Raw genomic sequence first — 251920 nt, 5'->3', positions numbered from 1 at the left:
TTTTTTTTTCAATAAATGGATGTTTTCAAAGTAAATGGATAATCGTTTTTAATAATCGTGATATCAATTATTGACCCAAATAATCGAGATTATGATTTTTGCCATAATCAGGCAGCCCTAATGTGAACACATAGGATATTGAGCCATGTTGTATTGCATCTGATGTATTGTTGCACAAACACTGCTTCTGCCATACTCTCTGTTGCATGGTACTGTAATGAGTGAATAAGAGGACATCCATTTATGAGATACATGTTCCTGCTAGAGAAATCAATCCTGATGAGCGCCTCTGAAAAAAACCTTGGATGCTCACTGGAGGCTGCTCTCCAGCTCTTACGTAATCCCTGATTACACAACGCTCCTGCAGGCCTTTGACCTGAACAACCAGCGGCAGTCCCCGTCTCATCGCTCCGCCACCTCGTGCATCCATTCATGCCTCAGAGGGCATTTAAATAGCCTGGGCCAATATAAACTAGACACACCCAAAGTGTTTAGACAGGAGTTTCAGCTGATAATGCTGACTCAGCAGGAAAACCTGACCTCTTTATAAATGGGTGCTTTCCCCCAAGTATACTTTGATCCCTTCATGTGGTGATAAAACAGTGATGACATCAGACTAAGTATAACTCTCAGTGACGTGCTCAACTGGTCAAATTAACAAGGCAAGGAGAAGACATAAATAAAGTAAAGATGGGGATAAAGTGGGTCAAGCTAAAAGCTTTTCACCAAATGACTTATTAACCTAATCTTATTTCATCACGGTAGGCTTAAGCTTACTCTCCTCTAGTACTGGAGTTGTGTTCTGTACGCAGTCTTTGCTTGATAGCAAACTGATTGAATTAGAGGGACAGACCATTGTAAGCTACAGTATGTGAATGTGATTAAGGACATCAATCAATCAATGCTCATCAATATGTGCTCCTCCCTGGAAACCGTCTATTTCATTAGCCTGATGGATACTTGACATGAGTGTTTTTCGCAACTGAATAAAAACATTGTTTGCATCATTTGAACTAAATTCATAATTTGCCCTGGTCTAAAGTCAACTAAACGTTTTTCCTTAAAGAAACACTGCAGGCAAGATCGATATTATCTCATTGACTAAGCAGCATAACTGGCTGTATTTTAATATTCACTTGACAAATAGACGATGTTAGCTGTGACAAAAAAGCATGAAAATAAATTAGATCCAAAAATCCAAAAGCCGGTGGAACATTTTTAGACTGCATGTATACAGATAAGTTTTACCATTTCATTGACCCATTCCTTTAAAGCTTCAATAATGCTGAAGATATGATTTTGTAGGATGCTAGGGTAGTTACTTAATCAAAGGATCTACACAAAGATCCAAAAGCACCACTTCAAATCTTGTTTTTACCAGAGATGTGCTCATGCAGTTAAGAATGTAAAAATAAAAATGACCACTCGGCTAAAGAAGTTTAGTCCAGTGGGACCAAAAAGACCGATTTGTCCCCAAACAGGGGGCAGCCCTATAAATAAGCGTCTTCTCTTACAAAAACAAATAGTGTCTTTGGTAATCAGCCAGAGCCAACCCCTAACTTTGGACTGTAAACGGTGAGCATTTATAAAAACATTCTCCACCCTTCCTCTTTCTCAACAACTTGTAATACAAAGAAACAGAAAAACCCTGTTCTTATCTGAAGCTGTGTCGAAGCAAAAGTAACACATTAGGACAAAAATAAAATATACAAAAAATAAAGGGCGGGAAACACAATTATTTTCTGAAAGCTACACCCGATATGATGTCGATATCATGAGCCAACATTGTCCCAGTCGAGCTCAACGCTAATGGTGTCCCTGAAGAGAGGACGATCAATACGGTGTGTTCAGTGTCCGTCTGTGGGACAGCTCACATTTCCCTGGTCCCTTCCTAATGAGACAGATACAGTGAGCTAAAAATGGCATTGTTGATAAGACTAACAAGCCATGCTTTGATAGGTTTCTCCTAAAGAGAGCAGAAATGCAAAAGACATACAATCTTAAATAGGGAATGATCTCACCACGCGTATTAGCATCAACCTGCACAGCTGATATCGTTTGTCTTTCAGATTGACTTTAAATCTTGATCATTGCTCCACCACTGCAAGCAAACAGCACCATCGAGTCCCAGCTGACCTACTTGGCTCGCTGAGTCTGTTACCACTTCTGTTATGGAAAGTATACTCTGGTCTGTGAACACCTAGCCTCACTCTCAAATGGACACTGCAATAACCCGCACTTCATGAGAGGAAATGCACTTGTGGACGTTTCCTTCACACCTTTAGGCAAAGTAACACAAAAAGACAGATGGGATAGTCGCACACAGAGTGGAAAAAGGAAGTGTTTTAAGAAATATATGAAAGAATAAAAGGGAAAGGGGAGACACATAACTCAGAACATGTCTGCTGGTGTATATTTAAGCTCCCATTGCTACAGTATTGTCTTCACACAATGATATACCAGTGTTATTCTTACTAATTACAGATATTTCACTGCAGTATTATAAAAGTTGTCAAGTGCTGGAGGATTAAACAAAACCTTTGAGGTGAGTAGACTTCAGAGCGTAAATGTCAAATACCTTAGCAAAGGTTCAACTTATTTGCATGTAACGCTCCCTGGGAACATGCAGGCAATGTGAGTAACAGGCAGCCCTTCAGCTGTCATGAAGGAGAGAACTTTTGAAATTCTTAATGAAACGCAGGCGCATTACCTGTTGCAATATATCACTGTCACTATGTGGCATAAATGTTTTAGCATCTTACAGATACTGGTATAATATCGCAAGTAAAAGGCCGAACAGTGTGAGTGGTTACACAAAGACTCTGCTTGCTTTTCACACATGTTGTGTCGCAAAATCAAATCACTACAAGACTGCTGTGGGCAAAACAAATAATCACAATGACAATATTTTTGTCATATCTATTAAAACATGTAAATAAATCAAAAGGATTTAAACCCACTTGTGTGTGTTGCATTAGTGGAGGGAGATTAATCAAGAGCATACAGATACGGAAACAATTTTAAGAGGAACAGGAACATCATAGTACTATAAGATTAATGCCAGTATTTAGTTATTTAAAGGTATGTTGTCATCGATACCGGTATATCCCTCCACTTCCTCTATATATAAATACATTATGATTTCCTTCTTCTCTTCCCTGATGATTAAGGGGAAAATGAATGTGTGCATCACAAAGACAACAAGCTCAACTGGTCTCATAATAAATACAGAAGCTAAACAGCCTCAGTGCACTAAAAACAAGATGAGAGTCTGGGTCTCAATGTGTTACAGGCAGCTCCTCCTTTCATCTGCTGCGTGCCCTGGCTCTCCTGTCAGCTGTGTTGCAGTGAGGTTTCACTGCACTCTGCCATCTTTTCTCAACACTGCCCACAGCAACTTCTTCCATGAGTGATATCAAATAAGAGTTTCTTATCTGTGGTATTAGGCCAGGCTTATCACATCAGACTACCTGAATAGCTGTGTGGCCTTATTTGGGCTGTGTGGGGACAACGTGGCAAACCTGATTTAAGCTGACTGGGAAGTTTGTGTCCCAGTGCAGACTAAACACAGTCTGTCCTGTTTCCCCAGTGATGTCTATTGTGGACTGAATGGGCCCAGTGTTTGCAGGGGGACCCATGATAGACCAGGATGTCAAAAGGCAAGCATCCATGTATACCTGGTCAACGAAATAGTGGAGGGGGGGGGGGTTCTGAATAGTGCATAAAAAGACCATCTTCGCACCATGATCAGATATTAACATAAGTGATGGAGCGAGATGGATTAGTTCACATCATAGTACTAGTATTTGTTTGGATTTGAAATGCAATACAGTTTGAAAAGAGACCTCCTATATAAATATTCAGAAAACAGGCAGCCACATATAACCCACGTGGAGGAGAAGCAGTTTGGATTGAGTTGCATCTTTGCTTCAGGTTATCATTCACGCCGGAAGCAGTGTCACATACAAACATATGGTGAACAGCAGCGGTGCTTCCCTAAACACGAATGCTGCGCCTCTTGCATAACAGTGTTGCCTCTCATGAGAGTGACATTTTGCCACACAATGAGAACAATCATTGGGCTGGGGTCGTGTAGGAGGAGGGATTAGATTAGTGTAACATTGACACTCTGCACAAAAACAACAGAATATATGGACAATCATTTATAAGGGATTATGCTGCAATTCCTTTTGGGTCAGTGTTGTGATCAGCAGGCCAGGTAGGACGTTCTCCGCCTCCAGAGCACTCGCATGAAACACTATGCATGTAACACAAGGTGGGACAAACAAAGCATGTCAACGGATTCCCAAATGCAAACATCGCCTATTTGTTTTGCAAAGTGACATAACCTGTAGGGAAGTATAACCTGACCGCTGTTGACAAGTCCAACAAAGTGCCTGAAACTAAATGTGTGTTTATCTTATAAGGGCCAGCAATACCTTTGTATTTACTTTATGACACCAGCAGTACCATGTGGTTTCCTGTCTACATTTATACAAGGGGAATCTGGAATTGACTAAATCTGAGTTGGAAAACATTTCATCGGATAAATAAGAAATGTCTCCTGTTGTTGTTTTAGGATTGGAATGATGTGTACCTTTGACATATTCCTCTGTAGTTTAGTTTACATTTAACAATTATTCTCAATATTCACTAATGTGATGATTATAAATGTATAGTTTGTTCTATAACATTTCTGTGTCAATCCTAGATTCTTAAAGTCCAGTGTAATGTGTTTGAATGATTTGTGTTGCAAACAAAACCCAAAGATACTCCGTTTAATATGATATCAAACTGAGAAAAGCCTTATTTGAGGGGCTGAAAACTGCATTTTCTGATTATTTACATTTTTGGAGATTATTTTTCAATCGACTACGACGAATCCATTAGTCCATTAGATGTTCAATGCGGCTAGGCTTTAATAGTGTTGAAGAAGCAACAATACATTGAAATGTAATGATATAAATCAAAAGAAGTAAAAAAGACGTAAAAAAAAAGAACATCTTTGGATTTTAGAGACTCCTGTGAAAGCAACCAATGCAAAATGATACATCTGTGTGAGAAAGGAATGAAATGTGTATGACAGCGTGATTTTACCTTTCTGGACATGGATGATGTCTGGGTAGTTTGCCAGGTGTCCTTGGTAAAGAGCTAACAAATCCATGATGGGGTCGAGATCTTTGCCGGGCTGCTCTGCAAAATACTCTCCGATGGATTCGTACGCATCTCCAGTGAAGGAGATGGCCTGGTTGAGTCCCGAAGAGTAACCCTGCTGGTCCATTTCAAAGGCTTGGCTGAGGACCTTGAACGACATCCCCACTTTCTGATACTCCTTCTTAAAGCCAGTGATCTGCTTGCGGGCAAACTCGTTGGCCGTGGCGTTGAGCTGAAAGGCGCTGTCGTCCATTCTTTTAGTGAAAGTCTTGAATCCGTCTATCTTGCTCTCGACCTCCTGGAAGTCAAGCGGAGCAGCAGGGGGGCTGATGGTGAGGAAAAAGTTGGCTCCAACCATCTCGTCCTTCTCAGCCTTCCTCTTTCCCAGCTTCCAGGCCTTCTCGTCTGTGCTGTTGCAGGTCAGGAAGTGCTGGAACACATCACACCTGGCCAGGACAGGGTGGCTGATCATGTGGTTCATCCACCATATGAGGCCTTTCCTCCTCTTGGAGATGAAGTCCTCCTCAAAGCGCCCCGTGGCCTGCTTCTCTGGGATGTGTGGCACTGAGATGACGGGAAACTTCTCCACCAGCCGAGCGTACAGCCAGTCAAAGTGCTTATACCTCCTGTTCACCTGGTTCTGTGTGTGGGTGGGGGTCAGCTTGTAGGACATGTAGCTCTTCATGCCCTTGAACTTAGTCTGTTTAGTTGGGTCGTCAATTGAACAAGCGAATGGGTACGGGTTCTCCTGCCACTCAGGGCCATACTGACCCATTATAACGCAGATTTTGTCCCCATCTTTCACAAAGCCTGCGGCCTCCCCAAGCACAAACGCCTCTCCTCCTGACTTCACAAAGGTGGAAAACCTGTTGAGGTTTCTACTGACCGTGGCAGAGCTCTTAGCTTGCTGTGCATTACCTCTTGACATTGAGGATGTTGACACTCTATAAGTGGATGCTCGACTACCTGCAAAGTCATGACCAACAGTCCCAGGCTCATCTGCAACAGTGGAGCTGTCATCCCAGTCATCATCCCAGTCATCATCGCTGCCTTGGCTGGGCTGCTGGTAAGTGGGCTGCTGCTGCTGCGGTGGTGGTTGTGTGGGGGCTGAGAAAGAGGCGATACTAGGAGCAGACGGTTTTGTAAAGTTGTCAACTTTATTCTGAGGCTTGTAAGAGCCGTCGAAACCTCCGGGGGGGATGTTTGCATATCGCGAGTCAGGCTTAGCGTCCCCAGATGTGCTGCAGCTGTTGTTGTTGAGCGTGGATGCAGTGTCGGTCCTTAGGATTTCCACGTAGGACGCGGGGAACAGACCCCTCTCCCCTTTGCTGTTCACCCCCTCAAACCAGCCATCAATATCCTGCTCGCTGTACAAAGTGAGGATTTCGCTCTCCTTCACAGACACCTCCCCGGGGTTTTCAGAGCTGAAGTCGTATAGCACCCTGGCTTTTAGTGCCATGTTCACTAACAGCTGGAGGTTGAGACGGGCAGCGGGCTAACTGGCTGGCTGGCCGGGCAGGAGGGAGGCGCAGCAGGCAGCCAGACTAGCTCAGTCAGCCTACCCAAAACTACTCTCCAAACTCCACGTACAAACTTCTCCTTCGTGAGAAAAAAAAACCTGTTTTAATTCCTCTCTGCGTGGTCCTTCCTCTCGGTCAGCCCCGAGAGGAAATTGTGGTTATTTTTAAAATCAGAGGTTGCAGCGTGTGAAAGTGCAGCAAAGGTATTTTCCGCTACAACAACATTCATGTGTGGGCTCCTCCAGTCTCCCTCCGCTCCGGCTCGGTCGCTTCTGCCTTCACGCTGCTCAGCAACCGCACGTCGACCAGACTGAATAATCGAGGGCGGAGCTACAGGATGCGGCAATCCTACAGACAACACCAATCAACCGCCTGATGTGCATGTGCTACAATAAAGTACATCATCCAGACGAGAACGTCATGTCCCTCAAAAAATAATGCATATAACCTCACAAGCGTGTGGAATGGGTTGTCAAATTCGTGAAGAGTTTATTTGAGGGCTGGGAGATAACAGTGGGAAAAGGTAATGTCTCAATTTGACGCTAATGCAAACAATTGCATACCATGATAAAAAAAATGCTGATTTCATGGGTGTTAGACAACGTAAAAACAGTGCAGAAATTATAAACCCTGTAGTAAAACGTAAGCAAGTAAAAAGTATTAATATGCAATAGCGTCAACATATGCATTAACTAGCAAAGTAATATGTAAGCTCCCTCAAAATTGTGCTATATAGCCCTTAGCTAATTGAACAAATGTTCATATATTCAACCCCTGGATGACACTTTTTTTTGGTGTAACCTAATACCTATCAAAAAATACTTATAATTTCCATTTAAATACTATTACCTCAATCATTTCGGAATTGAAATTTGTTAATAAATAGTATTACTCTTACACATTTATCTGACACCACCCTGTACCTGTATATATTGTGAATACTTTTATAACGTTAGATATTCAAAAACTTGTTTTGTTTAGTTAAAACTCTTACTGACTAGTATGTTTAAAATTTCATATATATATTTTGTATCATTATTAGCCACAATCTAACATTTTATTTATAAAGTTTCCATAAAATGCATACATAAAAGCAAAGAAAGCAGCATCAAATCAAAACAAAAAACAACACATATTTTCCAGCAAATACGTAGGTTGCAGATATCCACACAAACTTTGGAATATAAGTGCACATTTGGCTGCTAAAACCCCACATGTTTGCTATGAAAAAAAGAGCTACAGAAGAAATCACCTCAAGAGTCCTCAGTGTTAGATACTGCCCAGTGATCCATGCCCACTTTTATGGCTGAAATGTGTACTGAAGTATGGCAAAGCAGTCAGCTCTGATATTTTGGGTTGTCTTGTTTTCATATTGTATTCATCACCAACAGAGCGGCCGGATATAACTTATTTTAGAAAACATTCACTTTTATAAAAATTTAAAAACAACATGGGCTTTAAATAGAGCACCCTGCAATTGGAGTAATATGCTTTTTCCAGCCATAGAGCAAGAAGCCCTATCTGGTTTAGCCATTCAAGTTCTGAATGGAATACATTAGACTGTAGGTTGGGTGTCAGGCTAACCCGGGATCTTCCCAACCTTTGTCATCTCTCATCAGCTGAAAGGAAAGTCACCTAAGAAAAACACCGACATCAGTCTGACTTGTTAGCTCATGACTCAGCAGCACTCACTTACTGCATGTCTGCATTTAGGTAGGTAATCAAAAATACTATCACCAAAAATCACTGTAAAATAAATGAAGACATCTCTATGTCTAAAGCAAGCAACTATTCTGACTTAGACATGTCTTCACCAGTGTCTCTAAATGATTCAACAAAGCCCTCCAAAATAAAATGTGTAGCAACAAAAGACACACAATCAATAAACATATTTGTGTGTTGGATTTGATTTGGTTTAATTCAGCAAAAAATCTTATTATTTAATAAGCATGCAGTCAGCTTAGATCTTTATTAATCCCATTAGAGAATATTTATTTGCAGAAAATCTTTTTTATAAACATAGCATTGGAACACAATGAAAACACAACAAGATGGAAACGTGGCCGTCTCCTGGCCTTCTAAATATTTAAACATTTATTATGAGAGAGTTTGCTTTGGGTGGAATGGTTTATTAATGAGATGCAATGAAGTTGCAATTGTAACATTTCTTGATCAAATCTTTAACTGTTGCATGTAAACCAGCAGAAAACCACACTTTTGCCTAAATTCTGCAGCTTAGGTAGTAAGATTTTGAAAGCCAATATCTAAAAAAATAAATAAAATGGGATATGCTTCATGAATTGACATGCCAACAAACGTTCAAAACAATAAAATGCGATTCCAGAGTGAAGGAACCTCTGACATTGGTCAGGATACAGGTGATACAAGCACATTTTTATGCTGATAATGTTTAATTATATCCTTTAGATTGGATAGATTAGACATTCATTTAATTGATCTAACGGTGCATTTAGGACACAGCTTTCTCCAATAGCTTCAGAGTTGGATTTCAATAAAAACTGCAGGGAATCCAACTTAAAACTATTGCTTTAAATGGAGCGTTTAATGTCCCATAAACTATACGCACTGCATTGGCTTTCGCACCCCACTGAAACTAAGCCTAAACTGAACATTGTTTTCTTCCAATAAAGGCTATAATCCAATCCAACGGAAACATAAAGCGTTTGCATTTATTATTTAGGAGTCATATTTGCACACCTCGAAACACCTACATTGAATGACCATTTCCTTGTAAGAAAGATGTATGCTCGACAACAAAAGGCCTGTAATGGCGTGCTATTTGCTCTGGTAGACACTGCCCCCTTGTGTCTGTTTTGAGATTTGTTTTCAGATGGGGGATAGTCAATTCTTCCAAATATGAAAAAATAACAATATTGATAACATTAAGATATAGAATAAATAAAGACTTCGGTTCAAATCTATAATGTAAATGTAAATGTAATGTTTCTAAAAATGCTAAACGCTATACAGTTTGTATCTGACCTAGTTGCAGTATTATCTTAACCATAAAGTAAACACTGCATTAATAAGATTGTAAACTATGATATGCTGGTATATGCCCTTTTAATCATAAACAATCTTGGGGGCACCTGTAGGGCAGGAGGAAGAGCAGATGGGTCACTAATATTGGCGGCGTCCTTCCTTCTGTCCATGTTTCAAATTGTCCTTGAGCAAGAAATAGCTTGTGATGTGTGTGTGTGTGCGAGAAAATGAGTCACTTTGGACAACTGTCTCCTACAAATAAATATAACGTCAACCACCTTTTTAAATCAACTGCCTGAGTCTTTAATAAAGGCCACCAGATGTCTCTCCTCTTGCATTTGACCCTGAAGAATAAATAATACTATATTTGATTTATACGTTTGAATATTCTATTAAAGTAAATGTCTTCTTTTGTCTCTAAACAGCCTTTATACCTCTGCAGAAGACATCCAGTTCCCTATGTTCAGGGAGATTTTCTTTTATCACAGCTCATTAAATATTAAATAGGTATCTAAACCAATAGGAATTACTTCAGTATGCAGCTCGCATCACATTTTATCCTGTTCATTTTGTCATATTTGGTGTTCCAAATCCAGCGAGGGTTTTCTGTATTGACTTTTAATTGTAGTGGTGTCAGTTCGTCATACATTTATATTCTCAAGCACTTACTGGAAGTAAACAGTGTACAGTTCTTGATACACAGTAACACATACATGGTATTGTATTCACCTGGCAAACGCCTATCCTTTCCTTTATCCCCTGTCTTCTGTATAACATCTGTTCAGGCCAAATGCATGCCTCAAAACAACCTGCCTTCGACTTTGAACCGTGATATTACTGTGTAACCCCCTTTCATTCATTATGTATTGTGTAATGTATTATGTCACAGACGGTTGCAATGTGTGCCGCTAAAAACTTGAAAATGTGGAAAACATCAACTGCATGAATTTGTAGGCACAAGGTCAGAGTCCTGAGTTAAGTGTTGGATTACTTGTTCAGAATGGAAAAAATAAGCACTCAATACAGAGCCACCTAGTGGTGCAATACCTTTTGGTATACTATCTCAAATGTTGGACATGTAATTCTATCAGAATCAGAGTACCTTTATTCGTCCCACAGAGGGGAAATTAAAATGTGGTACAGCAAGTAAAGAGCCAAAGATAGCTTAATATCACTTAAGAAGCATGCATACAAATATTAAAAGATATAACTATAAATTACACAATTTACAAAATACACATCCAGTACCAGTAACAGTTTAGCAATACAGCAGCAAGGTAAAAGTATTAAACGTGGAAGTATATATATGTATGTGATTTGTGATTGTATCTTTTTTTAATAACCTTTTATATTCTTCTAAACTTTTTTAGAATGTAATAATACTTTGGAGTAGCCTTGCTTTCATCTAATGTTACTGTTTTATTACATTTAAAAGTATGTGCCTACTGCCTTGATTTTTAATACAGTTTGATATGCACTTTGAATAACATTGTATATGTGTGAAAGGTACTATACAGTCTAAGTTACTTGTTATTATAAGTTACTTATGTTATTATAACTTACTTATATTATACATAAGCTACTGTATTATGTGCTCAAGTTATTTATCTGAATGAACGTAGCCTATAGGCCTGTATTCGGAAATAACATGCACACAGTACCTATATAAGAGATGCTCCCAATCAATCACAAAATCTGCCTTCTTTTAAAATCACACGACAGCAGCTGTTCTATCTCTGCAATGTTTACTGATGGAACCCTGTAGATCTGTGCATACGTGTTACATCACTGATAGTGATAAGGGGACGAGAGAAAGTCCTTACCTCATCTTGGCAGTGTGAGAGACTTTATCTTACTATTATTATTACAACTGTTTATTACTATAAATAATACAAATAACCGTGAACAAATTGGATCGATAATGTACTTCTAAAATCCAAATAAAACTGTATATGTCCGCTATTTAGACATTTAAAAAGCAAAAAAGTGGATTTAAACAAAGAGCATTATAGCAGCGGTCGCTCCCCATAATGAAAATAGCCACCATGTGTTTGGTCACGTGACCACGCTGCGCGAGCAGAGTGACGTGCCTGACGTCGCGTTGTAGGCTTCGCTAGTTTCCTCAACCAAACACTCAACTGATATTGTGTGATAAAAACTGGAAGTTAGCCGGTGGACGAGGGGCTATTAGTTCAGAAAAAGCACACGATCCAAGCGGCCTTCGTCGTTATAAACAAACCGAGTCGTTTCCGTTTTGGAACGTTTGTTATTATCGAAGAAGACGGCGAAAACCTCTGCTTTAAACACACCAAAGGTTGGTTTTTATTTTTGCAGTGGCTGTGAGGCGGGGAATACAAAGCGACGTGTGGTCAAATCAATTACATTTTGGACTAATTGAAGCAAAAACGGGATTAATACAAAGCCAGTTCGTGCTGCTGTGACTGGTCAGCCATAGTACATGGATTATCTGGTAAGTAAATGCATCTAAATGTTGTGGTATTGTGTTTTCCAACCAAAGACACCCTCTAACGTTATGTTTCTTGCCAGTTTGACTCCCTAATCACACACTGATGCCACTCAGGTGTGTGAATCTTAAATATTAGGTGTCGTAGCTGTTTCTGTTTTAAGCTAATGTGTCAGTTCTAGCCTGTAGCTTTTGCATATCAGTGTTGTGTGAACAAGGTCTAACTGGTTGACCCAGACTCCGGTCTGTTTACATGTGAAACACGATAACTAGCTACACCCCTGAGGTCCTCTTAGCTTAGTTATAATATGACTGTAACGTTATGAAGCTTTTATTTTCCACATATATAACACTTGCTACTGTGGACAAAGCTGCTCTGTGTGTTGGAATACTTGTTTCAAGAGGTGATTGGGTCACTAGTTGGAGGCATTATTCCCCTGGGACCAACATTATTATTACAGTCCAGTTCAATGTGCCAGCTTTAGCCTGGGAGATTATAGTTTAGGGTCCATAGTGTGCCCACCTAGTAGGGGTGGGATGGGTGCTGCTGCAAAAGTGCAATAATGGAGAGGAAGCTGTAACTGGAGGCTTTCCCTGCATATATAGAGCAACAGGAAAAAAAAGAGTACACAAGACATTGTGCTGTAATCTCAGGGGACAGAGGGACAGTGTGAACTGCAGAGAAACTTGCCCACCCAGTGTTATCAATTTATTTATAATAGACCTTCCAAGATGTGGGACCTAGAGGGAACTTTTAACTTCTGCTTCATTGAGACATGTCTTGAGTTGAGATGACACAGTCCTATCCTGCAACTGGCAGTAGAACCTGTATGCAATAGTCAATGCAAACCGATTTTATAGCTTGCTTTTTTGCAGCATCTGACTTTGGAGTTAATAATCTTGCAAGGAATTTAGCTTGTGGATCACAACACTGTTTCTTAAAGTGCCAGTGTTAGCCAAAAGGTATTTTATTCAACTTTTGTCCCTCAGCTTGATGTGACAACTAAATCAACAAATAAAATCACATTACAGAATATATAGCAACATCACCACAAACATTTTAAAACATGACAACATAAAATCACATACCATTTCAGAGGACATTTAAAATCAGAAGGGATGCAAACGGTCAAAAGCCAAGCAAATAATTTAGTTATTTTGTAATTTCATTTGCATGTCAATGGAAAGTTCTGGTAAGGTGAACCCAGCAGGCATTGTTATAAAAGTAAGCACACTCTAAGTGAAATGATAGAAGTTGATTTCAGCTCGGATCTTTTTGTCTTGGCAAAGCGCCATATGCTATAACTGCTCAGATTACCTAGGGGAAAATGATTTTTTTCCAGTTTACTGGCTCAAGGAATAAGGATTTTCTGTGTCAAACAGTTTTCTGTGGAAAGCACAGCTGTAACTCTGTGGACTGTTGGAGCCGAGCGCTTGGCTGTCCTCTGAGGTCAGGCACTCAATAGGCGCAGGGCCTCCTTTCCTGCTGTGCAACACTGGAGACCTGGCATAAAACCCAGGCCCAAACTATGTCTCTCTCTTTCCTATAAATCAATGGAACTTGTCACTAAACCCTTGAAAAATGAAGCTAGTCTCAAGCAATACGCATGCCGTTTACGTAAGGTTCTTATCAGGTTAGACCTTAAAGAGTATTTTGGACATTAAGAAATAGAAGCACATCATTATTGCACAGTGCTTGGTCATAACTGTGGTTTGGATTATGACTGTTGCAGACATCTGTTTAAAAGTGGATTCATTTTCCCACTGAGACCTGGAGCATTTTGAAAAACTGTACTCCTGCATGGTGAGTATAGTGTTGAAAAAGACTTCACAAAACACAGACAGAGGAATTTGGTGCTAGCTTGTTGCCATGACAGAGCCTTACCAAATTACAAGTGCACTGTGTTGCCAATTTTGGACCCTGACTTTTGGCCAACTTTACTAGAGGACACGTTTAACAGCGTTAACACTTTCTATGTGTGAGAACCAAACTATTTGCTGTATTTTTTATTTCTGAAAAACATACAAGAACGTACAGCATTAATCTCCTTTGGCTTTAATGGCCTATTATTGCTTAACACATTGTTACCTTTGCATGGTCATATTCATGCTACAGCTATTCCATTGCATTATTTCTGTTGATCAGTCGCTGGAGGCGCATTCTCAGCCTCTAGGCTATTTCGTGATCTTGCAGCAACATATGCCTAGTTTGAAAAGATTACAGGCTTTTAATTTCCGCTGCACATTAGTGACTAAACCCTCGGGTTGACTGACATTCTGGTCATTTTTTTAACTCTGCCCTAAGGAAGCCAAACATGCTAAACAAATTCTTTCAACATTAACCTTTATTTAGTTTGGTGTGGAAAAACTGATTATTATAATAATACATGTTATTTATATGGCGCTTTTCCTGGTGCTCATAGCTCTTTACAAGCAAGTAAAGAAAAATAACAACAAAGGTAAAAAGTGCTAAGCTAGGTAGAATAGGGGCATGCGTTTAGTGGATTAGGAGTTGAAGACAAAAGTGAAAAGGCAAGTTTTATTATGCCAATAGTCAGTGAGCTCAACCACCTGCATTGACCTTAAACCATATACTGATGATTTGACAGATAGCTGAGAGCCTCATCCACTAACAGGCTGACCCTCACATCTACTCCAGCTCATTTTCAGAGGGAACATACAGGAGGGAAATATAGGGAGATCATGGAGCTAGGGTATTCCCTTAGAGAAAAAGGGGTTGTAAGAAAGACAGTTTATTTATTAAATTAAATCATTGTCTCTTGATTTAAATTCAACAGTTGCATTTACCATATTTCTGATTGACTTGCATGCTTTGTTGCTAAACATTTGACATATTTCAGTATGAAATAGATATGTGCATTTCAATTCAAAATGTAAATGTTGTCAAAACCACCCACCCACTTGCCATTCTATCCCCTGTTGTAAACATAAAGCATTGCATTAACTACATGAAACTATTACCAAGACATGCAAAAGGCAGGGTAATAGCAACATTTATTTAACTTTTTGGATGTAATATGACTTAGCCACAGTTTGCTAACACTATTATATAGATAATACATTTCAAAACAGACATGCATATTACTAACTGGCTAATTTGCAATTCATGTAGAGATGGAGAAACCTGTGTACACTTTGACCCTCTTTCTAAAATGTGAAACATTTTAGCTATCTGGTATACCACAGCTTTTAACCAAGATGCTAGGTATTCAGCTGTTATTGCTATTAATACTTGTGTCTGACTAAAAGGCCAAACACCTGTTTTCAGCTAGTTTTGCCGATGCTAGCTGCCACATGTTAGCTTTCTGCTTTGTTATTGTGAATAGAATCTAAGAATTGGACATGGTTGACGACACTTTCATCTACCCAGAGCTGTTATCAGTATTTATACCACAATATTAATTGGTCTTTTTGCCAGCTCTTATTTTGGCAGGATAACTATATTTTGTATTAACTATTTATCTCTTAAACAGAATACCAACATTGGAACATCATTTAGATAATTACATCAAGTTACAGAGTTTGCATTCTTCATGTGTTTTTTAATTCAGTATAAATTGGCATGTAGCAGAAGATGGCCCGTTCATAAATAACTAACTAACCTAAAATAATTACTTTCATTGGAGAACCATCATCTGAAATGTGAGATTCCTCTTATGATTATTTATTTAGTGTGTTAAACACTTGCTGCCACTAGCTCAAGGAAACATCATGGAATCTGCAGTATTTAAAAATAAAACACGATAATTCTTTATTTCCTGTCTTTAATGGGCAGTTAAGGAGTCAACCATTCCTGAGAAAAAGAGAGAGAGTTAGAGGGGCATGACATCAACAAGGTCTCTGAACTGAATGAACCCCGGGCAGCTTTGTGGTATTCGGTTTGCACTTAGCACTAAGATCACACCTTCATGAAAATAAATTGTGTTAGCATGTGTTCTTGGCGGGCCAACTGTATTTCAGAGCAGTTATACTGTATTTCAGAGCAAGGCACACAGCAGGGCATAGCAGCCTGGCATCTCGCTGGGATAACACAGAGGAATGAGAGCCGAAAGAGATTTTGGCAGCGTATGAATACTGTTTGTTAGCTTATGGGATAACTTTTCCGCCTAGTTTGTCCCCCATCTGACCACGTTCTACACCTGACTGGTGGAGAAGACAAGTTGTCAAAAAGGACCTATTGCATGCAGATTAGAGCAACAACAGTTGCACACATATACATACACACAAAATGTCTTGCTTTTATACAGTATGTAGATGGATGTTAATAATTGACTCACTCCATCAGTGAGAGCTGGTTTACTCAGGTTTCAGTTTGAATGGATGTGAATGGTTTACCTTTTAGTTTGGTGTTGGCTGCAGTTCCTTTTTATTTTATTTAAAGTGCACAGCCTCCAGCTATAATGTGAAATACCTTTGTGAGCCCAACAACATTCCGGAACTCCCGTCCCGGATTTCAACCTGCTGGCAGCGTGTCAGCCATGTTTCTGTGTCTGCTGGTTTCTGAATGCAGTGATTCCCATCGTCTGTGAAGAGTGCTCATGAGTCAGCAGATAGGGCCTGGGCAACATCAGTCTTGCTGATAAGGGGATACTTATGGTTGTTTCACAATCTTTTGATCATGATAAAGCTCAGGCACTTTAGGTTAATTTCATATTGGCATTCACATAAGATGATTGGTCATTGCTCTAAGGAGGCATTCGTGAACTGTTATCATATTTCCTTTTCTTTATCTCGGGCGATAACCACTCACATTGCTTTCGCTCACTAGAAAATCAAGGACATGGATAGGTGAAGGGCTTTGTTGTTATTGGTTTATTATTCCGCATTCATATTATTAGAGGTGTGGGATGGTCCATAAAACCATAATGTTGTTTGGTAATCATATCTTTATCATTGAGCGTTTCATAGGATCCATAAACTGTGGTTGACCTACAGTCACACTGAATAAACGACTGAAATACTAGGCTATTATATGCTGTCTAGTTATGGTGTTGCATTACGAAACAAGATATCTATTACAACCTGTACCTTCTATGACATGCCCTTCTTTGGATGAGATTGGACCAGCAGAGAGAAAGAGATTTATGACAAAAGCTGGATTTTAACCCAGGAAGTGTACATGATACTGTCACTAAGCTAATTAGCCTTAAAGTTGCTCAGAATGTTTTTGGGAATACAGAAACATCAATTTAAATGTCACCTTACCGTGTTGCATTACAGTTGAGTATATCATAACTGCGCTATGCTAGCAGGTGGTTGCAGAAACCATTAATAGACAGCCGAGCTGACCAGAACAAGCTTTTTGAACATGACTCACAGTTCTCTCTGAACACACTGACTTCTGACAAAGCGTCCCACAATCCCCGCGACCGCTGTAAGCGCCAGTGGTCTATCCCTTCATCCTCCTCCATGCAAGGAAAGCAGTGTGTTTTATTCTTCATGAAGCTCTGCGTACAGTATGGGCAAAGTGTGTGGGTGGGTAATGGTGACTAATCCAATTTGTAGTCATTCTGGATCCGTAGTTGTCACTGAGCCCTTAATCTCTGCGGCGAGAAAGATCCCCACAAACTAATCTCAAGCCTGTGTCTGTCGGCTGAGCCTGGTGGCAACAGTGTTTTATCTTTCTGTGAATGAATCTGGGGAGTAAAGACAACACAACCTTCAATTATGCTCATCCAAGCGCTTACAAAACCCCTCTGTAAAGCTCAGATTAAAAAGTGAGACATTGAAGGACTGGACTCATGTTGTTGACCTGAAAATGGTATGCTCAGCTACTCCTGATCCTCCTCCGTCCATTCATTTACTCCAGAGGCTCGGCTTGTTTGTTGCCGGGGGTTACGCTTGTTGCTGGGCACAATGTCGGAGCACATGCAGCTCTCTCTTGCCTTGTGCAGGATTGGGCTTTACACGGTAAGAAAATGCATCCATGTTTGCTACAGAATGGCTCGGGTGTGTGTGTGTGTCTTTGTGTGCTGGATTGAATACAGCTAGTTTCAGATGGGTTTAATATTCCCTTGTTGTGTTTTAAAACAGCTATTGACCAAGCAGTCACTTTTGCTTGGTCACTGAATGAGGAGTGCGCTCCATTTCATTCGAATGGGTGTTCACGTAACATTAAGGTGGAACAGGTGGATGTCGGTACTGTCCAACGTAAAATAAAACCTAAGGAGAACAAGCGTTCTATTCTTAGAGAACTGTCTTTTATTCAAAGATAAATTACGGTCCCTTTTGTGTCCTGCGGTTACGAGCGACTGGCTTTGTCCATGGTTGTAGTTCAGGCTGCCTTAAGTACGGTGCAGGCATGAATGGGTCCTGGTGCCACAGAGGCAGTGGTGGACATATTGTTGAAGTTATGTTTTTTTGTTATTGCCATGAAAAACCATTGATTTGATTAGATTGATGATTGAATATGTAAAACAATAATACAAAAATGTAACATGAGAATTATTATACAATAGAAAATTAAGCAGTGTCAAATATATACAAAAATATGACTGATTCTAAATGACGTGTAAACAAATCAACTACTTAATTGCACATCCGAAAAAGGGTGACAATAACACTGTAGTTTTGTGATAATGAACTTTAATGTAAACTCAACATTGAAGTGTGTATTTTACTGAATTGTCATTATTTTAGTAAGAAGAAAAAACTTGAAGCCAAGTTGTTGACTTTATTATTATTTATTTGAACCGTGTTTATTTTAAATAGTTGTATATTAACTGCAGCGGGTGACTCATGTTGCGTATTGTCAGGTCCTCTGTTATTCCCTGACCAGCTGGTGAAGCTTTCTCAATGAACATCAACAGAGAAACCTGTTTATATAATCTATATTATTATATCCGTCTTTTGTGGCTTTCTTGTTCTACATGTAGGCAGATGTATTCGACACTTTTTACGTGTGTGTGCAAAGACATTTCTCAAGCTTTTGAAGACTTTGAAAGCTGGTAGTAATGCTGACTATTGCTGATAATAGCTGTTTTCAGTGGCAGTTTGGCAAACTACTATAGTGGACCTGTTTACTTCTAGGATTGTTACCCTTCATATCCACTGGAAATGCTTGCATTGAATTCTAGCTGACGGCTGTCTGAATGAAAGTCAAGTGAGGGTTTTGTCTTTCATTTCCTGCTGGCTCAGGAGTCAGAAGGCTTCATCCTCTGGGGAAGATGAATGTTCATACAATACTGACAGACGTTGCTAGAGCCATGCTGCTGTGTGACAATGTACTTTACAATAGTATATCAAATAGGCAGGTAGCATTCATCATTTATAATCATTTCAACTTGTATTCTTTTGTAGCGTAAGTTACAAATGTCTACATTAGCTCAACAAGCAGGAACAAGACATCGGGGTACAGCATCGAGAATGTAAAATTGTGAAAAATGCGAAATAACATATTTTAACACAATCTTTGAAGTGAGTGCGTTCCATGCCTGTGAACGGAAAGTCAAATCCCACTTAGGACATTTTTTGTTAGTTTTCAGCCCCTCACTAAGTTATATCGTGGGATAATAGAGTGCCTAAAATGGGGATCGATATAATAAAAAGGCTACCATGGAGAGGTTCAAAGGACTGATTATTTGGATTGGCTCGCAGGCGTTAAGATCCAAATCCCTGCTGAGTCCCCACAATATCCTGGAGAGTGATGTGCAAAATAAAACCCCAACATGTCTGAGTCTGTGGGAGAGGAATGGTTTGATCCATTCCCAGCACTGTTTGCCTGTCTGCCTTACACATTTATAACAGTGTTACAATAAAGAAACAAGCCCCAGAGTCCAACAAATGTAGTAATTAAATATGAAATCATGACTTTGCCGTTAATGCAAAGTTTTTAAGAAAAGCTCTTCTTGTTCTGTATACTCCCTTATAACTTACTCCATCATCATTTCACAGCCCATTAACAGTTTGCTCTGCAGGTCAAACTATTGTCTCTGAACTGTCTCTGAATAACACTCTACACTTGTTATGACTCGAGTTAATCGCTCTGTTTTGATCACTGTTCCCGCTTTCACAGAAGAGAATGCATGTTCAACTTTTGCCAATACTATAGAGCCTGATACTTTGAATCAGTCTGTAACCATAGTGTCAGTAATGCCTATCAAACAGAGGACACATAAGCATCGTCAGTGCAAACTGCAGGCCTTGCTGTAAAGTGTAGTCGGTGCTTATCCCATCCACCACCGTAACCCTACCTTTAAGGCTAAACGTTTCTATACCTGCCAGACATTTACAACCTCAGTCACAAGTCACAACATGCAACAAGCAACAGTTGGGGGAAAGTCCTGGCTTTGTTGGTTTCATGTCGTATTTAAGTCTATCTTCTATAATCTCTGATCTTTTCAAAAATGTCTATCACAAAATACAGTATAAATCAATCAGGTCTGGTGATTTTCTTTTTTTTTCTTTTTTCCCCCCTGACATTGCAAGACTGCAGTTAGTAATTGATGAAGTTCCGAGCAGGTGCCATGAGGCATTAGTATAAGATATGAGCATGTGCTGTGGTGCCATAGCTCCTGCTCTTTGGAGCCTGTCTTTGCACGCTGCCTCCACCATTAAGGGTCTAAGTGGTCGTATTAGGCGCTTCTTGGCCACCTCATTTTGTTTTTAATGGTGTGGAAAACGGCTGCTCCAGGCCACATTAAACCAAGCGGTTTCATGCTTAATTTGGAAAGAAACGGAGTTGCACACGACTTAACCTCAAACAAGATGAATGCTGCTGCAGGACTTGATGAACTGATTTTGTGGCTCTGACCCCCAGGCCACATTGTGTGGAAACAAGTGTTTTTGGTTGAATTATTAAATTAATGTTTCATGTAATAGTTATTTTTTGCACATTTGTTTTAAAATCACACTTGATCACCTGGATCCTGTCTTGTGGTTTTCTTCTTTGTTCAGAGTTCAAACCTTTCAATCCAGATAGCAACTTAGTAACAGAAAGCTCCTTAACTCCTGCTGCTAGGCCGGCTTGGAATTGAATAGATAACTGCTAGATTTGCCAAATGGCTTCAAAGTTCAAAAAACACACATTATCAACCATCATGCTCTTCGAGCTGTCACATTACATCTCTGGTGTGAACTGTTCAACTCTTCTTTACTTTCTATTTCAATTGTAACACACTTTTTATAAAACAGATATCGGTTTTGTGCACTAACTTCCTCATTTCAAATAGATGTTTTTTAATGGTTATTTTAAAAAGAAACCTTCTTAGCTCCCCTTTAGGAAGACAACCCAGGTTTGAGGAAGTCCTTGCACCTAACTTTGAAACTAGGTTGTTATTGTTGTTGGATAAAAAAAGTCATCCTGTTTCCACAAAGACATATTTTTAGCTCCCTTATCTCGAGATGCCGCGGTCGTGGGTGTAATCCATTCATCTTGTTAAGACTTTATCTACCGGATCATAACATAACCTGAACCCAGAACTCTATGGATTATGTCTTGTTAGAACTGATCAACCATATTTGTTGTTTACTCAGTACAACACAGAATTGTATGTAATAATGGAAATGGGTAAAAAAATGTCAATCCCATGGTACTTATTAATCAAAAAGAGTTATTGTTTTTGTGATACCTATTACAGTATGAAAAGTACCTGCAGTAAATAAACCCCTCTTTTCACAGCGTGTGAGAAGCACACATGTCCAACCTGCTTCCGTCCTTTTTGAAAGGCAGGATGGGAGCAGCCAGTGCTCCATCCCCGGCCACAAATATCCCACCACTCAAAATAACCACAGTGCCTGGTGGGATGATGATTCAGAGACCAGCAAGGCTCACCCACCCACTACCGAGTACTGTTTCCTAAACCCCCGCTGCCAGTCCTCACCGGGCTGTTTTATTGCCTCAAGGACATTTTGGGAGGGAATTTGGCTCCAGTTGTTTAGGAACCAACAAAGAATAACTTCCTGTTGGAGATGTATTGGCTGTCAGAGCAGGGCGGCGCCACATTTGACCTTTGTGTACTGTTTGTATACCAGGAAACTGGAACACATTTATTCATGACCACATCCTTTCTATTTCACGTATTATGCAGTGGAGGTACATTTTGTGGACTCAATGAATGGCTTGATGTGCGAACACTGTTGAAAAGATACATACAAAAATAAACCTCTTCTTTTTTGATGTTACACATTTTGTCAGGAAGATGTATGGAAAGTAATGTATGTGTGACACAAAGAGGAAATGTACTTTGCTTGGCTGGTTTATCTTGTTTTTCACATCTAAGTTACGGTCCCCACGGCTGGCTAGTCAAGAAGTTGATTTCAGAGATTGGAGGCGTAGTTTTATTCAGTGAAGCAGCAGCTCTGTCTTGAGGAGCAGCCCACTTTATAAGGCCGGCTAGGCATGGAAGCAGGGCAGAAACATGGAGACAATTAGGGTGTGTTCAAATAGGCATCCTAAAATCTATTTCAAAACAATTAAATAAAGGAGCATCTTCAGTGCAGCTTGTAAAGTTCAAGAGTTACAAATAAATCTTGTTAATCACAACACAACATATATTAGCTTGTATCTTAAGAATGTGGTTTAAAAGTCTGACTTATTTTCCCCCAGACTCAGTGGCTGCTAAAAATCTAATTTAGCAAAACTTGATCCTAAATATGAACTAGCTATACTGTAACTCCAAATTCTTTTTGAATTTGTATTTATTTTGAATTTGACAGTACAAATTAACTTTTTTCCTACATTTGTGTAAAATCGCAGCGATAGGAGCAGGTGGCAGATGATTTGAAAAGACACGACCCTTCGGCATCGACAGCACATGTGGAATTTCTAGAAATAATTTCTGCTTTCATGCAAGTGAGACAATGAACGTTTACCAGACTGAAAGAAATACAGGAAGAATACCAGCTTATGTTACTTTCAGAGGCAGATCCACTTCCTTTAGCTTAACAATCCCCTTTAGAAAGTTACCCTCAAATAACAATACTTAGAGTAATTATGTGTGTCTGGTATGGTTTTTCCACAACATTGCATTTCTTGAATATAAAAATATGTTTTCTTCCTCCATCATTGGAAAATCCAGAATCGAAATGCACTGTTTCAGTTGACATGCTAAAACTATATGTACTGGAATTTTTATCACAGTTGTTTGAGTGTAATATTGTACCACCGAGGGCTTACTGTCAAACACTGCACAATAATGATGGGTATGTGGTAGGGCTGAAGGATTAATCGATTTGAAATAGATTTAAAGTTATGCAATTATCATATCGCAAAGCCTGGGAATTATTTTTATTTTTTTTGTGTGTCAGTCATCCACACCAATCAGAAGTGCTGTGCTCCGCATTTATCAGCCATTGTTAACCAATCAGAAGTGGCCCATGATAGAAGGTGATAGACAGATTGATCCAATAACCTGCCAAGTATTTTTGAAATACTTTTCCAAATGGCTTCCAATGGAGCTTTCCTAGATGGTTTGGTGAAACAAACCATCTGAGTCAGGTTAGTAATGCTCCATCACATGTTTCTATTACAGGGTGAATCTTAAACTGAAGCTTGACTTTAAAGCAACCCAACGGAAGTTTCATGTAAGTTTAGTTCTTCCACTTGTAGCTCGGGCTGCGGGGGTGCTAGAGATGAGAGCACGTTGATGAGACCTTCCTAGCCGGAGATATGGACGTATTTTACAATGAACTTCTGTTGGGTCGCTTAAAAGCAAATATCGCAATGAAATCACAATATGTCAGAAAAATCACAATTAGATTATATCCCCAAATCGTGCGGTGGGATCTGGTATGTGGGAGACGTTTTTTGTTTTAACAAAGAAATTCCAGTTTTAATGCAACACTTCTATTTGTTTGACACTTTATGGCACACATTAGTTTATCCGTTTATAAATCACATACATCTCTGTTGCCTTTTATTTTTCGAGGCCTCTCTTGCAATGTCCTTGGATCTGAAACCTCTGGCTGGAGGCTTGTGTTGTGGGACGCCTTAAAGCGTCTTTTGTGTAACAATAGTCTTTGTCCCCATGACATAACAAGGACCCTCTTCACACTGAGCTCTGCTCGGGGCCTAAAGCACACATTGTAATATATGCTTATCCACAAGACATTGGAATACATGAGTGGGCAGAAAACTCCACAAGAGGGACTCTCTTTTTACCATCAGTACTTTAGCCTGCCTGTCATTGTCAGTCACTTAACAAAGTCAATTCAATTATTTCTAAATACACACTGCACCTACATCAGCAGCAGCTGTTTTACAGATCTTTTTCATAAACTATTCTATTGAATTCAACTTTTTTTTCAAATGTTGTAAAACAATGAATACTCTTATGTTATGATTGATTTACTTCCTGTGTTCATATCAATAATATGACGTTGCACTTCAGTCACCTTGATTTGTTGATTTCACCATTAACAAGATGATATTGATGGTGATAATGTGAAATTAAGAAAATGGATAGTTGCAGCCTTAATTATAAAATGGTTGTGTCTAAAATGAATCCCTGTATTACTGAGCTGAGACTTTGGTAGCTCAGGCATTCTACAAGATACTTGTTTTTCACTGTTTATATTTTTGTTTAATGAGTTCACAAAACATAAATAAAGGAAATCAGGGCAGCTAAATCCAACTTCTTTGTTAATATCATTCATGAATCTAAGGGAAATCATAAACAAATCTGGGAATGTCTGCTGGGGAACAGGGAAAGATCATACCATAACCAAGCAGCTGGAGATCAATAACAATGGAACCTTATGTAAGGGACCAGCGGAAATAGCGGCTATTTTTAATAACTATTTTGTTAATTCTGTGAGGCTGACTGTAAACAGTCCCGACATTGGTCATATATACTCATCACCTATTGATAGTACACAGCCAGTCTTCTCCCTGACAGAGACTTCTGAATCCAAAGTTCATTCTATCATTTCTTCTTAAAAAAATTCCAAATCAAAAGACACTTTTGGACTGGATTCTCTGTTTCTAAAGAAACATGCTACACTCTCACAGGGACAATTACTCAAATAATGAACACCTCTTTTAGGGAGGGAACATTCCTGGACTGGAATTCAGCCATTGTTGTGCCAGTCCACAAATCACAACTGATGCAAACTACTATAGAGGTCCATTAGTGTTTTCCCTATCATGTCTAAGATCTCTGAGAAATGTGTAGCTGAGCAATTGACTGGACATCTTCAGTAGTCCTTTCACACTGCACCATGCAATTCGGCTTCCGAGCCAATCATTCCGCCGAGACCGCAAATTATTTCCTTGTGGAAAATATCAAATCAAAAATGGACAAAGGGTTATTGGACATTGTTGGAGCAATCTTCTTAGATCTTAAGAAAGCTTTTGATACTGTCAATCATCAAGTACTCATTCACAAAATGTCTTGATTTAATTTCTCACCCAGTGCAATAGACTGGATGAGCTCCTATCTGTCAGGTAGAGTTCAGTGTGTAAGGGTAAGTGGCGAGACATCACCACCCCTGAGGAATGAACTGGGTGTTCCCCAATTCTATTCAGCCTCTATAGAAATGACTTGCCATCAGTAGGGTTGCAAAATTCAGGGAATTTTCAAAGAATAAAACTTTCCATGGGAATAAACGGGAATAAAGTGGGAATTTTCCAAATTTGAAGGTTGGCTCTTCATAGGGAACTTAAATATAGTTGTGGAAAGTATATTTTAGCATAATCTTGACTAAAACAAACAGATGTCATTCAAGTACACTTGAATATCCATGCCATTCCTCAATCATATGCACATAGCACACTGCTTGCTGCATGGCTATTGAGACCCCACCCCCTACAGGCACTGTGCATTCCTCCATCACATGCACAGATGATTTCTAGAAGTAATATTTAACTCAACATTCATGTTTTTGTTCTTCAATGGAAAAAAATGATTGTTCAATAAAATAATTAAAACAAATTCTGTTTTACATACAAATAAATCTGTTGAAATTTCGTGTTTTTTAATGAATAATTTTGCATGGATGTTTTCTTATGACAAAACAAAATGTTTATATTTATGCTTGGATATGATACAATTCGATGACATTATCCTCAATTCCAAGTTAGTTCCCATAAATTCCCATTATTCCCATGTAAGGTTTCCAATATGGAATATTGAAAAAACCAAGGCCCAAGCTGCTGCCAAACTAAGTGATGCAATACATGCACATCAATGGCTTACTGACTCACAGCTATATCTAACCGTTAAGAAACAGTCTGTAGGTATGTAAGACTAACACTGTATCACATTGTGAACCCAAGGTCTATGTGTCAAACTTTAGATGTATAAGGAAGTGTTTGACAACTCCTGTAGCAAAAGTCTATATGACTGCCATGATCATTCCCCACCTACTGTAACATACTGTATCACCAGCTGGACCCAGGTGAATAGCACAACATTAAGGCCTATCACTTCACAAACAAGCGCTCAACGTTTGGACAGAAAACCTAAGCTATACCACCATTGCAAAATCCTTGCCAAACATAACCTGCTCAGCTGGGGAAATCTTTTAAAACGCACTGATGCATGTCTCATTTAAGATTATAAACGGCAAGGCACCCCCACCACTCTGCACTTTTATACAGCAGAAACATTCAAACAGCAGAACCACAAGGTCTGCCCTAAGAGGGGACTGTGTAGTCCCTCTACATTATTATTGTTATTATAACATCTTGCCAAAAGGACAACAGTTGCTGGCATGTTTACAGCAATGTTGATCAATGTGCACTGTCCCAGTTTAAATAAACAAACACACAAACAAACAAAATAGATTATCTGAGTGACGGCTCAAACATTCATCAAACAGCCACTGATATTTCTGTACTCTTTCTTTCCTTCATTTTCTAAACTCCTGTATTACTTAAGAGTTCAACAGTAAGTTTACGCTTCATTTGATGTTTATGGATTTTGTGTGATTATCATACAGAATGTCCTACTTCTGTTTATCTTCATCTGTGGCTGTTTTCCAGTAGGTTTCCTGAAAACAGCATGACCTGCTTTTCAAGTATCTATTTATTTTGAAACAACCAAAACACAGTTATTGCTCTTCAAGGGGTGAGGAGAAAAAACCCTTTTGAGCGCTCACCTAATAATAATTGTTGGCATCTTTGTTTGTGTTTCAGTCGTGGCAGAAGGAACATTTTTTCATTTGGATATGAAAACTTTTTTCCATACAAGCCTTTCATCTGTGGTCATTGTATCTATGTACTTGCAGCTGGCACATATGAGACACATTCACTGTTGTCAGAACTTTTGAGATCTTTGGAACTTTTTTCCATAGCTTGGGGTCAGTTTCTCTGTCTTCAGGAGGAGGTTTTTACAAAAACATCAAGAGCAGTTTAGAACAAATACATGTATTTGAGTATTAATATGATTCAGTCGCCATGTTTCCATTAACTTTTTGTGAAATGGATTTCAAAAGGGTCTGTAGTTGCTTATTTTGTGGGGCATTATTTTCTTGAGTAACTCTTTTGGGTTAACTTTAAAAAACGTGTTTTTTCCAGCTGGTGTGCTCCAAATATAATGCATTTGATATTATATATTCATAGTGTCTATTCATCTGCCATCTATTCATTCAGACAAACATTTACAGGTTAGGGTAAAAGCTCACAATTGTTTTGGGTCAAGCTTATCTTTATTTACAGATTCCAGATTCAATGCGTTTTTAGTTTAGCCCGTCACTGTAGATGCATCAGACCAAAGTGTCACTCATGTTAAGTGACATTAAACACTGAGTGACATTAAACCTTCAAAATAAACACATTTATACACATAATTCAATTGTTACATTCAGATAGAAACTTTAGTTTTTTCCTCAGCATGAAATATGGCCATGTACCCCTAAATGTTCCTTCGGATTACTTCTAATATCTCTAAAACTCCACTTACTGTAAGAAGCATTGTGTATTTGATCACTTACTGTAGTACTTTAGGGACCAACTTTGAAAAGGGTTGTGGCCTAGGCTAGATCTGACAAAGCTCCAAACAATCACATTCATTTGTAATGAATTAAAACAACTTCAATATTTATGAATCTGCGTAACCCCTACACAGAAGAAATCGATTAAACTTTATATCTAGAAACATAAACTTAGTTTGCTCGATGAGAATCAATTGAATAGAGACTTCAGCTACAGTCACTCTCTCTCCCTCCTAACGTTAGACAGTGACTGTCAGCGCCGCAGTGGATGCAGTCTCTGGGGGATCACTAATTATGACAACGCTATGGGTGCATATCATGCTCCAATTACTATTTCTGATGGCTCTATTTTTCAGCAGAATCTAATAGGCATCTGTACTTAGCACAAGCAATGAAATCAGGTCTCAAAGTGTTTGAACAAAGTTTTTGTAGTTTTTAGTTTGAAACTGTGAATCCCTCAATTGTTGAGCAAGAGCTTTTTCATTTGTTAGGTCTGATATTATACAACTTTTTGAGACCACACAAATGTTGTGTCTGCAGAAGCCTGCTCCCGCCCCCACATCATCCTCTTTGATCGGAGAGAACAGAGAGAGACCCACAACAATCCCCCAAAACTGGGTTTCTCAATGACTGAAGATATCATCGGCCTCGTGAGGAGGAAGTTCGACACGACGGGATGTGGGATGTTGTTGCTTGTAAAATGTGCCCAGATGCACACTCCCACATTGAATCATTTGCTTCTCTTCATATTTAATTTAGTGTTCAAAATGAACCCTGCTCGATACCCAGCAGGCTCACACTCATACAAGGATGAGTTCTGTTCACTAGTCTTATGACAAATGTGTCTTTAGAATTGCTTTTCAAAAACTGAAAGTTTGTGGTGAAAGTGACCTTCAAGCAAAGTTTGTGCAGGGATTATTTGTAAAAAACATTTTAAATGTAAAAATGTGGGCTTCTCTTATTGGATGATATAAAAAAAGTACACTACAAAGCAAGGCATTACAAATGTAAGTAATATCCATACAAATAAATCAAATATCCAGCTATACCGGTTACATGTAGAAAACATAACCATTGTAGCATTTTCCTTCACAACAAATACGTAGGCTACAAGACAGTACAATTTATAACATAACCATTTTAAAACTACACCTTCTTAAACCAATGTTATTTCAGAGTGTCCGCGGGGTCTTAAAAAGTATTAAACGGCCTTTTCCAAGGTATTACATTTTGTAGCTTGTTTTCAATAAGTATATAAATGGTCCAAAGAGGTTGTATTCTACAGTCTGCCTGAATGTAATCATTGCCTAGGTGTGTAGTGTGATTCTGTGTAGTTTATTCATGGCATCCCGTTGGGTTTGACGTCATCTGAACAGGACATCACACACTCACTGCTTGATAGCGAGCGAAGGTCCGTTTACACCGGTTGTTAAACAACATCGTTATGGGGAAATGCAAGTTTGCGTCCCAATGGTTGGAAGATAAGGAGGAAGGACAATCAATACTGTGTATAGTAAATGTGAGGTAAAGTGTGTCACCAATGTAACCGGTTAAAACTCTTAGGTGGCGATGAGGTCTTCAAATGTATGGAAAGGGTCTTAAAAAAGGTCTTACATTTGAATTCAGGATTCCTGCATATACCCTGTATTTATGCTTTCTTGTGGTAATCTGTGCATCTTTTAGAACAAGAGATTTTCAAGGAAATACAATGAAAAACTGCAACATTAAGCACAGTTTAAGCTACATATGAAGTGAGACAAATGGCAGTCCTTCTCCTTTTAGCTTTAACAACACAGTGGAACCCTTAGCGCCTCCTTGTCTGCCTCTTTTGACTGCTGGGAGTCAAATGAGGCAGAAACAAGGAGGCGTTCTGTTGGGTCTCCAACTCCAACGTACTGTTCTGTTTCCTGCTGAATCCTTACGAGGGTCAAACTGATCATCACCCTTTCATCTTTGATGTGTTTATGCTTGAACGATAAAAGTCTTTCGTACCGTCGGTGTAGGATAAGATCAAGGATGGAATCCAAACTGGTTTCATCCAGGATCTGAACTGATTCCCACGCGTGCTGTAGACATGCTTCGGACCGGTGTGATGGAGTGAGGAATGGATTGTGTCTAGACTGCTAGGTTTGTTTGTGTGAGCTGATCATTTAGAGAAAGGGTAATGGCGCCCTCTGTTGTTCTAGAACAGACACTGTTGGGGTTCATAAAGATACAAATGGAAAGTGCTGAACTCATTGAGGTCATCTCATGTATCTTTTACTCCATAGACTCCTCCAGTTACAACATAAATGTACTTTATATTTGATTATCTTTCTGTGATTTGTTGTGTTATCCGACAGACATTGGCTCAGTCAGTATGGGCTTGGACTGGTTCAAGTCCCATAGCAGACTTAACATGGAGTGTAGACCGCTACTTGAAGAGGTCGCAGTTCACCTCCTGGGCCCTGCCGTGGTCACCTTGAGCACCCCCCCACTCTCCATTGCTGTATAGCTGCACACTGCTCCTAGTACTAGGATGGGTTCAAATCAGAGACCAAATGTCACTGTGTGTGCTGTGCGTATGTGTGACAAATCAAGAGGGTTTCATCCTCCGATTCTATCATCCCATTTCTCTTCTGAAGATTATCTCTTGGCCTTTTACAGTTGATTAGAAAGACAGGAAAGGGGATGGTATGAAGTAGGGATGGGAATTGAATGCAAATATATATTCGATTATTCGACCCCCTAAAAAATGATTAACCGATTAACCGAAATGTATATATCCTATTAAAAAAAAAAAAAAAAAAAAGGTGGGAATTTTCTTACCAAAAAAAAAAATGGAATTTTGAAAAATAAATAAATACATGTTCAAATAAGTTTAGAACCAAGTCGAATTTGTCAAATGTATTGAACTGGTTTTCACAGTTTGAACAGTTGACAGCTATAGGCCTACAGCTTTCATGCTTAAAACATAACTTGTTTTTTAAATGAAAGAGGGATCATACACAAACAACATAACGGCTTAGGGTAACGTAACCCTATTACAACAGAGATCAACAACCTATAGCAGGCCTATGCACAGAATGCAGCTATTCAATACTCATTCTTCTTTAAGAATATGATGTTGTCCACTCAGGGGAGAGGCGGGTGCGGAGACGACTCACAATCAGGCCAGCTGTAGAGAAGACCCTCTCAGCTGGAATTTGGGCATAAGATGAGGTTTGAGTCTGAGTGATCTGCGTGTAGGGAGGGGCAGCAGCCATATCATTAGCTAGAACTATAGATCTGATGGATTTGGACATAAACGCGAGTGAAGTATAACCGGACGCGAGAGAGAGCGAGAGATCAGCACCTGCAGCTCTGCCCGCTGTGAGGGACCGATGAGCGGAGCAAAACACACCTTTAGACCTAACACATTTAGCTATGGCACTGTCGTATACATTGAATTATTCATTTTGATCATATGTAATCAACTTAGGCACCCCTCCCAAAAAAAATAAAAATAAAATTACAATACAAATATTCATATTCTCATATTCCAATACCTGAATAATTTCCATGAATCGTTCCCATCCCTAGTATGAAGTGAAGGGCCGCTGTTCAGATTGAACCTCCGGTTGCTTCTGTAAGGGCTCAGCCTTAATACAAAAACCTGCCCTAAAAGGTCAGCTACCGTGGCTCCACATTCATCACATTTATGTTTCAATTCTCAAAAGATTACATGGGTAATGCAAAGTTACAAGAAGAAGGAACATCGTCTTTCCCCATGAATCACTGCAGTTTTTGAGACTAATGCTTTCATGCTGGATGGTGATTAACGCAGCGATTTACAGAGAGACATTGACATAAGGTAAAACCAGACTAACAGAATGAAAACAACAACATTAAAACATTAGAAACATTTATTTTAAAACAAGCCAATACAAGTATTGAGGAGATTAAATGGGATGCTGTGCTGCTGTTCACAGAGGAAACATATTTCCAACTCACGTCTTTCAGTCTCTGCTGAATTGTACTCTCAGAAAGTCCCACAGGACAAAAGGTGCACCTCAAACGGTTCGAAAACTGCCGTTGAGTCACCGCTACCATTTTTCTTGCACATCATGTTTGGAGTGCTAAAGATGTCTTTTATACCGTAATCTGTAATTGTATTGGCAGCCATATATTACATTAGTGCCTTCTGACAACTTGGAGGACTTTTATCTGTGCAAATACTTGATGTCTCAACATAGTCGTGTTTTCCAGAATGATGACTTCCTTTTTTAAATGTGACCAGACACATTCAGACAGTTCTACTGCTCACAGAACTGTGATGGGATGTCGTCCAGCACAGAGTGTGCTTTGGGTTTACAAATCCCCCGCACATGCACATGCCACATTTTGGATCTTGAAGAATAGTCTAAAATCCTGACAGACGCAGGGTAGCACACCGACACAGATCCGAGCATGCTGCTCTTTTGATGTTTTTTTACCACTATAGAGCTGCAACTACTGATTGTTTTCATCGATGATCAAATATTCCAGAAACAGTCACACATTAGCCATCACACGTTTTAAGAGTACATATGATGAACTCCATCTGTGGTTGTTCTTTCAATCAATGGTATAGAAAAACACTTCAATATTCAATTTCTTTAATGACAAAAAACTGAAAACAATTATGTTTGAGGGTCTAGGAAGAGCACATAACTAAATGGCGGTCATTTATTATCAAATGTGTCATCAAAGTACTTTCTGTTCAATTAATCACATAATGTGTACCTATGGTTACCACAGGCACTTGCTTTAGAGATGAAGACATCGGCATCAAAATGCAACAGCCCTGAGAATACATTTCCTTTATGATAAGCTTGTTGTTGTTTCTAATGCTGTTAGCTTTAAAGGTTTTGTAAACAAAGAAGGGATCACTTTTTTTTTCTGGCATAAAATGCACTCATGCGTCCTCTGGGTGGAGCCATGTAGTCACTGATCAGCTCAGCTGCAGCTAAACTACAGATGTTTTGATATAAAGACATCTGCTGTAACAACTACTTCTTTGATTAGTGTGATATTAATAAACTGCATTCTATCTTTTAGTATTGACAGTAGACACAGCCTTGAATTAAGCTTTTTAAAGTAAGAAGGACCACCGATGTCTTGTTGGTGTTTTATGCACATATAGGCAGTTGGATGCAAGGCGTCAATGCTACTGTCAGCTGAGGTTACTTAACGCCATAAAGGGACATTCCTTTTGTCTTTTGATGCAGACTATACATCAAAAGCTCAACTGTGGTTTGTTTTTGGAGGCATTAACAAGAAAGCTCCTAAAATCATGTTTATAAAACCTCTATGCAGCAAAGGGCACACAGAGAGTGGTGAGTTTCTTGTGGTATTTGAGGCTATATTTAATATCTGGAAAAAGCCACATCAAAGAAGGGCACCATTTTGTCTGATGAAAGATCAATGACTTAAAGCGTAGTGTCTGCGATCATTTGTACTCTTGGAAGAGTAAAATGAAAGGGGCCAAATACTTCCAACATCTTCTGAAACCATGGAAACTTGAAGTATTTAACTTTATTTATACCATAATCTTCTGGGTAATTTATTGTGCCCTTCCAGTTCAATCATCACTTTCTCTCAAAGTAGAGAGAGGGATCAGAATATATATACTTGTGTATCTTCATGCCACAAAAGCACCTACAAATGATTTAAGATCTACAGCCTGAAATCAATCCAGCCTCCCGTAATCGTCCCTACCTTATGCAGGTTAACCAGGTTTCAAGCTTCTCAAGAGCTCTACTGTCATGTTGTCCTTTACATTCATCTATACTTGGTCGACTGGGTGCTCTCTCTTTCTCTCTAAAAGAAAGGCAGGCCTCAAGAAGGGCTTAGGCTACCTCTGAACCTCTGAATCAGGTTGCACTGTGCAATGTCACAGGTACGCCTGTGATTGATCATGGCACAGTTGGCCTCCGTCTGCTCTTTCCTGTCTTTGACTAAATAAACGTTTCCCTCTGTGCGCAGTCGTTTATGAAAGCTCCTTTCCGCAATACTGCCATACGCACAGCTATCCATCAGCCTTACTGTGTGTGTGTGTGTGTGTGTGTGTGTGTGTGTGTGTGTGTGTGTGTGTGTGTGTGTGTGTGTGTGTGTGTGTGTGTGTGTGTGTGTGTGTGTGTGTGTGTGTGTGTGTGTGTGTGTGTGTGTGTGTGTGTGTGTGTGTGTGTGTGTGTGTGTGTGTGTGTGTGTGTGTGTGTGTGTGTGTGTGTGTGTGTGTGTGTGTGTGTGTGTGTGTGTGTGTGTGTGTGTGTGTGTGTGTGTGTGTGTGTGTGTGTGTGTGTGTGGTGCATCTGCATTCCTTCTGTTTGTCTGGGGCTCATCTCTTCTTCCGGTAAAGTAGGATTTTGTCAACGTCTGAAGTTCTTTTTGGAATCAGGCAGGCTGTTGCTCACATGGTGTTATCTTGTAATAATGTATTTTGTCTTTTGCCACAATGATTGTTTGAATAATCATGTTATAATGTGCAACCTATATATTTATACAAATGCTTCAACTACTGTACGTTAAATCTTCCGTGTAATCTATTTGCCGCTACTGTATAAAAGAACATGTAGATTATTGTTGTCATAGGACCAGCAATGCCTTTTGTTGGAGTGTGGTTTCATCATGCTGCTCTCATAATACTCACTGAGACATTGAGGATTGTTTGGACATCCAGTAGGTGTCAGGATAATGCAGAGCAAACATTGAAGATGGACCCGGGGACAATGTGATTACATCCAGAAGTTCTAAATGATATTGTTTATCTACTTCTGGGCAATAGTTTACACACCTGGTATGCTTTAGTATTTTTATTTGTAGGAAATTAAGGCTCATCTGTTGTGCGAGGCACATGAAAATGGCAGCTTTTAAATTGTTATTATATTGAATTTATGCCCCGAGAAGACGGAGGATGGGCTTGTATGATGTGACACGTTTGTGTCCTCTTTGAAGTAGGAGAGACATGTGGAGTCCATTGGCTTGAGTAAAACGCTCCCTGTGGGATTTAGTTATACAGTTAGTATAGTGGAAGCCTACATACACATGTGTCTCTGTTTCAGCCAATAGCCCCTTCTATCTCCACCATCTTTCACACACATGTACACTACACTCAGAGTATTAGAACAATGACACATGTTTCTTGGTGTTGGCTCTGTACTCCAGCACAATTGATTTGAAATGAAACCATCACATTAGCTGTCTTCCAGCTTTGATTTAAGGGTGTTTACAGGCACTGGATGCATATTCTTTTTTTTAAATGTACTCCGAGTCTAGGGTACATAATATAATTGTGACGAGTTAACAGAAACATAACGTCCTCCCATTTCATATTTTGTAACCGATCCTTTGTTTACGCCTCCATGGTTACTCTCCTGATGCGTTGTCATACATTTGTAGGATACAAGGGCCACACGTTGTATTTCATACACTTAAGTTAAAGGTCTCCTATTATAATATTGTTAATATTTTTAGGCATATATAATAGGTCTCAGATACAAATATATAAAAAACATGTCTATGAAGTGTTTTGCTAAAAATACCAAACAGATCACGCATTCTAGCCATGCCTCATACCCCTCTATTTCAGCCCTGTTAGAGAAGTGCTGATTCTGGGTTCATAGCTTTGAAAACAAAAAAAAGATTTGAGGAAAAGAGAGGGTTTTGTTTTCTGACACTTTGTGAGTTCCCTTAAACACCGGGGACACATATTTATGTGTAAAGAACATAAATAAGTACATTTAGCCTGATGGGAGACCTTGAAAGAAAACACCTCATATTTGCTTTTATTATGAATACACTATGCTGGACTAATGAGCTAACACAATGACACGATCATGGCTCTATACTTTCTGACTGCGTTGCATGTACTGTATTTAGGTGAGATAGCTGAACCAAATGGACCCTTTCTGTCTCGAGACCAGTGCTTAGTCCTCATACAGTTGCAAATGAGTATTTAAAATATAACATGAGTATATCGGATTGCCTTGTTTACCTTTCTTTTTTTTTAAATAACTCTAAGCATGTAACTGGATGATCAAGATGAAATGCTGGCTTCATCACTCGTTAGAACATTTGCAGATTTATGAATAAACGGCTGCTGCTGGGTTATGGGTTTTGCGGCAAGATGTGTTCGCTTGTATCAAAAGAACATATGACACCCATATCCCATGGCGAGTATGGAACCCTGTTTCCAGCTTCTCTTTGGTGGGTTTGGAGTTTGGACCAGTGGAGGCCACAATCTGGTTTAGATTTACTATTACATAAGCTTTTGGAGACTGTTGTTTTTGAGAAGTTTGCTCTGTAGGAAGAAAAGCTCAGTAAAATAAAAATAATAAACAAGAGAGGTTCCAAAAGCAACTGTGGTGTGTAAACAGATCTTTGGGTTGTGTACGATTGGTTTGTACTCACATCGGATGCAGTTGTATCTAGCCAGCACCCAAACCCCCAACAACGCTATCTCTCCACAATTAGTGGGAGGTGAACGGGTTTAGATGGAGGGCTAGGGGGGAGCTGGTTAAAATTGCCGCCCATAACATTCCCCCTACAATGGAGAGGACCCCCTCAAATGGTAGATCAACAATGTACCTGAAGCAAACAGCAGGCATTGATTGAGGCATTTGCCAGGGAGATGAACACCAACTAGTGACGAGGGGGTGAGAGGAGCTAGGTGAAAGTGGATTTGAGGTCTTTGAGGATAGACCTACAAAGAATCCGCCAGTCACAACTGAGGGGCCCAAAGCGTGTGATTATTAATTACTGATGGCTTCCCAGCCTTTGAAAATCAGGGGGCCGCAGACATCAGATGTGTGGAATAGGCAGAGGAGCGAAAGGCCTGTCATTACCATCACAGAAACAATGCTCGAATTTGGCTGTCATGCATTTCTGCCTAATTGACTGTTTTGATGCAGGTTTTTTTCCCAATTTTGTTTTTGAGGGGGCACTGATGCCCCCCACTCCCCAGTCTTGATGAGGAGAACTTGGTGGGCTTTCAGCTTCTCCCAGCAAGAACCTTCCGGAGGTTCTTTGATGGCAAGAAAAAGCCACTGGAGACCTCAGGGGCCTCATCGGCTCCATTTATATATCGGCACCATAACGCCATTTCTGATTCCTGACAAGAAATGAGTGAGTAGGACAAGTAATGTATGAAGGGCATACAAAGTGTGTGTGTGTGTGTGTGTGTGTGTGTGTGTGTGTGTGTGTGTGTGTGTGTGTGTGTGTGTGTGTGTGTGTGTGTGTGTGTGTGTGTGTGTGTGTGTGTGTGTGTGTGTGTGTGTGTGTGTGTGTGTGTGTGTGTGTGTGTGTGTGTGTGTGTGTGTGTGTGTGTGTGTGTGTGTGTGTGTGTGTGTGTGTGTGTGTGTGTGTGTGTGTGTGTGTGTGTGTGTGTGTGTGGGGGGGGTACTTTTTTGTGTTTGAGGCTACAATGAAAGGCGGAGGCCAGGGACCCACAAACCACATTAGGGGTCTCCTAATTTGCATAATTAACTGTTGACACTAACTGTGCTTAATGAAGGCCTATTGAAGTCATTGACCCTTTTACACAGCCAGCCCCTGGGAATGAGACAGAGGCTCCTCCAGCAAAGGTTAAAACAATGTGTCTGGTTAACTTCCGACAAACGCGCCGAAACGCCCCCAAAGCCTCCGAGACCCATGCGCCATGGAAGAGGTTATGGCACATAACCACCTGCGATTTCCCAGACCCCAAACACCACCAGAAGTTTGGCTTTCATGTCTCATCCTTCTCATCCTTCAATTGTTATTATTTCTTTTTTGTGGTAATGAATTTGCTCAATCCAAGTTTTGCAATAGTATCAGATGAAATGATTTTAGATCTGTAGTCTACTACTCCAAAGAACATTGCAAATCATTTGTGTACATGGCGTCCCAAGATATATCAGCAATAGTGCCTATTGCCAAACATTTTGTTTTTAATTGTTTTGTGTACAGTCAGAGGGAATGTCCTACTGAGTTACAGCTTATTATTTGTGTGCTTGATTTGGTTTTAATACCAAGCTTAGCAGGTAGAGCTTCCCTGTGATAAGTCACTCCAGTTCAATGAATAACAAAAAGCACATACAACCTAGGGTAGAAGCACCGTTTTTAGGGTTTCAAAGCCAACTAAAAACAATACCTGTCATAGTCCAAGGAGAATATTTGCCAAAAGAGCATTATTGTTCATCTGCCATCGTAAACATTTAAAAATAATATATAGTATAAGGGATTTAAGAATGAAAAGGACTTCTGCAAGGACCCTTGAATTGTATGTTTGTGGGAAGCTTGTTGTATTAGGTTTGCATGTATAAGTCTATTATAGAGATGTGTGTGTGTGTGTGTGTGTGTGTGTGTGTGTGTGTGTGTGTGTGTGTGTGTGTGTGTGTGTGTGTGTGTGTGTGTGTGTGTGTGTGTGTGTGTGTGTGTGTCCTGTGCCTCTGTTTTGAAAAACACACTTCAACAATGACAGAGCACTTAGCATATATCTGTGATCCCTTTATATAGCCTTGTAAATAGGCTCATTCAGTGCTAAGTATTTCTGTTAAAAAGTAGTCAAATCCCCAACTTCATTTAAATGATAGGTAATTCCCTGAAAGAATAATTAGGTGATATATTTATATTAGTTTTTTTAGCTAATCTGGATTTTACAGGTAATTTAAAGTAGTACATTTCTCAATTCAGAAGAATGTTTTGGTATAGTTCAACAATAACTTGCGCTGGCTTAAGTCTAAAGCTGTGTCCTGGTACCAAACTTCCCTCCAAGAAAACCTGACCTGAGAGAACTTAGTGTAGCAGTTACACACATGTAGAGTTTACTCTCTTTATATCAAGGTCTTATAGCAACTGTGATATATTATGGAACCGCTGTAAGAAAAGAGAAGCACACACTTTGTTACAAATACTTAGGGGAAGATTTTAAGGCCCCAGCATATTTGGGGTTGTAAGGAGACAAAAGCCATCTGTTCCAAGAAGTTGTCAAACATCACAGCACTTATTCAGAATCCAGCTGTCTTTGATGTGTATGAATCATTTCCTTTTGTGCTGCTGAAGCCACTTGGTGCTCCCTTAATGTTTAACTGCACTCTAGGGTCATGACGCTTCTCTTCCTGAAAATGACCCTCTGGTCTCTTCACAGCGTCACTGTTTGTGGTATCTTTAAATTGATTTTCCATTTTGTTGGTCTTTAAAGACTCCAGGGGCCGATCAACCATCTCTGTTCAGGTTCTGTAGAAAATTCTCTATCCATGCCAACACTTAGTCATAGACTGTGTGAAAAAGCTTTACTCTTCTCCCTCTTAATCCCAGTTTTTTGGGGATGTTATGAATGATCATTGTGGCCTGGCGTTGTACGATGTGATTTGAAGAATAGCTCACACTATTAAATAATCAAAGATGTTCCATATCCTGTGAGACTCGATTTGAATTGAAAAGGCTTTTCCAGTTTGCCTCCCACTCATCAACCTAATTCCCTTCTACTGCTAAATGTATAAAAACAGATTGATTGTTCGGGTTGGTCCCCATCAGGTTTTTTGTGTGTCAAAGGGGCCTAGAAATAGTTGATGGGGAGGGGTCTTTCACATTTAATGAAAATGTCCTTAAGCCTGAAACTTTCCCACACTTGTTTGAGGGAGAATGGGGGCCCTAAGATTTGTTTTGATCAAAATTTGAGTTAATGGTCGATAGATAGATGCTGTATGAATATGTGCCATAACTGATGTAAGTGGGACAAGTGCCCTCCCTATACACCCACCCTTTTTATGTCTATGAGATGGGGCGCCCCTCCACCCCCCTTGGTTCTTGCACACTGGTTTCAGGGCCTTCAAAAGGGGGCCCCTCAAGCTTTGATCCTCTACATGGGTGCAGAAAAACATCTTTTTGCCCTACACTGTGCCCAGGAAACCAAAGTTTTGCCGCCGCCGTATGCTAATGCAGCCGAGCTAATCACCCTTCCCAGTTACAAGATTTATATACCATAATGGCCCCCAGTGGTACCCCCGCAACCTCTGAATTCTGTGGCCCCCTGATCTACCCCTGGAAGTCCCATGGAGAAAAGGTGTCTCCTGTCTGTGAATGCAGCTGCCTTGCCACCACCTCAGCCTCTTGCTTTCTCTTACAAAAGAGGGTAACATGAAAACAGTCCTGAGGGTGGGCCCCTTAATGCCGTCCCCCTCATTCTCTACGTAATGTACTTTTCCAGTAAATGTCATGAAACACACAAGGGCTTGAAGGTAGGCTCCAGACAGATAAATGTGTAGGATAAAAAACAAACTGTGGCCCCTCAGTCCTCTCAGCGTGTCTGGGACTTCTGCTTTGATAATACTCCTTTTATCAATATCTAAACCCATTTCATCTTTTAGCATTATATCAGAGAGCTCCCTTTTGACTGATTTCATACTTTGTCAACATACACATCAATTACCCTTTCTTTATCCTTCCTCTTCTTCCTCATCAGGCTTTAACACTTTAAATATGATGGTGAGTTTGTGAAAACAGGATATTCTAACATTTGTAAGAAACCCAGTGTAAGTAGTAAGCTAAAGCAAACTTTGTTCAACACTAGTCTGCACTGTGCAGACCACTCCCGGACCCTTTGAATGGCACACATGGAGCTGTGCAGTGCTGGCTGGATCCTCAGAGCTCCTCGATCGGTCCCTGGGTCTCCTCAGGTGAACTCTGGTCCGGCTGGTTCAGATTGAGAAGGGAAACATCTTCCTTTAAATAAAAAGGCAATGACTCAAGAAAATCTCTTTTTGTTCAACTAAATATTAGGTGTACTGTATGTATTGTATTTGAAAATAAATTGGGTAAGATGAACTCAACATGTGTTCAACAATATATTTGGACTCAGGCAAGATTTACTACGAGTTCTATAAACAACAGATGTTTGTATTGCACTTCTCTTCTAAATTGTTTATCTGTGGTCTCTTAAGCAGGTTAGTGAGGTAGTCGGTATAATTCTGTAAATCCTCCTAGATACAGTTTGGAGAGTGTACGGGGTGAACGTTTGCAATTTTGTACAAAATTCCTTGCTAGGAAATATTTGGAGTGTGTACTGTCGGCCCAAACCAGGCACTTTCATCAGGCAGATGCATTTTGTTGTGCAACTTTTTTGTACACTTTTTTTTTTAGTGAGAATGTTGTTTGCATACCTATTCATTTAATACAGACTAACTCACATATGAAAAGATATCAACCAAAATTGTATTTGCATTACACTGCATATTGTAGAACCAAAGCTTTGAATGAATACTTTTGACAATCTAGCGTCCTCAATATTTTGTCTTAATGATTTTAGAAACTGTTGTTTTGTGCTACTACATGCCACTGTACACTCCACTGTATTTATATTCTAATATTCTTTAATTAATGTTGTATTTAATAATTAAGAAACCCGCTAATAGTGGTGTTAATGTACAGGAAGGTTGACCATAGCATCTAAAGACATTATGGATAACCTGTTCTTTGATTTGCCTGCAGTGACACAGGACTAAATTGCTATTGCATTACACAAATAAATACATGTTACTGTTCAGGCGTATTAAGGTCAAAGCCTCTGCAATGGATTCAGGAATGGTGCAGTATGTGTTTGTGTGGCTGTATGTGTGCGTGCATGTGAACCATAGCAGCGGGCACTTACTGCCACATCCAGATGGTGCTGGAAACAAACAGGGCCACACTGTAGGACCCCTCCATAGGAGCGTCTAGACTGGTCCCTGACCAGACAGATACAGCCTCCCATCAAATTAGCGTTTGTCAGATTTATGGTAATGGTCCGCAACAGTCTTCCTGTCAGTGACGTCAAGATTTACAGCACTGGGCCCAATCCCCACCCCCCAGCCCCACAAATACACCCATACACATATACACCATCCTCACGCTGACCACTCCCTTTACTACAACTGCAACCTCCCCTGTCCCATCCTCTTTTTGTTGCCATCCTTAATTTCTTGAACCTGGTTATTGCTTTTGAACAACTCACCCGCCACCAGTCCTCCTCCACGTTGCTGGGTGGAGAAATTGTGAGCGTGGTTGTGTGAGCACGCCATATGCTTTTATGAAGGCTAAGGCCATACCCCAGTCTCCTTTGCCTTACATTTCAGAACCCCAGTGGGGGAAAGAATATCCACTTGGGGTGGCAAAACCACCCAAGCCCCCTCTGCTTCCCTAACAATGGGTTTTGTCAGGGTTTCCTGTTAATCCTCTCTGATGAAGCTTGAGTGTTTTCGGGGTGAAGGGTTGGGGATGAGGTTGAGGTCGTGGTGCATAGAAGCCGGTGGGGGGGGGAGTAAAGGAGTTTTATGTTGGTATAGTTTGGGGCGACACAGATATTGAGTGGTCGATTTTAAAAGGGAAAGGAGCAGAGGAAGAACAGATACATTATTGGTGTTGGAGTGCGAGTGCAGGACAGACGGAGAGCCCCATGTATACAGATTAGCGTCGCCCCCTCTTTCATGTTGGTGTTGTTTGGGCGGTAACCCGATCCCTGGGCCCTAGCACTAGTGAGCCCAGTGGGAAAGGCTTCCTGACAGATATCCCGTCCATTCTCAGCTCAAATGTTTTTCCAAGGCTGCTCCTCTGCCTTTGATCTGGGCTCCTTCTCAACCACACAGGGTCACAAGCTTCCATGTCAGGCCCGATAGGAGAAGGCCGATACTGGAGCAGCTTACTGAAAGGGGGAAAAGGGGGAAGCTCCAGTCTGTTGTTCACACATCTTGCCCCATGATCTAGACCTGTCTTGGTTGTCTCTTAAAAAGTGGACTTTACGCTCCAGACGGTCAGTTGGTCACATCACCTCCGTCCGTCAGATGAAACTCCACCTTGCACCTCCGTTCCAAAATAACAGCTGGTACTCAGCTGTTATGCAGTTTGTTTTTGGAACACTGTGTTCACTGTGACCTAGCTGATGTCTTGTGGAAATGTTCTGCTTTTCAGGCAAGATGTCCATCCTCTGCTATGTCAACGATCACTCAAGAAATAAATAGCATTCGTATACCAGAAATAGAATATGTTATCTGTTATTTAGCACATTTTAATTAATTCATACAATATGTTTTCTTTTTTTGTTTCTATAAGATCAGGAGAATACAGTAACTAAGTAACGGCAATGCATTGCTTCTTCCCTCACAGTGCAATGGATGCAGTGTGTTCCCGCAGAAAGCTGGGGGGCGCTCTAACTTCACTCATTGGTGTGTGTGTGTGTGTGTGTGTGTGTGTGTGTGTGTGTGTGTGTGTGTGTGTGTGTGTGTGTGTGTGTGTGTGTGTGTGTGTGTGTGTGTGTGTGTGTGTGTGTGTGTGTGTGTGTGTGTGTGTGTGTGTGTGTGTGTGTGTGTGTGTGTGTGTGTGTGTGTGTGTGTGTGTGTGTGTGTGTGTGTGTGTGTGTGTGTGTGTGTGTGTGTGTGTGTGTGTGTGTGTGTGTGTGTGTGTGTTCCAGCTCGTCTCCTTGTCCAGACACCTTAGCGTCAGGGCAATAGTGTTAGAGCTCTGAAACGAGGGCCAGACAGACAGAAGTGGGATGAATGAATTGGGTAGTGGGGCTGATAGGGGAGGGAGAGAGTGAGAGAGACCGGGTGAGGATGTTTCTTCAGAATACGGGGATGAGTTGCCTGCTAAACAGTGACAAGCAAATCAGCTTTAAAACAGGGCCTCCCCGTACACACACAGACACGCAGGCATAATGGGTTGTTTTGTCGTTTTAAGTAAGACACGGTCTACTTCACCGGGCGTGATGTCGAGCTGGTGCAGACAGGGTCAATCTTATTATTGCTGTAGGGCTGTCATTTCAGTCTGGTAGGTCTCTGTGATATTGTGTTGTAAGATGTAAAAACCAACAGAGGACATATTCAACATTCACGGCATCAAACCTGTTCCACACAACTGGATGTGCATTGTTGAGGCACGGAATGGGAGTGACGCGTATCCCCCAAATGTTCCAGTGCACTCTTTCAGTGTCTGTCTAGTGTGTGTGTGTGTAGGTGTCTGTGTTTGTACGGGGATCTATTTCTGATGCGGGGGGTAATTAATGGCACCTGTTCAGTGTCCTTAGTTGGCCATCAATTTTGAAGAGCAGTAAATCTTGTGTTTTATCACCCGCAGCCATAGTTGAAAGCGAGTTACGGTGCTCACTGCCAAATCTGCATGTTGTTGACTTCGTGCCTGCATCCTCTGGCGAGAGGTGGTTAGAAGGCAGGTGGAGGAGGTGTTATAAAAACATCCGAAGCAAGCACACGTCTTGGTCTGAACGTTGTGCTGTGTTATTCTGCAGAATAAAGCCTGCTGGATGTTTTGGTGATGTGTGGTGGGGACCAAGGCTAACCCCATCTGTGGTTGGCGGGATAACAACCTAGCATGGGAAGGGTCCAGTGAGCAGCCGTGTGTGCCTAGCATGTCTCTCCCAGCCCTTAACGAGAATGGTATGCAGTGCGCCTCACACACCCCCTTCCCTCACTGTACTGAACCATACTGTGTCCCACCGTGCACCCCCCATCCAGCTTCAAAGCGGCAAATAACAACAACAACTGAAGGGGGGAGAAGATGAATGAGGATGAATGAATGTGCCCCTTCCATCCCCCCTTTGCCCACACAACCCCTCCCCTGTTCCCTGCTCTCCTCTCCCCTGCCTCCCATCCTTGACAGACTGCCTTCCTCCGTGCCCTTCTCAGCTCCCACCCTCTGCTCTACCCCTGGTTTGCAGGCCTGTGTTATGACTGTGGCCGGTGTGTATTACACACATATCTGTTAGCGCCGCTCCTCCGTCGGGACGCCCATATAAAGGACTGTCATTTTCAAAGGTCAGGAGTGAGCCCTGCACACAAGTGTTGTCCCGACACTTGGTCTGGAAAAATAAAAACGTCCTGCTTGCCTGTCCATGTCCCGTGTCTGTCTGTCTTCGGTGGCTCTGACTCCGAGAGGCAAGTATCTCGGATGTCCTTTCCCCTTCCTCCTCTTCCTCTCTTCTTTCCTATGCTAACCCTACTGTTGGGAAATCAAGATGACCAGCTTGTGTATATTGGCAGCCAAGGAGGAAGTCAGGGTTTGCTTATTTGGTGTGCCCCGCCATAGGAAATGCCAGGAGGTGAATGTGATACTTCCTTTTTAACATTATTATACTCATTAACACCATTGCTGAGACAAGTGCAAACAGATCAAGCATATCAGTTGATGTGTAATCTACCTTTCACCAGGAAGTGTGCCGCGCCATGGGCGTTTTGTGCAAGGACATGACCCCTCTGTGCTGTCGTTGTGCACATGGTTTGTGTGTCTGAGGCTTCTGCTATCCAAAGTTCACCTTTTTGTAGTAAGCATATCTAGAGCTTGGCAACAGATTTCCTTTAGCCTTAGTTATTAGATGAACAATCTTTTTTTGGGAAAGTTCAATATGTGGCCAAGATGAGGCCAAAGCCCTGTCCAGGTGGCACTTAGTTCCTATAAACAAGATAACTACCATGTATTACTTTAGTAAAAAGTCTTAAGTCTTGCGAAATTAATGTTTTTTAACAAGATGATGATCTGATTTCCACACACTGAAGACCCACAGAGATGTGTCTGGCTTATGTGCCGCCTTACTGTTTGAGCTTTCAACAGCAATAATGATGATCGTCAAGCTCACTAAAAAAACATGTTCGCAATAGAAAAATAATTGTTTCCTTCAAAGTGCCTTAACAGGCCTAAACATGTGTGACAACCATGTGAAAGAGTCTATGGAGATAACCATTGGCACTTTCTTACTGTATTTCTCTGAAATGTCATCAATGTATATTAAACCAATTCCCCCAAGCAATTGTGTATACAAAAGGGTGGAATATGTTACATTTGGAGATTTTTTGGCAAACATTTGGATAAGCACAATACTATGAAATGATCCTAATGATCTAAAAAAACGAACCTTTTCTGAGCGAAGGATTGGAATAAGTGTTATTGAAGCATTATCATTAGTTAATGCTGAACACCTACTGTATATGTTAAAACACTGTTCAGAAACAGTACTGGTGCATCTCATTGGTTTTAAATGTGTCCCTAGGCAAACACATCTAAATTAACCTGCATGCAGCATATCCTTTTGCCGAAAAGGAATTTCAAATAAAAAATGCTCCGCAGGAATATTTGTATACTTCATCATGTATCTATGACGCCCCAATGTTTAGTATCTATATTTCATCTGAAACAGAAAGCGGTAAACCACACCATCGAGACTGGAAGCTTGTTGGGGTACTTTTATTTAGAACATGCTGTAATGCCACTGCCTGTTTTCCTATCCTGTGGTGCCTCAACAGTAGCCAGAGAGTACGTGAGTGAAACACAAGTAGTTTGCTGTGGTGGTAGTGGCTTCCCTCTAACACACATTTATTCCGTCTAAAAATACTAAGTGGTTCTCTAAAAAGACTGCAGCTCCTGTTCTTTCCAACTACGTCAATTTAAAACATAATGCTTTCAGACTCATTGACAAAACATGTATCTAAAAATGTTTTAAACTCCAACTGAATCCCTGTTTGAAGCTCTGCACATTGACCTTTTTCCATTTATGTGTGTTCACATATCCATATCATGTCCTAAACGTATGCAAATCAACATTTGGTCACTTGAGGTCATGTTGCATGGTGGTGTTGCTAGCAGCATGTCGTATGACTTTGAGCTTCCTTTAAATGAAGCCACAGGAGAAAAAGCTACTGCAGTATTCATATACCTTTCCTACCAGTTGTTTTTCTTTCACCCCAGCATCATTTATGCAAGCGTCTAAAGACTTCTGTTAGGCCAGCGGCTTCTGCTCTTCTGCTTGAACTCTGGTCCGCTGCCAGGAGGCCAAGTTATGTCACCCAATAAATGTCTTGATGTCTTTTTCAAACTGGAGACATGGGGGGGCTTTTTTTCCTTCTTTCTGTCATGCATCTTTTAAGGGGACATTCATCTGAAGAAATGCAGCCTGGCTATGTCTTCAGTGATATTTATATTCGGCAGTGTTTAGCATTTACATAAAGCCTAGCTAATCAGCTTTTGAAACAACAGTGAGGTAATGTCTCGACAGGGAAGCACAATTAAAACATCTCCAATCCTATAAGAGGCAGCCGATCAATAAAGTCTTTTTTATGGAGAGTGTTTGGCAAGGAGCTGTAAGGTTTTATTTGTTTTTCTTAAAGATTGCCCTCTCTTTAAAAGCAAAGGAGGCCTCATAGTCATTTAAAAGTTGCCTTAATAAACGTGGCTGCAGCTGATAAGCCTCCATGTTGCTCTATGCAACAGTATGTGTGAGAGTAATATATCTCACTCGCTTCCAGCTTGTCTGAACATACTGTAAATCTGTCAAACAACATTTAGGGAACTGTTGACTGTATGTTGAATTCAATTTCCAGTTTTAATCCCAGCTGTTTGTCTGGATGCCTTAGAGATTCATGGAGGTAGTCATCAGGATGGATTCCTCTGAGCTCTCAGTGACACAGCACACTGACTCTCAGATGCTCCAGTGTGTGGTTGTAAGGGGAGGGGCACGTCTCGAGGTAGGCAAAGGCCTTTGGACGTATTTATTTCTCCTGTGAGCCTTTTGACCAAGCTCTCCTCGTCAATCTTGTGCTGTCAAGGAGGGCCAGAGGTGGGAGCTCCCTTCTCTCCTCTCTCACAGGGACACTGTGTACGCAAGGACCCCCGAGTCAGACCCTGGATTCTCTTTAGGTAGCTGTTTTAAAATCCACACTGTACGTGAAGGGTGCTGGGAGATGTCCAGTTTGTATGCTCTCACCCAGCTAATGAGGCCTTAACCTTCTTCGTTGACTTTTACTTCGTTAACACTCGGTCTAAATATAATTAAATGTTAAGGGACAGACAATAATCTATCTCAAGTCTATTACAGATCTTCCATGTCTTCATCTCATCCCCTTGCTTCCTCTTAAGGATCAACTGTCTGTGCGATTGACAGCTGCTGAAGGACAGACTTCCCCCTCTGCAGAAATCTTTACATGTAGCTTTAGGGATGGTTGGTGGGGGGTAGAGGCGACAAGGAGAAAAGAGCAAAAATGAGGATAGAATGACCTCATCAAACCACCTTTTTACACGTGTTCCTCCATCTGACGCGCGTATGTTTCTGATCTTACTGGTTTTCTGGAGGAGGAGAATTTTTCCTGTTTGAGCAGACTGGCGGGGTTCACCTAGAAGTCGGGGGGGTCGGGTTGCTCAGCCAACGTCTGGTTCTGTTGAAGCAGATTCCCCACATCTCCATCAAACAGCAGCTCTGTTTTGGCACGGCTCTGAAAACTGACCCTGGTGGTCACTGATGTCTGAGAGTGTGCGGAAATATCCAGGCGGCAACCCTTTGCTGCTCATTGGTTTCCCTCCATTAAAGAGAAGCAATGGCCTCTCATAGCAACCACTGCTAGGCAGAGGAGAAAAGTATTTTTAATTTCAATGTATTAATCTAAACGCTACAAGTGGGCTGCAGTTAAAACCAAAACCACATTTCCAGGAGTTATTGTAGTAAACACAAATCTTGAACATTTTCCAAAGATACGTGAACATTGACACTGAAAATTTGTTTATCCTCTCATCTGTTTATATCTGCTTCTCCCCAAGTTTTAATGGCATGCACAAGCACACCTGGAGAATGTGTGCACAGATGCAGCAGTTGGTGTACACTTGTGAATGTGTTCTCCTTCCTGCCAGACTCTTTCATTGAACAGAGTAACAGTGGGTTGAACAGGGTCGTGTGTGTGTGTGTGTGTGTGTGTGTGTGTGTGTGTGTGTGTGTGTGTGTGTGTGTGTGTGTGTGTGTGTGTGTGTGTGTGTGTGTGTGTGTGTGTGTGTGTGTGTGTGTGTGTGTGTGTGTGTGTGTGTGTGTGTGTGTGTGTGTGTGTGTGTGTGTGTGTGTGTGTGTGTGTGTGTGTGTGTGTGCCCAGCCTTGTCCAGACTAGTTCCTGTCCTGCTAATAAAAGAGATCTCTTTTTAGTTTCGGATACTGATCTCTCCACACGAGTTTAAAGATCTCATTCACGGTTCACACTGCATTTGCCCCCTAATGTCTCACAGCAGGCCTCAGTCCCAGGCTGTGATTCATGGAGTAACAGGTCTGCCTCGAGCTGCCACAAGGGTCCGTCCGGTCAGGCGGGGTCCACCATGCACACAAAAACATGCTGCACCACTGCTTAAATGCATGCATCGAAACTCTCCCATTACCTTTCACACATTTTCTCATGTAGACTTTGATCACTTATGACATGATTACATTACATCATAAAAGTACCACCATATGGGGTTGTATTATTAGTTAGTACTCAGTCCCTTTTAAATAAATAAAAAATACAAAGTTTTTTTGTCTTTCTGAAATATTGTTACATTTTGCTTCATAAAGATCTTAACATGTTCCATAGACCAGAGCTGTATTGTGACAGTATTTGTTGTTTTGTGCTTCAGCGTGTGAAGCTGTACCTGAGCGTTCTTGCAAAGACCCAAGAGTTTTTTCGACAAACATTTACTTTTTGGGTTTAACTTGTTGTGATTCCATGTGCAGAACCTAATCACTCCATTGGCACCACATGCATTCGTTTTTGTTTTCTAAATAATTAATTGTTTTGTTTGTCTTGTTTTAGTGTTTCCGGGCACTGTGCTGTAAAGGACCCCCGCCGCCAAGACCAGAGTACGATGTGGTGTGCATCGGCCTGACAGGTGCTGGAAAGACCAGCCTGCTCTCACGCCTCTGTAGTGAGGGCAGCGACGGCATCGTCCCCACAACAGGTCTGTACACAACACGGATCAGGAAGAACGAGGGCCTTTTTTCATAGTATAATGTGTGTACTTAAATAGAAGCATGCACTCCCCTCAGATGTGTTCTTGAAAGCTTTTCATGCTTCTGAACTGCTTTCGTGTTTGAAGAACAGGCTGTCCTCTGGATTATAATCATAGCTAGATCATTCTATCGAGGTATTACAGCTCTCCAATAGGGGGAAGCAAGTCTTCAGCAAGTCTTCCAAAGTCCCAGTGCTCATGCCAGAAATGCTCTGCTGTATCTCACCGGCCAATACTCTGCTTCTCTCTTGCAGTCAAGAGGCTGCTGTTGCGTATGTCCAGATGAGCAGGCTTCAGGGTTAGCACATCATTTTCTTGGTAGTCAATACTCTGCTTTCCATAAACGCAAGGCAATCCCTCAAGGACTCTGACATTCCTTTCTCCTCCCCTGGCTTTGACAGCAGTCAGGTTAGAGCCTGAGCAGAAGTCCCGTTTTAGATTTAGTTTTTTTGCACTTTGACTAGGAAACAGCTAAATATAAAGTGATTCCCTAGTGTGTTACCTGTAACCCTTAGTGTGTGTGGGTCTCTGTGGCCGGGGGGGTTGTTCCAGGGAGTGAACACCTGTCAGCTGCTCAATACGCCTTCATAAATGAAATATGTCCATTACTTACTTAAGAGTAGAATTATTTTAGCTCTCTTCTCTGAAACGAGATTTAGCTGTCAGCAATGTCTGTGTCTGCCAACATCTACAGAGGGACCATCACGATGAACAATGAGGGGGAAGTCTCCTGCTGTTCCCCCCACTATTTACTTCATGGTTTTGCACTGTCGTAATGTGCTTAAAAAACACATTTAGCAGTTAATTCAGATGTTTGAAAAATCCTAATGACATGTCTTTCCCATCTCTCCTCCTGTGTGTGAACGTTTCCAGGAAAGGAATTCCCACCAAGACAGTTTAGCATATATTGAGCAACATTAAATATCTTCCTTCATTGGGTGTCTTTACTATTTCCCACCCTATGCAACCACAAAACCATAGTAGCGCTTTACACATAAGCTCTATCTTCCTCTAACACCAACGTTGAACAAAGCACTGTTTGGCTTTTTTTGTTTTTCCGTTTTCTAACCCGGACCACACAAAGTGTTATTTTCTTTCATTTTTTTGCAACACAAATATGTTTTCATACTCTGTGTGTTCACCAGCTGGCGGTTTGGAAAGGTACACCAAATATCCTGGGGAAACTGAACGATACATATGTTTTCTGTTTTAAACGAGTTCAATTTTATTTTTCTCACTATTTAAATGCAATCCAACCAGCATTCCTAAAAGTTAATTGACACACACACTTACACACTTACATATCACATAAATTCTTTATGCATGGTGTCCGCGGGCTCTTAAAAAGTATTACAAGTTAATAAATCAATTTAGCGAAAATTAAGGCTATTAAAAAGTATTAAACGGCATTTTCCAAGGTATTACATTTTGTAGCTTGTTTCCAATAAGTATATAAATGGTCCAAAGAGGTTGTATTCTACAGTCTGCCTGAATGTAATCATTGCATAGGTGTGTAGTGTGATTCTGTGCAGTTTATTTATGGCATCCCGTTGGATTTGACGTCATCTGAACATGACATCGCACGCTCACTGCTTGATAGCGCGCGAAGGTCCGTTTACGCCGGTAGTTAAACAACATCGTTATGGGGAAATGCAAGTTTGCGTCCAAATGGTTGGAAGATAAGGAGGAAGGACAATCAATACTGTAAATAGTAAATGTGAGGTAAAGTGTGTCGCCAATGTAACCGGTTAAAACTCCAAGTGGCGATGAGGTCTTAAAATGTATGGAAAGGGTCTTAAAAAAGGTCTTAAAAGGTTTTACATTTGACTTCAGGATTCCTGCATATACCCTGTTATGTCGTTACAATGATGGATTTTATTTTCCTCCCTCAGGTTTCAGCATAAAGGCAGTGCCATTTCCAAATGCCATCTTGAATGTAAAAGAACTCGGAGGTAAGACATGCTTTAGCCTTTCAAAATGTAATTGTAAATGTTTTCACTTCTGTCACAGCAAGAGTCTGTGAGTAAATCTGTGTTAGGTGGAATATAGTTACCTAGCATGACATTTCCTTTGCCCCCACCCACGACATTGGTTGCACACCCAACAAAGACAATTACTAAAAACTGCATTAAAAAACAAAACATAAACCAATACACCTTTTTAGATCTGATTGAACTTTTGATTTAAAAGCAGTTGCAAGTAGAGAATAGTTGCCGTTTCTTGGCAGCCTCAAATATTAGGATATTTAAAAAATCTTCATTATTTTTAAATAATGAAATGGAATCCATATTAAGAGTAATCATTCACCTGGTTTCCGTCGTTTTTCATTTTCACTCATTACACTTTTAAATGCCAACCCCATAAGTTCACTCATTATTTTATGTGTTCGATACGATTAATTTAATTAGTTATTTCTCTCATTGTGTGGGTGAGTGTTTTGATCTTCTACCAGTTAGGAAACTGTTTTGCTCAAATAAGAACACTTTTTCTGACATCCAATGCTATCTCTCGATTTTAACTGTTTACACTGAAAACTGTGTACACCAAGGAGGCAGAAGCATGATTGTTTTAAACCCGGTAGCATCACACCTTTTTGTACAGACGTCAGACCAGTAAGTGTTTTTGGAAGTGGCTATACAATCTGCTGCCTCTTATTCCTGGAAATGCAGAGCACTCGAGGAAACGGTTTAATACGCACAGATGAGGGAACTTGAGGTGGAGACACATAAACAGAATAAATGCAATTGGAGGCTTCCAGTCCTTAAAGGGAGTCCTTGAGCAGGGATAAATCAGGGCTGTCCGTTCTCCTACAAACAACAAGAAAATGTTTTGTTTTGTTGAGAGTTGAAATAATTTACGTTGTTTTTTTGTGCACTATACTGTAGGCACATGACAGGTGCAGTGAGTGTTTTGAAGGCTCACCCATCTTAAACTCCTGAAAAGATGAAAAACACACACACACACACACACACACACACACACACACACACACACACACACACACACACTTGAGAGGCACCGGGGGACCACCAACGAGGGTGCTACCAAATTTGGACAGAGCGCACTAGAGGGTTTTCAAAAGGAGTTTTTCTGGATTGGTTCAAAGCCAGTCTGCTGGGAGGTTATTGTGGTTGGAAAAACACTGGTTCCACGGGTGACACATTTGATTTAGATAAGTTAGTATAGGCTGCCACCACAGAAAAGGATGAAATCTGTTCTCTTTTTCTCTTTGCCCCCTCCTTGGAATCTTGCTCCCCTGCTCCTTTTCTTGTAAATACACACAGTGGGAGAATTTTTGTTTGATTGATGGGGCCATTCGTTGTGGATGCGTTGGTAAAAACAAGAACTTGATGTTTTGACTGACTACTTATATTTTGAGTCTAGTATCAGATTTAGGTTTTCTATGAAATGTTGACATGCAACCTTGTTGTGACCTGAATAAAGGAGGGCTCTCCCTGTTCCAAATGCAACTGACGTAAATGAGGTGTCAGGAGAGTTTGTGCTCTTGCAAAATGTTCCACCAGTCAGTTCGCATAATGAGCCTTTTAGATCGTGTTATGATTAAACCAGCCCCTTTCCGGGGTCACTTTGTAACTTTCTAAGCTCTTCCCATTTCTCTCAGTATACAATATTTCTCTTCTTTCCTTTCGGCTTTAAAACTAGCAACCATGCCCAGTATAGTTACATGTTGTTTTTCACCGCATCAATGATGACACAAGATGTGACGCACAGAAATCAGTAATCCTGACCCCAAAAAACCTATATGCATACCTGTGAGCCTCTCCGCTCACACAGGGTTCAAAGAGGGACGGAAGGAGCAGGGTTTGGGTGTAACACGGGGGTTTATTGTTTAACAAACACAAAACACGTCGCCCGTGCGGGCTCCTTCACGGGCTCCTTCATGAGCTCCTTCACGTGCTCCTTCACGGGCTCCTTCACGGGCTCCTTCACGGGCTCCTTCACGGGCTCCTTCACGGGTCCTTTTGCATCCTTCCAGGATCCTGCCTACTGCAAGACAGACCAAAACCAGGTTACCACGTGCTTTTATTCAGTGACTGATTACCTGATTCTGATCAGCTGTCTGGCCTCCGGCCGAGCCACTCCCCTCACTCCAGCAGCCGGCGCCCTAACCACACCCCGCTGCCACAATACCTTTGTTGCTTGTTCTCTTCACTCTGCCCTAACAAGTGAAAAAGCGCTTGTTGAGAAGCAAAGCACTTCCCATGTACTTCCTTCCTCTCCCGCTGGAAAGCCCATTCAATGTCAATGAGGTATTCTTCCTTTACAGTTAGAAATGTAAAGCAAGTCTTACTTATGCAGATGACTTTAAGTGCCGGAGGTTGGAAGGGCTATTTAAGGCAACGATGCTTATAAATGAACTATTTGCCATCATTAGCTCCTTCTGGTAGAGCAAGTACAGCAGTTAATAGACATTCAATTGTTGCACACAAAAAACAAAGTATTCACACATTCTAGATGCACTTATTTTGTCCTTGCTGTTTGCTTAGCAGGGGGAGCCTGATTATTGCTCAACCTATATTAAACAAAAGTGGTTTGAGTCTTCAGGAAGAGGGCTCATGGGAAAAGGATGTGTTAAGGCATGCAGAGAGATCTTAGAGAGCAGATAGTGACCCCAGCAAGGCATTTTCAGCCAGCTCTCCTCCCTGTTATTAAAATGTGCAGGTTTTGAACCCATGTAAGAGTAGTTGACTGTGACTTTTATAGATGCTAAGCCTGGTAATGCTTTTTGAACTCTCCCTGTCTCAAGTGCACTGGGCCAGATTGTCATAAGCGCAATCTGTCCTTTAAACCACAGGCACAAAGCAGCTTATGTGATGTATGGCTCCGCTCATGATTTAGACCATCCTATACATCTGTGTCACTCTTGCATTTGTAAATGAGGTCCCTGCTCGCTTGTTTTCATGTATTCTCTTTCTGATCTTCACCTCTGGTTTCTGCTTTAGTTTTCCTCCTCCACCATTCCCTCTTCTTAGGGGGGAAACAGTTCACATACATTGAGTAAAGGATTAGGAAAAACCTTTTATAAATGTCTACATTTGTTCTTTAGGAACTTAGTTTTCTAACTGGGTTTTCACATATGTGCATTTCTTTTTAAACGTGCAGGTGTCACTAACTGGAATGTCGCAGGGTGAAAGGGAAAGTCAATTAAACCCAAGGTTCAGCCTAAGCTTATGCTGAACATATTTAGTCTAAATAAACCGGTTTCCACAGCTGAACGTCAGACTATTTTTATAAATCATACACCTGTGCGCGCTTAAAGACAAACTGTGTGGTCCCTCATTACAGAGTCTGCCCTCTGTCACAGCCGTCGGCTCAGAGCTCCAAAAAAACAACAATTGCGTATTATTGGTGTCCTCAGAGTATGTCAACCTTGGTTTAGAAATATGGTAGACATTAGCGGAGAAATGTTGGTATGTGTGTTGTTAAAGAAGATGAAAAATGATCATGTGCTCAGTCATAGCCACTTACTTTAATATGATTCTGTCCAAGCAGCAAGACACCTGCATTTCAACTTTACTTAATTAGTTAAATGTAATCAGACATTAAATACATACCCCTTAATAATTCTGCATTTATATTCTAAGCTTGTCAGCGTGCAGCAATGGACATTCTTTTTTTAATTCAGCAAGCAGTAATATCGTTATACGAGAGCTTTTTATACTTATCGGAATAAAGTATCATACAATATTTCCAGTTGGTTGAAATTGATAATTTTGCATCTTGCGATCTTTCATTCTTGAAGTCATTTGCTACCCAGCTGAGGCCAGGTATGGGGATTAGGTGGGAAGGGCACCTCCGGGGACACAGGGAGGAATCTATTAAGTGTGTGTAGGAGTGTGCAAATGTGTGTGTGTGTGTGTGTGTATACGTCTGAACAGTTACATGACGTCAAGTCTAGACTGGCCATTTCACAGTGTGCATGCAATGACAGCTGATGGGAAAGTAGTCCTTATAATCATCACCCGTTGCTGCTGAGGCTTTCGATTTGAAGTAGACAGATTTTTTAGATTCCAGTATTTTTCCAGTGTACAATTGTGTACAGGTGGGCTTATGAAACTTTTGATTAAAATGTTATGCATGCAGTGTGTATAAATGTCCTCTTTACACAGAGTTCAAACGGTTTTTGGTACATATGTAGAGCCCAATTTATCATACATTATGCATTTATGATGTATGCATACAAAGAACATCACAGAAAACAAGCAAAATGCAAAAACATCCCAATAAAACATTTACCAAGTGCCTATGACCACCAACAGGCAAAGAGAGTATTTGAACACGTCTCAGAGCGAAACATCATATTGTCCTCGCAGACACAATGTGCTTCTTGTTATTATCAAATAAGACCACACTGTGGGTCTGACACGAAAGCTTCTACGTTGCATTGAAAAATATTTGACCAAAAGTGAGATCATTTGTTTATTGTCAATTGAGTATAAAGCAGATGCCGTCGATGCAAACTGGACTGATTTGAAGTTCTGAGGTCAGATGTGTAACTGATCTCCATTTGAGGTCTCTTTCAAGAATGTTACCCTACTTGATGTTGGCTCTTTTGTTGATAGTAGGTAAATGGTGCGTTTATAGATACTGTACGGAAGAGCAGCATCAGTTGGATTAACAAACTTTTGAAGTTAATATAATCAAATTCGTTCAGGAGCATTAGGTTTTCTATCTTAAAAATACTGTTACAAAGTGGTTCAGTAGGGGAAGTGTCCAATGACAAGGAGGACATATACATGTGCATATGATGTCATTATACAGGCACAGCAGCATGTATGTGGATTAGGTTAAGATTAAAATAAATAGAAAGGTTGGAATGATTAATTATGACTTTCAACCCGGTGCATTACGTTTCTATGACCAAAAACAGCTGTATCCGTCCTAGTTGCACATGAGGAAAATGGCTGAATGGCAAAGAGCAGAAGCAAAATTGTTCACATAAAGTACATCAACATACCATTTTTTTCTCTGAACCAAATGTGTCAATCATTTGTACAGATTGATTTGATGTGTGTTTCAATCTGAGCCGCACACAGAACGTGTTTCCTGAAAACCGACACTGCTCACACTGCAGGTTGATGATGTATCAACAGCTGAAGTGTTTTCCACCTCACTGCAGCCCAAGCCCATTCCTCAATGAAGTAAGCAAATTGTATTACTAGAGGCCTCCCTCGCTAGTCCATGTGCTGCTTCCCATCACCGTATTCTAGCTGTTTTGTTCAGAGGAAAAACACTGTCTGTTTTTCGTTAGGGAGACTTCAAAGAGGGTTGCTCTCGCTTTTTCAACTTTCAAGACCTGATTGGCAACATGTTTGCATTTTGTTCAAGGTAATAGCTCGCAAAAGAATGAACGATGGGAGGGGTTTATGAGAAAGTGTTCAAATTTAGAAAGCCGACTGTGAATCTGAAATCATACCTGCATCGATACGCTACAACGAACCGAAAAAGACTAGGCGAAAGCCTTTTTTGGCCCGATGGAAAAACAGGGAGGTGGTTTTGTACTATGATCTACCAAAAGCTGAATTCGTGTTATCGGAAACGCCAGTGATCCAACACAAAATGAAATATATCACATAAAGAAAATCTGAATTCATAAGGCTGCAGAAAACCATCTGTTTTGAATCTCTGCAATGTAATCATTGTTGTTTAACTGGCAGATGTCTTAAAGTTTTGTTTATTAATTCGTAGTCACACTTTAAGTGTAGAGGTAAAAGTAACATGGTCACTGAAGCATCGTTGTCGCTTTTGCTTGTGTAACCAGTAGACTTATGCTTTTCCCATTTTTTGTTTTTCGAGCAACCGTCCAAGACCTATGCATGATCAACTAGTTCATAAAAAAGCAGCAAAAACTACAGCTAGAGGTTTTACTTAACATGACTTAAAAAAAACAAAGCTAAATGTTTGCTGTCTGACAACACAAGAGAAAAAGAATATCAAGAAATGTTTTATGGCCAGGGAAAGTTGTCTGCATCAGTCATGAGGGGCAGCCCTGGTAAGTGTTTCACATTACGGTTGCCTGTAGCAGTTGGCTATGCATACACAATGAATCATCCAATGCCTACGAAGCACAGCATAACCACAATCATTAAGATTCCTGTCTCAGGGACCTCAAACCATGCATACATGTTAAACATCCATATTGTATGCAGAACATTAAATAAGTCATTACACTCGTTGTTTCAGCTTGCCTTCATTTGCTACAGAGGGTTGAAAAAGTCTTGCTTGGTGTTGAGGGAGGGAGGGAAGGAGGGAGGGATGGATGGATGGCTGCGCCTCGGTGAGGTGTTTACCTCCGATCCGGTTTCCATCCATCTGATCACAGACTGACATCATCTGAGTGATTTTTTCACAAATTAATATTATCAGAAATGTCGGAATCATAACATTGATATATATATTCTTATGTCATGGATGTTTATAGGTTTAAAAATATATTGTCTGCTGTGTTCACACGTGCACATTTACAAGGAAATGTTTTCTTCTACATATCTATCTTAGATATTTTTGGAGTTTATAAGATAACCAATTACCACAGTGTTATTAAATATTCCGTTTTTGACTTATTCCCTCAAAACTGAAGAGCAAATACCCCATTGCTGACTCATCATTTTGCATCAAAACTTAACAACTCAAATGAGCATTAAATCCATAATGGAAAAGAAAAAAAAAAAGAGATTTATTGGGCCAAGGAGCCTCAGGAGACAACTATGTAATGTAGCCACAATATACTGTATGTTTTATGATATTTTGTTCTGACTGGAAATTGTTGCTCTTTTGCCATTACTCACATGATAGCTTGCTTTGTTGCTCTCTGCAGATTGAACAGTCCAGGCAATGGAAAGGATGTTGATGTCTATTCTGGGAAATGGAAGTCGTAACTTGTACGAAGACACGAGAAGTTTAGGGAACGCAAGAAAAATATTTAATAATTGTAAATCTTGAAAGTATTGTGGATTCTTCCATCAGGTGCACCCAACCAAACATGCCAGACGATTGGACGACCGTACTGTGTACAAGAAGTTCATTCCAATTATTTGTTCAAGTCCTTTTTAAAACATAGGCAATTATTTTTGCTTGCTCCCACAGTCTAAACCCATATATTGAATGAATGAGTCGATAAATCATCCAGACGATGAGTCAGTACTTTACAGGGTCAGTTAGAGACAAGACTTTCACTGACATGCTATGTTTACCTCTTGTGCAGTTAACCTTTGGCTAATTATGTCTTGGGAAATTCCAAAAGTTTAAAACGTAAGCTTTTAAACAATTACAAACTATATATAGATGAGATACATTGTGGTTTAAGGGTTGTATAAGTAGTGAGGAAGTGATAAAACAAAGCAAAGGAAGTCTTACTCATGGTGCACTTATTTGTTTAATGCTACGTAGGGCGGCCAGCAGCATCCCCCAAGAATCATTACGTCATGTTTGGAAATCCTCCTGTCAGGCCAATAGGTGGCAGAAGATGCCAATGAGATCCAATGAGACTTGATGGATATCCCATCATTTCTAGGCAAAGATGAGGGAAACTTCCTAGTCAATTGCCCAAGTGCCACTTTGTCTGATAGCTTTCCTCTCCAGTGTGAGGTGAGAGTAGGAAGAAAGAAAGAAAGAAAGATGTAGGGAGAGCATGAGGGAAGGGAGGTAAAATGTCACCGAGAGATGATGATGTTTAAACATTTGCCAGCCTCACAGTTCGTCACATCTTGGCCGCGATCTTACTATGAGCAACAATAACAAAACAACATTTCACAAGATTGCAAAGGAAGTAACCTCACCGGACAGAAACGGATTGTTTTAACGACAGAAAGTAAAAACCTTGTAAAAGCAATTGCATTGACTTGTGTTTGCAATGAGATTCTGTAGTTGTTTGTATGTGGTGCAGAGAAGTTTGGTGCGTGTGTAGAACAAACACTTTTAACGGTTTAATTGAAAACATCTTGTAAAAAGTACAACATTCCACTCTGTAATGAAGTGTAATCGAAGTGTTCGAGCAGATGACAAGATAATTGTTTGTTGTTTTTATTTTAGAAGATTACAATCTGAGAGTACAATGGCGTATTTACTATAATACGAGGTGTATTTGAGATGAAAAAGAAACATGTTGGTTCACACGTCTGGTTCTTGGGTTAACTCTAAATGTTCTCTATTCTTACTGCTTTACTCAATGAAATTTAAAGAGCACATTTAACCCACTTAAAATGATTCTCTTTTTTATTTCCCTTGTTTAAGGATAATCTGCGATACTACCTCTAGTGACACCTCCTGTTTATGGTTTAAAATGAAAGAAGATCAGCAGCTGTGGTAAACGTGTGTTCATTTACAATAGATTCCAAAATTCACAAGTGGAGCAGGATGCCCCAATGGTAAAGTAGCATGAGTAACACGGAGGAAGTGAGTAGCACGTTGTGGTTTGTGGTGGTGAGTGATTTTGTCGGCATTAATGAAGAGAGGGTAACAGAAGAAGCTGTCATCTGGCATTCATTCCCAATCTTACAAAGAACAATTTATCAATATTAACATAATAAAAATGTTCCATAGAAGCACAAACTAACCTTTCTCACTGCTGGTTAAGTGAAAAAGATTGGAGATGTGATTGTGAAAGGATGAATACTTTTAGGATGACATTAAGCCATATTTAGTTTTGCAACTCAGGTAGAACACTGCTACAGTTTAAGGAAAGGCCCTAAGTAGGGAACTGACCCCAACAAGGTCTGCTTATCCCATGGAAATGTTTGGCTTTAGTTGAAGAATTGTTGTGGGGTTAGTGTTAGTGTCTACATATCCTATGAAGCACATGGGACTTGGTCAGATCCTGACCAGGTATCATTACATTGAGGAACATGTGCATTATTTTGTCTTCAAGATCAAAAATAATGTCTAAGAAAATGTATTTCCTTTACAAAAGCATTGGCTACACTGTCAGTAAGGAGAGAGGAGGGGCCGGTAGTGGAAGCAGAGGAGGGTGTTAAGGACTCTACTCACACATTTTGTTAGGATATAGATGCCTCCTCTAATATCTTACATTACATAACAAATAAAGTTGCTGTGAATAAACCATTTTGATTAACACACGTGCTACAAGTTAGCACACAAAAAAGGAACCACATGTGTTCATTTTCAAGTTAATGTCATTGTGACCTTTGAATAATCCAGTGAGTTTATGAATTGACTTTAGCTCGACTATCCACTCCTGTGTCTTAACAAGGAATTTAGGAGCTGCTGAGCTTCCTGATTTGTCAGGAAAATATGTAGTTTGAACTTAATATTTCAAAGTTAAGTGTTTTTTATTCATAAATTGTAACAAGTTCTGTGGATGTTTAACTTAACAAATTGTATGTACCATGATCATTGTATGGCGTCATATCCGTCTACAGGAGCTGACAACATCAAGAAATATTGGAGTCGTTACTACCAAGGATCACAGGGCGTAGTCTTCGTATTGGACAGTGCTTCATCGGATGAGGAGCTCGAGGCAGCACGGAACGAGCTCCACTCGGCCCTGCAGCACCCGCAGCTCTGCACACTGCCCTTCCTCATCCTCGCCAACCACCAGGACAAGCCTGCAGCGAGGACGACCAACCAGGTAACCTTATTCCATTTCATTTCGCAAATGTGTCCCTGGCGAAGGGCCAGGTGCTTATCTTGTCAGTACCTGCTACCACTGTTGAAGTAGGTCGTCCTGCTATAGAGTGAAGCTTTGAGGCTTGGTTTGCCCTACAGATTTATGAAGCAGCAGACTCAAATTTAGAGTCTAGAAGCTTCTTTTGTCGCAAGAGCAAACTTGGAATCAGTTTGGGAATTTCATAAAGATGGCCTGTTGGTTTTCCTTGACTGGAGATATTATTGGACAGTGTGGAAGGAACACTTGAGCAACTTCTGAACACGACACACATGCCTCTTTCTGGAAAGGGCAAAATTGTAGGACTAATAACCTTTATGTTTTTCGCAGAGGTTACACATAACCAGAAAGCTCCCAAGGGAAAGGAACCAGGAGTAGAAAAGAGCTTTTCTGAGATTTACACTGGTCATCTTCCTCGTAAAAAAAAAAAAAGGTACTACAAAGGAGACATTGAATGGCTGAAATGTAGTTCTGTATGTAGTGACTGAAAGGATAAGGTCATAGATACAAGTGGCAGAAATGCATTTACTTTGTAGGGTGTCTTTGACCACAGCCAAGAACAATCAAATAAACTTAAACATTCAAAATTATCTGTAGGGATCCAGCATAGCTCTAATTTCAGTAAGTTCATCTTGTTTAAATCTCCACTCCAGTTTTAGCCGTCTTTTTTGACTGTGACATTCTAATCCTCTCTCTAATCCAAAATAAAGTTGTTTTCAATGCAGTACCCAGGAATCAGATGTAGTCTTTCTTTTTGTTCAAGTGACCATCTGCAAAGGTGAGTTCCTGTAGAGAGGATCATCTTCGTTTCTTGGTCTAGACCTCCAGTGTTGCTGTTCTAGACGTTCTGTACCAGATTCTGTTGTGACCCAAACTAAATGCAATTGAGGAAAACCTCCCCTTTAGTCTGTTTTATCAGTATGGATTGGTTGCACTCAAGCAGTAGCGGCTATACAGTAGTCACGCTTAAAGTGCGACGTAGCCAATGAATCCAGTCTATGAGCGGCCCAAACTCGCCCAGCGGCCTTAGCGTGATGTGTCCTCTGCCAAGTTTGACCCATCATTGCGTCAGTCTCTGGAAGTATTGCATTTCTGAACTGTTTGCAAACAATGGTGACACATGAGATTGGCTCATGTCGCCTAAGGGCCTTTTGTAAGCCGATTGGGAGGGTCATTTCTGTTCGTAATGAATGACTTACATAATGTGAGTTGATGAAGTTGGCAGAGTCTGGTGATGTCAGTACGGAGGCAATTGTTTAATACCGTCTACTTCTATTATTATTATTCATACATCCTGTTTAGAGACAAGCTAACAGGTCATGTTCTTGCAGATGAATGTCATCTGTTGCCATCAGGGCGTAGATATGCTCTACCTGCTCTTTAGACAAATCACTTTTCAAAATCATTCTTCCCCTCTGCACTCAAACTTTTAATTTCTTGAAAGGTTTTTTAACTTGATTATTTATTATTGTGATGCTATGAACTATTTATCGTGTAAATTGGAATGATCCACATCTCTGCTCCCGGGTGTATCTGTGTGCTTTCTTCCTGTATGTTCCTGCCATATGACAGCTGATCATAACCAATTGCCCCTTGCGGGATTAATAAAGTTGTTGATTGAAAAGCTGTTGCTTATAATCAACTGTCATTAGTGTCAGAAAGATTTAATGATTTAGTTTATTTTGATAATTTGATTGACAGTCAATAGTATACTTTTACAGGAGTCTGGACCACAGAACTGGTTGCACTGAACTCAGTTGTTGGTACAAAAGAGATACTCTTATGTGGAGTGGTTTACTAAGTTGGTGTAAGTTCTCTATAATTTGTGTGTTTTAATTGAAATGGTCATAATGAGTGCCTTTTGAGTCATGGCTGTGTCACTGAAGGACCTTAGTGTTCAGTGACTCATAAGTAATCTCTGCTGAGATTAAACAGCATTGTTTCCTCTATACCAGTGGTTCTCAACCTTTTTACACCAAGTACCGCCTGAGAAAATAGTTGGCTCTCCGAGTACCACCCTATGACCAATGTTAAAATACTGAGGCTATGAATGTTATTCATAATAACATTATTTATTGTCAGCCACAGCTACATGTACAAAGGGTTCTCTCTCTCTCTCTCTCTCTCTCTCTCTCTCTCTCTCTCTCTCTCTGTCTCTCTGTCTCTGTCTCTGTCTCTGTCTCTCTCATCTCAATATAAAGAACATAATAATAACTTATTCTCACCCAACAAATGTCAACTGTACACGTCATATCCTGGACCTATGCCAAAGTTTAAATGTAGGCCACCTGCAACAACCTACATTGTAACAGAAAATGTCCTATTGGGAATTCAGTTCCACAATAATAATGAAGCCTCCAGGAGCAGATGAGCCTAAGGCCTAATAGCTCATCTTCAGTCTGCTGATGTTTGCTATTGCCATTTCTGTGGTGGCAAAGTAACAAAGAAAAGAAAAAGATTACAATTAAGGACAAGTGTGTGCTTTTTCAGCTTTTGACCTCGGTCACATTCTTTGTGCAAATGCCTTCTTCCTGAGTCACTTCTCTCCTCCATCACAGCGGCTGTGCATATCACTTTTGTGTTGCTGGCGGAGCCTGCGCTTGTGCTCGGTTGATGACTGTCCTCCTCCTCATTCACTTGTTCACTTTCGCTGGTAAAATTCTCCTCTGTACCTCTCTTCCGAATACCTCCCGTTTTGAGCCATGTTTTTAACATCATTCAACTTTCTTCTTTTTTAGCTTGCTTGCAACGTTCGCGGGTAGTAAGGTCGTCATTAGCAACGCCAGAAATAAAAAGAAAAAAGGTTTTCGTCTCTAAATCTAAAAACAACAATAGCCAATTAGAACTTATTTAAACCACAGTTTCAATTATCTCAAGCTTATTTTCATTCGTTGTAGTATTTTGATAGTATGATTTATTTTGTAATTAATGTTATTCAATCAAGCCTCAAACTGATGGCACTTGTCCCTATAGTCTGTTTTTAAATGGAAGTTGTCTGAGGTCCTTACCACCAGCTGCTCTTGCAGTAATAAGTAGTGACTGCTTTTCGTCTTTTGTTTACTTAGTTGTGTTTTCTGTATTTTTTACGTCTGTGTTATGTGTAAGAACCATTGCTGCCTTCTTGGCCAGGTCAGCGTTGTAAATGAGATGTTGTCTCAATGTTTTCACCTGGTTAAATAAAATGTAGTAAAAAAAGATTAGAATTTTTTTTTTTTTTATATTTCAGATTCCTCCGCGTACCACTAGCGGGAGCTGGCGTACCACCAGTGGTACGCGTACCACAGGTTGAGAACCACTGCTCTATACAATACTGTATGTCAAGCTCATGAACGTAGTAATAACCTCTGCTTGTTTTTATTAAAAAGAATCTGGCTTCAGGTAATATCGTGTGTCACAATTTTAAGAAATAAAACATAAAAATGTACGAAATAGTAAGACCACTCAACCACTGGAGAGTGCAAGAGGGCACACCCTCTATATGTTAACCGAACATTTGCTCAGCATCCACAGGGGTCTCTTCCTGGAGTTTATTTTCAGTTCTCCCAAGGTTTCCAAGCGTTCACTTCGACTTCACTTTAGAGCTGCTTTCATCTCTCTTATGGGACTTTACATCTTGGAAAGATATAGTATTAAAAAAATAAAATAAGCTTAAAGGTGGGGTAGGTCAGTTTGAGAAACCGGCTCGAGATACTCTTTTTTTTATATTCCATGGAATGCTCTTAACATCCCGATAGCAATGAATATCTTAAGTGCTTTGACAAAAAATCCATCCAAATCTGTGGAAGCCGTAGTACTGTAAAAAGCACGACCAATCGTCTAAAATAACTGGATGGCCTACCTGCCTGTCAGCCTTCCATCTGTGCACAAACTTATCTCGTGCCCTCATTGGTCATGTGCGCGTTTGTGTGTGTTGGAGGAGGGACTCTGTAAGGAAGAGGCAGATTTTTTCCGGTTGTTTATTTTCAAATTCTAGCGCACTCGAGCTGGTTTCTCCAAAATTACCTACCCCACCTTTAACATTAAATATCCTTCAGTCCCCTCTAGGTACTTATTAATGCAAAGTGCTGCTGAAACATAGAATGACTCTGTTTAGCCTAAAGTGGTTTTGTATGTTTCCATGGAGTGGCGATTGTACATTTACATTTCTGTGCCAGTTTCCCAATATAGCCCCCTGTGAATTCTTTAAGTTTTTTTTTGTTTAATAGCAGATAGTAAAAAAGCAGGTCAAAGCTTTTGTTTTCCACAATTTCTCCAGCATGATCTCCCAAATGGCAATACTACCATCAATCTATTTCATTATTATGCTATATAAGAAGTTTAATTAGTTTGTTGTTCATTTATGACTATGTTGCCACAAACTGCTGCTAGTAGCCTTAACATACATCATAACTGAACCAGCATCTTAATTGTAAATATAAGGATGTGCTGTTAATGATAGTTATCAAGCCAGATCTCCCAACTTGTAAGGTACATTGTTCTTAAGGCCCCTAACTTTTGTAAGGTTTGTTTTAGGAAGTTAGGGAATATTTATGTCTTCATATAACTTATTGATGAAGCTTGTCAAAATGTTCCACTGTAGAGCAGAGTTGCTTAATATTAAATGAAAGTTACACTAAAAGTACCAATAGCAAGTGCAGTGTGTCTTCTCAGCTGAGGATAAAAGCACAATTAAAGAAATGCCACTTCCCATTTCCAAGATTGTATCATCCTCTGGGTTGTTAGAAGCATGGCATCAGACCTCAGAGTGAACTCGAAAAAGTGTCAGATTATGAACATGGTGTCCAGCTGCACTTCCGAAGACAGTAATCTCGCACAGTAACACTCATTTATTTAGGCTATGTGTGCTTGAACTGTGAATTACCTCTGTTTTTTTAGCTGATTTTGCTTAGGGGTCAGGAATAGTGTATTTCGAATGAGCATAAATGACATGATGCATATTCAATTAAAAAAACGTAAAAACGAGAATGAAGCATCACCATGAACCCTTCAGTTTCAGCTTGTCCTAGCTTGCATGAAAATAGCAGAAAAGTGGCTCAGGCGTGTATTTCTTTTGCAGGACCGACAAACCTCAAATGCACATGTTTCCTTTAAAGGTCTCATGTACGACACCATATATTCCCAGTATGTTATCTTTTCATTATTTATTAGAATTTCCATTAGCTTTTTCCTAAGTAAAAAAGTTCCAGCAAGGGTCAGTGCACATTGCTCTGGGCCAGTGGAGCTACTAAACAGAAACTTTTGCCTCAGAGAAGCTTTACACTCATTAGGTCATCACAAGGTTAGGACAGGAACAGCACACAGTTTGTACATTTGGGAAGTATTTTTAAAACAAAGTTTGAACAGAGAAGAATGGTAAATTGAAGTAATATAAAAATAATTTTAACAATGTTACATTTAGAAGTTGAAACAATCCTCTCTTTATAATCTTGGTCTTTCATATTTTGCATGTATAAGCAAATCATCTGAAGGTAAATTGTTACAAAATATATCAACATAAGGGAAAAGCAGGTAATTTAAAAAAGCACATTTTCTTTCCTGAATTAAGGTTGTAGTCCTGTTCAAGATTCGGAAATAAATCATTTCTTAGCTAATCGTAACCTTTAATCCACTGTAACAATTTGCTAGTAATCCCTTTGAAATGTTAAACGATTTTAGAATGTCAAGCTATGATTATTAGACAGGTCACTTAAAATTAAAATAAGAAGTCGTATGTAAGATTTTGTATATAGGATATGGGATGCATGAAACTGGTTTCACTGAGTCCCTCTCACATCCAGAACTGTTTTTGTTGTGTTGCAGTATATGTGAACACAGTTCAATTTAAACAGGTGTCCTGAGATTGAATTTGACCTGCCCTTAAATGTGACCACATGCTGAAATATATATTTATAATAATGATACCAGCCAAAAACGACAAAGAAACCACCAAAAATATAAAATCAAACATAGCTCTCAGGCGCTGTAATATTTAATATATGTATGGCATTGAAAGCAAAGTGTATTTAAATGTTGTTAAGGGCTTAATCTAATTAACAAAGTGGATAATTGAGTTATAAAGATAATTCTTAAAAATATATAAATTAAACAGGATTGTTCTGTGGCAAAATATATAAATATTTACTCTTTTTTTACAAAGATTGTTTTAATATTTTAGTCTTCTCTGAATCCTCAAGTGCAGCTGCCAGTGACATGCTTTGAAGCTTTCTTCAGCAAATGTTGTTAAACGTCTATGCTATTTAAAATGATGCTGTTATAACAGTGGAGATTCCCTTGGACAGTTATTATAGTGTATGATGTTGCATGGATAGAAGTCAGTGCCAGTGTGTCTGTATGTGATCTAGATAGCAAAACTAGATTAGGCCCACATATGAATACAATTATAAACTCTTGCTGTTTTATTGGAACATGTATTGCATTTTCCAAAGTCTTACTGCGGACCCCCAGCCTTTCTGATCTTGGCAAACCTCAAAGGACGGCAGCTGCTTTGCAGGTTCTTGTCTCTTGAGAAAGTTTGACAAGCGGCAACCATTAAAAAGCCCAAATTGAGTTGGTCTGAACTCTATTGGCAGCTCTGCTGGCGATGACACTGTACACAGATGACGTCTCCGTGTTGACCTCCTTCTCACAGCAACCAGTCTGTTGACAGAACAAGGTGGCCCATTTCCTAAACACACACACATACTTGCATTTGCTTGTGCAGTTTTCTGGGGCACTCCTTGTTTACGGTGTCATGTTAGTGACTTAGGGTGTTTCTGGCACTGCTAGAGCGAGGGCTGAGAGGAGGTGGCGGCGGGGTCTTACAGCTCAGCGGGCCTGTTAAGGCCTCACTGGGGCCCTCTGTGCTGGGCCAAGTGTTTTTCAGGAGCAGGGTGGGTCTGGAGGAGGTAGGAGGAAATGTGGGACAAAATTCCTTGTTGACATCAATCTCCTGCCGTTGGGGGGCCCAAGGAAGCTGGGGAGGAGTGGAGGGGAGGTCACCCTGTTGATATAACACCTCAACAAAGCAGGTCTGTTTGGATGGATGGGCCTAATGGACTGCGTCCACGAGGGGCTCTTGTTTTAGAAAATGCTGTCAATGTTAGAAGGTGGACGCATGGGGTCTTTTTGACTCTATTGGCATTTGTGTTATCTGAGGAAGAGATAGAAGACAGAATGAAACTGATGAAGGGTGCGAAAAACAATGGAGCCCTGGAGTCACTGACGGAAAGGGGGAGAAATAAAAGGGGGAGAGCAGGGGTTGAACTCACTTTAGTGAAAACAGGGCAACAGTACAGAAAATATGGAGACAATGAAAAAAAGCAGAGCAAAAATAAGTTGGGGGGTGGGGGCTGTTATATCTAACCTTGAGAAGCGTGATGACGACTCCCCTCTGAGATTGAAGACACATTGTGGTCAAATTCCCTGTAAGACTGAACATGAAAAGCATCCCCGGATACTTTCTCTTTCTTCTTTCTCTTTCACACACACACACACACACACACACACACACACACACACACACACACACACACACACACACACACACACACACACACACACACACACACACACACACACACACACACACACACACACACACACACACACACACACACACACACACACACACACACACACACACACACACACACACACACACACACACACACACACACACACACACACACACACACACACAAATACCCAAGTCAATCCAATCCCGAACAGTCGTGTTATGCTTGAGTCCATTGTGAAGACAACAGAGCCTGGAAAGAATTGAAGCACATCTGTTTCCACTGTACCGAAGCTAAATCTGATGTTGCTTATGCATTGTGACAAAGTTACACCGCACAGAACAAGCATCCACTCAATGGGTCTCACACTACTGGGAAGTTTTCTGCCCCACACCAGCAAAAATTATAAAGTGAATGACTTGTTCATTGTTAAGTTGTATTTTTAAACATTGTCCCACCTCTCATTAAATCAAGACACAGAATGGAAGCCAGGATAGATTTTCACCTCCTCAACAACCAGAATGCAAAATATCATTAATCATCAATTTGCCATGTTTTGATAGAGGCAGACAGGCAAACACACACATACACTCAGACATACGCGGGCACATTGACGCATTGTTTGTCTCATATGTGTCATGTTTTTTGCCTTCAGCTTATCCTAGAAAGAATATTTCTTCTTATAAATTGAATATTTTCTCTCTGCTGCTGTTGACCGCTGCTGTCACATTCCCAGGTCAAGCCGACAACATCTAAATACCAACATAAACAAACGTAAGTCGTGGGAAAGTCTCTCAGAGGTTGACTTTTACTGTAACTAGTCAGGTTTCATTACATGTGTGTTAAACAGTAATAAGTATAATGCAATACATTTATTTATAAAATGACCTGCACATGAACACTTTGATAACGGTTAATAGAGTTGAAATCTACGGTCCCCAGGTGTTGTGGCCATTACATTCACAAAAAGTGTCTGCATCTATATTCTACGTTGTAACATTTACATAGTGTGTATGTTTGAATGTGTCAGAGGGACATGCTGGCACACACTGAGGAGGGGGTGATAGACAGTGAAAGAAAGCATTACACATATCCTGAAATGCCATCTGATGAGTGGTGAAGTGAGACTTTGCATCTGCAGTGCATAGAAGAAGTCACTGTCACCTTGGATTTAACCCTTCATTTACATGTTTGTTTCTTAATGTCATGTGTACTCATTCTGGATCGTTGTACACATCCCTTCCTCGGTTTGTCTCTACTCTGCACTGACATTCTTATTAACATTTTAATATTTTTTTCAATCAATCCTTTAAAGTCTGTACAGGGATTCTAGCTATTACAGGAGAAAACGATCAATATGTTCCAATGATTAAGTACTAGAAACTGGAGTCCATGGCCTCTCTTATTCTCACTCTCTGTTCCTTTCTATTCATTAATTTCCCTAACCATGCTTTAATTGACACGCATATCCTTTCAGAACATTGTGGGGAAATGCTGACTATATTATAACAGTAACTTGACTCTGAGAACTATCATACATATCTATGTCTTTGTTGGTACAGCTCCTCTACTTCACAACTTGATGTAATGGATGCAGTCAATGCGTTCAAACCTTGTGTCATACATTGATCTCTTTTCAAGTCCTCCTTTCTCTCTTTCCACATGTTTGAACTCCCTATAAGTATTCTAGCTTTTACATCTAAAAATCCTGAAACTCCTCCACAATGTGGACTCGTATAATTCATTGGAAGGCGTGTTTTTTCTGGAGGGAACAACCTCACCAACCCCACAGCTGAGTGGGTTTCTCCACAGCCAGTTTCTGTTCTCCTGTGGTCCGCAGGAATGTGGCTCACACAATGATGGAAAACCCACAACCAACAAAGTGTTTTTCCCACGCAAGAGGTTTAACTCAACCTATGCATGTTGCCTCTTCTGGATGCAGAGAGCAACACAGAGTACAACATGAGAAATAAAACAGATCACTGTGACTTGTGTGATTGCACGTTTTTTGACAAGTCCTATAATGAATAGATCTATTGTGTGATGGGTTGTGCTTTTGGATGTGAGCTATAGTGAATTTAAAATATAATAAGTTGTGATAAATAGGCTCAGTTATTTTATTGTTGTTTCCTATCCTTAGACTGAAGTCATTGGTAATTTAGTTCACACATATATTTACTTACAGATGTACAGATTCACACCCATTCAATGCAGATGTTTTAATCAATGATTGATGGAACTGTCAGTGACAGGTGAGGCCACCGCCAGAGATTAAGTGGCTGGTTGGGTCATGGTGAAGGGAAGTAGTTAGCCAGTCTTTTTGTCTCTATTATCAGGCTTCCTGAAATAAAGTGGGAGGAGAGGGGGCATGGGGGTTGGGCCTGGCTCTCTGTTTGATCATTGATCTCCATGACCCCATTTGAAGGGTCTTAATCTCTCGGTTGACCTCTTCACAGATTTTTTTGAGGAAGGGTGAAAGGGGTGGATGATGACTGGGAACTGCTGTGTGGAAAGTGACGGGGGTGTTTTTCCACTTGAGTGGAGATACAGGGGTGTAATGAGGCTGGAAGGTGTGTCGATATACTACGTGACTGTGTGAACATGCACAAGTCTTTGCAAACTCTGTACAAGCGGTTTTCATTTTTTTGAGTGCTTAACCACAGATACTTGCATCAAAGTTTAAATAGGCCTAGCTCACCTACGCTCAAAGTTTAGCTGTCTCGCACAAGCATGCCTTTTCTTTACAGAGTTTTTGTTGAGCAACTCCAGTTATAAAGGGATCTGCATCACATTGTTAGGACGAATATCCCTCCATTCCTTTTTTCCCCCTTTCCCTTCATTACAACCACTTAGAACTGTAGTAGTAGAAGTAGGCCTCTTGTTCAAACCTAAAGGCACAACCATATATTTCATGTGAAGTGATGATCAAGCTGTTATAAAGGTGATTTTCTATCCTAACTCCATTGACTGAGTGCAAATCCTTCCTCTGAGGATGTCCTTCCATCATGCAAATTTCTAACTATCCCCAAAGCAGATTTAAGGCTACCGTTCCTCTAGCCTTTGGGCCTCAAGTCTCCAAAGCACTACTCTCCATGACAATAAGGGGATAACTTTCTCTGTCTTCAGGGCTCAAACTGAATGTTGTGACAAGAAAACCAGTCTGCGCCCTTTAACATAGATCTGCACCACGATTGAGCCGCTTCATTCACCAAACCATTAACATTGTCCATACCCTCATAATAATGGACAATGGTCTGTATGGGAAATTACCATAATCATTTTTGTCCTTAAAAGTTAAGATGTTCCATTGCCTCTCTTATTTTCAATGATCTAAACATTCTTAAATCACTGATAGATTAATAGATCCATAAGCTTTTGTTATTGTTGAAAGTTGTACTTAATTGGTCAAGCATTTTACTTTTTGGCAATATTGCTTTTGCAGCAATCGTCTCATATACCCTTACTTGTCTTTAACATGTTCTCTTATCTGGATAAAACACAGTTAAAGAAACTTTCATTTATACTTTAACTTCCTTATGTATACGCCTCTGATGTCCAGATCTTATCTCTGATTGCACCGCTTGTTTGTTTTCCTGTGCCACATGCAAATCGGGGTTAGTCCTCCACTAGTTTAGAGCAGTGTGCATGTATTCGGTGGTTGAACTTGTCATGGATCAGATGAATGCTACAGTGGCGCGGTACTTCTTGTATTTGGTTGTATGCATGAAGTGTAAATGAAGTCCATAATGCCTTCTCCGTCCACCATGCAAAGAACAACAGTGCTATGTTAATATATATTTTCTTTAAGAGAAAAAGCTTTCAGAACTAAGGATGTGGTTCGGGAATTAAAAGCTATTAGAACAGTTTATTTAAAACGCGCCCTTTTCTCTACCAGACATCGGATGACTTCATTGTTGTGACTTATTTCCAAAGCAGTCTACTTTGTTTAAGATCCCTTATTATCCAAAACACCCAAGGTTGGAGCACAAAGACTGATACATGTGGTCCATTTGATTTGGTTACAGGGAATAACATACAGAGTTGTTTCGAAACCAGTTCTTTGCATAATACTTTATGTGTGAATGCTCAGCCTTTGTCATTGGAGTGTTGTTTTGCTGACGTAAATAACAGTTTGAGTTCACTTTGTTTTTCTTTCTTAGCTCCTTCCCGGAACGATTATCAACTGATGATAAGGTGTCTTAGTGCAGATTGCATTTTGATTCTTTCATGTGGATTGCAAACAGCTACATGTTTTGTTAGGCAAAGAAACACCATGACAGGAAGAGCGAAGACCAAACGAGATGAAATGTTTTCATTTGAGAGTCTTTGGTACTCAGGCCAGATAATTAGCTCGCTCTTTTAACTTGTCTCCTCTTCAAGACCTCCAGATGCGCCCAAGGAGTGTGGCTTTAACACGCCCATCCATGAACAGCTGTGCGGATGTGCTCATTTATGCATGCAAGAAATCAAACAATCGTGTTTTACCTCAACAAACCTTTCTGCCATAACCTCACTTCCTCCTTTTGTCACACCCGACACACGCCATAATGTTATGTGGTCAATTCATTGCTCACCCTCAGGAATTCAGCTGCACTCCGAGTGTACCACACGTAGATACACATACACGGATTCTGTGGTCTCCCTCTCCTTTACTGTCCTCAGCTGGAAGGGTTTAAAAAAACTAACTTACACAAGATCCCTGAGAAGGAAACTATAAAGAATGGATTTGATCTGAAGAGGAAAACCACAGCACTGGGTGAATTGTGATAATGACAGACGGAACACTTCCTGGCTTCTTGTTTTGAGGGGAGATACTGATCTCAAGCAGTGTTACCTAAGATACTTAGTGTAGCCAGGCTCAGAGATTTCAATGACAAGGCTGATGAAATGCGAGAGGGCCGAGGAAACACAAAACCGCAAAGGAGAACAGTATTGTAGCAGAACGTCAGCGCCCCAGACCTCCCCTTCTGCTTATCTCCCTGCTCATCGTCTGGGCCTCTCTTATCAGCACAACAATTGTATCCAGGCCACGGGCTCTTGCTTGTGTTTTTTTATAATCTGGTTGGTAGGTGTGCTTGTGAACACAATCTTATCAAGCTGTCACATCAGTGATGAGGAATTGATGGACAGTTCCAGCATTTTTCATATATTCTACACATGTTAGGTGTGGCACCATTGTGGATGATGGCTCTTTAGTTGACCCTAGTAATTTCCTGTCAGTTGTTCACACATATAATAATATTTATTATAATAATATATTTTGTTAGGTCACCAAGTTTGTCTTTAAAAAAAGTAAAGAAATCTCATTAATATTAAATGGTCTGTCAGTTTCATGACCCAAAGAACGAGATCGCGGATACAAGCGGCCGAGATGGGTTTTCTCCGCAGGGTGGCTGGTGTCTCCCTTAGGGATAAGGTGAGAAGTTCAGTCATCCGGGAGGGACTCAGAGTTGAACCGCTCCTCCTTCGCGTCGAAAGGAGCCAGTTGAGGTGGTTCGGGCACCTAGTTAGGATGCCACCTGGGCGCCTCCCTAGGGAGGTGTTCCAGGCACGTCCAGCTGGGAGGAGAGCGAGGGGTAGAGCTAGGACCAGGTTGAGGGATTATATCTCTTCGCTGGCCTGGGAGCGCCTTGGGATCCCCCAGTCAGAGCTGGTTGATGTGGCCAGGGAAAGGGAAGTTTGGGGCTCTCTGCTGGAAATGCTACCCCCGCGACCCGACCACGGATAAGCGGGAGAAGATGGATGGATGGATGGTCTGTCAGTTTATACAGCATGTGTTGGCCCACTGCATTGGTGTATTGTTTCCTATGCATAGTGTACACACATACAGTAGACAAATTCACATTACTATAATGATGCTCTGCACTCTGTCCAAGCCTCTGTGTTTTAGCGTCTGCATTCCTTCATAGCACAACCACCTCCAGATGTTATCCTCCTATACTGTACCCATGTACACACTTTGTTGTAGAAAAGGCAGGGGACCCTTGCCTGAGCTGGATATCCCCCCTATAAAGCCACTTTATTTGCCAATGTTTTTTATCTCCTAGAAAGACTTTGACATGGGAGCCCCTTAACAGAGCATTCTGGATAAAACATTAAGGGAATCGGGCCCCACAAACAAACCCTTTCCATGTCCTAAAAAGACAAATGACAGCTTGGGATATATGACTGTAGCTTTATAAAAACCAAGACAAGAACTTAACAAGTCCATCACAAGACCGACAAGTCTTCAAGGTTTTCTTTTCATCGTACTTTGCCAAAGGAATGTTCTCTACAAAGATTACAGAGTCCCCATTAAATGACTGCGATCACTGGAATATTTTCCGATCATATTAGACCACACACTTGAATCTTAGTTTTGGATCAACCTTTGTCAATAAATAAAACTCAAATTAGGACAAGCCTATTGCTGGTTTTATTTTGTATTATTCCTGAGTGATACATACTTTGATATGCTTTCCATGCTTGATATGCTTTCCAGCATTTGTCAACAGCCTGTTTTTATGTACTTGTATGTAGGAGTTTTGTTTTTTTCAAGAGATGCATCCTTGGTTTGCTGTCCATCCTGCAACCAGCATACACCCTGTGATGGCAGACATGACTGATCTGCCAGCTTGTCAGGTACCATCAGTGCAAAGCCTGTGCCATGTGACGCTGCCGGCGGCTTGGCAAAAGCTAATTGTGCTAATTGGTGAGCGCCAATCCTGTAACAAGGCTTTGAGGGGCGACCCACCGGCACAGATGAAAGCGCTCAGATTTGTCTTGTGTCAAGGACTTTCGGGTAATCGGTCCGTCCGTTGACCTGCAGGCCAGGAGGGCAGGACCACAGCGGTGTGGCTAGCCTGTACACAGAGAAAGGGAAGGGGACAAGGAACATAAACTGACAGATTCACCAACTGGGTCTTATCAGTCTCTGGGGATTAAAGATGAAATTCTTACAGTTTATATCTTAAACTCATAGTGATGTTTAAAACCCTTTACATGCTCTTACTTCTCCATTTCTTTGTTGTTCTTCTTATTCGTTAACATTTACTCAGGAATATATATATGTGCACAAACATCTGTAAACATGGCCGGGCCATTGACCACTTCCTCTAAATCAAAACATGTCCATCCCGGAGTTGTCTGCATTTGAAGCCAGTCCTATGCTTTTGTCTGTGGAACACAGAGGAGTATACAGTATCTACCGTAATCCAGTCTCAGGGTTGATAGATGAGCCCAGAAACCAGACAGAAACTCTCTCAAGGGCTTTAACAGTTACCAGGTCATTTTACTTTTGCAGCTTTAGTTGTCTGATAGCCTTAGCTTGGGGTGAAGTGTGTGTGTGGGGGGGGGGGGGGGGTCTGGTGTTGGCTGTCTACGATAGTGAATCGGTTTAAAACACAGATGAACATATGCCTCTGTTTGTTTACTTGAGCTGTTTGTTAGTTTGTCTGAAGCTCATTCTAACGGATGTACTATCCTTCTTCCTGAAGTCCTTTTCATACTGTTAATGATTGTCTGTTTTTAAGAATAAGACAAGCCCAAATATTAAACAAAGATTCTCATTTGACTCTTATAAATGTAGACAGGTTGGGAAATGCTGTCCGACAGACACTCAGAGAGAAAAGCCAATACGGATATCTCCCATGTACATTTTCAAAACACTACGTTTAAGTTGAAGGCTGTTAAATACAAATAAATGGTGGAGTTTTAAGCACATTTTAGGACATACACCTTTTATATTGTTAGAAACTGCATAAAAACAAAGTGTAAATCATGTAAAGTCACTGTGATTGACTATGGACATATGCAATCACATTGGTGCGGTAGATTTACCAAATCAACGGCAAGCATTCACAAACTACTCCCTGTGAAACATCTTAACAAAGTACGCCTCAAATAAACGCTTAATGTCGAACACTGTTCAGTTGCTAACTATATGGTCCCACTTGACATCAGGTGAGCTGGGATGTTTTTGACTCTGACTGATTGCATGCTGGCTCAACTGGATATAGTGCTTAAAGGTCACATATTATGCAAAATCCACTTTTCCATGTCTTTATACATACATATGTGTCCCCTCTGTGTTAAGAGAAAAGGAAAAAAGAGTCTCTCTCTTTTTGTCCTGATCCATTTATATACAAACCTGTCTGAAAATGAGCTGATCAGATTTTGGCCCCTTTGTGATGTCATAACAATAACCTTATCACCTGAATCTCCTCCTAGAGCACCATTGTGTTCTTTGTAACCAAATATCTCTCAGAGGGGCGTGGGGAGCGGCTCCTTATTTCCATCTAAAGTAACAGACAGAGAATCAGCACTTTTGAAACAGGGCTGAAACAGAGGGGATTATGGGATGCTGCAATGATCTGTTTGGTATTTCAAGCCAAACACTTCAGAGACATGTTTTGTATATATCTGAGACCTATAATATATTGATGAAAAACAGTATAATAGGGGACCTTTAACACAAGCATGAACACACACAACTTACCTTTCTGTTTCCTATGAGTTTTCTCCAGCCACACAGATATCTTGGGACAGATTAGTTGTGTCTTTCCCGACAGAGGGCTGCCCAGAACCCGAACATTAACTTCATGAAGTCTGGGTGTTGCTTACAGTATGCTGTGAACCTATACATTAGCTCTTTAATGTCTGAGCTCTTCTCAATGAACAATTTAGTAGTCTACCCTTGAAAGTGTATTTACTTAATTGTGTCTGTTCATGTAACAACTCCTGCAATGCAATGTAGGTGGTATAGGTGTATACAGTAATACACTGGCCCTTAGCCAGAGGGTTTTGGTGTGGCTCATTGTACTTTTTTGAAAACATACTACATTTCATCACAGATTAAATAAAACCTCAACTGTCAGTTATCTGAAGTTTTTGGCTTTAGTTTCAGAAGATTTAATTAAATGTTGCATCTAAGACATTGAAATATATTTTACTACTTTCCTTTGTACTGTAATCAAGTGTGAAATACAATACGATTTTCTCCATATAAGTTGAATACTGTCTGGAACTTGATACATCGCTGTACCCCATATCCATTTATCCATTTATCCACATGCAGCAGTCATTATTGCTGCTCTGCACTAAGATGTAGTTTCAGCTCAACTGGAATGGCAAAGAGCATACACTATATTATTACAATCTAAAATAGCAGAAGACCTAGCAATCAGTCAATTCTGATTCTGATTCTGATATTGTTGTTTTTTTAGTTTCCATACTCTAAATTGAAAGAAAGATCACACACTCGTCCCCCTATGACTTTTTCATCTCTACCTGACGTAAACCTAGGGACTGAGCAAAAGAGAAAGGACCAGTCTAGATTCCATACACACATTCAGCCTAAGATGCACAATTTTGATATATATATATATATATATATATACATCTTCTCTTTCGCCCTCGTTAGACATCAACCTTGCATTTACCTGAAGACACTTGAAGCATAGATAAAGTCTTCATGTCTAGCTCGTGAGATGTGCGGAAAGCTGCACAGATTCAAATGAAAGTGTGTTGATTTAGACATGAGTGATAAATGCATCTGACAGGCTTGGGGTCTAGACAGGGGGGCATTTTGGTTTGTATTCATTCAACATTAGAGCAGTGGGTGTTGCAGACACACCTGGTGGGGATCTGCACCCTACGGAGTGCACTTTTCTAGGTGCACCTGTGACAGCTCATATTATTGGGGTTAAAATGTGTGTGCCAGAAATCAAATGAATGCACAGAATACCTTTCCCCAGTGCAATGTAGCTACATGAACATGTAAACTGTCTGAGTTTTACAGACATGGCTGCAGGGCAGAGGGAATTACACTGTCACACAGAGGATATGGAGCTGCTGTGATATCCTCTTGGCACATAGTTGAAGACCATCCAGTTGGAAATTGGTACTGGATGCTCTGCCAAGACGGAGGTGGGGATCGAGGTTGTTTTGCGTGGGAGGTGCTCATCTGCATCGGAAAGCATTGTCCATGCAAACAGTGTATGACTACCTGCTATGAAGACTAGTGGGATTTTATGTCAGGTTTTGCACCTTTTAGCATTTGTGGGATTCATAAAGTAGTGTGCACATCTGTCAGCTTGTTATCGTGTCACACAACAAGTATGTCAGTGAGATTTGATTTGTATCTTTGTACTTGTCAGTCAAAGAAGAAGCTGTCTGCAAAAGCATAATTATTGTTATTGTAGGAATTAGTATATTCTGAAGACATTCAAAAGGCCCCTGAACTGTATTCAAAGCAAAATTATTTCATACATTTTTTGAATCAGTTTCTTGAAACTATTATAACATTCAACCCGATTTCAAAACAATCCCAATACATTTGATTCAAAACATACTGAAGTGATACAAAAAGAACAAGAAATGTTCTTCAGTACACTGCATCGCGTGTCAGGAGATACATAGGAGAAGATTGTGAAATGCAGAGCGTTACATTGACTCCAGCCTACTTTTAAAAGCCTGCATTTAAAATAGGCTGCTAAACAATTGTTGGATTGAGGGTTGCTAATAATAAACACTAAATCTGTTCTTCGTGTTCTCCACTTTAAAGTAGTCTGGGAATATTTTCTAACCCTGACTAGTAAAATGCAGGCCTATCTTGTATCACTTGGAGTTCTGATGAATTACATTTTCTCAATAAAAGAAGCTTTCTTTCATTGTCATGCCAGCCGCAGCTGGTAAACAGCCATGGCCACCCTGTAGCAGGCACACTACAAGCCACATGTACTGGCTCTGAAAGATGTCTACCTAGGTGGCTCGAGCATCACAATCATATGGTTCAAGCCGCAGCATTATCTCAAACATTCTTCAAGCAAATACCGTATCATGCTAAAGGGTTTACTGAACACTGTCTGATCGCTACCTACCGAGTGTGTAGGCCATTAACCAGTTCTCACCTCATTTCCAAGAGGGATACGCTGGGTAGGTCTGTGTCATTTGTTTTTGTATTGCAAAGATTAGTAATGTTTCTATATATAGAAAGACTTTCAGTGTGGTCTACCTGCATGTGTTTTTTGTTTTCATCTGGTCAGTACACATGGACGCCACACATCCTTGGGACTGGATATGCTATTGTATGATCATTAATCCAACCCCACCATGTGTGTTTACACACATTATTTATGTGTTGTGTTGTCTGCGGGCTTTCCACATTCTGATCGTTTCTTAGTGACCATTCATATCAAAGAAAAGACATGAGCAGGGATGGGTTTTACATTTCAGGTTTAGTGCAGAGAATGGCTATTGAACAAAGTAGGGTAAAAAGGGTAGAAAATAGTCACTTTAGAGGTACTGGTAGTGGTATTGGGCATGGTATCGCAGTTTCTAAAACGATACCCTGCCCTGCTTAGAGTAGTTAGAACAGGAAGGAAGGTGTCAAAGTGTAGGAGACAGCATTAGCCAAGACATTTTGCAGCAGAGAAAAAACATTTAAAAAAGAAGGAAAGAACAAAACGACAGAACAACGTTACTTTGGAAGCTTTCGTGATTTTACCATTTTCAATCTTTTTAATAATTAATGTGAAAAACCTATAGGAACTTTTAGTTCATACTTTATTACTGAGTTTATTTCACTTACTAATTTGGAGCAAACGATCAAAACAGAGAGGAGAGCTGCTGACAAGGGAAGGTGAGTCTAACCTAAACAGTCTTTCTCCCTCCTCAACTATCTTATTATATGCAGTAAAGTCAGTCGGCATTATTATATTTTTCCTAGCTCCCTCCGACACACATCTAGCAGCCTAACCCTCCCTGCACATTGCGTGCTGCATTGGGCAGTTTCACTGTTTCTAGCTCAATTTGTGTCTTGATCGTACCAGATGACAGACGTGTCCCGTGGGCTGTCTGAGCCACATGAGACGCTCCTCTTCAGCTTCCTGTGATCTGCATTACTCTCACACGGTGCTTGAAAGCTAAGTCAAAAGAGGAAAAATTATGATTTCATTAATACCCCAACAGATAATTTAAGGTTGAATAATGTCTTAACTTCACCACATCGTTAATTAACCGATACACAAAACAAAGTTACACAGTCACTTTCATTCAGAAAATATCAACAGAAAAAACCTTTGATGACTGAAAGCTGATTAAATGCATAGAGAAAGCAACCTGCCATGGCGTGCCTCATCAACATATTTGTACTTCTTTCATTCTCCTACGATACTTAAGTTGTATGCCTCATTTACAGTACAATATATTTTGTATTCAAAATGTGACTTTCCGCTGCATTTGACCTTCTTTTTTTTTCTCCGCAAACGTTCCCCTCTGGGAACAGTTCGATGCTGTTTGTTGGAGCTAATGTGGGTGGTGTGAGCCATGCAACCCTGCCACCCTGCTCCAGTGTCCTCGTCTGTCCCTGTCTGGCCTGCCCCCCCCCCCTCCACCCCCCTCCCATGGTGTCCTTTCTGAGGGACCGTTCCTCTGAACCCAAACAACAGTTCCATTTGTTTTGCCAAGGCTGGGAATGCACTCAGCCATCTTTAGCTGTGTTTCTGCCAGCCCCACTGGATGCCAAACCTGTGGACCTCACTCAATCGCCAGCTCTTCCCTTTCTTCTGCTTTCTTTCACTCTGTCTACAGGAGTTTACAACAGTGCCAATGTTTAAGACAGCAGTTAAGGGTCCTGAGAAGGGGCCGTCTGTGTGATAGTGGACCTATGTGTACGCCACTATCAAAAATGTGATGAGTCCACTGATTCCATTAACTAAAAAGTGCTTCAGTGATATTATTTGCTTTAGAAATACAATGTTGATGCATGATTAGATGTACCAAGGATTGAAATGTTCATGAAAGTGCAAAACCACACATTTTTAACCTCGGACAAGAGAATGTTACCATTTGCTTCACCGTCAGTTTGACTTTGTTGCTGTCTGGTTGTAAGTTTCTCACACTTCTTTATTTCTAAAAAAATGTGTTTTTCTTGCTCATTTTGCTTGTATAGTCTCAATATAATATTTTGCATTCTTCGTCAAGATTATGTTATCAAGTATTGAAGTACAGAACAATGGTTTAACCCTGGAAGCACACATTTTCAACTCTGTAATTGCACCATTTTGCTTTAAAAGTAGTTGTCGGTTTTAGTTTGTTTGCAATGCAGAAGTTGGCATTTTTATATGACTTGTTAGTACTTCTTTTCACAGCAAGTTACAGAAAGGGAGAATTATTCTGGCTAAATGTAGTCTTAGTTTTAAATATATTTTCTGATATGTGATCCATATATATACTGTATGTCCCAATATTAATACCAAATACAAAAAAACCTATATCTTAAATCTACAAAACGGCAATGCCCATCTATTTAGCTTAATTTAAATGTTTTTGATTTCATATATTTATTTTCTAAAATAACAATTTACATTTAGTTTTGGTAATAACTAGTAAAGGAGCATTTCATAACTTTACTTATGTTACTTTTTATAAAATGTTTTTTAAGTTTAGCATTTGTCGTCCTTATGTGGAATAATGACATGACACTTTTTATTATTAGATTCCTTCATCGTACTTTGACTGTATATTTTCAATCAGATTGAATCACTAGAATATACATTGTATTCAACAAGTTATTGTAACCCTAACCCACATCAATGTAATTGTTCCTATTCTTATGGTGTTAGCTTTTCTTCTTGAGACAAGCCAAGAAGAGGGTAGTCAATGTATTTGCGTTTGGACACTGCTCATTAGAGACAAACAGGCCGTGGACTAGACTTGAATGCCTCATTGCCCAACACTCCTCCATCACCGATACTTGTGAGATGGTTGAGTGAGTGTATGTAAACACTGCATAGGGTCTAAGCACTGGTCACAGCGGAGAACCAATGTGGAAATCCTTAGCTGCCCACTGCTCCTAGTACTAGACTCCTGGTACTAGGATGGGTTAAATGCAGAGGCCAAATTTCCCTGTGTGTGCCGTGTGCTCTGCATGTGTGACCATTTAAAGAGGGTTTTCATCCCTCCCAATCTATTCTATAGACTGCTCTTGAAGGACTTGAAGAAAACACAAGTCGCTGATGGTAATCACTCAGTCTCAGACACCCGGTTCTAACTGCCACTTCAAACAATCCTTGGCGTCGGATTGTTCACGTAGAGCAGAAGTTAAGGGAAAACTCACCAAAAATGATTTCTATGCTGTTATTTTTAAGCATTATGATATGATTCAAAGGGTTGATTGATGGACCAATCTTTGTTTAGTAGGTGACATAGACCTGGACCGCACAGGTCAAAACGAAATAGTCCCCCTGAAAGTGTAGGGTCTGATAATGGTACAGACATTTCAGGAATGAGAAGTTGCTCAAGTCATTTTTGCTAGATTTTAGATTTTCACTGTCACATTTCAACTTTTTAGGCAAGGTAGTGGCATCTGCCAACTTGACAATCAGGGGAACAGAGAAAGTTGGCGAAGAGGTATGAGCAGGGAGGGCTTCCTCGGCTGAGCGGACAGAATGAAGAAAGGGGAGTAATCTGCTCTGTCTGGTACATTACCCATGAATGAGTCCTGAGCACGTCAGGGGACTCATAGAGGATGCACTCTGGCCTTAGCACACAAAGAAGGGCCATGGCCAGTCACTTTGTAGCACTTAAATCCACCGCTCATGCTTCCACACATCATTCACTTCAGTCATTTCTGGGCTTTTTTTCATTTTGTGTTTTGGACCCGCGTCACATCCTCAACCAATGCGTGACCCTTGGCAATTTCAATGCTAGTACTTTTGTGCTTAAACAATCAAAGACGGGTCTCTGAGTTATTTCTTTAAAAGCTTCCTGGGAATTCAGCAACCACTTAATTTGTTTAACATTACGTCTCAGACAACTTAGAAAATCTAAAACACCATCAACACTTAAGTTAATTACTATATGTCATCTCTGTTTTTCCCGAGACCAAGCATCGTCTGCTTTCATGTCCCATTTATCTGTGTTAGTGGGCAAACACCTTGTAAACAACTGGCCATTTGATCCCTGTGTCCCATCTCTCTCCACTTTTAGAACCAAGTGGCCCCTTAATGGGGATGTCCCGGCTGGCATGGGTGTGTCCAGACTTGCCTTACCCCCTCTCAACAACAGGGGCCTTCCCTGTGATTCATGGAGATGGCTTAGAATGGATATGCTCATCTTTCAAGTAAATGTATCCTCTCGGTCTTATTCTTAACAACAGTTTCCATGTAGGAAATCTGATTATAGCCCCATACTTGGTGGTCATGGATTTTCCTGTGGCTATGATGTCACAAACACAAGACATGTCCATGACCTCAGTGCAACATGTTTATGTGCTTGGCTTAATGTAGGGCACCAGCAGGGACTGTAGGGTCTGCATTCCTCTCTATGTGCATTATGATCTCAGACATGTGGGACGATATGATGCTTCAAGTTTCCTTGATGTCTCTGTGATGTATATCATTACAGGTGATATAAATGGCGTAAAACGACGACGACTGAGATAAAATAGACAGTAGTAATGATTCAAATGAAGTAGCAGACAAGGAAGAAATTATTGCTATAATGAAAAAAAGTCATGAACTACTTTGATGTTTCCTTCAGACATGACTGATAAGTGCATGTGATGCTACAATTCAACTAATGATTGATAGTAGTATTTCATTGGCTAAAGAGATAGACCTTTACACATTAGTGGGTAACACAAGTGTAATTACTGTTATAGGTTAGTATTAAGGCTGCAAAGCAATGCTTCACACTTTATATGGACTTCTATTTGTAATTATTATCATGCATTACATTCAATTTGTTTTTCTAATGGACAGTCCAACGATTGTTGCGTGAGTATTAGATTAATATATTCTGTATTTTAACTATTTCTAATAAAACAGTGAGTCAGAGTGAGGGTTTGGGAAGATGAGATATATTAAAGGTTACATTGTCAGGTTAATATAGATTCACGGGTCATCCTGGTTGTAAGGGTCCTAATAGTGTTACAATCTCTGGGCAAAATGTATATTTTTGTAGGGAACATATTGGGTTACACATCAGGTGGGGATGCATTTTTGGCATTCAGACGAGCAGCTTTGGACTGCTCCAGGAGATCGGATCTGATTATGCACTCAGACGTTTAAAGATATTTTTTTCTGCAATGCAGTACAACTGCAACACAGACATTGCTGCAGACAGTATTGTGTGGGACTTGGCAGACAACCCCCTGAAGCGTCTTTTGAAAAAGGTTACCTTGTTTGCCCCTTGAGCTATTTTCGCTCTGCCTCTCTGTCTGGACTCGCCAGTCTGTGAAAGTACTCGTCAGTAGCCTTACCTCCTCCTGCCTCCCTCCCATCTCATGTCTGTCATGACATCACCAACATCAGGAATCCAAAGCAGACGGCAGTAAACCAGCTTTTGTTTAATACGCATGATTAACACACCTGCTTTGCACATTCCTGATTACACGGTCTAATAGGACGGGCACTTCAAGTAGGATTAGTCGAGCCTGGGGGTCTACACCTGAACCACTTTCCAACTCTTCTGTGCAATTATCTTCGTGTAACTCAAACAAATAAGCTTCAGATAACCCAGACGTTTCTTTTTAAATTGTAAGAGCAGATTTATGACTTAAAAACCAAATTATTCCAAAAGTCAAAATGTTGTCGGTTACATACATTTGAACATGACTAATAACTGAGTAACACATTGTAAGTATAATAGGTTTGTCAATGTAATGTAAGAGATTTTAAGCCAAATGGATCCATAGTCCCAAAGACCCATGAGGGCTCATTTTGAATGTGAGAATTTCTTTTGAACCCGTTAAAAGTAACCTTTTGGTGATTTTTAGATACTGCTTATATCTCACATGGAACTACAGTCAACTTGCTGAGGATGTGCACATTCCCACAATGTTGTAGTTGCATTGGTGTTTGAATGGATCATTTTGAGGTGAACTCTTTTTCTTTCACCCCCTCATCCAAAATATGATCAAGGTATTGCTGAGCCACTGTAATCCACATTAGAGCCAAAATCCTCATGATGTGTTTGTGTTTGGTGTGCAATTTGTCCTGTTGCTAAGTGCAAATATAAAAGACAATCCGTCTCGTTTCCCACACAGAACATTTCTTTCCAGTCCCTAAGTGGGTGGTGGTAATCGTTGTCAATTTTGCCTCTTAAACTGTGGCCATAGCACATCATTGTTTGTACCACCGACATGTACCAGATTTGCAAAAACACCTATTCATCGTTTGTTATCGGTGTGGATACGTGAGCACCGATTTGAAGCATTTCCCCCAGTGTGCCATGTTGCATTATACCATGAAGGGACTGTGGGCTGCTAGTCTGGCTTCTTTTTGGTGTTGGTTGGCAGAGTGGAGTCATTTTAAAAGGCACATAAAAGTGGTAACTTTTTTACATTAGAATCAAAATAGGTTCATTTTCACAAAAGCAGATGACTTGAGTCAGTGAATCTGTATCCCTGCATGCCTTCTCCTTGCATGATGCGTGTTATGTCAGTTTTGAGGTCTAGTCACTGCCTCTCAGGTTTAACCAGTGACTGTGAGGGAATGAACAAAATGTCTAGGGATGTGACTAAGCCCACTAAGACCTAATGGAGGCTAATGGTAACATGTTAAAGGTCTCTGATGTGATATGACCAGAATGACCCTACGTGGGGTCAGCTGGCAGGGAGTCTGCCTGATGTCTGCGCCCTGCAGCAGGACCTGTCCTCCGCACTGACATCCTCTCAGAACACTGTGTCTCTGCTGATTAGATTGGGCACTTACCGTCTGGAAGTGAATCAACTGATTTGGTGTGTTTGAGACGCAGCTGTGTCGTAGCCTCCAGAGGAAAGCTGCGGTAGCTCTGCTCTCTAATGATGTAATACATGGCCAGAAATCTTTTATTTTCAAATACAAGGCGTTAAAAGCTGGTGTTGATTTAAGTTACTCCTTTAGTGTCTGTTGTCTAGAAGGGGCTTTCCACTATCCAGCATTTATGATATTGTTTTCTCTTTCCTTTGGTAATCCTAGCCTGTGGAAAGATAGAATCTGTTTTTCACCCGTGGAGATAAACCGCCAGTCATCGACAATGGAGAGGATGGCTTTCCAACCCTCACAATTACAGCTGAAATCTGTATACATCCGCACAATGGCATGTTTAACGGAAACGTTTATGTGTAATAACCTCTTGTAATCGAGGCCTTTTGAAGTAATGCATGTGTGTTGAGGGCCGTTATTGTTTCCTTGACATGCACACCAAACAGTGTGCTCACACATACAGTGGAGTCACGTAATACTTCTATTGATGCTTTGTGGTTATGACTTCAGTAAAGGTAGCAATACCTATTTAAAAATACGCATCTACATTTAAAAGTCCTGCTTACCAAAATAGTTCTATATAATCAAGAAAGGCATGTAAAGTGAACTAAAAGTATTCACTATTCAGCCAATATGGGTTTTGTCATTTTTAAATTATTATATATTGTGCTAATAATGTTTATTTACGCAATAAAATGTGAGTAGCATTTTGACAATAGGAGCTAATTTAGCACATTTAACAAAATCCAGTTGAGTGGTTCCATTAACTGTATACAAATGCATTGCATTTATGTTTTATATGTTGATTATAATGATAAATTAGTATAACATTTAACTACTCAAGTATAGTACAAGTACCTCAATAAAGTTTTAATTAAAGCTCTTGAATACATGTAATTAATATCTTTTCACTGCTGCAGCTCATCCCATTGAGCCCTTTTATGTTCCTCAGTGTTTGTGTCAACCACAAGATGCAGGTGATTCCCCTGTTGTACAGCCACAGTCCCACCGGTATGAACAGACAGACCCACAGGGTCTTATTGAAAAAAAGAATTGGAAAGGCAGCCAAACAATGAAAATGAAAAGGTCTTTGTGCAACTAAACAAGCCACTGCCAATTTCTGGAACAGACCCAACTACAACAATGCTCGCTCAGCAAACTATGCTTTATCCGCTTTGATTTAGTAATTAATGTTCTCTTGACTTTCATCCAAAATGTACCAATTTACCCCCTGCGGTGACAGCTTTACTTTATCACTCAGGTAATTTGATAACCTCTTTCTCAAGGCTCTCACCTCTGCTACGGAGTAGGTTTTACATACTGTAAATGTTGCAAAACACTATATACAGTTACATTAAACTGATAACCCATGGTCCCAGAGGCTTTTTATTTCCTTCATGAATGTATGATAAATCTGATAGGAGACATTTAATAGAGGCGTTGTGTATTTAATCAATTGACTCATAGATGTGAACAGCAATAACAAAGAAATACCCTAAGATTTGTATCCACAGCAATGGCCGAATTCTCACAACAAAGTAATGATGTAGTCTTTTTTTCTACATATCACAGTCAGCTTCCCTGTTTTCCTGTGTTTAATACACATTCAGGACGTTTGTTGAAACTCGTTTCCAAGAGCCTAGGAATTGGTGATAATGATTTTTAGCTTCCCAACAAAGCTCAGACAGTCAGTGACAGTTTGTGATTCTAACAGAAATCTCAATGAAGTGATAGTATAATAATCTCTTTTACTTTAGACACTTGTTTGACCCGCTCGTTCATTAACAGAGAAGAATTCAAACACCATTAACCGGAGACATTTCTGTCATCGTGTAGAGGCTCGCTTGACTTTCAAACATTAATAAGGTTTTCCTCAGAGACGCTCAATGATGCTGTGCCATTGTTTGCTTTTGGAGCACTTTATAACACTCACACATGTAATGTAATCATCCAATTTCCAGTGCTGGACTGTATTTAAGTTCATTTAGTCAAGGGCTGCACTTAAGTACAAATCTGAGGTACTTTTCTTTTACTTGAGTATTTCTTTTCTGCACCATTACTCCACTACATCTCAAAGTTAAATGTTGTACATTTGATTGCACTACAACTATCAAACATACTAGTAGCTTTACTAATTCAGATTTGTACACACAATGAAATATGACATATTATTTATGTAACCATTCAACCTTTTATTTAATTACACGTACAAGTAGCAATATTGCTAAATACTTTTATTGTCTAAAAACATTTCATAGCTCCAGCTACTCAAATGTGAAGGTTTGTTGCTTTTCCTGTTAATTATTTTATTTTTATTTTTAATACTATTAAAAAAAATACATTCTGCAATAGGTTTCTATGCATTTTTGTTGCAGGAATCTTCCTTGTAGTACAGTATATGCAGTTTAGTATGAGTACTTTTCCCTTAGTAAAGGATTAGAATATGTTCTCCACCACTTACGAAAAAAGATGGTTATTAATTTGTTCTAATTATGATCACCATAATGCCGGATTTTCCCTATTTATATTATATTGTTAAATATTAAGGTAGAGCCACCCATGCTCTTCACTTACTGTATGCAATGACATGAAAGTTCAGTGCTTTAGTAACCTCAGATAGCTGCACAAAAATCCCTCTTTATTTCCAGTACATTTGTTTCCGTGTCTGTAAGAAATCAAACTAAGCCAAGCATTTTAATAAGTTTTACGATCAGTCGTCGTCATTGCACTGCTGGACAAAATTTAAATCTGTGTCTTGATGATATTATACTTTATTTATTTAGTTTAGTTTATGTTGATGATGACTTGCTGTAGGTCAGGGAACCCCCACAGTACTAGGGAACTTAAGACTGAGATAAACAGAGCTGTTTATACTGAAAGTTAATAAGTGGTGTGATGATTCATGAATCTGAAGAAACAAACTGGGTGCATCGGGTCCAACAGCTTGTAGTGAGATGCTGTGCTATTACCAAGAAACATCTAATAATAATCTCTGTTGTTCCTGTTTCCATCGTCATTTTCGTGTTTTGTTCAAAATGAACTCCCTCAGTGGACGCAGTCTGCTTCTCTCTGCCAGTGGGACAGCTCAGATCTGTCACATGTCCCCCCTCTGCCCCTCGCTCAAAGAAAACACAGACTTGGCTCTGCGAACACGCTGCTTGTGTGAGGGCTAAAAGAGTTTGGGCTCTGAAAGAAATACTCTTTACACTGTGCTTTGTTGAACACAATGATCAGCTATTTTACCTAAAGATACAGAAAAGACAGTAGATATAATAATGCGGAGTGGTAGGCAACTTTTGGTTATTAATTTACATTTTCTATTAAAGTCCTACAAATGCAATGAGGTCCCAAATTGTCCCCTTAGTCCTTAAAATCGTTCTCAGCATAGCCATTTCAACTTGTGTCCATAATTGTCATAAACGGCAGGATGTCACAAATATGAACATTAACATTGTCTGCCTATAAAAACGATCTAGATGGTGTTGTTTTCTCATAACTGTTATTACTATTGTAGTAACAAACAAAGTTAATTAAATCAGCTGTGACTTTTTGAAATATGACGCATGTCTTCCCTAGCCACATAATGTTGTTGTTACTCACTCTTGACAGGTGGTAGACATCCAGATGGCTACTTGAATGTGAAGACCACTTGCTCTAAGCCATTAATTAGTTCATAAGTTCTGTAGCGCGTAGGTAGTTACACTGCCAAGTAAGAAATGCGTCGCTGCGTGTCCTACCCTGCTCAACTTATGGAGATCTGCACATGCTGAATCTTGCCTGCCGTCTTTGGTCTTTTAATATATAGTGCATTAATGTCATTAAAATGTGTGAACGGTTCATAACAATCATTGGCACAAAAGCAATTATGATGTAAAAAGGTAATTTGTTCAAATTAAAGCCTTCAAGATGATTTAGGCTTCCATGGAATTGTTGGATTTTATAGTCTTTGTTCGGACTCATATTAATATCATTAGAAGTGAATTCAAAACCACCAGGATAGTACTTATATCAGCCAAGAGTCTTGATTGTTATCCTCAATAGATATAAACATTAGAAAAGGCACAGTTAAAAAATGTCACAGCCTGAAGGCCCAGACAAGTTAATCTACACAAAATGACCAACTCTTTAAAAAAGTAAAAAGGTGAGTGTTGTTAAATCCAGAAAGTATTCACGATGTGCTGATGTTGCCGTGTTAGCTGTTCCTCCCAAAGACATCCTAAAGCTTTTGCATCTATGTTGTTAGCTGGCACAGTTTTTCTATGTTCAGTGTCCACTGCAGTCACTTGACATTGCAGGAAGATAACTTTTCATCAAAGTTTGTTGGGAATAGGCCAAGACGGAAGTGGCTAGTCAACCACTGTCCTCTGTCACAGTTTGCACATGGTGAACTTGCAGGTCTTGGCACACATTGGGTGGTGGCTGTGCTCAATGACTCATGTGGCGCCCAGTGTCTGAAACTTTCGTCAAACGTCTGGCACATGGTGTGTGTGTGTCATTGTAGCCGGTGACGCGGGTGCCTCCAAACTCCCCAGTGGCTTCTGATTGGTTGTGTTGAAGATGAGGCACAGGTAAGGGCCAATCAGTAACCCTTCAGAAGGAAACAACACAGTGTGAGCAACTCTGTTACCAAATGTCTCAAACTAACTTGTTAAGATCCCCCTTACAATACCTTGCATTTGCGTCATTACTGAGTGGAAATGTCGGATGATTGCCAGCGCGTTTCGAATAAGCTACAGGATGGAAACGTTGTACATCAATAGTCCATTGGGAAAAAAGATACTGATTTAGTTTTTGAAATGTTTTGCAAATACTCCCATAAACAAGTATACAAGTCAGTTTGACCTTTTAGTTTCTTTTCATATAGTACAGGGGTGGCCAACCAGTCAGAGGTTAAGAGCCACATTTTTTCTATGTTACTGCAAAGAGCCACATCAAACACACAGTCACTGATACCCCTTGTTTCAGTTTTTTGTTTTCTGGAGACAAGATTTCAACCACGTCACTGATGCATTTTTGTGGCATTGGGATATTTCTTTTTTAAATCCTCTGGAGCAGAAAGAGGAGCTGTGGATTATTGTTATTGATTAATGCATCAGTGTTTCTTAGGGTCAAAAACACTAAACTCACAACTTAAAATGAAAGCGTTTAGTTTATTTAATAAAAGAGCACATGTTCAATGTGAAAAGTGACAGTAGTTATAGATTATTTGCAATTTGGTGCTATATATATATTAAAAAAAATTATATATAGGCTATATGTTTTTTTAAACACCTTGAATTTCAGGGGGGCGCGGGGCTCCGTTGGCGGAGCGCAGCGCCCCTCCAAGACAATGGTAAGGGAAACACTGGATAGTGTTTAATCAGCGATAGGTTTCCCCCCCCCCCCCCCCCCCCCTCAAAGGTGATTGGTTCTCTGCATCGCAGGTATTATTGTGATTGGCTCTTGGGCCACATCAAAATTAGACGCGCTGTCATCCTCTCATACTGACACCTGACACCACACATACACACGTAGGGAGAGCCGGGACAGAAGTAACACGGGACGAAAGTAACGGAGTGATTTTATCCGAGCCCAAACAACTTTGACCGGCCAAATTACGTCAGAAGGATCAGCATTCAATACTTAACAGACCTACTAAATATCAGGTTTAACTGTCAAGAGTAGTGTTGTCACAATACCAACATTTTGGTTTCGATACCGATACCAAGTCAAGAATTGCGATTCCGATTCTTTTTCGATACTTTTCTTTAAAAAAGGGAAACAGTCTTAAATGTAATTATTGTGCTTTATTTCACACCAGAACCATAACCATAACACAAACTTTTAAACAATGAGAACAATAAATAAAAATAAATGACAAGAATTCCTATTAAATAAAATTAATACATTTCTTACAGACAGGCCTTGTGGTGTCCGTAGGCTTGCCCTCACTTTCAGAGATATAGCTAAAATACATCAAATTTCGCTTCTGGCGTCTTTTTTGTCAACAAGCCGAGGCGCAGCGGCAGTTGCTTGCACTCCCACTTGCAGCCATGCTTCTCGTTTTCTCACATGCTCTGGCAGCTAGCGCGTGCACGAGAGAGGGGAGGGACTTAGAGCGTGCTGGAGAGGGGAGGGACTCCAGGCACGGCTGCAGTGCAGGGATTGGAAGCAGAGCGCTGAACACACACGGCTCTTATTAAAACGGCGCTTTCTCACCGGAGTACTTTCCCCCATCATTCTTAAAGTACCGATACTAATGAAACGGAGGAATCGTAACTTTTTTAACGGCAGGGTATCGCGGTATACCTTTCAAGTATCGGTACACCGTGCAACACTAGTCAGGAGTCAGTGTCTCTCCCCCAAACTCACACATATAAAATTCGATATGAACTGAAGAGCCGCATGAAACCAGGCAAAGAGCCGCATGCGGCTCGAGAGCCGCGGGTTGGCCACCCCTTATAGTATATCATTTCAACATAGCTTTCATTGAATCCGGTTTTTGAATTGAGATCATGATTTATTTTTGCAAGGGTATAGAAGAACAAATAATAATAAATAAGGCAAAACAACAAAACACCTCCAAAGCAATAACAGGCATTTCTAAAATTGCCGAAAATGTACGTTTGTTACTGCATTAGACCGGTCATGCAGTCGGAGGATGTCTAGATAACTTAGTAGATTGCAGTCACGATCACTTTAAACGTTTTTTCTATTTAAAGTGGAGGTTCCTCATTAGTCATTTCTTACAGGTCAAACAAATGAAATAATAAAACAGAATGACTTAGTGTGAACAATGAGCAAAACAGCATCTCGTAAAAAAAAAAATAGAAATCATCAGATTTGTTGTTTTCACACGACTGTGACAGCTACCTATGCTATGACATCAGCAGGACCCTTTAAAAAAAAGTACATCTAGTCACGAGTGTGTGGTGCTAGTGTGTATGATGTAATGTCAGATGGCTGTTGTTGACCCCCTGTATCACCAAACGTCGTGATGGCTGTGTTCTGCCCTCCCTTCGCTTTGCAGCCTGCTCTTCTTTTTTTTAAGCAAAAGGAAGGGCTGGTGATATTAAAAAGTCTGGAGGGGGGCACGATGGCTACTCTATAAACAATGGTACTCACGTCAAAAGTGATGCTATGCTTAACGCTGCACAGCAAGGCACTGTTGTGTTGGCTTGCCCTTTGTTTTTTCACAAGCTCCGGCCAGTGCTTAATCATCTCGAGGGCAGTGTGTGAGCTATAACCTCTACAGATTGAATCATCAGTAGTATTCAGACCCACCAGACAATTGGTAACGGTTTGCTGCAGCCTCGTCAAATGATTCAGCAGATGTGTGATTCCTTCACTGGGTTGCTTTTGCCTTAAGAGAGTTAAGTAATGTTGCAAAGAGTAGAAGTGAGCCAATCTAATCTTTCTTCTTCTCTCTGCAGAATAATAATTAAGAAAACCTCCACCAGGGCTCATTGCCAGTCTTGCAAAGATGAGATCATTGTGCAATGTCAAATATTTTTTTAATCAGCTAAACTGCCAAAGATTGGGACTAATGAAAACAGCAAAATGAATGCCGTCAGCTTTTCAAACCGACATTCTTTTTTGAATTCTGCTAATATCCCATCCAACCTTTATTCAGGGTGCCAAATGAAGATGAATGTGCTCTAAACCTTAAAGGTCTTGCCGCCGCATAAATATTACTGGTGCATAGTTTTAGACACAGCATCTGCAGAGAGATTTTTTTATGAGAGAATTCGAAGCATTCGACAACATAATGTGCAGCTGGGTGGATCGTTTAACTACGTTTGCTTTTGCTGTCATCTCATTATCAGAAAAGCCCTCGTATGATGATGGTGTAGCTATAGTTCATATTCTCTGTGTATGCTGATGGTGCATACGAGACTGATGTGGTACTGCGGGGGAGGACAGCGGATGAACAGCAGGAAAGCAGACAGGCGGAGAGGGAGGGGGGGTCAGGTGGCGTGACTTTTTACTCCGCGGCTCACTGACCTTGACAATGGAGCCACAGCCAGCGACTCTGATAGCGTCTCTCTCTCTGTCTGTTCCTTTCTCTCACTGTCTCTCTTCCTCTCTTCCTCTCATCCTCTGTCTCTCTGATTGCTCACAGAGAGTCTGGCTGTTGCACCCAAAATGCACCGCCTCTCTGCTGCAGCTCACCCCCCCTCTTACCTCACGTCTGCTCTTTTTCCAGACAAGCGGGTTTAAAAAGTCAACTGCGTATTGAGCCGTCTAGACTGAAGCTGGTCAGCAACCAACCCTCCCCACCCCCACCCCACCTCCCCTCCCCAGCCCCCGACTTGTGAGTGGCTGGCTACAGTGGAAACATGGATGAGGGCGCAGGTGACCTTGCTGAGCTCTGTCCCTCGTTTTTAGACAAGTGCAAAATGACTCTATGGCCACATTGCATAAAGAACATTGACAACAATGTAGCAATGCACTGAAAGGCGAGCTCTGAATGACCCTGGGCATGTGATCGGCGTGAAAGAGATGAAACGTTCACTCATATAACGACGGTTCATTGCTGATATGCAAAACCATTTATATTTGTGTTTGTATCCTCTTCTGTATGTAAATTATTTTCAGCACAGTCTTTTATTGTTTACATATAACTAAGATAAATCAGTCCAGTGCCTCTTTTTCTTTACAAGGTTTGAGCCGTTTTAAACGAGGGCACACTCCACAGACAAAATACTAGTACGAGTGCCGGAGTGAACTTACCTCTCTGCTGCTACTCTTTTGATGTCTAGGTTTATGAGTCATTTTTACTTCCTGTTTTGGACGCCGGTAGCTACTTGCTGATTCTGATTTACACATGCCTGTCATAATTGTGGTTTGTGTTATTCCACAGTGCACAAACAAAACGATGTATTTGTGCAAAGATACAGTTTGTAGGATTGCTACAGAGGAAGCTCTCATGGTATATTCGCACTGAGTAAAACATCACTTTGTTTTTCCAGTCATGTTATTTTTTCTCAACCGTTATTAGTAAAGATGATACTGTCTTCTTACCACATCGAACTATGACATTTAAAAAAAAAAGGCATTTACACAAAATGCAGAAGAGGCATTGTGGTGTTTTTCTGTTCCCTCCTGTCAGTTGATGAGGTGTACTGTGTTGCACCCCAAAGTGTGACATTCCATGTAAAGCAGCGCGTGACTCTTTTTAAAGAGGTGTCTCCAGCCAGCCAGTGGCCCTGCCATGTGCAGTAAGATGACTCCATCCGCCCTCGTGAAACACATCATTGACAGCTTCATTTTCCAACACAACATTAAACGGTTGGAATTAAGCTGTCTTTAAATGCCAGTGTGCCTTTCGATCTTGTCTTACACTTAACCTTGTTATTGCTTCTCATTGTGGGAGTCAAGGATTTAATAATGTAACTTAATGCAGAGATCTTTGAAAGCTGTCTCATCCCGACAAATCCTGTCAGGTTTGCAGTTTCTCATCATTTCTATAACCTGGGGGTAATACGCGTGACGCCACTGGTATCCTCAGTACAGAATTTCCTGCCAATGTGAAGCGGATAAGTTCACATAAATGATCTCCCATCACAGTGTTTCCCATACATTGATTTATTTGTGGCGGGTGGCCACAATTAAATATCGTCTCATAAAAAATTAAATTATTATTTATTATTTATTATTTATTTATTTTGGTGGTCTAATGCAGGGGTTCCCAAAGTGGGGGTCAGGGGTCGCGAAATGATTACAAAAGAAAAAAAGAAAAAAAATTATTTAAAAAGATTAATTAATTTTTTTTATAATTTTTTTTTAAACAATTATTATTACTAATAACGTTTGCATAGACATATTCAGGGGCGGACTAGCCATCTGTATACTTTCCCCGCAACGAGGCTCTGTTTCTCAAACTTTACAAACAAATGAATTCACTAGCACAGAAGTGAATTGGCGACCCCCCCCCCGTCCGTCGACAGGGGGTCGCCAGTCTCTGGCACTGGTATTTTGGGGGTCGCGGGCTGAAAAGTTTGGAAACCCCTGTGAGGTGGGCTGATGATCAGAAGGTTGCGAGTTCAAATCCCGTCTGGAACACCACTACTAGTGTGCCCTTGAGTAAGGCACTGAGCCCTCAGTTACTCCAGGGAGAATGTCCCTGGTCATTGTAAGTCCCTTTGGAATAAGGCGTCTGCTAAATGCTTAATTTGTAAATTATATTTTTGGGAGAATAAACCGCACAGATCCTCAACTCCGGTGTGTCTCAATCATTAACAACGCAACACAGCGCAATGGGGGGTTGGGGTGCGGTGCCCCCACAAATAGAATCAAATTCTGTGGGAAACACTGCATCAACACATTTTATAGATCTCTGTAAAAACGTTCTATTTCTTAACAAGCAGCACAACAGAACATGTTCTCCACGGTGTTGGAAAGTGAGGCACTCCTAACATGTGGAACAAAGTGCTCAACGTGTGTCTGGTTATCTTCTTACATTTTGTGGAAGAAATGAAGTTGTGAGAGTTGTGAGTCCAGATGTTTAAGCTAGTAAATATATCTGTCTGTTTGTAAATGGTGGTCCACTCTTAGAGGTACTGTAGCATACGTTTCCATAGCGCCTATTAACCTCTCTTTGCATGTGTGCTGTGTGAGTGATTACACAACGAAGGACTGCAGCCCCTCAGTGTCAGGAGAGATCTCACAGACGGGTACCCAACGCTTCATCCGTCGCACCTTGGGAGGCAAGGGTTGGAAAACCAGTCAAGCAGCACATATTGATTACCCTCTAGAGAATGTGTGCTAGACCTTCGGAGCGCAATATGTGAAGCTACTTAGAAACGTCTCGTTTCTTTGATGGTTTATCTCTCTTACATCTTTGTCTATCCCACTAGTGTAGCCCTCCCGCCCAACTTCATCTCAGCTTTCTTTCCATTTCCCACCCATAAAGCCTTTCTCATCCTGTCATCCCTGGGCTGGTGGTCCGTCCCTCTGGGAGGTTAAGGGGCACCATGGGTGAGAGGGCAGTCGGCAGGTTGTGCGGGCACCGTGCTAGCCTTTTCCCACAGCCCGCGTCAAATGCTGCTGAACCCTGACCCCAGTGGGTCCTCACTCTCAAAATCGGTGTGGAACGCAATTCAGCCAGCCAGACCCTATTCAGGACCGGACTTTCCATTGGTGGAGAAAATAATCCCCCCCCCATCCCAATTGTAGTCAGTGCCCTCCCTTTGTCTGGTGGTCAAGCAGGGTCGGACGGCCGGCCGCCACTAGCCAGGACAAGACTTCCGAAAAGCCTATTCAGCATGTGACGTGACCCCCAGGTTCCATTGCTGACTCACAGGGATCAAACGCTGGGAATCTCTGGGGGTTCTCCTCCATGGAGGTTTTCAGCCATTGAAACTAACCCTTTTGACAAAATTCCAATTGACTAATGATTTTTACCTAAAGGTTTCTTTGATTGCATAGATATGCTAAACAAATGTGGGATTCCTGGAATAGTTTCATGCAGGCCTTACTTTTGTAATACTTTACTCCTGATAGTCGTTACTGAGTTTAAGGATAATTAACTGGAACAGAAGGAGCACATGGGACAGCTTTCATCCTCAACTGTTGGGCTGGGTCAAATCTTTGGCTGTATGATCCTGATTTCCTGGCAGGAGCAGTTCTGTGACAGAAGGAAATAATATTGCATACAAATAAACACATTGAACACACTAAAGAACATCAACTCTCACTTTCGACCCAGCGAACCTTGAATAGCTTGGTCCCATGGCATATGTGACTGTGTTTCTGTGTTTGTCTATATTCGAGAGGTCGACTTGGTGTGATTGTCCAGACTCCAACTTGACGCACGGTTTCAATCTTTTGCAGCACTTTTATAGTAATGCTGCGTGCTGTGTGCTAAAGCGGGGGCCTGCTGTAGCTTTAAAGCTGGTCAACTGTCAGGACTGGAGCGTGAAAGGGGGGCCCCAGAGTGAAAAGGGTGGAGGGACCCACTAGGGGGGTCCTGCCGGAGGAGGGGTGGCTTGTAACGGACCTCCTGGGCTTTGAGGGCCCTCTGTGTGGGCTGCTACAGCAAGGCGGCCCTCTTCACAAGAAGCAGAGAGGCTCTAGGGAAGGTGCTGGTGCAGTGGCCCCTGCAGCAGAGAGCATGGGCAGGACGCCAGCTCGCCCGTTGAAGAAGTCCCACATACCAGATGTTACTTGTCAGCAAGCTCTTGGCCTTTAATAAATTGAGTTACTGTAAATCTGTAATAACGCAAGGCAAACATGGTTACCCCACCTCCCCCTGTATATCCCAAGCTCAAATTGTTTCCTTAGTGTCCTGCAGGTCAACCCCTAGTGTCCCAGCTACTGAACCTGCCGATTACTTTTCCAATATACACAAGAGGACGGATGTTTTCCTTCCTTTTTCCCCCGAACCTGCACTCCTACAAACGAACATGTCATTCATACTTAGACTGTAAAATCAACAGGATTCTGAACTCCAGTCCTTGATCTCTTTCAGGGACCCTAACCCAAGAGAAATGTATTTTGAGATTTAGTTTTTTAAGTCAAATTATCCTGTTTTTGCAAATGTGCATCAGGGTAGCCTGTTTTATGTAATACATTCTGAGGATCCAGATCACAATTCTAATAACGATGCTTGCCAATATCAATATATTTATCAAGTGAAATAATCAGAGTAATTGGTAATAGCAATAAAAACTCAACATGTGTAAAACATTTACAATATTTTTGATAATGTCCTGCACAGCATTCTTTATACAAAAACAGAATTTAGTAATGAATAAGATAATCATGAACATGGTCCTGCTGGAAGGGGATACACTTTATTGAAAAACCACCCAGCTCTAATCCCCAGTGTTTAAGTGTGTTTGAATGTTCGTTCTGCAAACACACACAGCATCTGTTGTTGCCACTAGCAGACTTGAGGCATGGGTCATTTACCCAGGTAACAGCGGCCAGTGTTTGTGGAAGTCATCTGATCTGCTGCAAGAAAAAGCAAAAGAAATGCCTCTGTGCTACTGAAAGATTCAGGAAGAATGTCCTCTGTGCAGTCCTGCTTAGATTTACAGCGCCTCTGAGGATGGCTCTGATCTGGCAGTGGTCAGTTGGCTTTGAAGGGAAGAGCACAGCAAGTGAATCACTTTGAACCTACACTGAGCTGAGCCTCAGGGAGACCCCCGCTCCCACCTGAGTGGAGCAGGACAGTAAATCTAAACGCAGCTCAGTTTTTACACTGTGACATGGGGACTTAGGTCTTAATTTGTTGGCTGCAGAATCCCCTGGTCCAACAGTTCTCCAACTGTGGCCCGGATCCAAGGTCGCCTCAACGCTTTTACGTGCTGGCTAGGCCTGGATGGTTTCAACAGCAAATGAAAGGACTAAAGTGAAAGTCCATATCTTTCTGTCTCTCCCACTCTGTTGTTTTACTTGTTTATGCAATGTTCTAGCATTTTCTTTCTAAGCCCTGCTGCATGGTTCTGCATGGACACCCAGATATCCACCGCAATTATGTTAATATGGCTAGGGCCGCAATTACACAATTATAAACATGGAGGTCTCGGTCTGTGCCAACTGTGCACCACTTCTTATTGATGATTGGCTTGTTGGTCTAAGCAGATTGTTTCACTTTCTGCCTCCTCCAAAAATATGGGAACCACGAGATAGTAAAAAAGAAGAAAGCAAGTAGAAAACATCAACACAAACAGGCATACATAACATGCAAGACATCTTGCATTGACTTTGAGGGCAACCTTTTCTGTGGACTTGCTGTAGATTTGTTCTATACATGGTATGTCCATGAGTTGTTGCAGAGATGGGATGGTTCGTTATAGGGACAATGGTGATTGTTGTATCTGTGTGACAGCAGCAGTCTGCAGAGGAGGAACACTTGGAGTACGAGGCTTTATATTTCTCCGTCTGTGTTGGGTCACCTGTTAGCTGTCCCAACCAAATTCAGAGGGAGGTCCTCACTACAGGTAACGTGGACAGAAAGGTTCTATTGTCAAATACCTTACCTGTGTGACTTTCTCTTAATACATGATCAGGTCATTATCCACCTTGGTTGCGGGACAGAAATCCCCTCCGATTCAAATCCATTGCCCAAAGTGCAGCCTTTGCTTACATCTGCTTTAAGTTTCTGTTTCTGGCCAGTGGGCTGCTTCATTTGACACCTCCAACAGTTTGCTGTGCAATGTTTGTTTTTTCACAGGCTTCCCAAGTGTTTCTCTCTTGGGGACCTCCGGGCATTCGCTTGTCTTTAAGGCTCTTTAGGTAAGCCGGAAAAGCAAACAAAAGCATATCTATTATATGGTTTGTGGATCTCACATTACTCCCCCATTGCAATGCAGTCGCCAGTGTGGGCCACTTTCCAAGTGACTGATATTTTCACAGGGGCCAACATGTCAAGGGATTGTGTAATTGATTGTCTTGGATATTTGAGTATGCCACTTTCCCTCGTTCAGAGACCCCCTAATGCTTCCTTCTCCAGTTATATGGCTTACTCATGTGGTGAGGTTTTGACACATGACAGTGAGGCAGGATAGACATGTGGTCATGGTACATTTCAGAACAAGGGCATTGGAGGCCATATCTTCTATTTGATGAGGTACAGTTATTTTAAAGCTTATACAACATAAATATGCCCGTCTTAAATACTTAATTTGTAAGTACATATAAAGATGTGTTTGGCTCCTCTTCGCTGCCTTCCCCGTACAGTAGGTCACTTTATGCACACATGCTCAAAAGAAGCCTTTGAACAAAGGATGTTATTTTTGTTGAAAAAGGGCCCCTGCTGAAGTTTATCCAAATGAAAACCTTGAGGCTAAAATCACTGGTTCTCCAATGAGTTTATTGAGTAAAGCTTTCCTTGCTCCACAGAGGACTTGTGATAGTTGCCTGCAGGAAAGCAGTCTTTGAAGGATAACCTATCGGTTTGAGTAAGTCCCTTTATCAGCTTCTATTTCTGTTTTGGCTTTTTCAAACATGGCTGAAAGGCAAAATCGTCTCAAGTAAACATTTCCTGTTCTTCCTTTTATGATCTTGTTTCTTAAACAGGAAGAGATTATTAGTATTATTTGATATTATTGAATTTAGTTTAGATATTTTTTCAGACTTTAGGATCCTGAGGCAGCTGCAAGAGCCAGACTTTACAACAAAAAACCTCAGCTCTAGATGAGAAATTGAGAGTTGACAGCGCAGGTCATTTAACTTTCTTTTACGATACTGATCTGCTGTCGGAGTGTATCCAACAAACCTGCATCTGTTACATCTGGCATTGCTGTTAACCTCTGCAAGAATGGTAGAACTGACTTAGATTTCCCGAATCACGTACATACTTCAGGACCATTGAGCCACAGCAGGACTTTTTATCACAAAGATCCTGAATATGGCATGTTAACTGCGTGCACACTGTTGCCTTGGACCTCTGCTATCGCACCCTTGAGAAGGGCACTTAACCTGAATTTCTCGGCACTAACACAATTGCAAAAATGACTATAGGAAACATAAAGGGTAGGGATTCAATGATGAGAATGCTCCATGGAAGATAAATCCCTGCCAGTTACTGGTACATGTCAGCATGCTGCATACTCTAATTGTACGTGACATTGTGGGTTATAGTTAAGGGTCACTATAAAATACAGTCCTGCACTGTGTACATCTAAAAGCTGGGCTGCTCGGCACATTGATAGCAGAGTCAATCTGGATTGAAATGTCTATACTAGAGATGTGAAATTGAGTTCCATTAGTCTTTTTACTTTCCCTGTTTGGATACCAAACCTGTTGCGCAGTGCATGCTGGGATGGCAGCAGCTTTAACTTTAAGCTTGAATATAAGTAATATAAGCAGGTTAAGAAATACAAAGTAATTCCTCTGTAACTTCAGTTAAATTATTGTACTTATTTTAAAACAGCTTTTTATCAAATGTGTTGTTTAACAAGACAGGTATTTGTATATACTGTACTTTTATATAGACTCTTCTTGCACTATTTCTATTATATCATTATTTACATTTTGGCACATCTCAAAACATTCTTTTGCACAATTTTGTATTTGTTTTATGTCCTATATATTCATGTTTAGCTGTTGGAGGAGCCTGTGACTTAAGTTGTTCATTGCCAGATCTACACTGTAGTTACTGTGCACATGACAATGAAGCTTGAATCCTTATGCCCCGCCTCCCTGGTGTGTTTAGTTGATCCGGGGCCCAGAGCAGAGCAGAGCAGGGCTCGGCTGGCAGCAGACGGCGGCCAAAGCTCTTTTTATTCTGCCAGGCTATCCTCTTGACCTGACATGATGCCAACAGTGACCATCACTTGTAGTAATCGTTGATGGGTCAGGGGGCGACTGGATGCACGTGCCATGCATGCCCATCCTCTGTCTTAAGCTGCATGAAGCAGGCTGGCCAGGGCTGGAGCTTAAGATTAGCTGTGCAGCCACTCCCTGTAGACTCAAAATGATTTACCTTTAATGAAGTGACATTTCCTCCAAACTCATTTTCCAAAAAGTAATGGAGGAATTGTCTCTTCTCATCAATATGTCAAAAGATGGAAAAACTGTATCCACTCAAGAGGAAGTTTTAGTCTGGGTTTTATTTTGGGTCCTGTTCCACAAATAGCCTGGATACTGATTTCCAAAAGCAGTTAAAGCCATTTATTAAATCAGTTGAAAATCCAATCATAATACATATTTCTGGAAAAATAACTGTAATATATTTGACTTAAATCTACTAAAACATTTGTATCAGATAAATGGCGATCCGGACGGCCAGTTAAAAGTATATAAATATATATATTACCGTAATATGACTTTTTTTAAGAAGAGTTGTGGCTTATTGGAAAGGAAGATGTGATCTCGTGTCACTATGGGTATATCATGCATATTACCAGTTTGGTATGGTACAGTGTGCTAGGAAGAACATAAGAGAACATTTACAAACTTACATTTTTTTGTATTAATGTCATGTTAATTAGCATTTCTCAAAATAGAATTATACAGTTCATAAAAAAACTATAATTGGCAGTGATAATAATGTCATAAGTATTAGATATAAAATCCAGTCCATTCAGGTTTTCAGTCATTGCTCTGTCCTCTGTGCGCTGTAACTACCAAAGTGTTATGGCTCTTCAGCACAGAGCCCACTGGTGGCTATCATGCCTGGATTCCAGCAGCAGGAATGCATTTGATACAGACACAGGTGATTAAAGATTTCTCGACACTCTTATGCATGTATAAGCAGCTTTCTCCCATGCACAAGGCGAGGCTAGACTGGGTGACCCAGTGGTCATCCTCGGAGCCATCTGGCAACCCATGTCTTGTGTGGCTTACCCTTCCCACTGCCTCACGCAATTCCTTAAGCAAGCATAATTGTGCTTAGAGGACTTAATCTCAGAGAAACTGGTTTGGCCCTCACCGTGGACTGCCAGGGTAGGTTCACCGGCTCTCAGGTCATGGGGTTTCTTCAGTCATGTAACACTTAGGCAGCGTATTTGGCGACTTACCCCGCCCGCCTGTTGTGTGAGTAAAATCTCTGGATTGTATTTGCCCTTTCAATGAAATGCAGCCTGTATGAAGGTATTTATACCAATTAAGTATTATTACAGGGGTGATTCTTGGGTGTCTCGGACTCCTCGTGCACAATTATTATACTGCACTGAAACGTAATAAGCCATCTGGTTTGTGGCAGTTGTCTAATCTTACGACAGGTGGAAGACATTTGCCCAACTGGAGATGCCCCTGGGCGTGTTCTGTTGGGCCCACCAGGCGAGGAAGTGAGAGAAGCTTGAGCCTGTCTGCACTTGCTCAGAGGTCACTGCTGGCCGTTTGACTGTCTGCCAGTGCAGGGGCCAGAGTCTTCCAGAAGAGGGCCTTGACTACAGGCGGACAAGTGAGCCAGCCAGCCAGACAGGCAGCCAGCCGCATCGTCTGCAGTCTAGGTCTGGGGCTAGAGCATGGACCAGGGCAGCTCGAGTTACCCAGACAGATTTGTTAACACTGTTTGGGTCCACTCGGCTTTCTAGCCAGGCCTCTGAGCCAAACGCGACTGAGGTGACTTAATCTGTCATTAAACTCACATTACACCCGGACAGAGACTCGGCTCAGGGGCAGAGACAGTGCTCGCTCTCCCTATCACTGGCATGGCTGGCTGGATTTGAGCAGACACAAAGAATACCCCCCCCCCCCCCTCCTCCTCCTCCTCCTCCTCTCTATCCTCTTCATGCCACACACCATGGCACAGCTAGACAGCACAGCACGGTCTAGACAAAAGCAATTTCACTTGAAGTTGAAAAGTAATTTCCCTGTGTGACGGGCACCTGTGTGTGATTGCTGCAGTTTCCACGTGTATTTGAATTGGAAAAATATCAATTCAGAATACTGATTACTACAACACTGTTGATTTAAACAATTGTTAGTTAATCAATCTTTGTTTGAAATGTGCAGAAATGTGTAGAAATGCTATTTGAAACCTAAACAGATTGTGAGAAAAGTCATACTGGATTTGGGTGGATTTATGATAGTGGTATTACTGATGGATGTTCCCTTTCTAGTCAGCTTTAATGATTGAAAACCAGATTATTAAAAATATGAAAACAAAGAAAAAAATCATACTTTATATCATGTACTGATTATTTTCAAGGCTTTCATATTTTGACAAGCAAAGAAAATGCCCTTCCACTTCTGTCACATTTTTAAAGAGTTTTGAATACAAAGTATAAACTGTGATGGCCGAACATAAATTATTTCTGTATCATTACGAGAGACACATTTATTTTGACCAAATCTGCCAATCTGAACATGAATCTGACTGCATGGTGGGAAAATGTGGTTTTACTGCATCAGTGACATTAGTAGCTTTTCATTTCTTTCCTAGCGCTGCCGACAGTACACATGTGTCCGTTTTTCACTGGCTATCAGACAAACAGGAGGAGATGGCTGAACTTCGTCCTCATCGGGCAAACTAAATTGCTTCCATTACTCTCCGCTTGGAAATGTCAGAAACCCTAACAACCTGCTGTACCTCGAGTGGCGGTCTAAGACATTGTTTCCAACTGTTGATATTTGTTTTTACGTAGCAGCTGGTTCTGGTTCTCCCTCCCAAACTCACCACACCCCCACTGTTATGAGCAGCCAAAGCCAACATATGAACTTTATAATCAACTGTTACCAAAAGCACAGCCAAGCCACATTTTTCCCGGAGAATACGATTTTTTGTTATTGATGTTACTGTATTTGTTTGTTAACCTTGGTTGCACTCTGGATGCAAAGCTGTGTTTGGGCAGTTTCGTGGCTGTGTCCTAATGTGTTTAATATGCAGAAACCACTGTGCAGGGAAAGCCTATTGATGTGAGGATACACAGGGCGCTTTCATTTTGCTTTTCTTATGTTCTGGGCCTCAGAGGACAAGGAGTGTGGCCTCTGAAAACTGTAATGCAACATTTGAACCAGAGCTTTCCTTACACTGTGGTCCAAATACAAATGACTAAATGATCATTCTGGTCTTCTCTCTTGCTTAGCTTGATTGTAACCTGAGCATAGTCTAAAATCATCACAATGCTTTACCATGGAGTGAAACAAATCAGCAGCACGTTCTCCTACATGTGTGGAGGGGTTCTAATTATTGAAATGACCCGGTGCTGTTTGCATTACAAGACCTGCAAACTGTAGGTCTTTAATGATCCATGGTTTGAGACTAGTGTTTTATCTGTTAATGTAAAAATCTAAATAAAATGTATTCAAACTTGAATTAAGAATGTTTTATATTGAAAAGATGTTGCCCTTGTGATCCAACAGGATCTCTAGTTCCTACTGAATGTTGTGACTGACCACACTGTGTTTCGGCCGACAGGTGAAGAAGTACTTTGAGCTGGAGCCGCTGGCCAGAGGGAAGCGCTGGGTCCTGGAGGGAAGCTCCACCGACAACCTGGAAGCAGTGAAGGAAAGCTTCGGTCAGTTCATTAGCCTGTTGGAGGACAAAGACACAGAACCGGCAAGGATATGATGCTAAAGTTGCTAATGCTATGGACATTAGCGGCTAACAACAAAGTAACAAAACATCCTGCTGGTGCCCATGTACACACACTCATGCACAGACAACATGCACACACAGTAAAATACAGCAGATGTTGGCCCTCTCTCTTTGAAATGTGTTACGTATGTTATCCTCCCTTCACTGTGCTCTCACTTTTCAAATCGGATGAGTGTGTACGCACAAGTCAGCCACCACAGCCTGACAGAGGAGAGCTGCCATTAAACCCACGCAATGTAAAGCGGTTTGTCAAGAAAATCATTGGACTTTGCCAGCAATGGAAATCTTGTTTACTACTGTCTGTGCCATTGTGATTTAACCAATGGCATGTGGGACACATGGCATTCCTTCAGTCATCATAGGACACACTTACACACTTACACACACACACACACACACACGCACACACACGCACACACACGCACACACACTGTCACTCACAGAGTGGAGCCCAGGTTGTCTGTAGATATGTTTAACATCCGTAATTACTTTACAGGATGTTTAGGTGGGCTTGTTGATGTTCTTTCCACTGAGAAGTGCTGTATGGCTGTCAAGTGTGCTTCTCTGTTAGACTCGGTGACAACGACTGTCGTCGTGTGATTGTGAGTCCGGAGCCTTGTGTTATGTACGGTAGTTACATATTGGTGTGTCGCACCGTCTCTGAATATCTAATCTGAATAGTGTAGTCTGTGTATCTCATGGAGTAATATGTACATGCAAACGAGCATATTGCTGTGCAGCCATACACAAGCACTACTAATCATGTGACTCAGTAAGTGCTATAGGTTACTTTATGGAGACCATTATAAGAAAGCGGAAACAAGTCTGAATGCTTTTTATAATTGTGCAATTTAGGATATATTTTATTTCTCTGTATGTTAACCTTGTAGAGCTACGTTCAGATTTGTATACATCATACCACGCTTATAAATTATGCCGAATCAAAGACCAAACAATAAAAAACAACCACGATGATTAACCTGGCTGGACGTAGCCACACGGTAGAGAATGTGATGGATTTAGTGTCATTTCAGTGTTCAGAAAATATCATATTTGTTGTAATTTTTCTACACTTCAACTGTATTCTTTTCTTCTTTTTGATTTGACATAATGCCTCTCAACACTGTGTAGCGACTCCAGTCCCCATCAGGGTGGAATACAAACTCTATCAATCAGCCACAGCAACAGCTGCCTCTGACAAGTCCCTGTCCGACACCCTAATGCCTTCCAACTGTCTGTGAAGACCCCTCCCTGTCTGCTGTTTATCGCGGACCCCCGCCCCGCCTCATCCCAAACCGTATCAACCAACACCACCCCCCACCCCTGCTCCGCACCCTGTCCCCATTACTGCTTGCCTCGGTGGGGTTTCTATCCCCACATGCCATGTTCAGCCCCCTGCCCTGGTGTGGACTCCACACCTTAATATGAGTCGTATTCATTGTGCCATAGGTGTGTGTCTGTACCCAACATGTGCTGCGGTAACGTCCACACCTACTCTACATGTGCTCTGTGCTTCCGTTGTTGTTTTGTTCACTATTTTGCCAGGTTTTTAGAGGTTTAATCACTTTTTGTACCTGACGTGAGATCTGGATGGTTCGGTGCATTTGATCACTTGAATGCAAAATGAATCTGTCGTCAGACCTTGCTTATCATCTCTTCACACTTAGGTTTTTAAAATTTTCACTGCAGTCTGTTTTATTTTTTTTCAATCATGCTTTTTGTCTCAAATGGCAATTAAAGTTTTAAAAATTCCAATATTGTCTTAGTTTTTTATTGACCATGTTTGATTGTTTAAATGTTGTAGTATATATGTGTTAGATATTTCTCATCTGTGTCATATTTAAGGCCCTAGTGTATTGATTTGTAATGTGTAACCCCACAACAGGGGTATGGTTGGCAGGTTCAGGGTTTGTTAAACAGTATTAAAATGTTATTTAGTGTGTTGTGTTATTACTCCGCTGCGTAGCCCATGTTTCTAGCATTGTATCTGTTGGTGAAAGTTGTTTTTTAATCTTATGTCTGTATCAAGTAAATATTGGTACAATATAACATTTGTAATTGATGCATCAGTATGTATGATGAGCTGAATATTTGCCTGTGTTTCTGGAAACATTTTCTTTACAATGTCTCTGATTCATGATTTAAGGCGACCTGTGGAAATGTGAGACACTGGGAGATAATCGGGAAAATGCAGAAGAGCCAGTTAAGGTCGAGCCAAAGTTGAGGGAAAAAAAAGCACTCAAAGTGGAGCAGCTGAAGAAAGTTTTGAGTGGAAAGTTAACGGAGTGAGACAGGAGTTCCTAATAAATATACTCTACTCTGTGCTACCTCTGCCTCCCCTTTTATTCTCCTTTTGCCGTCCTTCCCTCTCTTTCAAATTAACCGTGTGGCTTTAATACAATGTGTGTCATGCAGGTTGCCCTGGCGACTCTTTGATCCTGTTTTCCAGTCTCTGCCTCTGGGGCAGACGTGCTTCTCTTCAGTCTGCTGCACACCGGCTCTGGAGGCTGCTGCAGCCCTGAGACCCACCATGGGCTGCTGCGCTCGCTCCCCCCTCTCTCTTCCTGTCGCTCTCACTTTCTCTCTGTTTTTTGAGTCCTCTTTATCTCTCTCAGGTTCTCTCCATCTCTCTCTCACTCGCTCTGCTTCCCTTTGGTCACGCCACAGCCGCCCTCCCTCAGCATGGGCATGCAGGATGCCCAGGGGAAGGATAGAGGCCAGGACCTCAGCGAAGCAGCCCTCCTGGGAGAGAGAAAGAGAGACAGGGTATTTCTCTCTTGTCCACTCCTCCTCAATCTCTGTACGCTCGGTTTTATTCCCCTGAAAAAGATGCAGCTGGTCCTCTCCTCCTACACTGAACCTTTACCTGTGCTTCCTGTTTAATTTCTTGTGTCTGGCTGTTTGTTTTCTAACCTTTGTTGGCAGCAGACCCTCATTGTGGCTTACAGAAAATAAGCTGCAAAGTTATATTATCATTAATCAATCTGTACTTTACCAAGCAACAATAACGCAGGCAAATGTTTACTGTGATGGATACAGTTACTCAAGAAACCTTCAAGTCTCTGCAAGTACATTTACATAATTCAGTAACATGAATGGTAATTAACGGGTGCCTGGAGGGGAGGAAAAACACTTTGAGAAATCTGACAAACTATGGCAAGCCTAATTGTTGGCAGTCCTATAAAGTGAAGGTGTGATTTGTAAAAAAAAAGGTAAAACATGCAGAAATGCCAGAGGGCTCCTTTTAAGATTCTGGATGTAAAGAATAAGAATGAACTGAATGCCTCCCAACATCAAATGTAACTTACCACAATGAGCTTTTTTGTTTTGATTATCTGACATAAAAAGCAATACATTCACATCATGTCTTTGCATGAAGCACCTGGTTACACTGAGAGCAGACAGTGAGATCGCAGGAAATATTCTATCGGGAGGGGTTTACATCTGAAAATGGGCTGCATATCAACATTCATGATCTTACAGTGTGGGGAACCGACTGAATGAAACCATGTGGGCTTTAAAAAATATTACCCTCATATTTTATATTTTTCAGCATGACTCCTGAAACAGTAAAGAATATTGTCATGCTTAAAACAAAACATGTCTTTAACAGAAATAAAACAACAGTATCAAATTGAATATAGATGTACAGATGTGTTAGTATTAAATAATCATCGCTGCGGGTTTGAATGTGCAGAATACAAATCAGTCGATGTCATAGTATTTTTTAAACTGAAAAGAAGATTATTCCGAAAACAAGAGTCAGGAACGACTTTAATGTTGTGTTGGCTCCTTTGGTTGGGAGTCATTCATGGAAAGGCGTTGATTATTATAGAGATAGATAGAGAGATAGATAAATAGGGGCAATAGTGAGCCGCATACAATACAAAAACCTACCAGAAGTATAAACAATAGCGGTCACACACAACAAAATGAACCCTGTGAGCTTTGTGAAATGCAAATGCGCGACCCGACGGGGAACCTCACTTTCGTTTACAGGATAAACAGAAAGCATGTTTTCTTAAACCCAGCGAAGAATGCCCCTTTCTCTCTGTCTTCTCCCCTCTCCTGTCCCGTGTGTGTGGCACCGTCTCTGCTGATAAGGGCTGCCAGGAGGTGGAACAGATGTTGCCCTGACATCCATCTGGGCCTCGTACCCCTGCTCTGCCTCCCACAGCCGATGCTCCACTCAGGACACCCCCGCATTCCCGGACCCTCACAGCGAGGGGGCTTCTCCCACACACACAAAAAAGGCTCCCCTCCTCCAACAGTGACACAGCACTAAGATCTGTTTTCATTTAGGGTACATGTGTGTACGTCAGTTATCAGCCGAGACCCCTGGGTTCATTAGAGGTGTTTCCTCTTCGTTTCAACACTCCTGTCCTCATGACTCTCTCTCACACACACACACCCCTTTGAAAAACAAACACAAATGACGGAAATGCATCGACATGATGTAAGCTGGTGAGGAAATGTTCCCTGGACCAAATAATCATTTCCAGATATCTGAGATGATGATTTTATAAGAGTCTCAAGATGTGCAGCATTTTTGACAATTTGACTGGCCTCACTCAACATACTTTTAATTTTCTCCAATTGATCTGCAAATTGATTTTTCTGTTTTGTGCGGAAGGTCTGAGCCCAAGATGTGAGGCTTGTGTTCACCTCATGTGGTCATTTTATTTTAAATGTATGGATTAATACACATGGAAGAACAGCTGTTATTTCATTGGCCAAACTATGTTGATGTATGGACTTTCTTGAACAACATTCAGATGTTTCAAATTTGAATATTTTTTAAAACACATACATTATTGCATACATACATTTCATCCAATAATATAAAACGTTTTTATTTTAACTTGAGTAACATTTAAAGGCAAGACTTTTACTTTACACATTTTACGTTGAGCTATTCCTACTTTTTCTTTCACCACTGTTAAGGGGTAGAAATATTCGTTTTTAAAACACTCATAAAACTCAATCAACTCTAATGAAATACATGTAAATTATATTCAAACTTTTGCCTGATGTTCACTTGTTTTCCTCACTTAAAGCAAGCAAAACTGTCTCACTCTTTGCTTTACATTCATTTTAAATATTGCGTTGTTAACAGTGTTGTTAGTAAAGATATTCTGCATGTGATTTGCCAACCACTCACAGGTGTTTTTTGTTTTCCCCGGCTCTGTGTTTTCAGATGTGCAGCAGGAGATTCTTCAGCGCTGACGTCCCTGCAGAGGATCCCTCCTGTCGGGCATGTGATCCGGTAGGTTTTGGTTGAGTTGTAAAACTAATGAGCGGCTCAACCTGATAGAATCTTAACGAGTTACACCCTGCCAAGCAGTGAGTGAGTGCACTTTGAGGCAACATGCCACATTCATTATACTATAGGATCCACTGAGTTCTCCTGCATGGTGCACACTTGCCCTGCATACTTTTTCAGGTCATTATATCTCATGTAAAGATCACTAGTACATTAAATTAGTCTGAACATCTTCATGTAATTGAATCAGAAGTGGGAATTGAGGATATTGGACATCTGCCACAGTCATTTCTTTCCAATCAATCCTATTTGGACAAGGAAAGCTTTATTCACTCATGTCTGGGATGGTAGACACTCTCATCATCACTTAACGTTAGATTTGTCTTGACATAAGAATGTTAAAACCCTCCCAAATGTTTCTATTTCTGGATCAGATTTGGCCTGCAGAAACTTGTGATCTCTGCTTTCCCAAACTGTATTCACTGCCTCAGATTTATTAACCAGGTCTCAGTGGATTTAAGAAAAACTAAACCCCAGCAGGTAAATCTTAATCAATGTGAAGTTTCAAGTTTCACTGAGGCCAATTTCTTTTTCTGGTACTACATCTGAGCAATGAAAACTTTTTAAACTATTTATTCAACTTTAACGCAGGTGATCACCGGTGTAAAAAATAAAAATGCTGCAATGCGAGTGAATGTTTCCACCTCCAAACAGTAGGAAAAAGTAGGAAACCTCAACATAAAATTGTCAATTACAAGTCAAAGTCTTGCATTTAAATGTTACTCAACTGAAAGTACACAAGTTTTATATTATTGGATTAAATTAAATGGTGCATTACTCTATCTGTGACATTTCATCAGAGGTGGAAAAAGTACTCAGATCTTGTACTTGATTCAAAGTGAAACTGCTATAGTGTAGGAATACTCTGTTACAAAAGTCATGCATTCAAAATGTTACTTGCGTAAAATTACAAAAGTATTACAGTAGAATCAAAATATACTAAAAGCGCCAAAAGTAAAAGTGCTCATTATGCAGAATAATATATATGATATGTTTTGAGTATAATCATTGCTGCATTTAAGTTTAAGTGTATCAAAGCTTGAAAAGGTGAATGACTTTGTATACTACAGGGTAGCTTGTGGATTTACTCCAGGTGGAACTAGAGTCTGATTTGATTATATTTTACAATATTAATTTAATTCTGTGAAGTAACTAAAGGTATTAAATAAATGTAGTGGGTTAAAATGACATGATTGACAAAGTACATGTAGAAGTATAAAGTAGCAAATAGTAGAAATATTCAAGTAAAGTACAAGTTCCTCAAAAAGTACAGTACTTGAGTAAATGTACTGAGTTACTTTACACCACTGCATATCATGTTGTCGCGTTTAATTAGAAAACTACTTAATTTGCTGTTTGGTAGTTTATTACATCAAATGGCATCTAGTTACTATATCTGTGTACTACATAGCCAGAGTTCATATTAGTCTTTTGAATTCTGGTGGTATAAACTGTCATTAAATCGAAAAACATAAGTAACTTTTTGTGAATTTAAAATGAGATAACATTTATAAGATCCTCGTAGGTATCCTTAAAGGTTTGGATTTTGAAGGACTTAAACCTTTGCCCTGGAAAAATGTAGGAAACCATGCTGTGCAATTCTCCTCCGCTCCTTTGTGGCCACCTAAACGCCTCTTGTTTTTTCTGTGTGTTTGAATGCCACGTCTGTTGGGTGACTTCCGTGGGATTCCAGCAGGCTTGTCACTCACATTGTTTGTCCTGGGGACGAGATCTGTGTGAGTCCTGTTTCTCTTCCTCTCTCCTCGGCCTGAGTGCTGATGGAGACCCGCATCCCAGGTGGCCCTCACATCAAAACAAGGGGGATCGCGGCTCTTGGTTTTCAGACAAACATCACTCACTTTCTTTGTTGTCTGAGGGACAGGGGGCACGGCGGTTTATCTCCAGAGGATCTCCCCCGCTATCGCCTTCCACCGGCCCATCGCCCCATCCCACAGGAGCCGCTAAAAGCAAATGTCAGTCAAGGAGAAGGCGTTGCATTCCTCCAAGAGGTCAATTAGTGGTGGCCACTGAAGGATCTGTTGTATTTTTAAGAAGAAGGCTATTTAAAAATCTTCTTTTTAAGGTGTTCAAATCCAGTTACAGATTTATTTCCCTCCTCCTCTGTTTTAAATCCCCTTGTATGATGACACCATCGTCACCTTGCAGTCCATGTTTTGAAGATAACTGCCCTGCATACCTACCGCACTCGGCCTAGTCTCCTGAGTTATGTGACGCTGAGCCTGATTCACGACTTGCCACATATAAACCTGTTGCTCTCTCAGGCTGGTGAGGGGCTTCCAGTAGCAGCTCGCGGTGCAGCGGCCCCTGCCCCATCTGTGCAGGTGATTCCTGCCCCATCCCCTCCAGGCCCTCGTGAGCACCGTGTCTAGGGGACTTTTATGAGCGTGACCTTAACATGCCCGTCTCGAGTGGTCTAGACTCAGCGCTCCGTTTACTAGAATCCCCATCCCACTGATGGCTATCAGACTTTTCACTTTTTTACTGGTGATGCTCTCTTGTCATAACTCTTTGAAGACGGACAGGCGTGACGCTCTGACCATCCTGTTTGTGGACTTGGTAGAATTTTACTGTCACGGCTCAGAAAAACAGGGGGAAACAAATTGGAGGGCTCTGTCAGGCACTGCCTCTCTACGGGAGAGTCAGATCCACATGTGCAGAGTACAGCTGTGGTTTGGCTGCTCCGAGAAGGTGCCCAGGCTTTCCTGAAGTGCTTCAAATATCAACACAAATAACTTGTTTCAGACGTGAGCTCAAATCCAACCAGAGTTGTGCCCCAAGTATTCTCACAAAAGTGGATAAATTGACTGATTCACCTTCTTTAATCAAAGATATCCTACACCTTCTGTTAACTCCCGTATCAATCCTTTGTGAGAAGCCATAGGTAATTATTGAGTCGCTATTATGTAGTTAATATTTAATTGTTGCCTATAAATGTGGCCGTTTTATAGATGGTTAGATGTTTTGGTGTGCTGCGTGGCGTGGAGCCAAACACCGTAGGTGGATTAGCTCATTGAATCCAAACAGAGAGCAGCTCCAGTGACGACACTATGTGGGCAGCTTGCAGCTCTCAAAATACAAACGTTCCGTGTGAAAGAGAAAAAAGGGAGAAAAAGTGAGTCTTTCACAGGAACAATCTAGTAAACACGGTGGCTGCGTAGAGAGAGAACACCTGTGTTTTACCAACATTTTGGCAGAGAGCAAATGATCACTGCCGGGTCCCATATTTGGTTGAGTCCAAATGTATTGTGGCCAAAACAGCGATGACGAAACGCCCTCTGACTCAGGCAGGAAGTCGGTCACCAATAACATCCGAGTGAACAGCAGAAAGAGGAGAAGCTGCTCAGCGTGGGGCTGAGATGATTCAGCGCTGCAGGCTGCAAACACACACTCGGGTTAGATAGTGGGAATAAGCTTAGAGCTGAAGCCAGAAATAGTGTTTAAGGTGTTGAGGATTAGGGTTGAATGTCAGAAAGGTCAAGTCAGAGACCAGTTTAGATTGGCTTAGAGGGGTCAGCTGCAAGGAGCTCGCTGAACAATTGGCAGCTAGAGTCTTTCTATACGTTTACAGTCACCGTGTAACGCAGTGTGTTCAACATTTAATGTTGGCCAACCTGGCCCTGCCTACTCTTAATGAGTAAATGTGCAAACAATCTGGAATAGCTGCTTTTTGTTAGGGTTGAGGATATAAGACAATTCTTGAGTCTGAAACATTTCTTTTAACTCAATGCAAAGATGAATTGCAGAGCAGAATAAACCCCACACTAAAAAGCACATTTATAAAAATAAACACTCTCCACATTTGGTTATTAAATGTTTTTTGGTCAATTTCAGAGTTATGAATGGTCTCCAGTCCCGTGTTCTGGTCTCACATGGTGCTCCTTCTGAACCAAAACATCCTCTTTTGTGATTAGCCAATAGGAGAAACTTGGAAGAATGCAATATGTTATGTAAATGTTTAATGTAAGCCTAAAAATACACTTTGTTGGTTTTCAATGTGTTATTTCAATCCAATCCCATAGAAATATGTTCAGAATCAAATACGTTTTCATCTCCTAAAATTCCGATTGTTTATTTAAATCTTAAATATCGTCTTAAATTACAACTATTAATCTGTACATATGCACCAATCAAAGTTAATAAAACATATTCAGGTACCTTTTAGTAAGTGTTTATCAGCCTCAATAATCTGCATCATCAGGACTCTGTGGGGTTTAATCAGACCTGATAAACATTGGCCACCAAATGTCATCAGAATTACATTTATTGCTAAATCTAAATTGCTGGCATTTATGTTACCAGTTACCATCTTAATCCTGCCCACTTGTTGAGTGAGAAAACAAGAGTTAAGGGCCTTTAATTTCCCCTTTAAGCAGCCTTAAGGTTGAGAGAAATCATCTCATCCCACGCTGTCTGACACCAACGCATTTAGATGATGTCTCCAGATACAGAAGTTATAGAAAGTATATTTTATACACTGATACTTAATGATCTTATCCCAACTGTTGTACATCTTTGCATTTGCATTTGTTTTTACCTATTTACTCAACAATACCCTAATATTGCAATATAATTGGATGAAAATACTATTGAATGTAAAATAACTAAAATAACTGTAAATTAGCTCCACCTACTACAGTAGAATATTGCAATGTATCAGTAATAGTTATACACTAACATCATACATAATAATTCTTATGAACTCAAGGGGGCATTATAATACATTATGAGTAGTTTAAGTACATGTTGCTAATTATGCTAAAATACGTTTACCTGAGGAGTATTTTTCTTTTATGCATCTGAATATGTGTTGATTGGATGATTTGTTTTAGTAGATTCAAACGTTTTTTTGGAATAATTTAGTTACATAAATATTCACAGGTTATTTTGATAACTCATATAATGGATTCATACTTGAAACAGTCAATAACAAACTAAAATGTGTTAACAATGTGAAAAAAACATACACAACAAACATTCAAAATTCCCAAATGAATGTAATACTTTTGTTGTTTTTTCTCGTTTCAGAAAGTTCTGTCTCTCGTGTTGCTGCTCTGCGAACAAACCCCCCCCCCCATCCCCCCTCACCCCTCTCCAAACCCCTCTGAATCTGCCTGGTTCACATACACAAGATTAAGTAGCACAAGTGACATCCAAGACCAATCGGGCCACCCAAGAGAACCGCAACCAGCGGAGAGGCTGTCAGAGCCCCCTTTTGCAACATTAATCTTCAAGCCTCTCCTGCACTGCCAACTCACATCTCCTTCAAACAGGACAGGGAGGTAAAACACGGAACGTTTCCCTCCCTGAAGGTTTTCTCCTCTCCATCAATTAACTCTTTGGGGGACAATTCATCGTCACCCGCCATGTGCCAGACAACTTCAAACACTGGCAAAATGAATTACTTTTCCAGGCATTTTTGGAAAACTTGCCTATAATTTGGCAACAAGGAGATTAGTGTGGACATAAGTTCAATTCCTAATCGACCCAAAGGCCTCCACAAAGACATGTGAGGCAGAAATCACACTAAGAATTCTGCTTTAAAGTGATTTATGCCAGAGAAAACTACATTTAACCTGTCTGTCGAGGGCTGTGGAGACATTTCCCCCGGTCTGTTCCAGCCATTAACAAGATGTTAACATTCAGCAGTGGAATTTATCTCAAACGTCAGAGGGCTGCTAAAATAGACATCCAGGGATCAGCACGCTAACTGAGCGCTCCACCACGGCTAACCCTTTTGTCTTCTCTGCTGACCAATATCATCTTTGATCTCTTTCAGGAGGACATCTCTATGGTGTGTTTGTGTGGTGGGGGTTATCCTGACCTATGGGTGGATGGGGTGTCATGTCCAACCTGATAGGAGTGTGAATGGGAAAACAAAAAAGATGAATACAGCGATTGATAAATAGCGGAACATGGGTGTGTTTTGCTGTGGATGCCTTCAGTCCCAGGAGAGGGCCTTCCTAACCCCAACCTTTCTTCTGCCTGAGACCTGAGAAGCAGAGGGGGACGTCGCGCCTTCAAACAGTGATCCTTTGAAGAGAGCCACGCTGAAATCCAGCAGCATGCGTCAAATACTTTCTGCCATAGTTTGGTGAGACATGGCTGGAACCTTAAATCTGTAGGAATACATCTGCTTTTAAGGATAAGTCTGTTGGAAATGTATATTTCTCTCTCTGTCAATAAAGTTCATGAGAAGACCTGATGCAATATTTCTACCATCACTCCAACACAGCAGAGGTTCATACATTATGTTTGCTGTTTCTGCACCATCAAAAGACTATTTGAAAAAAAAAACGTATCTCTTTAAAAAAACGATGTCCCTATTGAGGTTAATGTTTAGCACTTTTCGATATTAAATGTGTGGTTTCTGGTCAAATCTATTTAGAATCTGCTTAGATAGGCCTAAAATAATCAGACAGTAGTGTCTGTCTTTGGCTTAGCCTATCTATTAAATGAGCATCATCATCACATTGAAAATCGTGCAAAAAGCCATAAATTGGTCCTTTGATGTGTTGCTGGTGAAGGCCTGGCACACAGATATTCAGGTAAGAGGGTACCATGATGCTAACAGTGTGGCAAAAAACGTGATAGTAAGAAAATGTGTACTTTAACTGATCATATTGAATGAATTCAGAGAACCTTCTGAGATATTACTTTTAGGAAACTTCAGTACACGAATATAACAAATGTAAGGGTTTATAATAAAACCCTTACATGAAACTACATAACTGTTGTTGTTGTCTCACTGTACGGAGGGTAATAAATGATGCAAGAATAATAAACAGTACACTTTAGGTAAACAGGTTCTTTTCAGCATTGCTTGCTATGAGCTTTTGTTTGGATAACTAGAAGTCATCATCAATCTGAGACTGTGCCCTTCAAAACAAGCAGGTCCCACAGTGTGCTGAAAACACACATACACACACACACACACACACACACACACACACACACACACACACACACAGAGCAAGTATTTGGCTGCAGACGAGCAGGGTTGCGTGCCTCATGGCTGGGTTGGAGAGTTCAGTGTGAGTTGCCTCAGACAGCAGTGGTCAGGTCATGGTGGGCCACGGTGTGCGTGTGTGAAGGTGTGTGTGTTGTTGAGAGCCACGCGTTCAGACTAAAATATTAACATCAGGTCTTGTGTCCAGCTGCTGAGTCAAAGCAGGAAGCACAGCTCGATGATGTTCTGTGCGCTTTCCAACAGAGTATTTTTTTTAATGACTGGAGGCTGAACTCTATAGCACTGAAACAACAACTCATGGCAGATTAAAACTTCTTCCCCAATTGAAAAAAAGATTTGTAAACACAGAAGTCTTCCTGGAATTGCTTTACTCAATGTCTGTTTTTTACTCTTTTAATTTAAGAGAATACTTGCAAAAAACATTAAAACCTTTAGCGTCTGTGAGCCACATTTTCCTGTCAGCACTACAAAATGCAACTGCATGATGTATGATGATGAATGAAGTGTAACACAGATTGTGGTTTGCTCCAGCATACACACTGCTTTTATTATATCAACTGGGGGGCCAATTATTACTTAATAATAATGATTACTCAGCAAATAGACAATCTATGGGCCTTGTGTAAATATATCTAACATGCTGTCCTCTTCTGTCCTGTTCAACACATTGATTATCTTGCAGGATACTTACAATTTCCACCTGCATTCAGTGAAAGTTAATGGGATTTAGTTTAATCTTGTATTTTCATATTTTTAAATCTCTATTCCAAGTCACTGTCCAGGTTACAGTGCTTTCACACCCAGAGCTGAATCAATTTTTTCCAAATTAAACAGCAGAAGTAAAAGCTGAAGTGGCTTTGATTCTAACAAGTGTGGCAAAAAGTTGAACTTTGACCCCACAAACACCAATGGGATTCTGAAATTGACAGCTGGAGGAGGGAAAGTACATGTTGTGCAGAGGTGGGAGAAGTAGCTACTCAGATATTGTACTTGATTAAAAGTTGAAGTACCAGAGTGTAGAAAAACTCTCTTACAAGTAAAAGTCATGTCATTGTTTTGTTTTGTTCACTCAAGTAAAAGTACAAAAGTATTAGCATCAAAATATACTTAAAGTACCAAAATTAAAAGTACTAATTATTCAGATTGGTCAATTTCAGAATAATATATAATATATGTTTAATAATTGATGCATTAAAGTGTTATCAAAGCTAAAGGTGCAGATGTTTTAATGACTTTGTATACTGCAGGGTAGTAACTAATGTCTTATGTTGTGTTGATTATATTTCACATCTTTAATCCAAATCTGCAAATTAACCAAAGGTAAAAAATCATTGTAATCGAGCAGAAGCACTAGAAGAAATTGCAAATACTCAAGTAAAGTAGAAGTATTACAATATTGTACTTAAAGGTAGGGTAGGTAAGAATGGAGAAACCAGCTCGAGCGCGCTCGAATTTGAAACTACGCAGCCGAAAGAATCTGCCCCTTCCTTCAGACTTCCTTACAGAGCCCCTCCTCCAACACACATGACCAATGAGGGCACGAGATAAATTTGTGCACGAGATGGAAGGCTGACAGGCAGGTAGGCCATCCAATTATTTTAGCAGCACCAAGGCTTCCACAGATGATTTTTTTTTTTTATGTATTTATTGTCAAAGCATTTAATATTCATTGCTATCGGGATATTAAGAGCATGCCATGGAATATAACAAAAAGTGTTTCTGAAGTGAATTACCTACCTTTAAGTACAGTAGCCTACTTGAGTAAAGCTATACCAAGGTAGGCTTTACACGACTGATTTGATGTATCACGGTTGAAACCTTAATCTGATTTGATCGGGACTTGGTTATACTCTCAAATGAGTCTCATGTCAGTCATCCTCCTGAGCGTCTTTGTAGGATTCATGTAGCTTTTCCTGTTTGACGTTGCACAGGTGAAACTAGTGGAGGTTTCCAATTGAAATATTATTATTTGTATCTAAAACTTCACTTAGCAAGGACTTCAATGTGGATGATCCAATATAACTTTGATTTTGGAATAAGATGTGACAGTTTAAGATTGTTCAATGTGAGCAAAATAAAATAGTAAAATAGATCACAACTATCTTTATGATCACTATGATGCAATTGTTGGGTGATTCACATAAACCCCTTAACGTGTGATGATACTGAACTCACTTGTTTGTATGGCCAGGCTATCAAACCATTAGCAGCCTATTGCGTTTGTTTAACACTTCAGGCCGATGTTTGTTTCGCTGACGGTTGCGTTGTCCTGATGGTTTGAACAATGCCAACGCGCCGCTGTCATCTCACATAGCCTACATTACGGTGCTTATGGCCCAAGACGGGCGGAATGCTTTCAACTTTTATGATACAAAGTTGTGCCAAGAGCGTTTTTTCCCCGCTGCTTCTCTCCAAGGGGATTTCAAAGGGAATGGCAACACATGCTGTCATTCATGTCCTGCCTTTCAGATGGACCATTACACTCATATCAGATCGGTGCGTCTGATGTGCCGAGTGACAGAACAAAAATAAATAGCGAGCGCAAGTCTGTGAAAGATGTGCAATGCAGTGCATTAATTAACGCAGGGCTAAACCAATTAGGCGCCCATGATTGCTGTGTGAATATCAGTGCAGTCACGCAGTTTGGGACTGGGCGCAGCATAACGCCACTTTTTACGGAACACAAAGAGCGTCAACAAGCGCTGGCACTGCCGAGCGAGGCTGAGCAGCACACAATATGGATTTTTATATTTCAAAGATTTCAACTTTATCTCAATAGGTAGAGAATCTTAGTTTAATATTTGATTATTGAAACAGTGTTTGAGGCAAATATTCAACAAGGCTAAACTAAATCCCATGAACTTTCACTGAATGCAGGTTTAATACAAGTGAATGCAGGTTTAATACAAATATTTGAAAAAGGCTTTTTATTGAACAAATAATGTGAATCGGTAATGGTTTATATAGAAGATATACTATCTGGCGTTTCTGATTGGAAAATGGTTAACCTTTCTATCTTATCACACCAACACAGCTTGTCAATACAAGTTCAAAATTAATTGGGAAATATCTCAAAAATAATTTATTAACGTATTTACTAAGCTAAATACCAAACCTTTCTTGGTAGTCCTAACTTGTGAGGATTTGTTTTTTGAATGTGTTACGTAAACTTTATTTTTATGGCTTGCTCTGTTGGGAAACAACACATTTTGAGTTCTTTTATTAACCCTTGTTATTTGTTACTATTTTATGACATGTAATGTAGACCAACCATGAACAGATAATTAAAAAAAAAACAACAAGCAATATAATTGAAGTATTTGTTGTTCCACTCAAATTATACCAGATACATCTAAATCACATGTCACTGGTCTCATCAAAATGCTAGTAATGGTTATATAAGATGCTAACTTCAAAGCCCAGATGTTAATGTACAAAAAAAAAGTTTTTGCTTTCTATTCCAGAGTAAACTGTTCCAAGTCCCTCTTTAAATTCCAGTTATGCATCTCTCCGAACACTGAAACAATTCAGGTATCGGGATGGAAACAATCACTCACGCAGGAAAAATGTCATTGCTTTTGGCCCCCACTGATATTTATCCCTGTGTTTAAACAGGTTCTAATTGTAATAATATGTTCCCCTTTGTTCTGCTGTTGCACAACTCGACTCAGAACAAACACTTCATTAATCGGGGAGACTGCGTTAGGTAGTCGGTAATGAGGTGAATGTTTGAAGAATAAAGTGATAAAGACCACAATGTTTGGTTCACACACATATAATTAGGCTTTTATTGACAAGAATGATACAGGTCTGCTGCGGGACACTCGGGGGTCACGCCGACAACAGATGGGCGTCTTCAGTTTACTTGCCGGACCTCCGGGTCCTCTTGTCCCAGGAGAAGTTGGCTCCGTAGGACTTCACTCGGGGCTTTGCGCTCCTCTTCTCAGTTACGTCGTAGCTCCAACCTGAAGCAACAACATCAGAGTAAGTGATGGGGGCGCGAGCGTCACGTATGTTCCCTTTGGATGAATTCCAAACACAATGAGGTGTTTTGTAGACATCAACAGGCTGTGTGTAGTCAGAAGTGCACTAATCACTTTCATGGTGCAATAAACAGAGTACGCCAGTTCCCTTTGCTCAGTTTCAACAAACTCTCCCAGATGGTTCGGTTCTGAGTCAAAGTGAACTTTCTTTCCTGTGTTACCGGACAGGAAACCTCATCATGTGCGTTAACCTAAACTAACTCAGGATCATCTTGTTTGTCCGTCTAAAGTTTCATTCCTTTTTTCTTTTGAGGCCCAAAGGTTGACATCAGAGGTATTTTAAGGTGCTGTTGTACTGGTAGAATCATCACCTGATTACAGTCCGGGTTTGTAAGGTTTAATAAGCCGTGACATTTTTTATTTAAAAAATGATATTGCCATTATCCTTAAGGTATGACGGCCCCTGATAAGTGCAGAGATGCTTAGCGTTATGCAAGATGCTGTAACGGACAGTTTCAGATTGAAGTGCACATTGATCCACATTCAATCGAGTTACTCCTGCACTCTCTCTGGTGAAGTCAACGCACAACACTTTACTTCTATCAGCTTTACAATCCCTCTACCCAGAACAGTAACTTAATACCACTCCTAATAGTACTACTAATATGACTAATAAGATATATTATCTCGTGTTTATTTGACTTTCACTGATTACCTTTTGGCAAAACTCCATATTTGTGTGTATCATAACTCTGTAATGCAATTTATAAACTGAACTGATTTTCCATGATTAGCCGTGACATTGTATTAATGTTGTTTTATACAAAAGGTGTGATTTAAATGTAAAGGTTTAAATGTTAAATGTAATCTTGACACATCTTAAATGTTTTACCATTTTTCTCAGCGAAAGCGATGGCATCTTCCTTGGAGGAGAAGCTGAGCATCATGTTGGATAAGGGATCCGCACTGAAAGGCAAAGCGAGATGTCAGACACAAGAGGTCACCTGGTCAGAGGCACATATAGGACATTCTTTATGTGAGGGGGTTTCTTATGTCCTAAAGATTGTAAAACCCCTTGATTTTTCTGAGATCCTTACGTTGAGGACCAGCCCATCAGAGGGTTCTCCCAGCGCTCCCTGGTGTCAAAGTCCAGCTTCCACGTTGTGTTGTGGCTTCCCGACTGCATGGCTGTTTTGGCGGGAACAAAGATGTGAACCTTCCGTGTTTTGATGTGCTCCTCCGGGACCCCTGTCAGGGTGGTGATGTCCTGAAGGGACGGAAACAAAGCACATCCAGCTGTGAGTCAGAGCGGATGTCACAATGGAGAACACCAGGAATTCAAATGATAACCTTCTATAAACACTGTAGATACCCTTACCCCCATATACGTATCAGTTCCTACAAAATAAGTGTGACCTCATTTGATCGCAATCCCATGTTACCAACCAGCTGACATGCAGGCAAACAACTGAATGAAAACTATGTGATCTATTAGCCAGTCAAGAACAAATAATGAATAGTTTTTACTAATAAAAATAGGTTTGAGTACATGATTTATTTATTATTCATCTGTCCAAGCCTTTTTAAGATGCAAAACAAGCAGTCAAAACAACATCCAAAGGAAGACAAAGCTTCCATGTGACCGTTCCTACAAAAACACACTGTGACTGATGTTTATTTATTTTAGGGACAGGTGTTCATGCAAGGATAAATGTGCAACTGATGGTTGAGAAAGGTCATCTGAAGGCAGGCTTGCAGGTGTTATTAAATACAACTAAGTTCTGACAATGTGTGTTTACCGTCAGAATTATGGTGTTAGGAACAATTTCAGTTGTTATATAAAAGGTACTCCTATATTTCCTATTTTTGTACTTCTCATCAATCTGTAGGGATTCATTTCAGAAAAATAATAAAACAGGAAAAATCCAAGGAATGAAATCTATTTATAGGTAACTGTTGCTATATAAATCTCTCCTGTGCTTTAACCTTTTGCTCTGGTTTTAAAATGTTTGATATGTTACTTGTAGATGTCTAAGAGTGTTCAATGGGCTGAGGGAACAGTTCAGTCATTCACAATAGTGTTTGTGAGACTTTAATAGTGTGTAAATGTCAGTATAACTGAAATAAAACGAGTATATACACTATAGCTTACATATGTGAAAAGGTAAATACTAGATTCAAAAGAAAAATATAATAACAGCCATCTTTACGCTGTTTGGCACCGAGGTGGCGGAAATGAATGCCTAATACTTGAGGTGATTTATTCCAGACCATCAGAAAGTAGGCCAGCGCAACAAGAGCAGGAGGAGGGGCCTCTGGGCGTACTAAATGCATATTCCTGAGCAACTGGAGCCCCTTCAAGCTCCTATCAAGGATCTGGTCCAATTCTTCAGGGAATTAGCAAACAAGCAATGGGAAGTCGGCGACAAAACACAGACGAACCTCCCAGCACGCAGCGCCAGCCACCCAAGACTGAGGGCTTTCCAGGGCGCTCTCCTTTCAATACAAGAATTTTGCACATTTCAATGGCCATTACAACTTCAAAGAATCAAATTTTCATCATTGTCTGTCATCTGCCAGTTGATTTGTAGAAAGGAGGTCGTTTTGCATGAACTTCACACAAAAGCCCGCCTTTCCTTTGGGAAAGGAGCTTCCAAAGGTATTTAAGCCTAGTAAATTACAGATCCGACGGCTACTGCTCGTTTCAGCCAAACATCTTTTGCCATGCTCAGAGGCAAGACCAGGCTGCACCTAATCATAAACAAGATCTGCACATTGAAAAGATTGTTAAAAATGAAAGGGAAAAGATGAACAAAGAGGAGGGGGGAAAAAACTTCACAAGTGGTTGGTAATTATTTCCGGCTGCCCTATCTACTTAACCTTAACAATTCCTTCTTGTCAGAGAGGAGGAAAACATGTTCCCTTCACCCAAAGGGGGTAACGGTGGAGGGTTCATGACACAATAACACACAGGACAGTGGGAGAGGCTTTTCTCCAGGCTGCAGCAGGTGATCAAAAATGGTTTTAACACATTGCATTCGGCAGGATATAAGTCGTTACTTTTAATTGACAATGTTCAAAAGATCTGCACTTGTGATGTAAGAAGAACTCCCTGAGCGTTTTGGAGTGAAGACAAGAACCATTCAAATACTTTGTACACAGTGAACCATAACACACTTGGAGTTGTGAATTGAGGGGGAAAGAATTCATGTACAAAAAGTACCTTTTGAGTCGAGGTAAATCAAATTTGCAGAAACATTTAGCAGCTCTGTGGTGTGGGGTGTTCTGGGGGATAGATGCATGAAAATCCCTCTCCGAGACGCATTAGAAATGATGCCCTTGGGATTAGCAGGCCAGACTATGGTTACGCGTATATACGTTACATAAACCATAACTGACACATGAGGCCCATGTATGGTAAACTGGCGCAATAATTTGTCCAGATGTAGCAGACCTTAAATCACATCTTAGGCGTGGATGAGCACAAAAGGTCTTTCATGAATGACTGAGGATGTGTCAAAACAAAAGCTCGGCCATATCACTGAAAACACTCTGCTCATTATCTGGCATTGTTTGCAAAAATACGAGTCTAGACTTCTATGATATTTGCATGCATTACACTGAAAGCTAGCAGGGTTATCGGCATAACAGACTCACCCACAATACCCGGATTCACAAAGGGAATGATTGTGGCTGGAATGTGGTGTGTTCCCAGGAAGACTAGAGAGGGCCATCACAAAAGGAAAACCCACACGGTGGGCACTTTTTCTTCTGCCATGTACAGGAAGCAAAATGAGAACTATCAAGTTTGACACTATTCACAGGGCCTTCACGGGGCCCTACAATACCTGGCTGGGCAGGCAGAATGCCGGGCTTAAGAAAGGGGGGAAAAAGGCTGGCAAAGTCTCCGTCACGTGAAAGCGTGTCGATATTCCTGACACCTCCAGGCTACGTGCCAAATAAAGAGCATAGGGGCTTGTCGCTGTGGGGCCGCTGGCCCACCAGAATGCTGAGAGCTGGTCGCCCTAATGCTCCAACAGAGACCTGCGACGGAGGATTTCCCTGTAAACAACATTCAAAGTCCTCGATGAGTTTAGACAACTGAAGAAATAACGAGATATCAAAAAGTTAAACGTTTAAACATAGTTTAAAGAGTTGCCTCAAAGTAAAAACTATTTTCCAAAGTGTATTAAGATAAATGTGAATGAAACATTATGACCATCTTCTTATTACTCCCTTCATTTAAAAGGAGTCCATTTTATTTGTTATTTTACAAAAACAATCTCAGCGAACAAAGATTTATACCTTAGTTTAAAAATAAATGTGATTGGCACAGGCGTATAGGAACAGTCTGTAACAGTCAATATAAAGCTGAGCTAGTTTGCAAAGGTTAGGAAGCTTTTTCTAATTACACAATATTACCTATATATGAAACTGCCAATTGCCAGTCCCACGGGAGCACATCTATACTGTGAAGTAACTGTGCTGATATTCAAAGCTAGCAGTTACATCACTGCGTCCTGTCCACATTTTTTAAATTGGTAATATAGAGCATTGTGTCTCAGCATATTCCTGTTTTCTTTTTTGTTTATTAAGCCTAAAGGCTTAAAGAAAGAAAGTCTTCGGCACCGCACTGGTCTTATAACGTCAGGGAAAACGCCGCCATTTGTTCTGCCATCGTGATGGCTGAAATGTTGGCGATGTTCATATACAAAGAAACCTGCATTAAGGCACAATGGGCGATATCGAGGTGAGCAGAAATTATGAATGTCATGTCCAAAATCTTCTACAGTAGACTGATAAGAGTATTATGACAGGCCTCAGGACATGCATACAACCATCTCAATTCTAAACCCTTCCTATCAACTCTGATTGGCTCTTTCTCAGACCAGGAAAAACTGTCAATGAGCAAAAACACTGGCGGCAAGCTTCCGGTAAAACTGTTTCCGTTTTACACTTCACCAAACTGTGTTCCAGCCTCCAACATCTAAAGGATTTACATCTTGGCCGATTCAGAGGATCTGCATGCGAGTGTCCATATGTTCTGCAGCTGAAAGGTGCTCAGAAGATATCCCTCAAAAATGAAAAACCAGACATCACTTTTGGATTTATGTTTGAGAAAAAGGTTAACGAATTCACATGATGTTTTTTAACCAGTCAATTTGAATGAAAATATCGATTGCATGCGGAGGATGGAAAGCGGTTCATACTGGGATACTGGGGGGTGTCTTGGGGTTTGACAAACCGTAAATGAGGTGAGTGTAAGGACCTTGTCTTCTGAACACACTACTGTACATTCACTTAGAGGAGTGAACAGTCCCGTCTCTTTCTCTCTCAATCACCCGATACTTCCTTGGTGACTATTTAGAAAAAAAGGATAATTTCAAATCTAAAATAAACCACAAAAAGGAAATTCACATCTGTTCTTGCAATAATCCTAGCTTAATGATGATTAATTCTCCAATAAAATGGAGAAGCCAGATTGTGTGAGGCGGACATTAAACACCAAACATTCTCTGGGTCCAGCTTCTCAAATGTGAGGATTTGTTTCTTTAATATCTCTGGAAACTGAATATCTCTGGAAACGGAATATCTCTGGGCGTTTGACTCTTGGTCGGACAGACATTAAACAAATGTCACTATAGAGGATTCTATGTCTTTCACAGTTTTCTGAACTTTCATTGACAAACCAAATAATCAATTAGTTGAAATATAATCTACAGATTGATCGATATAAATAGTCCTAATAAGTCCTTTAATCCTAGAAGATGAGCCCAGGTTCAGGGTACACATTTTCTAAACACATTGGTACTGGTGGTCCTATTTGTAAGACCTGTTAGGTTTTACAAATCCAAACGGAGGTACGGTTAGTGTGTTCCTGTTAGTACAGTCACCAAACAGACAAACACATAAACAAATAGAGGAAGTCTATGCATGGCCAGCTCAGACAAAACATTTGTAGCGTCACTGCCACTTTGTTTTGGGTCACGGCGGACTTATTGACACAAGTACAGTGCCGCCTATCTTAGCACGAACACCCGTGTGCCAAAACTGCCTCTCTGCAGCCAGTAGGGGTCACAAGGTCAGCTGAGCTGAATCATGTTGAGTCAGCATGTGGTGAAAGCCCAAACACATCACCCTTAACCCCCCACTGTCCAGCCCACACCCAGACCGAGAGCCTCACTCATCAGCCTGTGCCGGTTCCCACCTTCAGACGTCTTTGAAGTGGAGAAAGCGTGCCAATTACGGATTGGACATAGGGGGCGTCTCTATTAGAAACAAATATTATGTTGCTTCCTCACGAGTGGATCATCACTGGAGAACGAGAAGCAGCTGGCATGAGGGTCATCTCAAATCTCACATTACACATATCGGTGAGGAGCGGAGAGAGGGGGGGCATTTAGGAATATAAAGGATGCAGACACAAAGGTTTGTGGGTTGTACGGCATCTTAAAATACATCAGTTCAAATGACTTTTTATGTGTCAAATGCTTTATTATATATATTTATATATATATATAGAATGTTTGGCATTGATAATGGCTTGATAATACATACATACATATATATATATATATATATATATATATATATATATACATATATATATATATATATATATATATATATATATATATACACAGTGGGGGAAAAAAGTATTTAGTCAGCCACCAATTGTGCAAGTTCTCCCACTTAAAAAGATGAGAGGTATACCTCAACTATGAGAGACCAAATGAAAAAAAAAAAATCCAGAAAATCACATTGTCTGATTTTTAAATAATTTATTTGCAAATTATGGTGGAAAATAAGTATTTGGTTACCTACAAACAAACAAGATTTCTGGCTCTCACAGACCTGTAACTTCTTCTTTAAGAGCCTCCTCTGTCCTCCACTTGTTAACTGTATTAATGGCACCTGTTTGAAGTCGTTATCAGTATAAAAGACACCTGTCCACAAGCTCAAACAGTCACACTCCAAACTCCACTATGGCCAAGACCAAAGAGCTGTCAAAGGACACCAGAAACAAAATTGTAGACCTGCACCAGGCTGGGAAGACTGAATCTGCAATAGGTAAGCAGCTTGGTGTGAAGAAATCAACTGTGGGAGCAATTATTAGAAAATGGAAGACATACAAGACCACTGATAATCTCCCTCGATCTGGGGCTCCACGCAAGATCTCACCCCGTGGGGTCAAAATGATCACAAGAACGGTGAGCAAAAATCCCAGAACCACACGGGGGGACCTAGTCAATGACCTGCAGAGAGCTGGGACCAAAGTAACAAAGGCTACCATCAGTAACACACTACGCCGCCAGGGACTCAAATCCTGCCGTGCCAGACGTGTCCCCCTGCTTAAGCCAGTACATGTCCAGGCCCGTCTGAAGTTTGCTAGAGAGCATTTAGATGATCCAGAAGAGGATTGGGAGAATGTCATATGGTCAGATTAAACCAAAATAGAACTTTTTGGTAAAAACTCAACTAGACGTGTTTGGAGGAGAAAGAATGCTGAGTTGCATCCAAAGAACACCATACCTACTGTGAAACATGGGGGTGGAAACATCATGCTTTGGGGCTGTTTTTCTGCAAAGGGACCAGGACGACTGATCCGTGTAAAGGAAAGAATGAATGGGGCCATGTATCGTGAGATTTTGAGTGACAACCTCCTTCCATCAGCAAGGGCATTGAAGATGAAATGTGGCTGGGTCTTTCAGCATGACAATGATCCCAAACACACCGCCCGGGCAACGAAGGAGTGGCTTCGTAAGAAGCATTTCAAGGTCCTGGAGTGGCCTAGCCAGTCTCCAGATCTCAACCCCATATAAAATCTTTGGAGGGAGTTGAAAGTCCGTGTTGCCCAGCGACAGCCCCAAAATATCACTGCTCTCGAGGAGATCTGCATGGAGGAATGGGCCAAAATACCAGCAACAGTGTGTGAAAACCTTGTGAAGACTTACAGAAAACGTTTGACCTCTGTCATTGCCAACAAAGGGTATATAACAAAGTATTGAGATGAACTTTTGTTATTGACCAAATACTTATTTTCCATCATAATTTGCAAATAAAGTCTTTAAAAATCAGACAACATGATTTTCTGGATTTGTTTTTCTCATTTTGTCTCTCATAGTTGAGGTATACCTAGGATGAAAATTACAGGCGTCTCTCATCTTTTTAAGTGGGAGAACTTGCACAATTAGTGGCTGACTAAATACTTTTTTGCCCCACTGTATATATATTTATTATCAAGCCACAATGCAAACATTCTCAGGGTTCAGCTTGTCATTTATTTTAAATAAGGTGATTAATCGTTCGGTCAGTAAAATGTCAGCAAATAACATAAAAGGACGAAGTGACGTCTTGTTTTGTCTGACCAATAGTCCAAAACTAAAAATGATAGAATATACAAGGCTGTACTAAAAATATCTTAAAAAGCAACTTAAACCGTTAAAACATTCTCGACCGCATGTTGTAAAATGATTACAAATCAACTAATAGACTTATCGTTTAAACTCTAGCACAGATAGTGTGAAATAAAAAATGAATGTCAGATTTTTGCATTTACTACCATAGAAATGTAAGGATAGTGTAAGACCTTAAACCTAGTTGGTACATTTAGAAAAAGAGCTGCTAGCTTACAAAGAGCATGAACAAATGGAAGTGTAGGCAAACGGAAGTAGCAAAGCTTTTTTATCCGCTCTGCAAACACAACACTTAGCAGCTCGGCACTTCCTAAAACTACCCAGCGCTGACAGGACGGAGGAGTCCTCTTTAGAGGCTTAGTCTCTATGGAAGAGAGTGTAAATGAATGAAATACTATTTAGTGGATGATACATAATAAAGCCTCTTGTCTGGCACTCTTCAAGGACCAACATCCTCTGACCCACTACTCCAAACTTGAGCCGAGAGATTTTTCGCCGAAGCGCGCCGTATGAGAGGGCAACCAGACAAAACAGACACTTAAGTTGTCTATGTGCGAAGGAGGGAGGGAGGGAGAGGAGGATGAGAGGGAGGGGGGTGGGGTGGTGAATGTGGTCTGCTCCACTGTAGGTCACTCTGTGTCTGAGGCTAGACAGGCTTAGAGAATATACACCCCTGTACTGCAGACTTAAACTGCTTGTGCTAAATATATCCTCATAGTTGGGATAGCTGGATTTTTATTGTGGATCCGTCGTCCTTGTTCAACACGCTTATGTTCCTGCCATGGCCAAATGTGAAAGCAAATACCTGTCTGAGGTCCTTTTGGTCGAGGCTGACACTCTGAAAACACGTTCAATTCTGCAGGAAATTGGGTTCTCACGTGTCCCATAGCAAACTGGCGTATCCCATTCAATAGCTCTAACAGAGAGGATGATGTGTTAACCAGACTCATTTCACTGACTTCTGTATCAGGGATGTTTTTGTATATCTTTGCATGATTCATCTTGACTAACAGACTCAGGCTCCTTCAATCAGGTTCCAATTGAAGTCTTTCAAAACAACTAACAACGCTAACGCAATCAAACATCTTTTGTCCAGATGTGGTGTTACTTGCCAAATCAGGCACTGGGCTCTAAATACTCAAGAAAGCAAAGATTTCAGATGAACAAAGTCAACATGCCGAGCATCAAATGGTCCTACCAGTTTAATACTCTTCCTCTCCCCCACCTCCTCCCACCTCCTCCCTCTTTGAATCCCCGCTCTCTAATAACTGTCCTCTTCTGTCTCGTAAAACCCTAGTGCCTTTAGAGAACTCTATAACAAGGCTTCACAAGCGCTTTAAGATGATGGTGTTGTCTTTATGTGGAGTGAGGGAGTGCACTTGGCCGAAGCAGGAGTAGACGCTCAGACACTCCGCCATGAGTGGGAGATATTGTATTATCACATATCGAAGCAGCTGCTGAGGTTAGAACCGCAGTTGTTTCTGCAAAAGGCCAGAGAGTGGAGCGAGGCCTGTCTCTAATTGAAGCAGGTCACAGACATTCCGTGTTAAGCCGTGTATCAGTGGCCCGCCAGCCGGACCCTCGGAGCTGCCCAGCATGCTTAATCAAACAGTGATTACACACAAAAGCAGGTCCGTATGGGCTCCGTAGGGAACAGCTCTGGGCACTGCAGCGCCATCACGCAGGTCTTTTCATTTGGCATCATATCTGAAGGGCCGACAATGAATTCAAAGTTTTGCTCTTAAGATCTCAAACTTCAGTCCCTTTTGAAATCGAGCCGAGATCCGCAGTACGGCTGCAAGGAATCATTGTTTCATCATTTCATCTGCTGTTTGCGGTCCTAATAATTCATGATTTTTTTCGCCTGTAACATGATATGAAAGGGCCATCGCATTTTAATTGGTCCATTGGTGACATCATCCATTTCACACAGAACTAAAATATACTTTATTATTATTATAAAGAACAATAGCAGCAAATGCCCACACTCTGAAGACAAGCTTTTGTTTGAACTATTCATTTGATCCAGAGTGTTAATTAACTTGTTTGTCATCCTGCCAATACCTCTTTTACATTTTTCCACAATGTTCAATAGCTTGTTTCTCTTGTCTGTCTCTCAGACAGGTACAGAGGGTTGGAGCGTTATTGCTCAACAGCTGCCGGCCACTACTGAAAACAACCCTGATTAGAGCTGAGAAAGTGAACCAAAACAGTATGGTCGTGAGCAGGAATATCAAAACAATGAGCTAAAAGAAGACTCTCTGGGTATATCATCAGTACAACCAACATAGTCCAGTTTAAAGCCACTTTATTAGGTTATTTTTACAGTTGTCCTTCCTTATTATTTTCCTGCAGCTTCCAGTACAAGTGTTCACAAATGCAGTAAAGAAAATGTTTTCGGTATTAGTTCAAATGTTTGACCTGCAGGAGAGTCTAGCCTAAATGTACCTGTAATAGAGAGGGCCACACAAACTGTAGGGACGCAAGTTCCTGCAAGGTTTGCATTTTTTGGGACAGACGAGAACTAAGGACAAGATAATGAGTGTCACGCAAACATTCAGACAGAGTTTTTGGAGTGAATTCAAAATATCGCTTACCCAGGCCAAAATGCAACCTCATCATCTAAATGAGGTTATTCAGAAATGTTCACTATATAACAAGCGGCACACCACATTCTCCTCGGGCCGCTCGAGCGAGACAGCGTGCGAACCCAGCATAACCTCGCTGTGGATCGAGACCTTTGTTTGATTGGTCTAACCAGAACGCAATTCACACTTATTGACCGCATGATGAATGACTAGCGTGCTGACATGTGCTGAATGCCCAAAAGGGAGAGTGCTCTCATTGCCCTCTCCCATGTGAGATGGAGACCACTGTACTGTAAACAGCTGAGGGCCTCTCTTCTCGGCCTGTCTGGGTGAGCATTAGAGAACTTCCCGCCAGCAACAGCACGCCACAAAGGAACCTCTGTGGCCCACAACACTGAAGTGGCCACTGTCTTTTTCGTGAGTCTCAGGGTGTCTCACAAACTTTTTTCCATGCAAGCTTCTTTTCTTTCACCCCCTCCCCATTTTTAGAGGCCCTTTTTTTCCTCTCCTCTGCCGTTCCTCTCAGTGGCCCCTACTGAGAGGACAGAGACAGACACTCCGCCCAGCCAAAGGTTTGTCTGCCAGTATGGTCAGCTTTGGTCTGGAACAAAAGCACACTGACGCTGCCCACACACAGCAACCCCCCCCCCCCCCCCAGGTCCACAACAGACTCCCACATTCTCCCCAAACTCCGTTTTTCGCCGTTATCTCCTATCTCTTTCGTCTTTAATTGAGAAAGCATTCACTTCAAAAGATCCTTATTTTTGCACATTGCTCACCTTGGCCAGGGCCAATGCATGCTCATTGTCTGATTAAATATGAAGCTTCAAAGGAGTCATCCCACATAATTCATATAAAAAGTAATACTGACTTAGTCTCCTGGTGACCAGTAAACTAGCTTTAATTACACATTTTTAATTCAAACCAAATCTCAGAGTGCTTTTGGAGCACCCCAGTGTGCCCAGGTAATTCCAGTTGACAATACAACTTCGCTCAGGAAACCATGAAACAAAGCTACTGATGTATTCTCCAACTGCTGGGTAAATGGACAGAACATGCAGCAGTCTGCTTCTCCAGTTACTTTTATAAACATCATGTTCATGGGGGTGATTTTCTCCCCGAAGTATTTTGGAAAAATAAGATTTCTTGGCCATGTATTCGCTGCAGCAACTGACATTAATTTTGTCATTCATTAAACAGTAATTAAAAAAAAAAAGAGCCCAACATTATGTCTTCAAGTTGCTTGTTTGTCTGATCAACAGTCCAAAGCCAAAAATATTAAGTTTATAATCAAGGATAATGTAGAATATAAGGAAACCAGTGAGTCTTGGAATTGTTGCTTGATAAAAGGACTGAAACTATGAATTAGATAGTAAACTTCCATCCAATCAAAGGACACAGAAAGCTTCTCTTTGGCTTTCTGTAGTCTGTCTGTTTAATGTGTTTGGTACCCTTTCTTTTCAGACAGCCTCATTAAATGTATTGATAATTGGGAGGGTAATGTATTTTCAATGTATGATAAAGCCTCTGTTTTCATCTCATGTTATTTTGTGTTTATTATTTTCAATGTGTTTGAACTGTTTTGGTAGGTACCATAGATTCCCAGCCTCATTAATATGTTCCTCTATTCTTTATTGACCACTGTCTCTTGAGTACATAGTTTACATTTGCACATACTTTAAGTTAAAATACATAAACTGAGAGGTGATTTAAATGGTTAGTGTATGCCTAATAATATAGATGGGGTGTTCATATTATTAAAAAAACAATAACTTCTATAAGACCTCTACATTGGGACCTGACTGTAAATAAATGTACTGTATATTAACTGGTGGTCTTGGCAACCAAATAAACAAATCCTATACGCCAAATGATGCTGTTTTTTGGAAAGCTGATCTGAGTTGCATTGGCATCAAAGATTGTCACATTAACTAAACCAGATTAAGTAAACAATTCAGTTTAGTCTCTTGTTCAATAAACAGTGAAGAGAGGAAAAATGCTGCGAGCGCACACAGGACTACCAATGATATCCTTTTGCCCTTACCATCACAGCGTTACAAAGCCCTACTGTCCAATACAAACTCATTTTGGCAGCAGATAAGGAGAGTTTTTTAAACAATATTCCAGGAAGGTAATTGGACGACAGTAGACCAGACAAACATCAATTTGTGTGTCACGCTGGCCACGGAGGGGTCCTTACCAATTTCTCATCAACGGTAATAAGCTGCGTGTCTTGTCCTGGTTTCTCTGCCAGCCTGGATGTTGATGTGCTTGTAGACCTGAAAACCATTAGATGAACATTACACGCAAAGCACAAACTGCCAAAGGAAGACAAGTAACAAAGAATGAAATGACACAAACAAGTCGCACTGGGCAATCACTGACTATCTTGGAGGAAGCGGTGGGGAGAGGACGGTGAAAAGGAAGCGACAAGGAGGGAATCCCCCCGCCACCTATTAGTTCTGTCTGGTGAATCTCTGGCAGCCTCCTGCTCTCGTCCTAATGACAGGACGGGCTTAATGCTGGCTGTGTCGAGTGTCAGGCGAGGACTGTGTAGCTCTTTGTCATTATGTGCGGCCGCGTACTGTCGCAAAACAGCAATGTGCCATCAGGCCCCACCAGGGAAAGCACATATTCCACATTAAGCCCTCTTTTTCCCTTTAAAAAAAATGTAAATCACTTACACTTAGAATTCCGAGTTCATTATCTCATGTTCAAATTAAAATATAAAAAACTAAAAGCATAGACTGCATTGTGTCTAATTACACTATGGTTTCTGGGGAAGTTACTGTCCTAAGTTTGAGAAACCGGCTCGAGATGCACTTTTTGTTATATTCCATGGAATGCTCTTACATCCCGATAGCAATGAATATCTTAAGTGCTTTGACAAAAAATCCATTAAAAAATGTCAACTGTGTAAGCCGTGGCGCTGTTAAAAGCACGACCAATCATTTTAGCCGGCCTGCCTGTCAGCCTTCCATCTGTGCACAAACTTATCTCGTGTCCTCATTGGTCATGTGCGTGTTCGTGTGTGTTGGAGGAGGGGCTCTGTAAGGAAGTGGCAGATTTTTTCCGGCTGTGTATTTTCAAATTCTAGCGCACTCGAGCTGGTTTCTCCAAAATTGCCTATCCCACCTTTAAGTCATGACTTGATTTAGGCCCAGTGTCAAAAATAGAAAGATGTATAATGTATCAAATATAAATGTTATACAATGGTGAATTTAAAAAGAAAATAGGTTAAACTTAGTTTTTTTAAACATATGAAAATTAGTGCAAACATGCCCCAAATGTGTTGGTTTCAGATTCATGGCATGATCAATTAAATGCTGGTGGTCACTACTAGTATTTGACAAATCAATTTTTAAACATGGGTCAAAGAAGATTGGCCTGATCAATTAAGTATGAAAATACTTCAAGTTGAATTTATAAAAGTTTATACTCGACTCAACTCAAAATGGTCACCATTTGCATCTGTTTGTTCAAGTATTTGTTCAACTATGCCTTTTTCTAAAGTTGTTTAGTTTGTTGGCTTTCTTTCCAACAAACTGTCTTATTAAATAAAAGGCATTTGTTTCTAGTCACCGTTATCTGTGAACTCACATTGAGGCAATAATATTAATTTAGAATTTGACAATTGAATTTTCACCTGAGATACTTGGTATTTATGGTTAAGAAATTCAATGTAACGTGCCGTTTACTATTCAAGGATGTTTGAAGGATCTCGTACAAGATTAAGTCAATGATCAATTAAAACAGTTGATGGGGCCATTGTGTGTATTGAGTGATTAGAAAGTCTCACTTTATTTAATTTAGCTAAAAACAAAACTTAAAAGCAATTAGTGTCTTCTTGCAACATGCACTGCATGACGCTTTAGTAAACAGAGTATGTCCCTGACAAAGAGCCACTTGGAGCTTAAAACATTGAAAACATAAATCGTTTTTAAAATAACTTTTTTTTTAAATGACCATTTGGGTGAGACAGACTTTCTCAAATGGAGGTAGATTTGAGTTGATACCACCTGATGTCTGCCAGGCCACATGCTTACAGTTGGGATACTTATTTTTGGAGTAACGACTGCAATACAATCAATGTGGATATGATAGTCCCGAACACATTGAATAACTGATTAACTCATTCAGCTTGTAAAATTAGTCAAATTGTACTGAAAACAAGTTACTACTACCGCAGTTACTTAAGTGAGTATAGGTTGTCACCAACTCATTTACTGCATCTGGTTACTGGGTATTCATGGTTGAATATATTGACTATTATGCAATGTATGTGGGATTATAAAATTATAAAGTATTATAAAGTTTTTATCAGAAAGAAAAACAAGTCCAGGATAAAGTATAAAGTAAAATAACAAATTAAACTGTAAACATGCAACCATTAAACGCAACTTGCTGCAGGATGGTATGGTATGTGTGCAGTTGTCAACATATTAAAAGTGCACACCGAAAGCAAACAATAATTTAAAAGAAAAACCGAACATTTCCAGTTGTATTAAACCTTATTCAAATCTCATTGTTACTATTTGTTTATATATGTCTATAAAAGCTTTGACTGACTGTCGTGTTGTTTTAATGCGAGTTGTGTTAGCATGTAGCCTCCAGTGAGCTCCATGCACGGAGAGGTTAGCTGCTAACCAGCTAACTTCAACCAGTTGAAGTTAACTGGTTGAAGTTAGCTGTCGTGATTCAGACAGTGATACTGACATCTCCGGTGAGGTTTGTTATTAAATAAAGTTTCTGTCTGGTCGATTATTAGTCATGGAACTTGTAATCACGTTAGCTCTTAAACTGATTTCTAGCTATACTTAGCATCGGCTAACTAGCTAGCTAGCCGAGTGCTGTAAGGACACAGGATATCATTGACTATTGCTAACAGAGTAGTTACTTTAAAGACTACATATGCGAGCAAGTACGTAGTTAAAAACTCATATAATGTGTCCAATGCAGGGCGCTAACCTGTTACATACTTAATGGAAAGGCTTTATGCTTTAACGTTTGCTAGCTTAGAATGCCTGTGACCTGCCAGACACACGACTTCCTTTCGTTGTCTTTAGTCGATTTGGAGTTAAATGTTTCAGATTAAATTACTCATAGTAACCCGAACGAATGTAATCATTATAAACAAACAATATTAAATTACCTGATGGGATTCAGGGCCAGTTTATAAGCTGCATTTAGCACAGATACACGTCCCAAGCAGAGACGTGACATTGAGGACGCCATGATTGTTGTCAACAATGACTTACGGAAACTGCAGAGGGACATACTGCTCGAGGAGCACGTGGCCGAGTCAGCTGCTGGAAAAGCGTTGGAGAACTGATGCCAGCGGCTAAAATTGCTTTTCATTTACAGCGAGACATGTCCAGACATATCCAGCGTCTATTTACGCTGCGGATGTGTTTTTCATACCGCAAAAAACGATTAGGATGGTGTGAATGGAAATAAACTCATCACATTAACCCTTGTTTCATACTCCTAGAAACCTATAACTTCCCTCTTTATGTTATTTACTTGCGTTTATTGCTTGACAGGATGAACATTGGATCAAAACGTTTAATTGGCTTAAAGAGCTCGTCCATTTGCTGTTGTAACTTGATTATGAGTTTTGAAAAGCATACAGTTTATGGAGATCTTGTATAGCTATTATTTACAGTAATAGCTCTACATTGCAACATATAAAGTTATTTGTTCATTTAAACACTGTATTATTTGAACATACTGTATTGTAGTTTGTATTGAAGCATTATGGATTAAATCTTTGGGTTTAGGTATTTTATTTTATTTTATATGTGAATATATTCATGTCATTATATAGTACAGTGAAGTTTCTGGCAAATCATTTAAGGAACTGTTTATGAATCAAATCACAGAGTAGCCCATTTTGTCACAAAAAAGATTTATAAAATACATTATGGTAGATCATTGTTTACAGTTCAAAGTATATAATCACTTTGCCAAACCCTTTACTGTATTTAGGTCTTAAAATGTCTTTTAGGTCGAACTTCTTCTAGGAACTAAAACATGCATTGACATTTTGACATGTTAAACTACAGGCTACACAAATCAATAATGCATCAGAGTCAGGAGAAGTATAAGGAAAAAAAACTTTTATTGTTTCACTCTTCATATCTGTACAAATACCATCAAACTTTTTATGTACATATGACATTTACATAAAAAATACAAAACTATATATTCAAAACAGAATTTTGTATTTCTCTTGTGATGTTTGAAAATAACAATGCATTCTGAGAACGAAAAGAAACAAAAAGAGAAAAAAACAACAAAAAGAAACCAAGTGATGAAGTCTGATATAATATAGTGTTGAGTACTGCAGTATGTTAGTCCTATTTTAGCTCTGCAAGAGCAATATGGAGCACATTGGCAAGAAGGCAGCACATAAATGTTATTGGCACATTGTTTCTAAAATGATCAAGTATCTTCCCAAACTTACCTCTGCTCTAATGTAGTGAGACAAAATAAAAGCTACTGAATAATGTCTAAAGTTGTCTTCTCCATGTGGAAACTAATCTAAAGGGCAAAAACTGAAAATTGACAAAGAAATAGGAAAAATAAAAACAAATGGCTCTTTTTTTCTTTCCATTTCCACTACTGTGTTGCAACTCTTACAATGTTCTTGTCCAAAACCATTGAGATAATCCCTTTGGTCAGTTATTATGAGTTGTAAACAAACCAGAAACACTTCTGTACATAAAATGATTGATATATTCCCAATAAATAAACACACAGCCTAAACATGCATTTACGTATGTGTGACATAAACATCTGTGATAGAGATTTGACAGAAACAAGCAGATTTTTACAGCTCAGGGAATGCAATTTACAGCTTGTAGAGGACTTATACTTACACGGTAACATGACAAATAAATAACACTGCTTCTCTTTGGACAAATATATTTCTTCATGATAAAAAAAAAGTAAAAGAGACAACAACCAAAAGGGGGAAATGAGTGGTAACACAATATATCATGGTAGATAGTAAGCCTGACATTGTAAATGTATAAATTATAAAACACATAAAAGTATAAATAAACATCTAGCAGACTGAACTATATGTATACTTCCTTTTTCTTTAAAAAATAAATAAGCATACACATAATGTACAGTATGGACATGATTCATTGCCCTAGGACTGTTCCCCTAGTGATGGGGGCCTATCCATCCAGTATAGAAGATATATGGACATAGGCCATGTAGTCTGAGTCCTCATCTTCCTCATCCTCCTCCTGGTCTTCTGTAATGGCTATATGGGAGAATATATGGTAGCTGTTGTATGAATATGGACCACAACAGTATCACTGTATGTTCTTAAAAAAAAGCTCACAGCAAAGCCCCTGGCACACAGCCTCCCTTTTGTTGATGTTTGTGTGTGTACGTGTTAATGTTTGTGTGTGTGCATCTCTGTGGAAGGGTCTTTAAGACTTCAACAATTACTCTAGCATCCTCAAATATGCAACTCCATTTACAAAATATAGCAAGTTAGGGCTGCAACATGGGAATAAAACGGGATGGATGATGGAGAGAAGTGTGCATGGGAGATGGGGGGTGGGGGTTACAAGGGGGGCTGGTTGCAGGGATGGGGGCACTGGGCCTGTTTGTTGCAGTGGCTCAGGTCTCTTTTGGGCAGATTCCTAAAGGCAGAGACATAACACAGAAAAGTGCTCTCGTGTTCTCGGATTTGCTAGTTTTTTTTGCACGGATTATTACTTTGTGGCTCAAACGTACAGGGAGGGAGGACTCTGTGTCGCAGCCTGGCCTTAGCAAGCAGGTCAGAGATCATCAACACAGTTCTGAGGTATTTTCTTTTCTTTTTACAGAAGAGATTTACATCGGACACGTAGATTTAAAAAAAAGAAAAGCGAGCGCTAGAGTGACAAAAAACAAACAAACAGGCAGTCCCTCATCAATCCAAATAGATTTGTCATTTCTGATACATATTCTGGTAGACAACACATTCACTGGAAACAGCACGGACAATAAAGGTTAGCTGTTAAATGTTAACTTTTTTCTTATAATGAGATGAGAAATAAGAGAGTGTGGTTCTACAAGCAACCAATGCTTATCCACACTGTAAAGTATCACATTTAGCTCATGAGGTGATCATAAAGTTGGTCCCTTGGATTCCATTGCATACCTTAGGCAAATCACAGTAAGGTACTCTATCAGGAGAAATACAACTAACAAGGAGCAACTTGGAATGTAAATGTGATACTGCCTTGATGCCATTGTTCAATTTGGTGGTTTGCCTCCAGATTTGGGAGTGAATTAATGGCTGACTGGTCTACAGATAAAAGAATCACATGAATATCAACGTTAAATATCCATTGTCATTTTTACTAACATGGCACCAATGTTACAATCACCTTATGCACATCATATGATTTACTAGTACTCTGTTCCTATTGACATGTTGGCAGTGTGGTGTATGTCACAAGAGGCAGTGCATTTTGAATTGATTGATTACAGCCAAAAGCAACAAAAAGAAAAAAGAATAATACAAAACACAAAAACCATGAAATTAGCAATGTGACCATGGAATTTACAAGCTGTAAAGAAACGACCACTTGCATTAAAAAATCATAACTGATTAAAAAAATAAACTGCATGAGGTTTCTGTGAACCTGCTCCTGCAGGTCACTAGCATGACCATTAAGTTAACTAGACTTTAAATATCAGGATTGTTCCACTGCAAACAAAATTAGTCTCCTTTATAATTTGCTTGTTAGTTTAATGGAGTTAGCTTGTTCAAGACTCATACACAGAGTGCTGATATATAGTTATGCTTTTTCATTCAGCTCTCTGTTTTTTAGTTTCGCAGAATGTTTGAGAAAAAGGTAAAATTGAAAGAAAAAAACAAGAACACAAGAACAAAAGCCAGCGACAAAGACAACGTCATGCAATTTCTTCTATTCCCAAGTCCTTTCTGCTTGCTTAAGCTGTACTTGGTGGTGTGGCTGGGGGAGAGTTTGGGAAAAGTTGGAATAGGGGGCACTTTCAGGGGAAGTTTTTTGTTGGTGAAGCAACATGGAATATTGTCCTTTGCTTGGAGAGGGGGGAGGGTGTTTTGTTTCTTTTCTTTTTTTCAAACTTTGCTTGTTATTTACTTACAGTTGCAAGATCCCGAGTGCTTGACTTCCAGCAGCCCCCCCATTGAACAAGCAGCTTGCTTCATGGCACATTCACTGGGATAGGTGGTGTTGTCGCTGGCACACACCGCCTCCTCCGTCCTGCTCTCCGGACAGGTCTCATCACACAGCGAGCAGCGTCCCCGGCTCATCCGAGCATCCCACAGACACTTTTTCCCCGAGCTGCACTGGATGTCCTCACAAGACTTGGCCTCTAGGAGAGAGGAAGAAGTGAGCACATGGGAAGTGTTTGATTAGATGGATTATCAAATATGCTTTCAAGTAGGATCAGATTGCCTGTTGGATATGCTATGTATAAAAACGTAATTCTGTTATAGGGTGGGTGTCTTGGGGAGGGTCACGTTTTGGATTGCATTCAAAAATTATAGGCTGCTCTCTGGATGAGATCTGACTCAATGGCCCCCAGCACTCCCCTGCTTTGCTCTCCTTCTCCCTCCCCCTCTCCCATGTGGGATAATGCTGCCAACATCAGGAAATAATAACATGTATATCATTTCTTGAGCAAACACAAGCAACTACCAAACACACTCTCTCTCTCTCTCTCTCTCTCTCTCTCTCTCTCTCTCTCTCTCTCTCTCTCTCTCTCTCTCTCTGTGAGACCCCCTCATCAGTGGAATGTTGGCAAAATTGAACAGTGAATAACTGCAGAGTTGGCCAGGAAAAAATGCTCTTAAACAATATTCAGAGTCAGTGCGTCACTCTCGGAGAGTTTCACACTCTCACTGCTCTAGTTGCAGACTTACTGATGCATTTTCCCTCATAAGCCACTCCGATGGACCTGCCGAGGAGACAGGTAGCTCGTCTCAGGTGACACGCGCTGGCATAGACGATCCCGTCGTTTCCACACAGGTACTGCTCTGGCGACGTCACCTCGGGGCAAATCCGATTACACGTCACACAATACGCGTTATTTGTCTGGTCCACGACGCATGTGGAACTGCCGGGGCACAAGACGTCACGGCACGTTTCTGTCGAGACAAAGACATTAGAAGATTTCGTGAAACATAAAACGACATACAAGAAAAATAAGAACAAACCGCTGGTTCTTGGCAAATGCAGCTTGAACAAATGCGGAATCGAAGTGGACATGATTTATTTATTTAAATATGTAGGCCTACTTACTCTTGCACCTTCCCTGGTACTGCACGTCCAGATCGGGGTGGCCTTTGCATTTTGCCTTGAGCAGTGCGCATTCGTCTTTGTAGGTCTTTCCGTCGGAGCCGCAGACCGGTCCTTTCCATGTGATGTTGGAGCAGTCTGGCGCACACACGCAGCGCGGCTTGCTTCTTCTGTTCATCTTGCACCTCTTTCCTGGCCCACAGTCAACATTATCGCAGGTTTCTAAAATAAAAATTATTTGTTAGGTGATGCTTGTTGTGGGGATGTTGGACCTGTGCGTAATCCTACTCGCATAGAGTAAAGATTACATTTATAGCACTTTGGTATTCTTAAATCAGTTAAGGATGTATTAAACAAAATGACTGGTGATGTGTATTATGGGAAACGAAGGGAAATGGGTGCACCTCCACCTTTGCAAGGTATGCAATTGGGAGCTCCGCCATTGAAGATCATCCACCTAAAGAGCGTGCTGTTGGGGACATCCTCCTCGGTCCAGGACGTCCCCAGTCTTCCACTCCGACAGCACTCCTCCCTGCTCATCCCGGGCATGTACAGCACCTGGCACCTCCCGTTCTTCCCCTGCTGCAACCAGCAGTTCCCAGCTGCAAACAGAGACCCAAAAAAAGCTCGAAATGTCGCATGCTGAACGTCTGAAACCGCTGACCCAGACGCACCAGACACACACGCAGCCGTATTATCCGAGACGCGCCCTCCCTCCCTTTCGCCCTCCCGGCAGTATTTTTGTCTGATTTTTTTTTTTTGCTAGACTGTTAACACTTGCCTATCCCATATGTGACTGACAGCCCTTACAATGCAGCCGCAAACCAAAAAAGTAAGAATAATCTTTGGAGGGGGGGTTGCCCTTTATTCCTACAGCCTCCTTGTTATCACTGCACAGAAAGTGGAGTGTCTAGACGGCGTTAAATAGCAGCCAATCTCCTTCAGAAAGCACGGTCTTTAGCTTAACACACCACCGTCTACAACGCTTCAGAACAATATCCCAGACATGCACACACCAGACAATGATAACATGATTAGAGAAGTGTGCTTTTTATCACACCTTTGTAAAGTTTATTTTAAACATATAAAAATAAAAAAGCAGAACTGTTTCCCTATTTCCTTGGTAAAAAAATATAATTTGATCCAGACAACAGCAGGATGTCTAAACCGAAACAGACACACATGACATGAAGTGCTCATAGGCTGGTGTGTTTCCTTAAATTGAAGACAGATTTCTATTATATCTGTTCGAACTATAAGATATAAAAATAAATGATACATTCAAAAGTCTGCAGTTTTATTATTTTGTTAAACTAAATAATAGAAAATGCAGCAAAAAGCTATTTTTGCACACAATTCTTGGATGTTAGCAAGAAACAGAACTAGCACGTCCATAAGGTAACAGTGGATCGTCTGAAGTTTGTTGCACCATCGTTAGAAACTAAACGCTCATACAAAAGTATTACAATATGCTCAGGTATTGTAGAAAGCTGGTGCTGCACCAGCTCGGCGTGGTGCGTGCGCCTGGGCTGCAAAACTTGCCATATTTTCACTTTGAAGTGTCCCATATGGCACCTGTTTTATGGACGCTTTACGCACTGTCTGATGCAGAGAGAGTTTTATCAGCGTGGAAAAAGAAAACTCACTTTGAAAAGTTTCTCAGTTGCAGCAAGTATCCGACACTCGGACGCATATTGTGCCTGACAGCATGTCGAAGTTTTACAAAAACCGAAATAATTAAGGAAAATTGATGAAGAGATCTTACCTTGAACTTTTTGATGTTCCATGAGATGACAAAGCCATATGAACAAGAGAAAAAAGCCCGGGTGAAAGTGGTGTTTCAGCATCCTAAACATGATGGAGAGGCAAAGTGAACTACGTATTTGACACAGGCAGCGCAAAAGTAATCTGCTTAAGGTGGCAGTGTTGAATAACTGTCAGTCTGAGAATGCAGCCTCTCTTTTTAAATCTATAAGGGGTCTCGGGTTGACTGTCTCTGGTGGGCGGTCTCCTCTTCTGTGGGGGTGGGGAGATTTTTTTTTTCTTCTTACCAAAGTTCCTTCAATCCTAGTCAGGTGACATCGTAACAAGCTACTTTCTCTTACCACAATAATCTAATAATATGAAGTTATGTCTGAATGTGTGATTAAACACCGCCCTTCTGAATTTTGCTGCTTTGCAGACAAACAAGAGCAAAAGCTGCAGATCAGATTTGATGTGTGAGTTTATATTTCTCGTGTTTTGATGCAGAATAATGTAATTAATGTTTCATCGTTTTATTCTTTTTTTATCACATTATATCACATTGAGGTGTACAGCTCGTTTTTAAACATTGCTTGTGTCCTTAGGTATGCGTATTTTATAATAATAATAATAATAATAATAATATTAATAATAAGCATATTCATAATAATAATAATAATAATAATGAAGGTCAATATTACCCATATCAAAGGCCTTTATACTATGATCAAACAGGCCCACAGCCAACATGCCTATCTGGGCATCAGTGCTTCACATTAAGATTACTACTTGTTGATAACTGATATTTTTTCCACCAACTGCAGACAAAAGTGTAAATCTTTTGATGAGAGTTAGCTTTTGGAATATATCCGAGACCAGACAATAATAGCATTCATAGTAGTCCGCAGCCGCACTGCTAATATTAGAACAGACAGTTGTTTGGGTTTCTCTCCTGGGTCAAGCTTTTAAATATAATCAAACCTGTTTCCGAAGAGGCTTCAGACAGAGGAGCGGGGTGTTGCATTTCATTGAATGAAACACACACACGCGCGCGCGCGCGCACACACACGCACACACTGACGTACAGGCTGATCTCCGTCTGAAGTCCTTGCGCGACCTCTTCAGCGGAACTCTGGTTACAGCTCTCAGCAGAGAGCAAAGTGTCTGCTGTGTGAATCAGACACCAGGGAGTTCATTATCTGTTGGCCAGATAAAGGACACTGCAAGCCCTTTCTTTTTCATTAAAACGAATACTATTCAATCTTCAAAATATCAAAACTTTACAATAACCAAATCAATCCAGAACTTTAAGTGTTGCTACTGAAACGTGATAAGATCAACACATATTATAGTTGTTTAAAGTTTGTGTTGTATTCATCTGAATATTCACATTATTGTCAGTGGAATGTCATTACAGGCAGCACTGGGCTACATTTAGTGTTATTATTGAATATATTACACACTTTTATTAACACAAACAGAGGATTAGAAGCTGTAACAAACACAGGAAACAATGTGTTTTGTTACAACAAAACTGGTATTTCTACAGAACAACAGAGAAACATAGTCTAATACATGTTGCAATCTTTTTCCCCGGTTACACATTTTTTATTAAGACCAACAAACTTCTCTCAACAGAAAGAGAGGTTGTTTGATTGGTAGTGAAGGATTAATTCTCTGTTCTTGCAGTTTTATTTAGTTTTATTGCCACACAAACATATGCTGTGCTAAAAAAAAAAAAAAAGAGAAGATGTTTTAATCTTCAGTTTAAGGGACGTCAACATAACCTGCTTTAAATCATAATCAGAAACAGCAGTCTGTCTCAAGACTCAAAAACAAGGATGCAATCATTAAAAAAGAAAAAAAAGGTCGCACATTATACATGTTCTTTCCAGTTCTTTTGTGTGAATATGTGATAACATGCAGTCACAATAAGCTACTTTCAAAGTATCTGGAGTTATGTGATCTCTCTACTTCAGAACATTCTAATCAATATTATGTGTAGCTTTTGATGATTATTATATGAGTGAATAAGACATCACGACGTTTCAGAAAATCATACATTTCAGAATTATCTGTTTTTAAGACTGAGGGGCACATCTTCACTATTGTTTATCACTTCATGTCACATTCAATTAGGTCTATTTTTAAGCTATTTTACCTTATCAACTAGAATAAGCGATGTTTAATGGAAATAAATGTGACTAGTGTCTGTCAAATCAATGAACCATTAATGAGGTAGTAGTTGTCATGCTACTTGTTATTTAGAATTTGTGAAAATATCAAAATTGATGCAAAAGCCAGAAGTCAGTATCTGTGACAATTGCTTCCTTTAACAAGTAGGAAAATGTTTACTAGATGTTGAGTTATGTGTGCACATCAATCAGCGTCTGGTGTGTGTGATTCTCCAGATCATAGCCTTTGAAGAGTGGAAGCTTCCAAAACACTTCCTGACATGCGAGTACATTTCTGCACTGCTGTATCAACTTTAAAGTGCTGTCTGTCCTCCTGAAGCCATTAATGGCATCAGCAGAGGGACACAGTGCTCCCTGTCCCAGGCTCTCAGCTAAGTTTGGTTCAAACAGACCAAGGCAGCAAACTGTTAGTGCTGATTGAAACTAAAATCAGGACAGCAGAATATCTACAAGCCATGGGGATTTACTTTGATGTTGTACTCTAACCCATCATTTAAAAAATAAAATCTAAGTTCAGGCTGTAATACTGTTAGCTACTCCAATATCTTTCGGACAGGCTTGACAAAATCTTTCAAGTTTTAGGTATCGAATGAAATAGATGAAAAAATCTCTCAGAAAATGCAAAAATAAGCCAAGGGGTATTCAATAATTTGCTTTGACATTACTTTAGGTTTACAATATTGCAGTCATTTGTGAGCAATCGTCCCATTGTGCATGGCATTGCTCAGATGTTTGGCTGCAAATGTCAATCAACTTGTAGGAAACCCTCAGGAGATGTACAAAGTATTATTTCCACATAGCTCTACTCATGGACTCCCAATGCTATTGCTCAACCCCGTAGTGCAAGAGTAATTGTGAAACAGAGTAATTCAATCATCTGAATTCTATGTATCCCCTCCAGCAAGGGAAGCTCAAGTCCAGTCTTCATAAAAAATCTGCTAGTTATTAGAGACAAATAGCATATTCCACCTCGCCAGAAGAAATGCTTAAGACTCTGCTGGGTGCCGGAGTTGGCTCGCTCAAAGGGAAAACATTCAGAAACACATTCCTACACAGTCAAGGGACAGAAACCTGACTGTGGGAACACACGACAGTCAAAACTCTGAGAGGAAACTAATTGGAATTGAGCGAAAAACTTAAAGGGAAGTGGTCCAAGTAAGGTCATTTCAGGGCCAAGTCCTCTAAAGGTGGTCCAGTGAGAGGGGAGAGGAGAAGAGATGCAAGAAAAGATACAATACAACAACACAATACCAAATAGCTCATAAATGTGTATTAATTGAATTGTGTTCATCAACAGAACAGAGAGAAAATACTGAACAGTGCCAACACGTCATCTATATCATGCTGCCATCTAGTGGCAACATTGTGCTAATACAGCTTTAACTAAGCCTAAACGATCCCCCCACTGCAAGTGAGAAACCAAGCTCAAGTGCAGACCTACCACAGAATATATTTGATAGTACCATTCAACATCTCAGAGTCATGAACTATTTCTCGGTAGTGAACAGTATTTGAGAAACAAAGTGTGTTTCATTGATTTATGGCATTGTGTTTTTTTTTACGCTAGTCTAGAGTTAACAATCGGTTGGTAAACAGAAAACACGTACTTGCATCAATTTTGATAATGGATTTAATGGTTTAACAAACATATTTGCTGGTCATACTCCATTAACCATTAAATAATCAATAAACATTTAACAGATTAAAATAACAAAATATTCTATTCAAAAAAAGACCGGACAAGAAGTGCAACAAATGGTAAAATACAACAAAATATCATCAATATTACAAATATCATCAATAAAGATAAAAACAACACAAGTAAAAACTTTGCATTTACAAAACCCAATATGAAAGATCATAATTCTATCTTACAGTATATACAGTGACATACACATAGAGTAATAGCTTTTACTCTGTCCAGGAAAGGTATAATTTCTTGTTTACATAGAAAATACTAATGTCTATAAATGCAATAAAAGCCCTGAGTGGCTGAGGTGACGCTGGATTGCAAAGCAGTATAAGCTACAGACCACATGTGTAATAAAAAGATTAATGCAAATGAGCATAATTAAAAATAAGGTTTTTCTAATTGAGAATGCAATATTTCTATCATGTTACCATGTTGTTATAAAAATGCAATGCGTATCTTAAATGCCTTTACAGTGTTAAACCTTTAATCCATAATGTCATCTAAAGAAGAAAAAGTATTGCATCCTGTCATATTGGGGGAAAAAGACCATTTTTACATTGAATTCAAGTCAGTGCATGACAGCAACTGATCAATGTATAGCCCACAAAGCTCAACAAAATAAAGACAAAAAAAAGATCCTCAGTAAAATGGTCCAAATCCCATTTATCCACCAACTTGTATCGACTTAATTCAAATGTCCAATTTCCAGTGATTGCTCTTCAGTCCATTAGCACTTTATGAGCACCAGTGACGAGAACCAGTATGCACACTGAGAACAATGCTCCAGTGAGCAGAGAGACGCTGCAGGTCTCGTCTTACGTTACAGCACTTCATCCACATGTGCGCGGCTCTGCGTGTCGTCATCCTCCATCTGAAGCTGCTTGTACTTTCTTTTGAAAAACCCAAACTGGAAAGTAAACAGATTCAGTTCAGGCACAGTTTATTTTATACGAAAAGGATAACGGAATCAATAAAAAAGAGATTCTAGCATATGTTTTTGGTGAGAATATATCCAGTTATATTGAAATCTGTTGCAGGAGACGAGTGATGAACACATGCTTTATTTTCAAACTTTAAATAAAGCTGCTCATTCGCATGAAACACAGATCAGGTAGATTCTTCTTGGTAAAATGCTCATGTATACAGATCATCATCAAGCCACAATATTCTACTGATGTTGCTCCCTATATTGTAACTGTTTTTTTTCAGACAGACACTTACTTTCCACAGCAGTCCGACGGCCAGAGCCAACAGCAGCAGTCCACCAATGATGCTTCCTGCTATCACTCCCACTGGAACATCCCCTTTCTCTCCAGGTTTACTGACTGTCAGCACCACCTGCAGCAGGAGAGGAGAGCTCATCATCTGTCTCACTCAGATATGGCATTATTAACAAACAACAGCAAGCACGACACGACAGACCATGCCAAATGAAGAAACAAAACAGTATATATATATTTTCCTTTTTCTTATTTCTTTTTATGAGGCAGACAATCAAAATCTTACTGGTAGCTGTTTGAGGCCGATGATGAGCAGGTCAGGGTTGGAGGTCTCCACATCAAAGTTGGAGGTCAACTCAATCATCTGATAGGTGGCCTTTCAGGACAAATGTATACAAATAAGAGCACTGAAAATGTATTAATTTAATAATAACACAAGAGAATTCATGGTAAAAAAAAAAGAAGGAAAAACCAACGGTAGTATGAAATTAATTTTCGAACATATTTACCGAAATAAATGTGCCACTCCAAATCCTTGTTTTAACTTTCACAAAGTAGTCTGTATTTATTTCGGTGTCCTTGAGGATGCACTTGATATACTCGCATTTTGCAGTCTTGCAGTCCTTTTGATTAAAAGAAACAATGTCAACAAATATAAATCAGTACACAACACTAAATTGTGGTGCAACCACAACGTTTCAAATTACTTAAAGTTTCTTCTGCATCTAGGATTTTTGTGAAACAAATAGAAACCATGCATTCAATAACAACTAAACAAGAATAGGATCAAATCAGTTCACATACATGTACAAACTATTGTATCATGAAACATTTTCACATAAGGTACTTCTCATGCTCAGTGTTCCTAATTAGATTTAAGAATCACTATTTTCCCCTATGATAGAAATGAAAACACTGTAGTAGAGGATGTCTCCCGTGTCTCTCTAAGAAAGATGAAACATATATAAAGATATAAATGCTCAAAGAAATAAGAGACTGACCAGTTTCTCCATGCCTCTGAAGTTCTCTTCCGAGAAAGGCACGTTGTGGTTCTTCAGTCCGATCTTCAGAGGATCGACCAGGCCGCTGGAGTCGCAGTTGATGGCCCCCCCCTGCAGGAGGACAGGCCTTAGGTCATTTATTCTCCCAAAGCATGACACAGTCCAAATCATACAGTACAATTCAAGAACATTTACATAAAGTTTACAAGTCATGTTTTAATTTAAAGGTCCCCTGTTATGCAGCTTTTCATCAATATGTTATAGGTCTCAGATATATACAAACATGTCTCTGAAGTGTTTGGCTCCAAATACCAAACAGATGCATGGTAGCATCCCATAATCCCCTCTGTTTCAGCCCTGTTTCAAAAGTGCTTATTCTCTGTCTGTTACTTTAGATGAAAATAAGGAGCCACTCCCCACGCCCCTCTGAGAGATATTTGGTTAAAAAGAACACAATGGTGCTCTAGGAGGAGATTCAGGTGATAAGGTGGAGGGGGGGTTACCTTGGTTGGTGATTGGTTAATGGTTACACAACCCAAAAAAATCGTTATGACATCACAAAGTGGCCAAAATCTGATCAGCTCATTTTCAGACAGGTTTTTATATAAATGTGTCAGGACAAAAAGAGAGCGACTATTTTTTCTGAAACTTTCAGAATCTCTTTACACAGAGGGGACACATGTTTATGTATAAAATACATGAAAAAGTGTATTTTGCATAATAGGTGACCTTTAAGCTAAACATTTTTTTACAAACTATTTAGGAAGTTGCTGGTATTTGGTGTATGAGTACTCACTGTTTGTGTGTCCACGCTGGTCACGTAGAGCAGCTGGTTTCCACCTTTAGTGGACACTGGCAGAGCGATGGTCACATACATGAGGCTGACAGGGAAGCTACTTGTTGAAACCTTTAAATATAATTTGTTTTAATTAATATAGTTGAAAAATATAAAATGAGAAAATGAGATAAAGATATATCAAGAGGCATATTAGTTTATTGCACCTTTACTGTGAAGTTAAACACTGGGCCGATATCATCAAGACTTGTCACCGTTGTTACCACGGGAACTGCAGTGTCTGCCACGTAGAAATTGATATTTGAATGCCTGTGACAAAATATAAACATTCACTTTAAAGATCTGCCATCATCAACTGTTAATATATGTTAATAATTGCCATTTTAATTAAAATCACCTTGATAAACCAATCCCTGCATCATATCGAACAGGAAGTGAAATGTCCACCTTGTTGTCTGCTGGTCTTTCCTCTTTACCATCACTGTAAAGGAAAAATAGGTATAGAATATTATTACCTTTAAATCAGGTAACGAGTCAGAGTTCTTCATTAGATTGCTAATTAATTAAGTGTACCTCTTGGCCTCAAATTTCACCTCGGCTTGGTTTTGCAACATGTCAAGATTGTATTCAAAATTCATCTGAAATTTCATCTGTAATGAAATATTGAGATGTTTTGCATTATTTACCATAATTAGCCAAAGAAAGACATTTGTATATAGACAAAACAGATGAAGATATTTCATAAGTCTTTTTGCTAGTAACTTACTTCTTCGTCTTTTTTTAATGCTGGGTATCCCACTTGGCAGGTGACAGTTTGGGTTTGAGTTGAAGCGCATTTGACTCCATCCGTCTGTAAATGTGCAGTTCAGAATTGCACATAGGCTTTGTTTAACTTACAATACACAACTCAAAATCTCTTAACTTTATTCCAAAAACTTCACCAGCACATACAGAAAAGTAGAGAAACAATTCATACACATTTGATCTTAATCTGCCAGAAAAGTCTATTCAAGCATGTGAATAAGACATCTTTTACTCACAGGAGGGAAGACAGAGGAGTAATAGAGGTTCCCAGAGAAAGTGAGCAAGACCTGAGTGTTATACGCGTTCTCCTTTTTGTTCTTCACAACCACTTCAAATGAAAGTTCTCGGTTATTAGCGCTGACCATAACGGGAGCTGAGCTGCAAGACAAGTGCTCAGATTTCTGTACTCTGCATTTACATGATACAAGGAACATACTCACAGAATGAACATTGTATTTTGACCATAGGAATAGTACTAAGTAGGGATAGTTAAACTGTCTTTACTTGATTAAAAGACGGGAGTTGTGTAAATATGTGAGCCTAGGGTGATTTATTCATTTTGTGTCTAAGAGTGTTGGTCTTTCTCTTCTTTTTTCATTAACATCTATAAATACAGTGGAGACAGCACAAGTTTACAAAGATGGAAATAAATGACAGGTTGAAAATCACAAATCAAATGTTTGTGAATAGGTTTAATGTTTTACTTTAGTTATCTTGCATATTACTCAGCACATATCACTAAAAAGTTGTTTTTCCAAACTCACAAGTCTGACCCAGTTATTTAATGGGCTATGCAGGAGCTCTGTAAACTGGAAAACTCAGCTCAACGCAGCTATTTAAAAATAAGACAGACTTATAAAAGAGAGTAATAGAAAATTGTGTAATGTTTGTTAGACGTTACCAAGGCATAACATTAAATATAGATTTAGACACGCAAGTCTTTCTTCTTTGTTACATAAATGTGTATACTAGCAGATAAATTAAAAAAACAGGGCTCTAGGGTTGGTACAATAACAGATGGTCATTTCAGTACAGCATGAGAGGGCTGCTGCTTACAAATGTAAACCCTAAGAATCTATTATTATAATCACCGACTTTAACTAAAACAAAAATCGAAACTTCAACGAAAATATTAAAGTTGTCATTATTTACTGAGATGGCCGTCGCATTAAAGTAAGAAGCTGGTAGAAATAGTTTTTCTTAAGAGCCTTGAGGTGATCGCTTAGTGCTTACCCTTATTTTACAAATGACTCATAGTGAAGAAAGACTTCTCCGTGCCTGAGCTTGTTCTGTTACACACATCATTATTACAACTCTAAAAACCCTTAAATTAAAGACGAATTCTTTAACCTGAAGATACAATCCCACATTGAGCAAGTTAGACATGTTACATCTTCACAAAAACATTGATGATTCTTACCTGGATGCCTTTGTGTCTGTTTTCACACTGAGCACCAGATCGCTGACACACACGTCATCAGAGCCGCAGTCTTTTGTGAAGGGGATCTGAAACAATAACAGAGCAGCAAATTCAGTCCAGGATGCTTCTCTTAAGGCATCTTTAAAACGAATGAAACTCTATTATATTTGTACTGCATTGAATGAACTTTAACCTTTTGTTTGGGAAAACACCAGTTGTGTAAATCTTAGAGCTTGCGTGACTTAGTGAATGACTTACATTTGAAAAGTATGTAATCATTTCACAACCATGTCATTTTAAATGACTGTACAATATAACACTCTATTTAAAGTCCTTGTCACCTGATTGTCTCCTGTTAACCCCTTAAGACCAAAGGCAAACAAATGAACACACATTCAGACATTTCATGCACTGTATCACTTACAAAGAACTCCCATGCACTTGAAGAAAACCTATCGAGGACAGGGTTCACATCTGCATTCTGCTGCTCGATTTCTACTTTCAGACTGAGGGAATTGACAAAATCTGGTGCCTCCTGTTAGAGAAACAACATGTGGACAGGTCAGGAGATATGAAGTCATATCTCTACATGTGCTCACATTCCTGTGCTCACGTTCCTTGATGCTATTTGATGACTGCAAAACCAATTGATTTTGGCATTACCTGAACATAGACCTGGTAATCCAGACACAGGGGCACAGATGATATTTTTGCCTTCTCTGTGAGGTAGCGTTCATTGTTTTTACTGAACAGTCCTCTTGACGTCACCCGTGAAGCCTGCAAGTCAGCGTCCAGAGTCAAAGTGTAGGATATATCTGTAAAAAGAAGAGTAGAAGGTGTTTATTCTCAAACCTAATTATTTGAAAATCTTTCAGGAAATCGCGTTATTTTGGCAAAAATGTTTTTTTGCTTTCTTGCCTTGAGTTCAATGAGAAAATCAATACCGTCCCACATCTCTGCTTGTGGATGTTGTTACCTTCAATGGCCCAGAATGTTTGATTTACCTGTTTTTAGTCTTTTTGTTAAGTTAAGTTAAGCTAAGCTAAGTGGCTTGTAGCTGTAGCTTCCTATTTACAACACAGACATGAGTGTGGTGATCTTCTCATCAACTCTTGGTAAGAAAGCAAACAAAGCAAAGTGTATTCTCTAAAAGTATTACTTTAAATTACAGGAATCTACTTATTCCCGAGCAGGACAAGAGGTAATCAGATTTACCAATGGGTCCAACAGGTTTCTTAGGCCTGAATGCAGCACTGAAACAGAGGTTGGTGTTGAAACATGTAAGCTTGCGTCCATTAATGTTACAGGGTTTGTTGAAAATGTTGATTTTATCGGGTTTGAAAGAAGCTCCCGCCGTGACAGATGCCACACCTCTGGACCTGAAAACCAAGAGTACATTTAAATTAGCAATTTTTATAAACAATGGACTCATTTACTGATTTTGATGATTGTAATACAATGTGGTAAATTATTTCATACAGACAGATGTTATTACAGGTTGCCAGACATACCAGAGCTGCACCACTTTGCCATATGCTCCGATGGAAATGTCAGGGATTGTGTCATCATTCAGATCTGTGTAGCTATCGAGGGACCGTCCGAAATACTGCAGCTGAGGATCCAGTTTTGAGCCAAAGATTCTCTGAAACACATTATCAACAATACCTGCTAATTATTTCAAAGTTTAATAAATTAACGGTCATTAATCATAGGAGACCTTTCTTTTTGGCCCCAATTAAAACAAAAATCTTCCAAAACAAGTCTCTCTGTCTTTCAGATATCAATTGTCCTCCGTACCTGTGAGTACTGTTTGTTTAATGTGTTCTTCTCCCCGTTGTAGATGTAGATGACACCTTTTCCTTTGTCTTCCAGTGGGGCTCCGACTACAATATCATTGTATCCGTCGAGGTCCAGATCAGGAACGGCAGAGATGGCCATCCCAAAACGAGCGTTCTCTGTTGGGGGGGGACCACTGAGGAATCCCTGCTCGTTCAGTATACCCTTCAGAACAAAAACACAGGAACTATGAGGCCTGTGGAGCGAGACCTCTTGGTGCAGGTCTTTTCAATTCTATCGTTGAAGTCAAGCTTTGAAGATGTCTTCTTGACTTTTTACACCCACTGAGTGACATGTGGAGTATTTGTACCTTGGTGACCTGGAAGATGTAGACCTTGCCTTCCTCTCTCTTCAGATCGCTCATGAACATGGGTGCTCCGACCAGCAGGAGGTCCGTCACCCCGTCTCTGTTCACGTCCAGGGGGCACAGGACACTCCCAAAGTATGACCCAATCTAGGAGAGGAGTTCAAGCAGTTTACTGATTATAAATACTTCCTAAAAGTATAAATGTTTGTATTAGGGGAAATTGTGAATACCACATCCTCAAATGTCAGTACCTGTTTCCCTCTTTCAGAATCTATTATAGCAGATTGTTTCTGGGCATTGACGGTATAGACAATAACTTGTCCAGAGTGGTTGGAGCGAGGTGCACCAGCCACAAAGTATTCTGTGGACACATCGCTGAGTGTGGTCACAGAATAGCCTGGGAACCCAAAAAAGCACGTTTTACTAGCTGGCATTTTGAGCTTGAGAAATCTTTTTGCTTTACACCGTGCTGTAATGTACACACACATTTGAAAAAAGCCATCCTCCAGTCTGGTTTCTGTGTTGCTTCATGCAAATGGTTTAAGTTACAGTATCAAATATGATGATTGCAGAGGAAAAGGTTAATGCCTACCCAGTAGTGAGCTGTGGTTTCTGTCTTGAAGTATTCCCTCAAAGGCTGAGAAAGGGAGAATGTCAGCTTTTGACCCTTTTTGATGGACAACAGTGCCGCTCCAAGCGTAGGCTCCCACTGCTCCCAGCATCATCACATCCTGAAACAGCACGGGTCAAAGATCAGTCCGCAGCTACCAAACAAATACTACTAGAGTTCAAAGCATTTATATATATATATATATGATCTATATATCAGTATCAAAGCTTTTAAACAATATCAAAAGGGAGTTACTCTACTGAGTTACCCCGGTGAAAACCACCAAAAGCATTCAGAACAGTGTGAGGTCAGGACATCTTATAATATGTGATTATTCTTGACAGAATGCTGAAGAGAAAAAAAAGCAGCTTCCTCATTCCTTTTAGCGAGAAACCCGCAGTACTGCAGGAGGGCTGCTGTGAAGCAAAGCAAATGTGTTTTCACAATGTATTTTGTGGTCAGCCAGATTCTGTGACCAGTTGTATTGTCACTTCAAATCATGGTGACATTATCAATGTTATTTTGATAGGTGTTACACAAAGGGTTTACTTTATTGTATTTAGTAATTGTCACATATTTTCATTGCTTTGACAGCAGAAACCTGTGGTCTGTTGTGTCTGTCACCCACACCTAAAAATATTCTGTCAATGCTTCAGTGTTTTTCCGTTGTCTACCCTGTAGTGTCAGCCTCACTGCATGTGATGTGTGACAAATTATAGGGCAAGACACAACAAATAAAGCATAGTCTGGAAACAACGTATGTGTTTTATTTATCTTTGTGTCCATCAATACACTGCTTTCGCCAAAGACCTGTGATTGTACGTAGCAGGTACTACCATGTAGCATGTGCCTTGTGGGAGAAGTGCTTATTTGATCCTTTGTATTGCAAGCTTTGAGACTTTATTGCTGATGATAATTACTGCTGTGCTAATTTAACATTTGAAATGTTCTCAAAAGGAGTACAAACACCTGTTCATCCTATTGACTTTAAAACTAGACTTCCTTTAACATGTTTTACACTGCCACAACCACAAAACCATGACATTTGTCAACATAGTGGTGGATGTGTGAACTTGCCATGTCACAATTGATTAGAAATGTTTAGAGGTGTACAATACAGTGTTCTTTACCTGTCGACTTGAATAGTGAGCGCTGAATCCGACCTGGGACATTTCCATCTTAAAGTTGTCGCCCCCTTTTCCAGTGCCTTGTTGGAACAGAGCATTGTTTAAACACCAGCATTGACAACTATTACCGCCTCACAGTTACTGCCTCAGCTAAAGTGAAATTGCAGTTTAAAACCCATGTATTTCCAAAATGTCATAGCCTCATTTTTTATCCTTTTAGAAGTGTGTGCAAAATGGTCCTAATAGGGCGTAAGATTATGGCCAAAAACGTTTTATTACTTTACGACCACCAAATTCTACTTAGGTCATCCTCTAAAGTGAATTATAGTGACAAATTAAACAGAAATGACAATAACAGAAAAATGACAGAATGAGAAGTATGGACAAACAACACAATTAAAACCGAGATGCATATACAAAATGGGGGAAAAAGGCAAAATAAATACATTTCCTTTGATCTCACTTTTGATCTTCAGCTGTGACAGGTATGTTGTGACATGCCTGCATGATGCATGATTTGTCAAGTACACATACAGCCTGTGAAACAACAACCATAGATCATGTATATTACTGTATGCACCTTCTATGTTGAAGATGCGGCTCCCCAATGCTCCAGCGATGGTGGAGAGGGCCGCCTCTTCAGACACATTGAAGAAGTACTTCTCTGTGGGTACACTGGCAATGGATTTGATTTCTTTTATAAGGTTGTCTGTGTTGATGTCGTTTCGGATGTAATAACCCAGGACCTATGGAAAAAAATTGAACACCACAAATTCAGGTACTAACACTGGCACATCATAACTACTAATTAATCAGACATGTATGCAGATAAAAGGCATAATACGTTTTGCAAAGTCATCCAATGATGTGCAGTCAGCAGGCATTGTTCACATTTACAATAATATAGATTTTAAACTAAAATATAAACTATAGAATTGGAGGTAGTTGGATGTCATTGGTATTAAATTGCAGATCATCACTTACAGCGATACCGAAGCGGGTGATACCTTGTGCCTCACAGCCGGAGATGACTGTATCATTGAAGGTCGAGTCGTGAGACTCCCCGTCAGTGACCACTACCATAACCTTGGCAGCGCCTGGTCGCCCTCCGTTTTTACTATGGAAACCCCACTGACTGAAGAGAGCAGATACAGTGGACACTTTTCAGTAAATCAAATAATTATTAGTTCATAAATCAGGTTATAATACAACAAATAAACAGACAAGACAAAAAGAACAACAGACAAATCATAAGAAAAACTGAAGCAAATATACCAACCATATCAATTAAGTAAATAAAAAAAACAGAAATGCATAAAAGGTGGTTCCACTGCAACACTAACCTGGCATATTGGATCGCATGAAAGGTGTTGGTGGAAGAGCCGTACATTTGTGTGATTGTGGACGTTGCAGCTAGCACCTCATCTTTGGTTTTATACTGGTTCAGTGTGAATTCAAACTTCGGATCGACAGCATACTGAATGACACTGACCTGGCATAATGAAACAATAGTGTGATAATGTACAGCATGAACCCCCGCCTTATTCTCTGCTTAGATTTCCTCTTGTGACTAGTAAAACATGACGTTACCTGTGTTTTCTTTGGCCCGATGTCGAGTGCAGGTATTAATTTCTGGAGGAACGCAGTCATTGGAGCCCAAGGATAAATACTGTTGGAACCATCCAACACAATCACAATGTCCATAGGCCCTCCACATGCTAGTAATGTGCAAGGAGAAATATGATGATACATTTAGGCAGAAGTCAATAATTGTCAGTTCATGCCCTTCACTTTACTGCTGATCACTGTATGTTTACATTTCATGCATAATATCGTAGCTACCTGTTAGTTGCCTTTTTTCTACATTTGTTAAAATTACATTATTATGTGGTTTAACAGCTGCAAGCAAAAAATCTGTTTTGAAGGTTTGTAAAAAAAATTCCATTGACGATTCCAGAAGCTGATAAAAGGCAGAGGATTGCCAAGCTATGTTGTAAAAGATGTGAACCTAGCAGATACATAGTATTGATACATTTAAAACAATAATTTAAAACAGGCCATGTCTTTTGTTAAACATGTTGCTGTTTGTGAGCCAACTCAAAGATACAATACATACAGTAGCTCAACATATCTGCCATCATATTTAAAAATAATACAGATCTTACTCTGGATGGCAGGAGAGAAGGCAGGTTGAGGTTGAAACAGGGGGTTCATTCTTGCACATATTCCTGGGTAGAAGACCTGATTGCCACACTGTTGTCCCCAAAGAGGACCACACATCTGCATCACATGAGAGGAGACGTAATGGAAAGTCAAAATGTTCCTTATAAGCTCTTGAGTTGAGTTGAACATCCAATGATATGTTATATTAAACTATGTTGGTGTTAAATAAAGGGACCTTTATGTGCAGTGTCTGTTGTCTTAATTTAGTAAGACTACTTCCTGCTGCTATCAGCCACACACTTGCTTCCATCAAAAAATATATTGTATCACTAAACACAAAGATAGAAAATAGATGCAGAAACGACCTGCCAATCTCTAAATAGCACAACTTCCTTTTTTATCCTTAGTATGAAAACACACACACGCACACGCACACACACACACATACAGTACCATCAAATCATCAGAAGAAGGCATCCGGGTAAGAGTCAAACCCAGGCTCATGTTGTCGTTGACGCTTGCAACATCTGGAATACTAACAGAATCTGTGGACAGAGAGGCAAAGGCAAATAATCAGTAAATAAAATATTATGTTTATAAAACTTGAATTCTTACAATTTTTACTTAGCTCAAAGTATTAATGGAATACTTGCTTTGCTGTAAACTGCTATTATTCTTATATTTTTTATTAATTTCCAGAACATCAGAAGCCTAATGTCTGGAGATATTTGGGATATATGTATCACAGCACATTTCTTCAGTTCTGTTTCGGCATTTGAAGTACATGGACAATGTTTGGTGTAGAAGTCAGAGGTTAAACAATAAAACACCAAACCTTACCTTGAAGATTGAGCTTGTCACAGCTGTTTCTGGACCCTGAGACTGGACACTTGTAAACATCCCCCTTCCTGTTAGTCAAACCACTCCATGGGGCACCAACCAGCAGCCTGCATAAAACAACAATATCCATCTCTTCCTAACCCATAAACATGAAACTATAGTAAATGTTGTTGTGTACAATGCATGACCTGCTGCACATACAGGAGCTGAATAGGACTCCAAATGATTACATTCTGTAAAATGGTTACAGAATTTCAATCTTTAAGCTTAAAGTTAAATTGTTGTGGCAAAAAAAAAGTGATTTGATTTCATTAGTTACAAATCAAACAGGGGTCAGACCCTCAGCAGGCCAATTTAAAAAAAACAATACAAAACATCCAAAAACAGTCATACACTAAGAGAGTAACTTTGTGTGTTTGTACTTTGGGAAAGTGCCAACAAGTCAGTGATGTGGATCTTCTAACGTTTGAAGAAACAGCAAAAAAGATTCTACAAGACTACAAAAACGTTACCCCCACATCACAACATCCAGATTCTGATACAAGAAGCTAAGATATAAAAATAAGAGATTTCTCAAAATCCAGAACCACTCATTTTAGAAATATGTAAGTCCCAATACTGCTATTAGGCTGACCCTTAATTTATAACCAACTTCAAGTAAACTCTCCAAAGCGTCAAACAAGGCCCAGGAAGATGGACAAATCATCCTAATGTGTTGGTAAGAGCACAGCACACAGGATGTGACACTATTGCCTTTAAATGGTTCTTTATGTTAGGGAGCAGAGACCACAATCAGATACTGGACACTCCCTGATTATGCAAAAAGGACACTCCTCCAGACATGGAGTGACTCTGGCTGTGAACAACTTCCAGACATCATTGAGGAGCTCAGTTATTGTTTAACCAAATGTTACAATTTGAGTGGCGCAACATGTAACAAGCTTTAGACATGGCAGTATTCTTTGTGTGACACATACACATACACATGCACCTTGTACCAGCTCAGACAAAATGTAGTACCATATTATTATTTAAGACTACAGTTTCTACAATTTTGCAGTGATATGCCCAGGGTAGTGTTAGGAGATTCAACATGTATGTATATGTTTCTTATCGGTAGAGCTTTTTTTTTTATTAAATCAAATATATGGAAATTTCCCCCCCAAAATATATTGTTGTTTATGCTATGCTTATCAAATGCTATTAGTACAAAAGAATGTGTTCAAGAACATCACTAAGAGTCTGCCGCCATGCTAGCGCCACTGTGAGGCTGTAGTCTGGCACATTGGTGCTTTTGGTACAGTAAACGCTGATATTGTGCTGAAACCCTGTCTCCTCCTCTTTCCCACGCATCTAAACTGCATTTTCAACTTTGTTGTAACTACGTTTTAAGGGAAATATATCGCCTCCAGGATTTAAACACGTTTTTAACTTTTTTTAATTGAAACTCAACAAAAACCCAACATAACTACTTGGTTAAGGGTTAAGGATTGCCTTAAAATGCGTATGTTTCTTACATTATTGAAGTTAAAAACATCAAAGAGGACTTTTGGTTTCACACGAGACATTAGCACTAGGCAGGCGATTGTTACACCCATTCATCTAGGAATACACAACTGTACAATTGCTATCCATCGAGTAGCTGCTTCAGTCTGGACAAGAGCAGCCAACCAACAGAAGTAATTTCCTCTAGCATGTCTAAAAAACGATTATGATTATCAGGGTTAAGCAGAAGAGCTGCAAAAAACACAACCTCTAAAGTCTTGCAGAGAATTTGCCATGCAGTTACCATTCCCTTCATTTGAAAACAAAATGATGCAGTTGAGCAGACAACTAATCAACTGAGATTTCATTTGAATCATAGTGTCTGCTCTAACAAACCAATGATTAGGTAACAGTATGTATACAAAATTAATGAATGTAGAGGTGGACAGTTGTGTACATGCAGATCACCAAGACAGCTGATAATCAGATGCAACACTTTACAGCAACAGGCCTTCATCGCCAAATACTTCTGAGAATCTTTGGAGCATGTTGAACCTGGGAATTCAGCCATTTTTGGTGTAAAGGCTTGTTCTGACATGGTGTATCTCCAAAAGTGGCCCACTGAGTGAGTATCAGCACCCGGTTTGCTCTGCAGTAAAACTCCTCTCTGCATTAAATCATTATCTTCCTTACCTTTATAGCGATTTCAAAGATTTTGCAAATATATAAATTAAATTGAATGATTAACCGGACATCAAAGCTACAGCACCTACTGTAGACAGGTCACAGTGTGTGATGTAAGCATGGACAAAAGCGATGCAGTGTGGGACCTCGAAGGTAAAACACAGATCCATACCATTTGCCTTCATAGTTTGTTGCTTGTTGAACCGTGTAGCCAAACTCCTCCTCCGCTGGCCCACTGAAAATCTTAGCACCTGCAGTGCCGACGTTGAAGGACTGTGAGCGCCATATTCTGTCAGCTGGAGGAGGAGAAAGATGCATGACAGGGATCAACATCAAAATCATGCAAGGTGTCTTTACTGATAATAAGCACCTTGTCAAAGCAGTTGTTGATTGTATGTATACCATCATTATTTTATTTTTGTATGCATGCATAACGTTTTAAAACAAAATTGTTATCAGGTTGTTTATGGGAGGGAGGGCATTCTGACTTCCTCCTTTGGGTGGCTTTTAGTTGAATCATGTACGTTTGAAAAAACACATCAGCTTGACTCGAAAAGTTTAAATACATGAAGGTCGTGTGGATAACTGCGTTGGTTGGTGGATATTGCAAGTCCCGGAACACTGTGTTGCTTCATAGACACAATCCACCTTTAATCACAGCCCTCTAAACCCCCCAGGACATGGAATCTGTCTGTGTACGAGTGAGTCTTCCTGTAGAATCAGACCCACAAGCCCATACAGGCAGAGCTCAGCTATCTGCCTGCCGCCTAGCCCCTCTGCAGGCAGAGGAATGTGCATGGGCTCTGGACTCAAGAGACCTTCACGGCACAACCACGCCTGTTTACCTGCAAAACAAAGTGCCTCCTTTCGGCGTCCTGCAAACCCCAGAACATATCTACATTTCAATTCATTTAAGAAACAGGGGGAATGTGGATATAGGAGAGTAAAATAAAGTATGTGTGGCTGCTGTCTGAAAGGTTCGACAGACTACAGAGCAGATATAACAACACTGTGACCTCTTTTCTACACAAAAAGCCACGTGATGCACAGTATAACCAGCAATCTGGTTGTATTTAATGCATGTGGGTTAACTGTGGATCGTGTAGTTTATTTGGTAGCAGAGGAAGAAACGCAGCAGGGTGGCGTGATTTCAAAACAAAAGCACTTCCAGGTAAGAATAATTCACTAAAATGGGCTGCACACTGAAACTACTCCCTGCTGCTCTTCAGATGTGTTTTATGAGAAGAAAAAAATAAATGAACAATCAAACTAAAAGTTATGACCAACGACTATCAAACATTGACGACATTAATTTATGAAGACGATTTGAAACGCTCGCTATTCGTGGAAAGAATTGTTGCTCATTTACTCTTTAGGTGAGAGAATAAAGCAAATAACGCCACCAACGTCCAAAAAATATCAATACTTACTAATGACTACTAAAGTGAAGAAGAAATTCCCCCAGATTAACTCCATCGTCGACTTTATTCCATGTGTAAAATGAAGCCGCTGCATTTATCAGAGTTGTTGCTGGGCGGACCAGCCGTGACGCGCCGGACACGCTTCCTAAATAAGGACTGAGCTCTGCCTCTCACCTGTCGGATCAAACTTACTCCAAGTATTGTCAAAGGGGTGTGAAGTGAACTCTGCAATACAGTCTGTCTGGGGAAAGGCACGTTGGTCACGTCCTGTGGCTAGAAATCCTGCTGCGTTCAGGAAGGAGACCGAATGAAAGTCCTTTAAAGTTAAGTCATTCACTGCTCAAGATTAACAGAACAAAAACAGTATTCAAAATAAGTCCACGCCCAATAGTTTTAATTTAAATCTCATTTAATCGTCAGTCCAAAGCCACATCACGAGAGGACAAACAACATTTAAATTAACATGTCAAATGAAAAAATAAACATCATCAATTTACAGTTCATCATTTGAGTCTCATCTCTGATCCTTCTATGAGTTCTGTATACCCAACATGGAGCAGAGTTATTGACCATTCAATGCTGAATAAGGAATTATATATATTTAGAATATGGATAAATTATATACCGACAAATTATATCACGTATCTAACAGATATTCCCCACTCAGCGAGACACCCGCTGAGAAGCCAACTCTGGTTATTGGTAGCTCTATTATGAGACACGTGAATTTAGAGACCGATGCCTCCACAGTCACATGCATTCCGGGGGCCAGAGCGGGCGACGTTGAGGCGCATCTTAAACTGCTGGCTAAAAATAAACGTAAATACAGTAGGATTGTTATTCACGTCGGTGGTAATGATGTTCGTTTACGCCAATCAGAATGCACCAAACTTAATGTGGCGTCGGTGTGTAGTTATGCTAAAACAATGTCGGACACCGTAATCTTCTCTGGTCCCCTCCCCAATCTGATCAATGATGACATGTATAGCCGCATGTCATCATTTCAGCGCTGGTTGTCTTGGTGGTGCCCAGCAAACAATGTGGGCTTCGTGAATAATTGGACAGCCTTCTGGGGAAAACCTGGTCTGATTAAGAGAGACGGCATTCATCCTACTTTGGAAGGTGCAAATCTCATTTCGGCAAACATTTCAGGGCTCTGTGGACTTAATCCATGACAAACTGGAGTTGAGACCAGGAGGCAGAGTCGCAGTCTTACACGCTTCTCTGCGCTCTCTCCTAGGCAGTCATCCATAGGAATCCCGACCCCAATAAAATACCCAATATTAACGGTGTGTGTGTCTGCCCAAGGACAATTTAAGGTAAAACCTAATAGAGGTGTCATACATAATAACCTAATAAAAGTAAATGTAACAACTACTACAGTGCAACAAAACAGGAAGATTAAATGTGGTCTCTTAAACATAAGATCTCTAGCATCTAAAGCAATACTGGTAAATGATTTAATATCAGATTATAATATTGATATATGCTGTCTCACTGAAACTTGGTTGAGACATGAAGAATATGTCAGCATAAATGAGGCCACTCCACCCAGCCATATCAATACTCATATTGCCCGAGGCACGGGCCGAGGAGGTGGAGTTGCAGCAATCTTTGACTCAAGTTTACTTATCAATACTAAACAAAAATTAAATTATACCTCCTTTGAAAGCCTCATTTTCAGTCTTACGGATCCGACCTGGAAAACTTTGCAGCCAATCTTATTTGTTACAGTGTACCGTGCACCAGGTCCTTATTCAGAATTCTTATCAGAATTCTCTGAGTTTTTATCAGCTTTGGTACTTAAAACAGATAAAGTAATTATCGTAGGTGACTTTAATATTCATGTTGACGATGATAAAAATAGCCTTACTGTTGCATTTAATTCTATATTAGATTCTGTTGGTTTCTGTCAGAGTGTAAATAAACCAACCCACTGCTATAATCACACTCTTGACCTTGTTCTGACTTATGGTATTGAAATTGAGCAACTATTAGTCGAACCGCATAATCCTGCTTTATCCGACCATTTCTTAGTAACTTTTGAAGTACTGTTACTAGACTACAAAGCATTAGCCAAAAGCTCCTGCAGCAGAAACCTATCTGTTAGTGCTATAGCCAAATTTAAGGAAGAGATTCCACCAATACTTAACTCGATAGCATGTCTGCATGTAGGGGAGGAAACTTATACAAAATGTACACCCCCCCAAATTGATCATGTTGTTGATAGTGCTACAGATGCGCTGCGAATAAAATTAGACTCTGTTGCTCCTTTGAAAAAGAAGAAAATAAAACAACATAGATTAGCTCCATGGCATAATGCCGAAACCCGCAAAATAAAGCAAAAGTCGAGACAACTTGAAAGGATATGGCGTTCCACTAAACTTGAAGAATCTCGTTTAATTTGGCATATTACTCTCAATGAATATAAGAAAGCACTGCGTAAAGCGAGAGCAGCATACTACTCTTCATTAATAGATGAGAATAAGAATAATGCAAGATTTCTTTTCAGCACTGTAGCCAGGCTGACAGAGAGCCACAGCTCGACTGAGCCTTCTATTCCCATAGCACTCAGTAGTAATGATTTTATGTGCTTTTTTAACGATAAAATTGTTACTCTTAGAAACAAAATCAATGACCTCTTGCCTTTGACCAGTATAGTGTTATCAACAGCTCCCGGAAACGTAAGTTCTAATAATATTACACTAGATAGTAAACTAGAATGCTTTTCAGCCATAAACCTTGAACAATTAAATTCAATGATTCTCTCTTCTAAACCATCAACGTGTATCTTAGACCCGATTCCAACTAAGCTGTTAAAAGAAGTTTTTCCATTAATTAGCACTTCTTTATTAAATATTATGAATATGTCTTTATTATCAGGCTATGTTCCAAAATCATTCAAAGTAGCAGTGATAAAACCGCTTCTTAAAAAGCACAACCTCGATCCAGAGGTTTTAGCCAACTATAGACCTATTTCTAATCTTCCGTTCCTCTCAAAAATTCTTGAGAAAGCAGTCGCAAAACAGCTGTGTGATTACTTAAGAAACTATGATTTATTTGAAGATTTTCAGTCTGGCTTTAGAACACAACATAGCACAGAGACAGCTCTGGTTAAAGTCACAAATGACATTCTAATAGCCTCTGACAAGGGACTTGTCTCTATTCTTGTCTTACTCGATCTTAGTGCTGCATTTGATACTATCGACCATGATATCCTATTGCAAAGACTAGAGCACTTAGTTGGCATACAGGGAACTGCTTTAGGCTGGTTTAGGTCTTATCTATCTGAACGCTCTCAGTTTGTACGTGTCAATGATGAATCTTCCATGCAAACCAAAGTTAGCCATGGAGTGCCACAGGGCTCAGTGCTTGGACCTATTTTGTTCACCCTATATATGCTTCCATTAGGCAATATTATAAGGAATCATTCTGTAAACTTTCATTGTTATGCGGATGATACTCAACTATATTTATCAATCAAGCCTGATGAAATTAATCATCTAAATAAAATTCAAGACTGCCTCAAGGACTTAAAAACGTGGATGACCTTAAATTTTTTGATGTTAAACACGACCAAAACTGAAGTTATTGTACTTGGCCCGAAGAATCTACGAAACAAATTATCTAAAGATATATTAACTATGGATGGCATTAATTTGGCCTCCAGTGAGACTGTAAGGAATCTTGGTGTTATATTTGATCAGGATTTATCCTTTAACGCCCACATAAAATCAATTTCAAGGACCGCCTACTTCCATCTACGTAACATTGCAAAAATCAGGCATATCTTGCCTCAAAACGATGCAGAGAAACTAGTCCATGCATTTGTTACTTCAAGGCTGGATTATTGTAACTCCTTATTATCAGGGTGTACCAAGAAGTCAGTCAAGTCGCTTCAGCTGATTCAAAATGCTGCAGCTCGTGTACTAACCAGAGTTAGGAAAAGGGACCACATTACTCCTGTTCTGGCTGCCTTACACTGGCTCCCTATAGAACACAGGATAGAATTTAAAATTCTTCTTCTCGCCTACAAAGCCCTTAATGGGCAGGCGCCATCTTACCTTAAAGAACTCATTATACCCTATTGTCCTACTAGGGCATTGCGTTCCAAGAATGCAGGGTTGTTGGTTGTTCCTAGAGTCTCTAAAAGTACAATGGGAGCCAGAGCCTTTTCTTATCAAGCTCCACTTTTGTGGAATCAGCTTCCAGTTTGTGTTCGGACGGCAGACACCCTATCCGTTTTTAAGAGTGCGCTTAAGACTTTCCTTTTTGATAAAGCTTATAGTTAGGGCTGATTAGATTCAGCCCCTAGTTTTGCTGATATAGGCTTAGTTTGTCGGGGGACATCTTACTTCTTCCTTCTCTCTGTCTATACCTGTGTACTCTCATGTTCCGATTAACCCAGCTTCCCCAAATTTCTTTCTTTTTGGTGTCTATATACGCCGGGATCCGGAGTCATGGATGATCCTGCGGTCCTGTGTCATGGATTGCGAGTCCTGGATCTTGAGTCGTGGCTGCGGTCCTGGATCATAAGTCCTGGATGGATATCCTCGTGGATTCATCTTCTTATTATACACACATGCATTTCAAAACATTTGGACTACCTATGTTGCAAATGTATTATCTTTTCAATTTACACACGGCATCTATTGCACGTCTGTCCGTCCTGGGAGAGGGATCCCTCCTCTGTTGCTCTCCCTGAGGTTTCTCCCATTTTTCCCTTTAAACTGTGGGGTTTTCTCTGGAAGTTTTTCCTTGTACGATGTGAGGGTCTAAGGACAGAGGGTGTCGTATTGTCATACTGATATTCTGTACAAACTGTGAAGTCCACTGAGACAAATGTAACATTTGTGATATTGGGCTATATAAATAAACATTGATTGATTGATTGATTGATTGACAATAAAAAGTATTTTACGAGCTGGAAGAATGACCAAAACCATGTTCCTCCACTGGAAAACAATGATGTACGACCTTTAATTGGAACTTATGTGTTGAAGCCTTTAAATGAAATGGGCCGGTTGGGGAAAGAGTTGAAAGATATTTAATTTTCAATGATTGATTGCATTCCAAAATGCAATTTTGGAAAGAATCTTAGCTGGTGGTTGTTTCTTAATACTCAGAGTATGACACCCTCTTATGCTGATTTGTTTATTGAGTAAGTTACTCAAGATACTGTAAAGGGAAACCCCACTGATTCCAATCAAGGTTGAGTATTCATTGAAGGTATGACTCAGTGTGATGTCTACTGTGGCTCAAGAGGAAGTCTGAGAAAATGACCTCTGTGACATCATCTTGGCAACAGATTTAAAACAGAAAGCCTGCATTGTGAACAGGGTGGTGGAATTTAAAGGATGTGGGCATTACACTGGATTTCGCTTGCATTATGAGAAATATAGGGTGCAGCATTTTGAGAGCCTGGAAAGGGAGCCAAAATCTGGATATTTGTGCCTCAGTTGCTACGATTTTGACCAATTCACTAAGTCATGCTGTATTTGGCAGGAATGCTATCACACTCACACAGCTCTACTGGAGCAGCTGGGACTAAGCCTCTTAAAGCACCTATTTAACCACTTTCACCATCATGCAATCATGTCACCAACAACACTGATGGGTATAATTAAGCCGTTAACTTATTGAACACAGTGGTATTGTGTTGAAAGCATGCTAACCCTAATAGGCTGTTATATTTGTTGGATTTTGTTTCATACTTTCTAGTACACCCAAACTTTATGTATGTTTTTTTTTTATACCATACAGTGTTGATCACACTTTACCCTCTCCCTTTCCTTTAGACAGTTACAGTGTAACACTGTCATGTTGTTTCAGTGTTGCTTTCCATGCTTTGCCCAATATGACTTATAAAGATGAGTTGAACAACATAGCTACAGTATCTCCTCTCTTTCAAATGCATCACGTCAAATCTTAAATCACACTAATGAACTAAGGCGTACCCCGTAAAATGTCAAACTTGAGGCTTTCATAATATCAACCACAAACACTTATTAAAGGCTCTCTACACTGTCTTCAAATTCAGTATGAACATTTTTCACACAAGCACAGCAAGGACTGATGAGGTCATTGTAATCAGTATCCCACTACAGTGTTCAGATACATTGTAGGCAGTTTGCCACAGACCCTCGGCTATGTGTTCAGTTTAGTTGATTCAATAGGTTTGGTTGTCCTGGATATCATCCGTATTCAGCAGCTGAATCATACGCCCTCTCCTCTGTTTGTGCAGCCATGATTCGTGTGCAAGTCATGGTAGGCCAGAGCACCTTTACAATTCCTAATGAGCCACTTCAAGCTCTGGTGACGCAGCGCGGTTCCTGGAAAAGGCTGAACTTATTTTGTTGTATTTTTGGTGACAAGAATTGCCTTGAGAAACTGAAAAGGGTAAAAACTTGTCTTTTAGACAAATCAAACTAAACTTGTTAAATCCCACTCAAGATAGTTTTAAGCAGCTCGTCCTGTTAAATCATGTTGAAAAATCGAAGGAAGTCTCTTGTCACAGCAAAGCTTGTGTTTTTTTTTTGCATCAGGCCCTGACATCTTGTAGAAGTGTGGGAAAGTCTTTAAGAATCCCCACTGAGGAGGAACATGAGTCATTTGAAGTTGGACTGGGAGTTGAGAGACTATTTATAATCACAGGAAAAGCCTTTGTCCTTGTTTTACTGTACCACATTATAAAAAGGGGTTTCACACGTCACTTCGGTTCGCATCTTGCTTGGTTTGATCGTATTTCTCCAGGTTTTGACTTATTTGAAAAACCATAAAAACAGCACTTTTTATTTACAATCAGTCTGTTACCCTGGATGATCCAACAGTTTTCATTGGTACACATGACTAATGAATACTTCCTATGAAAACTGTTTGTAGCGAGGTCTTAAATACAGATATTTGTGGTTTTAAGTAAGATGTTTTTTGTGGGTTTTCTTGTAAACTTATTTTGCAATAATTGTAAGTTCATGCCCTTTACTTTACTACAGATCACTGTGTATTTACATTTCATGCATAATATCGCAGCTACCTGTTAGTTGCCTTTTTTCTACATTTCTTAAAATTACATTATTATGTGGTTTAACAGCTGCAAGCAAAAAAAGAGTTTTGAAGGTTTGTTCAAAAAATGTCCTTTGAGGATTCGAGAAGCTGATAAAAGGCAGAGTATTGCCAGGCTATGTTGTAAAAAATGTGAACCTAGCAGATACATTTAAAACAATAATTTAAAACAGACCATGTCTTTTTTTAAACAAGTTGCTGTTTGTGAGCCAACTCAAAGATACCAAGATACAATACATACATTAGCTCAACATATCTGCCATCATATTTAAAAAAAATACAGATCTTACTCTGGATGGCAGGAGAGAAGGCAGGATAAGGTTGAAACAGGGGGTTCATTCTTGCACATATTCCTGGGTAGAAGACCTGATTGCCACACTGCTGTCCCCAAAGAGGACCGCACATCTGCATCACATGAGAGGAGACGTAATGGAAAGTCAATCTTTTCCTTAGAAGCTTTTGAGTTTGAGTTGAACATCCAATGATATGTTATACTATGTTATACTACTATATACTAAACTTACGATGTCGGTGTTAAATAAAGAGACCTTTATGTGCAGTGTCTGTTGTCTTAATTTAGTAAGACCCGTGCTTGAATTGGGCCGGTACTCACCGGGTACGCAGTAGCGGCACTTCTGATTTTTACCCATGTGGTACCGGCACTTCTTACTGAGTACCGGCACCTTGTCGGTACTCAGTAAAATGCCGGTACTCAGCCGACGGCAATATACGTATATATTGTAAACGCAACGCAGCGCAAATGTGGGTCTGACTCTGCCTCACAGAGGGTGACTGGCTGTCTACATGACGTGGCCTGCCGACATTGCCACTTTCATACAGATCATACTAATGCCCTCGATTGGTCTCTGTGTGTCATTCAAGCTCGGGAGGGTGTGTGTTGGTGTATGTGTGGCGCGAGCGAGCGAGAAAGCGCGCGCACCGGTTACGTGTATTGTTGTTAGCATCTGGTGCTAGCTAGCTGCGCTAACGGATATAAGGAGCTTTTTCAACAACAAGGTGGAGGGAGAGTCCTTTGCTGTCAGACTGAGAGGCTGATAACTACAGCTCTGGTGAGGTAAATTACTCTCTGAGTCTTTAGATAGTTAACTTAGTTTAAGTTATCTCAGTGGGTCTCAAACGGTTCGGTCACCATTTATGTAAACACATATTTCCATTTGAGGGGGTAGTGATTAGTAAAATATGCATGAATAATACAAACAAAATGTTAACTAGGTGAAAAAAGGTAAGATAAACTTGTTGAGAGCTAAAAATAGTCTTTGCTGTTGCCTCAAAGAGGAGCAGGGGGGAGAGGAGGGAGACAGGAGAGGCCGATTCAGGAGCCCAGACACACTCACAACTATAAATGAACCAAAAACAAATAAATAAACAAGTTTCAATGTTTTTTCATATTGGATATTGTATGTTATTGGTTATGGCCATGTACTTATGATTTTATGATTATTTAAATGTATACATTTTTGTTTCATATGGGTGTAGTCTCTTTATTTCCCCCTCAAAATGCACCAGATTGATGCATTTAAGTCCAACATTTTAAAAAAAATCTTACCGGGGGAGCATGCCCCCGGACCCCCCTATAGGATATGAGGCCCAGCTCCACTGTTCCCAAATAGATTTGCAATTTTTTTTAAATAGTAACCCATCTCCATATGTTTCTTTTTGGGTAGTAGATTTAAACTAGAGGGCTATCACTTTGTGCAGCAACGCTATTGACAAATAAATCCAGCAAAATGGCACAAAAAACTGGTAGTGGCCTCAGGGACGAGGAGTCATTTAACCAGCCAGTAGGAGTCAAGCTTTACTTTCTTTTATATCCATAAAGAAAAAGTAAATCTGTTTACAGTTGTTTCATTATGGATGTTGAGAGGTATCCATATATCTCTTCATTTTTCTCTCAAATTGCACCAGATTGATGCATCTAACTTCAATATTTTAAAAAAAATGTTCCCGGGGGAGCATGCCCCCGGACCCCCCTAGACTAGAGGGTGTCAGGTCCACTCCCCACTTATAAAAAGAGCACTTTACCACTGCACCCCCTCTAATCTCAGATGCACCCTGAGTCATTTTGTTTAAGTACAGTGAGTCTTTCTAAAATATACAGTAAAGAGACAAACCCACCAGCATTATAGGATTTACTATGACTTTGTGCCAAATACTTGTTGCTGATTTAGAGTACTGGCACCTTTTTTATTCCAATTCAAGCACTGAGTAAGACTACTTCCTGCTGCTATCAGCCACACACTTGCTTCCATCAAAAAAATATACTGTATCACTAAACACAAAGATAGAAAATAGATGCAGAAATGACCTGCCAATCTCTAAATAGCACAACTTCCTTTTTTATCCTTAGTATGAAAACACACACACACACACACACACACACACACACACACACACACACACACACACACACACACACACACACACACACACACACACACACACACACACACACACACACACACACACACACACACACACACATACATACACACACACACATAGGTCTGGGAGAGAAATGGAGCTAATCCCTCTTTCACTCCCATCTGCTGACCAATGGGAATCTAAGGCCCTGGTGTTCCCTGCTGCATTGTGAGCCAAACACTCACATCCAGCGGCTCAGAGGGGCTCATGAGTCAATGAATACACACCACACACACTTTATATATACAGTCTATGATACACACAGACACGGTGGTCATGTGACTGGTGGGTGAAGCTACCATCCAGTCACATGAACAACAGTTGCTTTTCAAACAATCCTCAAGATAGCACAAAAAAGGGATGACTGCAGTAAACCAGAGTAAGACGATGCATGATTGTTTTGCATTGTGTGCAATGTGCTTCCTCAAAAACACAGAATGCACTCATGCAGACATCCGTTTTCCATGATGATGAAAATAAAACATTTATGACAAACAATGATCAGTCCTTGTTCTTGATAAGTACCACAAAGGTTTATTGACATTAAACAGACTTGTGGGAGACTGTTTAAATCTTTTGAACCAAAATTGTCCAATTTGTATAAACTATTGTACAGTAAAGAAAATATAATCAGTGAATCATAATGCTAAAAACATTCATATTATATCTACAATATTGTGTGAGAACCACATTAAATTGTGCTACCAACGTTAAAGATATTGTTTTTTTCCCATCATGAGGATAGTGGGGGTTCTATTTCGTCCCTACTGACCGCCAGAGGCGGTGCTTTTAGCACTGGATATGTCCATCGCACGCATGCGCAGTTCGAGTACCTAATAACCAGCGCCGTATAGACTGAGAGTTACGTCATCTCCGTTCACTCCAATGGACCACTTTTTTACAGCAATGGCGGATCGTGGAGCCTCTCAATCGTTCCCCGGAAGTTAGCGCCAAGGCTAGCAGAGCTGTAGAGTTGCAGCATAATAGAACGTTTGTGACGGACTTTTAAAGGTAAGAAGAAGTTTAAAGATTTATATTGCGGATATTATCAGTACATCTGATTCAAATTAACATGTGTATTAAAGGATGTCAGTGGATTATCCCTAAATTAGTAGATTTAGGGAACGTTTACAGATAACAGATAAAGCTAGGATTCCGGATCAAGTTAGCAACACACGTTGAACAGCCTTTTAATTGTAAATTCCGTTCTCTTAATGTCATTTCGTCCAACATTGTTGAATTAGAGAAGAGGGTCTTCTAAAAGGGATTGTATGCGGGGGTGGAGGGAGTTAAATATTAGATAAATATAACTTTGTTGCGTGTAAGAGTGAGTGTTTTTAGCAGAGCCATATTGTGTCCTTGTGATTATGTTGATTATTACCTGTCTGTATAATGTTGCAGCTCAGCTGATTTTGGATTGATGGCAAAGGGAGAGGGACTTAAGTGAGAGTGGAAACACAAGGTAAGTTTAATACTACTGTTTTATATAAGTAAGCATACTAAACATGTATTCTATCACTGTATTATATAAGTAATCTTGTTAGTAACCTACTGTATGGCAGGTGGAGGGGCAGTGATGTTACAGGTGGAGGAGCAAGACTGCAAAATCACAAGACAGAGAAATCAAAGTTTGTTCTCCAGAGAAGAGGTTGATTTCACTTCATTTATTTAATATTTTCTAAAGATTTGGAAATGGCAACAAAAAAAAACTTGAGAGCTGCAACCAAGACAACTGTAACAACATGAGTAGAGAGCCACCAAGGTTTTTCAAGTCCATCTCTTACTCCATTTTGCCAACCCAAATGTCCAGGTACATGACGGGACACCTTGCTTGTTTTTGTTGTTTGCGCTCCTCTGGCTGGGTGCTGGCAGGTGGAGGGCAGTGATGTTGGCAGGTGGAGGGGCATTGATGTTACGGGTGGAGGGGCATTGATGTTAGCTGTTACACACCAGGCTCAAACTTAACACATTGCATCCTTCTTTGCAGTGTCCTTAATCCTGGAAGGGGAATCTGCAATTCCTGCAGAGTTTTGTAACCCGTTGGTCCGCACGCAAAGCGAATTTTTAAAGCCTTCTTAATTGTCTCATTGCTCCATTTCATCCCCTTTGTGGTGAGTCTGCCTAATGCCTTAGGTTGGTCTTTTTAAAACGTTTTCTTATATTTGTTGTCCCTAATTTTCTTTGTTTTCTTGAGAGCTGCATTTTCCTTCCTGATTTTTCTTAGTGCAGACTTTGCTTTTTTGGTGATCCCTTCTTGGCTCTTTAATTTTCTCTTTAATTTTTTTAATAGATCTGTTTGACTGGCTGCTGGTTCCCTCGTATGCTGACTGGCTGCTGGTTCCCTTGTATGCTGACTGGCTGCTGGTTCCCTCGTATGCTGACTGGCTGCTGGCTGAGTGGGTGGTGTCCACCCTCCCTGTCTCTCCTCACTAGCCATGTCCTCTCTTTCTTCACCCTCACTTTCCTTTCTCTCAGTCTCCTCATCCCTTCTTCCCTCAATCTTTGAGACTAATGTAAGTAGAAGACATGGCACTGTAGATTTTCGAACATTTAAAATATTATACCACTTAAAAATAAGAAATATGACTTTTGTTACTAAGAGTTCATACTTATTATAACTGTGTCACCTTTCACACTATAGCTGTGATCATGAGCTATGGGCTTTGTAGATACAGGTCCCGGGGTGAATCGTGGTGCAGGGGCCCTTCTCTTTTTGACCACAGGGCGATAAACGAAGATGGTGGGTATAGCCTCTGCTCTCAGCCTAGTCTTGCCCTTTTTTGTCTTGACAAAGTGGTCTGCATCAAAATGTGCCTGCGGAGTGACTTGAGGTTACTTCACACACAGAACAACTCAGTTTTGTCTGCCCACATACATATTCCATAGTGGTTGAATACACAGTATTAGGAAACACTTTATACTTACTGGACATGTTATACTCATTACGTACTGTATATAAAATATGACCAAGAATGTGAGACAACTTTATAGAAATTCATATCACATCTGTTACTGATGCCATTTGTCATACTTTGTTAAACTCACAAATAATAAAGTTCCATAACTTCAGTTGGGAACAAAGACCACACCTTATCTCCCCAAGGCAATTTCCCATCCAATAGGTGTGCTATATTTAAGCAATAGCTCACGACAGGCCGTGGTATATGCTCATTATATCACAGCTAAGAGGCGTGGTTCGGCCCGACGCGAAGCGGAGGGTCGACAACCCCCTTAGTAAGACCCCCCCGGAGGTCGAAGTTAATCTTAAATGTTTCCATTTTATGCTTTGTAAGTTTGTTTCGTAACGAAAGAAATTTAAATATATTTATAAAACTGACAAGTCAAATCAAGCAATCTGATTGGTCGATAGCGTTTTTGCGGACCTCTTTGATTACAGATTTGAAAACATCGTTGCTTGCTTTAAAAGTAGCACAATTCATTATGTTAAACCTTCAAAAGTATCTAGATATCCCTGCCCTAATGCCAAAGGAACTGCACACTGAATATGTTTTGCCGTTTTTCTCAGACGCGGAGGGATACTGACTTGTTGTGAAAAGTAACTTACAATTCTACCCGTGGTATACGCTCAGTATATCACGGCTAAGAACCAATCAGATTGCTTGATTTGACTTGTCCGTTTTATAAAGGTGTGTATAACCCTTTCTCCTGTCTGTTACTCCCTCTTTCAGCACAAGAACCAGAGGGGGATTCAATGGAGCCTGAATACCTGCATTGAGACCCTCACTCTGCACCCTGATTCTCAGCTCTGTGTTTTTCAAGCCTTTCCGTTTTTTTTGTATTAAACAAAACATTAAGCTTTCCCAATGGTGTGGTTTTCGTTTTGTGAAAAAGTGCAAATGCAGTGTTTGTATATAATATCCTCATATTTTTTTGCTGTTGGTCGTGAAATTGCTCCTGCTGACTTGAGCAAGCCATTTTTTCTTCCGCTCTGTGTCAGTGGGGAAGCCGTACATTCGTACTCCTTTCTCGGAGCGATTTGAGCATCCCCAGGCAGCACAGCAAACCATGGTGGCGACTAGGAGGCAGCACAGCAAACCAGGACAACACGGAGGAAAAGGCACAGACAAACTGCATGATATGCTATTCAATGTTTATTGAATTCCATGTATTTGCAATGGATGTTCCTAAAACAACACATTTAACATCATCATCATGCTGCTGCTGCTGCTGCTGCTAGTCCTTTGATAGTCACCTGTCGGTCTCCTGTCCTTTCTGAAAGCCATAAAGATGACATTAGTCATTTAGATAACTTGTGTCCTCAATTACCATGGGATTACTGAAACTACCATGAATTTAAGAAAATGGTAGAAATTAATCTAATCTGAATTTTGAAGCATTCCTTTAGATCCCCTCCCTCTAAATATATCAAACATTAGAAAGTGATGCTCCTGACTACCATACAAGTTTAAGAAGATAATATTGGTTTTAAAGAATTCAAAGCTATAAACAGCAACAGGCTCTTTAACCAAGGCACTGTTAGCCTAACATGTAAACTAGTTGTTCACACTAACCCTAATATTATCACTGAATATTAGCAAATTCTATTTTATTTTTTAAAACATATTGATGTAAATACATAGACATATCGATTTGTTTTATAAATATTGCAAATCAAAACCTTTATTCACTAATAATTACCAAAAATCGTAGTTCTATCTCCTGTTATCAATGCATTCACATTGCCTGCCATGAACTTCCGGGGAACGATCCTCGTCTCCGTGAACAACGTGACGATAACCGTTTTTGGACTTCCGCTGTCGTAACTCTTCTATCTATACGGCGCTGCTAATAACAAAGTCACTTGTGACCCACGTGACTACGGCTACATAGGCCGGCGTCATTAGTGGATCGGTTCCTTTTCATCTTATTGCTTCGCGAGAGTACCGCAGCTACATTCTTGTAGCCTACAGCGTTCAGGTTTGAACGTTTGATATGAGGGATTTCTCTGCAAACAGCTGGCCGCGTGCAGCTTCGCGACTACAGTCGGAGCTACGGGTTGTTAACGCGTCCTCCAGGAGCTGTGGCCGGCTGTGCGCTGTGCAGAGCCTGGACGGACAGGTTTTTGTCAACTTGTTGCTGGTGATGGCTGTGTCCCAGCTAAGTTGTCCTGATTGCTGTGTTATTTATTGTTTGGCTTATACTTTCTGGTGACGACAGTGTTCCCGCTTCCTCTCCCATAAAGCTGCCCATGCTCTTTTGAAAGTTCTGCTTGTGGCGTTGTGCCCGAGCTATCATTAGCATTTGAGTCCCAGCTTTAGCTGCGTCTCTCATTCAATTTAGTATGGAAAGCCCAGTGTGCCATATTTTGCCCGTTTTTTGTTTAGATGCAGAGAGTAAGGTAAGTGCTGGCCATAGTTACTACTGTAACTATGGTCCTAGGCCAGGGGTCGGCAACCTTTTTGATATGAAGTGCCATTTAAAAAAAAAATTGTTATCAGCGTGCCGACGACCGAGAATTATCAACGGGGGGGGGTTGAGGAGCTTGGCGCTCGTGAACTATCAGCCAGAGGGCTGGGGGAGCCTCGCTGCGGGGAAGCAGTGTGTGGACCTATCAACGAAACTTAAACATTTACCACATTTAAATAATTGGTTTAAACGGCATAATAATAAGGACAATCGTCCGTTCTGTGATTCTCCAGAACACACATGTTATGATATAACTTAAGGGTCATGCAGAGTGAGATGAGATCGCTGTCCCTTTTAAGAGAGAGAGAGAGGTGTGTGGCTTGTGCATGTGTGTGTGGATGGCAGAGCGACAGTGAGGGAACGTGTGTATGTTTCTGGAAGTGAAACGAAGCAGCAGAAAAACAGAGGTCTGTCTGTGATGTATTTTGTGAAACAGAAGAACAGCTAAATAAATGCAACGGCCTCCCAAGAAGAGCTCGCCTCTCTCCAGTCATTTAAGCTAAAGTGGGTTATTGAACCTGAAGCTTGTTGCTGCTGCCCTCCTCGACTACGGTCTGGGAGCCGACAGGAAAGTTCAACACACAGATGGCCAGTCCGCCCCTTTGTTGCATATTATTTCGATGAGCAGATCGCCACTGGGCTTTCAACTAAAGACACAGCCACGCAAAAACTGCGGCATTTGTACAGCTCCTTATGGGTAGGCCTACTGCAATTTGTGAATTGCTTTCCTCTGTGGTGAAACGATCAGCACTGCACCACGGAGGAAAGCGGCAGAAAGTCACCTGGAGTTAAAGAGAGCGGGGCTGCGTTGCGTGCATGGCTTCCTTCTGCAGGTAGACGCGCTCTGGCGGCGGTGTCGTTCAGGATCCGAAAATACAATTTAAATATTATTGCACACTTATTCCACTTATTCCTAGTGTGCCACTGGTTACGGTGCCGCGTGCCAATGCTGGCACGCGTGCCAGGGGTTGCCGACCCCTGTCCTAGGCCATGTAAGCACTGGCCATGGTTACTACTGTGACCATGGCCTACGGTTTTATGCGGGCTGTTCTATTCCATAGAAGCTAATTATCTGGTCTTAACATTTGTGTTTTGACTTGGTTGCTTGATTGTTAGCAGCAGCCGCTAGGCTAACACCTTGTAAGTACTGTTAAGCTTCATTATTTAACTCAGCCGGTGAGGGCAGTGCTCTCGCTCCCGCTCCCGGTAACGTATGGTTTTAATTGCAGTAGTGCTATATCGTTGTATTTACTGCTCCTACAGATGTAGCGATTCATTTCAGACAGTTTGAAACGCGAGGGCCGTGATTGGTACGTGATCTGCCCTCGCTCAAGGGAAAACCTCCAGCTTGACTTGAGACCGCCCCCGTGATAGATAAATGTAATTATAATGAAGCCAGCTGCAATGGATCATTGGTCCACCAGGGGGTGCAGTGGGGTTCCACACTGGAGCTCATGTGAAATAAAGTGAGATACAGTATGCTGGATGTACAGCGGAACTTTGTTAAGATCCATATGTCACGGATATCATACTACTGTGCTAAATAAGAGACATGTAATCATTTACAAAACATCATCATGTTGTTATTTAACAAAATAATTTTGTTATTCGAAAAAAACGAACGGGAGGAAATGCAGCCCGGCTCTCGATTTTTAATCCTAATTTAATCATCATCTTCACCACGATCATTTATGTTTATGTTCGCCAAATTGACATGAAATTACTGACACATATGAATATACTGTATTCAACTTCATTAAAACGTTATTAACGTGCCTAAACTCAGTAATTCACCAAAAATATGTATATTTTAATGGAGCTTCGTCGGTCGATCAGGATCCCAAAGTGTAACGGAGGGATCCTCATCTGGATGAAGGGTGTTATTTTCCCCATAAGGAACAAGTCGCTGCAAATTATCCCGCTTATTACATGGCCACATTCTCAACCAAGTAACGACATGACTCCCAATATTAATTTAAATGCTTTTATGGATTTAGAAAATGTTTTTATTGATTTAAAAAATAGTTGTATGTATTGATTTAAATTGACATGCATCCGCTAAGAAAAATAGTCCGTTGTTACCGTTTTTTAAACAGTCTGAATGAAACGGCAGCTCTCAGCTGTGTATTTACACAACAAATGGCCCATCAACCACAGCTCTCTCCCCCCCTCCCCCCCTGATCTTTCTTCTCCAGCAGCTAAATTAACAGTAGGGTACTCTGAGTGACCATAGACTGTATGTGACAAGTTTACAGTTAGTGACGTAACAACACCATAAAAGCTGGTGGGTTGAAAGCAATACGGGAGGTAAAAATAACTAGAATAATTGGAATTTATTTATTGTGGCTTTTATGTTTTTAGGTATAAAATGTTATGTAATTCAGGCTTATAGTTCACCCTTCTCTAAAAGCCTTAAACAATGACAATATTCATTGTCATTTAATAAATCCTTCCAACACACATTGTAAAAAATAGCCTACTGTAAGTTAAGAAATAATTTCAATATGTACATCTTCTGATGTAACAACAATAACATTATAAATAGTAACATAGCTGAACATGGTATTGCACATTTAGCTTTGAGTGTTACTTACCTGAGATGTTTTTATTACATGAATTAAGGTGACTGAGGCTTTTTAACATACAGGGATGCAAACTCATCAGGTATGAAAAAGGTGACAAGGATCCGAGCCCCCGGCTCCCCCACCCCACGGAATGACAGAGGATTTTAGCAGAACAACTAAAGCAGCAGTGTTAATAATAACAGAAACGCCAAAGAGTCACATCTAATTTGAAATACATAAAAGCATTTATTTTAAATTGTGTAGCAGTCAGTTTATAATTTTGGCAGCACTGTTGAGCATTTTGAAAATGTATTTTCGTGCCTCTGGGCAAGGCTTAAGTATTTTTATCTTTATAGCCACATGGTGTAAAGTAACTAAGTTCATAAACTCAACAAGTACTATACTTGGGCACAATTTTGAGATACTTGTACTTTATTTAAGTATTTCAATGTTTTGCTACTTTGTTCTTCTACTCCACTACAGTTCAGAGGTACATGGTGTACTTTGACTCCACTACATGTATGTAATACCTTTAGTTACTTCACAGATCTGGATTAATTAAGTGAAATATAATCAAGTGTTAAATCAGACTTTAGTTCCACCTGGAGTAAATCCACAAGCTACCCTGCAGTATACAAAGTCATTCAAACTAGCTGCACCTTTACCAGCTTTGAGAACACTTTCATGATCAATCATTATAAAACATATATCTATTATTCTGAAATGGACCAATCTGCACAATGACTACTTTTACTGTCGCTACTTTCACTATATTTTGATGATAATACTTTTCTACTTTTACTTGAGGAACATTTTGAATGCAGGACTTTTACTGTAACAGAGTATTCCTACACTCTGGGACTATTACTTTTACTCAATTACAAGATCTGAGTACTTCTACTTTTACTCAAGTACAAGACCTGAGTACTTCTACTTTTACTCTAGTACAAGATCTGTGTGCTTCTACTTTTACTCAAGTACAAGACCTGAGTGCTTCTACTTTTACTCAAGTACAAGATTTGAGTACCTCTACTTTTACTCTAGTACAAGATCTGTGTGCTTCTACTTTTACTCAAGTATAAGATTTGAGTACTTCTACTTTTACTCTAGTACAAGATCTGTGTGCTTCTACTTTTACTCAAGTACAAGATCTGAGTACTTCTACTTTTACTCAAGTACAAGACCTGAGTACTTCTACTTTTACTCAAGTACAAGATCTGAGTACTTCTACTTTTACTCAAGTTCAATATATATATACTTATACATAGCCGTGGGAACATGTTTCAAATGGGGGGTGCTGTGGGGATCACATCCTCTAGGGGGGTCAGGGGGGAAGATTTTATTTCAACATTATAAAGTAAAATGCTTCAATCTGGTGCACTTTGAGCTGAATTGCCAGAGACTAGATCTAAGGGGTACAACTCTAAACACCCATATCGAAAAAATCGGTTTACATTTTAATAATCAAATAAGTATTTGGATATAACCAATAACCTAACATAGCCAATAACAAGTAAATGTAAATTATTTTATTTTTGTTGTTCATTTATTTCTTATTTTACCAGTTAACATTTATTTATTTATGCATATTCTTTAATCTCTCCAGATTTAAACAATATTTCTGGTTTACGGTCCTATAGTATGCACTGGAATGATTTCAAACCTGTTTTTATTTATCCCAATAATTATAAAGGTGTGCCTTGGAAATATTTGTTTACATAAATTGTTAACAAACCGTTTGAGACCCTCTGAGATAACTTAGACTAAAGTGAACTATCTAAACACTCAGTCCTTTACCTCACTGAGCCTCTCAGTCTGTCTGGCTATCAGTCCTGTCCAGACAGCTGATATCTGTCCTGTGTGTGAGCTGCGGGCGCCTGATAAGCCAACATCCCCCACTTTCATCGTACAGGGCAAATGGAAACTGTAACCGGGGTGAAAAGGGTGTTATCTTTACTTAATTATGAATGTTGTTACATCAGGGCTGAAAATTCGTTTTTTTGTATTATATTTCCATTTAACCTTGTGGACGTGCAGGTTCCCTGTCCTCCATCAGGGGGTGCTACAGCACCCTCAGCACCCCCACTTCCCACGGCCCTGTACTTATACCACCTCTGTTTATAGCCTATGAAAAAAACTATTAGAAATAGAAGGCTAAAGCTAACGTTAGCAGATAGTGACAATGTATGCTAGCTAGCTAGCTCAACGATTCCTTAAATAATATTGCCACAGAAAAACTTTTCAGTTCACATCACGCTCTGCCGCTCCGACAGGGAGCTCTGCTCTGAACACCTGAACGGCCCGTTCTAACAGCTGTTCACCAGCGGTCCAGTCTGTGCCACAGTGACTCCGGACGCACAGTTAATATTAACGAACGCACCCGTAGGTAATATAGCTGCTGAAGCTAGACCATCATCTCGGAGCAGCAGAGCCTTATTATACATCCATGAGCAGAGCCGACAGGCAGGAAGACTCGAGCACACAGCTCGTACTTCATTATAATATGTAAAAAAAGAACACCATGCGTGTCATGATGGCACATAACAGCTCACGGCCGCAGATTACTCCGGGTCCCAGCCCCCACCATACCCCAAAAATATTTGTATTGCAGATCTACATGAATCACACAAACGACTTATTTTGGATTCAAAACGGCGAATTTAGCCGAAAGGTGACAAGTTTGCATCACTGAACATAGACAGAGCACAACTGAAACATAACATCTGAGATGTAACAACATATTAAACTTTTTGGGGATGCTTGGGATGTGAGGAGTGAGGGACACGGCTTAGAACGGGCGTGTCGCCTGGCAGGACAGGAGAGTGTGTGCACCAGTCTGCCTTGATCTATGAATTCATGTCCGTGACACTCACTGCTGCCCACAGCTGTTTTATAGAAGGAAATTCCTTCACTTCATGAAAGTGTTTTAACCACACACACCTCTACACAAACATGACGGGTGTTATTTTCCCCATAAGGAACAAGTCGCTGCAAATTATCCCGCTTATTACACGGCCACATTCTCAACAAAGTAACGACATGACTCCCAATATTAATTGAAATGCTTTTATGAATTTAGAAAATGTTTTTATTGATTTAAAAAATAGTTGTATGTATTGATTTAAATTGACATGCATCCGCTAAGAAAAATAGTCCGTTGTTACAGTTTTTTAAACAGTCTGAATGAAACGGCAGCTTTCAGCTGTGTATTTACACAACTAATGGCCCATCAACCACAGCTCTCTCCCCCCCTCCCCCCTTGATCTTTCTTCTCCAGCAGCTAAATTAACGGTAGGTTACTCTGAGTGACAAGCTTACAGTTAGACACAACACTGTAATTGCAAGTGACCCTCAGTTAGTTGACTTTTATGTTCAACTGCTAAATTCGTTACTGATAAAAAAAGGGCTTCTACTGAACCTAATTACCTTAACACTAGAACCGCCAGAGGTTTTTGTATAGGCCTACCTAAACCCGTCAAATCCCGCTATTAGAATGCAATTTTTAAGAACATAGGGTGCTACATAACACACTTTCAGGAAAAGTCACGGACTGGGAGACTTTAATATTTTATTGAAAAAAAGTTACATTGCACACACACAACACGCATCACACAAATTGACCCGATTGGCGGTTCTAGTGTTAATTAAACTCACTAATTAATGAAACCAGTTCAATACGCATTATTCTTATTCTTATCATTCTTTATGAGCGCAGAAATAGTCTTAAAATCAGATCTGTTTTTTAAATGAAATCTGACGGCAGGCAGTTAGCTCTGATCACCTATGATAAATGCGCCGCACCTAATCGCTGGCCATTCAGCCACAGACACTGTTCGAAATGGGGGGGAGCTAGCCAGAGCTTGGCTCCCCCGAAGAGGGAGGGAGCTCCCCTGAAGGCTGACTTTGAGATAAATAGGGGGAGCCCAAAACAATCGTGCATATTTGTGTCACACAGATTAGAAATGTTGAGTTTCTGTAAATAACAGTTCTTGAAATAAATAATAGTTATTGTTCATTACAGTTTCTGAATATTTGTTTTATATTTGTGAATATGTCTGGGTGTTGCCATCTGTACGTGGCGTCGCTGCATTCTTACTTACGTTGCTATGGCTATGGCGGTGATGCCGGCGCGGTATTTGAAATGTTCATATTGATATTTTTTTAACTCTGGCTGTGTAATAAAAAAATATGGCAAAACGAAAACAGCCAAGCGTCACAGCTTTTGGATTCACAAGCAAAGAAGCGAAGGAGTCTAAAAATGACAACGTGAACGGAAAACAACTTTTAGTTGGCCGGCTGTAAGCGGCGTTATGGTCGAGCTTGACAGCTCCACACCGAGGGAGAGGCCTGCCGATGCGGAGCCTGAAGAGGCTTCAACAACGGCCACATCCGCCGGCATAGTGACACAGTCTGTATTAGTAGAAGAGTGTTTTTATAGCAATTGATAGCATCCGCGCTGCTGCGCCAGTCAACAGAGCGTGCGTGTGACATATTTAGTAGCAGGATGTGCTCTGAAAAATAGGGCTCCCCGAAAGCAAATGGGTAATTCGAAAACTGACAGAGCTCCCTCTATACAAATCAAACTGTAGACGGTGTGAAAGCACCTATTGTTTTAAATAATGGTCGGAATGTGACCTGTGAGCCTTCTGAATTACCGTGGGACAGCACATTCTAAACTAAAATGTTCAATCAATAAAGTAACATCTTATCTTATCTTAATAATATCTTCATATTAATAATAAATCATACAGTATGTGTCCGAAAGGGAGCAGGAGGAAGCAAACACAAAAATATACTGCATATTAAAGCAAACGATTGTAAAGGTTAAAGTATGAGCATAACAAATAAAGAAGTGTAATGTAAACATTTACATTATGATTATTTAATATATAAAGACTATATATTATTGAATTACAAGATTAGATATACTTTAGTTGACCTAAAATATTGATATGTTCAAATGCTCTTCAAAACACAACTGAAAGTCCATGAAACTTGTCTTTCTGTATTTGTGAATGAAGCGCCATCTCCTGGTTAAAACCTGAAATTGGCAATCTGGCAACGCCCTCTTGGAAAATAGTGGGAGGGTTTAACATTCCTCTATACTGGTATTTGGCAGGTAGTAGGCAGGAAGCTGTAAGCTGGAGTCCGAAATTCAGTGCTACATCTGTAGTACTAGACTAGCACTAGGATGATATGCAGAGAACAATCTTCACTGTGTGCTGTGTGCTCTGCATGTGTGGCCATTAAAGAGGATTTCATCCTCCCAATATTATATTATCTAGTGTGCAGCCGTTTGGCTGACACTTTTTTAACCACCGTTACTACTGTAACTACAGTTCTAAGCCGTGTCAGTACTGGCCATAGTTACTACTGTAACTACGGTTCTAAGCCGTGTAAGTACTGGCCATAGTTACTACTGTAACTACGGTTCTATGCCGTGTAAGCACTGGCCATGGTTAATGCTGTAACTACGACTCTGTGCTGTTCTCTTCTTTAGAAGCTAGTTATCTTGTCTTAAACATTTGTGTTTGACTTGATCTCGCTTGATTGTTAGCAGCAGCCGCTTGGCTAACATCTTGCATGTTTTGTTAAAGCTTCTTCATTTAACTCACCTGGTGAAGGCAGTGTTCTCGCTCCCGCTCCCTGTAACTTATTGCTCTGATTGTTAACAGCGGCCGCTTAGCTACCATCTGGCGTGTTCTGTTGAGCTTCATTGTTTAACTCATCCAGTGAAGGCAGTGTTTTTTTCGCCCCCGCCCCTGGTAGACGTGCTGCTCGATTCTTGGCAGCAGCCGCCTGGCTAAGCTGCCCCATTAAGCTTCTTTATTTAATCCAGCTAGGTGAAGGCAGTGCTCTCGCTCCCGCTCCCTCTGCTTGTAACGTGGGTGTAGGTCATTCACATCCCTCTCTGTGTTCGGCGAGTAGGAGCATTGCTCTACTCTTTCCGTTCAGCAGGTAGCCGGTGAAGGCAGTGTTCTCGCCCCCGCTCCCGGGTACGCTGCATCTGGCATTCGTTATGAACTCAACCAGTGAAGGCAGTGTTCTCGCCCCCGCTCCGGGTAGACGTGTTGCTTGATTCTAGCAGCAGCCGCCCGGCTAAGCTGTCCTGTTAAACGTCTTTATTTAATCCAGCTAGGTGAAGGCAGTGCTCTCGCTCCCGCTCCCTCTGCTTGTAACGTGGGTGTAGGTCATTCACATCCCTCTCTGTGTTCGGCGAGTAGGAGCATTGCTCTACTCTTTCCGTTCAGCAGGTAGCCGGTGAAGGCAGTGTTCTCGCCCCCGCTCCCGGGTACGCTGCATCTGGCATTCGTTATGAACTCAACCAGTGAAGGCAGTGTTCTCGCCCCCGCTCCGGGTAGACGTGTTGCTTGATTCTAGCAGCAGCCGCCCGGCTAAGCTGTCCTGTTAAACGTCTTTATTTAATCCAGCTAGGTGAAGGCAGTGCTCTCGCTCCCGCTCCCTCTGCCGGTAACATGGGTGTAGTTAAATCCCTCTTTGTGTTCGGCGAGTAGGAGCATTGCTCTACTCTTTCCGTTCAGCAGGTAGCTGGGGAAGGCTGTGTTCTCGCGCCCACTCCCGGCTACGCTGCATCTGGCTACCTACAGACTGGCTCATTCATGTAGCGCCTGTATGGCTTCTCTTGAGCCCGAGGACGGCCATGACCGCTGCTCCCCTCTGCCTTGGCCTCGAGCATTTGAGGGAGGGTCTCACGCAAAGCGCCTGCATGAGCTGTAGATTCATGCCTCGGGCGCTCAGAGTGGCTAGAGTCGCAGAGGTGGTACCTCTCCTCGTCACAACTTCCTCCAGCTCAGTCTGGCCGTTCCCGGCGACTTGATGGAGGGATGGCTATGGGTTCACCCCCCAGGTAGAGGGCTAGAAACAGGCTGTCCTCTAAGGTGGGTCGGTTAGCTGCCGTCATGGAGCAGACGAAGTCGCTCCTGTTGGCCCTTCAGCCAGGGGCCGGTGTGGGGGCTACTAGCTTGCCGCCTGGCCCTCCTTGGGTTGCCACACCTCTGCTTGAGGATGCCATGTCGCTAGCAGCTCCGGATAAACCTCTTCTATTAAGGGGGGGCCCCGCTCACCCCCGAGGAAGCTTCCCACTCCTCTGCTCAGAGCTTTCTGCAGGTGCAAACTCGTCGCCAGGTTTGACCTGCTCAGTCACCACTGTCGGAGACATGTCCCCCGTAGTGTGCCAGTCGAGCCAGGGGAGCTGTTTGGGGCAGGTGCCCTGTAAGCACCGGAGAGTGCTGCCCAAGCTAGGGCCGCCGGCCTTCTAGGCGGCCTCGTGTCTCAGAGCCTTACCGGTGCCTCTCAGGGGGCTCAGGAGGCCGGGGGGTTAGGCCCCGAGAATCTCGGGGCCGGTCTTCGGTTTCTGAAGACGACCGTCATTCCCAGCAGCAGCTCAGTTACTGGGCTCTCTGTACTTCCGGCCCTTGGGTGGTTTTCACCTTAACCCAGGGGGTACGAACCGCAGTTCCGGCCACTAGCCTTCGGCCGGGCCAAAATGACAGTCGTCAGCGATCCGGCAGAGGCCCTAGCTCTGGCCCAGAGTTGTCCGTTCTTTGTCCAAGGACGCAATCAAGCCAGTTGACCCTCTGCTTAGCCCAGGGGGTTCTACTCGGCGTACCTTCTCGTGAGCAAGAAAGTCAGCGGATTTTGCACCTCAGAGGAATCAACAGATTCCTGAAGGTGCTGCCATTCTATATGCTGACTACAGCACATGCACAGGCGGAGTGGTTCTCAACCGTGGACTTGAGGGATGCCTACTTCCACGTGGGCCGGGCAACATGGTGCCTTATATTCAGTTCCTCCGGCCCTTGGGCAGACTGACGGCTGCCTCGGCCGTTGGGCCCTTAGGCCCGCTGTCATTGCGCCCCATGCAGATGTGGCTGAACAGCCTTCACTTGGATGCCAAGTGGCACAGGCACAGGAAAGTCAGGGCGTCGCAGCGTTGCCTCCACTCTCTGTCACACTGAAGGGGCAGGGCCTATCTCCTGATGGGCGCCATCCCATCCCGCCAGGAGACCATCATCATAGGTGCAGGTCTCTCAGGGTGGGGTGCAGTATGGCAGGGCAGGACCGTTCAGGGTCAGCGGTCTGCCCAGGAGGGTGCACGCCATGTCAACGTGCTAGAGCTTTGGGCTGTGCAGCTTGCGCTCATGCACTTTCTACCCCAACTGGGGGGCAAGAATGTGCGTGTTCCTTGGGACAGCATATAAGCTGTTGCCCAGACAGCAGTCTCTTCTAGATAGTGGGCGTTCTCACTCCACTCTGAATTTATTTGGCTGCTATTTCTGCACGACATATTCGGGTCGACGGCGCCACGGCGGAGTGCCAGAGGTCGGTGTCCCTCTTCCTGAGAGGCGCTTTACTGCAGGATCCCCCTAGCACCCCGAGGGCTCCGGCTTGGGACCTGCCCCTGCTGCCGGATGCCCTATCATCTCCTCCCTTCGAGCCCCTGGCCCAAGTGGAGCTTAAGTGGCTGCCCTTAAAGGCAGCATTTCTGCTTGCCATGACCTCAGGGAAACGAGTTGGAGAGCTACATGCCCTCTCCATGAACGATACATGCTTGAGGTGGAACTCCGATGGCTCGAGTGTTGCCCTCTGGCCGAACGTGGCGTTCCTGCCCAAGGTGCTTCCACTAGCCCACTCCAATCGGGCTATCCAGCTGGCGCGCTTTAACGTCCCACAGGAGAACGGCACACCTGAGTTGCTGTGCCCTCTGCGTGCCCTAGAGGCGTATATTGGTGCTACGCCCCATATACGACAGTCAGAGCAGCTCTTCATTTGCCATGGCGGCACGAGAAGGGGCTGCGCTCTCTCCAAACAGCGGCTGTCCCACTGGGTTGTGGATACAATCTCGCATGCCTATGGGGCCAGTGGCCGTCCCCCGCCATCAGGGGTGAGATGTCACTCTACAAGGAGCATCTCAACGTCTTGGGCTGCCCTGAGAGGGGTGTCCCTGGAGACCATCTGCGCTGCGGCGTCGTGGGTATCGTCTGGCACATTCTCCAGGTTCTACCGGGTCAATGTCGCCACTCCCCATCCTTTGGTGGTCCTGTTGCCGAGCTCCGTTGCTTTTAGCTAGGTAAGCAAGTGTTCGGATTCTTCATGACATGGTTGGTATAGTCATCCAGTGCTAAAAGCACCGCCTCTGGTGGTCAGTAGGGACGAAATAGAACGATAGTTACGGCTGTAACTACGGTTCTATGAGTCCCGGATGACCGCCAGAGTTTCTGGTCACTCAGAATTCTTGTGTGCTCGCGAGAAGATTCTGGGAACCGATCCACTAATGACGCCGGCCTACAGTGGGGCAAAAAAGTATTTAGTCAGCCACCAATTGTTCTCACACTTAAAAAGATGAGAGAGGCCTGTAATTTTCATCCCAGGTATACCTCAACTATGAGAGACAAAATGAGGGGAAAAAATCCAGAAAATCAAATTTTTAAAGAATTTATTTGCAAATTATGGTGGAAAATAAGTATTTGGTCACCTACAAACAAACAAGATTTCTGGCTCTCACAGACCTGTAACTTCTTCTTTAAGAGCCTCCTCTGTCCTCCACTTGTTAACTGTATTAATGGCACCTGTTTGAACTCGTTATCAGTATAAAAGACACCTGTCCACAACCTCAAACAGTCACACTCCAAACTCCACTATGGCCGAGACCAAAGAGCTGTCAAAGGACACCAGAAACAAAATTGTAGACCTGCACCAGGCTGGGAAGACTGAATCTGCAATAGGTAAGCAGCTTGGTGTGAATAAATCAACTTTGGGAGCAATTATTATAAAATGGAAGACAAACAAGACCACTGATAATCTCCCTCGATCTGGGGCTCCACGCAAGATCTCACTCCGTGGGGTCGAAATGATCACAAGAACGGTGAGCAAAAATCCCAGAACCACACGGGGGGACCTAGTCAATAACCTGCAGAGAGCTGGGACCAAAGTAACAAAGGCTACCATCAGTAACACACTACGCCGCCAGGGACTCAAATCCTGCAGTGCCAGACGTGTCCCTCTGCTTAAGCCAGTACATGTCCAGGCCCGTCTGAAGTTTGCTAGAGAGCATTTAGATGATCCAGAAGAGGATTGGGAGAATGTCATATGGTCAGATGAAACCAAAATAGAACGTTTTGGTAAAAACTCAACTAGACATGTTTGGAGGAGAAAGAATGCTGAGTTGCATCCAAAGGACACCATACCTACTGTGAAACATGGGGGAGGAAACATCATGCTTTGGGGCTGTTTTTCTGCAAAGGGACCAGGACGACTGATCCGTGTAAAGGAAAGAATGAATGAGGCCATGTATCGTGAGATTTTGAGTGTAAAACCTCCTTCCATCAGCAAGGGCATTGAAGATGAAACGTGGCTGGGTCTTTCAGCATGACAATGATCCCAAACACACCGCCCGGGCAACGAAGGAGTGGCTTCGTAAGAAGCATTTCAAGTTCCTGGAGTGGCCTAGCCAGTCTCCAGATCTCAACACCATAGAAAATCTTTGGAGGGAGTTGAAAGTCTGTGTTGCCCAGTGACAGGCCCAAAACATCACTGCTCTAGAGGAGATCTGCATGGAGGAATGGGCCAAAATACCAACGACAGTGTGTGAAAACCTTGTGAAGACTTACAGAAACCATTTGACCTCTGTCATTGCCAACTAAGGGTATATAAAAAAGTATTGAGATGAACTTTTGTTATTGACCAAATACTTATTTTCCACCATAATTTGCCAATACATTCTTTAAAAATCAGACAATGTGATTTTCTGGATTTTTGTTTTTTCTCATTTTGTCTCTCATAGTTGAGGTATACCCAGGATGAAAATGACAGGCCGTCTCTCATCTTTTTAAGTGGGAGAACTTGCACAATTGGTGGCTGACTAAATACTTTTTTGCCCCACTGTATGTAGCCGTAGTCACGTGGGTCACAGGTGACTTTGTTATTAGGTACTCGAACTGCGCATGTGTGCGACGGACATATCCAGTGCTAAAAGCACCGCCTCTGGCGGTCATCCGGGACTCATAGAACCGTAGTTACAGCCGTAACTATCGTTTTATGGCCTGCAGCTAACATTGCTTGGTCCCCAGGTCCCTCAGTAAACTGACCCCTGACACAAGTGAAAGAAATATAAAATGTATCACAAAGAAAAGCAATGTTCTTAGCTGTAATCCAAGCTCAAAGTCTCACAATTTCAACATAAATGTATGCTTGGTTGTGGGAGTTATAAAGTACCAAAGAGCTATTACACTGTAGCAAGGCAAATAGCTGCGGTGAGGGTAAAGAGATGTCATGATATTCTGTTTGTCATCTTCCTCTGAGCAGCCTGACCACCAAGCACTTTCAAGGCCATTCTGAACACACATGTCACATTTCTGAAATGTCAAATACTAAGAAGCTACTTTATTTCTTCATATAGAAAAGGGAGAGGCATATAATGTGAATGGAAAATTGTGATAATTAAAATAATATGGGGCAAGACATGCCTGGGACTGAAAGTATAAATGTTTGGACTCTTCAGGGTTCCCCATCTTGTTTTGTCACTTTCTTAGATCTATTATGGTTAAGTATGCATAACCTTTTTTACACTAATCTAAAACCAGCTATTTGAAAATACAAGTTTAGCATTTACCCCATTAACATCATAATGAAACAATACTGAATTTCAAAAACGGATTATTTTTTCCTAGTACCAAACGTACTAAATGAAATCATTGATGCAGCTTCTTCATCTACTAATGACTCGATATGTTAACGCTACTCACTCTGGTCACCAGGTGGCGGCAAAGGATAAAATATCATTTACAAACAGACTTCAACCTGATTTTACTTGGTAACTGGTGTTCATTTGCAGGGATTTGTATTGCATTACAGGTCACAATAGCCATTGTTATTAAGTTCTAAACTTTAAATACTTTAATTGAGAACAATTCACTGTGTTCTCAGCAATGCATTTGACATACATTTAAGTCAAGATCTCCATTAAAAGGTCTCACTAGAGGAATTTATTGCAGAGAATTGGATAGTAAAATAAGAATGGACATAAAGTTTTTGCGTGTCTTTTGAGCCCTTATTTAATTTTCACCTAAACTGTGAATCAGCACGGCAGATCGTGCATAAACTGCCAGAGAACTGGAACTGCTGTTAGGTGACATTTAATGCCAGTGTGTTTTTTTTAGGTCCCAGAATAAATATCTTTGTTTGAGTTGTGCAGTCCTCATAGCAATAACTTAAGCAATGATCTGTCATTGTATTACAAACAACATGGGTCTGATTTGGAAAGAGTTGCACAGACATAGAGTCACCAGATGATGGCAGAGTTTGTTCAAACACACTTGGGAAATGTTCCTGTACAGCAGAGAGAAGACGCTACTTTCAAAATAATATTGTATAAACATGTTATTTTCTCCATTTGTTTGATTAGTTCTAAAGTAAAATGTGCACTTTTGCAAGTGTAAAGAACCCCTTGTATTTAAACTTGAGTCATAGTATTTTCATTTTCTTTTATAAATAGAATGTCTCCTTTTATACCTTAAGAGCAGGAGTGTCAAACTACGGCCCGGGGGCTAAATGCGGCCCATGGTCCATTTTGAATTGACCCTCAGCAAATTGTTAAAGTATAAAGGAATATGACCCACTCCCGAAACTTGTGCTTGTATGTAAACATATATTGCAGTATTCACAAGTTAATGAGCCCACTTTTCAAATAAATTCAGTCAAAGTTGAAAACATTTTCTAATCTTATTTCAGAAAAAAAAGCCCAATAACTTATTTGCATAACAAGCTTGAAATAGACCCTTCATATTTCCCCTTATTATAGGCAATCTGAGGCTGAGCTGCCAACAAAATAAATAAATCCCCATGAGAGCTTTAATGTAACCGGTTTTCTTTCTTAAAGCATATTCATGTATCAAGCATAATTGACTTATATTTGATTGAGTTTGTGCAAAGGTGATATGCTTACTATGTTATTGCCTGAGATCTAGGGCTGTTCAAAATAAGGAAAACATACCAACACTTTGTTCAATATTGCCATAATGATATTACTTGTATTGAATAAACAGATAAAGTGTAATCAGTTCTACCTTTGTGATATCACTCCCTTGGATGGGCATGCCTCTACTAATAAGAGCTTTGCTTGCGTGCAACTTTCCTCATTTCACAATTTTCTGCTTCACCTGCTGCAACATGCTCGGCCTGCCCCATACTCAGAGACTATTTTCATTTGTGTGAGTAGTTTCCTATCCTATAGCTCTCGAACCTGGCATAGCAGTGCATGTGTCTGGAGGGGGTGAAACTAACCCGCTAATATTTTTAACCCCTCCTTCTCCTCTTTACCCTGCCTCTCTGCTGCTTTCACTATGCTGCTCCAACAGTGTTTGTTAAAAAAAAGTAAATAGAAGAAATTTGTAACAGTATTTTATTAAACACGTAACTGAACAAAAAAGGAAATACCCAAAAAGAAAGAATAGGAACATGTACAAATATTGTTTTCTAATGATAATCTCTCACAGAATCCCTGAGCTTTATGTCGCAGTGTTTCATGATGTGTTCCCGTGAGTTTATATCTCGCTATACAACAAAGATGAAGTCCAAGTCACTAAATCACTTCACAATTAAATCTCTGGAGAAAAAACAATGTGCCTGTCCCAAATACAGAACAAACGTCCTTGTTTATCTCCTTCCACCTAAACAAAAGACAGATCAAGCACATGCAATGTCACATTATAAAGAATTTATTGCAGGCAAACAATACCATAAATAATATTTACAAACTTGAAACAACATTCCTTTTTATGGGCTCAATGAATTGCTGGTAAATAGTCTTTCCGTCTTGGGATAAGTGGGATATAAATAATCCTTTCCTGCAGTTAACACTGTCACACTGAACATGGATTCTGAACATTTTACTTAGGACTATCAAATGTTTAAAAATTTAAAAGGGTTCTGTCCAAATTCACCTCCCAGGTTATGACTAAATTAAGTATTTGTTTCTATTAGAGCTAACAATACAGCCTTTAATTTCTTCCAATTGGACTGCAGTCACTTATATGAATGCTATGAAACTGACAACAGTCACAGGATAAAGGCTGTCTATGCATTTCTGTATGAAGTAAAGCAACCCTCACCGTCTTACAGTGCATTTCACATTAGGATGAGGCCTCTCTGACAATGAATGGAGTTTTTTGGCCTGTTTATGCATGGGCCATTCATAAGAACTTAAACTAGTATGCACGCAGTCGATGCAATCGGCCTTTCAGAAAATAACTCGAAGGAAAATAATCCACAGCACACCATTTCCCTCTTGGCATTTTGTTTAGGCGTAAAGGAAATACATTCCTGAAAACAATGTAAAAGCAACAAAGAGAGAACTGCCATGTCCAAAGAAAAACTCTTAATACCGTTAATATTTTTGAACAATTAACCCTGTTGAATGTCCCCATTTCTAATCAACCCTGACTGAAATAGTGTCAGAAGTGCTTTGAACAGCTCCTTTCAATAAAATGCTTTTTAGCCATCAATAAAAGTTTGTACATATCGGATGCTAGTTAACTTTGCGTTTCAACATTCCAAACAAGTTGAAAGTATGTTCCTTTTGAGACACACAGACTTTCACCGTCATGTCATTGTTTTCGTCTCATCTCTGCTTCTAAACAAAATGTCTCATAAGCTTCTTCTATCTCAGGCTCCATCTCGTCTTCAGAGTCGAATCTGTGAAAACAACAAAACCAGTCATTTACTTCTTCTTTTTTGACCTTTAAAAAGACAAATGTGCTCCTGAATGTATGGATGGCGCGTGTATCTAGTATTAAGCGACCTAAAATATGGGTTAGAAAAAGGCCATTTACACAATGCACAATAACAGAGCCAGAGTTCACAGAGAGGATAGCAGCGAGCTAAGCCCTCTTTCACACTCATCTGCTGACTAAACTGAAACCCAGGCAATGGTTCACCCTGTTGCATTGTGGGCTAGTCTATCCCACTAACCATGTTCAGGGGCCCACAGGTGATCATATGACCTGTGGGAAGCTGCATTCAGACGCCCTTTATTCATCTGTATGAGCCCATCCTGATTTCCGACATGCCTATTCCGCTATCTTTCTTTGTAAAACGTTAACTGACAGCATATACAAACATTATTGTCAGTTTGAAAAGTTGTAATTCAATTAAAAATAACACACTGACTAACTTACATCTTCTCTAAAACAGCACTTATTTGTTACAGCACCCTCTTGTTGTGTAACCCCAGTTTTTCCCCTATATACAAATAGCGGCGGCGGCGCAGCTGCTAGGGGGCGCGAGCCAGGTACTCCGTCCTAGGGGAAACACTGAACCCTGTTTAAGGTCTTTTCCATAACGGCGTGTTTGACGTTCTGCCTCGGCCACTGTGTACGCAACTCTGAATATGATGCAGTATATATAAAATATATATTTATATAGATACTAAATCACATCACTAACATCTTTGAATTATTCTGAGGGTCGTTGGGTTCATGTGCCATTGTCTAACTAATTTTATAAAACACAAGTATCATCGCAGCTGACTGCTCAGTCTCCAGCTGAAAACCATGACTGTTATATCTTTGAATGGTATTAATAGCAACTATGAGAAACTGGTCCCTGTAATGGCTGGGACCTAAAAGGGAAGCATGCATAAGCCATCTATATATTATTTATCCTCTGATATCTTGTTGTATGACTGTGTTGTGATTGTGTGTTTTAAAATGGTCTGTAACTGTGCTGTTACCATTCTTGGGCCAGGACTCTCTTGAAAAAGAGATTTTAAGGTCGCATTCACACCTAATAGTCCGCTTCTCTGGTGAGCACCAGACCACAGTTTGTTACATTTTTCAGAAGGTTCGGTTTGCGTTCACCTGGAAAAAACTCAAACGGACTATAAACTTTAAACACAAGTCATGTAAACGGAAATGCTGTTCAACCATTGGTCAAACATTAAGGGGGTAAAAACGCAAATCCCGGCAATTTCTAGCGGAGCCTCCGCCATGGAGCATCGGCAGGTTATTTTCAAGCTGTTGTTAATCTGGAGAGCATACCAACAGCAACGGCGCATATGATTATATAAATCAGACTACGTGCGATACAAAACATTATAACACATAATGAGAGACGTTCTGCAGTAAGGAGGGGGTTTCACCGACGACAGGTGGCTCTGACTTTTATGTATAGTTTTTAGTTTGATAGTTGTTTTTACTTTACACGACACTGTTCAACCTGTGTTCAACACATCATTCTGCTTCACTCTTTCGCTAACGATTTTGAAGACACCCGTGTTCTTGTGACACGTAAATACTGCGCTTCCTATGTTTTGGTGCGGACTGCGTTCACACCAGCAATGAACCGCTCCAGAGTTCACTAGCAAGCGCTCCGAGACCACCTATTTTAGCGGACCAGAGTCCGGTTGTTTAGTTCACTTAAGAGGTCTCGGACTGTGTTCACACCGACCCAAAAGAACCGCACCAAGCGGCTAAACGCACCAGGGTTCGATTCAACCGGACTATAAAAGGCTGGTGTGAATGTGACCTCAATGTCTTTCATTTTTTGTAAAGCACTTTGAATTGCCTTGTGTTGAAAAGTGCTATATAAATAAACTTGCCTTGCCTTAATCTCAATGAGACCTATCCTGGTTTAATAAAAGGTCAAATAAAAAATAAAATATGTACTTACAACTCGGATTCGCTTCCATTTTCTCCGTCAGTGTCATTGAAATACTCCTGCCTGTCCAGGATCTCTTGGTATTTTTCACCATAATCTATGAAAGCCGAGAAAGGGACATTAAGGCACTGGTGCTTTATGTTGCAGTCCATATTTATTAACGCTCAGCAACATAGTGCATAATAAACAAAAGAAAAATACATTTCTATCTACACTTACACCGATGAAAACAGTAGGGGGCCTGTATTTCAATTCATAGATCTGATTCAGATTATTTTACTTAGAAAACCACTTTTTAACATAGTTAATATATCACAATATATAGAGAAAAAGGAATAAATAAGAAATATCTGGCCTCCTAACATTTTTAAAGCCTTTTCGTTTTCGTGCAAATACGATACAGAACTTAAAGTCTTTTCTAATGCTTTTATAACAGGATAGAGCATGATTTAGCATGTCGACGGTGGCTGTGATTGACAAACAGCTGATAACCTGCTAGCAAACCTCATATTGCCCGCTACTGATCTATCACACACGTGTTTACAAAGATTCACCTGGGTCTGCTGCTGTGAAAGGAGTCCCGTCTTGTGTGTAGAATGTGGGTTCATTCTGAGAGGGGAAGAATATTTCATGAAAAACAGAAATGCAGAGAAGAAATAAGAGGAATGGGAAGAATGGTGAAGGTGACCCTCACCATAAAGTAGTTGGGGTCGTTGTCTGGCGTGGCGTTGCTGGCTGCTGCAGCCGCTCGGACCCTGCCCCAGTCACTCGATCTCAACTCCACTAGTTTCAAGAGCATCTGTCGGACATCCCTGAGCACAGAAACCCTCACATCAATACATTTTCCCAGGGTGTATATTAGGGATTAACTCTCAAAAGTGCAGCTGTTTGGCACCTTTTCTCAGTTTATGGCTGACGATGGCTGTTTAGTGGGAGTGTGTGTTAAAAAGTAGGGATGCTCCAATAGCCAGAATCAGTATTGGCCGATACCGATCCGATCGGGTGGGTGGGGCCTATGGGGATCTTCTATTTAAAGTGATGTTTAAACTCAGTTAATGGGGCTCATTCACTGGCGCACCAACATCATTATTACATTATTCAAGTTTACATTCACTTTGGATAATAACACAGGAGAAATGAGCGCAAGCGCTCTATTTTCCTCTCTTCCCCTCTCTCTCTCCTGACAGTATCTCATGCAGCTCACTGATCCAGTGACGAGTGACCCGACAGTGAAGAATAAACATATATGTATAACTAGTTTAGCTTGTTCCAGAGGTAGATAAAATAGCTAAGTGTGTTGGGTCTAACTCTTAGTGTGTGTGTTGCTCCGCTCACCGGTCCGTCACAGCGGGTGGAGCTGCAGGATTTCTGCTTCACACACGTTGCATACCGCTATTTTGTCTTTTTCGGAAACCTTAAAATGCTGCCAGACTGGTGAAGCCATTTTGGCGAGCTTGTTTTGCCGCACTGAGAAAAGTGTCATGTATTTGACGTCATGTGATCGGCTCTCCTGATCGGCCTTTATAGAGAGCACCGATCGATCAGCAGAGTGAATATCGGCCGATATTCACTCTCTAACAGCCTAAGAATCAAATCAAGTAGCCGATAAACAGAGAAATAATCAAGACATATTTTTGTTAATGACATTTTTCATAATTTCACAAGGACAAAATAAATATTCTGCCTCGTCCTGGATAAAAGATCTCTAAATACACTTCATTATTGTTGAGGAAAGAATATATTTTCTAGAATCTGGCACAACACAGCACATCACTGTACCCACCTGCTGCAAGTGGCATCCAGTAGAATATTTTCTATTCTTCGGATCAGTTCATCCATGTGTCGTTGTCCACTCTCTTTCCACGTGTCATCCAGGACCGAGCCCGTCAGCTGTCAATTTAAAACATGTTCAATACCTTCCCAAAAAGAACAAAAGATGGAACTGTCCAGAAAAATCTTGATACAATTGTTTAGACGTAGTTAATTGAGAATGGAAACCTTAAGCAGCTTGACAGCGCAGATGAGATTTGCGTCCACCGGCTTGGAGAACAGACTGTTCATCAGGTCCTTCAGAGCCGTGAGAAGGATTACTGCTCGATTTGGAGGTCCTTTTGCACTTTTAATCTAAATAAAAAAGGCTAATTATTGACTGGCATTACTGTGAAGACTAGTCCAGGCATTAGTTTCAACCTAGTCTTTATATAAATACAATTGTTCAAGTAAGGAAGAAAACATACACTGAACAAAAATGTAAATGCAATACTTTTGTTTTTGCTCCCATTTTTTATGAGATGAACTCATAAAACATCTTCTATATACACAAAATAACCATTTCTCTCAAATATTGTTCACAAATCTGAAAAAATCTGTGAAAGTGAGCACTTCTCCTTTGCCGAGATAATCCATCCCACCTCACAGGTGTGGCATATCAAGAGGCTGATCAGACAGCATGAGTATTGCACAGGTGTGCCTTAGGCTGGCCACAATAAAAGGCCACTCTGAAACGTGCAGTTTTGCTTTATTGGGGGGGTCCGAAAACCAGTCAGTTTAACCCTAACCCTAACATGTCACCCATTGAGCATGTTTGGGATGCTCTGGATCGGCGTATACGACAGCGTGTTCCAGTTCCTGCCAATATCCAGCAACTTCGCACAGCCATTGAAGAGTGGACCAACATTCCACAGGCCACAATCAACAACCTGATCAACTCTATGCCAAGGAGATGGGTAACATGTTAGGGTTAGGTTTTAACCCTAGGTTTTTCGGACCCCCCCCAATATAGCAAAACTGCACGTTTCAGAGTGGCCTTTTATTGTGGCCAGCCTAAGGCACACCTGTGCAATAATCATGCTGTCTAATAGGGATGCACGATATTGGTTTTTTGAAACCGATAACTTCCTGCTTCTCAAGACCGATACCGATAACCGATAATAATATAATATATATATATTAAATGTACCTGTAGTTTTTTCCTCGTTTTAGCCCTGGGGTCATCTCTGGCAAACTTCTTGCCTTTTTCAAAAGCCTCGTTGATAGAGATGTCCCGATCCGATCACGTGATCGGGGATCGGAGCCGATCACGTGATTTTCAAAAAATCGGGGATCGGGATTTTTTAAATAAATACTTTTTTTATTTTTTATTATTCAATGTTACAAAACAAAAATGACCATGTTCAAGTCTTAAAGTCATCCTGAGGCCTTAGTTTTGGTTTCAAATTACAGAACATCATGTATGTGTTGCTTCTTTGGGGCTTGTTTTCATAGACCTGGTTGCTTATTTCTCTCAAATCTGGCAACAGAGTGGGCAGGGTGCAGTGTCTAATTGTAGCAGTAAGCTAACGAGTACTGAAAGCTTTATTTTGTTTTGATCCAATGCTGCACAACTGAGCTGATCCAATGCTGCTGTGAAAGAAAGAAGCTATATCCATGTTGGATAGAATATCCAATTTAAATACAAAAATAACCTTAAGGGACAACTTGAATGCTTTTTTTCCTCTTAATGCATTGCATAAAGATCGGGAAAAATCGGTATCGGCAAATTGTCAAAATCAAATGATCGGAATCGGATCAGGAGCAAAAAAAGGTGATCAGGGCATCCCTACTCGTCGATAGGTAAAAGCCCTGGTGCCTTTGCAGCTGGCTTTGGATTTGCCGCTAGTTTAGCAGCGCAGGCGTCTTTGTACGCTTTTAACACACCATCGTAGCGATGTCGATGTTTCAGGTGACTAATCAGGTTGGAAGTATTATAGCTTGTTGCCTTTTTCCCTCCTCGTGGAACTTCTGCATTGCATTTGTTAATACAAATAGCAAGCGAACTATCTAACTCTGAAACTTTGAAATAGTCCCATACTACCGACAACATGTTCGTTTACTGTCCTGGCTTCACGGCCGCACACCATTTACGTCACAGCCAGGCATGAGTTAGGGAGCGCTGGATTTGTGAAAAACTCCCCTCTTCCTAAACCACTAATACCACAGTACTGGCAAAACGGGAGGAGCCGAGTGAAAAACAAGCACCCGTCATCCCAATCCACCCACACCGCAGTATTTTTTTCTTTTTTTTAAACCCAAAAAATATATTGTATATTATCGGGGCTATTAATACTTTTATCGGGTTTATCGGGATGACGTCATAATTCCTAATAATTATCGTGCACTACTACTGTCTAATCAGCATCTTGATATGCCACACCTGTGAGGTGGGATGGATTATCTCGGCAAAGGAGAAGTGCTCACTATCACAGATTTTTTCAGATTTCTGAACAATATTTGAGAGAAATGGTTATTTTGTATATATAGAAAATGTTTTAGATCTTTGAGTTCATCTCATGAAAAATGGGAGCAAAAACAAAAGTGTTGCATTTATATTTTTGTTCAGTGTAGTTCATCCACCAAATGTTTCCTCTAGTGCCACTGGGGCAGCATGTGGGACTGCAACAAGTTCACAAACTGCCATTGAGTGAAGCTAAATTAAAAGGCTAAGAGGAATAGAATATTGCATTGTGTACATTTCAACAAATCGATTAAATAAAAGCTGACGACTTAAGGAATGCTTATGTAATGTGGCCTCGAAGACAATGTCTGACCTCGAGGCTGAGATAGAGCTCTCCCAGGAAGAGCACATAGGAGTGGAACTTCTTCTGAGTCTCTTTGTCTCCTCGTACAGCTGCATCCCTCTGTTCATACTCTGTCCGACACCTAGGGCAGACGACGCATTATAGCTTTTAAACATCACTTTGAATGAACAATGACAGGTCCAATGCTTCCTGGCCTTATTCTCACTGAATAACTGAGAGTAATGTAAAACATATTCCTACTCTCTACTACTGCTGTGAAACTAATATTTCATACTTATTTTACCCTTTTCAACAATCCAATTATCAAAATATTTGCATTTCATGAAAAATAAAGGGACTTTGGTCATAAGATTTCATCTACCCCGATATCGACCTACATTAAATCCAGTCAAACATAAACAAATGACCTTTTTAGGAGCAGCTGACGAAAGTTGCCACTTGGAGGGCTGACGGTGAGATGATGAGACAGGTAGTTACAGAGCCGGGCGCCCGTGTACGAGAAGTTCGGAATGGCAGTAGACTGCAATGAAAGGAAGAGTTAATACATTGTCTTATACCATTGTGTGGTTCACCAGAAACATATATATATATTTTGATGTGCATGCTTTGTTTAGACAGGTTTGGTTTAAAATCATATTGTTTACTATTCATACACACAGCAACATGAGAAGTGATGGTGTGTCTCTAACCTGTGTGTAAATCAGCTCCACCAGCTCATTCAGCAGCTCCTCAGTAGTGACCCAGGAATTGAGCATCGCCGTTATCTGTTCAACGTCAGACTCAAAGGAGCCTGGTGAGGAGCTCAGGTGGGCCAGGAAGTCTGTCACTGTCTCAGCCAAGGTTTGTTCCTCATAATAGCTTGTGCTGTCATCAGAAAAAGAGGGGTCCTATACAAAAATCACAAAACGAACATGAACAACTATTGAAAAACCCAGAACACGTTCTTGTGCTGCTGCAATCATACATTTAGAAGTATAAGCTTAAAAAGAAGAAATCTAAAATAAACTTTGACTCTTTACAAAAGCAATGATAGATGTGTTACTGACACAGTTCCTGTCTCCAATTACAACAGCAGTAAAGAGAAAAATGTTTCAAAACACATTAAAAAAAAGGAAGTTATAACATCAGAATAAAGGCATAATAGCGTTACTCTTACTTCATAGGAGTTCATTCCAGAAGGGAAAAACTCTGGGGCACTCGCTGAAAGCTTTGACGACTGGACCAAAGAATCTGCTTCATTAAAACCTCTGGAGGCAGACGCACTGTTGGCATTTGCACTTGGTTGGTGTTTGCTCGGTCTTTTAAAATCTAAAAATGGAAGAAAGATATTCTCAGTCTTAGTTACATCTTTAACTACTCATCCAACATGGGTGGATTGTCTCTCTTTTCTTTAAAGAACAAGCTGGCAATAGTCTATAGTGTTGAACAATGTTTAACAATAATTAAACAATGTTGATCTTTCAGTAGGTCCTCAATTAGAATATTTCATTTTGAGTTATTTTCTAAAAACATCCAAGCTGAACACTGCAGTTTGTTTTTAGCAAATCTCACCAATTAGTACATTTGAATACGACTGCAATTAAAGTCTATGGCACAGAGGAACAAGCTTCATCGGGTTCAAGATATGGGCACAACATGTTTTGTGCACAACAGAATGAAAAGCAAAAAAGACAACAGGGTGTAAAAACAGCCAATACACAGTTAACAGAAAGAAATACCTGTGCTTAAAAAGTACAAAACATTGATTGAGTAACTTATATTGAGTGCAAAGACATAGTACTGCACACAATACTATGGTATACTATGTTTCACTTACAAAAGTGCTGCTGTGAGTACTTAGAGTTTCATGCAGGATTGCAAATTATGCATATGTGCTGATCTCAGCTCTCTGTTCCCATGCTTATTGTTTAGGGTCATACTATAGGTGCGGCTAGAGTACAGTACACATCAACCTAGTGGAGCTATCTGTGGATTGGTTAGCTGTTATCCCAGGAAATAATACCAGAATCTGCTGTGATATTTATTTTCGAGGCAGATAATATCAGTACAATTCCCACCAATACTAGTTGATGCTAACTTTCATTTTGGGATATTTTTCAACATTAAGTTATTGCTTTTGCCTTTGTAATCACGTGGTGTGTTGACCATACAGAAACACACAATAGTGCTGTGAAAAGTCCACACATTGGACTCATTATGATACAGTTGCACATCTGACACAGAAAATAAAGCTTTAGTGATACATTCTAAACCGTGAACTATCTCACTGGCACTTTAATTCCCTAGTCCTTAGCGCCAGCTGCTTGATCAGATTAAAGGGAGCAGAAAAGGGAACTATTTTTGCCACTTTGCTCTGCGTAGACAAACGTTAGAGTGGCTATAACGAAAGATTGCTCCAAAACGTTATATCTGGGTAAGACAGTTGTAAATGTGGTACGTAACTAAAGAACCATGCAATATCTGAGTGGGAGCTTTTTTTAGACGGAGCGTGACAAACACAATCCAACAGGTGCATGTCGCAACAGCAACATGCTAAAGCGAGCTAACATTAATGGTATTTAGCAGCTAGCTAACTATCATTAATTTCAACAGCAGATTTAACCAGGTAACACGAGGATATTAACCCTTAACGCTTGTCAGTAGAACTATTAACCGAAGGTTATGTTGTGGCTACTATTCATTTTACGTAAAAACAGTCTTTGGCCTTCACTTGTAATAATGTCAGAGGGGGTCGTTTACAAGGAATCGAATGTGAAAGTAGCTAGCTTAATTAGCTCAGTTATTGCCGTTGTTAGCTCGTTGACAGCCCCATACCTCCAGCAACCATGGCGTCGGCCGCGCTTGTGCTGTTTTCAGAATAAGGCGGGGATGTTCGCGGCTGTCTCAACGGCTCCCTTTGGTTGAAAAGCGGGGCTTTGGGGTCTCCATTGCCGGTGGACCCCACAAGCCCGGGGTCCGCGGGAAAATGTCGGGACCTCTCTGCTCCGGGTGCTCGGTTAAAACAGTCTTCGTTCATGGTTGCTCGTATGTCTCTCAAAGCGGCATCAGAAAGATCAAGATCAGCAGTTAACTTGTTTTTGTGGTGCGTAGCATCAATTGTTTGTGTTTTAAGACCATAAAACACGACCTATCTCTCTTTCATGATGCCTTTCACTAAATCGGCTAGTATCACAACTTTTGGTTGGCCACTTCCTTTAACAACAAACTCCCCGTTGCTGATTATCCGTGAAAATTAAAGTGTCTCCCTCTGGTGGCGTGGAGGGCAAAGCTCAGCCATAAATCGTGCATCTCGCTGAAATTAAGGAATGGTACTAATGGTTACTAATGGTAAAATAATTCAGATTTTTAACTCCATAACATCCAAACAGTCAACCATTAAATATACATAATGTTACTTTATAGGAAATGTTCACACATTAAAATAAATATGAGAATAAAACATTTAAAAATAAGGTATTTGACTCCAATTGTAAGCTGTCATTGTACCTACACAAAGTTATGACTACAGCTAAACAACAAAGGCAAGAAAGCTGCACAAAATTAAACATACACATTTATATATAAATCATAGTGCTTCTTTAAGTTTAACTAAATAGGAATACATGCATCATTTTTTAACCGACTTGGTGCCTGACCATCATTCAAAATATGCTGCTGTGGCCTGAATTTTTGAATTACTAATGTCACAAGTTGAAATTCGACTAAATAACACAAAAACAATTTGACTAAATGTGGAAAATGTCTTGGTCAAAAGGAACTTGTATTGACTTTAGTTACAGTCGCTTGGATGGTTTTGCTTCTAAAACCCTATGTGACCTATAAAGTCCTGTATGCCTAGAACGTCTGCGTTTTTTCTACTGCCCCATTTTTGGGATTTAGGTTATCTGGATGATGGACCTGTTAAAGTGTATGAGTGGTTGAATATGTCAAATTACCTAGTATTGATTTATTATATCTGCAAAAGCACTGTTGTACAATTTTGTGGAACTAACTGATATATCTGACTCACATTTATGCACCACAGAGGCGATTCTGGACCTGTGCAGCCCCTCCAGAGAGCCTCGCTCCCTGAGCTCTCTCAGTAGCTGCCCACTACAAACATGTGTTGCACCAGAGCTCTCAGTGTAAGTATTCATTAGTTGTTTGAGCCTCCAGCCATTTTCCACTTGTTTCCCAAAGCTGGATCACATTATGCCACAGAGAATTCCCGTGCCAGAATAAGGAAATCCACTTCGATAAAACGATTACTGCCCCTTATTTGCTATTGTTGTTGTTTATCTCCCAATGCCAATGTCTTGGCCTCAGCAACAACAACACCACATTACAAAATCGCTTTCATAGGCAGAGAAAATGCATTCGACTGTGTATGGTGCAGAGATTGTCATGAAATACTATTCCATATGTTGCCATTGGCCCTGACTGTCATGGTGGATTCCATTGCAGCATTCCTTGGCATTAATCATTTGTCGCGGTGATTCCTTGGGCAATGAAAGGATAATATACTATAGCCTAAATAAACTGTTTCCTGTACTATTAATATGATTCACATTGCTTTTGTTGCTTTGGAGCCCCACTCACAGGCCAACTTGGATAAATGTCTCTTGCCACAGGTCTCTCACCTTCCTGTCTAAATCTACTCTCTTCGTCTTCTCGTGCCGTTGCTGAGATGGATGTTCAGAGAGGCGGGATAAGAGAACATGAGGCCCGGAAGCCTGTGGTGTTAATGTTCTCCCCGTGGTCTTTTGATCTGGCATCAAGGCAGCTGTCATTGATTAGTGTGTTTGTAGATGATTACTAAGGGAAATGGGTGGTCAGACACAGGTCATATCTCTCTTTCTGCCTCCACAGACTTTCAAGGCCCTGCAGTAAACATATTGGCAGAAGTGATGCTGTCCAACATGACAGAGCTAGTTTGATATTTTAGATTTTTTGTGGCAGATCTGTAATAATTGGGTAATACTAGGATATTATGTCAGCATCTACAGGCAATACCACAGAAGGAACCTCCCTCCCATTTTGTTGTCATTGGTCTATATGTTTCCTTTTTGCTTGGGAAATAATCATTAGTGCAATGGTTGCCACATGGAAAATCTGGCGAGGCATTACAGTTGCCTTTTGCCCCTCAGATAAGAATAGACTAACTGTGACCTGAAAGTTCACCAAGGTTTATCACTTCTTGCTGTTCCACTTTAGTAAAATCAATTTCCGTGTATTGAGGAAGTCAGACAACTACATTGCAGAGGAGATTTTTTTATTTTAATTTCACATAAAAGAGTTCCTATAAAAAGTAAAGAATGCAAAGGAATGCTTGCCTTGTAAGTATTCCCCTCCAGTTAAATATTTCACAAAAATAAATAAATCATTACATTACAGTCAAAACACAGTGGTTAAGTATCAAACATTTGCTTTAAATGTGTTGCATCCTCTATTATTCATGCTGTGGTGATGAACTGACCAATCATTTCCCTCATCTTGTCTAGTCTCATCTCTCCTTTTATCTTGCGGATTATCTGGGTTCTCGATGTAAAATGTGGATTATAAATAACATCTTCTGCATCTACCGCAGTATTAGCTGGGACAGTATCCCCTGTGTTGTCTGCATTACACACATACTCCAGTTGCAACAGTTTGGCACAGAAAAGAAGGATAAATATTGCATCCGGTGCCACAGAAAACACAAATATCATCCTTTCCCACTAAATAAAGTACGTGATTTCAGTAAAAGTCAGGAGCAGATACCATATTTTTTTGTGTAACAGTGTTAGTGCCTTGTTTCCAATATGAGATTTCTCAGTGTCTTTATTTTACAGCTTTTTTATTATTGAAAACCTCTCTGTCCAGTGCTGCTTATCCTCCTCCCCCTGTTGATCCCTCCAGTTCACACCATAATTGGAAGGAAGTGGGTGGCCGTGTTCTTCCTGCGGGTTTTCTTCCCTCTCAGCGGCTTCCCGTGGACATTCAGACCCACAAACATCTGCCGCTTCTTGTTCCTCCACTCAGCTGATGCGTACGTGTTGTAGCCATTCTCCTCAATGCGCTCCTTCAGGGTGCAGTCGACACCGAACTCTCTCTGTAAAAACAGTAGGTATCATGTTTCAATGTTTTAACCCAGGCATGTGAGGTTAAGGCAAAACACACATCATTTTCTTGTGCAAATCCATTGTGGTTGCTCATGGTACCGTGTTTATTTACTACTCCTCCTTAATCCATATTGCATGTTTTGCTTTGTGAGCTTGAGTAGAAGTTAGTGTGCTCTTCTAAAATTGCATAGTTAGAGGTTAACGTGTGCGCACGGCCTGGTTGTTTTTAGAGTTGACCCAGCAGTTAGAAAAGTAAAGATAAGACCTCCTTTGATAAGGACAGACTATCTCTCTTTCTCTGGAGCATTCAGATTGACCCCTGACCCGGATACTAACCGCTCCGTACAGCTCTCCCTTCCTGCTGATAGCCAGATAGTAGTTGCTGTTCAGCCCTTTGATGGCCACCACTCCCACGTCCACCGATGTGATTTCCAGAATGCCTAGGGTTCAGCAAAAAAATACAGTTATATCAATGTATGTCAACATTCACAGTGAGCATAGCAGCTTGATGTCATTTGTGCATGTAACTCAACTGCTGAGATCAAAACACTTTAAAAAAAAATCACGTAGACAAAAAGAAAACAAAGAAAAAAAAACGTGTTTTTGACTCGTAGTTGAGGTAGATGAGTTTACAGAATTGTATAAATAAATCCATAACGTTTTACAGAACTCGGAGAGGGTGAGAGTAACGAACGGATAACAAAATATTGCACGCTCATTCCAGGACATTTAGGAACACACAGTGTGGGAATTCTGCCTAAGTCCTTAAGCAAGATTTATCGTTTTGTTGATATTATAAAGGCACTTTACAACCTGTAACAGATTCCAGCTGCGCAAGCCATTTAGTTTGAAAATTAATAGGTGGATACCGCAGAGATTCTCAGGTTGTTTATGTTCTGTTTGGTTTTTCCAAGTCCCGGTGCAAGCAATTCAGGGTTCTCATAGGCTATTAGAGGGGCTAATTTATACCCCAGTTAACAAGGGCATGCTTTTGCCCCAGAGAGCTGTGGTTATTTGTGTGGTCTAAGTATCAGAGGTCAGAGAGATATAACTTCCTAACGTGTCCTTTGACCACAGAACCTACTTGTCTCGTCTTATCCTGTGTGTGTGTGTGTGTGTGTGTGTGTGTGTGTGTGTGTGTGTGTGTGTGTGTGTGTGTGTGTGTGTGTGTGTGTGTGTGTGTGTGTGTGTGTGTGTGTGTGTGTGTGTGTGTGTGTGTGTGTGTGTGTGTGTGTGTGTGTGTGTGTGTGTGTGTGTGTGTGTGTGTGCGCGCACATTAACCTCCCCTGTTCCCATGGCATGTTTGATTTCATGCCTCCCTCCCTGACTTCCTTTCCCCACTTCCTGTGAGCTGTCGTTATTTTATCCAGATAAGCACACATGTGTGCGCACACACACACGCTTCAGCGTGGGGTGTGAACTCCAGTCAACGACAACCTTTGATCAGATCAGCAACCCCTCCTCTGTCTGATGACTGTTTGTGTGGTAGCCCGCCCCACTGTCAGGCCCACTCTCCGGTGGTTGGGGGCCTCTAAGGCTGCCAGCCTGGTACATGAGGGGACAGTGGACGATGCAGGTGTGCCCCCAAAGATCAATCTCTTTTTTCTTTTTTGTTGAATAGAGCAGCTTCCCTCCTGTTTATGAGGTCTTGACTGTATCAGTTTCTAGTTCAAACAGTGGCACCTCGGGGCAGTGAGGTCTGAAGCGGCAAGGCGGTGGTGGGGACTGTATCACAACGGCCATTGAAGATCTGAGAGGAGCTGGTTTCTGTATGGGATCGGGTGTCGGGTACGGAGTGAGGATGTAAGACAATCTATGGCAGTCTCTGGCTGCTCTGTAAACATGGGAGGGATGAAAGCAAGGAGAACAGAGGAGGACAGAGGAGCCATGACAGTGAGACTGGGGGTGGAGTGAGGATTAGTAAGTCTGTAATGATCACTGATCAAAGACCGCCACCGGAGGCAGAGGGGAGACAGGTCGCATACACACACACAGGCGCACACACGTATCTACGTACTGACACACACATACACAGAGATGATATTGTAGCAGGTGAATGTGCACTTGCAAATCTAACCTGGCTGTGAAACTGCACAATCTCCATTCACTGTTCTCTGCTTGGTGCTAAGCTCGGCCCACGAGTGGAGAGTAATGAGTTAATGGCTGCAAGTATGAGGAAACACCACCACCGAAACAGCCTACTCCAGATTACTACATTAAGCCTCAAATGTGATAACAATGCTTTTTACGTGGTACATTTTACAAACCACACGTGAAAAATGTAGCCGTAAGTCAGCCAGCCGTGCAGGTTCAGCTGTTTATTTGGGGAGACAGCAGTTTTTCTTTTGCATGCTGGTTGCTTTTCTGTGTGGCTTATTTCTGTTTGGAGTTACAACAGTAAATGGTGCGTTGGTCTTGGAATGGAGGCACACAATGCCAGTGAGAATTAAAGGTGGTTTTTCCACAGTCGGATGCCAGAAACCATGTGCTTTGCATCTTGAATTGTTATTCCTCCTCACCCCAGCTTTGCTGTTATTTTTAAATAAATAAAAAAGGATTTCTGCCATTCCCATGAGGATAAATGAAGTGGAACAAGGCGTAAATCAGGATACACAGTAATAACACTTGATACAGACCACACAGAATGTATCTGAGAATGTATCTGAGAAAAGCTATACATTTCTCTTCTCATACCTCAATAAGAGCACCATCTGTTTTTTTCCCCACGCCAAAGGCAACTGCTTTGATTAAAGGACATGAATGCACAAACACTTAAGCACACGTTCACATATAACACACACACACACACGTTTTGAACCATGTCCAGAAGCATCTTGCACACGTGGCCCCTAAAGCACAGAATCACAAATGATGGCGGGACAGAAATACACACACACACACACACACGCACACACACACACACACACACACACACACACACACACACACACACACACACACACACACACACACACACACACACACACACACACACACACACACACACACACACAACAAACACACAAACCCTGACAGGCTCACCCTCTCACACCGTCACAGCCTCGGATAATTACCAAAATGTTTTACCGCCAAACTTTTGCCTTTAGTCTTATTAAGCAATATTTCACTCAGAGCCGCTAGTCGTCGTACATTCAGGAGAACTCAGCTGTGAATCACTCATATTTTAATCACATACTTAGGCCATGCAGATACCTACTTAGCTGACTTTAACATAATCTCCCTCCCTTTCTCTCTGCCTCTCTGTAACCTCAGCACAGGCGCTCAGCGGGTTTGAAAGCCATGTGGGACAGTTTTGCGCTGGCATCCCCATAAATCTGTGGGAGGCTGGATACTGGCTCTTTAACAGACAGTGAGCCGGGTCCTCCAGGGCCACAGACAGCACCCAAAACCAAAGCCTCCACATCTCGTACACCTCTAGGAAAAGCATGGTAAATCTATAAATGAATCTATTGCAGAAAATCAATGTAGTGTGATTTGTCTTGCAACTTCTGGCTCAGCAAAATGTGAGCCATCCTCCACTCATTGCAAAAAAACTTGATATTTTATCACTTCAAGGGACCATCGAGGGTCTACAAAGGACGTCAGCCCTGGGATCATGTCTAGCCCCAGGGGCCAGAGTAAAGACTGAAGCTGCTGTTGTGTAGTATCCTTTACCGTGTGAATCTGATATGAGGGCACATAATCCACACACAGTGTCCTCAGACCCCCCCAGGACACATCTTTTTGATGGCACCACCATTGATACTGAAGACGCGCGGCTTTGATGTGGCCACAATGATGTTCAGCCATGTCATTCATGAACTTGTACCTCTAGAGATTCCCCTGTGCTCCCTTTCACCTCCCTTCGATGCTCACTCTGAACTACCTCAAACTGAATTTTGGAAATGGCAACACACTCCTAAAAATGAGAAGGTGCTGGCCAATAAAAAAGAAGACAGAGTGGTAAATCCTCGTCCAAACATACATAAAGTTTGGAGTGATTTCACACACCACTGTTATGATAACTGAGTCAGACTTCCTTTCAGTTTTACAACTTAAAAGAAAATTCTACTTCTACCACTAACAAAAATGCTGTAAAGGCATTGCGATGTTATACGGTCAGTAAATAAAGTTGCCTCTTTCATGACCTTGTCAAAACAAACATCTCCCCTGACATTATGCCTCCCCATGCCATTTCCCCTAAGTCACTTTGATTGAATATGTGGTTTAGCTCTCCCAAGAGGAACATTAAAAGCTTCCATATACACTCTGGGTTGGGGGACAGAGTGGGAGAGGGAGGGAGGGAAAAAAGAGCATGTGAGAGATGTATACTGTATGTGTGAGTGTGTGTGTCAGTAATAAGGGAGCACATGTGTCATCCTCCGCTGCTATATGATCACACACCCACTGAAGCATGTGAGTGCCTGGTGGCTGATAGGCACACACACTTAGCTTGGTGGGAACACTGGAAGACTAATGAGAAAGCTATTTAACTGACTGATATCCCGAAACATACAACGTGTAATCACTCTAAAGACTTGTTTCTCTGAGTGCAGCATGTCAAACTGCTTTAAACAAATGTCTGATCTGTCATGGAGGGTATGTAATTTGCCGGACGATGGCTGGCTGGCGAGCAAACTGAGTGGGAGAGTGAGAGAGACACAGACAGGCAGAAAAAGTCTGAAAGCATTGATGAGACTGACAACCATATCCTTCCCCCTCGCACCCCTATCCCTGTTCTTCTGTGGTTGTTATCAGTGCTGTTTAACCAGGGCTGTGAAGACAGCCTGATAATGGCTGCCTTATCTGCCCCTGCTCCTTTTTAAGCCATCTGAGAGCTACCATCATTGTGCTGAACGTTTGGACAGGAGAGATACCAGTGGGATGTCTGGTTTAAAACAAAATACGACTAATGCTTCATCCAAACGACCAACCAATGGGCAGGCTGGCAGTCTCAGAATATCATCCAAGAAACATGCTTTTATATAAATGTGATGTTTTACGCAGCGTAATATATCCAGTTTATGCACTTCTTATAAAGAACAACCACCTGATTTCTCAAATGAGAAATAAATAAAGATTTAAGAGGGTTTCTTATTGCAATAAATGTCCCACAGGTGCTCTTTGTTGTGCGTGATAAACAAATGCCTTAAAAGGTCAAAAGTTTTGGCTGCATAAATTAAAAGCCTTAATTTAACACAGGCAGTTTGGCTGTAAAAACTGTGTGCTCAAACAAGCCTGGTTTCTTCTCACATTTAACTTTTGCAGCCACCACCACATAGACTCAGATCATCGTTGGTGTCTGTTTCCTTCCTTTCTGTCTACTTTTGCACATGTATATCACCAGGAATTACTTACTGAGGGGGTCATCCTTGCTCTTGGTTCCATTGACCTTTCCGTCCCTATCGATCCTCAGGAAAAACTTCTGGAAAGAGAACAGCTTCCTCCTCCGCATGTCCCCTGTGAGATGATTGTAGCTGCGCACATGCCTGCCTTGTGGCCCCCCAGTCCGACCCAGGGGGCCCCCAGTGGCCCTGGGCCTAGACACAACCTCAGTCTCAGAAATGTTCAGTGGGACCCTGAGAGTTCGAGGGTTGGCGAGCCTTAGTCTGTCTCTGCGGGGCTGATGGCAAGCTGCCCCCGGTAGGGAGAAGGAAAAAAACACCAGGGCAACCAGGAGAGGCAAAGACAGGGAGGAAAGCAGTGTGGATGGGGACCTCAGTCTGGTCCCAGCGTGAGCCCCTAACCCAGCCCTGGAGCAGGACGAGGCAGAGGCAGCCTTACTCCCTCCAGCAGCCCATCTGATCATGGTAGTGTGCTGTGTGGAGGACTACAGGCAGCCTCAGAGCCTGGGACATGCTGCTGGGGGCGAGAAAAGGCTGGGAGGGCAGGGAGGGGAGCCCTCCACAGTCCAGACGCGGCGAGGTGGTCCCCCTGCAGAGTCCCAATTATTTAGCACCTGGATAAGATTCTTTCCCTCTCAATTATTTTTGATAGTTTTCAACAAGTCAATGTGAGTCCTCTTCTCCACCGATAAAGTTTTAGGCTGAAGATCAGAAAGTCTGTTTTGGAAAATAAAACAGTCTGAATGAACAAAGAGTACGACAAAAACAACACACCGATTACTTTTTGAGTTTATTCCAGCACTGAACCTGTTTTTCCACTTCCCCTACGTTTTCTAATCGCTCTAAATTGTTTGTAAACGTTGACTACTCGGTTGCTCGTGTGACCCTTTTATTTCCAGGCACTTTCTAAATAAAAAAAAAACAGAAAATAAAAAGATATAAAGTTCACTGATATCCAGTCAGAAAGATTGCCATGTGAAAAAAAATCCTTAATTCCAGTACAATGAAAGAAAAAGGCAATATACCTGTCCAATAGCTGCTTCACTCCACATGTGCAGAAAAGGATTTTCAGATTTCAGTCTGAGGAGAAATAGCAGGAATCAAGACTTGAGGGGAACGCTGGTCAATCCGGGCGCATGTGAGATAATCCATCTGTGTTCTCTCCTCATCTATTTACCCCCAAATGACTCCACCTTCATGAAGCATCGAGGTAACGGTCTGGGGAGGTCTTCCTCTCGCTCTAGGGGTTGATTCAGAGTGATTTGCCTCCTCTTCGTTGGGTTTCTTGATACAAGGATTCCTGGTGTGATCTCCTCACCTGGAGGCTGATCACAGAAAATGACTGTGTTGTGTTGTGTGTAGCTGTGTGACTCTGTTAGTTATTTGATCCCTCCCTCCTTTACTCAACTTCCCCTCACACATATGGGAGCGTGTGTGTGTGTGTGTGTGTGTGTGTGTGTGTGTGTGTGTGTGTGTGTGTGTGTGTGTGTGTGTGTGTGTGTGTGTGTGTGTGTGTGTGTGTGTGTGTGTGTGTGTGTGTGTGTGTGTGTGTGTGTGTGTGTGTGTGTGTGTGTGTGTGTGTGTATGCCTACATACAAGCTGATCTGACTTATGAGAGTGTGTGAGAGGTGATAGCAGGGTTTATCTGAGTAGATGCAGCAGGGCAGGAAGAAGCCGTCTGGTAGTATTGGATCTGTCCCGAAGGCTAAAGATTGTACTGGTGATGGCTTTATTGAATAATCAAAGGGCTGTTCTGTTTTCTGTATGGTTGCAAAAAATAGGACTCGTGTTTTTTTGTTGTTATCTTGTGTAAGATTGAGTGTGAATGAATACAAAATGTAGACCCACTTATTACTCATTAAGATGTGATAATCCTAACAAGTGGTCATCCTGCTCTATCTCTTCAGATAAAAATCATATTAAGTTACTATGGCCGGTTCCAGTCTGGAAGCTGGCCTTATCACGGCCATCTCCTCTCCTCTCTCTTTCCCTCAAGGCACTTTATCGTAGTGTGTTATCTGTCTTGCGTCGCTGTAATGCAATGAAGCTCTCTAGTTTCACTCAGCAGACCTCCGCCTTCCTTTGGGACTCAGGTGTCTGAGTGGCCCTCGGCCAATGAGATTCTCTTAAACGAACCATGCATCATTTGCTCCTCAAGGCAAGGCAGGCACAGGATGGACAATATCATGGCGGACTAGACAACAATGCACAATATGTGGAGTGAATGTGCAAAACATTAGGGACGGTCACTGTTCTCACGAAGCACACTGAATAAACACTTCACATTATGCAAAGAGTGTTGCAACACCAGAGAGACAATTCAAGTCTTATTAAGATGTCAACAATGATCAAGTGCCATGTGGGGAGGCGTGTGGCACAGTGGGTAGAGCCTCGTGTTGAGATCAGGGGGTCACAGGTTCGAACCCCACTGCAGTCAACATGTCGTTGTGTCCCTGGGCAACACACTTCATCCCAAATTGCTCCTGTGGGCATTGTCCACAGTATTGAGTATGTAAGTTGCTTTGGATAAAATCTTTTAACAAGTAACATGTCATGTCATGTAATGTGGTGACATTTCTAACCATCTGCTATGATAAACTAAACTCGTGCTGGCAGTCTTATCTGTCCTCCCTGATCTTTGTGTCTTTAATGTCCGGGTCTGTCCTCTTCCTCGCTTTCCTTCCCCTAAGTCCCAGTTTTTAGCGCCTGCTTTAATGTCTGTCAACGATCTATGGCCAGAACAGCAGTCTGGTTTTGGCATGGCTTTATCTGGGAAACAAACAAAGCTATCTTATCATGGCTTCCTTTGTGGTGTCCTTCCCAATGTGATAACCTGAATCAGTGCAGAGGAAACAGAGCTGGGAGGAGCAGCCATCATTCTTATTGATTATTAATAGATTAAGTTGTTCTAGATTTATTTTCATTGCTTACAATTGCTTCTACTTTACCTAAATGTTGTTATTACAATTAATGATTGTATCTAAATGTTGATTTAAGTATATGTATCTCTAATGAAGGTTTGTATTATTTTCAAGATTCAAAGGTTTTATTATTATGTGCACAGCTACAGTGTACTTATGGCAATGCTAATCTTAGGTCCCGAGCTCCTCGAACACAAATGTTGTTTATCATGTTGTAGTTAAGGTAAAATAGGTTATTTCTCATTTTATAAATCAAAGTTTGTCATTTGTATGAAAACGAATTATTAATTTACTTTTTTTTATTTGTGTCATGCAAAAACATTAGGCTATCCAACATGTTATTACATACATTTCCTGTCTTGCATTGTGTGGAATAGAAAAAAAGAGAAAATAATCAGCTCATTTAAATGTTTGAATTTAAAATGAGCACAAATAGACACAAATTCCAAATACTCAGTTTAGATTGGTTAATCTTGTGCATTCATTGTATTATATTCTCTTCTTTAAAAATTCTTGGCGAGGTTTAATTACTTTGACTGTAATGCATAAGAAATGTAAGTGACAATATCTTGAAAGAAAACATTTTATTATATCAAAGTTGTGTGGCCTGGAAATATGCAAATATGTTCGTTGGAAAATATTTTGGGGAAAAGTACTAAATGAAATAGCTTGTCTGTGATTTATCATTCTGCATTCTACTTGTGTACGGTTCACTGGACAATCATGGCCCGACGCTCTATTCTTTCTATTAGAAGTATGATAGGCAAGATACTGTAACATATCTCAGTTTAATGCATCAGGATTGCATTTGAAACTAGAGAATGCAATTCCTGAAGAAATTGCTAGTGGGAATGCTTTATGCTGAAAAGCTGACGCTAAGCTGCTGAAATGTAATGTGTAAGAAGAAAGTGAATAATTTAGATTGAAATGATACATGAACACTGGGGGCTTGAATGTGTGATAAGAGAAGAAAAAGAAAGTAAAAAGGCTTGGAAAAGCAGAAGAACATTTGAAAGTTCTGCAAACGTTTGAAGTAACTTAATGGCGAATGATCTGTCGCCAACGGCATTTGATGACATCCCATAATACGTTTAGATGCGTTAATGGCTGCATCGTTACCAAACCTGTGAAGTTTTGGGCCGTTTGGAGCATTTTCACTGAAGTTATGAGAAAACCGTGTTTCATGGTGAGCATTGTGTTGCCATGGCAACACAATGAGAAATCTCTCAAGAAGAAATCTCTCAAAACTGTCCCTTAGATGTCTTCAAGGCTGGACTTAGCACACATGTGAAGTTTGAGCACTTTTTGAACATTTTCAGAGGAGTTATAGCGACATCGTCTTTTATGAAGAGGGATGCGTTTCCATGGAAACGGCATATGATGACACCCCATAATTAACATAGAGCTGTTGAGGGCTGGACCGTTAACCATTATCTGAAGTCTGGTGCTCTGAGCATGTCAGTTGGAGTTATGACATCATCGTGTTCCATGACACAGGTGTTTACATTTGAGCCAAGACGTGTCCAGAGATCAAAGGTTTCCATGGTGATGTGCAGTAATCAGTGAGAGGAAAGCATTTTCATTGTTCTGAATGAGAGATAAACCTCTTACATGTGAACGTTTTGTTGAAGAACCGTAACAGATATTGGTGAAATTTCAAATCATAAAGCATGTCAAGGAACTTGAGCATCTGAAGTGTACTTTTTGTGTACTTTCGGGTTAATAATTTGGCCTTTTTGGCAGATTAACTAAAGGTATGTGGCTGCTGTGGTGGGGAAAGATGTGACTGAACTTACAATGGGTTTTAATGGAGACATGTTGAAAGTTTTTGTCACTTCATGCCCTCAAGAGGCATTTTGTTTAATTATTTTGCTTAATATTTTTTTATTTTTCAAGCTACGAGATGTTTTCCTACGTTTCTCATGAAAAATGATGTCTCAAGAATGTAGGGTTTGGGCATTATGGCAGGTTTAAAAGAAAATATGAAGGCAAAATTAAATCTGTCCTCCTAGCTGTGACACCACAAACTCTAAAATCTGAAGAAGGCCTCTTTACCAAGGTCTGAATAATGTTTAATATCTCTAAAAGTGCGAATCAGATTTAAAAGTTGTGTTCAATGAATAATGTCAGAAAGATGTGTAACATTTTAAAGGTGGAATTAGATTTCTGAGTGAAAGTATGAAGGAGCAGTTAGCAGTTGAAGTTGCATGAAGATTGTTCAAGTCTGAAGATTTTCTCCATTGACTTCCATGTTAAAAATGTGATGAATTATGGGATGTATCTCTGGAATTATGAAAGTTATGAATGATCAAAGTAATAGCCATCGATTCGCCGACTGAGCTGAACGTTTTGATGTTTGAACAGAGTTTCTGTGATGTGGAATGTGGGAGAAGAAGAGGTGCAAAATAATCCGGCGGAATAATAAAGAATTTCGTGCGTAGCATAACAGATAGTTGGAATGCTGTGTCAGCATTCCCACTAAATGATTTCACATTGGAGGCATGGTCAGATTCTCAGATAAGGGATCAGAGACTGAAGAGTCAGCTCTTACTGTTCTTTCCACTAAGACAGTAATGTCCTCTGTAGGTGCCTCAGAGGGATGTGGGCCTGCAATGATTTGCAGGATTTCTTTAGAGGCCAAGGAGCAAATTCTTTATAAACGTAACCGTGCCTGTGTTTTATCTCCTAAATGCAATATAAGTGAGATTTGCAGGGTCTGGAGATGGTCTCATCTCTTCCCTGCTCTACAGCTTTTGCATTTAGTGTATCTTTATAGATCTATCCCTGAATTGCATTTCAAAGTTCAAAACAATAGGCAATAGAACAGACAAATGTGCTTCTGATCCCTCCCTACAGGCTGTGGCTCTAGCTGGGTTATTACGCTATTCTCAAAAACAGAACATAATTACAATAAAGGCAATGAAAACTTGAATACTGGAAATGTATATGCGTCAGCAGAGATTTGATTTCACGCAGTACAAAATGCCAAAAAGAAAAAGGAATCGAGGGGAAACACATGGAAAGATTCTCTTTTGTACTTTTAGCGTTTCATGTAAGTTAGCTTGTCAAAAGCAAACTCTTATTTTTCTGCATTTATTTTTATAAAGTAAAGAAAGCATCAAGTGTTGTTTTAGTTGTATTCAGTGCTGCCTTTAACTCAATAATTATGTGAATACATTTACATTTGTATTTGAGTTCAAACAGGAACAAGTTAGGATCAAGGAAAAACAAACAAGCAGACAGTTGCTAATGTATCAGCTTTGTTCTTGTCTTTTATAATTATTAAATCATACATTATTTCTATCACAGAACCTACCAACTGTGGTTTATCTTGGTACAATCTTGCCCTCTTTGGCTCTCGTTACTTTATCTTCCTGTAAAAGCCATGATGGCCTTGTTGCTCATGCAAACTACGCAGTTGGTTCTGTTTGAACTGTTGTCGCCCGCCGGCTTTAAATGCATCACTTCCTGTGTCTAATGATTTTATTTTCTTGATAACAACATGCTTGACCTCAAAAGGTTAGAGCAACAATGTTATTGGGTTGAATCAGTCTTAGACGTGAGATTGAAGTGTAACATACCAATTTAATCCATATCCAACTTAGTTTGGGTTTCTTCCTGAAGCTACATTTTGGCCTCTTGAGTTTGCTTAATGCGGATCCTTTAGCAGGTGGATCGAGCCCTGAGTACCATGCAATCTGTTTTTCTGTTACATACTATGTCACATTAGCCAGTCATACTGTAGAAATGTGCCTTATTCATGTCATGTGTCTCTGATTTAGCTTGGCCTCCTTGTGAGCATAATTGCCCCTCCCTTTTGGTACACTATCATTAAGCAGATGTTTTACACAGCAAAGCCCCTCACTCCGATGTACCTAAACTCAAATCCATATGTGGCCACGAGGGAGTCAAACGCACATCTCACAAACAACCTAACTGACCTATGGGAACCATGTGTGTGTCTGTCTGTGTTCCCCGGGGGCTCGCTCTGTGTGTGTGCTGGGTCAGAGGAGGCCGAGGCTTTAATAAAGGAACAGGCCCGGTACAGGGATGCCAGTCTCACCGCCCGGGGACATGCAGCCTGATGGAGTCCAGATGAGAGCCACCAGACCTGACTTCTTCCTACAAACCAACAGCCAGTCGGTGCACGGATTACATTCCACTGCCTGCTTCCTCCAGCCCCTATCTGCGTTTACACTGGGATTTGGGCTTAACTGGCAGATTAAAGTAACATTATCCTTTAATGGTACTTTAAAGCTTTTCATTGATCACAGAAAAATGTGTTACCTCATGTTGCAAAGACACAACATGCAAACAGATGCTTGGCTCAAGCTCGGGGCCTTTTTTTTCTTTTCTTCTGTTGGTCATCAAATGTAAATATTTAATGTGTTCCTGGCCGATGTGTTGGGGAGTGTCTGGTAACCTCCAAGATGAGGTTGCTTTTCCTGCTTTACTGTTATAATTTGATGTTCGTCATGTTATCTTCCCCCTCCTGAACAGGCACCAACATCATCCTCCTCTGCTGAGTATCAGTTTCAGCAGGGCAGAGGAATTTACTTACAGCTCAGTCACTGGATCAACTGCGGCTCTCCAACTGTCCTATGTCTTCTCGGGCAACACGTGGTCACATTTTACAGGCAAACTTTGTATTATAATGAGTAGAATGACAGACAATAAGATAATATGCACTCTCCTAGTACTAAGATAAATAAATATTTGTCAACCTTCCGTACATTTTTTGACAAAGTTACCAATCAGCTTTTAAAATATATTTTAGTGCTTTATATTAGCATTGTTGCAAAGTTTATGGAAATAGTTAGTTTTCTAATATTCTAATAGTCTGTGAATTTGTATCCCTTTTTTAATACATATTGATATAATAATACAAAGTAACATAGTGGGACATTGTATGCAAACTGCCCATCCCTAATGACGAATATCTAATACATTTGTGCCCACTTAACAGTGACATTTTGTATTTACCACTTACCTGCCAATCAGGCATACTTTCACCATTACTATAATAGGCAGTAAACCTGTGGAGCCAACATCAGTTTGCTACTGCGTAGTGCAGAGAAAGTCTGGAAAATCTACAAACAATTAAGTAAACACTCAAACATCGAATCCAAAACCACAATTGTTTGGCAGAAAAACACATGCAGTGCGTTGCTTGAGCTGTTAAAAGTAATTTTACGACAATTATTGCCATTTTCAGAGAACAACCAAACACTAACCACTTACGTTGTTGTTGTTTTTTACAGCTGGAATTGAGCTGTGCCAGATAAGTCACTGACATCTGCAATTAAAGCATGTTTTGTTTTTAGATATATCGATATAAATAAAGCTAGCATTTTTATTTTTTCATCCACAAGGCTTGCTAATTGACTTTTTGTTGGATCGCTCAGATCTATGTCTTCTGTTAATCCTAAATGATTCCGTTAGGTCATTTACTAAGATGTCTAAAGCCCTTGTGGGACCTTTCAAATCATAAATAAGCATTGAAATACATTTTCTATGAAGAGTAAATACACAGTTAAATCATAATCTGATATTTTATATTACCCATGCATTTCCTTATGAGTTTAAAATCGAAATAGCTTCTTTCTGAAGTGTGCAATTCTACAAATAAAGCAACACACAATGATGTCACAGCATGAGAGATGTTATGTAATACAACTTGATGGTTTGCTTCGTCATGATAACACGCATTACACACACATACAAACACACACAGCCCCCCCCCCACACACACACACACTGCTGGTTTTTAGGACATGAGCTACATTGACCTAGTATCGTGTTACTCCTTCCATTACAGCTGACTAACTCTTGGTCTCTGGCTCGAATGATAGCAGAACGAGGCATGCATCGGGGCAGTGTCCGTCCGTGTCAAGTTATCTGGCACAGAGGATCCTGGGAAATCTGGGCCAGCTGAACCCGATCCCTGAAACAGAGCCCGCTGCTGCCGATTCTGGTGTTACACATCCAGCAGCATCTGGCACTCTCAGACGAGAATGACCTTGCTGACATGAAAGGTCAGAAAGCAGAAGACGCTGATGCAAAGAAGGGTTATTCATACTATGGTATTCCAGCAATGCTTGTGCCTCATGCGTAATCATCAACTTCTTCTTTCTCCAGGAAGTTCCATGTTACAGATTTGAATAGGATTATTAATAATATATATAAATAATCGGTTGGATTTAAATCCCCCAGAGTAGCTTGACTGCATCATACCAAACAGTAATAGCCTACACTAATGCAGAGCACATCCAAAACAGGCCTATTGCATGGCTATTGTTATTGCTGCTTGCGAAGTTGTTAACAAACCAATCTGACTCCTTCCTTTATATGATGTTATGATACTATGCTGTCAGCTATTTGGCCAGGTGACACAATATTTGCAGTCAAAAGTTACAGGCTAAAATTGAATGTTTACATACGTTGCTTTAAATGTAGAAAATCAGGGGAAAAAACCCAAAACAATTCATGTTTTATTGTCACATTTATTATAGAAAACATAAGGTAAAAATTAGTCAAGGTGACGTACCATATGCATGACAATGGTAATGCCTGTGCAACATCATACAAACAAAGAAGGGACCTGAGAGGGATGGCCTGCAGCACCTCTTTCTCATTGGTCAATCTCACACTAGGAGGAGGAGCAACACAGGTTTTAATTATCATTGACAATCGTAACAAAAAATGATTAAAACAGGAACTTGTACCCAGGAAAATGTAAACACACAGTGCCAACTCTGAGGATGAAACCACAATTCAAGCAGAAAAAAGAAAAATATAAAAGAAAAAATACAGTTAATTATTGCTATTAACAATTGAACAATTAGAAGTCTAAAAAAAACGTTATTTACATTCTCTTTTTACCTGTTACCATTATAATAAAAATATAACTGGTAACTTTAGTGTATAGTTGTGAATCATCAGCTCCTTGATTATAAAGGCACATGTATCACAGTTGTGTAGGAGTAACGCTTGAACTTGAATTGTGGTTTTCTACTAAATTACTCATTTGATTTACTTTCATGTTTTTTTTTTCAGTATGTTTCTACTGAATTATTGTACTTTGAACAAGTAAATACTTTTTAAGTTATGGTATATTTTGAACACTGTCCTTAAAAATCCGTCCAAATCCAAATGTGGCTGTTAATTCATAAAAAAAAATGTAACAAAATAAATATTGACAGCAGAAATATTTGAATCACAATAAGCATTTCTGCTCACCTCAACATTAATCTATTAACATTAAGCTCTGAGATTTGTCCCTAGATTCATTCCTCATCAGTGTTTTTGGCTTGTTCTCTTGCTCACTATATACATTTCTTTATGTACTTATCACGATATAAAATGTGAGTCGATCCAGGTTTTATTTGTGCTGATTAACGTGTGCTCGTTGATGCTATTTGGTTTGGACGTGTCAAACTGTTGATGGAATGGTTATATATCAGTGTAGCAAGACAGTACAGTAAGTGTGACTGTAGTCCGGATGTGTTGATTTTGATACATATGTGGGTGTGTAACACTGGCTAAGGCCGACAGGTGACACAACACTGTCTTTGGATGGACCTGAGGGAGCAGCGACCCAGCAGCCTCAGCTTGTCACAGAAGCGAGAGGTCATGGTGTTTTTCCTGCAAACTGCACCTGCAAGAAGGAACATGAGACAGACGTCAAAGGCCATGAAACACTGCAGGACAGGTCATATTTATTTTTATTTAAGGTGATTTAGGGTGAGGTTAGTTACAAATAAGTGTGCCCATAGTGGCCCTGCTAGGCTACTAGACAGACTGATCGTTGCGTACAAACCTGTGTTGGTCTTGCATTCCTGCATATTGCACTTCCTGAGTGTTTCTGGTTTGGATATCTTCTCACAGAGGCTGTTGGGCATGACGGCCATATCCTGCTCACTCAAACAGTTGACTTCACGCTGCTGCTGACCCCCACCACAGCTCACAGAGCACTGCAAAGACACACAAAAAATGATAATCATGGTCATCAGGTCCACTTCTAGGAATATTAAACTGCCAGACATGTTTTTATGAACAACATTTTGAAATGCCCTCATTGCTCTGGGTAAATATTGATGATGTGAGCCTGACCTCCTCCCAGTCCTCGGCCCTCCAGTCGGTGCAGGGCTTTAGACTGCAGGGCTGTGTGCTGTTTGGCTTCAGTGTGGTGCTGCAGCGATGAGGCTCAGGACAGTACACCAGCCGTTCATGGACACCTTCATCACAGCTGCCAGAGCACTGAGGAAAACACAGGGATATAAGGAAGGTGCGTAATTGTAAAATCCATATATTTTGGGAAATAAATGTGACAATACTCACACATTTGGCTGTGACAACGCCACTAGAATACCCTAAATCCTCAATGTAATATTTGATTGAATTTGACTTGTTTTGTTATACACTTTAAACTAAGTTGATAATGTTATTCATTTAGTAGGGGCTACATCATGTGAACATTAGTTATGGCCTTTAGTGAAAATGGTTTCTAGAAAAAACATGAATGGTTTGTTCTCTCAAATTATGAAGATATCTGCATCTACCTTAAGTCTGTATACTTTCAAATCTTGGAAAATAAAATCAAAACTCTTTGATTATTATTGAAAAATAGATAAACATGGATATTCCTTTTTTTTTAAAAACCTAGTGAAAAAAAGTTTGCTTAATTGTAACATAAAGAGATTGGATGTGTAAAATGGTCCTACCGGTCCCCAGGGTGATGTGCTCCAGGTCATACAGGGCTTGTGGGGGCAGGTCAGGGTGCTGAGGGGTCTGCTGGACACAGCTTGACAGTGGAAAGGTCTGAGGGGACGTTTACTCTGAGAATCCATACACTGGACTTCACGGTACCTCCTTCCCACCAATGCACAGTTTTCAGGACACTGTGGAGAACATCATGGTGAAAATGAATGCCTTAGAAAGACCTGGAACTTGAGAACTCAACAAACCCATTTCATCATTTGGAAAAGTAACAGATGATTAAGTATTGACTAAAGTTCTCGGATTCGGTGACTGGAGGAAATCTAACGTTACTCACCTTGCTCCAGCTGCCACTTTGCCAGGTGGCACAGGGCTGCAGGTGACACGTGCGCGCGGGCTCAGGTCTCTTCTTGCTGGCACAGTCCTCATCATTCTGGGAGCTGCATGTTACTGTCCTCCATATTGCTCCAATCCCACATGTTGTTGAACACTGAGGAACGTGTTCTTATTAGAACTTGCCTTGGGTTTATGTGAATACTTTGATGGACACATTTTTAAAAGAGACATGTGAGGCAATAATATTGAAAAGAAAATATTTAGCAAATCTTAATAAAATAACAACCAGAAATTTAAAAAATCTCTTTCTGTGCATTTTGGGCCTGTTTCTTCCTGATAAAAGATCATCCCATAACCATGTTCTAAATCATACATCATTTGATTTCCTACCACGAAGAAGCCTTTGAAAATTACTTTTACTTGACCGACAAACTTGAAGATATTAAATGAAATACGAGGTAAGTCACTATTGATTGCTGAAGGAGGTAACACAACATCACAGCCTATTGTCCACTGAGGAGAGCGCTTGCATTAGCAGCAGTACGGACTGGATTTCTGTGGTGACATTTTTTGACTAAATCATATGTGTGGCACATTAGTGACCCTTTTCCATCACCCAGCATTGGTTGACCTCCAGAGAAGGTAGATAGAGCTTACAGAACAGACTTTAATTCAGTTGTGTGCGTGACACTGTTTTTTACGGTCTCTCCTAGCTTTGCAAGTGAATGTTTACCAAGGCCAAACATTCAGAAAAAAAAGAGTGATGACTACAGTCGATTGACAATTAAAAAACGTCACACATACAACAATGTTTACATCTGTCTGCATCATATGCCACAGCATGTGGTAAACTTCAGGTTTTTCAAAGCTTTTCACTTTATAAGAGTCATGGTATTTATGGAAGGAGCATCTCAAAAAATTAAGATTTATCTTATAATATGGCCAGCATTAATGTGATTTCTTTGGAAAACAAGTCCATTTTCTTGTCTGATTCTTAATAATGAAAGATAATATGGGCATAAAACATCTGTACCCACCTCGCTCCAGTTTCCTACGACCCAGAACATATCCATGCTGACTGGCTCTCTTGCCATCTGCTTGCTTTTGTCACTGACGGAGCTGCTTGTGGGATCTTCTGGTCGCTGGTTTTTGTTCTTGGTGCGACTTCCTTTAGACGAGGAAGAGGGATTTTTAGGACGAGTGGTAGAACTGGTTTTCCTTGGTGTCACTGCAGGCTTCTTTTGTTTAATGATCTTCACTGTAGACTTGGGGGTTGCTGCAGTGGTGAAAGGTTTTCTTCTAGTTGTGGAAGACGCTTGTGTTATGTTGAAACCAGATTTTGATGGTACTGTGTGATATCTGGGAGTGGTGAGGGGAACCCTGCGTGTCCAGGGGCTGTGTGGGTTAATACGAGAGGTTGTGTGTTGATCTGAGAAGGGATAGTGTTGAGTGGTCTTTGCCCATGATTCAGTACTGGTGTGTGGGGCGGGGTAGGTGGTGGGTGCTTTGGTTGTGTGCACGGCAGGCGGATTTGTTTGTAAAGTGGGTGTAATAAGGATATGTAGTGTTGGTGTGGTTGATTTAAGAGGATTTCTCAGGGGTGTAGATGTGGAAACATCCAGGTCAATAATACCCTCCTCCTCTGTTGTCCTATCATCAACAGCATAATCATATCCTGGAGTATACATCCCCACATTTGGTGTACTGCCCTCCTCTCCCTCCTCCTGAACTTTTACCTTTACAATGCCTTTAGTTTTTATGTCCTTTTCAGCAGAATTGACTTTAGATGGGAAGACTTTCCCTCTCTTATCCTCATTTTTTCTCATTTGAACATTGGGCTCATAATCATCTGTGTCTATGATTTCAGGGATTGTGGTTTGAGGGGTTAGAGGGGAAGCGGTGGTAGGGATGAAAGCTGTTGTAGCTTCTTTGGTGGTTGTTTTTTTCCTCACAGTGACAGCAGCTGTGGGTGCAGATGTGGCCATGGTGCTCGGGGGAGTCCAGGTAGGCGTGGGCGTGGAGAGGTTGGTGGGGCTGCTCTTAGGAGGGTACAATTGTCGATATTTAGGAGGAGGGCCGGGGCGTCTACGAAGACCTGAGTTAGGGCAACTCTGTAGGGCACACAGTGATCTGGTCCGAGGTTTAGTTGAGAGGTCGCAGGTCTTCTTTGGTGCACATACGACTGAACGTGATCGAACACTGCCTCCACATGTGACTGGGCACTGCAGAGAAGGAACAACACAAATGATACATTAACTCAGAAAAGGCAGTAATATAAAAAAGAAATCATCGGTTAAAAAAATGACCCTACCTCTTCCCAGTTGCTGACAACCCAGTTCAGACCACAGGGTACATCTCTGTTGCACGGCACCACAGGTTTGGGTTTTAGGAGATGCTTGCACTCGGCAGGGTGGAGCACCCTTTCCTCCCCTGAGACTGTCCGAACACAGAGCACCGTTCGCTGCCGTACCCCATCAGATCCACAGGTGGATGTACACTGCTGCCAGCCGCCCACCCACCACCTGGGAAAGAGGGGATGGACAGAGAATTAGGGTGAATAAACCAGAAAGATGAGATTTGATTGTCTTTTAAAAATAAATGGGGAGCAGATGGCAAGTAGATGATTGTGTCATCTTCTGACAATGAAGAGGGCTGCTTATCATTTCTAAATGTTTGATACTATTGCCAATAAAATCTGACTTTTGGTTCTGAAACCAAAACCATGCATTTTGGAATACATTGCTTTAAGGAAAACATATGTTTTTCTACACAACCACATTTTTTTCCATACAACAACTTACAACATTTGATATGCTCTCAAAACACAATGAACCATGCAAGATAAAACTAGCCCAATGCACACAAATCACAAACTATTTCAGTAAACAAGACTATAAATCTGTCCAGGCCATAGATGCCAAGTAACGACTGTCGTTACTTGGCATTTTTAAATATGTTCTACAAACACATTTTAGTTGTTAACAAAAACAGTATTGAAGTTCGATAGCCAATACGTTTCCAAGTCAAAATATACTGACAGTGACTGAAAAACAGTGAAAGAGCATTTGAGAGTGAGGACCTTGCAGGACAATCCATAATCTTGCATTTTCGGATTCTGTCTTCCAGACGGCTGGCCGGGTCACACAGAGACTCATCCACTACACCCACGTCCAACTCAAAGCACCGCACAGGCTGGTGCTGCTGACCTAAAGCAGCCAGGAATACAGAAAGTGGAATGACCAGGCCGTTACTTAAATGTCACTGAAATTATTTACCATCACAAATGTTTAGAATGACGATCCCTTTTGTCTAATGCAACACCAACCTAAGCCACAGGTGGTGCTGCAGTCAGTCCATGCCCCGTGCCTCCACCTGTAGATGGGTTCGATGACCTCATTTCCTGTCCCTTTTGTCTTCTTGATGATGTACTCGTACTTTATACCTGGGTTTTTCTCCTGGAACAGCAACTGGACAGCCACATGAATTTTAATGTAGAGTATGATTTCAACATGAAATATTGGACACACAAACAAATGTTCAATTCCCCTTCAATTTCATTTTAGTATCTGGTGTCTTTGAGTATTTTTGAGAACAATTGCTTATATAATGTCTGTATTTATTGTGATCTAATCCTTCACGCAGATATGTTTAGGCTCATTTGGAAAACATGCAACATGTGCATGCTCTGAATGGTTGGCTATCCTCTAAGTCCCTTTCTCTATCCCTGATTGGTTGAAACCACCCTCAAAAGACACTGAGTTACAATGTGGATTTCTGATTAATGCTATATACCTCTCAAATACAAACATTTTTAAAAACTACAAAAAACAAAGACCCTTCACTCAGATTGACCCTACCTGCAGCATGACGGGATGTGAGGTGGGTCCAGGCGCCGTGAGGTTCTCCATGTTCCCGCTGCGTTCGTAGTAGAATGTCGTCCCGCCGGCCTGGTACTCCCCATTCCACTGGATGATAAAGTTGCCATTGAGAAGATACTCCTCAGAGGTCTCGGTCTTCAGAACCAGGAAGTTACCTGCTTCCTCCACTTCCTTTACCAGGATGTCCCGCGCCCCCTCAGGTATCACACCCACATCCATGTACCCTGGGAGAGTGGAAAGGGGAGTCAGAGTCACCGCGAGGTAATGGATGGCCCACCATGGCTGCTGCCACACTCACATCCAGACTACCAGACAGTTTCTCTCTGATCTTTAATAGAGGGTGGGCTAAGTCTGTGGGGGTGGTTGGCATGTGTGTGTGTGTGTGTGTGTGTGTGTGTGTGTGTGTGTGTGTGTGTGTGTGTGTGTGTGTGTGTGTGTGTGTGTGTGTGTGTGTGTGTGTGTGTGTGTGTGTGTGTGTGTGTGTGTGTGTGTGTGTGTGTGTGTGTGTGTGTGTGTGTGTGTGTGTGTGTGTGTGAGTGTGTGTGAGTGTACGTGTGCGTATTCGGCGTGGGGGGCACTGCCTTGTCTCTGTTTTTTATTGTGTGTGGATGGGGGGCTGGATGGGGGAGGACGAAAGCAGCTATGAGTTGGTCTCTGGAGTTTAATGATGTTTGTGGGAAGGTGTGTGTGTTTCTGTGTTTGTGCAAAGGAGGGGGAGGTTTTCCCCGGGTCTAAGCCTTTTGAAGTCTTACACATCTGGGCTGGTTATCTGGAAAGGACGCTGTGCGGGGCAAACACACAGGCAGAGAGAAAGAGAGGCAAAGAAGGAAGAACTTTTTTTAATTGTTTTAGAGACTCTTTCTCGATTAATTTTGCCGTGTGTTGACTCTGCATGTGAGTTATACTTTTTTTTTAATTAGCCAAAGATATGTCAGATATAGATACGATTTAGCTGAACAAAAGCATGGGCCTGAAGACACACACTCGCACACACACACAAACACCAGCAGGACAAACAGCTGCACCTTGTGGACAAGAAGGCTGCCATGACAACAGCAGCACAAAACATTGGAGTAATGCTAATGAACTGTCCTGAAATGACTTTCTGCCTGTAGACATAAATTAAAATTCTGCTATATCACACTCGTCTGGTGGGTATATCAAAGATCCTCCTCATTAAATCTTAGGTCTGGATAATTCAATTTGCTCAAAAATTAATCGTGTCAAACTTACCAAAGCCTTCTTCTTCATCAAACGACTTGTAGACCTTCTCACAGCTTGTGCCGTCACCCAAACAGACCCCGCAGCGATCCTCCACAGCGTTTGAGTCAATGCCATAGTCACAGCCTACCGCCTTCACACACACACACACACACACACACACACACACACACACACACACACACACACACACACACACACACACACACACACACACACACACACACACACACACACACACACACACACACACACACACACACACACACACACATACATACACACACACACAAACACAAATATACAGACACAGAACAGGGTCACATAATTTGAGAGTTTGCACAGAAAAGCTTCTCACTCACTTATACTGATGTTAAACCAAAACTCCTATCCTGCTCCACTATCAACCCCCCCCCCGCCCCCCCCCCCCCTTTCTCTTACCCAGCCACAATACCTTGCACACTCCGTTGACGCAGATGTTTCTGGACTTGTTGTTCATGAAGCACGGAGTCCCATCTGTCACAGTGTCCAGCATCTTCTCCGTAAAATACTCAACGACTGGTCGACAGTGCAGCTCACAGGGGGTTACTGAAGATGGTTGAAGGGTGGGGAAAAGCAGAGAATAAAGTAGCTTTATTCTATTGAGTGTCTAGTATTGTCATGCCTGATTATCAGTAACAAGGCATACTTAAAAAGGTTTCATCATGATGTCAAGACATTTTGGAGCTCTTTTTTCTATTGAACAAAAAACCTTTGGGAATTGATATAAAGCAAAAAAAGGCTTGCAGACTTTAGCAAGGACATTACAGTAACTGCAGTATGTGTGCTGCCATTGCTTTTTAGTGTAAATGCTGCCACCTGTTGGGTGACATACATAATCGCAGCTTCAGATTGATGTGATATGAAAAGAGGGCTACAAGTGTGTGTCTGTCTTTCTGTAGTATCTAAATGTATCTTTATATTTGAGGCTTTGATCACTCACTTGGGTTGGACACAGGGATCCACTGGTAGAGCTCATTGTGGTAAGGCACAGTGTCAAACTCGCTGCACAGCATCTCTCGAAAGCTTGGTTCATTATTCTGACACAGCTTTGTGTTACAGGTCCGATAACGTTTCCTTTCCCCGGTGCAGTACTTGCCACCAAACTCTGGTCTGGAGAAAAAAACAAGAGAAAGACTTTGTTTTCTTTTTGAATTTAGTGAAGTGAGACATGACAGGTGAGACTGGAGAAGAATTATTGCATACATTGACATGACAGAAACATTTGTAGATGGTGTGGTTTTAATTAAGATGCAAGACCGTCTGTTGTGTATGATTCTTGTGAGGTTTTATGCAAGTGTAGAGGAGCCATCAGGGATTTTGTTTTAAAAATTTAAAGTTGGAACAATAGAGTTTTCTGCTTTTAGAGGAGGCTAACAAAATGCCTTTGTCCAACTATTTTTCATTCTATTTATTGGCTTCTTTTTTGTTCGGTAGCATCATTTCAATCAACCATTTTAAAGAAAGAAAACATGAATTGTGTTAGACTTGCCATTGGAAGATAAACAGGTTTATGGCAGGTATATATAAAAAAAAAAAGTATTGCCTGAAATACTTCAATGGCAGATTTAAAATCAGCTCTTACTTGGGGTTGTTACACTCCCTCTCTGCTGACTGAACTCCAGTCCCGCAGGTCCTGGAGCAGTGAGACCATTTCGTCCACTGTCCCCAGCCTCCATTCACCTTCTCTGGGAGTTTACCCACAATCACACACTCTCCTGAGATACACCACTGTAGGAGAAAATCACACAAATAACACCTGTAAGATGACACTTTAAGTACTTTGCATCAGTACAAGCCTTATATCCCAACCATCTTCATTCCCCAGGCTAATGAAATTCACACTCTAACACGACAAAGCCAAATGACACCTCCCACCTTCTCCGGTCCACAGCGGGTGCCATCTATAGGCGAGTCCAGTTTGGAGCGACAGGATCCGTTCACTGAACACCAAAGAATCTGGCAAATGTTCTGAAAGAAAGATGTAATCCGTAAACAATGAGAAAAGGATTATATTTGAATGGATTCCTAACGTTTTAAGTCTTGGATTCAGGATGATAGACACTCACATCGACCTCATGGCAGAAGGTTGCGTTCGGGCCGTACTGGAGTTGGCACTGGTGGTGTGTGGTGTAGCGGACACCGAGGCGAGCCAGCGGGGTGGTTAGGTCTCTCTTAGAAGGACGGTCATCCAGACAGAAACCCCAGCCACGACTAAGACAAACACAAAAAAGGTAAAGAATGTGTGACCTTTGAAAGAGAGAAAGGGGAACATGGTGTGGTGCTGAGAGAGATGCCTGACAGAGAATGCTTGAAAGGTCAACAGAATAATGACTCTTTCACAAATAGTTCTCAGTAAGTTACTGGGATAACCTTTCAGGAAACACTAACGATTTTCACAATTCACACATTGACTACCATACAAATTCAACAGAAGAAGAAGATGGGGCAGGGCTGGATGTACTTTTGCTTAATATTTAAGGAACATGGCTTGTGAGGAGTTCTTTTTAATGGCCTCAGCATTGGTGTAAATGCTAATCTGTGAATAAGTACTTCATCTCTGAAATATTGTGATTGGTTCAAGCTTCTTTGGTCAGGCCTACAGTAGTTAACCCTTTTGATTTTTCCCTGTAATGTTGATTATTTTTCCACAACACTGCTGTAACGGCACTTCCACCCATGTTACTTTGCCTGGAGGTGGGAAACAAGTGGTACAGATTTCCCTGCTCCCATTCACATATGAGCTCTCCCCAGGTGCAAGGGACTTAAGAGGAGTATGGAGAGTTTGTTCGAGTGAAGTTCATACTTGTGGGTACTAGTATGCGTTTTAACTTTAGTAACATTTAAAACAATTATAAAAACTTGTGTCAACAACCAAGTGAACAAACATATATTTGCTTTTGTACTGCAATTTACAGTGTCCTAGCACAGAATCCTATCAAATAGGGTGATGGGAAAATACTAAAGTCTGAGAAAATGATTTGCCAAATGGTAAATATTCTACAGGCTGATTCACATAGTTAGTGGGTCAGAGTTCAACAAACTCTTTTGAATTTGCTCCAAGTCAAATTTTTGTTGTCAGAAAGGAATTCTTAAATTCACAGTTGACAGAAAATAATCAGAGTCAAGGCAAACTCCTTTACTTATTTGTGTAAGTGTGACTGGCCCTCTTATGTTCCCTGAGGCTCCTCTTGCTTTTCTTTCATTATTGTTGGATTTTCTGGCTGCAAATGAATTGTGCTTGTACAGCATATTGGCATGTAAGATCTTTGTTGCCCCCTATAAATTGAGATTGTCATGGTTTGCTACACATGAATGTCTTTATAACTGCATTTTTGTTCAACCATTGCAGGGTTTTTTTCGATAATTTTCACCCCCTCCATTCAAATCTGCACCAGCATTTTCACTTTAATATTAAGAGTCACTGCTTGTTTGGAATGACTGTAATTCAAAAAATGATTTCACAGCCCTGGAAATTCACACAATTTCTAGACCACTTGGAAAAAACAGTGTGAACAGTAAGAGAATCATGTTATGATCCATAGCTTCAGAATAAAAGTATGAATGCAGCCTTACTCGAGGAAGCGTGTGATGTAGTCTTTGGAGCAGGAGGACCAGGTGAGAGGCGAGCTGTCGTACATCAGCTGTCTGGACATGATGAACGGGTGCCTCCCCTCCAGCTCGCAGTCATTCCCCTGACCGTCATGATGGATTCCAAAGCTGTGTTCAAACACAACCAGCAAGACCAATTATGTTATTATCCTAACAAAAGAGAACATGTTTCACCAGGATTGCCTTCAGCTCTTGGACCTGCAAATACTGATTGAACCTCTGAAAAAACATCTTTATCTTAATGAAATCTCTACAGCGTCAATCCTCTTATTTGAAATCCACTCCAAAGTCTTAGATCCCTTTTGTTTGTGCATGTCCTACATCATTACCTGGGAGTACAAAGCAGTGAAGTTCTTAAGAAAACAGAATACTGTGAAGAGTTGTACAAAATGTAGGATTTGTAACATAAAAACACAAAAAAACGAATAATGTTTTGACATCAGTTTAACAGTTAACAAATTGTGCTTTCACAATAGCAAAGATGTTCATTCAGACAGATAGTGTGTAGGTTTACATAATAGTCAGACATTTGACCTGGAGCCAAAGAACAACAACACAGATGATGGTAATCATCCAAAAACCTGTCTGAAAAGATGACGAAATTTGTCCTGCTATTGGGTTCACAATAAATGCGTTGGCATGTGTGTATTTCATGTCTGAAAACTCACAAGGCGGTTTGATCAAGGTTCAAAGGAAGGTGCTCTTTGTATAAGTCAGGGGAAACTAATGTTGAATATCTTCATGTGATTCAACATTGGGGAGGTGGCTGCAGTTATCTTAAGAGGCAAACAAAATAAAATGTTCTTTAATAATAATAATAATAACTTGAATTTATATAGCGCCTTTCATAACCTCAAGGTCACTTTACAAAGAAACATACAAGGACAAGACATAAAACATAAAAACATAAACATGTAAAACATTTACATTTACTTTCACGGTTACTAAAGTCACCTCACATCATTCTCAGGTAATCTTTTTTTAACCACGGTCTGGTTACCAGATACTATCCAGCCCATTCACTTATAAGCAAATGTAATGAAGCTAGGATATTTGATAACGCAACTGTGTATCGCTCTATGGTAACCATCATACAAACGATATTCTGTCTTTGTCACATCGCCCATTATCAGAGGTGGGAAGTAGTGGAGTACAAATACTCTGTTACTGCACTTAAGTACATTTTTCTGGTATCAGTACTTTACTCCACTACTTATTTTTCTTACAACTTTTTTATTTTTACTTCTTACATTTTTAACACAAATACCTGTACTTTATATACTTTATACTTGTCATTGCGTGCCTATTGATTTTAACACGATCCGTGTATCCTTCACTTCCTGGTCTTCTCTAAAGAAGAGGGACCAATGAAAACTTTGTAAATTTGCAGATCAGCATCGAAACATTCATTAGCTCAATGACATTATTGTTCTATTAATATAAAGTGAGGTCAGTTACTCTATAAAACAGATGGTAGCTATGGGTATTTTTTACTTAAATACATTTCGAAGCCCATACTTCTTTACTTTTACTTGAGTAAAGAAGTTTAGTCAGTACTTCTTCTTTTACCAGAGTATTTCTATACATACGTATCTGTACTTCTACTTGAGTAAAAGATGTGTGTATTTTATCCATCTCTGCCCATTATACTTATATTGCATCACACAGTAATTAAAAATCACCTGTGGCCCATTTCATGAGCGACGGTGAAGGCGACAGGTAGTCCTGAATCCTCATTGATGTTGCAGCTGCGGTGCGGTTGACAGATCCCGGACAGGTGGGACAGACCCAGCGTCTCACAGGGCTGGTTCATCCCAGCACAGATGTCTTTCCTGGGGGGGAGGACAAAGGCAAATGATGTACATGCCAACACGAACCCCACATCAAAATATAACATTTATCCATTTTCTCGTATCTATTGGTAAAGCTGCCATAAAAATGCTTATGTGTGTGTCACTTGCCTAGTGACCAACACAGCCACGTCGTGATGAGCAGGGTGGGTGTCACTCTGGGGGTTGAGGTTTTTCTGCCAGGCACAAAAACTGGCCAAAGTGGTGTCTGCATGGTGAACGATCTTCAAATCTTTCTGTAACAAATCGCAGAGTTAGAAGCTAAAATTCTGCTCTTATTTGACATCATTTTGATTTTTTTTCATGTCATTTAAGAAGATTATGAGAGTATTTTTGACTATAATGAAAAACATTTATTTTCCTTATTTTACAGTGAATTTAGACTATGTGTAGATTAAGGTATTCATCTACTTTAGTATGAGCATATTCCCAGCAGGACCACAAATCAATTTACATTCAATTTCATTAACCAGGTGATAACAGATATTTAGATTTCTCAATGTTTTCCCAATTCAGTTCTGTAAATAAGGTTTTTTGTGTGGTATTTTATTGAGCCAAACTGGATTTTGACTGTTTTCGTGATCAGTGAGAATCAAGTTTTTCCCACTCGAAGAGACACATGGAAGTCTGATGTCAGTTAAGGTGAGTACTTAATGTTCAATGTAGCTTGTTTCTTTAGCTGGATACTCAGAAGCTTGAACTACAGCCAAATGGAGTCTCAAACTTTACTTCACCTTATAACTACCCACCTGAGGAATGCTTTATTGATAGGCATGAACTTTCTTGTTCCAACTTTAATATATGCATTGTGGAAGAAAGAATATATATATTAGCATTTCTTGGAAAGTGTTACCTCTTCTCCCTGGAGTAGAATGAGGCGAACCAAGATGACGTAGATAGCATTCCCAATACTGGCATCATGAAAGATCCCTGCCACCTGTCAACATAGAATTCATTCAGCACTAAAAGTATTTAAAATGTAACAGCTGTGCAAAAACTGAGAATGGGTGAAAGCACATGTAAAGAGTAAATGCTGATTCTAACCCCTCACCATGTTCATAATGGTGAAGATGTAGGACTCCACATTATCGCTGCCATGGTATTCTATCAGCTTGGCGTCCGCCACCACCATGGTCTCCACCCACCGCTCTCTGCTGACGGAGCGCTGCGAGCGGGGCCGAGGGTCCTCGCTCTGCTGCTCCCTCTCCCACTCCTCCCTCTCCCTCTCCACTTGGACAGAGTCACTGAGAGCATCTAAATTGTGGAAAACAGGGAAAAAGGCAGGTCACTTGAGGATTATCCTTGCTTGACACAGGCGCAGAAAGATTTTTAAAAAAGCTACTTTTTGTACAACAACACAAACATCTGCAGTTCCACACACACACCTTGAACTCCACAGAGGCTGGGTGTCTCGTTGGGCTCAAGACTGCGTTTTGTTCTCTGGCTTTCTGTTGTAACTCTTGGATAGACAACATGAGGCTCTGGCGTCCCTACAGGATCTTCAGCAGAGTTCTGGACTGGTTCAATAAAGAAGTGTCCCTCAGGCAGGGAGAAGAAGCCTCTCTGTGGAAAATAAAAATGACAAAGGTGAAGTTGCAATGAGTAGAAATGTGTAGACCTAGGCGGAGCAAGATTAGTTTTCAATCCCTTTGGCTAAATAAAAATCATGAATTTGATCCCAAAATCTTGCATAATGCAGCTTTAAGTCTCTTTTTAATGTCATGTTTTTTCAGACTGTGAAAACACAAAAGTTACAGCTTAACTAGCATGCAAAACAACAACGAATCAAAAATTGCAGCTTTTAAAAAAACTCCCACATTTAAAAGTCAGAGATAGAGCTTTCTCTTGTAAAGCCTGGTGGAAAAGCCATTCCTCAGTAGTTTCCATCAGGGTGAAATCCATCATTAGTCAACAGATCTGAATATGTTATTCTTTCTCCTTCCCCGAGGCACATTCTCCGTCTGCTGCAGTTATACAAAAGACGTTACCCTAAGTATGCCATGCATGTTCTTACTGGTGCAGACTATTCATTAGCTGATCGGTGAGTTCTGCTGGTGTACAGAGACACAAGATGTAGACGATAACACACAAAAAAGGCTTCTGTCGAATGTCTTGATTTCATTCTTGTAAACACACATGTATGAATGTTTTATCTTAAAATAAATGTTTGCAAGTTCCCATCATTATGTTGTGTGTGAGTATATGTGTGTGTGTGTGTGTGTGTGTGTGTGTGTGTGTGTGTGTGTGTGTGTGTGTGTGTGTGTGTGTGTGTGTGTGTGTGTGTGTGTGTGTGTGTGTGTGTGTGTGTGTGTGTGTGTGTGTGTGTGTGTGTGTGTGTGTGTGTGTGTGTGTGTGTGTGTGTGTGTTACCAAACAAGCCCAGACTGTTCCCAGATGAACCCTCCCTTCTCTCCCTAAACCAACTTGCAAAAGACAGAAGACACATTTTCTCCAAGATAATTAAAAAAAGCAAATGACTTAACATGCACACACATTGATTCAAACATACCAACACAAAGAATTCTTAGAACACGATTCTGCATCTTATTCTTGGATCTTTTCTTAGTGTTTTTATAGAAACCAAAGGCAGATGTGAAAAGTAAGTTCATACAGTGCTTATAGTTTGGCCCGTTGTGGTCTCAGGGGTCTACCCTGCTGCTGGCTGCAGTTACTCACTGTTCAGCTTTCTGGGTCCTGCTGACAACTTTAATGTGTGTTTCTTGGGACACGTTTTTTAAACTACATGTATTCAGAAGTCTGCAGAGCTCTGACTGGAGTATCCAATTGCTTTATTCACAGAGTTCAGAAAGTACACATCTAGAAGGGCATTCCCTTTGGAAAGACAATATTACTCCACCTGTTACACTGAACCTTGACAAATAAGAAAGACTTTGTAGGATGAAACCAAGCTATCTCTGGCTTGTTTGTTCAATGAATAACCACAAGAGGAACGTGCAAACAATATCAAAAGTCCATAGTTTATGTCTGAGCTTGCTTTGTTTTAAAAAACCCTGATTAAACAAATTATTAAAACAGGGTTTTCCACTGACTCAAAGTGTGGCCTGCAGCCAGGGGTCCCTGAGTTGTGCTAGACTCATGCACAAAGCATGCAAGCTGATACGGTCAGCTGGGAAAGCTTCCCAACGGACTTGTGCAGAAGAAAATCAGCAGATTTCTCTGTAGCGCTGTATCTCATACATACAATCCATTTTGCCAGGATAAACGTTCTACCAGATTAAGATTAATTGTTTGCATTTGCATCCTTTCTACAATCCAAAACGAATAGTAGAAGAACTTGTCATCCAAATAAGGGTGGATGCTTGTTGTTCTCTGTTATCGTGCCTTCCTGCCGTCTCCTACATGTTTTCCTGAGCGTTAAACTTCTAATCGAGCTGCGAGAAGCAGGTGGTGGTGTGCAGAGCAACCAGGAAGGAATGCTACGGAGAGGCCCATCTAAACATTCAGACCAATGCTCTGCGTGATCTGTATGATCTGCATACCAAATGCAGTCCCAAGGCTACAAGGCTCTGCTTGTGCAGTGTGGTTATGGTGTTACTTGTGATCCTTAGATGACCATGTACAGATCCTGTGTGATGTCTGTGTTCAACAATCAAAGACAACTTCAAAGGATACCAACTAGGACTTTGTTTTCCATTTAAAAATAGAGGATTGTATTGTATTGAATGGTAATGCTCTGCCAACTCATTCTGCATTGGACTGCCATTCACTTTCACCACCTCCCGCTCTTCTCCCCCTCCTCTCCATGAATCCCTCTCCTCTCACCTATAGGAAGCGTGTTGGGGTGTGAGGTGCCAGAGCCAGGGGAGGTTACCATAACACAGGTCTGTGTTCCAAATAGATGGCCATGTGGAACTGCTTTACTTCTGTTTCCTGCTTCTGTGGGTTTTGTAGTCCTTGCCAACTGTGTCTGGAATAAAGTCTCTGCTGTTACACAGCCTGTGGCCTCATTAGGGATTAGTGGGACCCAGGAAGAGGTGGGGGTAGATGATGCTCATTACTGCAATATGATTAATCAAAATTATTTTCTAAACGTGCATCTATTCCACTACAACTCATTCTTGTTAATTACTGGTTTCACTGCCTACAGTTTAATTTGTTTTACTTCACAAGATAATTGTGCCCGTGAGCTAATTTCTTACCGCCTCAGAGGTCAAAGACGTTATCCTTTTTCCTCTGCATGGTACTAAACATGCATTTAAGTGGGGAAAATACCACTTCGATGGGTCTGAACTTGCATGATCGTTGTGCTGTGCCTCAGGGATTACCAAAGACTACGCTGAGAAATCTTTGTCTTTTCCTGAATTGAAAGTTTTCCCTCTGGAACAAAAAAGTAACAGCGGCCCTCATCAAATGACTCTCAACTTCATAGTTTGACATGTACAAAGAATAGTAAAGGTGAACTTCGTCAGGTCATAATCACCTGTAAAGTATATACGGCACACTGCAGCACAGCTCTATTTGTTGAGGCAATGTTTCTCAACCAGTAGTGGTAGTTTAAGTGCTGTGATTGAAGTTGTAAAGCCCATATTGAGGCTTTCAAAAGTCATAATCCTTCACCTGCTCTGTACCGGTTGCCATTATTTTGTTTAGCCCACCAAACACAGCCAGATGACAGATCAGGACAACCAGCCTGCTACTAAAGGCATGTACACAGCTGCTTCCTGACAAGTCTGCAAACATATCACTAAGTCATTTGCTTCACCAACAAAGGCTAGGGCAATTTAAATATGAGACTTTAATCGTTTTGATCAACGCAAGAGGTACTTAGCAGTTCACTATTGAAGCCATCTTGAACTAATTCTCCATGTTTTTGAGATTAAAGAATAAGTAGATTTGTCTATTACTATATCAATGCAAATATCATTCTCATTTCAATCAATTTTCAAGCAAATTGTCAAGAAATTGCTTGGCTCGGCTTATTTAAATTGTAGATTTGCAGATGTTTTTTGTCCTTTATAAAAGTTGATTGAACATATAAGACAATTACAAAACAAGTCATTTCAAGATGTCACAATTGCGATTTTTTTTTAGAAGATTAAATGAAGAATGAGTTATTAGATGAATGCCTTTTTTCTCTAGTTGATTACACAACATAACCGACAACAGTGGTCATCAGATAATCATGGATCAGTGATTTATATGCCTTTGTCATGTTTTTTTGTGTTCCTTATCACAAGCCTTAAGTAACTCCAGGCTTGTGCAACATAAACAAAAGATTATCATGAATCTATTTTTTGAAGCAGTCCATCTCTATCTGTCTCCTGAGGGGGGAATGACCTCCACAGCAGCTGGCAGGGTTTCCCTCCCACATCTGCATGGCCGAGCCTCATGTTTAGTGGTCTCTCTCTGTGGTTTAAGCTGCAGTAATCCTTCTTCTACAGAGCAGAAAATCAGTGTAATACATCATGGTGGTTTCCCATGTAGGTTGGAGAGAAGGGACACACTGGAGCATTTAGGATTGCGGATATAAATCCTCTCAATGCGGTAGGTTGTCGATAATTGGAATTTAGAGTGACATAACATACTTTTCTAATGATATGCATTTACAAGATTTGGCAGGAAGAAGCAGAGCAACCCACACAAACATAACAGAGGAGGAGGCAAGACCCTGCAGGAGAGGCATTCCTGCTGTGACAAAATCAAACACGAACACCAAAGCCTTCTTCATGACTAAAACTGACACATCCCATTTTTTCCGAGGAGGAAGTTCTTCCCTTTTCCCAATCTCATCTAATTTGGGGTGCTATATAGGGAAGAGTGTATTTCAACTCTTATTTGGACATTAAAGGTCTAAAATACCCATAGTCTGTGCAGCACCATACATTTCTCCAGAATTGGTCATGTCTTCTAATAATCAAAACGTTTCATATGCTCAGCTGCTCCTTTGTCTATCTGCTGACCAGCTGTTTTCTCTTCTTTGTAGTTGAACTTCTTTTTTGATTAAAAAAATTTCAGTCAAAGTTCAGTCACAGATTCTCTGAACAAAACATATGGCCCTATTTCTGGTCTCTCCATCTGTCAGACCGTATTGTTCCAGTCTGTAAAGAAATTGCCAAAATCTATTACTGAAGCTCTATCTCAACAAAGAACAAAGTAACACTGCACGTCCAAGGGGGGCTGCAGAGTGAATTAGTGAGGGAGAAAGTACAGAGGGAAACATCTGAGGACAAAGAAGACAGAAAGGGTCTTATGGTTGGCCGAGAAGCAGTAGCCGTCAGTGGGTCTGCAGCACAGTCGTTCTGCAAATACTGTCAGGAAGTCTTTGAAGGGCAAACTAACACACAGGGCACTGTCAGATGGAAGGGTATGCTCAACAGAATATGAGTGCCTAAGCCACATACCAGCTTCCCCAGAGTGATGCCCCCTTTCTCCTGTGTATTAAAGAACCTGCCTGTCAAAATAAACTAGATTTTTCACTGTAGATGTGGGTGAAGGACTCTTAAAGTGGATCATAGGACTCAAATTGATGAACGAGATGGAGGTTTAAAATAATCTGTTTCCCTTGATATGCATGTCAGACAGTGTGGTTCCTTACCAATCCTTTACATGTGCTGATGGCAGCAGTTCCCCACACATCAGGGGCTTCCACTGTGCCGAGGAGGTAGCAGGAGTTCCTGTCAGCGCCACGATGCTCAGTGCTGTTGGCACTGCCGTTCCTCCTCTCCAGGATGTAGCCACTTGAAACCAGTTGATTGTTAGCAGTCAAATTAAACATTAAAGCGCGACCCTTGTAGTTGACCTTGTAGTAAACCTGTCCCTCCAAACCAAGGGGTCGCAGGTCACGCCTGACTCGCCCACCTTTGAAGTGGTGAGCCAGAGAGTGGGAGAGGAACTCTCCATCAGCGGTGGTTTTCACTGGGTGAACAGTGGATAGATCTGACTCTGACAACTGACCTGCAGAATAAAATGTAACACAATAGAAATCAGTTGTAATGCATTGATTTGTACCTGTAATGCTTACTGTTATTAATGTGCACTAAACCATGCACATTTTTACAGTCATGATGAATGCATTATACATGAACAGAAGTGCAGGTTCAATAACAACTGCACCACACTGACCTTGTTCTGCAAACAGGGAGAAGAGTCCGCCAGAGTCGGAGAGCTCTATGTGGCCGGCTGCCAGAATGAAAACAAAGTGTAGCAGAAAAAGAACCGGGCACTCTTGCAAACATCGCATATTTCATGTAACCAAACTCAAACCACTGCAAAAGAGTCCTGTGCACATGGGGTTCCAGTGCCTTGAGAGGCGACCACTTCGATCCTGCGCTGTCCTGTGTCATGACATGGACACGTTCAGAAATCTCCCCTCACGAAGGCAGACAAGCACCGAGCAAGACTGGGAGCCGGATCGAGGTTTGAAGAGGGAGAAAGCTCCAGCTCTGCGAGAGGAGAGGAGGGGAGGGGAGGAGTGTTCTCGGGGCCAGTGTCTACTTTCCTTTGCGGGAGCAAGGAGGAGGAAGCTCCACTGATCTGGATGAAGCAGCACGCTCTGTCATGTGTCGAGACTTGCACCAAATCCTGCACCAGCGGCGCATCATTAACGCGAGGCAATTTACTGCCACTTATAGTAAAGTAAGTAAATCTGGAGCAAATGGGTGCCAGGAAGGAGAAGTATAGTTTTGCCTACATTAGTGTTAGTCAAATTTTCAAGAAATATCAGTTTTGTCGAAAGTTTTCAAATTAGCCTCATAAAATTTCTAAATATCCCACATACAATTCCTCAGTCGTTTCATATGTCAAAACAATTACATATCTTATATCAGCCATGATAAGAAATACTTGTCATTCAGAATCAGAAACCAACACTTACAAACAGAAATTAAAATAAATGCTTAATATTGACATTGTTTCTTTAGTAGATGCACAGTAATTTAATTGTATACTAACGAAACTTCCATAACTTTTAGTGCTTTAGAGTCTGGGGCATGGAAGGTTGGGAAAAATATAGCAAAACCCTAAAAAAAGGATATTTCATCTGCATTTTTGCATACTATACTAAACATTAGATTATTTGGTGTGAGGTCTCTTAATTCCGTGAAGAACAAACAGTCTCAAAGTCAAACCACATGCGTTCTTATGTTTTATTTAGAATTAAGGTCAAATATTGTTGCTTCTGTAGCTTTTAAACAATGATGTCTATATTGACATGCATCAGTTTGTATCAACCATGAATTGTTTCCAGTGTGCAGGATTGTAGTGGATTCAAGGAAGCTGATGCTAAGAAGACCTTCACACTTAAATATATGCATGGCTTTACTTCCAGCTTCCATTGAGTTCCACTGTAAAAGTGAACAAACATGTCTGATGTTAGTTGTGCACTGTAGAATAGCCCATTGAATTATTATTTATTATTTCCAGGGAACATTAAAGCTCCTGTAGATCACAACATAATGTAGCTCAGAGTGAAAGGCTTTTTCTGGGGCGTATCCTCTGAAAGTTGAAACCCCTTTCAGAAAATACTGCTGCTTCAGGTGTCTAACATTTATCCCTCGAGCAAAATCATCTGTGATTAAGTGGTTACTGAGACATGACACATTCATTCCCTCATTTTTGTGGTGCATGGGAGACACAAAGGCAGACAATGCAGGGAACTCAGTAAACTGTGGAGTTTAAAGGGCATTGAAGATATATAGTTGTTAATAACAATTCCAAACAATCCCTCAGGAATATTTTTGGAGTAGAGAGGAGAGAATTTATGAGAATGAAGACCTCCCCTTAAAATAACTGAGCAAACCACTGTTCCACACAGATAATGACCATTGATCTCAGTCCACCTTACTACATCAGCAACACTAATGTGGACCCAATAAAACCGCCATGCAACAGAAGCTGTATTGTACAAACTGTTGTGTATGTTGAAGTTTTAAGATAACACATGTTAGAACTAACAAGCACAGCCTCACTGGAGCAGCACACCCTAACATTAGAGGACAAATAGTGTGTTGTTGGCTCCTGTTTTAACACTCATCTGGAATGTCTGTATCTGGTGTGAAATTACAAGCCTGGGCAATTATCAGAATTGATCAACAGAAATAACACTAAATTAATTACTGGTAATTGCAATTTCTCAATAAGTAAAAGTGATACATAGTTCTGATGAAAGGAAACACTTTCAGACATGAATTGCATTATTTAATTGCATATATTTCGGTGTATATCCCTTTATGTTACTGCAATAGACAGACCACTTTCTTCATACAAATGCATCTTTGCCAAGTATCAAAGCCTTGTTATCATTCTCACAGACATTACTCTAACTGACCCCCTGAAGTCTCCTATTACAGTAATGTGCAACAGACTGTGAAATATCTGAACCTGGAAAATAATCAGGACCTTTTGTTAGTCTTAGGTGGGAGAAAAAAGCTTTTATACAGGGAGAGAGTGTGGCTACATTCCTCATCAAGGTTTTTTCTGTGTTGTGCAGTCAAACAAGTTTGTAGCACTATACATACAGTAATATACTAGTAAGCTGAGTTTTTAAAATATGCTCTGAAATGACAAAAGAAACTGAAAATCCCTATATCACAATCCATTCAAGTTAATGCATTAGTGTAACCTAAACATGCTTTCACCGAAACAAAGTTGACCTCAGTAATGGAATTTGTATTAATTCTGCGATTCTGATATATCCAAAGTCAGGAATGAACCAACTAGCTTAGATTTGGTTTTATTTTCTTGTATTTTATTATGACATTTTGTGTTCTTGTATTTTATTATAATACACTTTATCTTTATAAAAATCTCTTTAGTACGAATGGCCTTAATACAGCAAAAATACTAACTATGATTTAAAAAAAAAAACTCAGCCAAGCACAAACTCTATAGAAACAATTTGAAAATAAAATTTGAGCTGTATTTTCCCACACTCATGAACAATGAGCCACGTGTCTGCACTTCTCCAGTTGTCCACAGGAGGCGCTGCTCTGTGAACTTTGTTCCAGTCATAAATGGGCGTGTTTACTCTTGCTGCTCAGTCCTTTGAGTTACTCCTCGGGAAGGAAGGGCATGGACTGAACTCTGACAGGTAAAATGAGCCGATGAAAGTTTTGTAAAGGCTTTTGAAAAAATGAACAACTCGGTCTTATAGGTCTTGTAGTTTAATAATAGATGGGTCCTGTCATAGTTTGGTTATTTATGGAGTTGTTTACGTTCGCAGGATTACATTACATGTGATAGTGATCGTCAGTGATCGTGTGTGCGTGTGTGCGTGTGTGCGTGTGTGTGTGTGTGTGTGTGTGTGTAACTATGAGTGTATGATGAGTGATATTAGTTTTTTGGGCATGTCATTGTGATTCTTGTTGACCTTCTTAGTGTGACATGTGATTGTATAAATGATTGATCTATCTTATTTGGATGACTATGGTGAACTTATATGACTAAAGTAAACCATTTTCCCCACATACAGGACTGCCTTCTGAGCCACAGGCTGCTCTTGTTCCTCAGGGAATCAGGTTGACATGGAGGACTTCTGGGTATTTGCCCTTTGGGCACTAAAGACTTGGCTGTGCCTCCTCGTCGGCCTCATCATGGTCCCTGCCATGTTTGGCTTCTCACTGGGCATCTCTGAGGCCTACATGAACATCCTGGTGAAAACCTTAGAGGTACTGTTGTTTTTGTGTTTCTCACAGATGTACATGCCTTAGGCTATGCAGATACCATAAATGTCTCCTGTCTGTATATCCTCTACAGTGGGCCACTCTGAACATACAGAAAGTCACAGATGAACGAACACTCAAACCATCTGCATCTAATGGTGAGTATAAAACTGCATGATCAAAATTACTTATGGTAAGGAGGACACTTCTAAAGAAGATCATTGTCATATCCTTCATTGTGAAAGATTGGACTACAGTGACTATAGTGTTGCGCTTCAGTGCTGGATTTCATAAGATACTTTACCACAAGTCTGATCATGCATGTTGCAATGATACTGCCTAGTTTAAAAGAGTAATGATTCGTCTTTGCAGCTAAGAATGATTTTGAATACGGATGCATTGTTTTAGTGATGATAGCCCTGTGATGTAAACCTTTAGGTTATTTTATTTTGACCTATAGGACTATGTCTGGCATCAAATATCTCAAACTTACACCTATCTCACAAGACTTAACTCATTGTCAGTCAATGAGCTGCACATGAGGGTATCCCTCGCTGTAACACATAAAGACGTCAGCAAAATGTGGCCTCTGCAAAGTCCAAAGTATGTCAGCGTTGCATTTAAATGTGGAATATACATATAAGAACTTTAAAGTGCTTCATAAACAGCGATAAGGCAGACATCATTCTGAAATATTGGAAACAAAGTTTGTTTCTCCGGGTTTTGGACTTTGCCTGCAGTACTATCAGCAACATGGATTAGGTAGAGGCCACTTCCTTACTGTTCTGTGAGATGTTGGTGGATAGTGTCAGATCCCGGCTCTTTGAACAGCTCTTTCGTAATATAATTTGTATTTCAGTAAGTGTAGGTTTAAGGTAGACTGTTAAACATTTAAGGTGAACTTTCTTGCAGAGTCCTGCATTAATGACTGTAATGGCTTTTACTGTATCAGTGCAGTTTATTCAATGTGGAAATTGGCAGATTCCTCTGCTGCGTTCTGCCAAATGACATATGTTGTAGTTATTAGATAAAGCATGCTGATATTTATCTTCATCTTTTATCTTTTCTCTCTGAAGTGAACATCCCAGAATGGTTTCATGCTCTGATTCAATAAGTCCATTTACATTTGATTTAAGTTTTTATATCATTGACTGAAACCATTTCATCTTCTGGCTCGATCAACACAATCTGTAAAGATATGCCTTATCTTGTGTGTGTGTGTGTGTGTGTGTGTGTGTGTGTGTGTGTGTGTGTGTGTGTGTGTGTGTGTGTGTGTGTGTGTGTGTGTGTGTGTGTGTGTGTGTGTGTGTGTGTGTGTGTGTGTGTGTGTGTGTGTGTGTGTGTGTGTGTGTGTGTGTGTGTGTGTGTGTGTGTGTGTGTGTGTGTGTGTGTGTGTGTGTGTGTGTGTGTGTGTGTGTGTGTGTGTGTGTGTGTGTGTGTGTGTGTGTGTGTGTGTGTGTGTGTGTGTGTGTGTGTGTGTGTGTGTGTGTGTGTGTGTGTGTGTGTGTGTGTGTGTGTGTGTGTGTGTGTGTGTGTAGGTCTCATCCAGAGGGAGGATGGCTCTATGGAGAAAGAGTTGGAGGAACTCAGAAGCAGTCGCCCCAAACCACCGGTGGGCGGTGACTTTGCACTTAGTGACTGTTTCTATTTCACGCGAAAAGGAATTGAGAGCATTGTCGAGGATGAGGTAACTTTATTTGCAATACCACCATTTTTTTTTCTAAATAAGTTGCCTTGTTACTGTAGTCAGATACATTTTTTTATTCCAATCAACTCCAAATATAGGTGACACAGCGGTTCACTTCAGAGGAGCTGGTGTCGTGGAATTTACTGACTCGCACCAACAACGATTTCCAGTACATCAGTCTGAAGCTGACACTGGTCTATGGCATCGGCATCTTTGTGAGATACTGCATCCTCGCCCCGCTTAGGTACACAGATGCTAAGTCCAGTCCCCTTGCTGCAAAATGAAGTTCTCAGACACGAATGTAGTGTTTTCGAACTTCGATTAAGTCAATCTGGCAAAATCATAAAAATGACATATTTTTACAGTATTTTTTTTTTTAGTTCAAAGTTTCATCAATTTTTTCCAGACATTGTCGATGCTTTCAAACCACAACAACCTGCTATCAAACAATGGTTATTGTACTCGTGCAAATACTGACAAATATTTTAGTTTCCATATTATATGTATGGGTTTTTATTTCACATGCTGAACATTTGATGAATCAACGTGTTCCACTTTCTCCAGGATAACTCTGGCTTTCATCGGCCTCTCCTGGTTGGTCATAGGAACATCTGCAGTTGGATTACTTCCAAATTGGAGGTGACTGCAAACACACAAACAATCGTTGTATTCCATATTTAGATATTTTTTTGAATGGATATGGTTCCTCCTTCCTTTGTGCTTCCCTGTGTACGTCTGTGTTTCCAGGATGAAGTTCTGGCTCAGTGAATGGGTACATGTGATGTGCTACAGGATCTGTGCTCGAGGACTTTCTGCCACCATCCGCTATCACAACAGGTAAACAAGCCTCCATCTTAACCTTTCTAACAATCAGGAATATCAATTGACTCTGACCTCATGTCTTCACCTCCCAACAACAGGGAAAACAAACCACAAAAAGGAGGAATCTGTGTGGCCAATCACACCTCTCCTATTGACATAGTGATTCTCTGCAACGATGGGTGTTATGCTATGGTGAAAAAAAAGATCTTTCATGTTGAGATTTCTATATTGGTAGGTAATCTGTCATTCTACATCAAGACATGCTGCCATAACTGTCCTAATGTGTCCATCAGGTGGGTCAGGTGCATGGAGGTTTGATAGGAGTCCTCCAGAGAGCCATGGTGAGGTCGTGTCCTCATGTCTGGTTTGAGAGGGCAGAGATGAAGGATCGCCACCTAGTGACCAAAAGGTGAGCTTACTCCTTCACTCCAACCTTTTTTCTCTGGCTTGTTACTGCATGTCTTTCCGCCTGTATT

General features: G+C 40.7%; 9 protein-coding genes and 2 long non-coding RNA genes across 18 annotated transcripts in view; 4 read left to right on the top strand and 7 right to left on the bottom strand.

Moving 5' to 3' along the window:
* snx18a (sorting nexin 18a) overlaps positions 1 to 7002 on the bottom strand; it is an 8621-nt gene extending 1619 nt beyond the window's left edge. The window contains exon 1 of the mRNA XM_079686811.1: positions 5098 to 7002. Coding sequence (XP_079542937.1) covers positions 5098 to 6613 — 1516 coding nt within the window. The 5' untranslated portion in view covers positions 6614 to 7002. The remainder of the gene's footprint in view (positions 1 to 5097) is intronic.
* Positions 7003 to 11746: 4744 nt separating this feature from the next.
* On the top strand, positions 11747 to 118101 carry arl15a (ADP-ribosylation factor-like 15a). Of its 3 annotated transcripts, XM_079686451.1 has the most exons (7): positions 17960 to 18072; positions 49593 to 49737; positions 51681 to 51740; positions 61188 to 61396; positions 106450 to 106549; positions 111827 to 111895; positions 116999 to 118101. In XM_079686451.1, the coding sequence occupies exons 1-6, from the start codon at positions 18019 to 18021 to the stop codon at positions 111853 to 111855; spliced, it is 597 nt and encodes a 198-aa protein (XP_079542577.1). In that variant the 5' UTR covers positions 17960 to 18018; the 3' UTR covers positions 111856 to 111895; positions 116999 to 118101. The 3 variants fall into 3 exon arrangements, with proteins under 3 accessions (XP_079542578.1, XP_079542577.1, XP_079542579.1); XM_079686452.1 differs by lacking the exons at positions 17960 to 18072; positions 111827 to 111895; positions 116999 to 118101 and adding an exon at positions 11747 to 12147 and having other exon boundaries at positions 106450 to 108384; XM_079686453.1 differs by lacking the exons at positions 111827 to 111895; positions 116999 to 118101 and having other exon boundaries at positions 17985 to 18072; positions 106450 to 108384.
* A 4598-nt stretch (positions 118102 to 122699) lies between these two features.
* On the bottom strand, positions 122700 to 139238 carry ndufs4 (NADH:ubiquinone oxidoreductase subunit S4). Its single transcript, XM_079688112.1, has 5 exons — positions 139081 to 139238; positions 136129 to 136207; positions 124021 to 124190; positions 123816 to 123889; positions 122700 to 122905 (listed from the first exon to the last, which is right to left on the bottom strand). The coding sequence occupies exons 1-5, from the start codon at positions 139203 to 139205 to the stop codon at positions 122802 to 122804; spliced, it is 552 nt and encodes a 183-aa protein (XP_079544238.1). The 5' UTR covers positions 139206 to 139238; the 3' UTR covers positions 122700 to 122801.
* Positions 139239 to 140030: 792 nt separating this feature from the next.
* fsta (follistatin a) lies at positions 140031 to 147056 on the bottom strand. 4 transcript variants are annotated; one of them, XM_079685983.1, is made up of 7 exons: positions 146951 to 147056; positions 145992 to 146074; positions 144631 to 144828; positions 144230 to 144448; positions 143851 to 144075; positions 143070 to 143300; positions 140031 to 141204 (listed from the first exon to the last, which is right to left on the bottom strand). In XM_079685983.1, exons 2-7 carry the CDS (start codon positions 146071 to 146073, stop codon positions 141116 to 141118), a joined length of 1044 nt encoding a protein of 347 aa, XP_079542109.1. In that variant the 5' UTR covers position 146074; positions 146951 to 147056; the 3' UTR covers positions 140031 to 141115. The 4 variants fall into 4 exon arrangements, with proteins under 4 accessions (XP_079542109.1, XP_079542110.1, XP_079542107.1 ...); XM_079685984.1 differs by lacking the exon at positions 146951 to 147056 and having other exon boundaries at positions 140031 to 141227; positions 145992 to 146156; XM_079685981.1 differs by lacking the exon at positions 146951 to 147056 and having other exon boundaries at positions 145992 to 146156.
* A 2720-nt stretch (positions 147057 to 149776) lies between these two features.
* itga2.2 (integrin, alpha 2 (CD49B, alpha 2 subunit of VLA-2 receptor), tandem duplicate 2) lies at positions 149777 to 173012 on the bottom strand. Of its 2 annotated transcripts, XM_079690861.1 has the most exons (30): positions 165581 to 165735; positions 164323 to 164446; positions 161982 to 162088; positions 161595 to 161686; positions 161144 to 161258; positions 160569 to 160696; positions 160322 to 160470; positions 159963 to 160113; positions 159559 to 159724; positions 158982 to 159058; positions 157834 to 157972; positions 157493 to 157638; positions 157245 to 157388; positions 156896 to 157099; positions 156610 to 156740; positions 156314 to 156477; positions 155762 to 155913; positions 155523 to 155633; positions 155099 to 155184; positions 153915 to 154056; positions 153641 to 153724; positions 153448 to 153524; positions 153272 to 153355; positions 153081 to 153183; positions 152875 to 152985; positions 152079 to 152189; positions 151587 to 151700; positions 151364 to 151453; positions 151079 to 151195; positions 149777 to 150764 (listed from the first exon to the last, which is right to left on the bottom strand). In XM_079690861.1, exons 1-30 carry the CDS (start codon positions 165663 to 165665, stop codon positions 150678 to 150680), a joined length of 3591 nt encoding a protein of 1196 aa, XP_079546987.1. In that variant the 5' UTR covers positions 165666 to 165735; the 3' UTR covers positions 149777 to 150677. The 2 variants fall into 2 exon arrangements, with proteins under 2 accessions (XP_079546987.1, XP_079546988.1); XM_079690862.1 differs by lacking the exons at positions 161144 to 161258; positions 161595 to 161686; positions 161982 to 162088; positions 164323 to 164446; positions 165581 to 165735 and adding an exon at positions 172924 to 173012.
* Positions 173013 to 176744: 3732 nt separating this feature from the next.
* LOC307045301 lies at positions 176745 to 178197 on the top strand. 2 transcript variants are annotated; one of them, XR_013809842.1, is made up of 3 exons: positions 176745 to 177186; positions 177366 to 177588; positions 177745 to 178197. It is a non-coding gene; the product is annotated as an uncharacterized lncRNA (long non-coding RNA). The 2 variants fall into 2 exon arrangements; XR_013809843.1 differs by having other exon boundaries at positions 177717 to 178197.
* An 18589-nt stretch (positions 178198 to 196786) lies between these two features.
* On the bottom strand, positions 196787 to 207517 carry paip1 (poly(A) binding protein interacting protein 1). Its single transcript, XM_079687760.1, has 11 exons — positions 207132 to 207517; positions 205474 to 205625; positions 205007 to 205204; positions 204725 to 204837; positions 204327 to 204438; positions 201739 to 201864; positions 201524 to 201630; positions 200435 to 200552; positions 200295 to 200349; positions 199753 to 199837; positions 196787 to 197778 (listed from the first exon to the last, which is right to left on the bottom strand). The coding sequence occupies exons 1-11, from the start codon at positions 207331 to 207333 to the stop codon at positions 197691 to 197693; spliced, it is 1356 nt and encodes a 451-aa protein (XP_079543886.1). The 5' UTR covers positions 207334 to 207517; the 3' UTR covers positions 196787 to 197690.
* Positions 205636 to 209408, top strand: LOC307043374. The gene is made up of 3 exons (XR_013809358.1): positions 205636 to 206730; positions 208342 to 208441; positions 208928 to 209408. It is a non-coding gene; the product is annotated as an uncharacterized lncRNA (long non-coding RNA).
* Positions 209409 to 209551: 143 nt separating this feature from the next.
* On the bottom strand, positions 209552 to 217311 carry LOC307043373 (fibroblast growth factor 10-like). Its single transcript, XM_079687761.1, has 3 exons — positions 215756 to 217311; positions 210734 to 210837; positions 209552 to 210387 (listed from the first exon to the last, which is right to left on the bottom strand). Exons 1-3 carry the CDS (start codon positions 216204 to 216206, stop codon positions 210196 to 210198), a joined length of 747 nt encoding a protein of 248 aa, XP_079543887.1. The 5' UTR covers positions 216207 to 217311; the 3' UTR covers positions 209552 to 210195.
* Positions 217312 to 225141: 7830 nt separating this feature from the next.
* Positions 225142 to 245772, bottom strand: LOC307042212 (A disintegrin and metalloproteinase with thrombospondin motifs 12-like). Its single transcript, XM_079685979.1, has 24 exons — positions 245400 to 245772; positions 244873 to 245231; positions 239703 to 239880; positions 239369 to 239571; positions 239171 to 239254; positions 238429 to 238553; positions 238150 to 238299; positions 236432 to 236575; positions 234925 to 235069; positions 234734 to 234826; positions 234441 to 234586; positions 233799 to 233968; positions 233271 to 233404; positions 232829 to 232949; positions 231575 to 231819; positions 231043 to 231184; positions 230797 to 230923; positions 230029 to 230239; positions 228755 to 229939; positions 227719 to 227871; positions 227387 to 227563; positions 226776 to 226922; positions 226483 to 226636; positions 225142 to 226320 (listed from the first exon to the last, which is right to left on the bottom strand). Exons 1-24 carry the CDS (start codon positions 245515 to 245517, stop codon positions 226205 to 226207), a joined length of 4827 nt encoding a protein of 1608 aa, XP_079542105.1. The 5' UTR covers positions 245518 to 245772; the 3' UTR covers positions 225142 to 226204.
* A 2510-nt stretch (positions 245773 to 248282) lies between these two features.
* Positions 248283 to 251920, top strand: part of agpat9l (1-acylglycerol-3-phosphate O-acyltransferase 9, like) — a 7244-nt gene continuing 3606 nt past the window's right edge. Inside the window, exons 1-9 of the mRNA XM_079685980.1 lie at positions 248283 to 248364; positions 248746 to 248941; positions 249030 to 249093; positions 250474 to 250622; positions 250721 to 250866; positions 251187 to 251261; positions 251370 to 251459; positions 251543 to 251636; positions 251738 to 251853. Of these exons, the coding sequence (XP_079542106.1) occupies positions 248798 to 248941; positions 249030 to 249093; positions 250474 to 250622; positions 250721 to 250866; positions 251187 to 251261; positions 251370 to 251459; positions 251543 to 251636; positions 251738 to 251853 (878 nt within the window). The 5' untranslated portion in view covers positions 248283 to 248364; positions 248746 to 248797. The remainder of the gene's footprint in view (positions 248365 to 248745; positions 248942 to 249029; positions 249094 to 250473; positions 250623 to 250720; positions 250867 to 251186; positions 251262 to 251369; positions 251460 to 251542; positions 251637 to 251737; positions 251854 to 251920) is intronic.

Source organism: Notothenia rossii, assembly GCF_949606895.1.
Source record: "Notothenia rossii genome assembly, chromosome: 6".
NCBI lineage: Eukaryota > Metazoa > Chordata > Actinopteri > Perciformes > Nototheniidae > Notothenia > Notothenia rossii.
Note: the sequence above shows the minus strand (reverse complement) of the source record. Positions and strands in the feature narration are given on the sequence as shown.

Coding starts and splice junctions, on each gene's coding strand:
- ndufs4 (XM_079688112.1), bottom strand. CDS start 139,205: ATGTCCCTCTGCAGTTTCCGTAAGTCATTGTTGACAACAATCATGGCG. Junction 123,890..124,020: donor CTGATGGGCTGGTCCTCAAC/GTAAGGATCTCA, acceptor TTTGCCTTTCAG/TGCGGATCCCTTATCCAACA. Junction 122,906..123,815: donor CGCTTTCGCTGAGAAAAATG/GTAAAACATTTA, acceptor TTGTTGCTTCAG/GTTGGAGCTACGACGTAACT.
- LOC307043373 (XM_079687761.1), bottom strand. CDS start 216,206: ATGATCAGATGGGCTGCTGGAGGGAGTAAGGCTGCCTCTGCCTCGTCC. Junction 210,838..215,755: donor GAGCAAGGATGACCCCCTCA/GTAAGTAATTCC, acceptor GCTGAACCCTAG/GCATTCTGGAAATCACATCG. Junction 210,388..210,733: donor AGGGAGAGCTGTACGGAGCG/GTTAGTATCCGG, acceptor CTGTTTTTACAG/AGAGAGTTCGGTGTCGACTG.
- arl15a (XM_079686453.1), top strand. CDS start 18,019: ATGTCGGAGCACATGCAGCTCTCTCTTGCCTTGTGCAGGATTGGGCTT. Junction 18,073..49,592: donor GCAGGATTGGGCTTTACACG/GTAAGAAAATGC, acceptor GTCTTGTTTTAG/TGTTTCCGGGCACTGTGCTG. Junction 49,738..51,680: donor CGGCATCGTCCCCACAACAG/GTCTGTACACAA, acceptor TTCCTCCCTCAG/GTTTCAGCATAAAGGCAGTG.
- itga2.2 (XM_079690861.1), bottom strand. CDS start 165,665: ATGCAGCGGCTTCATTTTACACATGGAATAAAGTCGACGATGGAGTTA. Junction 164,447..165,580: donor CTTCACTTTAGTAGTCATTA/GTAAGTATTGAT, acceptor CTCCTCCTCCAG/CTGACAGAATATGGCGCTCA. Junction 156,478..156,609: donor GGCAAAGTGGTGCAGCTCTG/GTATGTCTGGCA, acceptor CTTGGTTTTCAG/GTCCAGAGGTGTGGCATCTG.
- fsta (XM_079685981.1), bottom strand. CDS start 146,082: ATGTTTAGGATGCTGAAACACCACTTTCACCCGGGCTTTTTTCTCTTG. Junction 144,449..144,630: donor CATACCTTGCAAAGGTGGAG/GTGCACCCATTT, acceptor TTTTTATTTTAG/AAACCTGCGATAATGTTGAC. Junction 141,205..143,069: donor GCACTCGGGATCTTGCAACT/GTAAGTAAATAA, acceptor TCTCCCATATAG/CCATTACAGAAGACCAGGAG.
- LOC307042212 (XM_079685979.1), bottom strand. CDS start 245,517: ATGCGATGTTTGCAAGAGTGCCCGGTTCTTTTTCTGCTACACTTTGTT. Junction 229,940..230,028: donor TTGTCAGCAACTGGGAAGAG/GTAGGGTCATTT, acceptor CCTTCTCTGCAG/TGCCCAGTCACATGTGGAGG. Junction 226,637..226,775: donor GGGCCGAGGACTGGGAGGAG/GTCAGGCTCACA, acceptor GTGTCTTTGCAG/TGCTCTGTGAGCTGTGGTGG.
- paip1 (XM_079687760.1), bottom strand. CDS start 207,333: ATGAACGAAGACTGTTTTAACCGAGCACCCGGAGCAGAGAGGTCCCGA. Junction 205,205..205,473: donor CTGGAATGAACTCCTATGAA/GTAAGAGTAACG, acceptor ATTTTTGTATAG/GACCCCTCTTTTTCTGATGA. Junction 197,779..199,752: donor AATGGAAGCGAATCCGAGTT/GTAAGTACATAT, acceptor TTGTTTTCACAG/ATTCGACTCTGAAGACGAGA.